Source organism: Leguminivora glycinivorella, chromosome 2 (genome assembly GCF_023078275.1).
Source record: "Leguminivora glycinivorella isolate SPB_JAAS2020 chromosome 2, LegGlyc_1.1, whole genome shotgun sequence".
In the NCBI taxonomy this organism is placed as follows: Eukaryota; Metazoa; Arthropoda; class Insecta; order Lepidoptera; family Tortricidae; genus Leguminivora; species Leguminivora glycinivorella.
Genome location: NC_062972.1, coordinates 3,469,002 through 3,717,367, shown reverse-complemented (window position 1 = coordinate 3,717,367; position 248,366 = coordinate 3,469,002). Strand labels below are relative to the sequence as shown.

The 248,366-nt window shown below is 37.1% G+C and overlaps 3 protein-coding genes across 8 annotated transcripts; 2 read left to right on the top strand and 1 right to left on the bottom strand.

Moving 5' to 3' along the window:
* Positions 1-15,847: 15,847 nt before the first annotated feature.
* On the top strand, positions 15,848-110,010 carry LOC125240394 (neuropeptide CCHamide-1). 3 transcript variants are annotated; one of them, XM_048148292.1, is made up of 9 exons: positions 15,865-15,883; positions 18,724-18,786; positions 34,541-34,659; positions 65,646-65,723; positions 79,214-79,249; positions 95,873-95,964; positions 99,999-100,087; positions 102,239-102,341; positions 109,783-110,010. In XM_048148292.1, exons 3-9 carry the CDS (start codon positions 34,563-34,565, stop codon positions 109,804-109,806), a joined length of 519 nt encoding a protein of 172 aa, XP_048004249.1. In that variant the 5' UTR covers positions 15,865-15,883; positions 18,724-18,786; positions 34,541-34,562; the 3' UTR covers positions 109,807-110,010. The 3 variants fall into 3 exon arrangements, with proteins under 3 accessions (XP_048004248.1, XP_048004249.1, XP_048004252.1); XM_048148291.1 differs by lacking the exon at positions 18,724-18,786 and having other exon boundaries at positions 15,848-15,883; XM_048148295.1 differs by lacking the exons at positions 15,865-15,883; positions 65,646-65,723.
* A 33,184-nt stretch (positions 110,011-143,194) lies between these two features.
* On the top strand, positions 143,195-150,942 carry LOC125234906. Its single transcript, XM_048141328.1, has 4 exons — positions 143,195-143,242; positions 145,761-145,867; positions 145,945-146,007; positions 150,249-150,942. The coding sequence occupies exons 1-4, from the start codon at positions 143,195-143,197 to the stop codon at positions 150,337-150,339; spliced, it is 309 nt and encodes a 102-aa protein (XP_047997285.1). The 3' UTR covers positions 150,340-150,942.
* Positions 150,943-153,338: 2,396 nt separating this feature from the next.
* Positions 153,339-235,690, bottom strand: LOC125241014 (neuropeptide CCHamide-2). Of its 4 annotated transcripts, none has more exons than XM_048149294.1 (6): positions 235,608-235,690; positions 197,104-197,179; positions 166,559-166,632; positions 163,315-163,447; positions 161,166-161,242; positions 153,339-154,597 (listed from the first exon to the last, which is right to left on the bottom strand). In XM_048149294.1, exons 2-6 carry the CDS (start codon positions 197,171-197,173, stop codon positions 154,535-154,537), a joined length of 417 nt encoding a protein of 138 aa, XP_048005251.1. In that variant the 5' UTR covers positions 197,174-197,179; positions 235,608-235,690; the 3' UTR covers positions 153,339-154,534. The 4 variants fall into 4 exon arrangements, with proteins under 4 accessions (XP_048005251.1, XP_048005267.1, XP_048005243.1 ...); XM_048149310.1 differs by lacking the exon at positions 235,608-235,690 and adding an exon at positions 208,461-208,484; XM_048149286.1 differs by lacking the exon at positions 235,608-235,690 and adding an exon at positions 208,369-208,479.
* Positions 235,691-248,366: the final 12,676 nt, after the last annotated feature.

Here is a 248,366-nt window from a genome sequence, read left to right as displayed (position 1 = left end):
ACTTTAAGACTATCGGTGCCGAGGTCTAGGAATTTATTAACTATAGGTTCCGCGGGTGTAGGCGCGGGCGCGTTGCTCGATGTACTCGCCATTTGCGCATTCGTGCACTCGAGTTCGCGGCGATACTGATTACGCGTTTTAATCTGCGATTTTTGCACTGGTGTCCTATGCATCACTTTAGCACAGATTTGGTTCGAATGACCACTTTATTGTAGGTGACAGGTTAAATTAAACGCATAATTCTGAAAATACGATGCCAAAAACCGTGGTACGAGCGAGGAGTCAACGCGGCGGGTCTCAGTTCGCGAAATGTACAACTACCTTCATTTTACTTAGGTGCAGCGCATGACTTGGGCTCGCTACCCACCATTGTTTTTATGTAGCTTTAATTCCAAAGTTTTAATCTAGATGGCGTTACATGTACCAAAATAAGTAAACAAACTTAATAAATAAATCCTAACGTACAGTTCACATAAAACATATATGCGTCGCCTACAATAGGTAATATAAAATTATTCATTGATATCACAACTAACAGCCAACTTGTTTAGTAGTTGTTGACAATACAATTTGTAGCAGATGTCAAAACTTGTGTAAAAGACGGCATTCCGGATTGTTTTAGTACCGTAAATCTAAAGCCACCCTGAAATTTACATTTACGTTAAGTAATTAAAAAAAAGTTTATATTAAAAATAAATCAATTTAAAGTCGAAGACTGCTTTGGATGAATATTGAACTCACGAGGTCTGGATGGAGTCTCGTCCAGCGCTCTGCAACCAGAACCACCAAGACCATATCCAAAAAGTTAATCGAAACAATTATTTGTCATAATTAAAAAAAATACTTTGCCCGAAAATAAGCTTGCTTAATAATGTTCACGCCGTTTATCGTCATTCGCATAAAGCATCGACAGCGGCAACAGTCACGATATATTTTTTTACGAATTTCTAGTCACCAGACAGATCAATATTCATTGAGGATAAACTATTAGGCTGAGCTATCTTGTGATAGGTAAAAGGATTGCAATCATTAACCCGACCGGACCGGACGTCGGTAGTGACCCTGCCTGCTACGCCGCGGTCCCGGGTTCGAATCCCGGTCAGGGCATTTATTTGTGTGATGAGAACAGATATTTGTTTCTCAGTCATGGGTATTTTCTATAAATATAAGTATTTGTATATTATATAATTATATATCGTTGTCTGAGTACCCACAACACAAGCCTTCTTGAGTTTACCGTGGGGCTCAGTCAATCTGTGTAAGAATGTCCTATATTTATTTATTTATTCTATTCAATAGACATATCAATATTATGCCTCAAGGCGTTAAGTCCGCCATTTGTACTCTTTTTTTGTAAATTTGTGCAATAAAGTTTAAATAAATGAATAAATAATATTCAAGGAGGATAATAGTTTATAGGCGTAGCTATCTTGGGGAGGTAAAAGGATAGCAATCATTATCAAACTCCGGTTACGTAGGCAACCGAAAATTACTTGATCGAAGCCAGTTACGTCTAGTAAAACAAAGAGCTACTTTACCAAATCCATGCAGTCACGGAGAATTAAAAAGAAAGCTTCGATCGAAACCAGGTTACGAAACCTTGGTTACGTAGGCGGCCGAAGGTAAGGTAAGTCCTCTAAGTAAGTCCTCTACGGTGTGTTCAGGAACTGAACTAACCGAACTGAATGAAAGGGGACCAAAGGTTGTCATTGTGATGAGCGAACAATCAAACGTGTCGAACCGCGTCCTGAAATTTGTCTCGTCTGTATTGATAAGTTACATTTAATTAATTGGGAAGGAAACACATTGTCGCGGAAACTTGGTAGGTGGAAGGTTTTGAGTTCGCTATTCATACATGAATTCGATATATTTACGGAATTAACCATCAGTAATATTATAAATCATCATTTGATTGGATCTTTTTAAGACTGGCTTCACACTGAGGGTGCAGCAGCTGCAGTCGCGCCGCTACGTGCACTTCAGCTCGTTTGTGGTCCGCTGCAAGACACCATTGCGAGCGCAGACTTCTGGCCGAAGGGAGTACTTTCGACGGTTCCGGGGCAGCCTGCCGAATTCTACGCCCGGACAGACGACGCAACGAAGCCGTTATGTTTGTCACCTAAATCTAGTTTGTGATGTGTTTATTTTCTCTTACTTTTCTATTTTTATACTTTTATGTATTTTAAGTTACAGCTGGTCAAATCTCTGGACTGGGGGGCAAATGTAACTGGTTCACTTTTTCCATATTTTACAATGTTTGCATTATTAAATAGAGTGTCCACCGGTTCCATAAAAACCCGACATAGTGGACCGATTTTTAATCATGGCGAAGAACACTGCCGACTAATTCAGCTTTCAAACAAGAAAAACGAAATCTAAATCAGTTCATCCGTTTGAAAGCTACGACGCCACAGACAGACACTTTAAACTTTATACCTAATACCCCGCCGTTTTTGCGTCGGGGGTTATAAATGTTTTCCTGTAACGTTTACGCTATTATAGCAAACACTCATAGTATATCCACACGACATCAATCTCAGTTTACAAGTTAGTGATATAATTAATTTAACTTAAGCAGCTAATACCATTAAAGGTAAAGCAAATAGCTATCAACGATCGCATAGAAACCCGCTAAACTTAATACAACGAAACTTCCTTTATGTTGCGGAACTTTAAAACGTATTCTGATAAATGCATCTTTGATATTCCCGGAATTATAGGAATGATGCCAATTTTAATTTACGTTAATAATAAGATCTTGAATCTTGATATGATAAATAAAAAAAATAAAAAAGATATTTATTTACCAACACAGCACGAAATGGAAATGAAAGAACTTATAAAAACTTAGTAAGTAAAATTACAGATGTGTGTGCAGTAAAATGGATTTAAGAGATGAGATAAGGATAGGACGCCTAGTGGACACTCAAATTAATGCAAACATTGTAAAACATGGAAAAAATGGATCACTTGCATTTGACCCCCAGTCGGAATTACCCCGCTGTACCTTATGGCTTCTTATTTCGATTTGTTTTAGTGACTCGTATAAAAAATGTTCTTGTGTGAGAGTTCTTTCCTCGCTATGCCCATGGGACATACCATTTTAAACGTCAACGTATAATGGAAAGGGACGAGATCCGCGGTCCTTTTTGTGTCAAATGGTTTTAAAATCCGAAAATATCCTAAAGTTCAATGTTTGACGTGGCACGTGCAGACACACGAAATGGTCCTTTACCGGCTTGGGACGGCAATGTTTAACAAAGATGCATTGCGGACTCACTTGGTTTAATCGCGCGCAATGTACCTAATATTTGACCATGATGACACGTCCGATAGAGTTGTATGGAACAATAAAATATGCTACGCCGATCCCAAAGTGATTGGGAAAAAGGCAACTAAATATATTTTTTTTAATTTTGTCGTCTTCCGTTAAGGTGTGTTAAGAATGTCTGTGGGCGGAGACTATAAAGGATTCCCCAGTTAATAAGGCCATATCCCACCACTTACGGTACATACACCGGGTTACGATCGCGAGCTAAAAGACGCAATGACCCGCCATAGAGTTTTAGCGTCGTCATATTCATAATTTTATATGAAACGCAATGAAAATGCTCTTCTACTATTATGGTTTATTAATAATTTCTGGGAAATTAATGCTTTAAGTGAAGTATACTAGCTTATTTCTGCATGTTTATGTGATGGTAATGCTTACGATTATCAAATTTATTAAATTCATTCAGTCGCTTTCGTAAATACTGGTGCCTACGCCAAATCTTGGGATTAGTTATCACAGCGGACCCCAGGCTCCCATGAAGCCCTGGCAAATGCCGAGATAACGCAAGAATGATGATGAATTTTATTTCCGGTTTACAAAAAGCAAAGGTCTACTTTTTTATACTACATCGGTGACAAACAAGCATACGGTCCGCCTGATGGAAAGCGGTCACAACTCAAAGAGTGTCACATGCGCGTTGCCAACCCATTAGAAGCTACACTCCCTTTTCCTGTGTTAAGTACACTGCAAAAAAGAGTGTACAAGTTCCAAGGAGGGTTCGGGTTGCCGACGACTCAAAGGACAATAGACGGAACAAATTAGTTCCGTAGATCCTTCCGTCACTAGCACACCGCACCCTCGTTGAGCTCTGGCAGCCTTACTCACCGTCAGGAACACAACACTATGAGTAGGGTCTAGTGCTCATTGGCAGTTGGGCTCTGCTCTAGATTCGAGCGAGATGATATCCGCTCTGCTGTGCCCTACCACAAAAAGCGGAATATCATTCGCTATGCTATGCCCTACCTCCTACAAAAACCTCCTACTTACCGCTTATTTTCTTTTACCTACGTACCCACTTAGTTGAGTGTGTAGGTTATACATATATTATTATGCAAAACTTAACATGAACTTACACATCATGAGCTTCAACTATCAAGGATCGAAATCTATCCAAATATTATTATTCAGCAACAACTAAACCACGTGTTGCCGATGCGAGAATAGTACATTGTGCAACAAGGGGAGGAAGTTCAATATTACTAACGAGAGTAAGTTAAATCGCGACGGCTTGCCGGAGTGATTTAAAGACTCCAGTTCGTAATATTCATACTCCTCGAGTTACACACAATGTTTTTCATCACACTCGCAATGTAAAAAATATGTAAATAGATGTAAAAAAGTTAAGTACCGTACAAGAAATTTCATTATTCCCTTGGGAGAACGATTTTTCTATAACTCACGCTCCGCCTGCGTGCAATAGTGCATTTTAAAGTGCGGGTGTGGTGACTTTGTCGCCTGGAAGTATGGGCCAGTGTGCGTAAAATCCGCTAGTTCTGATTTTTTGCAGACTTGTTTATGATGTTGGCAGTGAATAATCTATGTTTGTGACCTCGAGCGTCGAACGCAACTTTGTCAAAAATCGAAAAAGCCGCCAAAAAATGTCGTTTCTTTTTTAAATTTTGGCGACTATAACCCTAAAGGACTAGGTTTCGAAAAACCTTTTCAGAACGTTTTTAAAGTAAACTTTGCTAAAATATGATACTAAAATTGCTTCTGTAGACTGGCCAGCTTGAAGTCCGTTGTTCTAATGACGTCTCAAACATTGCAAAATTTGCGAAGTTAAAAAAAAAGTTATAAACCTTCAAAGGCTTAATCTGTTGGGTCTACAGAGACAATTTTTGTGTCATATTGTAATAAATTTAGTGTACTTTAAAGACGTTTTAAAAAAAGTATTTCAAAAACTGGTCCTTTAGGTAATATTGTCTTCGGTTACCGCGATAGTTACTCATGAAATAAAACTATGGAAACGGATTAAATCGCGTATAATGAATTTAAAATACATCCCGACGTTTCGAACTCTTTACAGCGTTCGTGGTCAACGGGTGACTTAGGAAAAATTAAAATGTGCAAAAGCTACCCACTTACAAGAAATATTAACGAACCATGACCACAAATAATATAGATTTCTAAGGCAGGTTCACACACTATTAATAAAGCCAGTTATACAATATTCAAAAAAATTTACCATTACTCTGTTAAAAAAAATTAATCAATTAATCTACACAAAATTGACAAAGAAACAAACTGCAAATGTCCAACACCATACAACACAAATGCCTCACAGCCTTCGTCGTGCTTGTTCCATTATCAGATGTACTACTGGATCCCAAGCCGGTGGTAAAGTAAAGCCATCCTCTCTATTAAAGTTTGGATATTTCTTGATCTCAATGGCCTCTCGCAACATTCTGGGTATCGCTTCTCCTTAGCGAGAACCAGAGGCTTGTCAAACTTTATAGCATGATTGACTTTATCCATGACATGTTCAGAGACTGCAGACCTTTGCCGACGGTGCTTGACATCCGCTATGTGTTCCTTCACCCGTGTGGAAATGCTTCGTTTCGTCTGTCCCACATATGACAGCCCGCACTCACAGTCTAGCCTGTACACTCCCGCGCTTTGTAGAGGAGTTTGACATTTCACAGGCCTCAGGGAATTGGGACATCTTCTTCATAGGCTTGAAATAAGTTTTAATAGAAGCCCGTTTCAAGATGTGGCTGATCCTATCTGTGACCCCTCTAACAAAGGGGAGAATTGCAGGCCGGCGCTCGACTGTAGGGATCTTCAAACGGGCCTTCTGCTTGACACGCGGTATCTTGAGCTCGTTCGCCAACAGCGCCTGCCTGGCATGTCGAAGCTCCGCGGTCAAATGTTGGTCGTCACATATCCTTTGGGCTCTCTGAAACAAAGATTTGCCTACAGTAGCTAGTTGACTGGGATGGTGGTGGGATTTACCATTTAAGTACCTATCAGTATGAGTAGGTTTAGTCCTTTAGGGTTAGAATCGCCAACATTTGAAAAAGAATCGATATTTTCGCGGTTTACTCGATTTTTGACAAAGTTGCGTTCGGCACTCGAGGTTACAAACTTGGATTACTGATTAGGCCAACATCATAAACAAGTCTGCAAAAAATCAGAACTACCGGATTTGACGCATACTACAGATGTATAAAGTTACTGGATTAGTAATCAAAAGTGCTATTTGAAAATAACCTTGATCGTTGGTTATAAAGATGAATTTTAACTGAGCAGAGCGGGCCGGTCTACTCAATATAGTAGTGGTAGGGCACAGCACAGCGGATATCGTCTCGCTCGAATCTAGAGCAGAGCCCAACTGGGGTAGTACCTCCGCCTTACAGAAGACCGCAGCCAAATAACACTAGACCCTACTCATAGTGTTGTGTTCCTGCCGGTGAGTAAGGCTGCCAGAGCTCAACGAGGGTGCGGTGTGCTGATGACGGGAGGACTTACGGAACTAACTTGTTCCGTCTATTGTCCTTTGAGTCGTCGGCAACCCGAACCCTCCTTAGAACTCGTACATTCCTTTTTGCTGTGTACTTAACACAGCAAAAGGGAGTGTACAAGTTTCTAATAGGGTGGCAACGCGCTTGTGACACTGTTTGAGTTGCAGGCGTCCATAGGTTACGGTGACCGCTTTACATCAGGCGGGCCGTATGCTTGTTTGCCACCGACGTAGTTAAAAAAAAAAATCAAAGAAATTTGATGCTTATACATTACGGTTAGACTACATAATAAAGCCTGGTCAGAAATATTTATTTATTTAAACTTTATTGCACCAATTTACAAAAAAGAGTACAAATGGCGGACTTAACGCCTTGAGGCATTCTCTACCAGTCAACCATTGGGCTAAACAGAAAGCTTAGTTTGGTCCAGGATTTATAAATATATATGATTAGGAGGGATTAGGTATTGGGAATATATGATTATTGTCTAGAGGGCGCTGTTATTATGACGACAGTTTAGTTAGTATATAAAGCAAGAATTATTTATATAGGATTTATAGACCATACTAAGAGTCGTACCACAATTTTATTTTTTTACTATCGCCACCTATTATATTAGCTCCACCTATTGAATACTATCATAACTACACTGATGATGCCTACAATTTTTTTTTCCAAAATGTGTATCGACTTGATATCATGATTTTAAAATAAATAAATATGTCATTTGTTCAATAAAACACGCAAAAATATCTGGGGAAAATACGACTTTGGCCACTTCCAGGCTGCGAACAGCGCCATCTAGTTTTAAGCCTAAAAGGCATTTCAGGGGTACTTCTTTTTCTATGGGCTTTGTCAGTCCAGTATTAAATCGTTTTTGGTATGAGGGAAATAGTTCTAAAGAAATTCTGCAACATGACTCGTAGTCATATCGTCACTACTTTAAAAAAAAAACTTGTATCTTCGTCTGTCAATGAAAAGAAAATTGTAGTAAGTATGTATGGAATGCATATAGATTTACTGCGTTTTAACTTTGAGAAGCAGCGTGAGATACGAGATTTTATCAAAGTAGTGACGATATATTTCGTCAAGCTTTAATATTATATAAGTGAGCGTTGTTTACAGCATCCAAAGTCATGGTTTCAAACTTCGGTTAATAGTAGCTACGTATTACCCGGTAAGTCTTAAAAATGTTTTAATAAAAAAGAACACCCAAAAAATTTAAATTCAAAACGAAAAAAATCACAATGCGGAATTGTGGATTTACCATTAAAATATGTTATGTATTTATATTTACATATTTTACTATACCCATATTCTGCAAACAAATCACGTATCGAGAAAATTATGGCGGCCTACGGCTGTGCCGCCTTTTTGCTCGACTTGGCGGGGGCACTGCCGTGCCGCCATATGTATATATTGATGACAAGAGAATTTGTAAATAAATGTTCAAACTCGTTTTCAGTAAAACCATAATTTTTCCCATAATGTTACGATACGGTCACTTTATTGACAATAACAAATATTGTTTCCATTATGGAATTCATATAAGCAACTTCCGGGTTGTGACTCCTCCGAGGTCAATAATTGGTTTCTTTTTCAACGAATTCCGAGGCCAGGAAATAGTGTTAATCTGACCGCCAAATCGTTGCGAAACTTTCTAAAATGATAATGATGAGAGCCAACAATCATTGTTTACAGGTATATAGGCAAAAAAATTACATAAAACGTACTCACGTACTCTACTAACACTGAGTGGCAGCTGACATCCACGAGGGTTTATTATAAAACAAATTATCCTTCATATTTTTTTTTAACTATTTCAGCCTATTTGCAGAACATTATCTTCGGAATATATGTACACCTCTGCTTTTATTCTAAGGTGCAAAACCTTAAAACCTGGCTTTAGAAATTAATACAGAGCTAAATGGATTTCCGCCCTAGTCCATAACAATAAAACACACGTAAGTGTCTTTAGCTTTTATAAAACAGTTTGTGTACTGAGGTGAAATAAAATCGGCAACACAGTTTTGTAAAAAATTCATTCAACACAATGCTTCAACGGGTCAATCGGTTTCACGTGTCTATCTGAGGCCCGATTTTAATTAAGCAACTTGTTATGGTTTAAGCTGGATTTGATAAAATCTTGATATGTTTTGTTCTGCGTGTATTTATTTTACTTAATTTTATGTACACTGAGTAGCGTGAGTGATTTGTCAGGTCATATTAGCAAATATCATTCGTACTTCGTACCTTAAGAAAATCTTGGAAATTTCTTGTATTTTCTTAACATCTAATTTATCAGCATTGCCATATACTCGTAGCTAAGAAATGTCGCCAGCATGCTTGCATGTTTAAGGGATGAATACAAACTTTTGCTATTTATGTGACCAATATCCCAAAATAAATGTTATTTTTATGCATAATTACATAAAAGTATCAAAAGTGTAACCAGACAAATAAAACTACATTATATAAACCTTCTTGCATGTCGCTACTTATTCATATCAAATATTGTGCAACATAGGTTAGATTTCAAGGCAATAACCAGATCGCAGTTTTGCCCGTTCAATTTGTATTTATAAAAATAAAACTGTATTCTGATATTTGTCTGTTCGAAAGAATATCTCGTTTAAGCAACGCTGACAGTCACAGACCACATCAAGATATAAAAACAGCATATAAATAGGGTTTATGTTTTTTTCTACTAGTATGGTTTTAACAAAATCAAAACGTCCTAAAAAAAAAAGCTTATATTGCAACTGCTAAACAGCAGTTCTTGAAAGGTTGTACAAAAATAAAGGAAAAAGTTAAATTTTTCATTATTCCTATTTTGTTACCAAGATATTTTTGATGAATCGAGATTTTAATAAGTTTTATTTCGTCATTAAGGTTCTCTAGTGTCTATATTTTCTTAATTATAACAATTATTCTGTATATATCTTACGAAAGTCGACTTATATTAGTAAATGTTGTTAACAAAACAGGATCAATTAAAATTTGCTGACGTGGCTATATACAAAGTATTGGGGAACTGCTCTAATAATGGCTGTCGAATAGTGGAAAATGCTCAGCAAAACTAACCCATGGTGATTCTCATCGTTAAGCAACATTAAAAATATTGATTCTTTAGATTTACAATGTATGATCAAATTAAATTAAATTTAATGAACGTTATCATTGTTTGACGTTTGTTTTCAATCTAAAAAAAATATCAAGCAATACATTGCGTCTTAGAAAAAAAAAGTTACATACTCCTTAGTAGGATTAGTTAATATTGTATAGTTTTTGCAATGCACGGGCGCGGATACAGAACGAATACCAACCTTATTCCTATGCAAATACGAACTTACTCGTGTTTCCGTGAGATGCAAAAAACACCACGTTATTATATTTATATAGCATTAACCGGTCCGACTGGTCTGGCTCAGTCGGTAGTGACCCTGCGTGCTAAGCCACGGTCCTGGGTTCGAATCCCGGTAAGGGCATTTATTTGTGTTATGAGCACAGATTTGTTCCTGAGTCATGGATGTTTTCTATGTATATAAGTATGCATTTATCTATTAAAGTATGTATAACGCCGCTTAGCACCCATAGTACAAGCTTTGCTTAGTTTGGGGCTAAGTTGATCTATATAATATTTATTTATTAAGTTAAATTTTAATTCACATTTTAAGTGAATAATGTATATTCTTATGAGAATAAATGTCTTAAACTATACTTATAAAATACGATAAACAAATATTGATCATTTTTAAAAGTATAATTTACTTTTATTTTATTCCTCCTACAGGATACACCATCAGGGTACGTAGTAGAATGGCATAAACGATCACGAAACGGTCACGAAACGAAACGCTCGTAGACATCTCTCTATCGCTCTTGCGTATTGGGCCAATACTATTGGCTCGACAGACCTTTCGCGGCGTTTCGTTTCCGTTTCGCGTCTCGCGTCGCAGAAATGGCATTCGGCTACGGCACCAGGCGGTCTAGCACAACTGGCACTCTCCCGCGCGAGTTCATACTTGAAGTCGCGCTTGATGTATGGACTCACGCGCAACAACCCAAGTTGTGCTAAACCGTCAGATAACCATAAATGAATATAACGACGGATATGAATCATATGCTAAATACCCAGGAAGCGTCAGTCTGGTTGAGGTAACTGGTGACCGAAGAGCTGGCGACTTCCTCGCACAACGTATCAACATTGCGATACAGCGAGGAAATGTCGCCAGTATCCATGGTACCATGCCTGAAGGGCCTATTGTAGACATTAGCTAGCCTTTAAGTTTAGTTTTAGTTTCTTATATAATTATGTAAATATGTTCATGTAAATAAAGCTTTTTATTAATACCTAGGAACCTATTTAGTTATTATATCCAGACAACAATGAATGTTGCCATAATATTTTGAATATTATTGACCTTTCAATTAATTTTAGATTCCGTTAGTTTAACCCTATAACAAATGTTAGAATAACAGCGCAAATAATACGCATAGATTGAAATTATTTCTGCAAATACTATTCAAAATCATTCATTATTTACTAGCTTTTGTCCGCGGCTTTGCTCGCGTTAGAAAGAGACAAAAAGTAGTCTATGTCACTCTCCTTCCCTTCAACTATCTCCACTGAAAAAAATCACGTCAATTCGTCACTCCGTTTTGCCGTGAAAGACGGACAAACAAACAGACACACACACTTTCCCATTTATAATATTAAGTATCGATTAGTTATTTTTATCAAGTCCAATCTAATTATTTTTCGTTATTCAAGGAATAATCAACCCTATTACCAGAGGCTGTTTTGTGAGAAATTTGTATAAATAATTGTATACTGAATTAAAGTTGAAAATTGCCTAAACGGCTGCAAAATATTAAGCTTTTTTACATTTAGTATTTTATGAAACAGAAAATGTAAATTTTCCTAGAAATTCTTTATAAAGTTCTACTTTTGTGATTTTTTCATATTTTTTAAACATATGGTTCAAAAGTTAGAGGGGGGGACGGGGGACGGAGGACGGGAGGACGCACTTTTTTTCCTTTAGGAGCGATTATTTCCGAAAATATTAATATTATCAAAAAACGATTTTAGTAAACCCTTATTCATTTTTAAATACCTATCCAACAATATATGACACGTTGGGGTTGGAATGAAAAAAATATCAGCCCCCACTTTACATGTACGGGGGGTACCCTAATAAAACATTTTTTTCAATTTTTTATTTTTGCACTTCGTTGGCGTGATTAATATACATATTGGTACCAAATTTCAGCTTTCTAGTGCTAACGGTTACTGAGATTATCCGCGGACGGACGGACGGACAGACAGACATGGCGAAACTATAAGGGTTCCTAGTTGACTACGGAACCCTAAAAAAAGGTTTTAAGCTGGATCTGAATAACCTTTTATCAACAACATGCTACTGCATGTTCAATTGTTCACTCATCGTTGAAAGGTAAAAAACGCGTAGGTAAGTTGCTATTACCTATAATTATATAACCATCAGTCATGATTGTAAGTAGTAAGTTTCTAATAATCTATAGGTATAATTTCTTCTTTTACAGTTCTAGTCAGGGAATATGTTTGTTTTCTGTATATAAATAATTATACACTATGTAAATAAACAAGCTAAAACTACATCCATACTTATACGTATTTAATATTATAAATGGGAAAGTGTGTGTGTCTGTTTGTCTGTCTTTCACGGCAGAACGGAGCGACGAATTGACGGGATTTTTTTACGTGGAGATAATTGAAGGGATGGAGAGTGACATAGGCTACTTTTTGTCTCTTTGTCCGAGCGAAGTCGCGGGCATAAGTTAGTATTTACTAAATTCCGTTAATGTTCAGGTCATACTGAGAAACTGAGGGATGAACCCTTAAATCACGAAAATATCTTCTGACTATTTCATAGGTAGTTGAACTAGTTGATAGTAGTAGGTTTTTTATGAGATTTTTATTTTGTGCTTTCGGGGTTGGTGGCATAGTAAAAGTTGATCATTGTGACCTAAATATTAACGGGTTTCAGTAAATCGTTTTGTTTAGTTTACATACTACAATAAAATAAATATAGTTTCATCGATTTTATATGTGTACTTCTCAATAACAAGACCTTGAACAAAGGGCGGGATTCAAGCCCAGTCCAACTCTTAAAAAGTGGACGTTACTTATCGGATTTACCTATTCAATTAAGTCAAGTCCATTTTGAACTCAATTATGGTTTCATTTGCTTTGAATATGCCCGTTTGATTGGATCCTCTGCTGTATATATAAAGCCTAACACTGGGTTAAACTCTTATGTAGGGCTCGGAAAAAAGCGATTTCATTCGTGATTTTTTTTTTCAAACTGTAAGGGCATCTTTTACCACCCGCTTAATTATAATATTATATTATTCCCATTTATAATATTAGTATGGATTTGACAGTTGACAGCCTACTAACCTTGAGTTAAGTGTGTGTGTCTGTTTGTTTGTCCGTCCTTCACGGCAAAACGGAGCGACGAATTGTCGTGATTTTTTAAGTGGAGATAGTTAAAGGGATGAAAAGTGACATAGGCTACTTTTTGTCTCTTTCTAACGCGAGCGAAGCCGGAGCTTCCATTTTTAACCCCCGACGCAAAAACGACGGGGTGTTATAAGTTTGACGTGTCTGTCTGTGTGTGTGTCTGTCTGTCTGTTTGTCTGTCTGTCTGTCTGTTTGTCTGTCTGTTTGTCTGTGGTATCGTAGCTCCCGAACGGATGAACCGATTTCAATTTAGTTTTTTTTTGTTTGAAAGCTGAGTTAGTCAGAAGTGTTCTTAGCCATGTTTCATGAAAATCGGTCCACTGTCGCGGTCGGGAGTTTTTTCAAAATTTTAATTTTGTGGTTAGGTTATTACTTTTAACCGTACAGTCACCCGTCGTCACCTTTTGCTCAGCAGTAGCACCTAAAAGTATAAATACGAGTAGGTACCTACTACCTTAGGCAATTGACCATACAAAACCGAAGTTTAAAAACGAATTATGACATGTTTTTCACAGTTTTGACAATTTGGTCCATATTCTTAGCTCGATATGTGTTAAAATGTCAAATATTAATATTAGCGCCATCTAGCTGAGCGTACCACAAAGGTGTAATGCCATCTAGGCCACCGTACTTTTTAGGGTTCCGTAGTCAACTAGGAACCCTTATAGTTTCGGCATGTCTGTCTGTCCGTCCGTCCGTCCGTCCGTCCGTCCGTCCGCGGATAATCTCAGTAACCGTTTGCACTAGAAAGCTGAAATTTGGTACCTATATGTATATCAATCACGCCAACAAAGTTCAAAAATAAAAAATGGAAAAAAATGTTTTATTAGGGTACTCCCCCTACATGTAAAGTGGGGGCTGATTTTTTTTTTCATTCCAACCCCAACGTGTGATATATTGTTGGATAGGTATTTAAAAATGAATAAGGGTTTACTAAGATCGTTTTTTGATAATATTAATAGTTTCGGAAATAATCGCTCCTAAAGGAAAAAAAAGTGCGTCCCCCCCCCTCTAACTTTTGAACCATATGTTTAAAAAATATGAAAAAAATCACAAAAGTAGAACTTTATAAATACTTTCTAGGAAAATTATTTTGAACTTGATAGGTTCAGTAGTTTTTGAGAAAAATACGGAAAACTACGGAACCCTACACTGAGCGTGGCCCGACACGCTCTTGGCCGGTTTTTTCTGTATGGTACTGAGGTACGTTTTTTTCTTAGTTTATCTGTCTATACGGAGTTATATATGTCTTTAAACGCAGGCATTGTTGGTTGGCTACCGCAATCACTTGTTGACCGGCAACAATTTCCGTATAGCTACAAGCGTATTCGATCTTTGATAAACGTCAAATATTAGATACGTTGTGGGTCTGTGTGCGTATCCGAATGCACAAACGCTCACGATAGTATCTCTTTCGTAGCTATCTATCTCTATCGCTTTTGCGTATTGGCGTGACAGAGCCAGACTACATTTCTGCGGCGTTTCGGTGGCGTTTCGCGTCGCAGATATGCTATTGGCTACGGGGTCTGATTTCAAAATAAAACTATTGCTTGAGGAAATGCATTGGCTCTGACAGGTGTCAAATCGCAGTGACATCTTATTCAAATGTTACAAACATTGTTCGAATCGACAGTTGTTATTTTGTGTGTGCCTACTTATTACACAAATAAATGCTCTTGCCGAAATTCGAATCCAGGACAATCAGCTTACCAGTTTTTAAATGAATAATGTTCAATTCAATTCTTTCTTCTTCTTCTTCTTTTCCTGAGCCTATTTCCCATGTCTCTTGGGGTCGGCCCTCCTAGTCCTAAGACGCCATTCTGGGCGTTTTTGTGCAGTTTCGGGTTTCAAGTCCGTCGTCTTCATGTCCTTGGAAATGGTGCCCATCCAGGTCGTCGGTCGGCGACCTGGCCCTCTTTTGGTTCTTCGATTTCCATGACGACCCTTGTCATGTGCTCTTTGTTTCGCCTCATGACATGACCGTACCACCGTAGGCGATTCTCCTGGAGTTTGTCAGTGATACACGCTACTTTAAATGTTCCCCTTATGTATTCGTTCCTGACTCTATCTTTGAGCGTTACCCCGCCAGACCACCTCAGCATCTTCATTTCTGTGACATGGAGTTTTTGTTCTCTTTATGTATTTATCATGACTCCTTCTTGATAAAGATATCAAGCGTCAATTTACCGGTTTTATCTAAATATTAGTTACGAAGTTCACAATTTATTGTTAAGAATTATTATACGTCTCAGTTAGTCGATGATGAGATTTTTATTTTTCTTCTTCGTTGCCGAATTCCGTATTCAAATATTCTTAAAACCATAAAATGGAAGCATAACCCCAAATTGAACTATAATCCAGCATTCTTAATAAACTCCCAAACGGCCAGTAAACGCTCATATTTAACAATTACGTCACACGCCAACCTACGTGAAACGTCACTAAAGAGTTTCATACAAAACCCCATAAGCGAAACAGACGAAACGCCTGTGAGTATATAAAGCCTTGGCGGCTACGGCGCGGCAAGTAGATACCTGTTTTCCGCGCTCAGAGCTGGCTGGATAGGAGTGAACGGGTTGAAACGTAAGTTTTTGAATTCAGAATTTATTTTTCTTTCGGATAGGTTATTTATAGGGCTGGCTGATAAGTTTATTTAAAGCTTTTTTTTTACTGAAAGATAGGGGACTTTATTGTTCTCGTATTTTGTGAAAGTTTATCGAAGTTCGAATGGGTCAAAACTTTTTTTGGAAAAGTTAAGATCGCTTTTCTAGTGGAGATCGAAAGCGGAGTTTGAAGTTTGATTGCAGTAGTTCATTAATTTACTAAAACCATGTACTTATTTTTAAAAAAATGTGGTAAAGCCGACTTTCACGAAGTTATTTAATTGATTGTGTGAAATGCGTTATTTGAGCACGAAAAAAAAAATCAGCGGCTAAATAACTCCGCCACAGAAAAACAATTTCCAAAATGTAATATAATACAAAACTAGGATATCAAAAGTTAGAATATCTTAAGCCATTTTGACTCATATCTGAAATTTTTGTGTTACATTTTTTGGACAAAGTAAACTATAAAATAAACAAGTTATTGTGAAATCGTATGAAATATTAAAATAAATGACAACTGAAAATAAAACATAGGCAGCTATATATACATAAATCTTCAGAGGTCCAGTCTCGAGAAATCCCACTAAAAATAACACTTCTTCCTATTTACACTGATAAAATAATTTAATCTAAGACATGTTGGTGTAATTACCTATGTAAATCTGTGATCACCTACCCTCCTACTAATTTGGTTAGTTATATAGAGTGTTACCAAAATAGTCACGGATATTTTAAGGAACGTTTAAAAAAACTTTTCATTATGTTTTTTTTGTGTTCATTTACCAAAAAAAAAATGTTATTTTCATCTAAAAATAATCACCATGTATTAACCTGACAAAGACGTTTAACACTTTCTCTAATGTCACTATCAACAATTGTACCAGGGAGACTAGAGATAAGGAGGAAAGTCTGTCGAAGTAGAACAGTCGCAAAAATGACCGGCTGAGGCCTTGTAATTGCAGTTACAAATCTCTCCGCTTGGAGCGCATGTCTCGCTCAATGATCAGCGATGTGAGATGACATTAGACGTTCTTTTCTCTAGGCTAATTTCGTCAAACTGAGCAAGTCAAGACGTAGTCCCATGGTAGTGCGCTGGCTTCATACGCAGATGTTCTCGGGTTCGATTCTGACAGCGATCTTTTTGCTTTTTGTTTTTTTTTATACATTAATTTTCTTTTTGTGTATTTTATTTGTATTTATTTATTGTTTTATTCATACAAATGTTAACTTAAGACCTTTTACATTGTTTCCCCATCTTAGGATTATTCGGTAATGTTGTAAGTCTTGCGAATGAAATTTCGAAAAGTTGTAACAAAACAAAATATTTTTGGACATTAAAAAAATAAAATAATTCAAGAAAAATATTAGTAGAAAAAAATAAAAAAAGGTCTCATCAGGATTTGAACCCGGGACCTCTTGCTCCGTAGGCGGGGTCACTACCGAGAAGGCAAAGAGATTGTCAAACCCTTATGCACCTGCGATTGCAGCGGCACCTATCTTTTCTTTTATATGTGCATTTCTGATAAAGCTATCGCTCCTTATATTTCTAATCTCCATAAATTGTACGTATGTATTAAAGTCATTGTGGTTTAGCGGAAATACTGGCCAGTTACAGTTAAGAGATACTAAAACCTGTTCAATGAGTTTTCATTAAATGATTACACTAACAGGGTGTTTTAACGTTACAAATTTGTTTCCTAGTTTTGTACAAAAAAATACATAACTAGACTAATGATGTTTCATACCATACATAAATACAGCGTGTGGATTCCCTACGGGCTAATAATGTATCGTTATAGTATCTGATCATACGAATCATATAGGATAATCATTTTGTTAAAACGTGTTATTAATTAAGAGTAATTAATGAGTTAAATCTGGCCAAGCAGCAATGTACACCATCCAACTTAATTTGACATGACATAGACGTCATGTCGTAATAAAGTTTAGGTAGGTACGCTAAATGATGTGGACATAATACATTGCGTAGTGAATAATAATGTATGAAAAAATCTCATCAATTAAAAAATAAAACCATGTAGTGAGGCTCCTTAGGTCCGATACTAATCGTTATTAAGATTTTCGCCGGTATGGAATACACACGTTGTATACTCCAGGAACGGAGCCGTAAAAATATACGTGACTATTTTGGTACCACCTTATATACTCGTATATTAGAATAATGAGTAATTATTATTAATGAGGCACGCGTAAAGAAAAAGAGATCCAATCTCCGTACAAATCTAATCAAACCTTATATTCAGTATATTGGAAATTAATTAAGGACCATTTTGTTTTTTCGCAGGTTCATTTTTGGAGCTTTGCATTAATTCTTAATTTAAAAAAAAAATAAAGAACGAATTCTAAGTATTACGGGAAATTATGATTTATCTTAATATCTTGACGACCGGTCTGGCTCAGTCGGTAGTGACCCTGCCTGCTAAGCCGCGGTCCTGGGTTCGAATCCCGGTAAGGGCATTTATTTGTGTGATGAGCACAGATATTTGTTCCTGAGTCATGGATGTTTTCTATGTATATAAGTATGTATTTATCTATTTAAGTACCTATGTATATCGTCGCTTAGCACCCATAGTACAAGCTTTGCTTAGTTTGGGGCTAAGTTGGTCTGTGTAAGATGCCCCCCAATATTTATTTATTATCTGTTCTGTTAAAAATATCCAACTATGCGGTTAATACGCTTTTTAAAAGGCATTACACGACCTAATTAATATGAACTTTATAGGAATAGCAAATATGTATTTAATTTGTCTTAACAACTTCTGACGATCGAATAAAATCTACTACGATTGGCTACAGGTGTTTGCGGAACATCAAAAATAGTAGAATTACTGACTGTTTAAAATTACACACTGTTTAAAGGTAAGTTATGCTAGATAGTAACAATGATAACAAATTAAACATTGGACAGGTGTATTCCTTAGAGAACCAACTGTCCGAGTTGTCAATCGCGAGTTCCAAGTCGGAAAGCATTGAGTTGTCTGGTGACAACCATGGCAAGTAGGCGAATAATAAGTTATAGGTAATGACAACAGATAAAGTATTTGGTAAGACGGACAATAGGGATGACGACTACATAAAAAATGGCATTTTGTTTAGTCCGTCAGTTAGATCGTCCAAAAATACTGAACACTTCACTTCAGTTTTCGCTTTTTCTAATTAATGATAAAATACAAAGATATAGAGCGTCAAACTTCCGGAGTGGGGGCTTGTGACGTCACTTCTAAGTAAAAATTGTACCTAGGCGTGACGTCACGCGAAACTTCAACGCACTGTACCGTCGTCATTTTTCGTTTACGAGAAAAAGAAACTACGAGAAAATACGTGTCTAAAATTCTTTGATAATCTGACGGACTGATTAGTTTTTTTAGTCGTCTTGCCTATTTTCATACAAAAGTTTCAAGTGATAGTCAGGATAGGTACAATTAATGAAATTGTAACTTATATAATTTACATACATACTTATTGGGTCTGGACCACTAGGCAGTATCTACTCGTATTTTTCATGATTCCATATTGAGATAACCACAAGTTTTTGTTAATTTTTAAACCTAAGATAAAATTACTGTTACATTTTGATGAGGATGATAAGTCAAGACAATATTCAAGTAATAAACATCGGGATAACTTCAGAAACAGGAAAATTTGAAAAATTGCCTTAAATATCGAAGAATATTTTACTTTATTTTGAAACGAACAAAATGAAGCGCAATTAAAACTAAATCTAAACAACCATTAAAATTTTCTGCAAATAAAATAGATAAAATTTCTTAACTATTAATTTTATATAACTCCACCAAAATTCAGCTTTCAGACCTAAAACAATATGTCATAATGTTAAACATAATTAATTTTCACTCAAATGTCTAAAATTGTTTTAGTTTGTGTTACACCTTTCTTTTAGCAAGTGATCCGTCATCTGACATGTACCTTTTATTTGATGCAAATATTATACACAAAATACGCATTTTAATATGAATTAAAACTGAAAGTTACAAAGAGCGGTGAAGTGAAATGTTACTCATTTGAACACGCATTGTTTTATGAGTTATTTTCGCTATTTATAAACTATTTTAAGGATATATTCGACAAGATACTGCAACAGTATTAGGCACCTACTTGTTGCGCTGGTGATTTCAAGGACACTCTATTGTTATTTATTTATTTTAAACCAAATCTTAAGCACACTAATTTCATACAAATTTTAACTTCATGTCTTAAGCTGCTAGCTGGTAGAATTTATCTAGAAATGTTGATTTTGAATCATAGATATTGAATAAACTGATAGATTTGACTCAATTTGATACTTTATAGTTACTATTTTGTTCGTGTTGGTGTGGTGAAAAATTTTGTGTTTCACTCGGTGGCAAAGTTTGTCAAGGCACGAAGGTTAATCGTGCCTTGAAATCATCGCAACGCTCAAGATTCTAGTTTTTGTGGATATTGGAACCTTTCGCTCGTCCGCGTATCAATATTGGCACGTGCGGTTAAACAACAACTTTACCCCCTTGTAAAACAAATAACTATTAAAACGTCAAAACCCACGGTACAAGAACGATAAAATTGCTTTATGCCTACAATGCTCGCAACGACTGTTACCGCCATACTGGTCAAGGGGTAACTCATGCCTAGGGACCTATTCGTATGACCGCATACTGTGCGACATAAAAAGAATTTCCTTCCGCGGACGCTCCAGTGTTTGATTTATCCATATGTCGCAGGGATTTAGTCAAAGACGTTATATTATAATTTCACTAGTGAAATTTTAATTACACTGATTATTGTCAATAACGAAAGATTCGCATAATTTCACGGGCTTATTTCAGTGATATTGTAATGTCACTGGACCGCATAAGTGATTTATTATAATAAACCTAGGTTTATTATGAGTTATGTTTGTGGTGGGAGTCCCGCGTGATCTGATTGGTCCATAGAAGTAATCAGTCGCGAAAGCGGACCAATCAGCGATCGGTCTGACAATATCACGGCTTTCTCAAACCAGTGCTATTGTCAATTTATCACCGTCTTACAATTTCACTGTATCGGTCTAGTGAAATCATAATGTCACTGAAACTAGCCCGTTAAATTGTGAGAAATGCAAACGATTGACAATAATCAGTGTAATTAAAATTTCACTAGTGAAATTATAATATAACGTCTTTGACTAAATCCCTGCGACACATATACCTACTAAGTGATTGTTCATAAGGGATAATTCTTCATTCTTTACTTTTCGCATAGTAACTTGAGGTATTACTTTAATCGCAGTTCGGGTAGAATATGTAAAAAAAACATTTAAAATACAAACTACTAGTATAGTAACTTTAAATTCACTATTCAATATAAGAATGAGTTTCCCAAAACTTGTGAATCTTTGACAAAAATATATTAGATTATAGTCTGGCTTAGCCAAAGTTTGAAACTTATGAATATCCCAAATCTAGCCCTTTACTAAGTAGGGGTTTTCTGATATCGACCCTTTCTATTCCGAACTGGATTGCATAAAAAGTTACGAACGTTTCTTGACGTCGGCCTACGGCCTTTTCAGATTTCATGACAAAACCATCTAATATGTTTAATCACATATATTATATATGTTTTTTTTTCTATCCTAAAATGTTGCACTATCATTTTATTCCAGCTTTATATCAAAACTATGGACGGTGCAATAGTAAATTTTAAAACCTAGTTTTCAGGCTTAAACCAAAAATCCGACTTCCAATCTGATTTTTTCTTTTTGAACGTGAGGAAGGAATCACCATTTTCATGTTATATTTTTCGCTTTTTTGCTTTAGAAGCGTATTGTTGGACGAATATGGTTGAGCGGCGAGCCGAATGTGGATCACGCTAACAAGGCCCGTTGTACTAAATTGAAATATTTTACAACTAAGAGAAAATGGTACGAGTTGTTTGTGTATGTATGTATGTATAAACTCTTTATTGTACAAAACACAAAACAAAAATATGACACAGGATAGACAGTACAAAGGCAAACTTATCCCTTTAAGGGATTTCTTCCAGCTAACCTTGTGTCTATCAACTATTACTCATTATAAAAAAGGTCCTAATGAACACAAGTCAAATTATATTCTATTGAAAATATTTCAACTTGTGCTATCTTAAATATTTTATCTTGTGCGAGTCCTTGTATAGATTACTCATATGAGAGATAATTTCGACCTCAGCAGCTCTGACCTGGGTGACCGAGCGGAAATAGGCATCTGCCGCGATTGCAGAGTACGCTGGTTCGATTCCAGCTTAGGCCTTGGTCACTTTTTCTTTCATATGTGTAATTTATTTTCGGTTTTAATTTATTAGAAAGGTATTATTGAACATAGTACAGCCAGCATCGAAAATACTAGGATAGTCAAGTATACACAGAAACACGTGTTTATTTTTATGCTAACATTTAATATAAATTAAAATAGATATCATACACCAAAGAAAAAGCGATCATGCCCAACTGGTGGTGAAGCTGGGAATCGAACCGCTACACCGCTCCGACCGCCGTGCTACACCGTCTAAAATTCTAACCCCCTTATTCATAAATGTACATTAAAGTCATATCATGTCGATAAAGTTCGTGTGTCCCTTTCTATCACACCAATACGTCGGAAAGGGACAAACAAACTTTATCGGCTTGATAATTTTAGTGAATTTACATTCTATACAGTGTGTAATTTATCTTGTGTTATTTTCCTTTTAATTGTTAACACATTAACTTGTTAGAAAATTACGACTACCTACTGTGACACATTTTAATAGCGTGACTAAATATCTTTAGCCCTCATCCATTAACACCGCAATAATCGGTCAATTAAATGACTAACAGAGGAATTAAATGTGTTGTTAAATCATGACTCAATTGATCAAGCTCGTTAGGGTGTCGCGTTAGGCATTATTTGACTACTTTTTAATTACCTACAAATGAAGTGAACTTTTCAAATAATTTCTGAAAGTGAGTGTAAATATCCATGTTGGCAAGTAGGTGGCCAGAAAAGCGGATAAAAGCTGTTATAATAATATTTATTTAAACACAAACATACAATAGAAATAAAAGTAAAAACAAGAGAATTTACATATAGCTAAAGAAAATCACACGTCTTAAAAAATAATACGTTATGTTGTGGAATAAAAACCATTGTCGAGGTTCTATTTCAAAATGTAAGCCTTCAACTAGGTAGTGATCGTTTAAAAAATCATTCCTTACACTTAAAACTATATTTTTCTCCGTAAAATACCATTATTTTCATCTTGAAATCTCAACGCTGAATGTTCCGTTCAAACATACAAACGAATGGGTGGAAAATGTCATCGGATACAGCTTACAAATGTGAGCCAGTGAACTAGGTAATAGTCTCGGAGCTCAGGCCTTATAATATCAATTTCATCCCTATTATGCTTGTACTTCCTAGTATTAGAAAGTACCTACTTCAGAAAAGTGAGCATGTTCTAAATTGAGTATTTTAAGGATACAATTTCAAAATAAAGATTCACTCTGTTTCGCGCTTTGTACTTAACCTAAGATATATGTTTTCGATGGGATATACTGGATATCGATCTATAGATTATGACAGTGTCAAAAATGTCAATACTATCCAAATGGCGTATTAAGATCAAATTTTGGACGCATAAAATTCGAAACAGGCTTCGAAATAGTCAGACGACGAGTCAGCCGTGAGTCGTACCACAGGTCGTACTACATAGGATTCCGTTTGATTTTTTATAGCCTATAAGATGTCCCACTGCTGGACCTTTGGGGCTTTTCCCTCCCCCTCCTAGACTTTGACGTAACTTTGACATTAACATTTAAAAAATACATCTGTGACGGATCTCTCTCATGCTACAAAACAAAGTAGGTACTTATGCAGCATCGTTCAGATGAACTCGATTGGTTGATATGATAATCAGTATCAGTATTACGTTCTATAGGTTATTTACCTTTTTACACTTACACTTTCATATAGATTTATAGGGGGATATTTCCGGATGCCTGTGCGGTGCCTGTGTGGTGACGGGTTAAGAATTTCACCACCCCCTTTCTTCCCGTGGGTGTCGTAGAAGAGGCGACTATGGGACATGGGTTAAATTGTGGCGTAGGCGAGAGGCTGGCAACCTGTCACTGCAATGTCACAGTTTCGTTTTCTTTCAACCCCTTATTTGCCAAGAGTGGCACTGAAGCTTTAGTAGTTTCATGTGTTCTGCCTACCCCTTTATGGGATACAGGCGTGATTGTATGATTGTATGTATGTTGTATTTCCGGATAACGCTTCTCACTGTGTTATTAACGACACCTTATAATAATGTGGTAAGTACCTACTACATGACGTCATAAGATGCCCTTTTTTAATAAATAAATATTATAGGATATTCTTACACAGATTGACTGAGCCCCACGGTAAGCTCAAGAAGCCTTGTGTTGTGGGTAGGTACTCAGACAGCGATAACATAATATACAATTACGTATATACATAGAAAACGTCCATGACTCGGGAACAAATATCTGTGGTCATCACACAAATAAATGCCCTTACCGGGATTCGAACCCAGGCCCCGTAGCCGAATGGCACGAACGCTGACGAAACGCTCACAAAAGGAAACGCTCGTAGATATCTCTATCGCTCTTGCGTATTGTCGCGACAGAGCCAGACTACCTTTCGCGGCGTTTCGTTTTCGCTTCACGTCGCAGAAATGACATTCGGCGGATCATTACCGACTGAGACAAACCGGTCGCCTTTACCCGCACATGTTCACATGAACAGAACTTAAGTTATGATAATACAGGAGTTCGTGGTAAACCCCACATACTTTTTTTTTTCTTGGCTTATTGTTTTTGTAATTATGAAATTACTTATGTAAATAATTTATGTGGTTACCATGAATAAACGATTGAATCTGAATCGGAATCCGTTTTTGTATGAATGTATGAATCATCATACTTTTCGGTGATTGTACTTAGGTAAGCACAGTGTAGGTACACTTTGTTTTTCGTTATTTAATGTCGCAATAATAAGTTTCGTAAATAAATGTTTTGAACTAATACCGGTGTTGTCATGAAAAAAAAAAGGACCAAATTTTACTTTATTAACGCTATGAAGATTTTTCTTACTTACAGGTATCTGAATAAGCAAATTTTTGAAGTCACCTACAGGTCAAATCTTCAGTTTTATTTTTCACATTTTCATAGCGTAACTCTCTCACTCAAAGCGAATTAAATAATTACTTAAATGCTCTTTTATGAACAATTTTAGTACAAAAAGTTATTATGAAAAGTGCTGGTTCATTTTAATCTCTTTTTTTACTGCATATGGCAGCCTTCAGATCTTTTATAGGGAAGACAAAACAAAGCTTTAGTGTAGTACTTTCATCAAAAATAATCCATTACACAAATACACATGCACCTAGGTACCTTATTTTTTTAGGGTTCCGTAGTCAACTAGGAACCCTTATAGTTTCGCCATGTCTGTCTGTCCGTCCGTCCGTCCGTCCGTCCGTCCGTCCGTCCGTCCGTCCGTCCGTCCGTCCGTCCGTCCGCGGATAATCTCAGTAACCGTTAGCACTAGAAAGCTGAAATTTTGTACCAACATGTATATCAATCACGCCAATAAAGTGCAAAAATAAAAAATGGAAAAAAATGTTTTATTAGGGTACCCCCCCTACATGTAAAGTGGGGGCTGATATTTTTTTTCATTCCAACCCCAACGTGTGATATATTGTTGGATAGGTATTTAAAAATAAATAAGGGTTTACTAAGATCGTTTTTTGATAATATTAATATTTTCGGAAATAATCGCTCCTAAAGGAAAAAAAAGTGCGTCCCCCCCCCTCTAACTTTTGAGCCATATGTTTAAAAAATATGAAAAAAAATCACAAAAGTAGAACTTTATAAAGACTTTCTAGGAAAATTGTTTTGAACTTGATAGGTTCAGTAGTTTTTGAGAAAAATACGGAAAACTACGGAACCCTACACTGAGCGTGGCCCGACACGCTCTTGGCCGGTTTTTTTAATTATAAATGGGCTTACTCTTGGCCACAGACTAGCCAAAGGCAAAGACGTGACCTACGATGGAGTGAGCTCGCCCAGAAGATGCCTGTTCACTCTTGACTTGAAGGTTGCCGGGTTATATGAGCTCGGAAATATAGCCGCCGGCAAGGAATTCCACTCCTTGGCAGTGCGCATAAGAAAAGAAGAAGCAAAGCGCTAAGTGCGAATTCGCGGAATATCTACCAAGTAAGGATGGAAACCGGCCGTGCGTCCAAGAGTCCGATGGTAGAATGGGGACGGTGGAATAAGCTCGTGTAGCTCTTGAGCGCACTCCCCGAAGTGCAACCTGTAAAACACCGACAGACAAGCGACTTTCCGTCGATTATTTCTTTATTTATTTTATTCATGTAATTACACAAAACAATATTATACTAATTTACCTACAACAGTATATAGTTAAATGTGTGTCTCGTTTTATAGTTATAATAGTTAGTAAGGTTCTAATTGTTATTTACATAAACTAACATGCCTTTTGTCTCAAATCTGTTAGGCTTAGAATAAATTTAAAAGTGGAAAATGTCTGCCTTGGGTGAGACTTGAACTCACGGCCTCTGGATCGATACTCCAGCGCTCTGCCAACTGAGCCACCAAGACTTCAACCAAGCCAGCGAAATTTTCCACTACTAAGGTCAATGGGACCCGTAGCGACATCTACCGTAAGAGTGTTAAACTTCTTAAACGGCAACCGGAGTTCCAAGTCATATTGGAAATTCACCAGTTACGATGCGCTAACCATGCTAAATTTTAACTTCTGATTAGCAGAAACGTCTGCAATCGATGCCGTTAGGCTTAGAATAAATTTAAAAGTGGAAAATGTCTGCCTTGGGTGAGACTTGAACTCACGGCCTCTGGATCGATTGCAGACGTTTCTGCTAATCAGAAGTTAAAATTTAGCATGGTTAGCGCATCGTGACTGGTGAATTTCCAATATGACTTGGAACTCCGGTTGCCGTTTAAGAAGTTTAACACTCTTACGGTAGATGTCGCTACGGGTCCCATTGACCTTAGTAGTGGAAAATTTCGCTGGCTTGGTTGAAGTCTTGGTGGCTCAGTTGGCAGAGCGCTGGAGTATCGATCCAGAGGCCGTGAGTTCAAGTCTCACCCAAGGCAGACATTTTCCACTTTTAAATTTATTCTAAGCCTAACGGCATCGATTGCAGACGTTTCTGCTAATCAGAAGTTCAAATCTGTTAGTTTTGAACCCCGTAATTGGCATGAGTGGCACTGAAACTTGATTAGTTTTATGTGCTCTGCCTCCTCCGTCTGGAAATACAAGTGTGAGTATGCATGTATGTTATTTACTACTCTATTAATAACGTATAACACCTACAAAGAAAAGTTGTTCAATATTATTTAAACCTAGTTCTGTGTCAATTTAATTAAGTTGATTGTGTTGAAGCAGTAATCCTTTTAGCAATCACATTTCTTTCATGTGTGATGTCGCAGTTGATTATTTATTAGTAAGTGCACGATGAAAAATAACAGGGACTATTAGTATAGTAAATTATATATTACTATTAATATAGTTTTGAAATAAATGAAGTAAAATAATCAATAATGTGATTGATTTTTTTTTAATGTGACTATACTTAGTCTCAATGTAAACAAAATCTACCCTCGAAAGGTTTAAGGAGCTTGAGAACATTAGACGACTTCCGGTTGGGACGCCATCATAGCGGTTTCGTGTCGTGAATAATTTATTTTTCTTTTACTCATTAATGTTGTTTAAAGTGTAATATTGATAGCGTATTATGCAGTAAACTAATGGTGTAGTGAGAAGCTGATGAAGAATTGTTCTCGAAACGCGTTTAGCCTCTTTTTTGTCGTAAACGGCCGGTAGTCCACGTGCTCTTGTAAAATCTAGCTATCAATTTACAAGTGCTAAGTCACCGTACAATGTCGTACTTACCGTACAAAAATTACTAATATTAGCTCATATCACCTTGACACTGGCGAAATAGTCCCAATGGACTGAAGCCATTTAATTTTAAAAACTGAACTTTAAAAACTGAGAACATTAGACGACCAAATAAGAAGGCTAGTCACTCGGTGACAGATCAATTTGGTTGGTTAATGTTGTAACTGTTGTTTACTTTGCTATTTGAAAACAGATAGCAAAATTGCATTTTATCCACAAGAGTGCAAAGTAATTTCATACATAATCTTACCTTAATGTCATAAGGTGACCGGTAGAATTTACAATTGATGATTTTGAATCATAAATATAGAATCGATTGATAGATTTGATTTAGTTTGATGTTTTATAGTAGGTATTTTGTTCGCATAGCTGTGGTGAAAAAATTTGTGTTTCACTCAGTGGCAAAGTTTGTTTAACCTTCGTGCCTTGGAACCCTCGCAACGCTCAAGATTCCACTTTTTGAACCACTCGCAGCGCTCGCGGTTCAATATTGGAATCTTTCGCTCGCTCTATCAATATTGGCACGTGCGGTTAAACAACTGCTTTGCCCCCTTGTAAAACAAATAACTATTTTAGGGTTTTTTAAGTACCTAAAATTACAGAGAGTATTCATAATGGTACAGTTTAACTAAACTAACTTCCCATGACATCAAGTATAATGTAAATAGAGGTACGAAATCCTTATTTGTCTACAATCGTTATTACAAAACGTCATTGGCCCAAATAATATTATATTAAAAATATTTTTTATTTATAAATTATAGTTTCAAATTATAACAAAAGAAATCACCAGTAAAAACTAATATATATCTTAGCTTAAAATATTCAAATTTGAGCGGCTTGATGTTTATTTGTTTTCTAATAAACATGGTTTACGTTAGATCAAAAATTCCTCTTTAATTTTGCTTTATTGTTTTAATTAGGAACAATTTCATAATATTTTAGTACCACCCACTATGCGAAGCTTCAGATGAAGTAATATTGTTGTTCCTTCCTTTGGTAAATAATTAGTAATTATTTAAATACCTTTCTATGGACGCCAAAGGAATGTGTAAATTATAAATTCTCTTGGTAGCTTTCGGGCAACTGAAACCCCTTCTACGTCCCAGACAGAGAAACAAGTTTTTTTTTTTCTGATACGCGGAAACAGTGACTTACGTTACATGTAACTAGTTTTTTTACATATTAAATAAATGTAAACAAATAATTTGCACTTTTTCGGGTGGTACCTATTTTACAACGTTATCCCACTCGGTTACAGAATTAAACGGATGAGATAAATTGTTAATTTAACATTTATTTTGATTCTTTCGTACATGTTTTGAGGCCTTATAAACAAAAATATTAGTAGGTTCATATTTAATAATAAAAAAAAAGCTTTGAATTTAAATATTTGCTAGTTAAATTACGATTATATTTATTTGTTTTAATTAGACAATATATTTTGACAACCAATATTACAGAAATAGCGACAAAATATCTTATGATAACAAAGAAATCTGCTTAGAATACAACAGAAGAATTGTAACAAGTTGCAACATGTCCAAATGAAATAAGTCGCGAGATTAAAACAGTTATGGCATAAAATAAATCGCAGCGATACAGTCTTTTATCAGTGCACATCTCCGTGGAACAAAAAGCATAAAAGATCATAATAGGTAAAGAAGCACGATCAAGTCATGAGAGGTAGCTGAGGTAACGGCACAAAAAGTTGCATTATAAACGTGTACGACATACTTATTCCGAAGATTATCTACATTTGAATCGGCCTGTCAATGTCAAAAGTGTAATTTTTTCAACAAAAAACGACATTTTTAAAACTGAACTGAAGTTAGAAGAATGACACAACTTTGGACCAATGCTCCGTGTTTATCGCAACGGTGTGTAGCGAATGAGCTATAGGTACTGTAATACATAAAAAGTAAGTTTTTCTTTAAATCGATAACGATAACGATAATGCTAGCTTTTTGACACTGAACTGAAATTGAAACCCATCATCCAGAATGAAAACTATCCTACTTATACGGTATCATAATATAGACTTCACATATCATGAATGTTGACTTTGAACAATAAAAACTGTAAGTTTAAATTAAAGGAAAAATTATAGGTACAATTTACACCTCTGACAGGACTCGAACCTGCAACCTACTGCATTTTTGGTGCAGTCGCTATGACCAACTTAGCCACGGAGTAGACCAACTTAACTGGATGAGTGCAATAAAAAAACAACACAAAAAAATTTAATAATTCCTATAAAGTACATCTATTCTCAACTTGTTTACTGCATTAACTCGTCTTCAAAACCGCTACCGCCTGTGCCTCACAACACAGACGGAGCTGCGTTTATCCCGACAATACATTTGCATGTCCGCTACCGTGACAAGGTGGATGTGAATGGAACTCGCAAAGATGCAGATGCTTTGCGGTTTCAATGGACGCTGAGCGTTCTGAGCGGGCAAATTGCCTTTTAAACGCTTTTTCTCTTGGGTTTTGATTGCTAGAGTTTGCCTATTGCCATTGTTGTAACTGTCAAATTGGAATTGTAGGTTGAATTGAAAAAGGCTTGCAAATGACAAAACAATGAGAAATATTGCAATTTCCTTGATATTTTTCTGCACTTTTGTTGTTTTTAATATTCATGCAGGTTCATTCACTCTTCTGTGCAGGGGAAGGTAGTCTAAAGGGAGCACTTTAAGGGAAAGTTGAAAAAAAAAAAAAGTTATAAGTTCAGTGTCCTCTTTGGGCACTATGTCCGCATTGGACCACCATCCCCTATGTTATAAATAAGGAATCACAATGTTTTAAATATGATTTTGAATATGACATAATGTTGTTGACATTGTATTCTGTCTGTCACACAATTAATAGTCTTCGGAGAGTTTACAGAAAATTTAAAATAATTACTTTATGTTACTTATTTTTGAAATTTTGTCGAAATAAAACAGCTGTTTTATTTTATTTAAAAACGGATTTGAGCTAACAGCAATTACATAATGCAGAAAACAGTATTAGTTATCACTATGACTTAACTAATTGTCGTCCAAACAAAAGGTTACACTGTCTTTTTCAATGTCACAATTATACCTATATTGCTGATATTCGATTGAGCGATTCATCGATTCAAACAAGTAACAGAGCCTGGGCCTTGTTATACTTTGACTAACCTTCTAACCTAACCTATAAAGGACCCTAGGCCTAGGTACGTAGCCGAATGGCACAAACGTTGACGAAACGCTCACGAAACGAAACGCTGGTAGATATCTATTTCTATCGCTCTTGCGTATTGGCGCGACAGAGCCAGACTACCTTTCACGGCATTTCGTTTTCGTTTCGCGTCGCAGAAATGCCTTTCGGCTACGGCACCATTTATTCGGCGTGCGAACACGCATGCGATTCTAACTACATTGCGGGCTGTTGAGGTTACATACAATTTTGCACAGCCATCAAATGCCGCAATGTAATAAAACTCCTATGCGAGTCATACCGTAGGAATCCTTATTCGAGTTTTTGAAACAAAATAATTCCAAGATACACGTGTAGTGTTTGTGGGACAAGAATCAAACAGGGATCGAACCCGTATTCATAATTAGACGGTGCACTGTTTCGTAAAATATAACTAATAGGTGCCTATTGTATATTGGCCACAATAACTGCTCATTGAAGGGATCAGGGTGCGTAGCCGAATGGCATTTCTCCGACTCGAAACGAAAACGAAACGCCGTGAAAGGAAGTCTGGCTCTGTCGCGCCAATACGCAAGAGCGATAGAGATAGACATCTACTAACGTTTCGTTTCGTGAGCGTGTTACGCAAGAGCGATAGAGATAGACATCTACTAACGTTTCGTTTCGTGAGCGTGTTAATAATTGATCTGATACGAACGCCGATGAAGCAAAAGAGGGGTAACTGTTTCCTTACGTATCATTCAATTAAAATTCGGTATAAGATTTATAATTTTAGTAAAAACACAGTAAAAATAAAAAAACCGGCCAAGAGCGTGTCGGGCCACGCTCAGTGTAGGGTTCCGTAGTTTTCCGTATTTTTCTCAAAAACTACTGAACCTATCAAGTTCAAAACAATTTTCCTAGAAAGTCTTTATAAAGATCTACTATTGTGATTTTTTTCTTATTTTTTGAACATAGGGTTCAAAAGTTAGAGGGGGGGGGGGGACGCACTTTTTTTTCCTTTAGAAGCGAATATTTCCGAAAATATTAATATTATCAAAAAATGATCTTAGTAAACCCTTCTTCATTTTTAAATACCTATCCAACAATATATCACACGTTGGGGTTGGAATGAAAAAAAATATCCGCCCCCACTTTACATGTAGGGGGGGTACCCTAATAAAACATTTTTTTCCATTTTTTATTTTTGCACTTTGTTGGCGTGATTGATATACATATTGGTACCAAATTTCAGCTTTCTAGTGCTTACGGTTACTGAGATTATCCGCGGACGGACGGACGGACGGACGGACGGACGGACGGACGGACGGACGGACAGACAGACATGGCGAAACTATAAGGGTTCCTAGTTGACTACGGAACCCTAAAAAGCACACACGTTATCACAGCACATAATTATAGCCTCGTAAGGCCCACCACAGTTAGATTTCCCATTTTGAATTTGAACCTTATAAACAAGGTTGCAAGCAAGTAAATTGGTAAGATTTTCTTTAGTTTCAAAAATCAATGTAACAATGAAAATTCTACTTTATTTAGTTCATGAAAGATTCAAATTAGTTTGCAACAACTATGAATAGTGTGATGTACTTATACATTGGGCCTTACGAGGCTAGGAACAACGCGAGAAGCTCGAACTCAACTCCTGCGATCTAACCATCATAGAGACTACTTTTGTCCCTGTATCGAACCTAAAATGTAATGAACTATTTAAAAAAATACCCTATGGTAATTATCAGATGTCGCCATTACAAAAACCGCCGATTCGCCGTAAACATGGCTGTACAGGGGCATAGCCTAATGCACAAACTCTCACGAATAATATCTCATTCGTAGCTGTCTATCTCTATCGCTCTTGCGTATTGGCGCGACAGAGCCAGACTTTCTTCGGCGTTTAGATTTCGTTTCACGTCACGGGCCAGCATATGTTGCCAAGAAATAAATAAATCTTTGAAAAAATAATGGATTTTACAATGACAGCTAGCGGTAACAGTGGCGACAAATGGCCTAAATGTCAGTCTTCATTTCCCATAGCTCATTGTCACTAGGCCTCCTTAGGGAATAAGTCTAGGGAAACTTAAGAAATCTTGATAATAGGCAAACTTCTATTGTACCTTCGTCTCGCGGGGTATCGTCTATTTGAACTCATTAGACTATGTTAGTTCCCGCAAATAGTTAGGATAGGATATCCGACTGTAATTTGAAAGGAAACAACCTCATTTATTTGCTTGCGTTTGTAACACTACATTTTAGAAGTATAACAAAAATATTCACCTGTAATACGTAGTATAACTATTCTGCTTGTACGGTAAACCAATATTGACCAACCAAGCCAATGTACCTTTTTACAATAAACGTCAAATTGACTTCTATGGCAAATAAAGCACGGTGTCATTACGACAGGGTTCTAGAATAACCTATGATTCAAATAAGTTGACCGTATTTTTCTTTTACTGCATACATTAAAGTTAATTTAACCAAAGTAAACAAATTAATATTTCCTTAATTACGTTTAGCAATAATAAACGTTTATAAGTAAAATAGTATCATATTTAATGGCAAATAAATTAATTCAGGAGCTCTATTCATAAATAATTCAATTTCGCGATTAATATTTTAGCGTCCTGATTTTGTGTGTTCTTTGATAAACAATATTGAAGCTTTCGAGGAGATTATTAATTGTAAAATGCAAATTTTCCTTCTTCTTAATTGTTAAATTGAAAAGTGGGCCGATTTTAAAATCATATTTATTAGTTTGATATTTATGAAAATTTTATTAGGTAGGTATATTGTAACAAACTATCAAGGTGACATCAAAACCAGCCCCAACAAATTGTTAAAGTGGAATGCACATCCAAACCGCTTATTATTATGAATATTAATATTGCTTGGACACCGTCCTTGGTGTGTACTATTCCATGTTTTCAAATTCATATTTTACAACTAAACTTAAAGATTCAATGAATTTACTGAGTGTGTGTGAAGTTTGTTTAGAAGATAACTACGTACTAGGGTAGGTAATAATTAATTACACTATTTCTAAAATAAATTGAACTAGGTATGACGTTCCGCAAGGCTATCTGCGGGCGCAGCACATATATAGATAAACCTTATTGCGTCGATGCGTCCCTATCGCACTTAGGTACAAATAGTGCGAAAAGAATGGCCTAACGTGGTAGACTTTATCATGCGACCGTGCTTGCCCGCCTATACCTATTTATAGACGTTCTATTTGTATACGTTCGGCTTGCTATCTTTCCCGGAATAAAATTCCTAAAATTTATTTATTTAGTATTAGGGAAACAAACAGCGGAAATTATGTACACATAAAAGTAGCATAGTAAAGATATTAGCCAATACAATTTCCACTTATAGTTTCCACTTATAAAATTTCACCCCATGCTTCCTTGCCGCAATTTTAAAATCATTATATTTGGAGATTGATGTAAAATAATTCTCCTTGTCCACAGGATTCCATCACACCCATTCACAATGCACAGGATCGACAGCAAGCGAGTGCAGGGCGCGGCCAGCGCCAGCGCCATTCTCGCGCTGCTCCTCATCATATGCCTCGCTGAGTGCGCAACAGGTACGCGTCACAACTGATACCTCAAAGCATATTTATACTAAACGTCCCACAGTACATGGCGACCCAGCCAGGATCCCTATACTTCTCTCACCCTGATAATTACGCGATTACTCACAATCATTTAGAAATACAGTAGGCCACTGCATACTGGAACACATTCTCGCGCTGCTCCTCATCATATGCCTCGCTGAGTGTGCGACAGGTACGCGTCACACCCTACCTACTGTAGGACTTTGAATGAAACTGCTACCTCAAAGTATAGTTATACTCAACATCCCACAGTACATGGTGACCCAGCCAGGATCTCTATACTTCTCTCACACTAATAATTACGCAATTACTCAAAATCATTTAGAAATACAGTAGGCCACTGCGTCGAGAAAATTCCCGCACTGTTGTTGTTAATTATGCTTCGCCGAGTAGAGTGTGCTACAGGTAACAACACTACTACTCACAAGTACTGTGAGGCCATGGTTATTAATTGACAGAAATCATTGGTAATTTTACCAAAGATTTATGTTATTAACCAATTACACATTATTTATTTTATACTTACGTAGGGTCTTCCCACATATGTAGACTCGGAATCGACTTTCGCCAACCAAAAATCGCTCGTTACTTGTATGAACATGCGTATCATACTAACGAGCGTTTTTGGTTGGCTAGCGCCGATTTCGTCATGGAATCTCGCACTGCTCCCCATCATTTACAATACAATACAATATAAATACTCTTCATTGCACACCTTGATAAAATACAACAATACAAAACAATGAAGAAACACAAACAAAGATAAACAACAGGCGATCCTATCGCTAAAGAGCGATTTATTCCAGAAAACCTTAAGGCAGTTGAAATTGATAAATTTTCTTTATGTCAGTAGGTGTCGGCAAATTCGAAGAAATAAACTTATCGCAAATTCAGACTAAAAATATAAATAACTATATGCATAAATATACAGGGTGACCCATTCAAATCGGTCAGTATGGGAAAGTCTGAAACTATAAGACATACGAAGATTTGTTCTTAGGAACCATGTCACCGATTTTGATAAAAAGAAAAACTGCATTCATACAATTAAAAAAAAAGTGTACCCAGCTGGGGAATCGAACCCGGTTGTTTTGAAAAAATAAACTTACACTATTTCTATTCAGATATCGTTTGTGTAGGTCTTAAGCAGTAAATATCTCTAAGAAACATAATGTCTAAAATGAATAAAATGCATTTTTTTCACATACTTTAATTTATCATAGTAGGTGTTCAAAGTGACCACCGTCTTTTTCAATACAATATTCAACACGTCTAGGTAACGATCTTACTATTGCATTTTGTATCTTCATGTGGTGAATTTGCGTTAAAGTTGACTCTATGGCTACTTTTAGGTCTTCAACGGTGTTATAGCTATTTTTGTACACTGTTGTAAAGATGAAGTGAACTTGCTGAATATTGTAACGGTGGTCACTTTGAACACCTACTATGATAAATTAAAGTATGTGAAAAAAATGCATTTTATTCATTTTAGACATTATGTTTCTTAGAGATATTTACTGCTTAAGACCTACACAAACGATATCTGAATATAAATAGTGTAAGTTCATTTTTTCAAAACAAACCCTGTATACATAAAATATATATAAATAAATACACATATAACAGTACCAGGTATTTGGGAGTAATCAGACAAAAATATTACGGACCATTACTGTAGACAACGCATTAGACTGGACCTGAAAGAGAAAACCTGAAACATAAAACTTAGTGATTAATAAACAAATATATTTAGGTTTAATTTATAAAAATAGTATGAAGGTACTTACCAGATTTGTTTCCTATGTATGTGTGAATAAAGTGTGCGCGAGAGCATGCATATGTGTGCAACAAGCACCGGCTTTCGACCAATCACCGTCAGTTCCCATTTCGCTGCCGTGCGATACACGCATGTACATGCGCTCTAACACTTACCTCTAAAGAGTATCTCCGTTTTGTTCTTATTTCGCTCCTCTGGACCCATGCCTACACCCGTCGTCTACACATGGTCCTATCAAACCGGCTCCTGAGAAGCACCGATGTCAGGACAGAAAGGAATGTTTCACACCCCGCCGCGCACTATGGTTAAAACGCGAGCCGCTCTCGAACGAGAGAAACAGAAACATGCCATGGATACTCAGAGTGAAGTGCAATCGCATAAATCGTGCCCAAAGAACTCCAAAGAAGAAGTTATGGATCACGCAAACCTGTTCAACGCGAAGGCACTTAGTCTACAAGACCCCGCCTATAAAGAGGGTAGCATTAAGACTGAGACAGAACAAGGTCATCATCGATCTAATGCTTCGAACAAAACTTCTACGTCTTCACTGCAAGCAAAAAGAAGACAATTAGAGTTAGAAGCCGCTGAAGCTAAAGCTAGGATTGAGAAGGAGTTAATAGATAAAAAGCTAGACGCTGCGCTCGCTAAGCTGGACGAAGAATATTCTCAGAAGTCCCGTTGCAGCGGAGAACGTCGATCTATTTTGTCCGAAACATCTAAAAAAGTGGAGGAGTGGTTGGAAAAAAGTCGCCAAGACGATCAAGAAGAACGCGTTATCGCGACACCTTGGCGGGAACCTACCGCCGGACCGAGCTCACTTCAAAACCTAGCACACGCGATGGAGAAACTGGCTACTACAACTCAAAGTGCTAATACTCGCCTATTATCCCGATTAGCCACGTCTAAGGACTTACCGTTATTTTCTGGTGAATCACTCGAGTGGATACAGTTTAAAAAATCGTATGAGCAGTCCACGAAGTTATGTAACTACAGTGATACTGAAAATATCGCAAGATTAGAAAAATGTCTCCGTGGTGAAGCTAAAGAAACGGTATCATCTTTGTTTACTACTGATACGTCACCACGCGCCATCCTAGAAGCTCTAGAGCTACGGTTCGGTGGACCCGACCTAATTATAAATAAAATCTTATCGCAAATCAAGAAATTGCAACCTTTACCGCAAGCTTATCACGTCGAGCTGGTGAACTTTGCTGTCAAAGTGAGGAACCACGTGGCAGCCGCCGAATCCATTAATCAGACCGATCATCTTCGAAGCCCTGAGTTACTAAACATCGTTATATCTAAGTGTCCAAGTGCGCTTATCAACAAGTGGGCAGACTACATATACGAACATGGCGATACACATAAGGCTAAATTGCAGTTATTTTCTGAGTTCCTGCACAAAGAAGCCACGAAGATCGCCGCCGCAGGTGTAACTCATATTCATTCTCAAAATGAACACAATAAGTTTTCTAAGAAGATGGACGACCGTAAATATCAAGTTCACCCCATATTAAATAACGATAGTGATACAAACACAAAGTGCAAGTTTTGTAAAGTGTCTTATCACCCGCTGACTAATTGCATAAAATTCAAACGCGCACTCCGCAAAGATAAATGGCGTTTCGTTAAAATAAATAGATTATGCAATAAATGCCTGTTGCTAGGCCACGGGAGAGAAACCTGCCCGGCCGCGTCGTGCGATATCGACGGCTGCGGGCTTCCCCACCATCGCCTGCTTCACTGGCCGTCCAAACCTGCCACGGCCAGCGCAGCGCCACACCATAGCAGCACCAACGAAGATCAAAACAATACGCCAGCATTAAGTGCGACAGATGAATCTACCAATAACAATAATAATCCCACGACCGAGGTCGTAACAAACACCGTCTTGGCTCCCAGTGATAGTGTATACCTAAAGTCTGTACGAGTGAACCTACATGGACCTAGCGGTACTATCGCTACCTACGCCCTATTGGACGATGGGGCCGTCGTGAGTTTAATATCAGCTGATCTCGCTAACTGTGTCAACCTCCAAGGTCAGCCAGAGACAGTACGTATGAAAGGTGCATTTAAGTTCAATATCGAATGCATAAGTGAAACTGTGAACTTTAAACTCTCGAACTCAAGTGGTGAAACGTACGATTTACGCGCGCGAAAAGTGAGTGAGCTAGACTTACCTACACTGGACTTATCTAACGTGAACCTAGACTGTTACGATTATTTACGTGACTTAAAAAGTGTTTTACCATGCAGTAACATGGAACCGAAGTTATTAATCGGTCAAGACTTTTATCATTTAATAAGGCCGCTAAAGACTGTTTATCGTGGCGATTTTGAACCCTATGCTACATTAACAAAACTCGGCTGGTGCTTAAATGGACCTGTACCTGCAGCTGCATTCGGTCGACCTTCGACCGCCAAGCATGCCTTGACAACAACGCTGTATGAACGCGCGAGACCTGCCGCCGAAATCTGCAACGCATGCACTCCGCCCTCCTTCGCCACCCCCGCGGACGTACTTACCGCGCGGCGGGAGACGCACACATGCACGGACGCAGACACGCACACGTGCGCAGACGCAGACACGCACTCATCCCTACAATGGTCAAGCGAAGCACCTAGCGACAGCGCCGATAAGCAACTACACGAACTCGTCCGCCGATCGTTTGCGCTCGAATCGATTGGAGTGAACTCTAAACCACGCGTAAATAAGGACGACATTCGTGCTGTCAACATCATCGATAACTCTGCAAAGTTAATTAACGGGAGTTATGAGATATGTTTACCATGGAAAAATGATGATTTACTTCCCGACTCTTATCCTACTGCCTATAAGAGATTTCTCGCTGTCGAAAGAAGAATGATATCAGATGAAGGATACGCTTCTAGGTATAAAGAGCGTATAAATCACTTACTTGAGAACAATTACGCACGATCGTTATCAGACGAAGAATTGTTGGCGCCGCATAAACGCGTATATTATTTAGCCCATTTCGGCGTCGATAACCCAAATAAGAAAAAATTGAGACTGGTGCACGACGCTTCAGCTGCTACCGCAGGCCGCTCCCTGAACGACTACCTCCTTCAGGGTCCCGACCTACTCCAATCTTTGCTGGGCATCATGCTACGCTTCCGAGAGAAACCTATCGCAATCATGGGCGATATAAAAGAATTCTTCCTTCGCATCAAGATATCGAGAGAAGACCAGCACGCGCTTAGATTTTTATGGCGCGAGAATAAAAACAGCGAACTAAAAACCTACGCTATGACGTCATTGTTGTTTGGAACAAATTGTTCTCCTTTCATTGCACAACATATTAAAAATAAAAATGCAATGCGATTCCAAAACGAAATGCCTGAAGCTGTCGACGCCATCCTGAACTCACATTATGTGGATGACTACATCGAGAGTGTGGACAACGAACAGCTGGCTATCAAGATGATAAAAGAAGTTTCCGAAATCCACATACAAGGTGGCTTCGAAATAAGAAATTGGATATCTAATAAACCAGAAGTTTTAGAATGCACGCCAAAAGAAACCTTAAGTGATAAGGCAATAAGGTTCAAAACCGAGTGCGACAACACACCAGAGAGAACGCTCGGGTTGTTATGGTACCCAGCTAGCGATACATTCGGCTTTGATCTCTCACTTAAGCGCATTCCACCTGAGATAATTAACCTGCAAAGAAAACCCACTAAACGTGAACTCCTGCGCATCTATATGTCAATATTTGACATTTTTGGATTTCTCGCACCATTTACTGTAAAAGCAAAGATAATGCTACGAAATATCTGGAGAACGGATACAAAATGGGACGATGAAATACCTACGAGTGAATACACAGTATTTCGCAACTGGATAACGGAATTACAAACTTTAAAGGACTTGCGAATTCCACGATTTTATTTCCAATGCGAACAAATAACGAGCGAGCGCGATAATACTGATAACGCTCACTGCAATGCCTTGCGCCAGAACGAGATGACTACAGAGTCTACAAAACTTGAACTTCACATCTTTTGCGACGCTTCCCCTACTGCGTACGCTGCCGTCGCTTATTGGCGTAAAATAAAGAACATTAATGAAGTACAAGTTTCATTCATCGCAAGTAAATGCCGCTCGACACCTGTGAAGAAATACATAACTATACCTAAACTTGAGATGGAATCGGCAGTGATAGCCTGCCGCCTCGCCGACACGATAGCGCGCGAACACCGGTTGACCCCTGACACAAGGTATTTCTGGTCGGACTCTTTGATCGTTTTACATCAAATAAAAAACGATACGCGCAACTATAAAGTCTATGTGGCTAATAGACTCGGCGAAATCGATGAATTGTCGAGATCCTGTGAATGGAATTATATACCTACCGACTTGAACATAGCTGACAAAGCGACAAAATTAAATACTTACGAGTTGAGTAACGACTGCGACTGGCTCCGCGGCCCTGAATTCCTGTACGCGCCGCGCGACGCCTGGCCGAAGTTTGACGCTGCAAAACATAATGTAAACAAAGATCAGCTGTTACAAGTACATATGTTACATGAGATAAGGGAAGAAGACTTACCTGTTGTTCCTGACCTAAATAAATTCTCTTCGTGGACCAGACTATGGAGATGTATGGCTAACGTATTACTATTTATTACGAAGTGCAGAAAACCTGGTAATACGCAGATCGATGCCGAGATGATGCGACGCGCTGAAAGTGAATTATTGCGTTACTCACAGATGAAGACGTTTCCTGAAGAGATTTATGCACTGAAAGATAATAAGACAATCGAACCGAGCAGTCGATTACGCAAATTAACGCCTGTATTAGATGAACGTGGATTACTTCGCGTTGGCGGGAGGATCGATGCTGCATCACATATCGATTACGACCTGAAACGCCCCGTTATACTTGACGGGCGTGATTACATCACAAGATTGATAATCAAACGCTACCACGAGATGGCAGCACACGGCAATAATGAGACTGTAGTTAATGATATTCGTCAAAAATACTGGATAATTAACTTACGCCCTACAGTACGTACAGTCGCGACACGATGTCTGTACTGTCGAATTAAAAAGCAAAACCGAGTAACCCGCGGATGGGAGATTTACCGGCGGCACGACTCGCCCATCACCAACGCCCTTTCACGCACTGTGGTGTTGACCTATTTGGGCACATGGAAGTGACAGTCGGCCGTCGACATGAGAAGAGGTACGGAGTACTCTTCACTTGCATGACAGTACGAGCGATCCATATAGAATTAGTACCCTCGCTCTCTGCAGACTCCTTTATCATGGCCTTGAGAAGAATGGCATCACGACGAGGCTGGCCGTACAGAATGTACTCAGACCATGGTACCAACTTCAGAGGCGCTAATGCTGAATTACGAAGATCGTTTAAAGAGATAAGTGACCAAACGAGTGTCAGAGATCTACTGACCATACATGAACTTGAATGGCACTTCATATCACCGGCGAGTCCACACATGGCCGGATCCTGGGAACGATTAATTAGAAGTGTCAAGACATCCCTAAAAGCAATCTTGAAGGAACGAGCTCCACGTGAAGAGGTTCTGATGACATTGATGGCAGAGGTGGAAAACATTGTCAACAGTCGTCCGCTTAGCTACGTATCGACAGACCACGGCGACCCAGAAAGCTTGACACCAAACCACTTCCTCATAGGCACGTCCTCAAACCTCCCAGTACCTGGTGTATTTGATGACACTGACCTGTTCAGAAAGAAAATGTGGAGAATAGCACAAAGACTTACCGATGCATTCTGGCGGCGTTGGATACGCGAAGTATTACCAAATCTTCTACCACGACAAAAATGGTGCCAAGAGGGCAAACAGCTGAAAAAAGGCGATGTCGTGGTAATCGTAGACCCAGCTATGCCTAGAAACGTCTGGCCCAAAGGGCGAGTTCACGAAGTCCACGCTGGCGCCGACGGGCGCATCCGAATCGTCGATGTCAAAACGCAATCCGGAATGCTTACCAGACCAGTAGCACGTCTCGCCTTGCTCCCCACCGCTGATGATGACGATGATGATTGTCCTTGACGGACAATGGGGCCGAGAATGTAGACAACGCGTTAGACTGGACCTGAAAGAGAAAACCTGAAACATAAAACTTAGTGATTAATAAACAAATATATTTAGGTTTAATTTATAAAAATAGTATGAAGGTACTTACCAGATTTGTTTCCTATGTATGTGTGAATAAAGTGTGCGCGAGAGCATGCATATGTGTGCAACAAGCACCGGCTTTCGACCAATCACCGTCAGTTCCCATTTCGCTGCCGTGCGATACACGCATGTACATGCGCTCTAACACTTACCTCTAAAGAGTATCTCCGTTTTGTTCTTATTTCGCTCCTCTGGACCCATGCCTACACCCGTCGTCTACAATTACGGACATTTACCTCGCAGAGTATGCGACATGTACCAATCACACACCGACTCTGCGCCAAATATAGCGTAGAATACACAGGGTAGGAACCAACATGATTATCAGATATTTATACGCATACACATTAAATCACAACCTCTGGAGACTTCGTCAGGAAGCAGAAAAGTGCAATTATATATCATACACCTTGACTAGAGGGCGACGGGTACACATCACATACATACAATATTTTTTTCATCACTCTCGCACGTAAACGGTGTTATTACATGATTTAGCATTTTGGCCTTTTTTTTGTTCAAAATAATAATCAACGTTTTTACTTCAAGAAAGGTAACTAACTTCCAAGGAACAAATTACGTTTACTCAAATATCATATGACCTGAAGTGACTACTAATATGACGAAATAACTAACTTCCAAAGAACAAATTATCTTTACTCAAATGTCATATGACCTGAAGTGACTAATATGATAAAATAATTATAAACATATATTTGTTTTACAGTTTGGGCAATTCGCCGTTTAAGCAATCCTGATTTGTTTTTGGAATAAATTTAAATATGTAATTCAATTGGCAAATATGGAACATAATAAAACTGCATTGGTTATAAAGCAATGACACCAATATATTTACTTGTTGAAAACACATCAACTACTCGACAAGGGAGTAAAATCATAAACAGGGTTACTATTATGTTTCGTATAATGAAATAGTAAAATATATCTACTAATTTTTAATTACAATTTCATTAGTCAACTTTATCAATTTATTCAGGTAGTTTTCATTAATTAATTTCATAGTTAAATTCAGGTAATTATTATGAAATAATCAGACATAAACAGTGTTGTTGTCGAGTTATTACGAAACACTAACATATTAACTTTTTAAATACATTTTTATTAATCCATTTCATAAATTAATTCAGATAATTTTCATTGAATAATTCCATAAACTAATTCAGATAATTTTCATTGAATAATTTCATAAAGTAATTCTGGTATTTATATTTATTAAATAATCTGATTAAGGTACTTAAAATAATTTCATAAATTAATTCAGGCAATTATTATTTTTAGGGTTCCGTACCTCAAAGAGGAAAAACGGAACCCTTATAGGATCACTCGTGTGTCTGTCTGTCCCTCTGTTATAGCCGATTTCTCCGAAACTACTGGACCGATTTACTTGAAATTTGGTACACATATGTAAACCTGTGGCCCAAAGACGGACATGTAGTTTAATTAAATGGAATTTAATCATAGGGGTCACTTTTGGGGGGTGAACTTGAAAATTAAAAATCAAAGTTATTAAAACTATATTGTGTTATATATCAAATGAAAGAGCATTTTATGAGCATTTGAAATGTATTTTTTTTTAATTTTTAATTTTGGTACTTTAGAAGTAATTTAAGAAAATAGACAAAAAATGACCATTCCCCCCCCCTTATCTCCGAAACTAGTTAGCGTAAAATTTTCAAAAAAATACACGAGATAGCCCTCTACCTGTAGATTACAGGAAAACCTATTAGAAATCTACAGTCAAGCGTAAGTCGGACTTACGAGAAAAAAACTCAAATTAAGATTTTCACTCACTGACGCTGCAAGCAGTTACTAAACGTCTTAAAATGTTGTAAGCGTGATGTACAGGTAGAAAGAAATTCATTTCTGTCTTTTTCTTTTTAGAAATTGTTCAATTTTTTTTTTTTCATTTCAAAATGACTTAAGTTCCTACTAAAAAGGAGGCGCTTAAGACCGTTTGTAAGTGGACTGAGCAAAATTTTGTTCAAATCGGTCCAAAAAAAGGTCTCTGTTGACGAAAACATAGAATTTGTGCCAACGACAGCCCAAATCTGAAGTCCATTTTGCTCTATCTCTTATCGTTTCCGAGATATATACGTAAAGTCTTGAAAGTGCGAAAAGTTAACTTTGCCATCACAGTCGTTCAGGCGCTCATGAGTTATTTGTATGGAAAAGTCGAAAACCGACTCGCACTTGACCAATGTTCATAGAACGTGTTGTGGTTTTTTACGCGGGTCCGCGACTGACGACGTTCGAATGTTTTGTTCGGAAATGTTTGAAGGTGGTTTCTTTGAAACGTCCCCGGTGGCGGGTGGTTCGACGGGCGAAGGTCACACGCCGCACGCGACGGTCTGTATTCGTTTTGTACAATAGCAACGGACGGCGGGTGGCGTCTTGATATGGAAAATGACTGACTTCACTAAAGATAATGATGAACTCATTGAGGTAATACTAGAGAGGACACTGCGAGCAAAACGTTTGGATTACAAACATAAGTCCATTGGACTTATGTTTCTGCCTGCACACAAATAAAATGTAAAAATGCCTTCCTGCGCAACAAGATGCTGTTTAAGCCATACGAGAAAATCGAATAAAACTGACGTGTCACATTTCATCGGTTAGTATACACGCTATGTTAATCGATCTTTATTTAAGTAATTATTTCAATGAAGGGACGCGCTCCTCAAACGCGAAGCTATCGCTGCCATTTTGTTGAACGAAATCATAGATTAATCGCATCATAATCGCACAGACTTGACATGTAGGTAATGAAGTATAGTAATTGTGATTATATTCTGTTTGTAATATATAAAAGAGAAATGTTAAATTTATTTCACGTTATACTTATGAATACTACACAGTTCTAATACGAGTGGTAATTGATATTTTCATACAATAATAACCTATGATTTTCTTCAAGGGCAATTAAAGTAGGTATATGAAAAAAATCAATAATGTATTTTTGTTTCACTTAGTAGAACCAGGGGCGGCTCACTCCGCGATTCTATCGCCGCGCTACAAGTACATGCTGGCGGCCGCGAGTTCGCGGCCTAAGCAGGGGTGGCGCACGTTCTCACGGAACGCACGTTTGCACTTTCTATTGTTACTTTACGTTGCGAGTTTTTTTTTAAGTTTTATATGCGATGTCCGCGTGTGAATGGCTAATGCTTAGTTAAATATACATCATGAATAAAAAAATTAAAATTTTGAAAAAACCCCCGGCCGCGACCTAGTGGACCGATTTTCATGAAACATGGCTAAGAACACTCCCGACTAACACAGTTTTCAAATAAAAAAAAACTAAATCGAAATCGGTTCATCCGTTCAGGAGCTACGATGCCACAGACAGACACACACACAGACAGACAAACAGACAAACAGATCTTACACAGATCTACTATTGATTAAGTCCCACGGAAAAGTTCAATAAGGCTAGTGATGTTGGGACTTAAATAAAAAATATAAATACTGTATAATATAAGACTGGAATATAATAGTATAACATTTTATCTGAGTATTAATTCGTTTTAATCCATAGGCAACCCTATCGTCCAAAGCTGCGCACGTGCGGCTCGTTTCTTTGTTAGAATTTTGTAGGCATTTAAAAGGCGGCATTTCGTGAACATCAAAGCAGTGGGCCTTCTGTACTTGTACTATTATATATTCTGTGGTAGAACTTAAACATAGCACAATGTATGATAGTGCTAAAATTAAACTACTTACCCCCTTATTCATAAACGTTCACTAAAGTTATCAAGCCGATAAAGTTCGTTTGTCCCTTTCTATCACACCAATACGCCGAAAAGGGACAAACGAACTTTATCGGCTTGATAACTTTAGTGTGCGTTTATGAATAAGGGGGTTAGTATTTTACAAAAAGTATAAAAAAAGGTCTACACTAAGAGTGTCGCGTCTAGGTGGTCATTGGTCAAGTCTTACTCTACGATACCCACACATGCGCCGCGCGCTGCCGGCCGGAGCACAGACTTTGTTTGGGGTGTAATTTCTAGTATGTTAGTACATAGTAGGTAATTCAATGGATGAATTGTACTTCTGTGAACTGTTTTCGATATACTTAATCGAATATATGATGTAAATTTTTCTTTACTACAATGCAAGTGTTTGAGTACCAAGTTAAAAATTTCACTTTCTTTTTGCCGGTTTCATACAAAAATATCGTTTGACTGTCTCTTTTTTTGGGTAATATCAATATTTATATGGAAACGGATTAAGTCGCGTATAATCTTCTTCCTCGAAGAATTACAATGTAAGTATTTTTGCATTCATTTTGATCAGAGCACAACACAACTGTTCAAAAATCAGTCTACCAGAGCTTCTGAGTTCCGTCGCCGACGACGGGTGACCAAGGGTCAGAAAACCCACGCACCCGCGACCGACAGCATGTGGCACAGCGGCACATGCGGCTCACATCCAAACGCCGCCGTGCGCGTGTGACGGGCCAGAGAAACCAGGGCCTTAGGGCTAGGTAATTATCGCCGCGCCGCAGAGGACGCGCTGAGGGGGGGGGGTGCCTAGAGCAGTTGTAGTTGTATGCACCTAGCTCACGCACACAGACGCGTCCTCACTCCGCTATCCTATCCTATCGCCGCGCTACAAGTATATCCTGGCGGCCGCGAGCTGTGGCCGCGACTTCGCGGCCTACTCAGGGGTGGCGCACATTCTTACGGAATGCACGTTCGCACTTTCTATTGTTACTTTTACGTCGCGAGGTTTTTTAAGCGATGTCCGCGGGTGGAATGGCTAATAAAACTTAATTAAATAGACAATATCTGGGTGACCGAGCTTCGCTCGGTTCTATTTTATTATATCACGTCTTTATATAAAAAAAACTGCTGTAAAAAAAATAAAAACAAAAACTTAATTTCTGGCCGAAATTCGAAACCCTGACACATGCGATCTGTCTGTGAACATTATTAGATCGACCTCATCGCTGAGCTAAGCGCAGCTATATGGTCGTTAATTTCGCCGCCCGAGAATTCTCTCTTAACAATACAACTACTCCACATGAGTTGGCGATAAGGCTTCGCTAGATCGATTTTTCACCCCCAAAAACCCCCACATAACAAATTTCAGCGAAATCGTTAGAGCGGTTTCCGCGAACGTCTATATAAATAAATAAAGGAATATACAAGAATTGCTCGTTTTTACTTGTTCATAGTTCTAAAATAACAGTACTTGCTAGTACGGATTACAATTAACAGATGGCGGTATGTGCCTATTATTTCCGGATAATTCTAGAATGCACTTCTGTTTGAAGTATTTAATTTTAAAAATACTACTGAGATAACGGAAGAAGCTTAAAATTCGTAATAATAATTAAAGCACTTAATGAATACGCAAGTTTTGTCATCCGCGAATCATAAGTTAGTCAATGTTTGTTGTTTCGTATCCTTGACCTGTGTCGCCATCTAGTTTGATAATAAATAGTACCTACATCGATCGAAAGAATTCTCAGTCTTAACAATACAACTACTCCACACGAGATGGCGCGCTTCCGCCACAAAAAATGTCATTCAGAAAAATTGTGTAATTTTCTATTCGTGGTAAGTATTTTTTTCAGTAATATGAAATGACTTGAAAAAATTATTACACCTCGCCCGCGATTCATAAGTTACTCAATGTTTGTTGCTTCGTATACGGGGCCTTCCTGTGTCGCCATATAGTTTTTGCAATAAATAGTACCTACATCGAGCGAAAGAATTCTGTCTTAATAATGCAACTACTCCACACGAGATGGCGCGCGAAGAAAAACTCATGAAAACTCGAAAATTCGCGTTTTCCGGGACCTAAGGACAAGTTAGATCGACTTTTCACCCCCGAAAACCCCCACATAACAAATTTCAGCGAAATCGTTATAGAGCGGTTTCCGAGATCGTCGGTGTATATAAATAAATAAATAAATAAATAAATATACAAGAATTGCTCGTTTCAAAGTATAAGATATTGAATAAAATAAATACCAAAAGATATTCTTATACAGATCTACTACTGATTAAGTCCCACGGAAAAGTTCAATAAGGCTTGTGATGTTGGAACCTTGAACAAAAATATATAAATACAGCGTATATACCTAGAAAGTACTCAAGACTTGAATATAATAATATAACATTTAATGTGAGTATTAATCCGTTTGGATCCATTGGTAACCCTATCACCGGACGCCGCGCACGTGCGGCTCGTTTCTTTGTAAGAATGTTGTAGGTATTTAAAAAGGCGGCATTTCGGAAACATCAAAGCAGTGGGCCTTCTTTACTTGTGCTATTATATATTCTGTGGCGCCGCGCCGGTGTCCACGTGCGCTCTCTGCAGTGTGCGCTGCCGCTGCCACGAAACGTTTACCTACTCCGTGTAATACTGATAAAAGAAAGTATTGACATGAATTCACACGTTTCGGAAATGACTGTAGGTATTTTAAATATTTTAGCACAATATGTTTTTTGCCTCTTATTGCCTATTATACAATATATACATACCTACTATGGCAACTCTATCACAGCGCAGAATATGTAGAAGCCACATGATGGTCTGCGACAGAAACTCAATAGACATTTTTAGAGTTTTTAAAATAAGTACCTAAGTAGGTACGTGAAGTAACATGGTAAATTAAAGAAATATCATTAGATACTTATTGCGAAGGTGTAAACAATTTCCTTCGTTTTGCCACATATCAATAATTACCTATCTATATTAAATTCATTAATCCGTATACATTACATTTTTACAGTACGGTAATACTCACCCCGTTATTCATAAACGTACACTAAGTTATCAAGCCGATAAAGTTCGGTTGTCCCTTTCCGACGTATTGGTGTGATAGAAAGGGACAAACGAACTTTATCGGCTGGATAACTTTAGTGTACGTTTATGAATAAAGGTGTTAAAATTTATAGCTACGAAATTTTACATAAAACACCTACTTTAAAATAAAATAAAAAATGTTGAATTTGGTTAACATTATAAAAGACCTCACGCAAGCTGTGCTAATTAGTTCGCGAATTCGTCGAGAGGTGGCGCTAAACACAATTATGCTCATTAGAGAACCTATACTTCTAGCCTAGCCCAGTCTTTAGACTTATGTGAGTAATGTAAAAGTACCTAATAGTTTTGTAGGTACGGAACCCTCGGTGGGCGAGTCCGACTCGCACTTGGCCGGTTTTTTTTAATAATCAGATTAAGGTACTTATCTCTGTTCGTGGCGCTGGTAGAACTAAAAGTGACTGCTCGCCGACGAGCAGTCCCTTTTATAACCAGTCCAGGTAAACTTGCCAACCGACCCGGTTTCTTTGTCTACCGACATTATTGCCATAAATTTAAATGTTTGAGAGAAACGTACCTTAAAATGTTACAATTATTAAATATTATAATGGCAAATCCAACACGGCCATACTGACAAGTACTTCGATCTCGAAGTACAAAAGTATTTACATAGTTACATATCTTAATCTAACTCTTATAGTAAGTAGCCACAAGCCTTGACATGTAAGCCCCATCACCTGCTGCCCGTGAAGCCAGGCAAACATCAGACTTGTGACCGACCAGCATTTTTTGTAGCTGTGGGCCCTGGCATGAAAGCTCCGTCACCTGTTGCGACATGACGTCGAGCAATCATCAGACACACAACCGACCAACAGTATTTTTGTAGCTGTGGGCCCTGGCATGAAAGCTCCGTCACCTGTTGCGACATGACGTCGAGCAATCATCAGACACACAACCGACCAACAGTATTTTTGTAGCTATGGGCCCTGGCATAAAAGCTCCGTCACCTGTTGCGACATGACGTCGAGCAATCATCAGACACACAACCGACCAACAGTATTTTTGTAGCTGTGGGCCCTGGCATGAAAGCTCCGTCACCTGTTGCGACATGACGTCGAGCAATCATCAGACACACAAGTCACACAACCGACCAACAGTATTTTTGTAGCTGTGGGCCCTGGCATGAAAGCTCCGTCACCTGTTGCGACATGACGTCGAGCAATCATCAGACACACAACCGACCAACAGTATTTTTGTAGCTGTGGGCCCTGGCATGAAAGCTCCGTCACCTGTTGCGACATGACGTCGAGCAATCATCAGACACACAACCGACCAACAGTATTTTTGTAGCTATGTGCCCTGGCATGAAAGCTCCGTCACCTGCTGCACCATGACGTCAAGCAATCATCAGACACATAACCGACCAGCAGTATATATATAATTGACAACATTTCATATTTTTGAGTATTACTTTTCATTGTTTGGTTTGAAAGAACTCAATACTAAAAGATACACGTATTTTTTTTTTATTTTTCCAAAAACTGCTATTTTAATGAGAGAATCCCTTATTACTACTTCGAGCAGAAAGAGCGTAAGAAGACCACAGAATTATAATTAAACCAGAATGAGTAGTTAGGCCAAAAAGTGTGTCAAGAACGCCTTTATGCGCCAGTGATAAGGTTCAATTTAGTATGGCAAAAAAAGTGTGAGCTCAGTCCCTATTGTAGGTCGATGAAGAAGACAGCTTTATGACGTTACATGTGTTGTTCCATACACCTAAGAAAACGACAAAATTATTTCCAAAAAAAAAGTTTTAACAGTCAGCTTAAACAGTCCGGTATGTCTGACTGTCAAGTGTCACTGTCAAACTCAAGTGACTTCCCAACTGGAAGATTTTTTGTAATAGTGACAGCTCTAAATCAGCTATTGACGTCACTTCCCCATAACTATTTTTTAAGATTTTTTTATACTAAAAATACGGAAAAAAAAAATATATTAATATATCTCGAAATGGTTTCCAATTTAGGGACACTGAAAATTTTGAAACGTTGTCAATTATACATAGTATATAATATATATTACACATTTTATTACATACGTACATATCCAACACGGCTAATCCGGACTTAAAGCAATCGGCAAAAAAAAGCTACCTTTTTTCAGTTATTTATTGTAATCTTAAATTGATGTAATAGTGTAGCAAGTACACAATAAATATAGCCAGTTTTTTTTTTGCGGAATGCTTTAAGATAATCAGCACTTATATGGCCATTTACCATTTTGTATACCATTTTACATTTTCTTTACAGATATAGCATCATCGATAGGTATATCTTTCATCTAGTTTTATTGCAAAATGTTTTTATCCTTGTACTGTAAAAAGATACAGTATCCTAGGACTTCAATTAATCGAGCTATATATTTATATTTATTTCTGATTACTTAACGATCAATCAACAAGTGTGAATATTATTATATCTTCCAAACAGCTCGGCCAGTCTGACCTAACGACATAATATCTTATGAAGGGCATGTCATGTAAGGTGCAAATGACGTACAAACTGAAAACCTATCTTCCTTTATTCGTAGCTTATTACATGACAAATATCGCATTATCAGCAACGGTTTTAAGTAAATAGTATACCTAATATATTTATTAAGCATTACAGTATCACATATTAACTATGTAATGAGCTATCTTGAGAAGTAAAGCATAAACCTGACGAATCATCAGGAAAAGAAGCATATAGAATCGTCCACTTATTTATACAGTTATATTTTGAAAATTGTCCCTTTCCCAAAGAATCTTATTTGAACCTATTTACACTATTTTCCGTACTCTATTCAGCATGGAAGATGAATAAGTCCCTACCTAGTGACCCTTTTTTTGCAGTATCTTGTTCTGTGAGATTTTTATTATTGTTCGGCATTTGTGTTTTTATTATTGTTCATAATTTAATTTATTAATCTTATTTTTTTTTTTGCTCCCCCTTTTTTTTACTAATGACTTTCTTGTTGGGAGACCAAATTAATTTTATTACTTATACGAACCCGCTGAGAACATATTGTAGCAAACGTATAATGTGATATTTATTATGAAAACACAGTGTTTTTTTTGACAGTCGCTAGGATATCAGGAAACACCCGGCAGGTTTATTTTTATCGTTTTCATACATTATAAATTTGTCAATCATGTGAGAGACCCGTAGAAACAGTGAAGTCAGTCTCAAGTAAATGACGTCACATGTAACAATAAATAATAATAAGGAATTACAAAGGCAGCCTTTATTACTACGCTTACTGAGCCACTAAATTCATTCCCTGAATAACTCGATAACAGTAAGAGAAAAGACAATATTTTCTTACAGAAATTAATTGTAATTTACCTAAAGAACCGTCCCCTAATATTAACGGAAATCAATAAAAATACGTTGTAGATATGAATCTACCCAAACTCGAAAACCAGGCAAGCACAGAGTAAACTTTCTTTTTAAAGCAAGTTGCGTAAGCCTTTATTTGCAAACATTCCAGATTAAATGTCTATGTGTCTCGCACTAGGTCCATTTATTTATCTACGTATATGTTAATATGTACCTATGTAAGTTCATTTATTGTATCTATGTATGTTTATTTTATAATAGAATCGACTTGTATTTAATCATTAAAATCTCATACTGGCTTTATAATGGCGTCCACCAAACTATCTCTGTTTTGCCCAATGGTTGACTGATAGGAAATGGCAAGTTTAAATAAATAAATAAAACTTTATTCATTTTTGAGCCTAAGATATGCGATAACAGACACACAAACGTGGAAGTAGAATTAAAATCTCAGACACGTCCTTAATCGTTACTTCTCAACGAAAAGAGAAAACAAAATTGTAAACATACTCGCAATGATGATAAATAGATCAGATCAGTAATTTTTCCGAGGTAACAGCAACTTGGAAAAAGTTTCAATGTTAATTGAGTTCAAACTAATAGGGATGTGTGTGTAACAATACTGTTGGGTACTAACAGTAAATTTTATTGCTCCGCAATTTGTAAAATAATTTTGAAATACGTTAGTGCGGGATACAAACGTTTAAGCGTTTCTTAGAATAAGCACAGCATTTTTAGTAGCAAGTTTTGAATCTATTTTTTTTTATTAACTAGATAGGTAAAGAAAGTCTACCATATTTATTAAATAATTTGGTTTAAATTTCAATGCCTCAAACTGTACCTACATGGTGGGCAGGAACAGGTTAAAATAAGCACAGCATTTTTAGCAGCAAGTTTTGAGTCTTTTTTTTTATGATGTAGGTAAGTATGTAACTAAACTACTGTATTTAAATAAACCAATAACTTTCACTTTGAAGCCATGCCACTATTTGAAGAAAGTACTAATATACTACCCTTAAATTTGACATTTTTGCAGGTAGGCAGGGTTAATTACTAATTTGTTTGTTTCTGGTATAGTATAGTTAAATAAACAACAAAAACCGCCTTCTAAAGTAAATCACATATCGATTGCCAATTTTTTTTGTATCGCATTATAATGGCAATCTACTTAATGTTTAACGCAAAGTAATTTATAACATAATGAGTCAGAGTCAAATCCTTGAACTGATCGTTACAGTCTTAAACCTCCTTTTATATTTTGTAGGAAGAAGTATTTTTAGAGGACCATAAAGAAAGACAAAGGTCTCATTCTGGTCAATGTGGAGAAAAATCTTTATATAATGTAAGCGAAAACAAATATTTGACAATTGAAAAGAGAGTATTAAAAAAAAATTAAAGCGATTTTTGAAATGTACATATTTGCTTGATAACATCGATATTGAGTCATCAAATTTTTACTTATTAAGTGAAAACTGCCACTTTGCTAAATACATAAACAAAAAAAAAATATATTAGTGATTTTCAAATTAGTGTTTCTCAAGAGAAATAGCTAATATTGTTTCGCAGTTATAGGATCACTCCGGATCAGTCGTGTCCTAATACAATCTTTACAAAAAGAACTTATTTACCGAATTCTGTCATTAACAAAATATAATTTATTCCCAAAGGAAGAAACTAAACCAGTATTGATCTTAACCTGTATTGTTCAGTTCTGACTTTTATACCCTTTCTTCAGGATTTAACTGTTTTTCTTTTAAACAACATGATCTAAGATGAGGTAATTTATTTATTCAAGATGTCATAACACTAGCTCTTTCAATAACTAGCTCGATTAACTGCAGTTCCGTAATAAGTAAACAAAATCAGTTTAAAACGCAGTGGGTACAAAAATATTTCTTCAAAGCAAGAATTTTTACATGATAAAGCAGAGCCCTCAGGGCCTTACCGACTTTAATGATCATAACAACGCCAGTCCAATCAGGTTTGCAGAAGGTCCCGAAATCGGTGCACCATGCGTCGGCCGTGCAGCCCCATCATCGCTGTCAGTAGGACCAAATGTAGGAAGCACAATGTTGTGGTATCGGCAGCCCGAAGAAACTGCACTTCGAATGGTGGTATGAAAGTTGATCAGCAGATTTCAATCCGTTATCTCTGAAAAATAATTCACAGTGTTAAAAGATGGCTAGGTAAAACGTATCCCACTTCTGAATTTAGCATTTTGGATATATAATGAAACGTCTTTAATTTATGTTTGTATGAGAGATCATATCAATTTAATTATGCGACCGAGTATGTTAAAGGGGTATAATAAACAGCCTTTTTTTTGTTCAAAATAATAATCAACGTTTTTACTTCAAGAAAGGTAACTAACTTCCAAGGAACAAATTACGTTTACTCAAATATCATATGACCTGAAGTGACTACTAATATGACGAAATAACTAACTTCCAAAGAACAAATTATCTTTACTCAAATGTCATATGACCTGAAGTGACTAATATGATAAAATAATTATAAACATATATTTGTTTTACAGTTTGGGCAATTCGCCGTTTAAGCAATCCTGATTTGTTTTTGGAATAAATTTAAATATGTAATTCAATTGGCAAATATGGAACATAATAAAACTGCATTGGTTATAAAGCAATGACACCAATATATTTACTTGTTGAAAACACATCAACTACTCGACAAGGGAGTAAAATCATAAACAGGGTTACTATTATGTTTCGTATAATGAAATAGTAAAATATATCTACTAATTTTTAATTACAATTTCATTAGTCAACTTTATCAATTTATTCAGGTAGTTTTCATTAATTAATTTCATAGTTAACATGCAAATCCACATACTGATACGTAATGAGCCCTATAGGGCGGTAATTTGAATACCTGGGTGGGGTCTTCCATGACCTGTCAAAAGTTACAAGATGACGGACGAATGTTCAAAATGTCGACGTAGGTATTTCAATACATTTATTTTAAAATTTAGTTATTACTTCTCGAGTGTGATGAAAAACATCGTGTATATCACGGGCGGCTTATTAAAACCATTACATTCACTTTCCGCCCTTAACACAATGTACTATTTTATGAATAAGCCTCCGATGGAATAGTGTTAAATTATACCTAAGTTATAATATTAGCCACGTAAAATCCTAATCCTTTATTACTCCAGAAGGCAACACTGAAAGTACTGAAACAGGTCATTATTTTCCAGTTTCTTCATGCGAGGATATATATTTTACTATATTAAAGATCAGACTACCTGATACCTTGTAGTCTAGATGATGGACAACGAAATACATTAAAAGCAGCTATTTATGAAACATCTGCATAGTATCTACAAGTAATTTCCTACCTACGCATGTAAATACTTTGTTTCGTGCCAGTAATTGTGGTAGTAATGACCTGTATTGTGCTGAGTAGCAATTTGATCGACTCGCTAACCTGAAAAATTAAGAAATATGTTGCGTAAAATTCAAAATTAAAGAGGAAGTATAACGCAAGGGAATATGGATACCGGGTATTTGTAGGGAGTGGTTACAAGGTCATACTTTTTTTAAAGATCAATGATATCTGTTTCTTATTCTTTAGAAATAAATATACCCACGCTTGCAATAATAGCAACCTAGAAGCTATTAAATAGGCAAATATATAATTTATTTTGTATTTACCTAGCCTTTAAATGCGACATTATTTGAGTATGTTTTATTTTTTGGATATCATTGAAATGATTTATACTTTAGGAAAGTTATCACAGTTGCACTTGTTCTTCTAAGACCTAATCAGATAAAATTATGTCAATCATCAACTACATAAAAATAAATAGATGTCTTTTCATTGTTCACAGAGCCTACAATGTAATATTAATGTAATATATGTCTATAATAATCCATCTCCGAATTGGACATTCTCTGCATTATAATGATCTTGTTCGACATTCGTGCTTACACAACACACATTTTTATGAAAATCTAATAGGTAATCTGTTTTAATTTTACAAGTAGTAATTTGCTTTTAAGATAACTTTTTTTCTGTCATTGGAACGATATTGATCTTACTTCTATAAAGCTTGATCAGAACATATATGACTATTGTCAAGAAGGCGCTGTTATTCTGATGTATGGGTTGACAGTTTAGTATAGTATGAAGAAAATAGTTCTAATGAAATTCCGCAAGATGGCGCGTAGTCAAATATTTATGGTAATAGGGACGGATGTTTACTTAAAAAGAAAAAAATAATAATTAGGACAAATTGTTAAGATGCAGAAGTCATAAAATAAACTTTACAAAGAAACGCATTCATGTACTTTAAAATGCGTAACATGATGATTTTACGCATAGTTACCTAAGTATATGAGCAGAAATTCGCTTTACACATGCTAATGGAATCTTGAATATTTAATGTTGCTTAGGAGTTTTTAATTTCCTTTTTGCATATGAAAATCCCATCTACAACAGTACATTACATCACTACTTTCACAACTATAATATTCAACATAAGCATAATAACACGTGTGCAAAAATAACTGTTATAGGTTTATACTACCTTACCTGGCTTAACCTCCAAATCTCATCAGATCTTATTTACCTCAGAGAAATACCTGACACCATTACATTTGACGTAAAATGAGGAATGAAGTCAACTGTCTCATTTCATGCTTCGCTTATGAAAGGGATGACAAATGGGCGAAATAAGGTGTTTTTTGTCGCGGCTTTAGAAGCTGTTTAATATATTCGGTTATGTAAATGTACTCGGTGTTTTCTTGCCAGTGATATAAGTTTCATAATACCTGAGTGCTTTGATTCAAACACAGTTTATAATGTTGCGTCCACTGTTTATAAGTTATTGTAACATTTATTTGCACTAGCATTACGATTGTAGTTCAGGAGTTTTGATTTTTTTAAATAAAATCTTTAAAAAATCCAAAAGATTCAATTCATTAATTATATCAATCATTAAAATATGAATAATATGTTAATCATTAATTATTGAATTCATTAAGAATCTTGAATATTATGTAAATCTCTTTTGGCATATAAAATCACCGCAGCATTGGTCCCACGTTGGGCGCCAATTTCTAAAAACACCTAAATTAATTTTACGTACATTTTTTGCGCTCACCTTGATTTTTTCTTAATATTCTAACGTCAAAACCGTGGTTCTGAAATGAATGGTATGTGTTATAGAAATAATTTTCCGGTTCATAATCAGATTTACGTTTTAATTTATTTTTCTTGTCGGTAGTTAAATAAGGATAAGGAAGCATTCAGCTCCCTTAATTTTGGAAAGTATAATTTAGTGGAAACATTACAAACATGTATACAAAGCTTAGAGTCAGTTTTTCCATACTTGTCTTTAAATAATCATGTTTTTTTGAGAAACTCTTAGATATTTTTGAGGTTTATTTTTGTTGGTGATACCAAAATACCTACATGCTACACCAAGTTTCCTTCACCACTTAAAACGCCACTTGTTACTTAGTCTAAAATTTGCTGTTTCGTCTGCATCTAAGTTTGCTTTTATCTCGAGAGCTGTTTCAAGTTGCATGCATACAAATTGAGGACGCTTCGCACTTCCTCTATTTAACCGTTTTAGTATTTAATGCGTTTATATGTATTAGGTAGTTCCCTTCAGTGCTAAATTATTTAACCATAAGTGCGTTTTTACATTATCCGATCCGATATCGTATACAGGCGCCATCTTGATTTTTTCCATTGATATCCTTCCGACATCCGATATCGGAACGGATAATGTTAAGACGGCCTAAAGATAAAATTATAGTTGCTTTATAATGCAAAATGGAATATCATAGAAGGTACAACGTTTTGCATTTTTTTCATAGCCAGCTGAAACTATTTCTAAATGTACTTTATATAGCAATAAATGTTATCAGTTATAAGTTGATATATTTTTATACGTACCATTAAATATGGTTAATATCTTCAGCAAACATATCCCACTTTATGGCCAGACTTTTAGGCGCCGTCCGAATGAGAACGCCCTTAATCGTAAGATCATGTTCTCAAGCTCCCGATTTGAATGAGATTTAATAAGGGTGTACAAAATAACACATTTTTATCGATACAGAAAATATTCTTATTATATTAAAGTTTTTCTGTACTTAACCTTTTTTTTTTTAGTATGGATAGGTAGACGTTTGACCACGATCACACCTGATGGTAAGTGATGATGCGGTCTACGGTGGAGCACGCTTAGTCGCTTACCTATGAGATACTTACTCTTGCTTTAAAGAGACCTGGATTGTACTCGTGTGGAAACACAGACAGGCAGGGCATTCCACTCCTTGGCATTCCTATCCCAGATTCAAAAGTTTTGAATCAAAATATTTTAGCATTAAATACTATTGGTAACCCAATTTCCAAAAAAATAGCAAGGTAATAGAAGTAAGAGGGAGAACCATAAAAATCACCATAATATCATGTGATAATACCACATACTGTTTTATTCCATATGAATTGAAAAAGGGGAAAAAAATATAACTCTTTTTAATAAAGAATTGAATATTAAATTTTGTATTGTTTACCTACACAAAAAATGATTAAACCCCAATGAAAAATGTTTTCATCGTTGTTTTTACTGAAACAAGAAATATCGCTGTTCTTTTATAACGAAAAAACCTATTAAATACTTTCATTGCCTTTAATTTGGAATATAATTTAATTGTTCCTTGTATTTATTTTATCAAAACTATCACGTTCTACAAATTGTTCATTCAAACAAAGATATTAATTTATATTTCGCACTGAATCCGATTACAATTGATGAAATCAGAAATGAATCCTGAATTTGATTGCCAATGAATATTTTGTATCTCAGAGGCCAACAAGAGATACATACATACATACAATCATGCCTGTATCCCATAAAGGGGTAGGCAAAGCATATGAAAATACTCAAGTTTCAGTGCCACTCTTGGCAAAAAGGGGCTGAAAAAAAAAACGAAATTCGACATTGCAGTGACATGTTGCCAGCCTCTCGCCTAAGTACTCCACAATTTAATCTATATCCCACAGGCGACTTCTACGACACCCACGGGAAGAAAGGGGGTGGTGGAATTCTTAATCCGTCACCACACGGGCAAGAGATACATTGTACTTTATATATGTGACTGCTGTTTATGAAAGGAATTATAATAATAATGGATGTGTCAGAATTCAATCTCTGTTTCTAAACTATAGGTAACTAGGTACTGAAAATTCTAAGACACAAATCTATACTATATAATTCAGATATGGTACCTCAAATATAACTTAAAATATAATTAAGAAACGTATAAAATAAAATTCGCAGACATTACCTATAAACGTATTAAAATTGTCTCGTAATTCAGGAAGGTGTGATCTTGTAACTTCGTTACTAAAAGAGGGTTAAGTAATCAAAACCTTGAAAGTTTGGAATTAACTTACATTCTAAAAACAAACATCACGCCTTGTTCTATTTTAGCATATATTAAGTAAGATGCGTGAGGGCTGATTATGTCAAAAGTTAGTGGGAGTTCTAAGAATTATAAAGAGAAATGTGTAGGTACCATACCATATTTTTTTTTAATAGTATATGTCGTCGACGTCATACTTTTCTAAAATGAAAGCGTTTCTTTCCGGAATTTCTTCCACACATAATCTCACCATGTCTCCGAAAAGAATTAAACTATATTAATGTCATCAAAGTTCAATATTAAGGTTGACCAAATTAAATAAAAATAGTCCGAAAAGTGTCAAAACTAATAAAAGAAATCGGAGGATGGTAAACTTGTACATGTCGTTGTCCCCAGGCGGTCGTCAGCTATGAGCTTGGAATTTATTATTACTTCCAAACTCTGATATTTTTACCACTTATTTATTTGTTAATCCTTTGTGGGGTCGGGACATGGATGGCCGCATTTTTCTGACATTTCATGACATTGGGATATTTGGGATACTTTCATGAAAAAAGTCATTTGATTTCTACACAGAGAGACAAAGATATAATTATTATACACACTGACCGTGAAACACCTTTGACATTACCTAATCGATTTTTACTGTGTTTATTTATCAGTAAACTTTTACGACCTTATTTAAGATACCAAGAACTCACAGACAATGTTACCTAGTAAGTATGTATGTTCATAATTATACCATTTAAAAATAATTCTCAAAACCAGCGGCGTCATTTAAGAAATAAAGCAAAATGTCTTATATCGGTAATCATTTAGGTACATAAAAAAAAAATATTTGAAAGTAAATGGAACACGTTTTAACTATTTTTGAGTCCAAAACTGACCAAAAACTCCATGTAAACATTGGATACATTCCCGAAGTAAAATATCTCAAAATCCGCACAATAGCCGTAACAACAAGTACATATAGGTAGTTTGAATGTCGACTGTATTCCCTGTGAAAAAAGCAAAAAAAGCAGCGTAAAGCATAAATGACTTTCCCAATAGCCGCCTTTACGCGGACGCTCTATCGCGCGTGATACAGCAATCGCGTGTGAACAATTCGCGTGTAAAGTTGACGGGAGGGGAAGAGAAAGAACGCGCGATTGCGTCTGCCAGTGCCGGCGCGCAATCGCGTGGCTGAGGTTGTCTTTACACGTACGTTCATTCGCGCGCGCAAGATGGCGGATATATGCTTGTGGACTAAAGAATTAGTAGTTGAATACTTGCTCTTTATAATTCGATACTAGAGGTATTAATAACAATAATAACGCAGTCTATCGCGCACGATTAGCTTTTACACGCACGCTCTTTCCGTTCTCAAAAATCAATTACGCGCGAAAGAACGTGAACTTTAAAAACTAACAACACGCAATCGCTTGCGATTGCGCGCACAAGCATAAACGCGCACTATCCTGTACGCTCCGGGAACGCGCGATAGAGCGACTGTGTAAATACTGTGTTACGGTTTTTCTCATGCTAAACCGAGTAGTGTTTTGTAAGGCACTAAATATGCATATTTTGGGACAAAAAAATAACAAATGTAACTTCTCAATTTGTATGCAGATTTTGATAACCATCGATTGGATAGTTTAGGCGTGACGGCCTGAAGCTGCGTTCGTATGATATTATTGTTGTCAGACAATGTATTAGCTACGACACGACGATTTCAGTTCTGTAGGTATCTTTACTTTTAATACCAGTAGGTATGATTTTGTATGAGAGTGAAGACAAGGAATGTACTGCTGATTGCTGGCAAGCAATGTGTTCAATGATTTTATGTATTGCCACGACTTACGACATCTTTTTATTGAAAAAAAGGGGAAAATAATGAATCAAATATCTTCTAACCGGACTCGAATCAGCGACGCTCGAAGATTGTCAGTCGTTACGATATGGTGGAAACGGGTCACAAAAAAGTTCAACAAAATATGTTCCAAAAATATGTAAAACAAAGTACTTAAACAGAAACTTGCTCGTATTTAATTTAATTAAAGAGATTCCGGGTAGACTCGCTCAGATGGAAGAGTTTAATAAGACAGACTTGTGCCGAAAAACTGAAGATAAGGGTAACATAAACAGAAAAAAAAATCTAAGCAGGTGCCGTAGCAGAATGGCATTTCTGCGACGCAAAATGAAAACGAAACGCCGCGAAAGGTAGTCTGGTTCTGTCACGCCAATACGCAAGAGAGATAGAGATAGATATCTGAGCGTTTGTGTCATTCGGCTACGTATCCAGGACCGTAGGCAAATGGCTTCGGTCCGTGGCGAACAGCACGCGACTGTCTGTGTCGCACCAATAAGAAAGTGCTGTGATAGAAAGAGTTAGCTATAGCGATGCGCAGTTTCCGTTTACAAGTAAGTTTTCAATAAACTTTAATAATGAAAAACACACCTTTCATATTTTTTTAAAAAGGAAAAATGTAAAAGATCACACCTCCGGCAGGACTCGAACCTGCGACCTCTGGCTCTGCGGGAGCCAGCCGCGCTCCCAACTGCGCTGCATTTTCTTCCATTTTTTCTTTAATTTAAAAAAATATGTAATATCGCTCGCAGACGTTTCTGCATGATAAAAACAAACATATTTCATAATTATCGCAAAAGCCTTATGTAGACATTTTCCAAGTAACGCCTCGGACTACCTTGAGAATCGCCATTTTGAAAAAATATGAAAATAAAAATAATTTTAGTACTATTAAATGAACAATATTGTTAATTTAACCAATACATTGCTGTGACTTTTTTAATCAGAAGTTATAATGGAACAAAGAATCTCACATACATACATAGAAAAATGAACGCTGAAAACATTAGACTTTTTCTTTGATTAAAAAGACTTTTTTAGTACTTTCAGAGGCAAAATGAGGATTTCGTGGGTAAACGGCCGAGCGTGCGAGCGAGGCCGAGTACGAGTCTTTTCATTTAGTGCTTTTCTCAAACATACAATGAAATAAAAAAAATGTTCTAAAGGACAATATTTTATAAAAAAAAGTTACTTTACCTAGGCCTATAAAATAATATGAAATCCCTTTACAGTCCTCTCAAGTTGTTGCGCCCAAAAAGCGATACTTCCCAGCCCATTTTAAGGAACGTAATAGTACATTACATCAGAGGCCAAAATGAGGATTTCCGGCCAAGTGGATATATACGGCCGAGCGAGTGTGCGAGCGAGGCCGGATAGGGATACGAGGCCGGGAATCCGTTTTCACGCCGAGGCATGTATAGTTCTTTTCTCAAACATACAATGAAATAAAAAAAAATGTTCTAAAGGACAATATTTTATAAAAAAAAGTTACTTTGCAGGCCTAGGCCTGAAAAATAATATGAAATCCCTTTACAGTCCTCTCGAGTTGTTGCGCCCAAAAAGCGATACTTCCCAGCCCATTTTAAGGAACGTAAAGACAATATTTCATTGCATGTTTGAGAAAAGAATATTTTGACTTGACTTCATCTTCCGTACACTACTAAGGATTAAATTGGCATTATTGACACTGAATAAACGCATTAAATGCGTTTATAAGAACCTAACAAGCAATTTGCAAGTTCGTTCGAGTAAGCTTGTTAGAAAGGTGCATGGACTGAGTTCGTGTAATATATTACGTTCAGCTAGCAACTAGGAAATAGTAATGTTAGGGCAGGTCGGTGCATGCAAGGCATAGAGTATTGAAACGAATTAATTAAATAATTAATTATGTTATATTTATTTATATTTAGAGGAGGTTATAAATTTGGTACATTTATTAAACTTAAACTCCTACGCCGTGTCTTGCGTGGGCGATGGTCGCGCGACGGTGATGCGACGCATACGAAATCAAACCTTAGATATGGAAGTATGAGCCGCGACGGCGACGGTGGCGCAACGAGCGCGCGCGCGAATATTTTGTTTAATTTTGTATTGTGTGAATTTGGTGAATCTGGATAGCAATAAAGTTTTATTCAGCAGGCGTAGCACATGATGGTCGCGGGAGTATGTCGCCGTCCTGTCCTTATGTCATTAATACAATTAGACAAAGACGTGTCATCTATCTCGCGGCGACATACTCCCGCGGTCATCTTGTGCTAGGCCTACTGATCTGATTATTTATATAAACGAAACGGCTCTTAGTTTCTTCATTTCCTCCTTAATTATTCTCAATTTTAAATATCGCTTCCATTTCCACTCGAACGTAACCTAAAAATAAAATTTGGATAGTAACAAAACCTTTAAAAATGAGGTTATGACTTAAGTTGACATCAAAGTACCTACCTTTCTAATTTAATTTCAAAAGTTTTATAATTCGTACATTTTCGGGTTGTTACAACATTTGTCGGTTAATACTGAGCAACCTATCTTTAACTCATACGCGGATCCAGGGGGGGGGGGGGTCATGGGGGTCATGACCCCCCTGGAGCCTAGGTTGGCCATACAAATAGACCACGTGACCCCCCCTCTGGGGCCTGGGCCTTTACTACGTGACCCCCCCCGGGCACGAAGCTGGATCCGCGCTTGCTTTAACTTACTTATTTGGTCGTATAATGTTTTCATTAACCGAATAAAAATAAACATTCCCTCATTAATAACAAGAGTTTATTCAATTTTATCGATGCAAGTACCGAATTCGATTGTTTTCCTTGATATGAGAGAAATTTCCATCATATCATACGACATAGGTAATTTGAGAATCAATTGCTCGCATGCGGTTTCGTATTACATTTTTATCGACTTCGCCTGAACATAGAGTACTTAGCAATAATTTAACACTTTTCCGAGTTTCAGTCTTTCTACTTAATAACTATTCATCTATCAAAAAATTTTGCTTTGCTTAAAAGTAAAACGTAATATTCAATCATTGGTACAGTCACCGGTATTCTATAATTTGTAGCGGCATAAATAAGTGATGATTTCTGTATCTTGTCACTTTAACGTCGTGTCTGAAATGTCATAAAAAATTGTCAAACGATTTAGAGCGACAAGGTACAAAAATCATGCTTATTTATGTCAGTGACTGTACCTTCATAATATTAACACAAAAATAATCTTGTTACATTTTTACTAATGCGTTAAGGTTAGGTAAGGTACATTCAGTTTTTACTGTTGTTATACCTAATAAATAGACAATAAATAAATTAATTAATTCTAATATGTAATCCAAAGTCATAAGAAACACAGTTGTCACAAATTTTCAGACATAAATATGAGTAGGTAGGTGTCATAAAAAAATTTGACAGTGAAAATGTTTTTTTTTTCACTGTCAGATTTTTTATTTGTTAACAAAAACCAAATACAGTTCTCACAAAATAACCACAAATTATTTCTCCGTACATAAAACTTCTGATACACAAAAATATGTTTACTCTATACATTTTGTATTAACCTGATTGTGTCGTCCACAGAACAGAGAGTTAACAGAATAGGTAGCAAGTCAGCGGGGCTGTATGAGAAGGTCAACGGGTGGCGCAGCCAGCGCGGAGGTATGAGAACGCATGCGCTTTTGCTGTCGAAACGCAACGGATTCATTGCATCTGAATATCATAATGTTATTTTTTGTCCTAAATAAAAATTATGTCTAAATTATTAATTATACTGTTGCGGCTAGCGTTTGACTAGAGGTAACAACTATATCGGAGTAAACTGAAAACCAGTGTCCGATTCTCGGCTCACTTTTGGTTTAATTTACAGTAACTTTATATTTTTATCATTTCTTAGTCTAACTTAAAAACAGGTCAAAATATTCTAAAATTATTTAATTTTTTCATTAATGTCAATTTGTTTAAATCTGAAAAGTGAACGCGGCCATTTCATTTCTCAGTATGATACCTAATTTTCAAATGGCTATTTATTGTTGTTATGACTAATATTCCGCTAGAGTTTCAAATTATGTTATTAGACCCTCTAGCACAACTTGCTTTGTCGCGCGCGAGTCCATAAATGAAGTCGCACTTGATATATGGACTCGCGCGCGACCAGGAAAGTTGTGCTAGAGGGTCAGATTAGGTAAGCTACATCTGATTCTTACGTCATTGCGAAGGATGTAGCTCGTAATATGCATAACGCACGATGTTTCGTTCAAACTTTGAAATGACATTCGAATCAGATCCAATATGATATGTACATACATACCTCTAGTATTCACAAGTTCTGACTGAAGCGCAAAATCTGACTTATGCATCCTGAAATTGAAGCTTTTTTGACACTATTCACTTTCACTATCTAGGATTTTTTTGGTAAATTAATAAATAAAATGATATTTAGGTGCAACGAAACCAAAGCGTCAAAACATGCACGCGTTCTACTGCCAAATGTCAATGTATTTATATGTACTTAGGTATTTTAGTATAGATGTCTGCACAGTTCAACTCAATTAAGGTTGTAAAAATATTTAATAGCAATATATGCGAATAAATATTGTCAGTTTCGTTTTCTTTCAACCCCTTATTTGCCAAGAGTGGCACTGAAGTTTTAGTAGTTTCATGTGTTCTGCCTACCCTTTTATGGGATAGAGGCGTGATTGTATGTATGTATGTATGTATGTAAATATTGTTAGATCCAGCTATTGACAATGTAGTTAGGAAGCTTCCATAAAAGATAAAATGCACGCGCAAGATGTTAAATGTTATATTATATTTAGCAAAATGAGTATTCAAATAATTTTTGTAGAAACTTTTTTATTAACATCGACAGGATCTTTGTAAGTTTGAGCCACGTAGTAGATTTTTGTACGCTTTTTATTGAATGTAATCAACGCACGACGTATTAAAGAAAAACACAGTATATGTTAAATGTATGCTTTTGATATAAAACCAGCAACTTAAAACATGTTCTAACTTAATATTAACTTTAATGTTGACTGGCTGTCTTGCATGAGCAAAGATTTTGTCAGCAAAATACATGAATAAACCTGAACTAAATCTTTACTATGATAAAAGGCCGTTGACAAAACGAATCAACAGAGTGACAATAATAAGTACGATTCTCGTAGTATTCAACTTCCAACAGATTTCCATTGTCACTTTTTACGACACTTAAATGTTGTCAGAAATTATGACAATTGAAAGTACACCATACATGCAGACCATACATATCAAAGGAGTTACGGGCAAACTCAGCGAAAAAAAAATCTCTAATATAATCTCATCACGGCAACATCACAGCAACACATTTCTTATCAGGACATTTCACTTATAGTTCCCTACAGTATAATAAAAGTGGCTATTTGCTAGGTACACGACAGGTTTATTTTGTGGGCCTTTCCATGTTAAATTTGATGGTGTCAAATTAATTCCAATGACCACCGTTAGCATTAACTTTGAACATAATGGACAGCTCCATAACATGTCGTGTAGGTATTTAATCAGCGCCACTCTGTCATGCTCGTTGCCATATATTAATTTCAATATTATTGCCGAATTTACCCCAACCCGCCTCCATAATGGCACTTATCAAGCAGTCATATATTATGAGTATTGATTTTATTCACAATAACAATAGACGGTAGCCTCTGCACTTGCCTACTCTGCGCCCGTTCCCAGAGCTAGTTAGCGCCGAGGGAAAATTGTCACTTTCCACAAACATGCGATCGTTGAATTATTTACACAATTATTGCACATTTATTTACACACGGAAGGACGGGTTCTAAGAAGTTTAATTAGTGGTGAAATAGGTTTCGCGGGTAGTGTCAAGGTTTCGCTATCCGATCGTATGCTAAACGTTTCGTTTAAAAAGTGTCTTATTCTGAGAAAAACGGTGTTTTCTTCATAATTCAAAATAAAAATAGCATTTGTACCTATTGATGAATAGTTATTCGTATAAAAATGGCTTTCTGCTACCAGGGCACTTTGCCAATGTCAAGTGAATTATTTCCATACTACATATATTAATATTATAAATGGAAAAGTGTGTGTATCTGTTTGTTTGTCCGTCTTTCACGGCAAAACGGAGCGACGAATTGACGTGATTTTTTAAATGGAGATAGTTGAAGGGATAGAAAGTGACATAATATTATGCTACTTTATGTCTCTAACGCGAGCGAAGCCGCGGGCAAAAGCTAGTAGATATTATATTTAAGAACGAGGCCTACGCGATGCACTGCACTAGGAGCAGCAGTACCTACAAAGCATGATGGCGGCCGGGACCATGAACAGCCGAGCGATGTCCGTGGAATTGGGTATCAGGGACGGCCTGATGTTTTATCATTTATCATTTATCGCGCGACCATGATTGCCTTGCTGAAGTGTTTAAACAAACAAAATCAGGCGGGCAATCACTAGTGACATGGCCTATCACGTCCATGCGTCCCTTTCGCCAATTTCTTAGCACGCTCAACGAACACTTTGAACTGCCTGTCGGGGAAAAAAAATTCGTGTATAAGCGAATTTTGGCATAGTTGTAGAGAATGGTGTCTTAATTCAGATACTCAAAGTACTCGGGGGTGGGGGTGGAGATAACGGGTGGAGGGGGGTGTAAAGGTCCCTTTTTTTAGTTTTTCGTGAATACCTCTTAAACTGTGTCACGTAGCAAAAAATGTTCTAAGACATAACTATACCCCGTAATCGAACCGGCAAATCTGTAGCAGATGTACGTCAGGGTTGTCACTACCTATGTATGTACTTGTACTACGAATACAAAAAAACACACATGTTATTGAACATATCTTTATTAACTAAACATCTTATTTACCTCCACAGAATTTTGAAATAAACTATGCTTCTGTATAATTACGTCCTTATCCATGAATGTAATGTATGAAAGGCACCATCGTGAATTATATTTAAGTTGTGATCCATCTGAACCTTCTTCTCTATTGTATATAGTCACTCCATGTTTCCACTTCATATGGCTAGGTACTTGAGCCTGCCCGCTACACATATGGGACAGCTGGCCTGTTTCTCTCTTAAATAAGTGATGAACTAAATCCCGACACATCTTTTTAAATCTTTATTATATATATATATTTGTTGCACATACGATACAAGAAATATTTAGTTCGTTTTTTTTCTAGTACACCAATATTTTCAAGTAATAAAGATTCCATAATGTATTAATTCCAGAAAATGCGTGCTCTTATGAATAAAATAACATACACATTTAAATGCATTTAACATTGATGACATTGACATATTAATGATCTATTTTCTTTGATAGAAAATCAAACAAGGTTTTATCTAAAGAGGGTCAGTAAGGTTATTTTTACTTATCATATCATTATTAGTACTTATCAATCATACGTGCAGTATGCAGTAGAGTAAATAAATTATTCATCGTGATCGCCAACCCTGACATCAAACTGTCAAATGCTATGGTTTTGCTACATCCGTTACGAGGTATGCATAAGTAATCTTCATAAAGTTCTCTACAAAAAAGTATGTATACTTTTTATCTGGGATCACTGGGAATAGTTTATGAAATATGGAGGGGAAAAGATGGAAAATAATAGTACATTGAACAATACTAACGAGAGTAAGTTAAATCGCGACGGCTTGCCAGAGCGATTTAAAGACTCGACTTAGTAATATTTATACTTCCAGAGTTACACACAATGTTTTTCATTACACTTGTATTATTAAAAAAAAACTTTTCTGGCCATCTTTTCCTCTCCATATTTCATGAACATCCCAGATAAAAAGTGTACATACTTTTTTTGTAGAGAATTTTCTGAAGATTACTTGTGTCTTAGAACATGTTTTGCTACGTGGCACAGTTTAAGAGGTATTCACGAAAAACTAAAAAAAAGGGACCTTTACACCCCCTTCCACCCGTTATCTCCACCCCCACCCCCGAGTACTTTGAGTATGTAGATTAAGACATCATTCCCTACAATTATACCAAAATTCGCTTATACACGAATTATTTCCGATGAGATAGATAGATAGATAGATAGAATACTCTTTATTAGCACACCTCAGCAAAAGATACAGTGGAGACAAAACAAATGATTATAAATAGAGGCAGACAACAGGCGGTCTTATCGCTAAAGAGCGATCTCTACCAGACAACCTTTGGGTAGCGGAAATAACAAACATAATCAAAAAGAGTAGGTGCTTCGAAATAATAAAAAAAACATAATTATTCTAATGTCCAACACACAAATTGAATAAACATACACATATAAGAGAATATAAATAGACTTACATAAACATACTTAAATAGTAATATACAACAAGCCAGATATATAGTATCAAACCAAAAATATACAGCAATCATACCAACCACAGAGTAAATATAGCAATACGATCACTAAGGGAGAGATAGATAATGTTCTTTAAGCATTTTTTTAAAAACAGAAAGAGATTGAGCCCGTCTAATGCCCGGAGGTAGAGAGTTCCAGAGTCGAACAGCTTTGAAGGTAAAAGAGGAGTTGTAAAATTTTGAAGAAGAAGATGGGACAGACAGAAGTAGACTGCGGGACAACCTTACAGAATTAAGGTAACTAAAACACCCCTTGAGATACTGGGGAGTTGTAGGAAGGAATAAAATGCAATACAAGAGGGACAAAATATGAAAGTTACGACGATAGCGAATAGGGAGCCACTTGAGCTGTGAGCGAAAGTGAGAAACATCATACTTGCGTAAGCCAAATATGAACCGAATGCAAATATTTTTAATGCGCTCAAGTTTATTTAGTCTGGGCTGTTTAGTTGGTCCTCCGTTAGGTCAAGATATGAAACGTCAGCATAGTCTAAAATGAGATTAGATTCGATGAGGTAGGCTTCGTTAAGTGTGCTATCTGTAAGAGCGACGAGGATGCATCGACGCGATAAACTATATCACTCGTGCCAGGTATTACTTACCTCTCCAGAGATTAATAGGATTAATATCCCAAAAAAAAAATGTTTAAATTAAACATTTTGCCTTTAATTTCAAACAATAATAAAATATTAATAATAACTTCAAAATGCCGGCCGTGCTTAAAATATAACACGTCATTTTGCGTTTAGAAACACGCTAAGCGTATGAGTCCTGAGGGAAATCATTCGCCGGATTTACGTACAATAAACATGTTCACACGATTTGATTGGATGTTCATAGATTTCCTACCTATCACTACGTTTTCTGAGAAATATTAAATTTACAATTGCAAATTATTGTTTGAGATCCTTAGGGAAACTGATAAAAAAATATTTTATTATTCAATACTTATTACGGTCTCTACAGACGTTACATAGTTGATTGTTTGAGATTTGCACATTGTGGCATAGACAAATGGTCAATTCCTCACGCGTCGTCACATAAATATAGATATGCGATACGCTACCCTTTCTACCACTCTTTTGTATTAGCACGATAGGAGTTTGCCCCCCTTTTATTTTGGCCATTTTCTACAATCAATATAATATACATTTATGAAAATAATACTTTCAATGTTTGGAGGTTAACAATGTTCATAACTATGATAACTATGCCAAATTTCAAATCGATAGCATTAAGTACTTCTCGAGATATTTAAGAACGTGACAGACAGACAGACGGACAGAGTCGCGCCATAAGGGTGTTCCTTTTGTACTTTTTTGGTACGGAACCCTAAAAAAGAGGAGGATAATGTCATACATGTTAAAAAAACTAAATCCTAATTACAAACTTAACGACGCCCAATTCGCCCAGATTGACCAGCTTGTACAAATCTCTGGCAGTTTTAGACAAAGGAAGCGACAAAATATAGTTATTTTAAATATAGTTAAATTAATGTTATACTTCGTTACAAAACAGTCTTTTAGCTTCGTTTCGGACACATACCATCATGACGTGAGTAGCGTCTTCTATAATTGTCCTGCATTCCGTACAATTTTGTGAATCGCTCTTTTGCATCAAAAAAGCACAGCTATTAAGTGGAATGTGTCCGGATCATTGTCACAGTGTGCGTAGCCGAATGCACAAACGCTCACGAAACGCTCACGAAACGAAACGCTCGTAGATATCTATCTCTATAGCTCGTGCGTATTAGCGCGAGAGACCCAGACTACCTTTAGCGGCGTTTCGTTTTCGTTTCGCGTCGTAGAAATGCCATTCGGCTGCGGGGCCAGGGCATGGGCTGTAATGATATCTAACCTACCAATTCACAATTTGATGTAGCTTTTATGGAAGCCTTAAGGGGGAACGTATTCGACGAAAATTATTTTTTAATACTTGAAAATGTACGCTAAAAAGATAAAGATCCTGTTACATAATGCGCACTTAGCTCGTTAAGGCGTCGCGAGTGATTTGCATAAAAGGAAATGTGATCGGCCTTAAGGGATCTATACACTTAACCACTTTAGTGCCCTGCACAGACATAATGTAGTGCATCTAAGGCCTAGGCGAATTGGATTAGTGACCAATCAGAGCACTCACGATAATGCACCTTTGTCAGCAGTGAAACTCGAACATGTAATAGATATAAGTAGATCAACAGGATAAATTATAGTCAGTTAAGACCTACGTCTTATCATAGATTAAATATAAGAAGATCACCATCACATACATTAAAATGCGACCGACGAAGAACGCGCATACACTACACCAGACATAGATGGCGCCACAAAAAAATGCCTCATTGCCATCGATAAGGTAACTGTCCCATATTACGGGAACTTAAGACGTTTCCGACTTTGAGCGAGTATTGTAAAAAAAATGCGACGTTTCTAGTCGTGTTAATTATTTTATTTTAAGGATAAGTCTTCTACGATGGATTTAAGATATTATTTTGCATCGTAACTTCTAATTTATAGAAATTACCGTTGTTTTACTTAAACCTTAGTTTGCCCATTATTCCGGGATACAATTTTGGTATGGCTTCAATTCCGGGAGTCGTTGTACGTAATTACGGGATACCTTTAAAGTCCACGTTGTTAAAGCATAATGTAAAAAACGAATTAAAAATATTGTTTACGTAAATATATAAATGCTCATATCGTTTTGATAGATGCTTATACAGAGTGTATTTTTTATAATTGGCAATGTTTTGATGGGTTGGGGTGGGATGGGAAATATGATATTTTACGGTATAACTATTATATGATTATAATGACAGGGTGTTATAAGTTTTACTGTCTGTCTAAGGCATCGCTTTCGAATGGATGAACCGATTTAGATTAATTTTTTTCGTTTGAAAGCTGAATTAGTCGAGAGTGTTCTTAGCCATGTTTGATGAAAAACGCTTAACAATGTCGGGGTTTTTTTTTCAAAATTTAATTTCAATCCAGAAGCTATTGCCGGATATAAAAATTGCACGACACTCGTGAAAATTTCAGTTTTTTGGTACTGGTGATTACTGAGCTACACCGTATACATATAATTATGGTGGTGATACGTTATTCAAGTATGTATATATAAATAAATAGTACTCAATAAATAAATATTATAGGCCGTTCTTACACAGATTGACTGTCTGACTAATTTGTACTATTTTATATTTATGTATGTCTATCCTATTATGTATTATCCTCATGTAAATTTTAGCTTTCTAGTACTAATAATGATTGAGCTAAATCGTAGACGGACAGACTGACTGACGGACAAACCAATATGCGGTATAAAGATTTTTAGCTAACTAAGGAAGTTGAAAAACATAATAGTCGGGTCTCTATACCTTATTTTGTGTTTTTATATTTTAATATACTTTATATAGGCATACCGGAATAAGATACACTCATATAAAGTCGTGTACTTAATTACGGCAGTCAAAACGAAGGCTATGTTAAATGACAAAAAAAATTTTTTTTAGTACATTGGAAGATTATATAACAATTATACTCAAAACATCGAAATAAGTAACCTTTGTGCTGTAATTTTGTGAAATAAAACAAATTTAATGTCGATGCCACACTCCAATATTTCGCACGTATTACTCAACGAGTATATATTTCGTACTCAATTATGAGACTAAAATCTAAAAAATATATGTACCGTAATTATGTCACTATAATCTGTAATCTTTACTCAATATATTTACATCAAATATATAAATATACTTCACCGCATATAGTAATAAAACATAAAAACATTGCGGACTGTGTTTCCGTTATTCCGGGATACTCCCGCAATTATGTACACCGCGTCAAAATGGTGTACATTATTCCGGGAGCGGGTACTTTAATTAAAATATGCTTTAAATTAATTTGAAAAGATGATATAAATGTCTTTTAATAACTATAAGGCAATTATGATACAAATTTAATATAAATAAACTTACCCGCATTACAGTAAACCCTTAAGAAGTTCCGCTGCCGCGTTAAGCTGACCGTCAAACACGCCCATAGAAACCACTGCGTGGTTGCGACTGACGCGTTTGGAGGTACCTCACGGCTTCAAAAGATATGATAGATATTCGAAAATCGACTTTTTCGGTTCTATTTGATCTATAGTTAATAAAATACTGCCTTAAATTAAGATTTTACTGATAGTTTCCTTATTTTGCGACAAAAACCAAAGTATCCCGGAATAATGTACCACATTTTACTATCCCGGAATAGTGTACAGTTACCTTACTCGCTCAGAAAACAGCCGAAGGTTGCCCGTGTTAGTTGCTCCTACCCATAGACTCGCGAAGGTTCGAAAGTCGCTCAGTGTAATCGGGCCCAAAATATACAATAAAATTCCTCATGACATTAAAGCTATAAGAAACGATTCGCTGTTTGTTAAGAAACTTAAACTTTTGCTCCTAAGTCAAGCATGTTATACTGTCGAGGACTTTATGAAATGATGTATGAATGTAACTATTTCTAAATAATGTAATAATATAATTATAGCTGCACAATCATTATTATTATCTCAATAAAGTAAATGTAGACCTAAGTATTCTTTATAATGAATTTAATTAATAATTTATTATTTTATTGTGTACCTTTTAACTTCCTATTTCTGTGATAACCTGATATGACCTGTAAAATGTTTAATTTTTACCAATAAAGAAACTGAACTGAACTGAACTGATTACTTATAGATTGGCGTTAAGTGTCACTTTCGAGCCATAAATCTATGTCAAAAGTGACACTTAACGCCATCTACAAGTATAATCGAAAGCTAAAAGACATTTTTTTGTAGCGCCATCTATGTGTGGTGTAGTGTATGCGCGTTCTTAGGCGGTCGCGTTTTAATATATGGGATTTTTGTTATACCACGTCGGTGGCAAACATGTATACGGTCCGCCTGATGGAAAGCGGTCACCGAAACCATGTGCGTGTCACATGCGCGGCTTGTATAATCTTCTTATATTTAATCTATGGTCTTATTTGTAGCCATAAAAATCTATATTTTTAAAATCACATTCTGAAAAGGCACCAGTGTTTATAAGTACATTCTATTAACATGCATGCCTCTGATACAAGCTTTATCAATGGTAATATTGGTAATACATTTATTGAACACCGTGAGGACACCTGCATACATCTACATAGAAATGCAAACGTGTATGTGAAGTTCCCAATCCGCATTGGGCTACCGTGGAGACTACAACCCGAGCCATCTCTTTCATGCGTGAGAGGAGGCCTGTGTCCAGCAGTGGGACGTATACAATACACCGTGTTTCCGGTATCACTCAAAACCTCAGACACCCCAACTGATTTTTATTTTTTTAAACGTATCTAGAATGTTCATTTTTTAATCTGATGATTATTATTTGTTTGAATTGAATCTTTAATTTTCTGTGCAGCTCTACTCGGCTTTTAACTCTACACTCAATAAAATAATTGCTAGCTACCATCATAAGCCTTCAAACTGTTTAATTGTGTACGTTACTGCAACGACACAAGGTTTACCAAGAGACAGCTATGGCAATGTAAAGCACTTTAACCTGTCTCATAGTAAACTTCAAATTGGACAGGTGACTCAGTAAGCAAATTTACACCTAAAATTCAAAATGACAAGGTTGTAATTAGGTACGAGTTCAGTTTGTTATGACTTATGATAAACTTTAAATTTAAACTGACGCACAACGTCTATTTCGTAGCAGAAAAAAAATCGTCCAAGTAACCAGCCAGTATTAATACCCTTAAATACTGAAAAAGGTATACAACCTCTAACAATATGATATGCACAATGTTGTATTACGAATTTGTAGAATGGGCACGTAATCAATAACTAATAATACAAATTAAAACAAAAAATATTACCCCCATCAAGATATACCTCAATCGATTCTACTCGCGATTCTGAACAAACAGTTTTCAGGTTTTTAGTGTTAAGTGAAACACGGTGTATAGGTTCAATCATCATAAATGTTAATAATATTAAAGAGAATATGGTCTTCGGTTACCGTGATAGTTACTCATTTACAATTCATCCCGACGTTAAACAGTTTTACAAAAATACAACAAAAAGCGAAACAAATAACAAAAAAAGAATTAAGACGATTCGGGAGGGATCAATTCTCCATACAGACACCTCGGCTATTTCCTCCCTGGTTCTTGACGATAGAGCAATGATTTTTTCAACACAGATTATTATAATTTTTATCTGTGTCGGACCGTTTTGATTTTGATGTTCTTATTTTTAAAGACGCTAGACCCCATCAAAATTTTCCAAAAACGGCTTTATTGATTATGGCGCAAAAAAAGGTGTGGTAAGTATTCAAAATTGGCAACAATTAGGCAAAAAAATTAAACGGTCCGACATAGACTATTTCATTGTTATTCAGATTCTCAAATTTGGTAACGATTGATTAAGTTTTGAAGGAGCAAACAGTCGAGAGCGGAACTTCGATATGTTTTAAAGTTGTTCTGTATTTTTTTTCGATAAATCTAGTTAATAACAATCGAAAAATCTTTTTGATCGATTTCTTGGAACAAACTCCCAGAAGACGTTGCACAAAATGTGAATCAGTTTAAAAATAGACTACAAGAACAATTTTTTTACGATAAATACAGGCTATATCTTCTTTAACTGTTATTAAATAATAATAAAATAATAATAATAATAACACTAGTATATTTAACTAAAATTCCCAAATTGAAATGGGGCCTTTCCATTTTAGCATTTTCGCTCCCGTAGCCTCTTAACGACTGCGACATAATATTATTGCTGGCCGCTGGGTCAAGCTTAGTAAATCATTTTTTTAAAGTAGCAGTTTTATATTGATACTTCTATATACTTGTACTCGAGAAGAATAAAAATTAATGGAAGTTAGGGCTAATACCAACATCACTAGTGACCCAAATTTACGTTGTAGTTTTCCAAAATCGATTAAATTGAGGCATCAACTGTTAATTAAAATGAACATGATGTCCAATGACGTCACTAGATTAAATACTTCTCTACCTGGATCGAGTTTTCAATGGATTGGAACAGTGTAGGTATGTATGTACGTTTCGGACATTAGTAAAATCACATTTACTAGGAGTATAAATACAGATTTTTAAAGGGTGTGCATAGGGCCGATATGTAATTTTTATAAAGGTCCTTTAAAAATAAATTGAAAAAAAAAAGGGTGTGCATAACACGAGTTGCAAGATTACGATAACTGCATACCATCAGGAGGATCTTATTTTTGTTTGCCTTGCTGATAACTGTAATTTTTATTATTGAGTTATTTGTATAGCACACATAATATTCGGCATTTATCAAATATGCAGTGTATAGCCACCATCTTAGCACAGTATAATAAAGAGTACTCCCCGCTGAAAGCGCCGCCCACTCCCTCTCGGTTACCTCACAATTACCGCCTGTCAAAAACGCGAACAGTCGACCTGTCATATCTCACTCATACAAGCATGGTACGCGTTCACCTACACGAACTTAAAATGTGTGCTGGGGACCTATTTTTGAGTCTCACGCGTTCGAATTCAGAAAACTGTCACTGAAAATAATAGGCAATTCACCGTTTTCAACCGGTATTTTAGTGACATTGAGACTCAAAAATCGGCCCCCTGGGAACGCGCTTCTTTCATATATATATTTGATCGCCAGTGTCCGAGATGTGATCTTAGGTAATTGGTAAGTATGATTATAAATCATGCGATGCGCACGAAATGAATCACTCTAATATGATTTATTCATAAGTTACATTGATAATTGTATATCCCGTGCAAAATAAATAATATTTTAATAAACTAAAAACCAAATTATTGTTTGTGTAATAATGTAATGAAATACCTGAGAAGCAAATTAATATTTTATTAATTATTCATTACTGTAAAGACAATGTTAGGAACCATGAATATTTTTGGCAAAACTAATAAACAAATGTAAATAGGGATTGTAGTACCTACGTCCTAATTTGTATATTTATTTGAAATTAAATATTTGTTGTAATTTAATTAAAATTCTTAAATTTTATTTACGATATAACAGTGATTATTTACAATATTCAAATGAGTAGTGCTTATGTACGATATTCAAATAATTTAGGCCTACCAATTGACAACGTTTCAAAATTTTCAATGTCCTTAAATCGAAAACCATTTCCAGATATACGCTTGTAAATCACATAAATATTTTTTTTTATTTTTTTTTCCGTATTTTTAGTTTAAAAATCTTAAAAATAGTTTAAAGGGGAAGTGACGTCAAATAGCTGATTTAGAGCTGCCACTATAACAAAAAATCTTCCAGTTGGGATGTCACTTGAGTTTGACAGTGACACTTATCACAGTTCGTAGCAAAGATATTAAAAATGTAATGGCTTAGTCTATGGTTCGTAGTCATTCACTATAGGTTGACAGTGACATATGACTGTTTGAGCTGACTGTTAGAACTTTTTTTTTAGAAATGATTTTGTCGTTTTCTTAGGTGTATGAAACAACACATGTGACGTCACGAAGCTGTGTCTTGACGTTTGTAACTTACGCTCTTTCTGCTCGAAGTAGTAATAAGAAGGGATTTTCTCATTAAAATAGCAGTTTTTGGAAAAATAAAAAAATACGTGTATCTTTTAGTATTAAGTTCTTTCAACCCAAACAATAAAAAGTAGTACTCAAAAATATGAAATGTCAATTGGGTGGATGGGGCACCACTGCATCAATTTATCTTATTAAATTTATTGTGTTTTTTTTTTCAGGATCGTGTCTTAGTTACGGCCATTCGTGTTGGGGAGGTAAGTTATCATTTACGTACCTAGTTATAATACGAAAGTACTTGCATTGTGTACAAATATTGGTTATCGTAAATCGATAAATAAAAAATCCAAATTAAACAATATTGAGGATTTTAAGAATTTGTGACCCCCCAACTAGCGTAAGTTAACAAAAATTTACTCACTGTCAGTTTTGTGACGATAATTAAGCATGAAATTTCTATAAAAAATATTATTTTTGTGTTAATTACATGAACTTTAAGCGATAATCTACATTCAGAATCTGAAAAAAGTAAATTTTTAGACAGATTTGATGCTTAATTGTTGTCACGTAATTGTTGTAGCGTAAGTTTGTTAACAACTTACGCTAATTGGGGGGTCCCAAATTCTGAAAATGCCCATTTATAAGATTTCACAGCGATACGATACTGTCAGCATCAAAAGTGACTTTTTTGTTTGAATACATGTCGTCACCAAGTAGCATTTCAAGTTTTTTAAATACGAGCATAATCATTATGTAAAAATGTTGTGCAACAACAAAACTATTTGGACTTTTTTCAATCCCTTACTTGCCAATAGGGGCACTGAAACTTAAGCAGTTTCACGTGCTCTGTCTATATGTATATTTAAACATTTATTTCAAATAATTTACACGGCATCACAGCTTAAGCCAATACACCGAATAATTAAACTAATTACAACTATAATTACAGAATATGTATTAAACTAATAGTGTAAAATAAAAAAATACAAAAGTAATAAATAAAACCTCAGACAATTTACATGCAAGTGCTGGGAAGCCTATCGTCCATCTTCTCACAAAACCTCAGACACTCTCGGCACACATTCGCCCATCTGCATGCAAACAAGTCACACTCCGGTGCTGATGTCAAGAGTGCATTAGGCGCGATAATGCGCGAAGTAAAGGCGAGTTTCTGTGAGACACAGTGCGGCTGCCGGCACGCGCAGTGGGCGTGTCCGCGGCCTCAAGCCGACTCGAGGAATATCGGAACGTACAACCTCACTAGTCGACCAACCAGTTCCGGGCAGTCCGGTCTCCGCGCAATATTCGACAAGCCGTAGTCAAAGATATTGTTTCGCCTTACCTCTAGAGAATTATATCCTAGCAGCCAAGTAAAAACTTTGTCGGATACAAAAATGGATAATATCCAAATCTTTTCTTATACAAAAATCGAAAAAGGTCTTTTGGATTTTCTCCAGAAGGGCGTGACGACTCGTAGGGTTCCAAATAATAGATTTCATTTATTCACCAATTTGAAGACCGAAGTTATGGTTTCACGTTTTTTGCGGGTTACCCAAGCTAAAACAATCTGGTAGTGTTCTTGTTCATAAAAGTCAGGCGCTCATCAAATAGAACACCAAGATCTTTGACAGAGAAAACTCTATCAACAACCTCGCTTCCCATATGTGTACAATATATCAAAATGTTTTCAATGAAGACACGGGGATCGCCTAGTATTTAATTTCCAGCCTCGTGTTAACAAGGTAATCTAGGGCTTATGATGCAAATTCGTCTGTCAGACACAGCTTAAAGCGATACAATATTACGATACCTTGAATTACCAGGGTATCCTGCCAACATTTCAATTGCTTATGTTTCGTAAGCGTTTCGCAGCTCTTCTTATTACTCTTCTGTAGTGCTGTGACAGAGACAGAATGTGTTTCGTCACGTAGCGTCAACAATGGTCACTTTGGCTAGGCCAGCTGTTCATAATAAGGTATAAACTCTTTGACTTGAAGGGAATAGAAAGGCCCTGTTCTTTCTGATTCGCTCTTACCTCTGATAAAGGGCCGACGAAGAAATTTAGAACTTCTTTGTACGATAGCCTCTGATACAAATTCGTGGATTCAGATTGTTAATAAAACATATTTATCTACTTTAAAAATTATAGACCCATGCAGAAGAAGGCATTAATATTCATTGACACTCATTTTTTAGTAGGTAAGAAAATTATAGAAAAAGGCAACTATAGGCAAGGGAATGCTAAACGCTCGCATTACTTCTGACTCCTTTGTCCTCCTATTTCTCCACCTGGGCCACCATGTATTTTTAAGGTTAAAATAAAAATTAAATAAACTAATTAGTTCAAATAAACGAGTCAAACCGGGGATCCGGCAGACCACATCGGCGATGGCGGTATAACCTCGACTCATTTTTAAGTGGTTGGCCAGACATAGCACTTAACAGAGATGAATGGAAAACGAGGGGGGAGGCCTTTGCCCAGCAGTGGGACACAGCAGGCTCCTAAAAAAAAGTGACGACCGATTTCGTTCTGTTAAATTTATTTATATCATAGTTCAGTAATGTGCAACTCAGTTAGCTCACCATACAACTAAAGTATGGGATCTATTAAGTGTAGTGTCCACGATTATGCTACGTTTTCCGTCTATTGGAAGTAGCGTATAAATACCTACTCAATGCACATTACCTACCTCAAAATATGAATAGTTGATTCGCAACCAAAAGCAAACAATTATCTATCAATTTGAGTGACCAAACGAGCATGATAAGACCCGATAAGGCATAAATTTTCGAAATATGAACTTAAGCGGGTATTGAGTCTTATCCAGATAGTATATCGATATCGATATCCAGTAAGCCTGGATTAAAGCAACTGATATTCATGATAATAGCCCGATCGTAAAAGTGGCTTGTTTAATTTACAATTCGATGGTTAATGAAAGGGAAATACGTTTTTATGGGTGTTTGTGGTAAATAAACGGGTATCTATTGGGGTCCATAAAGTCTTAAGTCGTAATGTCGTTTGCCCACATTTTCGTCAGTCATAATTTGGTTTTTCTCAGAAACGCGAAAATTTTTAGGATTTTCAAAATAAATGCCTAACTTGGCTCACAGACTATCCATCAAAGATGACCTTATGGAAAACCGCCCAAAAGATGCCTGTTCACTCAGAATAAGACTAATGATAATCTGGGAATAATTATTCAGTACATATGAGCTCGTTTTTTTACGCACTAGCCGCGAGAAGTGGTTCACTTACAGTGCGCAGGTCGAAACTTCGCAAGGCTCTTCTGTGCGGATTCGTCATAATATCTACACAAGTAAAAAGGAGAATTGCGTCTAAGACTCCGTGGTAGATTTGTCAAAAACAAGCCTAACCTCGGTCGTGTTTATCTTAGATGACCTTATTTCGAAAACCCTTTTTTACGTCAACCGTTTTAATGATCATCTGGGAATGTATTATTATGTATAAATTTTAATCATGATGTCAAAAAAGGGATTCGTAAATAAACACATAGTTTTATATGAAAAGGGTGCAGATAAAACTATTTAACACAATATATCTAACTTTTACATTTCCAGTCATTGACCGAGAATTCCAAGATCGAATGTCGTAACACTTTTGAGAGACCCTAGAAAACTAGAAAAGAAACGTATTTATTTTCTAGTTTTAAATTACTTGAGCTTTGAAATGCTTTTACAAGTTAAATTCATATTTTAGATGAATTATAAGATGTAATTTTTGAAAAAAAGTTGTCATCATCCTCTTGCCGTTATCCCATAGGCATTTGCCATGACCAACTGAGGGGGTCTTTGAAATTAATCCCAAGATTTGGCGTAGGCGTAGTTTTACGAGCGGCGTAGCTTTCTTTGACCTTCAATGCGAAGGGTAACTATGCCTTATTGGAATTAGTCCGGTATTTCACGATTTTTTCATTTCATTTTCATTTATCATTTAATGACAATTATATAAGTTCAGAAAATATTTTAGAGACAGCGCTTCCAAAAAGATTAATGTAATAAATGCAAATAAATTCCTAACAAACACAAGGAAGCACGTAATGGGAATGGGTGAACAATATTTATTGTCACCTGTCACGTTTAAGCCCTAATGTCAGGGCTGGCTTTGGAAATTAACGCGTTAACCATTATATGAGAAAAAGGATGAATTTTAATCATTGACATCCATTAAGGCTCATATATATCGTGCGATAACTTTAAGGGTACTTTCCACCAGAGGTGCGCTACGTGTGGATGTGTTTGATATCCGCTAATCATGCTCATTGTTCCACAAAGCATAGCGCTAGTGAGAACGAGTTAAGCTGATTTGTGGATTTCAGACGCATCCATAGCAACGTAGCGTAGCACATCACATCTCTGATGGAAAGGCACCCTAAACATGTGAGTGCTATTAAATTACGGTATTTTATTAGAAGTGCTGAATTGTATGGGTATAACTTCAAAAATATGCAATGTAGAGTGGGAGTCTAGGAGACTTAAACGAGCATGTAAAAAAAGTATCAGAATAATAATACACATTTATAAGCATGTATGTGTCAGGTCCATTGTCAAAAAAGCGGACCCCAGGCTCCCATGAGCCGTGGCAAATGCCGGGATAACGTAAGGAGTCCTGGTTCCACAAACGTCACTATTAACACTAAGGGCCACTTGCACCAAGGAAAATGGAGGGTTAACCCATCATTTTATATGGAATTTGACAGATGACAGCCAACTAAACCCCGAGTAAAATGTTTGGTGCAAGTGGGCCTAATAGCCTTGCGTAATCCAGGTTCAGTTATTATTCTTTTCTTTACATCAGAATAGGCTACTTGACCCTTTCTTAAAATCTGTTTTACCTATATGATTACTGTCCAATTAACCGAAATAAAATATTACCATATTGTATTATGACTTAAAAACAGCAAAAATATTTTTTAAAGTATACTTTTAGGTAATAAGTAAAGATCGTCGTTATCAGCGTGCTGTATTGGTGGCAGAGTATGGTTGGCAAAAAAACAAATACACAAGTATTTAAAACATTATATACTTAACAAATTATGAAAGATACACATATTTATAATTATTTATCTAAATTACATTGAATAAATAACTAAAATTTGTCTAACAGATTTGGCTTCGTGCACTACTTTTGACTTGAACTGGGTACTTGAATAACAATTCTAGATAGTCTTATCTAGAGTGCATTTGATTATTTGGATTAAAATAATATGTCTACACTTCGCGTAATGTATTTTTATGACATAATTAATGTCATTTACGTACCTATATTGTTTTAAAAATATATAGTTCATCGGAAAAGGCTTTGTACCGTAGAGGTGTAATCCTAAGAAGGTAAGTATTTATTTTGTAGTTAAGAACAAAGTGAATATTTAAATGTAAGTATTTGTTTTTTTTGCCAACCGTACCGTTTGCCACGAAAAGTGCACCTTGATAACGATCTCTAGTAATAAGGCGAAAACAACACAGTCATGTTAATTTATAGATTATCTGTGCAGCAGGTCAGGTCATTTTACTCTTAAACAACATTTTCTGACGTTTTAAGTATGAAGTTTCTGGTGTTCAATATGTCAGTGATTGTTTTGACATACAGTAAGGTTTGAATTCGATGACGTCATATTTCAATCAGATCTGGTACCTACTTTTAGTTTGTCAGATTTAGAAAACAACTTAGGTCCATAAATATTCTTAAAGGTAAGTCATTCGGTTCATTTATCTCAAATAAATATTATAGGTATTCTCAATATTTGCGAAATACCCGCCAAACATTTCAGATGAAACCACATTACCCAATCGAAAGAAATATCATCAAATATACGATGGACAACGTGCTTAGGTTGTTAATAAGTATTCACGTCCATGAATCCTAAATACTACAAACTTATCTTTACATTTGCCAAAAACATGTATCTCATATGTTTTATTGACTGATCTTCAGTAGGTAGATGTTACCTCTTTGAAACAAGACTCACAATTGATCGACCCTGTCTCAAATATGATACATGTAGCCTCGTAAAGGTAGTAGCTATCAAAAATTCGGCGCACGAAAAACTAAACTTGTATAATCCTTGATCTCATGAGATTCAGAAACTATTGTATTTCCTACTAAATGTTTTAGCAAAACTGTAAATATCATTCAGGTTAACGAGGGTACAGTTGAGATCAAAAGGGCATTTGTGAGTATAATTAAATTATTATACATCACGTAATGTGACAAAGGAAAATTTAAGACAATTTTGTATTTCAATTTTCACAAGCTAAAGTACGAAGTCGATTAATATTATTTTATCTCGAAATGCTTGAATTACGGAAGTAAAAAGAAAATTCAAGTTAACTTAATTTAAATTTAGAAATACGCCGGCATTTATGAGGAAAGGGTAGTGACAAATTAGTAATTTGTTTAATAATTGTTGGTTTTTTTTTTGAAATATAAATTGAGCGGAGTTCAACTTTATATTTAGCAATATTTCAGTAGTTGATGCTGTGTTTTTGACATAAAAAATTAAATTTAAAAAAACCCCCGACCGCGACATAGTGGACCGATTTTCATGAAACATGGCTAAGAACACTCCCGACTAACTCAGCTTTAAAAAAAAAACGAAATCTAAATCGGTTCATCCGTTCGGGAGCTACGATGCCACAGACAGACACACAGACAGACAGACAGACACATCAAACTTATAACACCCCGTCGTTTTTGCGTTGGGGGTCAAAAATAGGGGCGACTTATGCATGTTAGTGGGTACAACTTTAATAGAATTCCCCAACTATTAGTGTAGCCGCTTGTATTAGTTATATTAACCCTTTTACTGGCGAGGTTTCAATGTAGGCACACGTCAAACGTCATGCTCTTTAATGGATGGACGGTTTGTAAACTTTGTACATTAATTACCTGTATGAGGAAATAGGTAGGTCAGGGAATTATCCAGGTACACTCTTAACGAATTTGGCACAATAAATGAATTGTCTTCTGTAGTATTTGACATAAAAAAAAAAAACAATATTTACACTTTTAAGCGTATGATAAACTAAAAGTAGGTACCAGATCTGATTGAAATATGAAAGGTCGTGCCAGGATAAGCTAAGTGATTCTGACCCCATTGAGTTTGGGCTTGTAATTTTTATGGGTAGTGTGGCTCTATATTAGTAATTATTCTGCAAAATTTGACCACTCTAAACTTTATAATTTTTGTGTAAAAAAAATCGAAACATAATTTTTCTTCCATATTTTTTTCTAGTTAACTTATTTTAACGTGCTTTACATATAGTATTCTTCATATTTTCACTATTTCATACATAAAATTTTCAACCTTTTTATTTTTTTTCCTTTTTAATTAAAAAAATAATAATTCAATACGGTATAATAAATTCATTTAATTATTATTAATTAAATGAATTTATTATATTCATACTTCATACTTCATACTTATTTATTCATAAAGCCAATTTACATGTCAACATTATAATATAAACTTAAAATTAGAAACAAAACTTACAGTTCCATGTACCTAGTTTAAATAAAGTTAGTTAATTAAGTACAACATATATTCATTAAGTTTTTAATTAGATTTTTTTTACATTTTTTACATGCCACATTAAACAGACACTGACTTTGTAAGCACCAGGAATTCCCCGTAGGTGTAGAGCGGGTGTTCGACAAGCCACTTTTTTAATCGGTACTTAAAGTTGCACAAACTTGGCGCTTCTGTTATATTTGTTGGGAGGCTATTGTATACGGTAGGTCCCATTATATGCGTCAGTTTATTTGATTTTTTTAATTTCCTACTAATACCTACAAGTTTTGTGGCGTTACGTGTATTATAACTAGGACCTGACCCTTTAGTTTTAAAAGAGTCTAAGTTTCCTCTTACGTATATAGCTACTTGCATGATAATAATTGCCGGCAGTGTAAGGATATTGAGTTTTTTGAAGAGGTCTTTTGCCGGGGTATCGGTAGGCACTCGCGCAATGATCCTGACGGCGCGTTTCTGCATTCTAAATACTCTTTCCCATTGTGCACAGCGCCCCCAAAGCTCCACGCCATACTGTATCAACGCGTGTACCGTGGCAAAATAACAGGACCGGGCTACCTCTGGAGTTACTGTTTTCGCGACACGAGCTAAGGCAAAGCAAGCACTTCCCAACTTGCTACATAACCTGTCGACGTGCAGGTCCCATTTTAAGCCCTGATCAATTTGGAATCCTAGAAAGGTGGTGCAGGTTGTTTGTTGGAGTATATTTACATCAATCTGGACTCTAAGTGGCCTCATAATTCTGCCAGTCAAATTGAAGTGCAAGAAGTGAGTCTTTTTTAAATTCAGGGCAAGCCCGTTACAAACAAACCACCGCGATAGCTGTGCTACCGTTGTGTTCAGTTCGCACTCTATACCATCAAGAGTAGGCGCTGTAACAATAGCAGCTATGTCATCAGCGTACATTAGAATTTCGGCTGCATGAATTGACTCTGGTAGGTCATTGAGAAGTAGGGAAAAGAGAATATTAGATACGGACGAGCCTTGCGCGACACCCATTGTTACTTCTAAGGGATCCGATCTTATTTTCCCACCGTCACTAACTGTTATTTGGGACCTTTCTTTGAGTAGGCTAGTAAACAGAGCCAGCGATGAGCCACTAATGCCGTAGTGCTGCAGCTTCGCTTCTAGTAGAGCATGGTCGGCCACATCGAAGGCCTTGGAGAGGTCACAGCACACAATTGCTACTTGCAGTTGACTCTCCTTGGCGACCATGATACGCCGGATTAGTTCTCGAGTTAGAGAAGTCGTTGAGTGTCCAGGGCGGTACGCATATTGTCGTTCAGACAGCGCACTCGTATCGACCAAGAAGTTGGAGAGACGGCTACTCAGGCCACTCTCGAGAACTTTTGATACTGCAGGGATGATAGAAATAGGCCGGTATCCATCTATGTCCGCTCTCTTTCCTTTACCCTTAAAGATCGGAGGAACTTTGCTGGTTTTTAACAAGGAGGGCATAACGCCTTCCTCTATGCAGCGGTTGAAGAGTTCCGACATAGCAAACGCGAGCGGTATTGGGGCTAGTCGTAAAAGCTTCATGCTTATGCCAAACACATCAGTCGAGGCTTTTGGTGGTATTTTTGAGGATATAAGACGATGAACCTCATCTGCAGTAAATGGCTGAAGAACTAGGGTCTCTTTCGTAGCAGGCCGAGCAGCACGCAGTTCGCGTATCGCACGAGCAACATCCGCACGCGGAGCCCCGCACGCCATTGCAGCACTCAGAAACCTACAGTTAATCGCATTCATGGCGTGTTTTTTGCTAGGAAATGCTACCCCGTTATCATCTAAAATAACATCAGCGACATCCAACACGGGGCTGTTATTTTTACCGCGTTCCTTGTTTATTACTGACCACAAGGCTTTCGATACATTATCACTTGATTTGATTATTTTATTGTAGTGACTTGATTTGCAGTTTTTCATTAAACTACTATAGTGTAGTTGCATGTTCGATATAATGCCATCAAGAAGCTCACCATTGGGCTGCCTATTATCAAATAATAATGATTTGTACTGTTTCACTTCGGCTGTAATCCACGTTTGCTCTACCTTGTTCTTAATTATTCGTTTTTTAAGGGGGAAACAAATTTCATATTTATTCACTATAATATTTAGAATAGCTGTCGTCAGTCTATCGGCGTTAACGTTTTTTGTAACAATTTCCATCCAATCGACACTGTTAATGGCTTCAGCAAAGCGTGCCTGGTTGCATACAGAGAAATGTCTACAATATGTATGAAATTCATTTACCATTTTTGTGCTTCGTAATCGCAGCTCAGCTTTGATTGCGAGGTGATCACTTAAATTAGTTACTACTGCTCTAGCATTTACTGAGCCTGTCGATAAGTTTGAATATAAATGGTCTAAACAAGTTGCGGTATTATTAGTTATGCGTGTATAAAAATTTACTTCATTTACGAATCCATGCGTACAGAGCAAGTCAGACCATTTTTTAAGATTCATATTGTTCTCGCCTAGGCAATTTATATTAAAATCGCCTATAAATATGCAATGTAGCTCTAGGTCATTTATTTTGTCTAGAACCCGCTCGAACACCACAAGAAAGTCAGTTATGCTCACAAGATTAGTTCTATAAATGCAGATTACCGTTATGCCATAATCAATAAGATCCAAAGCCGAAATTTCGCAAAACTGCTCTATGGATAATTGAGTCAAGTCGGAATTTTCAACGCATTTAACACCTTCGCGTGCATATAAACACGACCCACCGTGTAATACATTCGTCCTACAATAACATGATATTAATTTGTAACCTTCTAAATGTACACAACTTAGTTTCGGTAACGTAAGCCAGTGTTCGGTGACCCCCAAGATGTCGCACTTCAGGTCGCTTTGCAATAACACTTCCAGGCGTAATGTTTTATTCTGGAGAGCTGCTATATTTTGGTGACATACAGTTATTATGTGAGGTCTAGTACAATTGGGGTTATTCTTTATCAAAGCGTGGCTGTTGCTGCTCGTTGTTCCTGGTGGTACTGGTTGCAGCCTGTTTGCCTTTACGCTGGTGTCTACGGGGACCGCTAGGCGAGCGGTGCTGGTGTTGCTGGTGGGAGGGCGCGCCCGGCGCGCCCACCGCTGGCTCGAAACCACTCACTTACCACTGTTCCAGTCGGCCAGATATCTGGGGACATGATTTCGTCAAACTTGCTACAGGACACAGTTATTGCAAACGATGCGTAGTGATCGTGTTTCAGATGTAGTTTGTTAACTGTGCTACTAGTATAACCGGTTTTGCGCGCAATATAGGAACGAATAGCATCCGGTGTTGTGCTGGTCTTAAAAAAACAGGCATGTATTTTTTTAACGCGTTCAGTTGTTTGTACTTCTACGTCCATAGGGCCAGTTCCTGTGACGGCGATCCGTTTCGGTTTCTGTGTCATATGACCATTTTTATATAGAACAGTCCGAAATTCGTCGTTTGTATCTGTATTGTTGCTCTCGAGGGTTGAGACGTCAGGCTCTCGTGATCTGTTTTCGCTGGTAGCGCTTGATTTAACTCTACCTCCGCTGAGCGCCGCAGTTGAGCTAATATTTGGGTCCGGATTAATACTAGTGTCTGGATTAAAACCTGCCGTTCGGCTCGCCTCGGGAGTCATGACGTGCGTTAGTAATCCATTTGCGCTTGCAGCGCTTGATTCAATTCCAACTCCGCTGAGCGCAGCGGTTGAGAAAATGTTTGGGTCCAGATTAATACCTGCCGTTCGGCTAGCCTCGGCCTCGGGAGTTGTGACGTCATGCATTGGTATTGGTATTTCGTCTGCGCTTGCGCCGCTCGATGTCGTTGGGTTTGGAATAATACTTGAAGGTCGGCTCACCTCGGGCGTCTTCGCGGCTTTTGGTGTACGTAATCCGCTAGCAGTTTTAGCGCTTGATTTTGTCGTGGCGCTTTTGCTGTGCGCAGTGGTACCAGCTTTTAAACGTGCTTGACGCATTGGACGCTGGCGCTGCAGCGCTGCCGGGGCTGGTGGAGTAGTATAGGCGGTGATAGACTTACGGTTTTTCGCTGAGATACCCTCCAAACTCGATTTCTGGCTATTTATTGTTAAACGATTTGTCACTGAGTTTAGTGTTTGTCTCAGCTCTAGCATAGAGCTTTCAAGGGCCTTAAAAGGCATTATAATATGGTTAATTTAATTATTTTGCCGAGAGGCGATCCGACGTGCGAGGGAATCAAGTACCCACCCCAAATTACCCATTTATTAATTAAATGAATTTATTATACTGAATATATTATACCGTATAGACTTTAAAGGTATTTATTTATAGCTTATCGTTGCAAATGAAGCTTTTCAATAATTAAGTGGCATCGTTGATTAAAATGACGGTTCAATATTATTTAACCCTATCTTGAATATTACACGACGAGCCTTAAGTTATTAAAATTGGCTTTTCCGTGTTTGTCCACTTATATTTTAATAACAACTAAGTTTCTCAGTACACCATTTCGTTAATTAATTTGAATATAATATTGTTTAAAATTCATTCAAGCTGCGCCTATAATAACATGTTTATGCTTGATTACTTATCTTCTTATACAGGGTGTAATCCTAATACGGGCGAACCTCTTAACGGTGGTGAGTATAGGACGTATAAAATGTAATTAGATAACTTTTACTTAAAATTGAAATATGTTTTTTATCCATACAAATTAATTCGGCCCGCAACGTAATGCAAACACACTCGCGTTAAACGCTCGTTGACAGTTGTCATTGATTGTCATCGCAACCACGTTTACAGTACATTGCTGCTGAGATTTTTTTCAAAAATTCATTATGGGGTGAAAATTAAGAGTAAATCAAAAACGCCTCTTAATTAATGATAACAATATTGAATTATACGCCTGGTTTCATTTATCGCCCTTGTTACGTTTACGCGCTGTATAGAACGTGTGTAGAACAATAAGTATTTATTAAGAATAAAATGTATGAACTTGTATGTAGGCGGAAAACTTGGTGTGATCCTCAATAAAAATAACTAAAACGAAAACTTGAAATGTTAAGTAAGGTGAATTGGTTAGTATAAGAATTAAATTAATACACGAATGCACATAAAAAGAGAAAACTGGTGACAAGTAAGAACAGTCGGTCACGGGTAAATAACACTGGACATTTTTTAAAACACATGGTAGAAAACAAGCATACGGCAGTAACAGGAGTATCCATGTGTACTTTTCCAACCTTACCACATAACTGGATGCCATATTTAAAGTCACATACAGGTCGAACGCGATTAATTAACATTATTTTACCTTTTTTCCCAACGTTTCTGCCAGGTTGCACTGGCCGTGGTAAAAGCTGGTAGATTATATTTATTGGTCTACCCCGAACATTCATATAAATTAATATCGGTTAGTTTTGTGGTGTTTACATCTCCGGTGACACTTTGCTGGGACGTCAGTCTTCCGCGACCACGGCCAGCGCAACCTGGCCGAAACGTTGGGAAAAAACCGGCCAAGAGCGTGTCGGGCCACGCTCAGTGTAGGGTTCCGTAGTTTTCCGTATTTTTCTCAAAAACTACTGAACCTATCAAGTTCAAAACAATTTTCCTAGAAAGTATTTATAAAGTTCTACTTTTGTGATTTTTTTCATATTTTTTAAACATATGGTTCAAAAGTTAGAGGGGGGGGGACGCACTTTTTTTTCCTTTCGGAGCGATTATTTCCGAAAATATTATTATTATCAAAAAACAATCTTAGCAAACCCTTATTCATTTTTCAATACCTATCCAACAATATATCACACGTTGGGGTTGGAATAAAAAAAAATATCAGCCCCCAGTTTACATGTAGGGGGGGTACCCTAATAAAACATTTTTTTCCATTTTTTATTTTTGCACTTTGTTGGCGTGATTGATATACATATTGGTACCAAATTTCAGCTTTCTAGTGCTAACGGTTACTGAGATTATCCGCGGACGGACGGACGGACGGACGGACGGACGGACGGACGGACGGACGGACGGACGGATGGACGGACGGACGGACAGACAGACATGAGGAAACTATAAGGGTTCCTAGTTGACTACGGAACCCTAAAAAGGTAAAATAATGTTAATTAATCGCGTTCGACCTGTATGCGACTTTAAATATGTGTACAAAGCGCGAGAACTTAAAGTGTTATACTGGATACCATTTCATTACCTATAAAATTATGCATATACAACGATGAGCAGTGGCTACAAAGTAGTTTATAAGTAAAACAATTTTTTTCATTATGCAAATTATCTGGGTCGCGTTTTCAAATTTGAAAATAAAAAACCGGCCAAGAGCGTGTCGGTCCACGCTCAGTGTAGGGTTCCGTAGTTTTTCGTATTTTTCTCAAAAACTACTGAACCTATCAAGTTCAAAACAATTTTCCTAGAAAGTATTTATAAATTTCTACTTTTGTGATTTTTTTCATATTTTTTAAACATATGGTTCAAAAGTTAGAGGGGGGGGGACGCACTTTTTTTTCCTTTAGGAGCGATTATTTCCGAAAATATTAATATTATCAAAAAACGGTCTTAGTAAACCCTTATTAATTTTTAAATACCTATCCAACAATATATCACACGTTGGGGTTGGAATGAAAAAAAATATCAGCCCCCACTTTACATGTAGGGGGGGTACCCTAATAAAACATTTTTTTCCATTTTTTATTTGTGCACTTTGTTGGCGTGATTGATATACGTACTGGTACCAAATTTCAGCTTTCTAGTGCTTACGGTTACTGAGATTATCCGCGGACGGACGGACGGACGGACGGACGGACGGACGGACGGACGGATGGACGGATGGACGGACGGACGGACGGACGGACGGACGGACGGACGGACAGACAGACATGGCGAAACTATAAGGGTTCCTAGTTGACTACGGAACCCTAAAAATTGATTTACTTATATACAACTATGAGCAGTAGCTACAAAGTAGTTTATAAGTAAAACAATTTTTTTCATTATGCAAATTATCTGTGTCGCGTTTTCAAATTTAAAAATAAAAAATTGTTTTACTTATATACAACTATGAGCAGTAGCTACAAAGTAGTTTATAAGTATAAGTAAAACAAGTTTTTTCATTATGCAAATTATCTGGGTCGCTTTGTTTATTAATTTTACATACTTACATACCGTCATAAAACTAAGTATCATTATCGTAACGAGTACAGTAACATTTACTTGTTTTATAACACCACCGTAATTTCTTTAACGCAATGGGAATGTCACCCACATACGCCCTTTCACTCCAATCGTACGCTGCAATTGTAGTGCAATAAAACAGCAGTACAAACGATATCAATTTTCATTACTGCGGTAAGGTGCAAGGGCCGCGCCTAGCTGATCATTGATTATATGCAGCATTTGCTAAGACACACAAACACTGCATTTTAACATTACGTTCATTGTTATTATTTCGCAATTTTTTTTAAAGATTAAGGCGTGTCCTTAAACTACTTAGTAGTGTTATACATAAGGTAAATCTAGTATTGTATCTATTGTAATTTAAATTCAAATATAAAAATTATGTTATGTAGGTATGTGACGTGTAAAAATGCCCTTGTGGCCTATTTGCTGTTTTTTTTTGTATGTACTATGCTCAAAAGGGCCCGGATTATAATTATTCGAACATACAGAAAGAAAGGTGTTTTATGAGAACATTAAGCGTTGGACAAATGGATATATTTTCCACATAAACTTAAACCAAAAATAGGCAGGTAGCGTGGGCGAGAGGCTGGCAACCTGTCACTGCAATGTCACTATTTCGTTTTCTTTCAACCCCTTAACTGCCGAGAGTAGCACTAAACTTAAGTAGTTTCATGTGCTCTGTCTACCCCTTTATACCCACACACACAGTTTTTTATTTTGTCATGTATTATGTAATCTTTATTTGACGACCGGTCTGGCGCAGTCGGTAGTGACCCTGCCTGCTACGGTCCCGGGTTCGAATCCCGGTAAGGGCATTTCTTTGTGTAATGAGCACAGATATTTGTTCCCGAGTCATGGATGTTTTCTATGTATATAAGTATTTATATATTATATATATCGTTGTCTGAGTACCCACAACACAAGCCTTCTTGAGCTTACCATGGGCCTCAGTCAATCTGTGTAAGAATGTCCTAAAATATATATTTATTTATTATTAACTTTTGCGAAAGAGCGAGTATCCTTTAATAAAAGTATCTTGAATACTTACAAAGAAGAGCCAGCATGAATATGGAAATGTTATATTTAGTTATTGAGTAATAGTTTTCCTGCAGTCAACCGTCATTTTGGTTCATCCATGCTTTGGACGTACATTTTACTATTTGACCAGCTATTAGCTAATAGATACAGGTACAATTTTGCTATTCAGCAGTATCGCTTTGACGTCCAGTAAGCCGGGCGCAGTAAAGCCATGGTTTAATGGCCTAATCGCTATTAGCCATAGTGCTCTAAATTAGGCAGCTTTATTGCAAAACTTGATTCCGAGTTTTGAATGATTCACGGTAATATTCATTAGACTTATATTGACCGGGATATACAGTGATTACCTTTTGGATTTTTGTCGAGCTCCCGATATTTCGACGCTGTTACATGCATTATGATCACGGAAAACCGGAGGTAATCACCGTCTATATCCCAGTAATATCATTCAATATAGTTCTAAATTGATTCCGGTATAGGACGTGGCATTCATGATGAAAACGTGGGCTTTGACTCGTCGTGTTATTTAAGGTTTTTGTCATACTTCATTTAAATGATTAATTTTCTAAGAATTGTGATAATCTGTTCATTAGTGTTACTGAAATACTAACTTACGTAGGAAGCAAGAAGAAATTAATTTCATCAATGTCTTATGTGTGAAATTAATTTCACCTTTTTTATACATAAGGGACAGATTCTCACATTTGTTAGAATATCCATAATTAAAATAATACGTATGTTGGCTGGATTGATGAGTTTAGTTATCAGTATAACGCCGTGGCTTGCGTGGGCGACGGTCGCGCGATGGTCGTGCGACGGCGATGCGACGCATACGAAATCAAACCTTATCGATATGGAAGTATGAGACGCGACGGCGACGGTCGCGCGACCGTCGCCCACGCAAGACACGGCGTAAGTCGTATATTTAGTCAATGTGTAACTTCGAAGCAAATATTCAAACACACATAGTGTAGTTGCCCTTACTCGGCTTTAAAAATCAAGACCATCGGCTTCATAAGAAAGGTTACCTATAATTAAATATAAGAAGATCATACCATCCCATGGATACATTAAAATGCGACGGCGTAAGAACGCGCATACACTACACCACATATAAGACTTATGTAAGTTTCTTATAATTTCCAGCTCACGGCAAGCGGTCTGCCAAGCCCCCTACTGCCGCTCCCGACTGGTACCTCACGCGTCTGCTGAGGCACATGGCTGTCAATGCTGAAATGGTAGGTAACTAATTACCTCCTACTATTTAGTAACTTGTTTGCTTTTGCACAAAACACAACACTTTAGCACAAAACCAATTCGGGTTTATGCCGGGAAGAGGTACAGCAGACGCCATTTTTGCACTTCGCCAATTGTGCGAAAAATACAGGCGCGCAAAAAGGAACCTGCATATGGTGTTTGTTGACCTCGAAAAGGCATACGACCGCGTACCCCGAGAGGTTTTGTGGTGGGCTCTGAAAGAGAAATGCGTGCCTGGGAAGTATGTAGAGCTAATACGGTCAATGTACAGTCGATGTTGTACACGCGTCCGGTCAGCTGCCGGCACCACCGACAGGTTCAGTGTCGCGGTGGGCTTGCACCAGGGATCGGCTCTAAGTCCTTACCTCTTCCTGCTTATTATGGACGCTTTGTCGTCGGACATACAGGAGGAGGTACCCTGGTGTATGCTTTTCGCTGATGACATTGTGCTTGTTGGTGAAGACGGGCTCGAGGTACAGAGCAGACTCGAGAAGTGGCGGCAAAAACTAGAGAATGTTGGCCTGAAGATCAGTAGATCAAAAACAGAACATATGTTTTGTGATTTCGGCGGTCTCTCTGGTTTTGCTGCCATAGAACTCGATGGTATTTTATTGCCAGTCTGCTCCGACTTTAAGTACCTTGGTTCGCTCGTACAGTGTGATGGCGATATCGACCGCGACGTGAAAAACCGTATTAGCACGGGGTGGATGAAATGGCGACAGGTCACGGGAACCATTTGTGATGCCCGGATGCCTCTTCGACTGAAGGGCAAAATTTATAAATCAGTCATCAGACCTGTCGTCATGTATGGATCAGAGTGTTGGGCCCTAAAGGTGACGGATGAAAAGAGATTGCACGTAGCAGAGATGAGAATGTTAAGATGGATGTGTGGCGTGACAAGAATGGATAAAATAAAGAATGAGTATATCAGAGGAAGCCTGAAAGTAGCACCGATTGTTGAAAAAGTAAGAGCGAATCGACTAGCATGGTATGGACATGTAATGCGGAGGGATGAAAGGCATGTGACGAGAAAGGTATTACGAATGAATGTGGAAGGTGGTGGAAGTAACGGGAGGGGAAAACCGAAGAAGAGGTGGATGGACTGTGTGAGACATGATATGGAACTAAAACAAGTTAATGATGAGATGACGAGTGACAGAGATGTATGGAAGAGAAAGACATGCTGCGCCGACCCCAAGTGACTGGGATAAGGGCAAGAGAATGATGATGAAATGATGTTTGCTTTTGCAGTCTGATGATTAAAGTATTAAAATCCTCGCTTACAACTGAAAATATCTGATATTCTTTAGTGTTACCAAGGACGATTATAAAGGACCAGCAGAGTCCATACTAAATACCGTACCCCGTTGGCAGCCGTAAATCTATGTCACTAGATGTCACTAAGAGTGTCATTTGAATAAAAATGTCGTTATTTTTTTAAATACGCACGCGGTAGTTCAACGGCATTACAGGTGATACAGTGAAAAGTATATAGATGACGCTAGGGGCCCGTGTCATGTTTCAGTCCCTGTTTACAACGCAAGTCATCGTTCTTATTTTGAATTATGACAATCATGCAAAAGAGTTCCATACTGTCAAATTTTCTATCTCTTTCATTTTGAGCGTGACGTCAATAATTAGTAATATTACTTTCAATATATTTAAAATTTAGATTTTAATGAGGCCATTTCGAACGGTGTTTATGATAGATATCATGTTGACAATCAATCTCCTGACCGTCTCGCTCATACCAATCCTATCCTATATTTGAACGAGTGCGACTGAAACAGTTGAGTATTATTGAAGATTTTTGAATGTCTAAAATTTCAAAAATCTTATTGGTAGTTGTCGAAAACCCGCTTTTTCCATAAAGTGTTGGCGCGACGTCAAGTGGGTGATAGGCGTACGAGCAAGTACGCGTTGGATGGTCGACTACTATGCGCAGCGGTTTTTACGCGTACTTACGGTGACACACAATCGAAAAAGGTCGTCGAGCCATAAGTACGCATACCTGCTCGTATCGTACGTTTATCACCCACTTCAGACTGCGTTTCGATCGGCATTTAGCGGCAATGATTATCAGCTCGGCTTCATGGCTTTACGAACCTTAGCTCGGACCATCGAATATGAAACTTATAAACTTCTTTATACACAAGGGTATAAAGAAGTTTATAACCAGGTGCTCCATGACACACCAATCTGTCGCCAGCACCGCTACACTTCAACGGCCAAGTCACACAACATCCATACTAATATTATAAATGGGAAAGTGTGTGTGTCTGTTTGTTTGTCCATCTTTCACGGCAAAACGGAGCGACGTATTGACGTGATTTTTTAAGTGGAGATAGTTGAAGGGATGGAAAGTGACATAGGCTACTTTTTGTCTCTTTTTATATCCCCCCACTTCCTTAGAATGGAGGATGGAAGTTTGTGGAGAGATTTTCGAATTTAACGAGAGCGAAGCCGCGGGCAAAGGCTAGTTAACTATAATAATAAAGAAATCGCAGTAAGGAACTTTATGTAGATTTCATTACTTTTTAGAGATAAACAAGCAACTCCATCGAGACGGCTATTTTTTACAGAATGTTTTTGGTGGGATATACATAGGCATAGGTATATAACACTAACAAGGTATCTATTGTCTTAGTCCGTTTTCACATTATCCGATCCGATATCGGATGTCGGAAGGATTTAAATGGAAAAAATCCAAGATAGCGCCTGTAATGTATGGGGTATCAGTCCTACATCCGATATCGGATCGGATAATGTGAAAACGCATTTAGTCTCATTAATTATTACTTATGTCAGAGTTTCACTAATTATTTCCTTTTATTCATTTATTATCTCAGTTTAGGTTTATACGAGTACCAAACGAGTAGTATACGAGTAGAAAATATATTACCAAAACAATACAAACTATCATTAAAACGTAATCCAAAGTGCCACACCTGGCGGCCTAACTATCCGCGTTGTGTCCAAGACGAAGCCTGACCGACGAAGCTAGCAAGTCTCTCTACATGTTAGCTGAAATACTGTCAAACCATTCACTGTGATTACTCAGATTATTATAAGCAAAATGATCTTCGAATGAACTTTCTGGACAATTGAGATGCATGGGCGCAGTCGAAACCAGCTCGCCCCTTCAGCCGTGTCCCGTTGAAAATCGGAAAGATTATTTTCCTTAGCACATTTAATGTTTACAAATTGGATTCGCCTTCTGTCACCTAAACTGGTAATTTTATGTATGAGGTCATTGGTCATACAATTATTAATTTATACAGTTATTAATTCTGTATCTCTACTCGCATTGCTGCTGCGATTCTAAAATATTTAATATCCATATATTATGAATATTCAATAAAAATCATACAATGACATTCGTGATGTGACATGGATGTCAGATGTCACAATGATTGCGTTTTGTTGAACGTATTTGAGCTCAACATATAGGTTTATTATCACTAAGTATATTATATTAATGAACAACGAAACGGATGTAACATTTTCCTAGTCCACCAACGTCATCTAGTCATTTTATTTGGCAATAATTAGACAACATGCGAATAAACTTAGCCAGCGAAGCGATCACAACTACGTCGAGGCCGACCAAAAAATATAATTTGTAAAAATTGTGTTTTGAGCCAATATTTTGATATTAAAATAAAGTTTTTTGATAGTTATTCATAGTATAATATAAAAACAAGTAAAAATATGTGTGAAAATATGTTTTTTTCCACTCCCGGGTTACGAAACAACGCCATCTAGTTTTAAAGCAAAAACTAAGCTTTTTTCAGGGGTACGCTTTTTTGTATGGGCTATATCAGTCTAGTATTAAATGGTCCTTGGTGTTACCTATATAATCATGTTGATATGACGATTGTCTTACAGATTACTGCACATTAAATGTCGTGTCAAAACAATATTATTAGTGCTTTCACGCGTGGGTAACAAAATCTGTCACTCACATACAAAATATAAGAATAACGTTTTAACGCCATCTATCGTTCGATTTCAGAACCGCGCGCGACAGGAGCCAACGAACGATGACATCAACGCCATCTTTCAGATGGATGTGCAAGACGACTCGCAGCCCAACAGACTTATGTATGTATAGGGCAAGTGCTGGAATTCCTATGAATTGTTTCACTTGTTGGAGTTACGGGACGTTCTTACTTTTGAGTGGCCGAGGTCATAGACTTTTACGTAAAATGTTGTAGATGTCGCTGTTTAGTCTTGCATGTATTTTGACGTGTTTTGAAAGTCGCAGTTTATTAAACAATTCTTTCATATCGTCACTGTTTCTGTCGGCGAAGAGAAGAGTAACAATGTTCAGGCCCACGGTGTATAATTACTGCATTTTAACTTTGAGTGTGTGTGTGTGTGAGATACAAAATATTTTTAAGTTGATATTGTTCCATACAATATGTTAAATTGTTAATTTTATAAGTATAACGTATGGTTAAAGTACAGTCAACCAATTGGAACTCTAGGCCAATCTACAACCATGTCAAAATGACAAGTAGTAAGAGATTTCTTACAATCTGATTTATAACGTCACTATGACATAGTTCTACAGTGGCCTAGGGTTCCAATTGGTTGACTGTACATGCATGATATGAACATTAACGTAACCAACATGATGTTTAATTATTTGTTTTTCAATTATCATAAATTAAAAGTAGATTACCCAACGGCTCGTTGCTGTTATAATGTTACATATTTAGACCCTCAAAAAAAAGGACCAAGCTGAAAACCAGCGCTGGACACCAGTCGAGAATATGCTGAGCTTGGTATCCAATAAAAAACATGTATTATTTTTGATTTCCATAAGGATAATTATACCCTTTCAAATTTATGAATAAATTTGAAAAGGTATAATTTCATGTTATTGACAACTTTTTTTTATACCACGTCGGTGGCAAACAGGTGTCACATACACGTTGCCGACCCATTAGAAACTTGTACACTCCTTTTTTGAAGAACCCCATATTGTAGGTCATCGGGAATACCTCGACAGGGAGCTCATTCCACAGCCGGAGCGTTCGTGGGAGGAAATTCCTCTGAAACCGCACGGTGCGCGACCATTTAGGTTGCAAGGTGTGTGGATGAGCGCCCTGTCGATGGCGAGCGGTGCGATGATGAAAAGTGGCCGTTGGCATCATGTCAAACAGTTCTTCAGAACACAACCCATTGTACAGGCACTTGCATGAAAGAGTTGAGCATGGCACGGCGGCGGCGGCTGCCGTTCTAACTAGATAATTTTATTCACTGGAGACTAAGAAATGCCCGCAAAATCAAGGCACTTAATAGGTATCAAAATAGTTTTATAAAGAAAATTACTTATTACGTTTTTTTTTAACGACTTCTTTACCGAAAATAAATAAGAAGGAGGTTATAATATTTTTTCCCCTCACTAGCTTGGAAACACGTGTTTTGTCCTTTAATACCAGCGGGTAAAAACGCATTTTATCCACTAGTGGGTAAAGTAACTTGTTCTTGAATAAAGTCAAATTAACTGCTTTAAAATTGATAAAAGTAGGTGAATCTAGTAATAAAGATGATTTACCACCTGTGGAACTACTTGAAGCAGTGATAAACGCATTTTTTGCGTTGTAGTTTCCTCGCTATAGTGAGGGGAAAAGTTTTGTGTTACACTCGGGTGCAAATGTATTTTACTTCTCGTGTGTTAAAAAACTCGCAAGTTCAGGATTCTATTTTCGAATCACTCGCTTCGCTCGTGGTTCAACTATAGAATCCTTTCACTTGCTCGTTTTTCAATTCCACGCTCGGCGTTAAAATACAACTTTGCCCCCTTGTATAACAAATAACTAATAATATTGTCTTCGGTTACCGCGATAGTTACTCATGAAATAAAACTATGGAAACGGATTAAATCGCGTATAATGAATTTAAAATACATCCCGCATGCATTCATTATACGCGATTTAATCCGTTTCCATAGTTTTATTTCATAACATACATACATACATACATACAATCACGCCTGTATCCCATAAAGGGGTAGGCAGAGCACATGAAACTACTAAAGCTTCAAGGCCACTCTTGGCAAATAAGGGGTTAAAAGAAAACTAAACTGTGACATTGCAGTGACAGGTTGCCAGCCTCTCGCCTACACCACAATTCACTCAATTCAATTCAATTCAATTCAATTATTAATTATTAGTTATTTCATAAATAACTAATAATTAATGGTTCATGTTTTTTTTTTATACATTATTACTGTCGATTTTTCAGGAGTGTAAACGAAGACCCTGCAGCCATGGGCCCCATGAAGCCTGAAGCTATTCCGATGTTGGATGATGACCTTCTTTCTAAGATGAAGCTTTGGAAAATCATGGTAAGTTTTTATGGTGGGTATGGTACTGGCACGTACTGCGGGCCGATTTTTAAATCTCACGGCGTTCGAATTCAGAAAATTGTCACGGTGAATTGCGTACTATTTTCGGTGACAATTTTCTGAATTCGAACGACGTGAGATTCAAAAATCGGCCCCCTGGGGGCCGATTTTTAAAATTTCGACATTTTAGACCGCTTGATTTTGTCTGTTTTGTAGAATACTGTGTCTACTTATAGTAGTTAGATTCTACTAAAATAAATTAAAAAAAAAACTGGTCAATACACCAGTAGACTCTCAATCTATATTGCTTGCATATAATAATTAGCAGATTTTTTTCAAAAAAGGTGGCGAAATCAAAATTAAAAAATAGGTCCCTGATCGCATCAGAACTACTGATCATATTCATTTTCATTTATTTCATAAACTAGCTTTTACTCGCGGCTTCGCTCGCGTTAGAAAGAGACAAAAAACCGGCCAAGAGCGTGTCGGGCCACGCTCAGTGTAGGGTTCCGTAGTTTTCCGTATTTTTCTCAAAAACTACTGAACCTATCAAGTTCAAAACAATTTTCCTAAAAAGTATTCATAAAGTTCTACTTTAGTGATTTTTTTCATATTTTTTAAACATATGGTTCAAAAGTTAGAGGGGGGGGGACGCACTTTTTTTTCCTTTAGGAGCGATTATTTCCGAAACTATTAATATTATCAAAAAACGATATCAGTAAACCCTTATTCATTTTTTAATACCTATCCAACGATATATCACACGTTGGGGTTGGAATGAAAAAAAATATCAGCCCCCACTTTACATGTAGGGGGGGTGCCCTAACGAAACATTTTTTTCCACTTTTTATTTTTGCACTTTGTTGGCGTGATTGATATACATATTGGTACCAAATTTCAGCTTTCTAGTGCTAACGGTTACTGAGATTATCCGCGGACGGACGGACGGACGGACGGACGGACGGACGGACGGACGGACGGACAGACAGACATGGCGAAACTAACTATAAGGGTTCCTAGTTGACTACGGAACCCTAAAAAGTAGCCTATGTCACTTCCCATCCCTTCAAGTATCTCCGTATCCGTTTTGCCGTGAAAGACGGACAAACAAACAGACGCACTTTCCCATTTATAATATTAGTATGGATGCACAAATACATTAACACGGCACAACAGTTTATATATCATCATCATCATCATCATATCAGCCGAAAGACGTCCACTGCTGGACATAGGCCTCCCCCAAAGATTGCCACAATGACCTGTCCTGCGCCACCCGCATCCAGCGGACTCCTGCGACCTTCACCAGGTCATCAGTCCACCTTGTTAGGGGCCTACCCGCGGTTCGCCTTCCGGTACGCGGTCGCCACTCGAGAACCTTTCCGCCCCAACGGCCATCGGTTCTACGTGCAATGTGCCCCGCCCACTGCCACTTAAGTTTAGCGATTCGGAGGGCCATATCGGTTACTTTGGTTGTGTTGCGGATGGTCTCATTTCTGATACGATCTCGCAAAGAGACTCCTAGCATAGCCCTCTCCATTGCCCTTTGGGCATATATACAAATTTAAAATTTAAATTATTGGATCATTATTCCTAATTAAAAATCTGGTAGTAACAAAGATATTGTCCCGGCAGTACCTAAAGCAGTCGACAGTAAGGTCGCGCGAGTACAGGATGTAGTACGAAAAGATTTGCCTTCGTATTGTTACGGAAACGTACGAACGTGTGATGCTATTTCTGTCAGTCTTAGTACAAGATGTATTGACATTGACTGAACTAGCATGACAAATACGAAGGAAACCCTTTTCATACTACAACTACATCTGTACTGTAGGCTGTAGACTGCATCCGAGTATTATAAAATTGCCAATAAATGTGCCATTTTTTTGGGTTCCGTAGTCAACTATAAACCCTTATAGTTTCGCCATGTCTGTCTGTCCGTCCGTCCGTCCGTCCGTTCGCGGATAATCTCAGTAACCGTTAGCACTAGAAAGCTGAAATTTGGTACCAATAAGTATATCAATCACGCCGACAAAGTGGTAAAATAAAAAGTGGAAAAAAATGTTTTTTTCGGGTGGGTCCCCCCTACATGTAAAGTGGGGACTGATTTTTTTTTATTCCAACCCCAACGTGTGATATATTGTTGGATAGGTATTTAAAAATGAATAAGGGTTTACACAAATCGTTTTTTGTAAATATCAATATTTGCCCTCTAACTTATGACCCATATGTTTAAAAATATGAAAAAAATCACAAGAGTAGAACTTTATAAAGACTTTCTAGGAAAATTGTTTTGAACTTGATAGGTTCAGTAATTTTTGAGAAAAATACGGAAAACTGCGGAACCCTACACTGAGCGTGGCCCGACACGCTCTTGGCCGGTTTTTTATATGTTGGCCTCCGACTCCACAAAATTACTAACTCTTTCAGCAGTAAGTACGAGAATAACATTGTTTCCATTTTTTTTATCTATTTGGTTTGTGTTCGATGCAGCCCACGACTTTAACAAAATAGGCAATAATTTTTAAGAAAAAAAAACCGTCGCCTTTCGGGTTCTGGTGAAAGCTACTTGCGAATGTTGGATTATGTAGAAATGTGTAAGTATTTTTTTAAACTGCTTTTAATGCTTTAATTATTAGATGGCAACACAAATGAATATACGTATAACGTTAAGGTTTGAGGAGTTTCCTCAATTCCTCATGAATCCTATTATATTATAAGAAATCGAAGCTTGACAAACTTTGACTTCAAAACTTATGCTTAACAAACATAACTAAATAAATGTCACTGTTCTGAACTTAAATGCATGCTTTTCTTACAAAAATACCAAAGTCACTATGAGTGTGCCGTTCAGGTTTGAGGAGTTTGGTTCTGGCCATCATCAGCAGTTCCACTGCACCAAATGTCACTGTTCTGGACGAAAGTGCATGCTGTTCTTATAAAAATACCACAGTCACTATAAGCGTGCCGTTCAGATTTGAGGAGTTCGGTTCTGACCATCATCAGAAATTCCACTGCACCAAATGTCACTGTTCTGGACGAAAGTGCATGCTGTTCTTATAAAAATGGCAAAGTCACTATAAGCGTGCCGTTCAGATTTGAGGAGTTTGGTTCTGGCCATCATCAGCAGTTCCACTGCAACAAATGTCACTGTTCTGGATGAAAGTGCATGCTGTTCTTATAAAAATACCAAAGTCACTATAAGCGTGCCGTTCAGATTTGAGGAGTTCGGTTCTGATCATCATCAGAAATTCCACTGCACCAAATGTCACGGTTCTGGACGAAAGTGCATGCTGTTCGTATAAAAATACCAAAGTCACTATAAGCGTGCCGTTCAGATTTGAAGAGTTCCGTTCTGGCCATCATCAGCAGTTCCACTGCACCAAATGTCACTGTTCCGTACCTAAATGCATGCTGTTCCTTTAAAAACACAAAAATAACCATATGTATGCCTTTCAGATTTGAGGAGTTCCCTCGATTTCTCCAGGATCCCATCATTAGAACTGGGTTCTGAGAAAAATGGGACCAATCTGTATGCATATACATTCAATCAAAAAAAAAAATTTCAAAATCGGTCCAGTAACGACGGAGATATCGAGGAACAAACATAAAAAATAAAAAAAAATAAAAAAAAAAACATACAGACGACTTGATAACCGTCCTTCTTGAGATATGAGGCGACGGTTAAAAAAATATAGACGAGTTCAGGTCGTGCTTCGGAATGGAAATGTTTTGAACAAATTTTGTTGTTAGTCTGTTCCGTTGTCTAAGGATGTTGACAACGAGGATTGTTATTCAGAATTTACAATGTAACTATGAAAAAATACTAAAATTTTCTAGCATTTTGGTTGCGATGTCTTGTGTTTTAAGTAAAGAACCGTGGAATTGAGTTTTAAAGTATTGGACGAACTTATCGCTTGCACTTATTTGACAAAAAAAGTTTTAACTTTTGTGTTCACTTTAAGCACTTGGATTTTGAAGAAAATAAGATGATGATTATTCAAAAGTGATTAAATTATATAATATTAATGATGTTCAATTTGATACCAGTGGCAACGCATCTCCAACACTTCTGGTATTTCGGGTGTTCATGGGCAGCAGTGATCACTTACCATCAGACGACCTGTCTGCTCGTTGGCCTCCTATCCCACAAAAAAGTCAGAACAGAGAGTGGGATAACCATGAAAGTCATACAATAAAGCAAAACTTTTTTTAACATTAGTTAAAAAACCTTCAAATCAAGAGTGAACAGGCAGCTTCTGGGCGAGCTCACTCCATCGTAGGCCACGTCTTTGCCTTTGGCTAGTCTGTGGTCAAGAGTAAGCCCATTTATAATAATAAAAAAAAATGTAGATATATTTTTCATAAACTCAGTTACTCAGTTATTGAATGCGCATTTGCGCAAGCTTGATCTCTCTATTCTCGCTTACATCTTTTTGATCAAACTGTACAAATATAAGCACAGTCAAACAATTTTAACCAGGCCACTGTAGAACTATGTCATAGTGACGTTATAAATCAGATTGTAAGAAATCTCTTACTGCTTGCCATTTTGACAGGGTTGTAGAGTGGCATGGTTGTAAGTAAACAACGTTCACATTTGAAGACTCGTACGTTGTGTCAAATGAATGTTTACGCAAAGCTTTGTGGTAAAGTTTGTAACAAATTTAGCAAATTTGAGGAAGTGTGGAGCATAATTGTTTGTAATTAAGAAGACGGTAATGATGATTCAATTTTATATTTACTTCAGAGGATGATTCAATTTTATATTCAAGATAAAGCAATTCCGAAATACGAGTATATTGGCCCCAAATATAAGCGTAAGGAGGCTGATATTTAGAATAGAATAGAAATCGTTTATTCGTGGTAAATTACAATAGGTATTAAAAATACAAACATTTAATTATTAAAACATAATATAAAAATTATCGTTTACCACGAAATGGTCCCGCCTCAGCATAATGCTAACCATACAGTCAGCGCTGGTCTTCCGGCGACACCATTTGTGGGCCACGGACGCAAACGTGCAACACGGCCTTAATATAACTTGAACGCGCCCATTTGTCATTCTTGGGTCATTTAGGGCCACTTATTGAGTAAAAAAACTAAGTCATCAACATGAATATTTAAAACCAGGCTTCGTAGCCTCCGCCCATTTCTCCGACGCGAAACGAAAACGAAACGCCGCGAAAGGTAGTCTGGCTTTGTCGCGCCAATACGCAAGAGCGATAGAGATAGATATCTACTAGCGTTTCGTTTCGTGAGCGTTTGTGCCATTCGGCTACGCACCCTGAACAAAAATATATTATTACGTGCCTACATTACATACATACTACATTTTGCGGAATGTGATTAGAACTATTTTTTTCATACTATTCCGAACTATCCCCGCACACATCACAATAACATCGCCCTCTTGACAATACAATAGTCATATATTTCTGACGCGAAACGAAAACGAAACGCCACGAAAGGTAGTCTGTCTCTGTCGATGTCGTGCCAATACGCAAGAGCAATAGAAATAGATATCTACTAGCGTTTCGCTTCGTAAGCGTTTGTGCCATTCGGCTACGAACCCAGGCTTTATAGTTTTTCCGTACCTACATATATTTTTTCATATTAGGCCCATCTGAAATGGTGCCATAGGATAGTTAATCAAAGACGTTGATTAAAACCGAAATAAATTACACATATGAAAGAAAAAGTGACCAAGGCCTCCAGTGCCTGAGGCTGGAACCATCCATCGATCCATCGATATGCTGGATTTCATAACGTTTTACCCTAGGGATGGTCAGGCGCTACGAGTCCTTGTATATGTCGCAGTAAGATAGATAAAGCCGTTATATAGTTATAACCCTAGGAATATGATTATACGTCGTAACATAGTTAAACGAAAGCGATTAATTGCTATCTTACTAGGAATATAACTATAATACGTTACTAGTTTAGTCATATAGTTATATGACTGGATTCAGTTTAGTGAAATGATTATAGGCAGGAGTGCGGCGGTGCGGCGGAGGTATAGTTATAACCCTAGCGATATAATTATATGCCGTAACGTAACATAGCTAAACAAAAGCGATTCATAACCATCTTACTAGGAATATAATTATAGTACGGTATTTAAAATTGCAAACGGGACTTAATCGCGTATTACATACTATGTATTAAGTCCCGTTTGCAATTTTAAATAATTATGTGTAAAAATCGTGAAAGTTTAAATCAGTGTTTTATAATACGTATAGCGGGACGATTTGGAATAACAACACCATCACTGACGTTCGAACAAAATTTATTTTGTATTGAACATAGTACACAAGGTTTGCTTACTAAACAAACGAATTCAAGCTATATTTAGTTAAAACGTAACAGTTAGGACATGCTCCCGGTCGGTATTTCCCGGTTCTTGATTTCCCGGGAAATCCCGGTAATTTTATGGTGGCGAAAGAACCGGGACAAAAATTTAGGAACCGGTGCTCCCGGTTCTTTTCAAAATATCCGATTTATTCATTTTTTAAATTGTATCTGCATTTGGATTTGTGCGATGGCAGTTTTAATTTAAACTGATGCCGAACGACTGCCTCGTGGTAGCGGGTAAGCCCCCGCCCCCGTCTCCACTGCACCCCCGCACTACACTGCTACAATTATACTACTGAACTTAATCCAGTAATATAACTATATTACTTAACTAGAGACGTATTATAATTATATCCCTAGACTAAGTTTAATCCAGTGATATAATTGTATAACTAAACTAGTAACGTATTATAATTATATTCCTAGTAAGATGGTAAGGAATCGCTTTCGTTTAGCTATGTTACGGCATATAATTATATCCCTAGGGTTATAACTATACCTCCGTCGCACCGCCGTACTCCTGCCTAGAATCATTTCACTAAACTGAATCCAGTCATATAATTATATGACTAAACTAGTAACGTATTATAGTTATATTCCTAGTAAGATAGCAATTAATCGCTTTTGTTTAACTATGTTACGACATATAATTATATCCCTGGGGTTATAACTATATAACGGCTTTATCTATCTTACTGCGAATAGATTACTAATTATGAGACATAATTTCGTCCTCAGCAGCTGTGACCTGGGTGGTCGAGCGGAAACAGGCATCTGCCGCGATTACAGGGTACGCTGGTTCGTTTCCAGCCTCAGGCACTTGGCCTTGATCACTTTTTCTTTCATATGTGTAATTTATTTCGATTTTAATTTATATATATAGTAGTATGACTACTTTAAGATAGCACAATTTGAAATATTTTCAATAGAATATTTTGACTTGTGTTGATTAAAAAAGACGTTGATATTCACTTGTTTTTATACGTCTAAGACGTCATCCTTTCCTTTAAGATCCGTTTTTAGGAAGTGCTTACACATAATTATTCGTACGTTCGTGATATAAACTCTATTTTTTCTCTTTCAGAGGAACGCAGCCGACGAGAAATGAATAGAAAACTAAAAAAAAAAAAATGGACTGATGTTTTCTAGCTTCATTTGATTGTTTCATATTGTTACTGTCTATAGCCCCAATACTCTGGTCCTTGAACTGCAATGTTGTACTGTATAATAAGATTAGTCGGTTGTAAGGCTGGGTTACAATTGACATTATGTACATAAATAAAGGTGATGTGCCATTCTGAATAAAGTACATTTTAAAAAGGAAGCTAGTTTCAGTAATCATCACTAAATATGATGGACCATCACGGTAGTCTGAAAATAGTTATTTGTTTTACAAGGGGGCAAAGTTGTTGTTTAACTGCACGTGCCAAAATTGATACCCGAGCAAGCGAAAGATTCCAATATTGAACCGCGAGCGTAGCCAGTGGTTCAAAAAGTGGAATCTTGAGCGTTGCGAGGGTTTCAAGATACGAAGGTTAAACAAACTTTGCCACGGAGTGAAACACAAAATTTTTCACCACACCAACACGAAGAAAATACTGACTATAAAGTCTCCGTCAATAAAACTTGTGAACAATGTAAACAAACCTTGTAGTCAAAATGTCTTTAATTTTCATTCTAACTCATCAGATATAGGCTAAATCCATGTGTTATTTAATCAATTCATCTCACATTATGATCCTCAACCTTTAAAGTAATAAAATTGTGCTAGAATATTGATATTTTATAGAATGATTTGTTTACATTGTTGACAATTTCTATTGACGGCGATTTTAAAACATCAAACTAAATCAAATCTATCGATTTATTCAATATTTATGATTCAAAATCATCATTTATAGGTAAATTCTATCAGCTATAGCTTAATACATCAAGTTAAAATTTGTATGAAATTACTTTGCACTCTTGTGGATAAAATGCAATTTTGCTATCTGTTTTCGAATAGCAAAGTAAGCCTTTACCCGTTGGTGTGGTGAAATAGTTATTTGTTTTACAAGGGGGCAAAGTTGTTGTTTAACTGCACGTGCCAAAATTGATACCCGAGCAAGCGAAAGATTCCAATATTGAACCGCGAGCGTAGCCAGTGGTTCAAAAAGTGGAATCTTGAGCGTTGCGAGGGTTTCAAGATACGAAGGTTAAACAAACTTTGCCACGGAGTGAAACACAAAATTTTTCACCACACCAACACGAAGAAAATACTGACTATAAAGCACAGTATAATAAAGAGTACTATCGTACAGTATGGCCACTCCCGCTCCCCGCTGAAAGTGCCGCCCACCCCCTCTCGGTTACCTCACAGTTACCGCCTGTCAAAAACACGAACTGTCGACCTGACATGTCTCACTCATACAAGCATGGTACGCGTTCACGTACACGAGCTTATAATGTGTGCTAGGAACGCGCCTCGTTCATATATTTGATCGCCAGTGTCCGAGATGTGCTATAAAGTCTCCGTCAATAAAACTTGTGAACAATGTAAACAAACCTTGTAGTCAAAATGTCTTTAATTTTCATTCTAACTCATCAGATATAGGCTAAATCCATGTGTTATTTAATCAATTCATCTCACATTATGATCCTCAACCTTTAAAGTAATAAAATTGTGCTAGAATATTGATATTTTATAGAATGATTTGTTTACATTGTTGACAATTTCTATTGACGGCGATTTTAAAACATCAAACTAAATCAAATCTATCGATTTATTCAATATTTATGATTCAAAATCATCATTTATAGGTAAATTCTATCAGCTATAGCTTAATACATCAAGTTAAAATTTGTATGAAATTACTTTGCACTCTTGTGGATAAAATGCAATTTTGCTATCTGTTTTCGAATAGCAAAGTAAGCCTTTACCCGTTGGTGTGGTGAAAAATAATTTACCTAACTATTGTATCGGCGAAAAGAGCGATGGTTTCTTCGCCCGACTAAATCACTCATCAACAAAGCTGTTTCCTGGCATTTTCAATATAACTTGCCCGTAGATATTATGACTTAAAGTATCATTCCAAATATTTCTGCAGCAGTATTACAGACATTATAGGTGCCATCATTATTTCACTATTATAAACTGCGAACAGAAGGTAATAGGTAAGGAACGCGTTAGAGGATGTCATTAATTTCATTTTTATATTAAAGGAAAAAATGGAAAAATTTACGCTTCCGGCGGGACTTGAACCCGCACCATTTTTGCAATCCGTGCAATGCTCTTACCAATTGAGCTACGGAAACCACGCCGGACTTCGCAAATCTTTCCATGCCTTTCCTTTTTGTACACACGTCAAATTAATTTAGTATGGGTTTTGGAGTTTCAAGTTATATTGAGAATTCACCAGTAACAATGTGCTAGTTACTGGTGAATTCTCAATATAACTTGAAACTCCAGTGCCGTTACAAGATGTAATAGTCTGTCGGTAGATGGCGCTAGACGTCACCCCAAGACGTGTGTACAAAAAGGAAAGGCATGGAAAGATTTGCGAAGTCCGGCGTGGCTTCCGTAGCTCAATTGGTAAGAGCATTGCACGGATTGCAAAAATGGTGCGGGTTCAAGTCCCGCCGGAAGCGTAAATTTTTCCATTTTTTCCTTTAATATAAAAATGTTTAGAATCGTTAGCAGACGTTTCTGCTTAATAAAAATTAATTTGACACGAGAACATCAACTTTACGACCTTTTCCAGCAGATTTACTGCAACTGCGATAATAATGCAGTTTGCAACCAAACGTCACCTTTATAGCATTCATAACCCCATCCCATAACCTATAATTTACTATACAAGTCTCCGACGACACCCGTACAACGAGAATAGCACTCAAAGCCTAGCCTTTGTATGGCGAACAGACTGGCAGCTGCACACTTACACGCTAATGAAAAGCTCTTTGTTAATATAACTTATATCATAAACGCCAAGCTAATGCTGCTATGAAGCTTGTGTGGTCATAAAAGAGATTATATTACTGGTTTTAAAAATATAACAGTAAGCATTACGTACTTCTTGATGATAATTTGAGATGATAGGATTCGAATGTAGTTTGGCACGTCTGCCAGTCTAGTACAATTTGCGAGTCTATACCTGAAATTGTGTCGCTTAACTTCAAAACTGGGTAAATCCATTCTGCTATAAGGTTGATTATATTTCAGATCATATTATATTTTTTGTACATTCAACCTTAACGTAGAATGGATTTACCCAGGTTTGCAATGCAAGTTTTGCTAATTCACCAAGGAGCAAAACCAATATCACAACTGAAACGACACAATAAAAATATCGACAAACAAAAATAACAGTTGCAAATGCCTATCGGATGTCATTTATGCTACGATAACCACGTGTTACCACAGAATATATAATAGTACAAGTACAGAAGGCCCACTGCTTTGATGTTCAAGAAATGCCGCCTTTTTAAATGCCTACAAAATTCTAACAAAGAAACGAGCCGCACGTGCGCAGCGTCGGACGATAGGGTTGCCTATGGATTAAAAAGAATTAATACTCAGATAAAATGTTATACTATTAAGCCTTGGGTACTTTTTAGATACAGTATATACAGTATTTATATATTTTTGTTTGGGCCCCAACATCACATGCCTTATTGAATTTATCCGTGGGACTTAATCATTAGTAGATCTGTGTGAGATTGTCCTATTTTATCCATGATGTCTATTTAACTAAGCATTGTTAGCCATTCCACATGCGGACATCGCATATAAACCTTAAAAAAAACTCGCGCCGTAAAGCAACAATAGAAAGTGTGAACGTGCGTTCCGTGAGAACGCGCGCCAACCCTGATTAGGCCGCGAACTCGCGGCCGCCGGCATGTACTTGTAGCGCGGCGATAGAATCGCGGAGTGAGCCGCCCCTGGTGTTACTCCGATTAAAACTTTTAAATAGGATTTACACATACCTGAAATTGCAAACGGGACTTAATCGCATAAGATTTTTTAAAGTAACCTCCTACGTTACAAGAACGGTATTGTCCTCTTGATCTCGGAGAAGACTTTGTAAAGAAAAGTTCGTTTGCAATTTTCAGAATCCACGTGTTTTCTAACAACATTTTCGACCAAGGCTTTCATTATTTTAAGCTGAATTTAGGGTGTAGGGGGGAAGTTTGTTAATGTACTTCCATGAGATTAGAAAGTTCCCAATAAAGTAGCTGGCGTTAACCTATTTTAATTGTATAAATTTAACTAATATAAATAAGGCTTTTACACGAGTAAATATCTGTCCAGTCCCACCAACCGTGCTGGCTAAACAAATATTAGATAATGTGTTGAAAGTATCTACATGAAAAATTCATAAAATTCAAATGCCTATTATTAATGATTGCTAACTGAATGTGTGTTTTGTATTTAATAAGCCCACATGTAGATCACTCAATGTTTTTCCACGGTATCCATGAATAATTTCAGAGCTGATGAGCTAAAATGGAAAATCAATTCACAAATTGCGTTTTTATACAATACCGCAACTTAATTTGGGATTGTTAGAGCAGTCGTGCAGATTACTATTGCAAACTGTTATCGCTTACTTTATTACGTGTACCCAAAATAATATTATTGACAAATAACATTTTACTTTGTTTCTGCTACTGGCTATTATATGTGAATGACTGGGTCTCATTTTGTGGGCTTTTGCATGATAAATTTTGCGGTGTCAAATTAGTTCCAACGGTCGCCGCCGCTAGCTTGATGATATGTTTTGTCAATCAGCGCCACCTTATCATGCACATTGCCAAAAGAACGCTGATTAGGTTCAACCGAAATAGATAAGTATGTGACGACGAAATTCCCATCCCTCATTGGACACCGACTATGGCCCAAACCCTCTCGCGCATTGAGAGGAGGCCTTTCCTAAGAGTGGGCTGAATGAAATAAATATTTTTTTCAGGACATTTTTACACACGGACACATGAGCCACACGATAAGCACATGAAGGCTGGTATTGTGGGTATTCAGACAACGATATAAATTATATACAAATACTTATATACTTACTGCGTTTTCACATTATCCGATCCGATATCGGATGTCTGACCGATTTCCCATACACAACAGGCGCCATCTTGGATTTTTTCCTTTGAAATCCTTCCGACATCCGATATCGGATTGGATAATGTGAAAACGGCCTTATAGTTAACATGGAAAACTTCCATGACTCGGGAACAAATATTTGTGTGACACGGTGAAATAAAAATGACCTTTAAAACTTTTCATGTGTGACTTTTGAATGCTGAACAACTTTTATTATGGGAATGCTAACTTCGTGAAAAAAAAATTTGGCTGTTTCGCACATTTCGACTGTTGCAAATGTTACAATGCTGCTCATTTCTGAGCATTTCTTTTTTTTTCCATTTTTTTTATTTTGATTTTTTTAGGTAATTTCAGGTTGTACTCACTGGGAGACAAAAAGTGTCCCAGAATGTCCATACATTTTTGTTACTTTCCTCTTTTGTTACCCCACACAACATGTACGGAAAATGGTAACAAAATAAGAAAAAATCGTATGGGACAATTTTTTAACTACTAGAATTGAAAAAGCTGGTGATTCTGAGTAGAAATTGCATTTTTTTTTCAGAAATATCACGTTTCATAAAAGTGGCAAAAAAAAAAGAAAATGCTCTTCTATGAACAATATTTTACTTTCGCGATCTCGATCTCAGCATTGGTCCCATAATTAAAATTGTTCATGTTGAGCTCAAACATCGCTAATACGCATAGTTTGAACGTTGCTTTTTATTTCACCCTGTATATACACCGTGTTTTTTTGTTTTCCGTTAAATTCGACACGTTGTTAGGTTCATTATCCGGTAACCACCCTGTATATCACTTTTAGTAAAATTCGCAAAAAAATTTTTTTCATCATTTTCATACATAATAAATGAATTAATTAGTGTGAGGTACCCTTAAGGATAACATTCAAGTTAGTGTCAAGTGATTGACGGCACATGTCAAAACAAATAACATTAGGAAGTGGTAAACGCTGTCACACACGTGTTCAATAATTATTTTTATTTTTTTATTACTCGGTAACCGTAAGAGTTAAGACGCTAGTTTCTTAGAGAAATTTATTATTTTTTATCTAAAGAACCTTCCCTTAAATTAAACGGAATTCAATAAAAACACGGTGTAGTTATGGTTGTTTATTTGTCACGGAATTTCCCACAGATTGATTAGAAGGAATCAATCTCAAGTTTAGATATCCGTTTTTAGGGGGCATAACTCAGCCGCTATCCTTCCCTTCATTAATCTCAATATTTCGTGTAATGGCCTTTGGTATTTAATTTACTGAATCTGTTTAGATTATGCCCTTCTGTGATTGCTGCTTTGAATAGATCAGTCTGTAGGATTTCTGTCCGGAAAAAAGCGACTTTTTTCTTAAAGAAGCTCTTCCAAAATATACAGGTACAAGAAATGATTTTAGAAATATTGATTTGATAGAACTAAAATACCAATATTTGACTGCGACATTCATCGAGTAAGGCAAAAAAAGTCGCAGTATTATTATCGAACTCAATGAATACGTGTAGTAACAATTAAACACTGCTATGCAATGTCATGAAATTGAGATGTAAACATTCGAACAAGAGGGGTATCATATGCACATGCAGGTTGGTGTTGTCAGTGTTATCAGCCATATATTATAAAGAAATCACCAAATCTAAAGGAACTGTATTTAAAAAAGCCTGACCAAAAATATATGACACGCGCCATCTTGCAGAATTACTTTAGAACTATTTTAGAACTATTTCTTTCATACTAAACTGAACTGTCACTCCATACTCCATATTTGACGACCGGTCTGGCTCAGTCGGTAGTGACTCTGCCTGCTAAGCCGCGGTCCTGGGTTCGAATCCCGGTAAGGGCATTTATTTGTGTGATGAGCACAGATATTTGTTCCTGAGTCATGGATGTTTTCTATGTATATAAGTTTGTATTTATCTATTTAAGTATGTATATCGTCGCTTAGCACCCATAGTACAAAGCTTTGCTTAGTTTGGGGCTAAGTTGATCTGTGTAAGGTGTCCCCAATATTTATATTTATACATCAGAACAACAGCGCCCTCCTGACAATAGTCATATATTTCATAATTCATAATTCTTTATTGCAAACCATGGTTACAGTACAGGTATTGAATGTAGTATGATGTCTCACATGGACCCTGCAAGGGCACAGCATATAATAACTTATCATTAAATTTAATTATTATTATTTAAAAAAAGAATAAATTAAACATTGAAAACATATATATAGCTAAAAAAACATTAATCCATAGAATTTCTCATAAAATAAAATAGTAGTCTCAAATAAATAATTAATTGTTGTGAGTTTCATATTTCAAATTTAATAATTAGAAGTAGGTAGGTGTAAGTTAATCAATCAATAGAAGGTGTCTCCAACGTCGTCATCAAAGAAATCTTTTAATTTGTAGTAACACTTATTTATCAGGAAGTTTTTCAACATCTTATTAAATTTCTTGTTGTTTTCTTGACCTTTAATATTATCTTGAAGGTGGTTATAAATTTTAACTGCCATGACATTTGTTTCTGATCAGGTTTTAAATTAAACTACTACAAATACCAAACATACAACATCAAAAATAGTTTGCAAATACCATATAGGTATTCAGTGGAAGCGAAAGCGACTGATGGAGTCATTGGAGTATGTCGCGCATATCATGCAAAATTGAATAAATCTACTAAAAGACAAGAAAAGCAAGTTTTCCCTTTTATCGCTAAAGGGCTCTTTAAAAAGCTTTCCAGCCTCTTTGCTACAATTTTACTAGTAGGTATATGGTATCCATTTTACTGTACCGGAACACTCGTATTCTAAACAAACAATATTTAAGGAACGCGCTGTCTATACAACTTTAACATCCACCCGCCTTCGTCAGTTTTCCGTGATCATGATGCATGCAACTGCGTCGAAATATCGGGAGCTCGACAAAAATCAAAAAGGTAATCACGGTCTATATCCCGGTCAATATAAGTCTAATGAAAATAACCGTGAATCATTCAAAACTCTTAATATTTAAGGAACTTGTGCTTAAAGCCGGCTAAAACAGAAACAGCGTATAAGAGTATCGCTTCAAACTTGGGTAAATCCATTCTGCTTTAAGGTTGAATATAATTTAAAATATAATATTGATCTGAAAGATAACATAATCTATCTTATAGCAGAGTCGATTTACCCAAGTTTGAAGTTACCACCAAAGTTCAAAGTGGCCACCAAATTTCAAGGGGTGGCCACATTTATCAACATTAAAGTAATTTTGAAAAATAACTAACGTAAATTTAAAATTCAAAATTCATCCCGACGTTTCGAACACTTTACAGAGTTCGTGGTCAACGGGTGACGAACGTTGTAAAGTGTTCGAAACGTCGGGATGAATTTCAAATTCATTATACGCGATTTAATCCGTTTCCATAGTTTTATTTTATGAGTAACTATCGCGGTTACCGAAGACAGTATTATTAAAGTAATTTTCTTATTGCCTTATCCCACAGATTGTTATCTTTAAAAAAACTATTTTTTTCCTGATTAAAAATGTATTTAATACATCAGACGTGGTTCTAATGTCACTAAACCTCACACCATAAATTGTGAATGAATGAAATGATGCCACGTTGTTTTCTTTTTACTATTATTTTTTAAGTGTCACTTTACGTAGCAAAAAGACAAATGAAATAACTCGATAAAATGAGGAGGCAAAATGACATTTTATCCCGACTAGCGGCACCTGTGCAAGTGTTTAGGCATGACACTGTCATTCATATGTGAGAGAGAGAAAAAATATCTATTTCTCGCTGTCATATATGAAATTTTTTATCAGTGCCATAGACTAATAAGGTGGCGCCATCTGTCATAACCTTTGAGTGTGCCTCCTCATTATGACTGAAGAGCAAGCGAGATGGATGAATGCGGATGGGTAATTCCATGGCAGAGAGCGAAAAAAATTATTTTTTTGAGGTCAGAATTTTTAAAATCTGGTTATGGGGCAATGTTCTTTGGCTCTAGACCTTACTTGAACCGATTTTTTTTTAATAAACTGAGTTTAAATAAGTGTGCCAATTTTTTTAAAGTTTAAAATGCGTGTTTTTTAAGATACGTGCGTAAACTGAACTAATTAAGACTCACATTATATTCAAGGGATTTTTCTAATTATAAAAAGTAGCTGACATTTTTATAAAAATACTAAAATAACATAATATTCAAAAAAATCCAAAAATAATTAAAAACTGAATATCTTTTTTCGGGGAAATAGTATAACCTTTCCTCATATCCCTAAAAATCAAGGAATCCTGTATTTTTTTACTTATGTAACTTTTACTTCATATTTCGATCACTAACTATAAAAAAATACGTTTCATTCGGACGTAACAAAAGTTACTGATTTCTTGAAACGCTAGTTACCAATGTTTTGCATGTTTATTTTCATAATTGAAAAATATTAAGATTCCTTTTTGCTACATAAACATATCTGTACTCTTGACTGACACGATTTAAGTTACAAGAAAATTCGTAAACCAATATGGAAATAAAAAATCGTATTTAAATGATGCTTTAAAAACCCATGTCCAATTTCTTTAACGAAAGTTACCACCTCATTTTAGTGTACTGAGGCCAGAAAATGTTTACCTATGTTTCAAATAATTTCCACTTTAGTTTAATGAGATTTAACTGAATTAAATGGCGCACCAGCAAAAAAAGATATTTAAGTATGAATCAAGCCACAAATAACCTTTGTTTGACAACTTTGCGTTCTAAATGTAACGCAAGTTATCATGGAATTACCCGGATGATAGTGGAAATGGAAGAAACACAATAAATGTTGAGATATTTGAACTATTACCCCGAATTGACAACATTTCATATTTTTGAGTACTACTTTTTATTGTTTGGTTTGAAAGAACTCAATACTAAAAGATACACGTATTTTTTTATTTTTCCAAAAACTGCTTTTTTAATGAGAAAATCCCTTCTTATTACTACTTCGAGCAGAAAGAGCGTAAGTTACAAACGTCAAGACACAGCTTCGTGACGTCACATGTGTTGTTTCATACACCTAAGAAAACGACAAAATCATTTCTAAAAAAAAGTTTTAACAGTCAGCTCAAACAGTCCGGTATGTCTGACTGTCAAGTGTCACTGTCAACCAATAGTGAATGACTACGAACCATAGACTAAGCCATGAAATTTTTAATATCTTTGCTACGAACTGTGATAAGTGTCACTGTCAAACTCAAGTGACATCCCAACTGGAAGATTTTTTGGTATAGTGGCAGCTCTAAATCAGCCATTTGACGTCACTTCCCCTTTAAACTATTTTTAAGATATTTATACTAAAAATACGGAAAAAAAATTTAAAAAATTATTTATGTGATCTACAAGCGTATATCTCGAAATGGTTTTCGATTTAGGGACATTGAACATTTTTAAACGTTGTCAATTACTCACATTATTGTTGTCTAACGATGTTCAATATATTTCTTTAGTATCTTTTCCCTATTGCGTAGGCACTTATAACTGATTTAGTCACGCAACAAGACGATTATGTGGATTTCATTATAAAATCTTGCATTATTTATTAACGTGTTAGATATGTGTAATAGACATGTTAGTTTAGCGTTTTCATGAATAGGCACGGTAACTGCATGACAAATACGCTAGACAAATAATTTAAATATCATGTTTATTCTTTTGCTTTAAGTACCTATAGACTATATTTAGAAAGAGATTTTGAGGCGTACTATTTAGAAAAGTTTAGTATACACTATGTAACATAATTGCCGAAGATAAATCCTACGGCTTATACATTACCTTCTATAGTACCTTTAATTTTCATGGTGTCTATTTTAAAAAAAGGAAGTGGTATTCGTAACCGCTATTCGATACCGGTTATGCTCTTAAATGGATCACCAGCATTAATTTTACACCCTGTATAATTATTTTATCCAAACTTTTTAGTAAAAATCCAGTCAAGTGCGAGTCGGACTTGAACAACACTAATTTTCATGTTTCAAGATATGTCTAAGAATTTCAGAATAAATAAAAATAAATAAAATAAATATTGGGGACACCTAACACAAATCAACTTAGCCCCAAACTAAGCAAAGCTTGTGCTATGGGTGCTAAGCGACGATATACATACTTAAATAGATAAATACATACTTAGATACATAGAAAACATCCATGACTCAGGAACAACTATCTGTGCTCATCACACAAATAAATGCCCTTACCGGGATTCGAACCCAGGACCGCGGCTTAGCAGGCAGGGTCACTACCGACTGAGCCAGACCGGTCGTCTCTCTAAGAATCTACATACATTTAAGAAATCTATAAATCTACTTACCTAATTATGTCAATTTAGATAGTGGTTCCAGCCGACCAGGCCCCGTAGCCGAATGGCACAAACGCTCACGAAACGCTCACGAAACGAAACGCTCGCTCTTGCGTATTGGCGCGACATAGCCAGACTACCTTTCGCGGCGTTTCGTTTTCGTTTCGCGTCACAGAAATGCCATTCGACTACAACACCTGCTGATGTTTCTGAACGAAGCTTGAAAACTGAGACGTGCTTCTTATCAAATTTCATGAAACGGTTCTTATTTTTCCAACTGAGAGGCAGAACCAAACTATAGGTCAAAAATTTCTCGGCAACCCTAAATAAAGTAGTAGGTACCAACAGTACTACACATATATACCTGTCTGATCTTTTGACTACTATCCATTACCCTAACCGCATATATCTCTATCCTTTACCAAAATGGCCTGTGTGAGAGCAGTTCGCAGTAAAGCGAGCAACAGGCGAATTTGGACTGGCTTACATTAAATACTTAGCCCAGTAACCTGTGTTTAAGAGGTGGTACAAGAATGTAGAGGACAGCGGATATATTCTTTAAATTACTGATGTGCCGACGGAAAGTTTCCAAAATTCTGAAATTTTTACATAGGAAAACTTTCCATAGTTTGTATGGACAATTGTATGAATGGAAACCTTCCATTTCAAAAATTTAAATTCCTTTTATTTTTCGTGAAAGTTTCCTGAATTTTTCAAGAAATTTAAGATTTTTTTGGAAAGTTTCCGCAACTTGAACATTAAAAAGGATGCAGAAGAGCGTTATATTATTGTGTACAATTACCAGAATTACTAAGCGTGAAATAAATAAATATTATAGGATTTAACTTTTTGTGAAACTTCTGCAATTGCACAGAAACGTTAAAAATTACTGCCTCGGATGAAACCTGAACTCACAACCACTAGATCGATATTTCAGCGCTCTACCTTCTGAGCCTCTAAATTTTCACCATATTGATCAATGGGGCTTATAGCGACATCTACCTACCATAAGAAACGGGTAGATCCCGTCCCTCTCTGTCCCTGGACTAAGAACATATCTGAAAAGATTTGTCCCTATCTTCCTTTTAAGTTGGAAGGTAAAATGTAAACACTGTCATTATTTACTTCTTATTTTTAAGAATCGAACTCAACTTTAAATCAACCTTTTTGTACAGGTTCCTATATTACTCGTACTTAATTTTACAGTGTATTGAATTATATTAATCTCCAATAGAAACTATTTAATCTCCTTATTCACATGAACATATTTACATAATTATATAAGAAACTAAGACTAAACTTAAAAGCTAGCTAATGTCTAAAATAGGCCCTTGAGGCATTGTTCCAAGGATACTGGCGACATTTCCTCGCTGTATCGCAATGCTGATACGATGTGCGAGGAAGTCGCCAGCTCTTCGGTCACCAGTTAAACTTAATAAACTTACTTACTCAAGTTACTTCGCTTGTGACTCGAGGCGCGGAGAAGTTTTCACGTAAGTTGTTGCAATTAAAGCTAGAGTTCGCGGCAAAGCGGTTGTTACCAACCTCTTTACGAACTAACTCATTTCGTGCCCGTTAACTGCAACTTATTCGGTAGCACTCTTTGTGGAAAGAATTTAATGTTAAGCTCATCGTTATCATCATCAATGGCCTTTAAGTCTATAACAGGCTATTCAAGCAGTGTCAGGTGGGGCGACAACGTTTTTCGTGGCTGTGTAAGCCAACACGGGAGCGGCAAACACGACCACAACTCTGGCAGGTGTAGTGTGCTGTGGCGAACAGGCATCGCGCTGATGACCCTTGGAGCGCTTACTCGAGTTACTCGCTAGTGCCTTAAACCAAGGATCGTCATGGATTTGACGTCCGTCGAAAACCAGTTTACGCCACTTGTCCTCGGCAAGCTGTTCCATGTGAGGACCGGGATGTTGGAGGCGTGCATGTCTCGTTTGGCGCAATCTTTATGTAGTAGCATTGGCCGACGCTTCTCTTTGCATTTGCTATGGCACCAAGCAAGACAGGCCGCGGGAAACGAGAAGGTTGCATTCGTTTTAGCAGCGCAAATAAAATAAATAAATAAAAATAAATAAATATTATAGGACATTCTTACACAGATTGACTGAGGCCCACGGTAAGCTCAAGAAGGCTTGTGTTGTGGGTACTCAGACAACGATATACATAATATATAAATACTTATATACATAGAAAACATCCATGACTCAGGAACAAATATCTGTGCTCATCACACAAATAAATGCCCTTACCGGGATTCGAACCCGAGACCGCGGCGTAGCAGGCAGGGTCACTACCGACTGCACCAGACCGGTCGCCAAAAAGTTTGTGTATTTGGCTACATACCCAGTTAGCCGCGGATAAGCCGCTGCACCGAACGATACTCGGCGACATTTACATTGCAGAACATGTCGGCACTCGTTAAAATTCATTCCGAATAGACACGGATCTAAAGTTTCTGAAAAATTACGAACGCTTGAGCGTTCTGTATTTCGATTTTACTTGTAGTTAATAACATCATGCGATTTTTTTAATTCCAAATGACCACCTACATAAAATGAAACATTTCAAAAGTACCCGTACGTAGGAAAAAGAAAATCTTCTAAGTTTTTTTTATGGTGATCAGATTCATAGATGTGGATTTGCAACTCGTATAAGTGATAACAAATTAACATATTTGGTACCAGGCGGGAAAGCACGGTCGCGTGATATGGCCTATCGCGTCCGTCGGTCCCTCTCGTACTTACAGAAAGTGCAAAAAGGACGCACTTAAACGATAGGTCATATCTCGCTGCCATACTTACTTGCCAAAGAATCATAAAACGGAACGTCCAATAATGGAAAATGTAAAAACCATAGAAATATTACATATAGAATACTAGTTTCCATACAACTCATCGGCCAACAATGAAGCCAAAACCTGATCGATGTGTGTGTGGAACGTGCCTGTTTTACGCTCACCCCACGCACACATGCATATAAAAAATGTTGCCAGAGAAAAATGATTTCTCTCGAAGTTGGGATTTTTACAAAGTCGTTGTACTTGGTTATAATACTTATAATAATTAATTACTACTTAATAATTTTTAGTGTGTGCTCCATGGAAATGTTGTAAGTAATGGTTGAAATGAATTTATTTAAAAAAAAACATATTGAGTGCCTATACAAATAAATTTCTATTTGGTTACCTATTAAGCATCTGAAGTAACCGGGTACAGCAGGAACCTTTGTGATGCGACTCTGTCCGTCTGTCTGTCTGTCACATTTCTAAATATCTTAAGAACAGTTCTACTTATGCTATTGATTTGTTTTTAACATCTACAATTAAATTGGGAGTGTTATTATAGTGCTAACACATGACCGTACGAGGACCCTGCCGCACCAAAGTCATCCAATTACTATCCTGTAAGTGGGAGCGAGAAAAAATTATTATTTTCTAGCTCCCACGTACAGGCATATATCGAAAGTTGTAGTAGTGCGAAAAGCTTTTCCTTCGTATTTTTCCGGAAACGTTCGTATTTCTCATGCTAGTTCAGTCAATTTCAGTACTTCTTGTACTGAGACTGACTGAAATACGAGTACCATGACATTCATACGTTGCACAGACAGAAACAGATTAGTCAGAAATCTAAAATGAAGAAACATTATGCTATAATACTTAGCTAGTATTAGAATTTCGATAAAACAACAAAATTTGTTTCTTTGAGAAAACTTAGGAAAATATTTTTTTTTCATTTTAAAATGTATTTCTTTAAAATAAATATACATACAAAGAACCTAAAATTCTTGTTACTTATATTTTAAACATCATTTGGCGGAAAAAAAAATCATTTCAATTTTAGTATTTACGATTTCGTAAAAATATATCATAATACTTTTGCGTGGAATGTAATATCGGGCGGTTTATTTTTAATTAACACGCTTTTATTAGGTCGTCGTGTATGTAACTAACTATGTAATGGAATCTGCGGAGGCTAATTTAACCATCTTCCAAGGATCGTAGCGTAATGAAAATTGGCAGCTGTATGTAGTTCTGATGACAATACAATAATATGATACTGTTGAACTGATCTGATGATGGAGCCGGAAGATATGAACTGGAACTATATGATGGAACATCGTATCATAGCTGTTTTTGGGTTTCTTAGAAAAGTCTTGTAATGAACTTTGACTACGATTAGGTTTCAAGGTCTGATGATGGAGCCGGAAGATATGACCTGGAACTACATGATGGAACATCGTACATTAGCTGTTTTTGGGTTTCTTAGAAAAGTATTGTAATGAACTTTGACTACGATTAGGTTTCAAGGTCTGATGATGGAGCCGGAAGATATGAACTGGAACTACATGATGGAACTTCGTATCATAGCTGTTTTCTGGTTTCTTAGAAAAGTCTTATAATGAACTTTGACCACGACTAGGTTTCAAGGTCTGATAATGAAGCCCGAAGATTGGCACTGGCATTCCATGATGGCATGGCATCGCAAAAAAATGGATCAACAAAGTATGTAAAATAAGTTGGGTTAGGGTTTTCTTGTGACCCTTAAGAGCAAAACTAAAGGGGGTTCGGGGGGCGAAGAACCCCGCATAAAAGAAAGATCAACGTAGTATTTAAAATAAGTTGGGTTAGGGTTCTCTTGTGACCCTTAAGAGTAAAGAAAGGGGGCTTGGGGGCGAAGCCCCCATAAATAAAAAAATGATCAATGTAATATTTAAAATAAGTTGGGTTAGGCTTTTCTTGTGACCCTTAAGAGGAAAGAAAGGGGGCCTCGGGGGCGAAGCCCCGGCATAAAAGGAAGATCAATGTAATTTTTAAAATAAGTTGGGCTAGGGTTTTCTTGTGACCCTTAAGAGGAAAAGTAAGGGGGATCGGGGGCGAAGCCCCCGCAAAAAAAAAAAATCAACGTAGTATTCAAAATAAGTTGGTTTAGGGTTTTCTTGTGACCCTCAAGAGTAAATAAACAAAAGGGGGCTTGGGGGCGAAGCCCCCGCATAAAAGAAAGATCAACGTAGTATTTAAAATAAGTTGGGTTAGGGTTTTCTTCTGACCCTTAAAAGCAAAAGTAAGGGGGGCTCGGGGGGCGAAGCCCCCCGCATAAAAGAAAGATCAACATAATATTTAAAATAAGTTGGGTTAGGGTTTTCTTGCGACTCTTATGAGCAAATAAAGGGGGGCTCGGGGGGCGAAGCCCCCCGCAAAAAAAAAAGGATCAACGTAGTATGTATAATAAGTTGGGTTAGGGTTTTCTTGTGACCCTCAAGAGTAAATAAACAAAAGGGGGGCTCGGGGGCGAAGACCCCGCATAAAAGAAAGATCAACGTAGTATTTAAAATAAGTTGGGTTAGGGTTTTCTTGTGACCCTTAAGTGCAAAAGTAAGGGGGGCTCGGGGGGCGAAGCCCCCGCATAAAAGAAAGATCAACGTAATATTTAAAATAAGTTGGGTTAGGGTTTTCTTGTGACCTTTAAGAGCAAAGAAAGGGGGGCTCGGGGGCGAAGCCCCCCGCATAAAAGAAAGATCAATGTAATATTTAAAATAAGTTGGGTTAGGGTTTTCTTGCGACCCTTATGAGCAAATAAAGGGGGGCTCGGGGGGCGAAGCCCCCACAAAAAAAAGGATCAACGAAGTATGTAAAATAAGTTGGGTTAGGGTTTTCTTGTGACCCTGAAGAACAAACCTAAGGGGGGATCGGGGGCGAAGCCCCCGCAAAAAAAAAAAAAAAAAAAATCAACGTAGTATTCAAAATAAGTTGGTTTAGGGTTTTCTTGTGACCCTCAAGAGTAAATGAACAAAAGGGGGGCTTGGGGGGCGAAGCCCCCCGCATAAAAGAAAGATCAACGTAGTATTTAAAATAAGTTGGGTTAGGGTTTTCTTGTGACCCTTAAAAGCAAAAGTAAGGGGGGCTCGGGGGGCGAAGCCCCCGCATAAAAGAAAGATCAACATAATATTTAAAATAAGTTGGGTTAGGGTTTTCTTGCGACTCTTATGAGCAAATAAAGGGGGCTCGGGGGCGAAGCCCCCGCAAAAAAAAGGATCAACGTAGTATGTAAAATAAGTTGGGTTAGGGTTTTCTTGTGACCCTCAAGAGTAAATAAACAAAAGGGGGGCTCGGGGCGAAGCCCCCGCATAAAAGAAAGATCAACGTAGTATTTAAAATAAGTTGGGTTAGGGTTTTCTTGTGACCCTTAAGTGCAAAAGTAAGGGGGGCTCGGGGGCGAAGCCCCCTATAAAGAAAGATCAACGTAATATTTAAAATAAGTTGGGTTAGGGTTTTCTTGTGACCTTTAAGAGCAAAGAAAGGGGGCTCGGGGGCGAAGCCCCCGCAAAAAAAAGGATCAACGAAGTATGTAAAATAAGTTGGGTTAGGGTTTTCTTGTGACCCTGAAGAACAAACCTAAGGGGGGGATCGGGGGCGAAGCCCCCGCAAAAAAAAAAAAAAAATCAACGTAGTATTCAAAATAAGTTGGATTAGGGTTTTCTTGTGACCCTCAAGAGTAAATAAACAAAAGGGGGCTCGGGGGCGAAGCCCCCGCATAAAAGAAAGATCAACGTAGTATTTAAAATAAGTTGGGTTAGGGTTTTCTTGTGACTCTTAAGAGCAAAAGTAAGGGGGGCTCGGGGGGCGAAGCGCCCCGCATAAAAGAAAGATCAACGTAATATTTAAAATAAGTTGGGTTAGGGTTTTCTTGTGACCTTTAAGAGCAAAGAAAGGGGGGCTCGGGGGGCCAAGCCCCCCGCATAAAAGAAAGATCAACGTAATATTTAAAATAAGTTGGGTTAGGGTTTTCTTGCGACCCTTATGAGCAAATAAAGGGGGGCTCGGGGGGCGAAGCCCCCGCAAAAAAAAGGATCAACGAAGTATGTAAAATAAGTTGGGTTAGGGTTTTCTTGTGACCCTGAAGAACAAACCTAAGGGGGGATCGGGGGCGAAGCCCCCGCAAAAAAAAAAAAAATCAACGTAGTATTCAAAATAAGTTGGTTTAGGGTTTTCTTGTGACCCTCAAGAGTAAATAAACAAAAGGGGGGCTCGGGGGGCGAAGCCCCCCTCATAAAAGAAAGATCAACGTAGTATTTAAAATAAGTTGGGTTAGGGTTTTCTTGTGACTCTTAAGAGCAAAAGTAAGGGGGGCTCGGGGGGCGAAGCGCCCCGCATAAAAGAAAGATCAACGTAATATTTAAAATAAGTTGGGTTAGGGTTTTCTTGCGACCCTTATGAGCAAATAAAGGGAGGCTCGGGGGCGAAGCCCCCGCAAAAAAAAGGATCAACGTAGTATGTAAAATAAGTTGGGTTAGGGTTCTCTTGTGACCTTGTAGAACAAAACCAAGGGGGGTTCGGGGGGCGAAGCACCCCGCAAAAAAAAATATCAACGCAATATTCAAAATAAGTTGGTTTAGGGTTTTCTTGTGACCCTCAAGAGTAAATAAACAAAAGGGGGGCTCGGGGGGCGAAGCCCCCCGCATAAAAGAAAGATCAACGTAGTATTTAAAATAAGTTGGGTTAGGGTTTTCTTGTGACCTTTAAGAGCAAAGAAAGGGGGCTCGGGGGGCGAAGCCCCCCGCATAAAAGAAAGATCAACGTAATATTTAAAATAAGTTGGGTTAGGGTTTTCTTGCGACCCTTATGAGCAAATAAAGGGGGGCTCGGGGGGCGAAGCCCCCCGCAAAAAAAAGGATCAACGAAGTATGTAAAATAAGTTGGGTTAGGGTTTTCTTGTGACCCTGAAGAACAAACCTAAGGGGGGATCGGGGGGCGAAGCCCCCGCAAAAAAAAGTCAACGTAGTATTCAAAATAAGTTGGTTTAGGGTTTTCTTGTGACCCTCAAGAGTAAATAAACAAAAGGGGGGCTCGGGGGGCGAAGCCCCCGCATAAAAGAAAGATCAACGTAGTATTTAAAATAAGTTGGGTTAGGGTTTTCTTGTGACTCTTAAGAGCAAAAGTAAGGGGGGGCTCGGGGGCGAAGCGCCCCGCATAAAAGAAAGATCAACGTAATATTTAAAATAAGTTGGGTTAGGGTTTTCTTGCGACCCTTATGAGCAAATAAAGGGAGGCTCGGGGGCGAAGCCCCCGCAAAAAAAAGGATCAACGTAGTATGTAAAATAAGTTGGGTTAGGGTTCTCTTGTGACCTTGTAGAACAAAACCAAGGGGGGTTCGGGGGGCGAAGCACCCCGCAAAAAAAAATATCAACGCAATATTCAAAATAAGTTGGTTTAGGGTTTTCTTGTGACCCTCAAGAGTAAATAAACAAAAGGGGGGCTCGGGGGGCGAAGCCCCCCGCATAAAAGAAAGATCAACGTAGTATTTCAAATAAGTTGGGTTAGGGTTTTCTTGTGACCCTTAAGTGCAAAAGTAAGGGGGGCTCGGGGGCGAAGCCCCCCGCATAAAAGAAAGATCAACGTAATATTTAAAATAAGTTGGGTTAGGGTTTTCTTGTGACCTTTAAGAGCAAAGAAAGGGGGGCTCGGGGGCCAAGCCCCCCGCATAAAAGAAAGATCAACGTAATATTTAAAATAAGTTGGGTTAGGGTTTTCTTGCGACCCTTATGAGCAAATAAAGGGGGCTCGGGGGCGAAGCCCCCCGCAAAAAAAAGGATCAACGAAGTATGTAAAATAAGTTGGGTTAGGGTTTTCTTGTGACCCTGAAGAACAAACCTAAGGGGGGATCGGGGGGCGAAGCCCCCCGCAAAAAAAAAATCAACGTAGTATTCAAAATAAGTTGGTTTAGGGTTTTCTTGTGACCCTCAAGAGTAAATAAACAAAAGGGGGGCTCGGGGGGCGAAGCCCCCCGCATAAAAGAAAGATCAACGTAGTATTTAAAATAAGTTGGGTTAGGGTTTTCTTGTGACTCTTAAGAGCAAAAGTAAGGGGGGCTCGGGGGGCGAAGCGCCCCGCATAAAAGAAAGATCAACGTAATATTTAAAATAAGTTGGGTTAGGGTTTTCTTGCGACCCTTATGAGCAAATAAAGGGAGGCTCGGGGGGCGAAGCCCCCCGCAAAAAAAAGGATCAACGTAGTATGTAAAATAAGTTGGGTTAGGGTTCTCTTGTGACCTTGTAGAACAAAACCAAGGGGGGTTCGGGGGGCGAAGCACCCCGCAAAAAAAAATATCAACGCAATATTCAAAATAAGTTGGTTTAGGGTTTTCTTGTGACCCTCAAGAGTAAATAAACAAAAGGGGGCTCGGGGGCGAAGCCCCCGCATAAAAGAAAGATCAACGTAGTATTTAAAATAAGTTGGGTTAGGGTTTTCTTGTGACCTTTAAGAGCAAAGAAAGGGGGGCTCGGGGGGCGAAGCCCCCCGCATAAAAGAAAGATCAACGTAATATTTAAAATAAGTTGGGTTAGGGTTTTCTTGCGACCCTTATGAGCAAATAAAGGGGGGCTCGGGGGGCGAAGCCCCCCGCAAAAAAAAGGATCAACGAAGTATGTAAAATAAGTTGGGTTAGGGTTTTCTTGTGACCCTGAAGAACAAACCTAAGGGGGGATCGGGGGGCGAAGCCCCCGCAAAAAAAAAATCAACGTAGTATTCAAAATAAGTTGGTTTAGGGTTTTCTTGTGACCCTCAAGAGTAAATAAACAAAAGGGGGCTCGGGGGCGAAGCCCCCGCATAAAAGAAAGATCAACGTAGTATTTAAAATAAGTTGGGTTAGGGTTTTCTTGTGACTCTTAAGAGCAAAAGTAAGGGGGGCTCGGGGGGCGAAGCGCCCCGCATAAAAGAAAGATCAACGTAATATTTAAAATAAGTTGGGTTAGGGTTTTCTTGCGACCCTTATGAGCAAATAAAGGGAGGCTCGGGGGCGAAGCCCCCGCAAAAAAAAGGATCAACGTAGTATGTAAAATAAGTTGGGTTAGGGTTCTCTTGTGACCTTGTAGAACAAAACCAAGGGGGGTTCGGGGGGCGAAGCACCCCGCAAAAAAAAATATCAACGCAATATTCAAAATAAGTTGGTTTAGGGTTTTCTTGTGACCCTCAAGAGTAAATAAACAAAAGGGGGGCTCGGGGGGCGAAGCCCCCCGCATAAAAGAAAGATCAACGTAGTATTTCAAATAAGTTGGGTTAGGGTTTTCTTGTGACCCTTAAGTGCAAAAGTAAGGGGGGCTCGGGGGGCGAAGCCCCCCGCATAAAAGAAAGATCAACGTAATATTTAAAATAAGTTGGGTTAGGATTTTCTTGTGACCTTTAAGAGCAAAGAAAGGGGGGCTCGGGCGGCGAAGCCCCCCGCATAAAAGAAAGATCAATGTAATATTTAAAATACGTTGGGTTAGGGCCTGTGACCCTTAAGAGCAAAAGTAAGGGGGGCTCGGGGGGCGAAGCCCCCCGCATAAAAAAAAGATCAACGTAATATTTAAAATAAGTTGGGTTAGGGTTTTCTTGTGACCCTTAAGCGCAAAAGTAAGGGGGGCTCGGGGGGCGAAGCCCCCCGCATAAAAGAAAGATCAACGTAATATTTAAAATAAGTTGGGTTAGGGTTTTCTTGCGACCCTTATGAGCAAATAAAGGGGGGCTCGGGGGCCAAGCCCCCCGCAAAAAAAAGGATCAACGAAGTATGTAAAATAAGTTGGGTTAGGGTTTTCTTGTGACCCTGAAGAACAAAACTAAGGGGGGATCGGGGGGCGAAGCCCCCCGAAAAAAAAAAATCAACGTAGTATTCAAAATAAGTTGGTTTAGGGTTTTCTTGTGACCCTCAAGAGTAAATAAACAAAAGGGGGCTCGGGGGCGAAGCCCCCGCATAAAAGAAAGATCAACGTAGTATTTAAAATAAGTTGGGTTAGGGTTTTCTTGTGACCCTTAAGAGCAAAAGTAAGGGGGGCTCGGGGGGCGAAGCCCCCCGCATAAAAGAAAGATCAACGTAATATTTAAAATAAGTTGGGTTAGGGTTTTCTTGCGACCCTTATGAGCAAATAAAGGGGGGCTCGGGGGGCGAAGCCCCCCGCAAAAAAAAGGATCAACGTAGTATGTAAAATAAGTTGGGTTAGGGTTCTCTTGTGACCTTGTAGAACAAAACTAAGGGGGGTTCGGGGGGCGAAGCACCCCGCAAAAAAAAATATCAACGCAATATTCAAAATAAGTTGGTTTAGGGTTTTCTTGTGACCCTCAAGAGTAAATAAACAAAAGGGGGGCTCGGGGGGCGAAGCCCCCCGCATAAAAGAAAGATCAACGTAGTATTTAAAATAAGTTGGGTTAGGGTTTTCTTGTGACCCTTAAGTGCAAAAGTAAGGGGGTGGGGGGGCGAAGCCCCCGCATAAAAGAAAGATCAACGTAATATTTAAAATAAGTTGGGTTAGGATTTTCTTGTGACCTTTAAGAGCAAAGAAAGGGGGGCTCGGGCGGCGAAGCCCCCCGCATAAAAGAAAGATCAATGTAATATTTAAAATAAGTTGGGTTAGGGCCTGTGACCCTTAAGAGCAAAAGTAAGGGGGGCTCGGGGGGCGAAGCCCCCCGCATAAAAGAAAGATCAACGTAATATTTAAAATAAGTTGGGTTAGGGTTTTCTTGTGACCTTTAAGAGCAAAGAAAGGGGGCTCGGGCGGCGAAGACCCCCGCATAAAAGAAAGATCAATGTAATATTTAAAATAAGTTGGGTTAGGGCTTGTGACCCTTAAGATCAAAAGTAAGGGGGCTCGGGGGCGTAGCCCCCGCATCAAAAAAAAAGATCAACGTAATATTTAAAATAAATTAGCTTAGGGTTTTCTTGTGACCCTTAAGTGCAAAAGTAAGGGGGGCTCGGGGGCGAAGCCCCCGCATAAAAGAAAGATCAACGTAATATTTAAAATAAGTTGGGTTAGGGTTTTTTTGTGACCCTTAAGAGTAAAGAAAGGAGGGGCTCGGAGGGCGAAGCCCCCCGCAAAAAAAAGGATCATCGTAGTATGTAAAATAAGTTGGGTTAGGGTTTTCTTGTGACCCTCAAGAACAAAACTAAGGGGGGCTCGGGGGCGAAGCCCCCGCAAAAAAAAAAAAAAAAAATATCAACGTAGTATTCAAAATAAGTTGGTTTAGGGTTTTCTTGTGACCCTCAAGAGTATATAAACAAAAGGGGGGCTCGGGGGGCGAAGCCCCCCGCATAAAAGGAAGATCAACGTAGTATTTAAAATAAGTTGGGTTAGGGTTTTCTTGTGACCCTTAAGAGCAAAATTAAGGGGGGCTCGGGGGGCGAAGCCCCCGCATAAAAGAAGATCAACGTAATATTTAAAATAAATTAGGTTAGGGTTTTCTTGTGACCCTTTAGTGCAAAAGTAAGGGGGGCTCGGGGGGCGAAGCCCCCCGCATAAAAGAAAGATCAACGTAATATTTAAAATAAGTTGGGTTAGGGTTTTCTTGTGACCCTTAAGAGCAAAGAAAGGGGGGCTCCGGGGGTGAAGCCCCCCGCATAAAAGAAAGAACAATGTAATATTTAAAATAAGTTGGGTTAGGGCTTTCTTGTGACCCTTAAGAGCAAAAGTAAGGGGGGCAAAAGTAAGGGCTTTATCAACGAAAAATTTCACGCCACGCCACTGCTAAGCACATCGCGAAGGTCTACAGATCCCAAAGCCACTATCAGTCTTTTAGTTGCTTAGCAAACTGTCGCGTCCACGTTCCATATCCAGGTTCAACCCCACACAAATATACTAGAGAGCGACTGAGAAAATTCAACCTTTTGTCTTTTTCCTACTCTGTAAGATGAAATCCTTAAGTTCTGTATTGCATCAATCTTCAAATTAGCGCAGCACTGTGAATTTTTTTTTAAATTAATGACTTTATTGCGATAAACTTGGTACCTATACATCAGGTGGTATTAATTCTTATTAAGTAGCAATACGTGTTAAGCCACAAATGGCTTGCGAAATTCGCCTACTTGAAATAATATTTTTGTTTAAATTTTAAATATATTTCATTATTAACGACTAAAAAGTATAAAATAAATTTATAGTTTAAAAAACTCTAGAAAAACACGCTTTTATAAATGCACGTAAAAGCCAAAAATAAATTATGGATCGTTCAAGTTGTCTCTATTGCTGGGATGAAGAGTAAACTATGTGCTTTTAATTATAATATTTGATTGTAAAAGCGTGGGGCGCTGTAACAGGAAAAACTTTTTGTATAACTTGCTGAGAAATCAAATTAAGCTATATTACGAGAAGCAGTTTACACAGATTGGCGCGCTAACTGGACTTGCAGCACGACTGCAGCGCCCCACGCTTTTACAATCAAATATTATAATTAAAAGCACATAGTTTACTCTTCATCCCAGCAATAGAGACAACTTGAACGATCCATAATTTATTTTTGGCTTTTACGTGCATTTATAAAAGCGTGTTTTTCTAGAGTTTTTTAAACTATAAATTTATTTGCTCATAAGGGTCGCAAGAAAACCCTAACCCAACTTATTTTAAATATTACGTTGATCTTTCTTTTATGCGGGGGGCTTCGCCCCCCGAGCCCCTTTCTTTGCTCTTAAAGGTCACAAGAAAACCCTAACCCAACTTATTTTAAATATTACGTTGATCTTTCTTTTATGCGGGGGGCTTCGCCCCCCGAGCCCCCCTTACTTTTGCACTTAAGGGTCACAAGAAAACCCTAACCCAACTTATTTTAAATACTACGTTGATCTTTCTTTTATGCGGGGGGCTTCGCCCCCCGAGCCCCCTTTTGTTTATTTACTCTTGAGGGTCACAAGAAAACCCTAACCCAACTTATTTTACATACTACGTTGATCCTTTTTTTTTTGCGGGGGCTTCGCCCCCGAGCCCCCCTTTATTTGCTCATAAGAGTCGCAAGAAAACCCTAACCCAACTTATTTTAAATATTATGTTGATCTTTCTTTTATGCGGGGGGCTTCGCCCCCGAGCCCCCCCTTACTTTTGCTTTTAAGGGTCACAAGAAAACCCTAACCCAACTTATTTTAAATACTACGTTGATCTTTCTTTTATGCGGGGGGCTTCGCCCCCAAGCCCCCCTTTTGTTTATTTACTCTTGAGGGTCACAAGAAAACCCTAAACCAACTTATTTTGAATACTACGTTGATTTTTTTTTGCGGGGGGCTTCGCCCCCCGATCCCCCCTTACTTTTCCTCTTAAGGGTCACAAGAAAACCCTAGCCCAACTTATTTTAAAAATTACATTGATCTTCCTTTTATGCCGGGGGCTTCGCCCCCCGAGGCCCCCTTTCTTTCCTCTTAAGGGTCACAAGAAAAGCCTAACCCAACTTATTTTAAATATTACATTGATCATTTTTTTATGCGGGGGGCTTCGCCCCCCAAGCCCCCCTTTCTTTACTCTTAAGGGTCACAAGAGAACCCTAACCCAACTTATTTTAAATACTACGTTGATCTTTCTTTTATGCGGGGGTCTTCGCCCCCGAACCCCTTTAGTTTTGCTCTTAAGGGTCACAAGAAAACCCTAACCCAACTTATTTTACATACTTTGTTGATCCTTTTTTTTGCGATGCCATGCCATCATGGAATGCCAGTGCCAATCTTCGGGCTTCATTATCAGACCTTGAAACCTAGTCGTGGTCAAAGTTCATTATAAGACTTTTCTAAGAAACCAGAAAACAGCTATGATACGAAGTTCCATCATGTAGTTCCAGTTCATATCTTCCGGCTCCATCATCAGACCTTGAAACCTAATCGTAGTCAAAGTTCATTACAATACTTTTCTAAGAAACCCAAAAACAGCTAATGTACGATGTTCCATCATGTAGTTCCAGGTCATATCTTCCGGCTCCATCATCAGACCTTGAAACCTAATCGTAGTCAAAGTTCATTACAAGACTTTTCTAAGAAACCCAAAAACAGCTATGATACGATGTTCCATCATATAGTTCCAGTTCATATCTTCCGGCTCCATCATCAGATCAGTTCAACAGTATCATATTATTGTATTGTCATCAGAACTACATACAGCTGCCAATTTTCATTACGCTACGATCCTTGGAAGATGGTTAAATTAGCCTCCGCAGATTCCATTACATAGTTAGTTACATACACGACGACCTAATAAAAGCGTGTTAAAAACTATCACAAATGACTGACTATGGAAAATTGCCGTGTTACGACGAAAATATAGCAAAGGATAAAATTACAATAAAAAAGGATACAAATTACATTAGAATAAATATCTGAACTCTCCGAGACAAAACACATACCTATCACTGATTTGATATATGTTAGAAGATTTGATATTGTTTTAATTGATTGACTGCCTAGTGTGGAGATCAATTTAATTGTATCCAAATAAACTTTTTTTAATAGTAATTAGAATGCCACAAAAACGGTGTCTCATCCAGCACTCTACCTCATCGGACACTCGTACAAATTGAATTTTTCATCCTCGCCCGATCACCTGAATCTAGGCTCGTTCAAATGAATGCTAATACGTCGTTTCATCCTCTTCCACAGATTACGTGCATAGGAAATACGGCATTCATGGGATAGATTTGTCAGTTAAAACTCAAATTTGCGCTTATTTTTGTAGGGTACTCCATAAAGGTGGTTATCAATTTGTTTAAATCAATCCAGAACCTATGCTATACTATAAGGAGAATGGAACAAAGATTACAAGTTCTGTTTTTGAATAGTTGTGTAGTTTTGATGTTCATAGTTGGAGAAGTTTTTATAAATAAAACCAATTCCTTATTACAACTAGGGACCAAACGCGCGAAGGGCGGGCGTGTGGTCTAGTGGTAAAGACGTTAGCCGCGTAAGCTGTAGACCCCGATTCGATTCCCGGCTCGGCCACCAGTGGGCCTTGCCGTTTTTTCTTTCGTGTATGATATCTATTTCAATTTACAATTCCTTATTAACTTAAAACATACGAGTATAAAATAACATAATAATAAAACACATATTTTGTCATGTTTTGTAACATATGAGCAAGGCAGGTGACATAGTTTTTCCGATAGCACCGGTTATCAATCCACTAGCAACTCAACCTAATAGCTCGGTTTCTTTGTGTACCTTTTTCTTACAATAGTTCTACACTAACCGGGGCTTGTCCTTGGGTGCATTACTGTGCGGACAGGGATAATCGCCGGTTAGTGTCACATTACATTTAGATTAAACTGTTCTAAAGGGCCTCTGCGCTATTGGCTTCGGCCCCACGTTTGCCTTACAAAGGTCTGGAACCCCATGGTCCCGAGATATGTAAAGAACAAACACAGTAAAACTTACAAATTAAATAATTGGCTCAGCCGGCGTAGCCGAATGGCAATCATCGACGCCAGACACCGACAGAAATGCAGTCTGGCTCTGTCTCGCCAATTCGCAAGAGCGATAGAGATGGATAGCTACGAAACAGATATTATCGTGAGCATAGATATTATCGTGAGCACAGATATTATCGTGACCTTGATAGTCGTTAGATAAGGTGCCCAAAAGGCTGGCCGCATTACTGAACACGCGACGTTGTGCCATAGAGGAATAATTAAGGGAAGAGTTATTGTAACTCTATACATCAGTAAATGCGGGTTATTTGTATAGGCATAGTTAAGTGACATCTACCGACAATCAAGCGTCAATCACGCGTCAAATAGCGTGAATAGTAGATCAGGGTTGAGGCTATTGGTAACGTGCATGATGTAATGGCGCTGATTCGGCTGATTATCACAAGCACAAGTACTTTAAGACCTTATGGGCATGTTACAAATTACAAATTACACATCATTTATTCAGCAAATAGGCCACAGGGGCACTTTTACACGTCAATATACAAGTTGAACTGAAATTATAATTGATAATACTAATTCTAAGTTCTAACTAAAGTATTACGCTACTACAATGATTAGAGATGTATTAGGTATATAAATGTCGATAAATCAACTAAAAACTACACATAATAATATAGAAAAGTACAAACACAAAAAAAGAAGTCTAAAATTACTTTAGACTTCATGCAAATGACTCTAAATGTCACAACTAAAAATAACATGTATACTTAATCTAACTATAGGGTCTCCAAGAGTCAAAATCGTATAGGTAATCAAAATATTAACTAAAAGAAAAGAAACAAACGAGAACCGAACAAAGTGTCCTAATAGAATATAAATCAGAATGACTGTTACTTATTAGGTATAATAACCTTGTAAGCTTAAACAGACCGGTCTTCTCAGACAGCACCCGTTCACGAGTATGACGCGTATCTCAGTCATCGCCTCCCTCGACCTTCATTCAGGAAAGTGGCTACCCGATCAACGACGCCACCGTGAGTAAAGACTTTTAAGCGAGCATGACATGTTTAAGCTGCCAGGCTAAATTAAATATTCAAATGATGAAACATATAGCTGTGAGACACCACATTATGTGCTCGTATGTTACAAAGGAGGCAACTACACTAAATGCTATCATGTCAAAAACAGTTGCGTCCATTGGAACATTCCTCTTAAGGTTTTACCCAGAAAAGCCATCATGATTAGGACATTACCAGGCATTTATCTAGCGAATACTCGATAGTACCAGTCATACATCAAACGAATACTAGTATGTGTCCTGTGTCATGTATGGAAATAGTCAAGCAACAGTGACGTCGCGCGGATCGTTATCTAGCTTATTTCCTCATTCCGTAGCAAATACCGGAACAGGCAGCTCGATGCTCGCTCCATTACTGCGACCTGTAATGGACAGATGGACGAAGATATTTACTGAGAGTACACGAATGTTTTGAGTAGGTACAAAAGGAGATAAATATCTTTATTTACATGATCATATTTACATAATTATATTAGAAACTAAGACTAAACTTAAAAGCTAGCTAATGTTTAAAATAGGCTCTATATTTTAGTTTTATTATATTGTTAAAAGAATGTGTATCGACGGTCAACAAAAAAGGCGGCAAATTTAAAAAATACAGGACTCACCGGCCGATTGTCTTCATAAAACGCGTGTCTTAGTTTGTACTTTAACTTCCTAAACCTTGAAGTTGGCGGAATCATCGACGTATAGATTGAAAACGTAGGGGTGAAGGTTTAATTCCCATAGAAAATTTGAATTTCGCGCCGTATTTCAGTGACAAAAAGTTGACTGTCTATAGATGAAGAAATATTTCTTGATTATGTTATGTTCCTTATAATAGGCTGCGAAGTATGACATTTCAACAATCGATGAAAAGCGTTCAGAAGAAACTGTTCTGAACGTCAGTGCCACTCTTTAGGTATATTATACATACATGATTTTATATGTACTTAATTTTATAATCATTAAATTTAGAAATAAAATAATTACAATTAAGACTTATACTATATATACAAATAACTAAATAAATTAATAATTACAAATAAAATTTAAAATAAACTACTCACTAAATCCACTCCGAGTCCCTCCAGCTGCAAAGGAGATTTTATATTAAGTTCTTTTTTTAATTCTATTTCGGTGGCAAACAAGCGTACGATCCAACTGATAGAAAGCGGTCACCGTAACCCATTAGAAACCTATACACTCCTTAAATATTCAAATATTGCTTAAGTACCTAAAATAGCATCTGAATCAAGTATACTAAAGAGGGTATGTAAATTATATTGCTTCGCACGGTATTTTTAGCGTACTTTTACCGAATTCTCCAGGCCGACCCGGAATGAATTAGAACAATTTAAATGCGTCAGAAATCATTTCTGTGCCATTCATTCGGAAAACGGGGGTAGGCAATGAAAATACTGCATACTTAAAACCAACGAGTTGTTACTTAGGGACCATCAAAGAGAGCGAAAAATTAAGACTGTCTAGTCGTAGTAAGAAATGTCTAGTCTTACATAATCAATAGAGGGTAGTATCAACAGTACACAACGTAGGTTAGGTACGCTAGAAACCAATTCATTTTTGAGTCCTTTCGTACATACTTTGTAAAGTCAGCAGGGGTATTTGCCCATTCAAATGCCTTCAAAACGCAACAACCTTTTAAAGCCTTGTCACATGACAAGGCTTTAAAAGGTTGTTGCGTATACGATATAGTATTTTATGCAACAGGCGTTTAAAGGAGGTCAAAAAAGACGAGTGGCGTGGGTTTTATTAAGATGCCACGAGTATTTCTTGACTCAGTTAAACACCGTTGCAAATAATACTTTTTCTATGACCATGCACTTACTTTTGAATAGTTTTCTAGAATAACTTTCGTGAAATTCGCACTGTTTCCTACACGACACTCACCCTGTCGCTCGCACTCCCCCGCGCCGCCGCCGCCGCCAGCCCCCGGCGCTCCGCGCACCCACGCTATATCCCTTAAACTAAAGGCCTCCTAACAATGCTTTAAGAGCTATATCGTATGCGTGGGTGAGCGGGGCGCCGGGCGGGGGCGGGCATCTTTTATGTAGGGTTTTAACGATCTATGCACGACACTGTAAATGACGAATAACAACACGGAAGTAGAAAAAACTTTTAGTGGTCATACATCGACCAAAAAAAGAGTAAATGTGCTATAATATTTGATCCGTTAAGACAATTCTGTATTTTTCCTGATTGATCTTTAATCTAAATTTCGACACAGATGTGCCTTTACGCCTGTCTAAAACTAGTTTTGAATCAAACGTCCATTCACTTCGCTAGTCTATGTCTAAAATTAGCAATTTCCAGTACACCCACGAGAAAAAGCAGCTTATGGAGTACCTGTCCCATTATTTAAAAATACGGTTACTGTTTAATTAGTATATGAAATAAGACCACGTTTAAGAACCTTTTTTCTTTAATCTATTATATAATAATAAGCTGATACAGAAGGAAAACAGTTTTGTACCGAGCTTTAAAGTCTTTGTTTAATTGAATTTCAAGCCTAAAGATTTTTTTTAAAGAACAGGATTACCACACCGGTAAACATAGTGTTTTTTTTTTTTTCCCCTAGCCTATAATTGTGTCCCACTGCTGGGCAAAGGCCTCCCCTTTCTTCCGCCAGGACATGTCTGCCGAATGCATCCAGATCGGTGGGCCAAATTGGCTACCGACTGGACACCACAGATTAGCCGGGGCAGAGGTAGGCCAAAGAAAAGATGGCGGGATGACCTCGACGCATTTTGCAGCGACTGGCCAGAGCAGGCGGCAAATCGTGATGAAGTGTTTATTAGCTGAAAAATATTTCAAAGGTAAAGTATTTGAAAAGCTGATGTGACGAAAACAATACACCACAGCAAATCAGACGCTGTTAGGCTCTATTTTTATTGAATCATTGGTAAAATACTCTGCTTCCTAAAATAGGGAAGATGGAAAACATGTTTCATGGGCGTTACTGTTATAAATCCTGTTTGTTCTATGCTAACTATGACGTCATACAACTATCCATACTCCCATATATATACTATCCATACTTCCATACTATCTTCTTCTTCTTCTTTAGTCGTTCCCTCAATGCTGAGGATCGTGACGTCATGTCATTCTGTTGAAGACTAGGTCTCTCCATAGGCGTCTGTTCCTCGTCAAGCGCATGGCCTCGTGCAGTTTTAATCGCATGGGTGCAGTAATTTGAGCACACCATCTAGTAGGGGGAGGTGCCTGAGGTCTCGTGCCTTCAACTTTGCCCGTCATAATTATTTTCTCCAGGCTATCTGGCGGGCGATGTGAAATACTATTTATACTATACTAATATTATAAATGAGAAAGTGTGTGTCTGTTTGTTTGTCCGTCTTTCACGACAAAACAGAGCGTCGAATTGACGTGATTTTTGAGGTGAAGGTAGTTGAAGGATAGTGAGTGACATAAGCTACTTTTTGTCTCTGTTTAATCTCCACTTCCCTAAAATGGATGGGTGGAAGTTTGTATGGCGCATTCCGCAATTTTCGAATTTAACGCGAGAGAAACCGCGGACAAAAGCTAGTAGGTTATAAACCATGTAGAATAGAATTTATGAAATGTTCAACTATTCATAGTTTTAACTATAAAACTCCCGTGAGACTTAGACATATTTAAAAATATTTTAAGCGGGTTACTCACGTATTAAGTCAACTTTTTCAAGAGTAACGACCTCGGAAATGGAGCGAAACATGTCGAGCGTTATATCGACTTAATACGTGAGTAACCCGCTTAAAATATTTTTAAATATATTTTCAGTACAGATGGTCGTTTTTTTACGCACTAGTTCGAGAAGTGGTTCATTATATGCCAGGTCGAAACTTCGGAGGCTCATCTGTACTGAAAAACGTCGTACGATACACGTGCGAAAAGGAAATTCGTAACTCGTGTCGAACATCGTGAACTTCCTTTTTTACGCACTCGATTTAAACATATCGCCACGTTCCTTAAAATGGGCTGGGAACTATCGCTTTTTTACGCAACAACTCGAGAGGACTGTCGTAATATACTATTAAGTAATTCCTGAATGTAGCATTCCTTGACGTCACGTAATTGACTTATTTAATATATTTTATCCCAATAACAGCAAGATAACCAAAGAAACAAAGGAGCTTAACACGTAATCTTTTCCAAGTGATTAGTTAAAACAAAGCGTTGAAATGCAGTAAATGACAACGCTCAACTTCCACAATGACAATTCCACAATTGGGGTTGACATTTGCCAAGTATTAATCCTGAAATTATAATGTTAAAACCGAAGGTTTAAACTCAAAAACGGATTTGATGCCGCTAAGAATAAAATGCCTGAATTTAGTAGAAAATACTTTGCTTTTAAAACCTTTTTGTAATGATCAGGGTGAATAATATAAACGGTTTTAACTTCACAACAATGTGTTTTATACTACGCAATAATAAACCTGCCTTGTTCTCAAATGCGGATTTCGTAACATCAAAATTACAAAGATTTTTTAAGAGTACTTACTAACTCTAGTGAGTATGTTTTCCTATGACCGTATTTTTGAATGATTACACGAAGTCTAGCCACCCGAAGCCTGATCAGCGTGCGTAGCCGAATGGCACAAACGGTCACGAAACGCTCACGATCTCTATCGTTCTTGCTCTATCTTTCGCGGCGTTTCGTTTTCGTTTCGCGTCGTAGAAATGCCATTCGGCTACGGCTACCCCGGCCGAATGGCATTTCTCCGACGCCAAACGAAAGCGATACGCCGCTGGCTCTGTCGCGCCATACGCAAGCGCGATAGAGATAGATATCTACCAGCGCTTCGTTTCGTGAGCGTTTCGTGAGCGATTGTGCCATTCGGCTAGCCACCCTGATGATGGGTCACCATGAGTCGATGGAGGGACGATGAGTCAAAACATCTCGCCAATCGCTTGGTATGTATTACCTAATGTTAGTACAAATGTATATCTAAATTTAGGAATCGGTGTATTTTGTTGAAGTAAATATGTGGCATATGCCTAAGTGTGCCATAACGATATTTTCTGTTGCAATTTGCCATTCTGATTTTTTGTTCGACTTGGCCCCAAAAAGGAAAAGGAAAAGGATTTCAAAGGAAAGTTGACAAATTTATTGTGTTTTGTTTTCCTAGAAAGGAAAACAAAACACAATAAATAAATTGTACCGTAGTAAGTAATAAAGTAGGTACATAAATATTACTCGAGTAATAAATTTAAATTGATACGAATATAAAGTTCCAATAAACGATTTAAAATACAGAAATCTAAAATGCCTATATTTACATAATATGTAAGATCGAGTGAAAACGAACAAAATGTAGGAATAACAAAGCTTGAATTAGAAATCATCAAGGCGGCTAAGTCATTCCAATGTTAACGCAAACATAAAAGTGTAAAAATTATTCTTAGAAAATTTTATCACCAAAATATTAACGGAATGGTGGCCGCTTACAAAATCTAAGAAGTCCCTGACATCCTTTGGCTCGTTGGGTCAACGACATCAGCAAAATTGCGGGTCACAACTGGATGAGACTAGCTCAGGGCTGGGAGAAATGGCGTACTAGAAGAGAGGCCTATGCTCAGCTGAGGGGGCGATAAAGGGCTGACGTACTGATGTTGATGATGGAATTTTATCATTACAACAAAACTTAATCGTTATTCTATTTTAAGCTTTGAAACTAACTTCCGACGGTTCGACCCCATGGAAGGTGGGAAGTGGAAAGATGTTCTAAGAATCGCGCGAGTTTTCAAATACTGTACATAGTCTTGTTTGTCGACAGGATATTTTTGCGCACTTAGTATAGTTATAAATAATATTAAATTAACAACTTATTCTTACAACAAGTATACGCCTCCATCTTAAGTCTGATAACATTTCTTACACTGTGGGCGGCTTAAATATTGACCTGACAATGAACAAACTCTCAAGTAATCATAAATAGTCTTTATTGCTTCGAAAATAACAGATTTACACCAAAAATAATGGTCATTAATTAGTTTAATGCGAAACGAAGCAACTGGCTAACAAGTCAAGTATAACCTCGTTAAAATTTTATCAGCTAATAGGATTCAGTAAGCGTTCCGCAAACATCGCGAATGGCTTTGAGATTTTGATTGAGCGGAAATCTAACATGGTGAAAACCTTAAAACAAAAATGAATTGTACCGTATAAAACCCCTCTGCCATATAAGAACTGAACAAAAAGTAAACACAAACCCATTCATGTTTGACTCTTATATACTGAGGAACTTTTGTTATGGGACTATATGAAATCATCAATTGGCTGTTACTTACATTTTTGTCCTGTGGAGCTGAAATTTTCTTTGGAAGTTTCAATTATTTCCCTATGTTGGTCCCATAGTAAAAGTTGTTCAGTTTGACCTAACATCGGGTTTGAGTTTGCTCTTGGTTCAGATGCTTACTTTATAACCTACCTAACCTGTTAAATGTGTGTCTCGCCAACAAACTGCAAGACAGTTTGGCGAGAAACATAAATGTGAAGAATATAATGTACTTATTTGTTAAAAAAAAATACAGTAGTTTCAAATAGCGCATTCAGAAGGCGGTGACGCGGCGCGGAGTCTGACAGTTCCTTTCTCTGCAGTTCTAACCACCAGCAGCTTACACCCTACCCCGCTGCTAGCAGCACCTTTGGTTAGGTTTTTGTTGGGTTGAAAATAAACAAAGAAAATGTTCATCGTAATCACGTGTATGTTGGGACACCGAACATCATTTCACTCTATCCCATTTCATAAAACGGTTCTCATAACACACAAAGGCGTTCTTTTATCCTGAATCTGCTATATTTTGTTACAGCAGCCTTTATTGTACCCCGTTGTAAGAAATTTCGTTCTCTTTAGCGTTGTCATTATATTTTAACATCATTACCTGTATATGTAATGATGTGTTAAAGAGTTTCTGTCATTAAATAAGAAGAAACTGCAAATTTAAATCAACACAATTCAGATTGTTGAACTTGTTACATTTGATATTAATCTATACCTGTATATTTTATTTTAATACGAAACGTTGTATTTCTGCAACCAGCATCGATAGTCAGACTTCATGCAAAAACATAACCATTTGTCAGATTTCCTCGCGATTAGATTCTCTGGTTAAAACTGACTTCTTTTTTCTAAAATTAGATTTTTTACGGCCCACTTTCCGACAAAATCTTTTTCACTTTTGTTCGCGAGCACAGCGCCATCTAGCGGACCTCCCAAGAAGAGGACGAGTTCCACACACGGCCGCGCGGGGGCGCGGCGACAGCCTCTCCCACTTTACCATCCTCTACGACACGGCACACAAGCCGCTCTCGCGATTTTTCCAAATTTATATAGAATCGCCATACATCTCAAATAATTGTTAAAATTCATTTAATTAAGTAAAATAAAATCATTTCGTAAAATCAAAATAAGAAGAAGTCATTGAAAAGTACCTGCCTGCAGTTCCTGCCATACCTATTAGTCGCCAACGCCCCAACATTTGGACCTACGAGCCGGAAGCCATCAACCAGCGCCAGGATCAGCACAGCAAGAAACGGTCAGGTCATCCATTCCTCATCTTCTTCCCTTCATTCGGCATTGTGCTAAAACCGTGTCCATTTTGTAACCTTCCAGTTCGACACCGCGTGGCGCGCACGGCCGCCATTACGTGCCAGTAGCGAGTTTCGGGATTAAACTGTAAGTGCTTTACATTCTTTCACACACACACCATGGCTACTCCTAAAACATCAGTTACTCCAATTTCTTTAACTGTAGATTTGAACGATGCGCGAGTCTTAACGCAAAGACGTGGCACACTCAAGGGTAAACTCACGTTGTTCGCTAAATATGTCTCTACGCTTAATAAGGCTACTTTAACGAATATTCAAAAAGTCGAGTTACAATTACGCATAAATAACGCCGCGAGTTATTATCAAGATTTCGATGTCGTTCAAACTAGATTAGAGGACTTAGCAGAGTCGAGTGCTGACCTTCCTAAGCATCTAGAATACCGCGAAGAGTTCGAGACGCAATATTATCAGACAGTGGCCGCAGCGACCGAATTAGCTGACGTCGGCAACAGCCCCGCTGTTGCTAACGGCAACGCCGCTGCCCCTGCCAGCACAGATACCGTGGGTTATAAGGTTAAATTACCTACGATAGCGCTCCCTACCTTCGACGGTTCGTACGAGCATTGGTTAGGTTTTAGGGACACGTATACTTCTCTAATACACGATTCTAAGGACCTAGGCGCCATACAAAAGTTCCATTACCTACGCGCAGCATTAACCGGTACCGCGTTGCAAGTTATCAAGTCCTTAGAGTTCTCCGCAGAGAACTATACGATCGCGTGGGAGCTTCTCGAAAATCGTTTCAATAACCATAGGTTACTCACACACAATTACGTAAAGTCACTATTTAACACGCAATCATTAAATAAAGAATCTGCTACACAGATTAGAAAGCTGATTGACTCTGTGCTACGTTCCCTTCGTGCCCTGAAGACCCTAGGTGAGCCTACGGACTCCTGGGACACGCTAGTTATTTATTTAATTGTCACAAAGCTAGACGCGGCTACGGAACGCGAGTGGGAGGAACACAAGGGCTCAGTCAACTTTAATAGGCATGATTCTACCACTCACATTAAACTAACTGATTTGATAACCTTTTTACAAAACCGTGCAGATATGTTGGAGTCTATTGCTGCCAATCATTCTAAAAACACGCACACAAACACGCATGAAAATAAAAAGTCATCAAATCAGTCACAATCACAATCACACGCAACACATAGCTATGCTTCTAGCTCAACTATTTCACACACAAACAAATCCAGTTCCAAACGCACTTTGCCTCGCATTTGTCAAATGTGCAACGCTAATCATCCGCTTTATTCGTGCAATAGCTTTCTTGATTTAACTGTTCCTGACAGAATTAAATTAATTGAAGATAAGAAACTATGTCACAATTGTCTTCGCGTTGGTCACACAGTTGACAACTGCTTTTATGGCCCGTGTAGGATCTGCCAGAAAAAACATAATAGCTTGATTCATAGCCTGAGTAGTGACAGTGACCGCGCATCAACACCGGCTGGCGATGTAAACAACAAGCCATCGGTGAGCGCTGTCCCCGCCACCTCGACACATCACACTCTCACACTTAATTCGCACACACACTCACCGCCATTGAGACCGACGCTGTTATGTACTGCATTGGCAGATGTTGTTGATAGCAACAACAAGTTACATAGGGCTAGGGTATTTCTCGATAATGGCTCAGAGCACAGTTATGTCGCGCAATCTTTTATAGATAAAATAAATACGCCTTTGGTACAGTCCACTTATAATATTTCCGGGTTAGGTAAATTAGTCACGCAAACCACGCAATCGTGCGAACTTAACCTGCAGTCTATCACAGGTGACTACCATACACGCATTAATTGTATGGTACTCCCTACTTTAACGGAACCGCTGCCGTCAGCAGCAATTAGCACGCATTCCATTCGCATTCCAGACAATATTCATCTCTCGGACCCTAATTATTTCAAATCGTCAGATATTGATATATTGTTAGGCGGTGATTATTTCTGGGGCTTGTTAAATAAGGATCGCATCCCTCTCGCAGAAGGGCCTTATTTACAAGATACTAAACTTGGTTGGATCGTCGCGGGTCCACTAAATAATACACGCAATAAAATTAATAAGACTACTTGTCATTTCACGCAAACTTTAGACACGCAATTAAAACAGTTTTGGGAGCTCGAGGAGGTGCCTAAGATAGGAGACGGACTGACAGACGACGAACGCGCCTGCGAACAGCTGTTCGTTTCAACCACGCAACGCGATAAGGATGGTCGTTTTCTGGTACGTTTACCCTTAAAGGAATCAGCTGACGCGCTCGGCGATACCTACGATATCGCTAGGAGTAGGTTTTTATCATTAGAACGCAAATTCGAGCGACTCCCAGAATACAAAAAGATGTACTGTGATAACATGCGCGAGTACATTGAGCTAGGGCACATGTCACTTATACACACATACACTAAGCCTTACTGCTTTCTGATACACCACGCTGTTTTTAAGGACAGTCTCACTACAAGATTGAGAGTTGTTTACAACTGCTCAATGCCTACTAGTTCAGGTAAATCCTTGAACGATTTACTGCTAGTCGGCGCAACCATACAAAACGACATTTTTTCTATATTGCTGCGATTTCGTGAACATAAATACGTAGCCTGCGCAGATGTAGAAAAAATGTACAGGCAAGTCCTTATTCAACCTGACCAACGGAACCTTCAACTAATTTTGTGGCGAGAGAACCCTTCCGAGCCGCTAAATATTTACCAGCTTAATACGGTAACTTTCGGTACAGCGTCGGGGGCATTTTTAGCCATCCGCTGTCTCAATCAGCTGGCAAAAGAATGTGCTGACGAAGAGGTCTCTCGCACTATATTAGAAGACTGTTACGTGGATGACCTAATTACGGGAAATAATGATAAACACGCTTTAATTGATATCTGTGAAAAGGTCACCGACGTACTCCAGTCAGGCTGTTTCCCACTGCGAAAATGGGTGTTTAATTTTGACGTTTCGCAATTTTCCTCGTCTAAAATAACGTCACGCGAATTATGTTTGGGCGATAACTGTCAAAGTAAAACACTCGGTTTGGGATGGACTAACAACACTGACGAGTTTCATTACACGGCAAAGATACAACAGGATAATGCTAATGAACCGATAACAAAACGGAAAATATTATCTGTTATATCACAAATGTATGACCCTCTCGGGCTACTTTCGCCAGCCATAATTATTGCCAAAATACTACTTCAAAAATTGTGGCTTTGCCGTTTAGATTGGGACTCGGAAGTACCTAATGACGTCGCATCAGCTTGGCGTAGATACATACTCACACATACACAACACATACATAGCGTCCGTATTCCTCGTTATGTAATGAATGCGTCTGCGCATAGCACACAGCTGCACTTTTTTTGCGATGCAAGTCAAGCGGCCTACGGGACTTGTGCATATGTGCGTACGCTTTCGGGAGATAATAACGAGGTAATAACAGTACATCTGTTGTGTGCGAAGAGTAAGGTCGCGCCCTTAAAATCTGTTAGTATAGCTAAACTTGAATTACTAGGCGCGTTGTTAGCCGCTAGATTATACTCAAAGGTAGTTAAATCGCTTAAAGTGAAGTTTGATTCTGTTTACTTTTGGTGTGATAGTACAATCGTGCTTGGGTGGATTCGTATGTCCCCCCACACACTCAAAACATTCGTTCAAAACAGGGTGTCGGAGATAAACGAGTTAACCGGGAGTGCACAGTGGTTACATGTAAGTAGCAAAAATAACGCAGCTGATTTAGTTAGCCGCGGCCTTGAACTGGACGCGCTTATCAATAGCTCGTTCTGGTTTAATGGACCGCCCTTTTTGCGTGAACCAGAATCGAACTGGTTACCTAGCACTTTGTCGCGCACTTCTGAAATAATACCGGCCGATTTACCTGAATTAAAAACACACACAATTAGTATGGCAAGCCAAATTGATACCGATACATTCCAATTCGACAAGTTTTCATCTTTTAACCGCTTACGGCGCGCGGGTGCCTATGTTTTAAGATTTATAAATAACACACGCATTAAAAATAAATTAAATCGTAAAACTGGCCCGCTGACTGTTGACGAATTGAATGCATCGATACAACATCTGGCGCGCCTTTCGCAAATAAAATCTTTTCCTGTTGAGTACGATAAGATGATAAACAATATACCTATTAAACACGCGCGTGGAATAAATAAATTAAATATTTTTCTAGGCGCCGATAAATTGATAAGGGTCGGTGGTCGTATTAGTAACGCATCTCATTTTACATACGACAAAAAACATCCGATTTTGATTTGTTCGAAACATCGTTTCACACAACTTTTGTTTCAGAGTGAACATATACGCTTACTGCATGCTCCGCCTAGTCTCCTGTTGTCTACTGTCAAAGACTGCTGGTGGCCGCTCGGAGGCACTAATTTAGCCAAGCGAGTGGTACGCACCTGTGTGACCTGCATTCGCATGAAGGCACAGACGTTCGCGCCTATTATGGGTAACTTACCTTCGCTACGTTTAGACCCAGGGTTCGCCTTTATGAGTTGCGGAGTAGACTACGCGGGGCCAGTATATGTACTTAACCGTAGGGGCAGGGGTGCTAAACCTCAGAAAGCATACATCTGTCTGATGGTTTGCTTCACGACGCGCGCGGTTTATCTAGACTTAGTCACAAATCTTAGTACTGAAGGATACCTACTCGCACTTAAACGCTTTATTTCGCGCCGCGGTAAGCCTAACGTCATATATTCGGACAATGGCCGTAACTTTGTAGGGGCAATGAAAGAACTTTCATCGTTCCTTCAAGGTCACGCTGATAATATCATTGAGTGTGCCTCTAATGAAAACATTAATTTACATTTTAACCCCCCATATGCTCCACATATGTCTGGATTGTGTGAAAGAGCTGTACAGTCTTGCAAATACCACTTGAAACGCGTTATAGGTAACGCGAATTTAACGTTCGAGGAATTTAGCACGGTTTTAGCACAGGCGGAGGCCCTGCTAAATTCCCGACCCATGCATCCTCTTTCCACAGATCCTAACGACCTCTCTGCATTAACTCCAGCTCATTTCCTTATTGGCCGACCGCTGACAGCACCCCCCTGCAAGGACCTGACGGCAGAAACGGGCCGGCTCCCACGCTACGAGATGCTGGAGAAAATGCGACAACACTTTTGGCAGCGATGGTCGAAACAATATATTTCTGAGCTGCAGACCAGAACTAAATGGCAGACGCAAGGCCAGGACATTGTTCTAAACGCTTTAGTTCTGGTGAAAGAAGATAATCTACCACCCCTCAAATGGCGTTTGGGCCGGGTGGTAGCTTTGTTCACAGGCAACGACGGAGTGTCTCGCGTCGCTGACGTAAAAACAGCGAACGGGACCATACGAAGGGCTTTCACCAAACTTTGCCCTCTCTTGATGCCGCCAGAGGGCGACACTGCGCCTACCTCATCCGCATCATCACTACCACATTGAAAGCGGGTGCTTTCAAGGCCGGGGGCATGTTCGCGAGCACAGCGCCATCTAGCGGACCTCCCAAGAAGAGGACGAGTTCCACACACGGCCGCGCGGGGGCGCGGCGACAGCCTCTCCCACTTTACCATCCTCTACGACACGGCACACAAGCCGCTCTCGCGATTTTTCCAAATTTATATAGAATCGCCATACATCTCAAATAATTGTTAAAATTCATTTAATTAAGTAAAATAAAATCATTTCGTAAAATCAAAATAAGAAGAAGTCATTGAAAAGTACCTGCCTGCAGTTCCTGCCATACCTATTAGTCGCCAACGCCCCAACAACTTTGTTACGTTAACTGACGGATATGTTTAAGAAAATAAAATTTCGTTAAATCTAATTTCCACATGAAGGTATTTCTTTTATAGATAATTATTTTATTCAACCTCCTAAGCCACTAGAAAAATATAATAAACCGAAATCCGCAAGGAAAAACGAAAAAATTACCTTATAAATGAAACCAGTAAAATCACAAATGCCATATATAGTGTTTCTAACGATTTATTAAAATACACAAAAACATCCTTAACACAGAGTCGTGTATGCACTACGTCATAGTATTTGATGGTAAACTTATGTTTAAACATTACACTTAAAAACACTAAACTTTTTATAACGATTGCTGAATTTACATATTATAGTTACATTAAAACTCAGTTAAAACAGCGTACGTACAAGCAGAATATAACAAACATTTTATAATAAAATAATTAACCTTATGTCCAGCCTTCAATTTAAAGAAATTAACATAAGTTTTACCTAAGTAAGTGTATTTAATTTCATAATTGACGAACAAATATATCCACTAAGTAGATACAGAAGTCATAGCCTTATGAAAACGACATGGTTTCAGCTTGAAACTTTACCGTGGTATCTTTACAGCAAATCTTTCTTTTTTCTTTAAATGCAATAATTATTAAGAAGGGCTTCTTTGTTAAGAAAAGTCGAAAAACTTACAGTCATATTTAACCCTTAATTTGGCAGAGACTCTAGATTTATTAGTTTTGGAAAAAGAATATGTCCGCCACAGCGGACTCTGCCAAATATTGGGATAAATTAATATGTCCGCTGAGGCGGACACTGCCAAACATACGGTCATTTAAAATAAACAAGTATTTCTTAACATATATTTATTTTAAAAATTAACAAATATAATAATTTTGTATTAAAATCAAACTGACACATATTTATAGTCAAATATCATTATTTTAACTTTTTTCCGACTTTTTGGCCAGGTGGCACAGGCCGTGATCACGACAGACTGATGTGACAGTGATGTCCCAGGAAAATGTCGTCGAAGATGTAAACAACACAAAACTACCCGAAATTAATTATATCAATGTTCGGGGCAGACAAAGAAATTATAAATTTTGATCTACCCGGTTTTCTTTAATGTTTATTGCCCCTCGCGCGACATGTAACATTCACAATATCCGCGCACTACGTATACCTAAAAGTGCCAAAATTTTAACTGCTTGGTCCAGCACCAAATTAAATAAAATTCTACCTAAAAAGCGAAATTTGACAAATTAAGGGTTAACTTTGACAACTAAACAAAATATAACAAGTGCAACTATGTATATTCCTGTTGAAAATATCTCTAGAAAAAGATATGTCTGTATTACGAGACATGTAATAATTATTCAAAATAATATTATTCTTGCTTGACAAGGGGCTTTATCATAGAAGTTAATTTCCTCGCTAGATTAAACAGCATGCATAATGCATATATAATACTATTTTTTACTATAAATCTATAACTTGCTCTCAACGTACTAAAATCGCTGCCAATAGAAATTGTCAACAATGTAAACAAACCATTACATAAAATATCAATACTTTAGCACAATTTTATTATTTCAAAGGTTGAGGATCGTAATGTGATATGAATTGATTAAATAACACATGGATTTAGCCAGTACCTGATGAGTTAGAATGCAAATTAAATACATTTTGACTACAAGGTTTGTTTACATTGTTCACAAGTTCTATTGACGGCGACTTTATTTAGGATAGGATTTAAACAATTTTCTGATTAAAGACAATATTCAAGCTGAAACGAATTTCGTTCATAATTAGAAATATGTCTACATCGGTTCTACCGGTTATAGTTTTATTTTATTGATAGATATAAATCCTTCTCGATTTTCTTTTAGCTAGTCACAGTTCTTCCAATATATTTAAACTAGAATCTTAAATAAATTAACGGAGGTTTTATGTAGGTAATTAGAATAGGGGTAGGTAATGTGATCAAATTATTATTTTTAAGAAAGTTAGGCCAATAATATTAAAGTTAGGGTACATTAAGTTCGACCTAGTAGGCGCCATCAGAAAAAAAAATCATTCAGAAGCATGCGTTCAACTTTGAAGATCAGTAATATTAATTACATTGTTTTATACAAACCTGTCAAAGAAACATATTTTCTTAGCGCCTTTTAATAAATTGACTGTTTTTACCTCAAATCATCGGATGATAATTCTTTCAAATCGACAAGATATAAGTGTGTTTAATCTAACCAGCTGTTCGATTAAAGACACATTCTTGTTCATGACTTTGTAAGAACTATTTTACAAATAGTTTCTATAGAATGCAGTTCAACTATGTTACCTAAGACTATACGGAAGAGAGTTCAGGTTCCAGTGACATTCACATGGTTATATTTTGAGTGTTAAAAAGCTTGGTTAACATAGCGTTCAGTGGATTTTTTTTATTTGTTTGAAACATGTGTAGTTATTCCTACTTTTTAAGAACGATTTACAAGTGTCACTTGCTCATAAGTTTTTTAAGAACCTTTTACAAAAAATATCGAGGGACGCAATAAATAGCTCCATTCATCCACAGTTTTAGATTTTCAGCAACTCGTTTAAGTTAATCTTCAGCTAACCTAAAACGATTTTTTGAAGCCATTTTAAATCGTTTTCACTTCGGTAGCTTAACTTTTTCATTCATTTAAAAAATAAATCATTACACTTATTGCAAAAACGCACTTTAGAAATCATTTAAATTAGTATTGCTTTCATTCGTAGTTCAGAACCAAGTATGGAAACCAAGCTTTTACGTGACTGTACTATAATAGCACATAGTGTTACAGTTGCATAATTTACAATGTCTCTGCGAAGTAGCCCTCGTCATTGTTCGGCTGCACTCGCCTGTAGTTGTCCATCTGTAAATAATTAACCATTTGATTACCTCATAATGTAAAAAAAAAAAAAACAGTTTTTTCTCTCCTCCTGTCACATAGTACATTCGTACACACCTAGGTCTGAGTATAATAAAGAGTACTATCGTACAGTATGGCCACTCCCGCTACCCGCTGAAAGTGCCGCCCACCCCCTGTCGGTTACCTCACAGTTACCGCCTGTCAAAAACACGAACAGTCGACCTGTCATATTTCACTCATACAAGCATAGTACGCGTTCACCTACACGAGCTAAGACTGTGTGCTAGGAACGCGCCTCTTTCAATATATTTGATCGCCAGTGTCCGAAGTGTGCCTAGGTCAGCAAATCAGAAAACCTTAGATCTTATCATAAATTAAATATAACATGTTATATTTAATCTATGATCATATGTTTGTTGCCTTCGGCTGCGCCTCGGCCGATATTTACGTAATTATGATCTGAGACATTTGTTACATTACTAGCCTTGGTAAGTATGTAATATATTATTAATTTAAAGATCGTTATCAATGTGCACTTTTCGTGGCAAATGGTACGGTTGGCAAAAAAAAACAAATACTTACAATTATACTTTAAATACATATTCACTTTGTTCTTAACTACAAAATAAATGCTTTCCTTCTTAGGATTACACCTCTACGGTACAGTCAAGTGCAAAAATACGTATCGAAATAATCGTCTCATAAATATGGTACTACGCTCTTATTACACCGGACTAAGATGCTATAGGACATATTTTTGAGTAAGATGTGTACACCTATATTTTTACATTTGAATGTACAAAGCCTTTTCCAACCAACTATATATTTTTAAAATAATATACGTCAAATTATGTCGTAAAAATACATTACGCGAAGTGTATAATATTATTTTAATCTAAATAATCAAATGCCCTCTAGATACGACTATCTAGAATTGTTATTAAAGTAGTTCAAGTCAAAAGTAATGCGCGAAACCAAATCTGTTGAACAAATTTTAGTTATTTATTCAATGTAATTTAGATAAGTAATTATAAATATGTATAACTATATTTCATAATTTGTTAAGTATATGGGCCATTTTTATTTTCAAAGTTGTCCACCCCACTTTTTTTGGATTTGGAAATTTGTATGTGGTTTTAATTAGAATCGCGAGCTCTTTCAATTCTAATAGGAGAATAAAAGTGTTTTTTTCCATTCCGTTACCATTTTTTCATACATTTTGTATAGCGGTAACGGAATGGAAGGTTCGAAAAAATATATGGAAATCTTGGGACATTTTTTTTCTCCTATCAGGATCGAAAGAGCTTGCGATTCTGAGTATTAATCGCGTAAAAATACCCATGTTACAAAATAAGTGGGGTGGACAACTTTGAAAAAAAATGGCCCATATAATGTTTTAAATACTTGTGTATTTGTTTTTTTGTCAACCATACTCTGCCACCGATACAGCACGCTGATAACGATCTTTAATTATTATCCCACAACATAAGCTTCATAGAGTTATCTATAGGACTTTCTTGATAAATCGGTGTAATATTTAAAACATTTCTAGAAATTCAAGCGATTCTGTGTCGATTTGTCTAAAAGGTACAATTCTGACAACAAATTCTTTTTTATAAATTTGAATAGGTAGACGGAAGCGCTGGTAGCCTAGCGGTAAGTACGTGCGACTTTCGTTCCGGGGGTCGCAGGTTCGAACCCCGGCTCGCACCAATGAGTTTTTCGGAATTTATGTGCGAAATGTCACTTGATATTTGCCAGTCGCTTTTCGGTGAAGGAAAACATCGTGAGGAAACCAGACTAATTCCAAATAAGGTCTAGTTTACCCTTCGGGTTGAAGGTCAGATGGCAGTCGCTTTCATAAAACTAGTGCCTACGCCATATCTTGGGATTAGTTGTCAAAGCGGACCCCAGGCTCCCATGAGCCGTGGCAAATGCCGAGATAACGCAAAGAGGATGATGATGATGATTTAAATAGGTAGACGTTTGACCACGATCACACCTGATTCGGTTATATAGAACTAATAGATGTCAATTATTTTTCAGATTGAACAAAAATTGCATAAATTCGTAAAGAGGAGAATATCGACAGTATGGCGAAAATCCCCAATATCGAAAATCCTCAAACGAATTTATTTCTTTATTAAAATTTGACAGTTTCAAGCCAAAGCTTAAACGAATGGACTCCGATGGGCTTTTACCTGAATTGTTTTTTTTTATTTATACATTCACTAGCTTTTTTACCGCGGCTTCGCTCACGTTAAATTCGAAAATTGCCGAATGCTCCATAGACCCCCCCCCCCGCCATTTCTTTTAGGGAAGGGACAAAAGTATCTTATTTCACTCTCCATCCCTTCAACCATCGCCAGTTAAAAAACACGTCATTTCGTCGCTCCGTTTTGCCGTGAAAAACGGACAATACACACACACTTTCCCGTTTGTAATATTAGTATGGCAAAATCCAAGTTCATGATGATTACGCATTCATGGCCGCTTAATTGAACCGTCAACGAGGACTTACGTCAGTGTTCTAATTACAATCACATAATGATTCCACAGACTACCCTTTAGGTACTATTATTGGTTAGCGAGCAGCAGTGAGTCAAGGAAGAAGATTGATTTAATAGTTATTTTGTTATACAAGGGGGCAAAGTTGTATTTTAACGCCGAGTGTGGAATTGAAAAACGAGCAAGTGAAAGAATTCTACAGTTGAACCACGAGCGAAGCGAGTGGTTCGAGAATAGAATCCTAAACTTGCGAGTTTTTTAACACACGAGAAGTAAAATACATTTGCACTCGAGTGTAACACAAAACTTTTCCCCTCACTATAGCGAGGAAACTACAACGCAAAAAGTGCGTTTAATCACTGTGTCCAGTAATTCCACAGGTGGTAAATCATCTTTATTACTAGATTCACCTACCTTTATCAATTTTAAAGGAGTTAATTCGACTTCATTCAAGGTGAAATTACTTTACTCACTAGTGGATAAAATGCGTTTTTACCCGCTGGTATTAAAGGACAAAACACGTGTTTCCGAGCTAGTGAGGGGAAAAAATATATACGGCCTAGTTTTAGCCATTATTAAAGTTCGAATCTGAAACACAGTGTGTTACCAACAAGTAGAGGTTTTAACTATTGTTTTCTTGATAGCAGAAGATAGTTCTGATAGCAGAAGTGCTGTGTTGAATATTTGTTAGCGTTTACAGTTTCATTGTGTAATAGTTCATGAAACAGCATGCCTCGCGAGTCCCAGAAACAACAAAGCAAAACTTTTAAGCGGTTCTTTTGACTCAGCTTCGGTTGAGTTGGTGGCGTTTCTTCTCGAGGCAGCTAAAAAGCACGACGTGTATCGTTCTCATAATAAATCCATGATTCATCTTCCGTAACCAGATCAGTCAAAAACTCTTTACGTCGGGGTCGCAGCAAAAGTGATTGACAGATGGCGACACGGACTGCACGACTGGCGTCGATAAGGATGTGCGGTACCCATCGAGCCAAAACTTTTCGATACCCAAGCTCATGCAGATGGTATTCCACAGCGTGGTGACTGCAGTTAAGTGCTTCCGCTAATTCACGAGTAGTAGCATCAGGATTCGACTGTAGTTCGCGGCGTAAATCGTCATCATTGAATGCAGGTGGTCGCCCTGAGCGTGACTGACTTTCAAGTTTGTCCTTTTCAAGTTTTCCTGTCTCCTGATTTAAAACGGTCAAACCATCTGGACACCGTGGCATGGCTTGTACTTCCAGCGCCCAATGCAGTGTTGATATTGTCAGCCGCAGCCCGCGCACTGTGGCCTAACAAGTACTCGTATAAGTAAAGTGTTCGAACTTGTCGCTCGTCCATTTTATTTCAATCTAACTAAACCAATCACGAGGGCGGCTTTATATACCCTCACATTAGAAGTACCTAGAATGTTCTACAACATACTAGAATATTATCGAAAACAATTAACTTAAGAAAGGAAATGTATAGAGTTTTGTAGAGTGTGTCATTACTTTTGTGCCAACCCAATATAAAACTCAGCAGCCGCGCACACAGAGCAAGCGCCCGTAGTTTGCGTCGCGCTCTCGATATGAAAAAGCGGGGTCGCCATTTGTTAGTCGTATAACTCGAAATCAAAAAATCCTTGTAGCTTTTCACCTATTCGCGTTTTGCCGCGATAGCGTATTTTGTTGTAGCGTGTAATATCGATAGTATATTTTGTTACTCGCATATTTTTCAATAGATTTTTACAACAGTAGCAGATTTTAATGTAGCGTTTATCACTAATAGCCTATTAAGTTAGCCGCAAATATTTTTAGTCGCATTTTACCTGGGTCTCATACTATTGTATTAATGGTTTAAAAAAAAGGCTATATCACTGGGATATAATACGTTGTCAAATGGACATATATCAACATCAACATTTGCATTAGTAATATAATATTTTATTAGTAATATCAGTGATATGCACAACGAGGTTATATAACCAGGAGACAACCTACAAATGCGAAATGCATTTGCAAAACAAAACTAAAGTGCTAAAAAAAAGGAAATATCACAATATCTAATAACGCATTACAAACAAATATCTATTGAGGTGAAAAGCGACTACAGTGAAAAAAGGCAGGATAATAAATATACTATGAATTTTATACACAATTGTAATTGGCGACCAAAAATCATACTACAAGAAAAAAATATTGTTCAGAAATTTTGAGATCGCGGCAAAACGCGAATAGGTGAAAAGCTACAAGGATTTTTTGATTTCGAGGTATACGACTAACAAATGGGGGTCGCTACTCTTGATAAAGATCCTCGAAAATGGATCGAAACATGTCGAACGCTATATCGACTTAACACGTGAGTAAAACGCTTCAAATATTTTTTAAATAAGTAGGGGTTTTTTAAAGGAACGTAATAATTAATTATTAATTAAAAATTAATTAATTATTCATTATTCATTATACGCGATTTAATCCGTTTCCATAGTTTTATTTCATAAAAATGTCGACTTATAAACTTTCTAACAAACATTTTATTGCCAGCAATGTACAGCACAAACACTTGTCAAGTGAGGGAATGACAGCTCATAAGTATGAGCGATGTAAGTAATGACAATTAAGAAGTGCACGCATTACATTGAATGTTGGGATTACGGAAAAACATTTTTTCAGCTAATATAAATAACTATCATTTGCTGATATGCGCAAACGATTGCTAATTGACTATATTATTATTGGTTTTAATAAATGCCCGGGTGGTAGTAACACACTGTATAAACTAACCAAGTATGGATTAAACATGTTAGTATCAAAACCGGCCAAGAGCGTGTCGGGCCACGCTCAGTGTAGGGTTCCGTAGTTTTCCGTATTTTTCTCAAAAACTACTGAACCTATCAAGTTCAAAACAATTTTCCTAGAAAGTATTTATAAAGTTCTACTTATGTGATTTTTTTCATATTTTTTAAACATATGGTTCAAAAGTTAGAGGGGGGGGGACGCACTTTTTTTTTCTTTAGGAGCGATTATTTCCGAAAATATTAATATTATCAAAAAACGATCTTAGTAAACCCTTATTCATTTTTTAATACCTATCCAACAATATATCACACGTTGGGGTTGGAATTAAAAAAAATATCAGCCCCCACTTTACATGTAGGGGGGGTACCCTAATAAAACATTTTTTTCGATTTCTTATTTTTGCACTTTGTTGGCGTGATCGATATACATATTGGTACCAAATTTCAGCTTTCTAGTGATAACAGTTACTGAGATTATCCGCGGACGGACGGACGGACGGACGGACGGACAGACAGACATGGCGAAACTATAAGGGTTCCTAGTTGACTACGGAACCCTAAAAATGACTTTCTTAAGACTAAACGTCGCTTTATGAGACATACATCCAATTCATATCGTATCTAGAGTTCATTTTAAATGTAATATTAAAGTTCGAATCGCTCCTACCTATTGATATTATCGGATTGCGTTATAATTTAAATTATATTATATTTAAAAATGTATGTATGTAAAAAATAATGTAATACAAAGCGACTCTACAAATGTTTGTAATGTTGTTACTTCTTTACATACATACATACAATCACGCCTGTATCCCATAAAGGGTAGGCAGAGTACATGAAACTAAGCTTCAATGTCACTTTTGCCAAATAAGGGGTCGAAAGAAAACTAAACTGTGACATTGCAGTGACAGGTGGCCAGCCTCTCGCCTACGCCACAATTTAACCCATATCCCTTCTACGACACCCACGGGAAGAAAGGGGGTGGTGAAATTCTTAACCCGTCACCACACAGCAGTTACTTCATTAATAGTTCAATTAATTCATTTTCCTCTTTCTGACACTGATTTACGTATTAGAATTGCCAGTAAATGTAATGTGACTATATTTTCCTTCAATTTTTTTAAAAGTCACTGAACAAAAAATGTTGTTAAGTTTGAACCAACAGTTAAACTTTTACTCGTTATGTGAATAAACTTTTGTCAAAATGATGCTTTTGTAGACCAAATCTGAGATTGTGTTAAACAACAGGGTTGTCAGCTAACGACATACAAACAAAAATCTCACCCAGTGCTTCACGATGTTCCGAAGTTTAAACTTCATTACCTCGCGGGCAGCGGCACTGTTCTCCGGGTCGTAGATACCTGGGAAATTAGATCTTGTTTAGTCATTTTTGGCAACCCTAAGAATAATGATTATCCTTGGGTAGATTAATGAAAATAAAAAAATAAAAATTGGGGGACACCAACACAGATAAACTTAGCCCCAAATTAAGCAAAGCTTGTACTATCGGTGCTAAGCGACGATATTATATTGTACATACTTAAATAGATAAATACATACTTATATACATAGAAAACATCCATAACTCAGGAACAAATATCTGTGCTCATCACACAAATAAATGCCCTTACCGGGATTCGAACCCAGGACCGCGGCTCAGAAAATGAAAAAATAATAAAATGTTAAAAATGGAAAATTGTATTTTGTTAACAACCCTAAACCGATGATTCTTGGTATCCCCGAGGTGACTTTTTTCTCGACGTAAGCCTTTTTTTTTTTGTAGTTGCCATAAATATCAGAACATAAAAGATAACTTTCTATACTCGTACGACTAAAATTTAAGGTTACTCTGTTCCGGCTTGCAATACTGAAGACTATATTGGTTTTAAAAAAATCACCTACATTTTGCGCACCGGATTAAATGTATAACAAATCGTAGGAATATATTATTTACTTACGTCACATATTCTTACAAATATGACAGTTAATGAATTTATTGTAGCACTTTCTCATTCAAAATGCCATGTAAAGTCTACGTTTATACAACTCTTGTTCACGCATTTGACGGTAGATTTCATGTGTTTAGGTACCTGTCCGTAATGGCCTAACTTTTAGTCTCCTACATCAAAACTCACTTAGTTTTACATAACATAATGTCGGACTAGGTACTCTAAACTTTATTTTACAAGCAGTCAACCACACACTCCGGATTTAATTTAAGATTAACACGACACAAAAACAGGTTGCGTAGCCGAATGGCACAAACTCTCACGAAACGCTCACGAAACGAAACGCTCGTAGATATCTATCTCTATCGCCCTTGCGTATTGGCGCGACAGAGCCAGACTACCTTTCGTGGCGTTTCGTTTTCGTTTGGCGTCGTAGAACTGCCGTTCGACTACGGGGCCAGGCATCGTGTTTCTGGGCGTAAGTCGCGGTATGAGAATCTATTTTTATGTGGCTGTTTTTTTTAAGTATTTAGGTACGTAGCCACAACCACAATACAAGCTTTCTTGAATGCCATGCGAGGGTTTAGGTACTGGTGAAACCTGATAAGTTGAGAAAACTAGTTTTTGAAATGCGAACTATGTGCGATTTCCACAATGTTGTTATTTCAAAACAAATTATCTCGATTTATCGGGTAACCAGTAAACCCTTGGATCTTAGGAAACGTGTAAGAATTTCTTAAATTTATATCTACCTGCTACCGTCTGCGTTCATGTTCATTCATCATGTTCAGCCAGGCAAGTATTGTCGCGCGATAAATGATAAAACATCTCGCCGTCCCTATCGCACTTAAGAATAACGGCCAGATGTTTTATCATTTATCGCGCGACCATGATTGCCTTCCTGGTTTATATTGAAAAATATGAGCGTTGGGGTATTCTTGAACCATTGCATCGTCACCTGAGGGTTAATAGCCTGTTAAAGAGCTCTAAAGCCTTAATGATTATTATTACCTCCATCTCTTACAGGGATGATGTCTTCACCGGCAGGGAGCAGGCCACTGAACCCGGAGCAGGTAGCCAGGGTGTGGCGGAGTTTCTTCTTGGCCCATCATCATCAGCAGATGATGATCTCTAAAGCTGTCTAAACTTTATTACCTCCATCTCTTACAGGGATGATGTCATCACCGGCAGGGAGCAGGCCACTGAACCCGGAGCAGGTATTTAGACAGGGTGTGGACTTGTGGAGGGGTTTCTTCGTGGCCCATTACATTATCAGATGAAGGTTAGCCAGTTAAAGCGACGTAGCTATAAGGGTCATTACCTCCATCTCTTACAGGGATGATGTCATCACCGGCAGGCAGCCAGGTCACTAAACCCGGAGCAGGTAGACAGGGTGTGGACTTGTGGAGGGGTTTCTTCGTGGCCCATTACATTATCAGATGAAGGTTAGCCAGTTAAAGCGACGTAGCTATAAGGGTCATTACCTCCATCTCTTACAGGGATGATGTCATCACCAGCAGGGAGCAGGCCACTGAACCCGGAACGAGGGTAGCCAGGGTGTGGCGGGGTTTCTTCTTGACCCATCTGTCGCTGCATCATCAGCTCTGGATTAGAGGACTGTACAGAAACAATATTTTTTTAATAGAACAATTTACATGAAATATTGAAGTTAGCATAATTATTTGGGAAGCTGTAAAATTAATCTTCATTCTTATTTTAAGGGCCGAATGCTTATACTATATTCGATACATTACAGTTACCTTATTCAGTATATTGACCAAATACCGCAATGTGATTATTTAGTGGGGCTTATATTATGTAAGGTACAGCGGGGTAATTTCGACTGGGGGTCAAATGCAACTGATCCAGTTTTTCCATGTTTTATAATGTTTGCATTATTAAATTGAGTGTCCACTGGTTATATATATACGGCACGCGTGTTCAGTGGATACATGTGGAACTCAACTTAATAGTGTAGGTAATAATGGAAAAATGGTCGAGATTTGCCCCGCTGTGCCTTACATAATCATAATTATTCAATATACTTCTGTTAAAGTAGAATTTGGTAAATGAAATAACTATGCTTTCAAAGGTTTTTTCTTTCAGTTTGGAATACCTATAGATCCTTCATGATTTTTGAAGAATATTAAAAATATGATGTAGGTACTTTATTCAAATCAGTAATATAATTCGACACATCTCAAAATCATCTTTGCCTACAAGTACTAACCAACACAACAAAACTTTGTACATACACAACGAACTTAAACTAAACTTATTATAATACAATTACACATAGCTAGTCTTAACTTAGTAGGCGGCGAATTTACCTAATTGTTTTAACATTTCCATTACGAAAGTTTCATAGGGGAGACCGGGGTAAGAAGTTACCGGATATGTTATTCTGATTGATAAAACTTGGCTAGGAAAAAAAAGAAAATTTCACAACGCACCGACAGATTCCATTTAAAACAGCCTGCAGCCAAAATATTGGATTGGAAACTGGTACCTAATCACGTTTTTTTTTTTTGTTTTACAGATAATGAGGCTCAGTCTTAATTTATTAATATTTATAAATATTTTGTTCCAGTATGTAGATATTGTGTTACGTATACTTTCTAATTTTGAACTCTAGAGTTAACTTAATAACAAAGAAAATATATAAAATTGCTTAATTATTGTGTCGATAATAATGTTAGATATGTATTCGTATGTTGTTTTTATCTGCAGCATTATATTAATACTGCGAATGTAGCCGAATGTACAAATGCTTTTGATAATATCATTATCTTCCTATTTCTATCCCTCTTTTGTATTGGAGTGACAAACCCAAACTGCGTTTCGATCAGCGTCTAACGTCAATGATCGTCTGTAATCACGTTTTTGTATCAAAATTTGTGGTTATCAAAAAAGTAGGCGACATCCAACCTCGCTCTCCCCTTCTCGTACATTTGCGAGGCGTGACATTCCTCTTAAAGGTATTCTGAGATTGAAGAAAGTAAGTATATTCGTATTTCGGCTTTAGATTTTTGGATTTCCACGTAGAGTTTGTGTGGAAGAGTAATTTAAATTGAGTAATTACTAAATGGAGTAAAATCTGCACAACGGGTAAAGGTCGATTAGATGTGGGTTATGATGTTTGTTTCTTCTAATTGTTTGTTAAAAATAACATGATTAGAAGCGTTATTTTATCGCCTTTAGATCAAATAAAAGGTTTATAATGTTATATTATAAATTGACTTGAACATAAAATGAATTGGTCCACAATATCTTATTTATGTTACAAAATTTCTAAAAATATAAGTGAAAATGAAAATGAAAATGAAAATGAAATATTTATTTTTCAAGTAGGCATATTACAATGCGCATATGAACGTCAAATAAAGCTACGCCGGCTCTAACCCTACGCCTCAGCCTCGAGAAGATTTCAGTCCCCCCTCAGTTGGGAGGGGGGTATCCACTATGGGACCGGCAAGAAACTCGGCGGGCAACTTCTTTTCAAAACATTACATCTTATAACTAACATGCATTAAATAACAAGATACAATTTAACATGCAAAAGTATTCATCAAAGAATATGAACAGACTAGGTACTCTATGGAAATTAATTTCAATAAATTATATTATTGCTTAATAATACGTCGTTCTTCTTCAGAGAAAACATATCAAATTGTCACAGAAGAAAAAGATAATATGAATCTCAATAAGAAGATCATTATACGACACTTTTTCGAACATCTAACAGAAACGTATACTTTCCATTTAACAAATAAGTATCGGTCAAAATCACTGAGTTTTGTGGACTTTAACCGAAATAAAAATCGTGAAAATTTAACTTTTTTAGGGTTCCAGGGGTTCCTTAGGTACAACTGTTATGGTGCGACTCTATCCGTCTGTCACATTCCTAAATATCGCGAAAATTACTTATGCATTCGTAGGGTTGCAAAAAAACGGTTTTTATTTCTGGCTTGAAAAAAAAAACATGAAAAAAAAAACCGTGAAAAAAAAAACAGTTTTTTTTCTGGAGTAGGTATGTTTTTTTTCTCTCAAAATTTGCAAAGTAGTTAATACTTTTATGCGGTTTTTTAAACTTAATGTTAACTATTAAACGAATTTATTCAAATAACTTTGATTTCTGGTCTTATATAAAGTAACATTTACGAAATCTATAGTTGGTAGTTATCACTATTTACTGTTGGCAACACCACCGCCTCTCCACGCTGCACGCCGCATCGGGGATTCCCCGATAAACGTTTGTATACTGAATGTTAATCGAATTAAAATGCACGTTTTTGTTATTGAAACACGTTACAACTCACGAAAAACCGTCATTGTCGAATTATTTGTTTATCTGAAAAAAAACCATATTTAGAAAAAAAACAATGGTGCTCGGTTTTTTTTCATGTTTTTTTTTATAAATCTGAAAAAAAAACATTTGGTTCTTTTTCTATTTGCAGCCCTATGCATTCGATTTGTAATTAAGAACAGGCCCCGTAGCCGAATGGCATTTCTCCGACGCCAAACGAAAGCGATACGCCGCTGGCTCTGTCGCGCCAATACGCAAGCGCGATAGTGATAGATATCTACTAGCGCTTCGTTTCGTGAGCGTTTCGTGAGCGATTGTGCCATTCGGCTAGCCACCCAGCTATGAACATTGTTACCCTCTACAAATTGAAAGTACTTATTATTTATTATTATCGAATACAAAATTTCGTAACTTCCACTTACGTCTATATTGTTGGTGTCCCCGGATCTTTTGCCGTGCCCGCCGAAGCAGGAGTGACCGAACGCAGAACATCCACCTTAAACAAAAGAGATCATTTAAACTAAGTCAAGAGAAAACAAATACATTATAAAAATATATCTTAATCCTGACAGTTTTTGTCAGAATCACTTGATATGACATAATTCATCCGTGGCTAGTCTAGTCTAGTCTTAAAAATTTTTTCTACTCCCGAACTGTTATACGTCATTTACACGGTCGTGCATAGATCTTTAAAACCCTACATAAAGGTCTATTCCCCAAAGCCAGTGTCCGCCGGCTTTCCGCGCATGCGCGCAGTATCGAAAAAACTGAAAACGCATTGTTTGGCTCTGTAACCATGGCAACGCCTTATAACGACACTGCGCGAGTGCGCGGAAAGGCTTTGGGCAGCGGAGCTGACAGTGCAAACCTTTGCGTCAAAATACAGGAAACAGTGTGAATTTCACGAAAGTTATTCAAGAAAACTATTAAAAACTAAGTGCATGGTCGTAGAAAAAGTATTGTATGCAACGGTGTTTAACTGGGTCAAAAAATACTCGTGTCGTCTCAATAACAATTTTCGGCTTCGCCTCAAATTGTTACCCACGCCACTCGTCTTTTTTGACCTCCTTTAAACGCCTGTTGCATAAAATACTATACAATCAAGTGACGTAGGCCATACTTGGTACTTATAACCTAACCACAAAATTAAAATTTTGAAAAAACCCCCGACCGCGACCTAGTGGACCGATTTTCATGAAACATGGCTAAGAACACTCCCGACTAACACAGCTTTCAAATAAAAAAAACTAAATCGAAATCGGTTCATCCGTTCAGGAGCTACGATGCCACAGACAGACACACACACAGACAGACAAATAGACAGACAGACAGACAGACAGACGGACAGACAGACAGACAGACAGGCAGACAGACAGACAGACAGACACGTCAAACTTATAACACCCCGTCGTTTTTGCGTCGGGGGTTAAAAACTAACATTTATTTTTAATATGAGCGATAAATATATATTTTTTTTTAATTTACAAAAGTAATTACTAAATTTGTTTTTTATCGTGCTGAAACGTCTACGAGTGATATTACATATTTTAAAATTAAAGGAAAAATGGAAAAATTCACACCTCCGGCAGGACTCAAACCTGCGATCTTTGGCCTTGCCGGGGCCATCCCGCTTCCAACTGCGCCACGGAGGCCTGCTGGATGTGTCCGAAATTATCCATGCCTTCCCTCAATTCTCAACCACCTTAGGGTGGCGTTATAGCAAACATCTACCCGTAAGAATAGATCTTAACAGGCACTGCAGTCTCAATTTACATTGAGAATTCGCCAGTAACAATGTGCTAACCCATACTAAATTTGTTTTTTATCATGCAGAAACGTCTGCGAGCGATATTACATATTTTTAAATAAAAGGAAAAATGGAAAAATTCACACCTCCGGTAGGACTCGAACCTGCGACCTTTGGCCTCTTTTTCCATTTTTCCTTTAATTTAAAAATAATTACTAGTTCAACATAGGTTTACAATTTGGATTACGTTTTCGTTTCACTTTATTATCAAGTGTGTTCCAAAGCTAAGTTGAATAAAACTAAACTGCAGTGTGAAGAATAAGTTTTCTCACTGACTTTTTTAATAATGAATCAAAAGAAAGGCGCTCATTATTTCTTTCGCACGTAGTTTTTTCTTCAGAAAAACAATATAGGTACATATCTCCTTCTTCTATTGAATATAAGACTTAAAATTGAGGAAAGAGTTACATTATTCACTTTAACCATAACAAATATAATTTGCACTATGCCGTTTTATCATGAATTAAGCATAATATTTTCTTACCGACCGCCTCAGTGAAAAGGCAGACCTATGATAACACTAAAATGAAATAATTAATAAAGATATAGAATAGGCATTTTATAAATGTACATATATGTACATAGCTTCACTCACGTATTCCAAAACAGGGAGAGAGAACAAATGACACTGCTCGTGTTTTATTAGTTACAATTATTAAGGGGTAGAAAAAAAACGAAATTCTAATATTGCGGCCAGGGGGCCGATTTTTGAATCTCACTGTCACTAAAATACCGGTTGAAAACGGTGAATTGCCTTTTATTTTCAGTGACAATTTTCTGAATTCGAACGCCGTGAGACTCAAAAGTCGGCCCCCAGATCTTCAGCCAAACTTAAACCCTGGCCAGAAATATATGACTATGCGCCATCTTGCGGAACTTCATGAGAACTATTTTCTCCATACTAAACTGAACTGTCACCGCATAGATCAGAAAAACAGCGCCCTCCTGACAATCCATACTAATATTATAAATGGGAATAAGTGTGCGTGTCTGTTTATTTGTCCGTCTTTCACGGCAAAACGGAGCGACGAATTGACGTGACTTTTTAAGTGAAGATAGTTGAAGATATGGAGAGTGACATATGCTACTTTTTGTCTCTTTCTAACCCCCCACTTCTCTAAAATGAGTGGTGGAAAATTGTATGGAACATTCCACAATTTTCGAATTTAACGCGAGCGAAGCCGCGGGCAAAAGCTAGTTAGTAGTCATATATTTCTGGTCAGGCTTTACATACCTTAGTTGAACCAAAGAGAATCGAGTGTTATAGAGAGTTATTGTCAAAGTAAAATGTGTAATCACAGTGCATAGACGCCATCTCTCGACACGGGCTTGAAACTTTTGAACCTCAATTTTGACAATTTGGCCCATATTGTTAGCTTGATATGTGTTAAAATATCAAATATTTATACCAGCGCCATCTAGCCGAGCGTTCCCCAAAGGTGTAACGCCATCTAGGCCACCGTACCTTTTTCTCTAAGGCTTTGAGGTACGTTTTTTTCTTAGACTTTATCCGTCTATACGGAGTTACATATGTTTTTGGTTGAACCCATATCCTGACTTTTACGACAACCGAGGGAAGAAAGTGGGTGATATAATTATTGATAATCTACGTATATTGAAATATTTTGTGTATTTGTATCAAAATTGTAACGCAAATAGATCTCTAGTAGAAATTATGCCGACCCATGGAAATGTAATGTGGACTCATGACACGGTGTTTGTGCACCACAGCGGTCGGCTAGGTAAATATAAATTAACATATCGCATACGGAATTAGGATATAGGCAGTAATATATAAATTATCGCAGTCAGTTACATTTTAAATTAGAAACTGCAATTAACCTACTTTTTTCAGGTACTGCTTAACTTTTTAAACCACTATTTTTAACAAAATTAAAGTATAAAAAAAGACTAATAATGTTTCTAATAAAATACTGTATAATGTATATGGTAAACGATGTTAAGAGCATGCACTCGACAACGTCTAACGATAATGTTCATGATATTTACTTTTGGAGAATAATAACAATATTTTTAAAATATTTAGCATTTCATAACTTAATTCTTTATAAGTATTTTCATTTAAAAAATACGTTTTAACAATGTAAATATTTATGAAACATATCATTCCTCAAATTCTAGCTCTCATTATACAATTTACGTATTGTTTGAATAAAATTTTAACTTGGATTATATTTATACCGGGTGCCCGGTAATTAATGGACAACCTTTTAACCAACAAGAGGGCACACGATTTTCTGAACCGTGTGAAAATCTCGAAAACCAGGCGACTTTACTAAACCATAAAGTCGATTTTCTGGACCAGTATAAGGTGCCCTCTTGGTGGTTAAAAGGTTGTCCATTAATTACCGGGCACCCTGTATACATTTGTACCTTTTTGTTACTACTCTAAAAAGTAACAGGTAATGTTACGTTTGCAATTGAAATATTCCAAAACCACTAGTCACAATTTAAACATAGCTTTCCGTTGAATCATCAAACCATGAAAGGTTCTCATTGATACTTTGATATTTATGTTCCTTTCAAACGAATGTGGGGCAATTTTTAATAAAAGCATACAAAAGTGAATAGTTGCCTTCAATCGCGTTGATTACTAAAGCAAATGTTTGTGTGAAGTAACTAGCATGAGTATGATCGTCCACTCTACTAGCTGAGTAATTATAAACCTTTTTGAAAAAGACTAAGGTACTACTTTGGGCACACATAAAAGACAGACTGTAATCAATGAGTGGTAGTTTTGCCCTAAAATTTGCTCGTGCGTACATGAGCTATGGAATGAAAGGAATGTAATTACTCAAAAACTACGAGTATGTATACTTACTGATGAGGATACCCACAGAATACCAAAAACTTATATAAATAAATGTTGCTGTCCGTAACATTTTCGTTGCTCAGGTTTTTTTATTGTCTATTTATTTAATTTATGCTTTAATATGTCTACCGAATTGTACGAAAAAAAATAAGAAGAATAATATACAAATGTAAATAATTTAGTCAACTACTACAGTTCCTGGCCCCGTAGCCGAATGGCATTTCTCCGACGCCAAACGAAAGCGATACGCCGCTGGCTCTGTCGCGCCAATACGCAAGCGCGATAGAGATAGATATCTACTAGCGCTTCGTTTCGTGAGCGTTTCGTGAGCGATTGTGCCATTCGGCTAGCCACCCTGGGTGCCACCCTGGGTGGCTAGCCGAATGGCACAATCGCTCACGAAACGCTGACGAAACGAAGCGCTAGTAGATATCTATCTCTATCGCGCTTGCGTATTGGCGCGACAGAGCCAGCGGCGTATCGCTTTCGTTTGGCGTCGGAGAAATGCCATTCGGCTACGGGGCCTGTTCTCTCATTGAGGGAGATGGCGAGATCGACAGGTCACATTCACAACGTGCGATCCTCGAATGCCTCTTAGGCTGAGGCTGAAGGGAAAAATTTATAAATCAGTTATCCGACCTGTCGTCTTGTATGGAAGTGAGTGCTGGGCCACCAAGAAGAAGGATAAGAGAAGACTACATGTGAATGAAATGAGAATGCTGCGATGGATGTGTGGTGTGACAAGACGGGATAAGATCCGAATGAGTATATAAGAGGAAGCCTGAGAGTAGCGCCAGTGACAGAGAAATTGAGAGGAAGTAGATTAGCATGGTATGGGCATGTAATGCGGAGGGATGAAAGCAATGTTATAAAACGAGTGGTAAATATGAAGGTGGATGGAGACAATGGTAGTGGAAGGCCTAAGAAAAGATGGACGGAATGTGTGAACAATGATATGAGTGGAAGGTATTAGTATGGAAATGACGGCTGATAGATAGGAATGGAGGAAGATGATCTGCTGCGCTGACCCCAAAAAATGGGAAAAGGGCAAGGGAATGATGATGACTACATTTCCCGTCAAAAAAATCATTTCTTCAATTCTTATGAAAATATGATACCAAGACTTCTTCATACTCAGAGCTCGACAATCTACTGCACATTTTTGTCGCGTAAAATTTTTATTCCGAAATATTATTTAACCGCTATATCAAAAGTTCGAAATTCGAATTAACACTTATTAAAATTCCTAAGTATCATTTGCCAGCAATTTTGTTTGGCATATAGTTTTATAATTCGAAATATTATTAAGCCGCTATATCAAAAGTTCAATATATTAATTTTCTAACAAAAGTTTGTTCTCGACCGACCCTCACGGTCGCAGTTTTTACTTGACCTATGAGTCCTTGCCATAAGAGTTTGTGGCAAAGGTTTGTTTCTGTAGGGTCGCAGTTCTAACCTAACCTAAGTAACCTAACCCACTTTCTTACAAATGTTTGTTTCTGTGAGGGTCGCAGTTCTAACCTAACCTAACCCACTTTTCTAGCACAAGTTTGATTCTGTAAGGTCGCAGTTCAAACCTAACCTAACCCACTTTTTTAGCAAATGTTTGCTTCTGTATGTTCGCAGTTCTAACCTAACCTAACCCACTTTTCTTGCTAATGTTTATTTTTGTGAGGGTCGCAGTTCTAACCTAACCTAACCCACTTCTCTAGCACAAGTTTGTTTCTGTATGGTCGCAGTTATAACCTAACCTAACCCACTCTTATGGTAAGGGTTTGTTTCTGTATGGTCGCAGTTCTAATCTAACCTAACCCACTTTTCTTAGCAAGTTTGTTTCGGTGGGGGTCGCATTTCTAACCTAACCAATTTTTTTTAAACGTTTCTATAAAATTAATTTATTGAAAATGACATTTTGATGTCGCGTAACATCGGATTTATGAAAAGGTGGTTAACGAAACGGTTGTCAAATGATAAGATTGGCAACCATTCTTCTGGTTATTGAGTTTCTATAAAATGATATTAGGGAAAATGACATTTCGATGTCACGTAGCATCGGATTTATGAAAAGGTGGTTAACAAATTGGTTGTCAAATGATAAAGTTGGCAACCGTTCTTCTGGTTATAGAGTTTCGGGAAAACGATAATGTGGCTTAGCAAACTAGCGACATTTTAAAAATATGGTAAACAATGTATTTGGATTATAAAAATTCTGTCAACCGTTTTCGGACAAGTGATAATCGGACAAAGGATTTTCGAAACATCGATAGGTTACCACTGCACATACGTTGGCTAAAACCGAATCTAGTTCGTTTGTGAAATCTCTTTATTTGCTTAACTTTGCCCAGTCGACAAACCACGAGTGACGGTAACAGTAACGTAGTTTGAATAACTCGATCACGTACAGTTCAAACTTTAGAACACAGGTATTTCTTAATTATATTAAGGTGCGGGTAATTCCGAATGACAGAAATGCTCTGGTACGAGTAATTCCGAAAGGAGAATCTTGATATGATGGAAATAATGGTGATTTTTGTGAGACTTTCGAAATTAGACGACTTTCGGAATTAACATAATAAACCTTATATTATTTTATTTCATATTGAATTTTTTTCTTCTTCTTTATGTGCCATCTCCGTTCAGGAGGTCGGCGACCATAAATTCAGAGATCGGACAATTGGACGTCATTTGTATGATGTTTTCGGAATAATAAACCTTATGTTGTTCGATCTCTGACCATAATATATGTCCACATGTTTCTCTATTTTCAGTTATGCGAATTAGTTTGTCTATACTCTTCGCTTTTAAATCTTTTACATTCTTAGACCATGACATGCGACTGAATAACTACGCGCCAAAAATATGTATACTTACTTTACTCACATTACATCAAATGAGCTTAAAAACTTTTTTTTAATAAATGTTTATCACAATCACGATTTTAATAAAAGCAAAATGCCTGATATTAGTTATTCACGTCTGCAAAAAAAAATATTCATGAGAGAGCCAGTTTTCACTTATAAAGTTTCCCTTTAGATAACTTTTAATTTTACATTTATTACGTCACATACTACTTTAAAAAAAACTTGTATCTTCGTCTGTCAATGAAAAGAAAATTGTAGTAAGTATGTATGGAATGCATATAGACTTACTGCGTTTTAACTTTGAGGAGCAGCGTGAGATACGAGATTTTTTCAAAGTAGTGACGATATGCATTATTAAAATCATAGACAAACATTCTGGCCCCGTAGCCGAATGGCATTTCTACGACGCGAAACGGCACCGAAACACCGCAGAAATGTAGTCTGGCTCTGTCGTGCCAATACGCAAGAGCGATAGAGAGAGATAGTATGAAAGATATATTATCGTGAGCGTTTGTGCATTCGACTACGCACACAAATTATGGGAACTTAGAATTTTTCCGTTTGGCACATTATCCACGATATCCTGTTACCTAATCACAGGAATCTAGATCAAATACACTGACCTGCATGACCTAGCACGAGCGTCGGATCACCGCTAACGAACGATAATCTTCTTACGTGACAACTTATGCAATCTATGTAGCGTAACTTTTGGTAAAAATATTGATGTTTCGTCATTGCCGAGTTGCATCGAAACTTTCGATGCAACTCGGCAATAGGTATATATGTTTGATGTTAATGACTCCTGTTAGACTAGGCTAGGACTGATGCTTGTCTTATTTATAAACCACTGTTTTTCAGTCATAAGTATTTAAATTAAAATAAATAAATATTACACAGATTGACTGAGGCCCACGGTAAGCTCAAAAAAGCTTGTGTGGTGGGTACTCAGACAACGATATATATATATAATATACATAGAAAATATCCATGACTCAGGAACAAATATCTGTGCTCATCACACATATAAATTCCCTTACCGGGATTCGAACCCGGGGCCGCGGCGTAACAGGCAGGGTCACTACCGACTGCGCCAGACCGGTCGTCAAATATTTCTTTTATGTATATAAGTATGTATTTATTTATTGAATTATGTATATCGTCGCTTAGCACCCATAAGTACAAGCTTTGCTTAGTTTGGGGCTAAGTTGATCTGTGTAAGGTGTCCCCAATATTTATTTATTTATATAGGAATCAGTTAATTAATACTTTTATCTTTTCAGAGATATATCTATCTATATGTGACTTTGACAAACTCTTGAACATGAATAACAACTGTCTGTATCGCCTTTTTAGTTATTCTTTCTCACTCCTTGTTAATCTTACGTGTCCAAATAATACCTCTCCCTCGGCCATTATTAAAAGTTTGCCAAGTAGATACTTGATACGCTTTCATTATGAAACAACACATAATGTAACATATTGACATCGTGACGAGACACCTGTAGCAGATTGAGATAACGCGCGTTCACGCTTATACTTTTTGGGAAACATTTCATTTGGCCTTTTATCGTTTTTATCTGTACTTACGGGTATCTTCATTATGTAATAAATAAAGAAAATATCGTTTTACAGGGTAATAATTTTGTTACGACTGTTCATACTAAATTATTATTTTATTAGCTATTTATATTAAGCGGAATATAAGCTAGGCAAGATTGACGAAATATAAAATGAGCCGATTTTTATTGAACTTGTTTGAGATTGGGATACTTTATTTCATCGACAATAATAGCTTACTTTGAATGGTGACTTTTGAAGTCATAATGAACTTTTATTATGGACTATTGCTGAAACCGCCCAAAACATTGCTATTCCATACATTCCGGCGCTGATGTGATGGAACAAATTTCTATTGAACAGCAAAATTTGTTTTCGCGATTTTAGCATTTGTATGGCCCCGCAATAAAAGTTGTTCATTATGACAACAAAAGTAACTACGTAAAGTAGTGCTGTTCCTTTTATTTCTCCTTGTATAGCATGCCAGGCTTACCCCAGTCAGTAAACAAGTGTGAAAGAAGTTAATGACATAGATGAACAAACGACGATCATATCGCTACCGGCATATATCAAAAAACCCACATACATATTGTGACAAACGGTCACTGATGAAAAACCCACGCCTTTCGACAGCCGAATTGATCAGCTAAGCCAATTCACACTCGACCCTCAATAAAATAGATAAATGCGAAAATATCAACATACAAGAAAAGAAAAACTACAGGGTAATCTGCAATAGTATACGAAAGGGATCGGATATCATTCGCGATGCGATAACACGCCACGAGAAAAATAAACTAAAATTTTACCGCAAATAAGAAATTTAACAGAATATAAACTTTGTAAAAAGCAGGTTCAGGAGATTCTAAATAGACTTTTATCAGATTTATTTAAAGCTTTTACTAACCACAAACTGTAAAGAGTTGTGATCAAAATAAAAGACCATTCGTTTCCAAGCTTCATAGGTCTTATTTTCAGGGAAGCGTAACTGTTTAACGTGGTGTTTTTTGTAATAGAATTATATTATTGTTTTTATCTTGATTGAAGTAGGTACTATCAGCTGCAAGAGTGCATGGCGAATTTATCAATGAATTCATTCATACTTATAATTAAATAAATAAATATTATAGGACGATCTTACACAGATTGACTGAGTCCCACGGTAAGCTCAAGAAGGTTGTGTTGTGGGTACTCACTACTCAGGCAACGATATATATAATATACAAATACTTATATAGAAAACATCCATGACTCAGGAACAAAATAAACAATATCATTATTTTTAAAATCGGGACTTAATCGCGTATAACTACATATTAAACTGACCTCCAACGTTTCAAGGACGGCGTTGTCCCCGTGGTCTCGGAGAAGACTGGCTTGAAATGACATCAACACCTTCTGACAGCCGCGCGAGTTTTTCGAACTACCCGCACTTGGTTTTGATTATCAACTTGAACTGTTTGCGCACTAGGGATGTTACTCTGTCGACATACAACACTGACGATATTTGATTTAACGACTGTCGATATTATTTTCGGCTTACACTTATTAATGACAGGATTCCATGTGGATGAGATCCTAAAACCTTCGTCCCGATTGAAACACATGGAATCCTGTCATTAATAAGTGTAAGCCGAAAATAATATCGACAGTCGTTAAATCAAATATCGTCAGTGTTGTATGTCGACAGAGTAACATCCCTAGTGCGCAAACAGTTCAAGTTGATAATCAAAACCAAGTGCGGGTAGTTCGAAAAACTCGCGCGGCTGTCAGAAGGTGTTGATGTCATTTCAAGCCAGTCTTCTCGAGACCACGGGGACAACGCCGTCCTTGAAACGTTGGAGGTCAGTTTAATATGTAGTTATACGCGATTAAGTCCCGATTTTAAAAATAATGATGTGTAATAATCGTGAAAGTTTAAATCAAAATAAACAACTGCGCTCATCGCACAAATAAATGCCCTCACAGGGATTCGAACCGGGACCGTGGCTTAGCAGGCAGGGTCACTAACTACTAGGCCAGACCGGTCCATTTCTCCATGCACTTTTGCAGCTAGGAACGTAAACTAGGTCATGTCTGATTGTCCAGTAATTTTGACGCTGAACAAAATAATAGGACAACATAATCCATGTTAATTAGAATACAATGAGTTCAAAACATCCAATTAAAAACAGCCGTTTTAAATCCAATTAAGACCCTAGTACCCAAGCTGTCAATGAAATCCTAATGACCGTACACGTAAAATAAAACGGACGTAAAGGAAGCCACTCACGGTCATAACAGTGCCTTTAACTTTTACGATTCACGTGATCCCAACAGCTACAAGCTTTCATACACCGTTAGCGTATATTATTGTGTAATTACAAAATTAAATACTCTTTATAACATTGAGTCGGAAAACAGATCTTGATGTATGAGAATAAGGCTTGTTTTATGCAGTTCTGTTTTTGGTTGGGTCAATATGATAAATGTTGGCCGTACTTAAAAGACAATGTATTTCTCTGCTGTAGATACAGTGGATATTCATGATTATTAACTCACAGATGTCATATATACCATAGATCAAGCAAACGTATCTACTTAGCGTGTCAAATGAACTCAGTGAAATCCACTGAGTTGTCCGTCTTTAATCGCAGCTTGCAGCTTTCGGGCGTCAATTTTTGTAAGTTGAAGTCAATCAAAACATAAAAAATGCCTCGTTACGTGATATTCAATTGCAACAACACAAAAATTATGAACAATCAAGAGCCTGAGACATTTTAACTATAAAACTCCCGTGAGACTCATACATATTTAAAAATTTATTTTAAGCGGGTTACTCACGTATTAAGTCGATATAGCGTTCGACATGTTTCGGTTCAATTTCGAGTTCAATTTCAGTATGCGTCGCGCTCTCGACATGTAAAGGCGGGGTGTCGCTACTCTTGAGAAAGGTTCTCGAAATTGAACCGAAACATGTCGAACGCTATATCGACTTAATACGTGAGTAACCCGCTTAAAATAAATTTTTAAATAAGCCTGAGACATATTTAAAATTACAGGCAAGAAACAACTTCAGTGCAAAATTTGACACGCTCGGCCCCTATACAAATAGATGAACTTGTTTCTTCTATCTAAATATAGTTCTGTGTTATAACCTAACCACAAAATTAAAATTTTGAAAAAACCCCGACCGCGACATAGTAGATCGATTTTCATGAAACATGGCTAAGAACACTCCCGACTTACTCAGCTTTCAGACAAAAAAAAACTAAATCCAAATCGGTTCATCCGTTCGGGAGCTACGATGCCACAGACAGACACACACACACACACACACAGACAAACAGACAGACAGACACACAGACAGATACGTCAAACTTATAACACCCCGTCGTTTTTGCGTCGGGGTTAAAAATCATTCTGTAAAGCCTGTCTTTAAGTTATATCACAGTATAATAAAGAGTACTATCGTACAGTATGGCCACTCCCGCTCCCCGCTGAAAGTGCCGCCCACCCCCTCTCGGTTACCTCACAGTTACCGCTTGTCAAAAACGCGAACAGTCGACCTGTCATATTTCACTCATACAAGCATAGTACGCGTTCACCTACACGAGCATAGACTGTGTGCTAGGAACGCGCCTCTTTCATATATTTGATCGCCAGTGTCCGAGGTGTGGTTATATGAGCCGCGTTACCTTGATATTGACTGGCTTGGGTAAAATATGTACTTCTATTATTAAACGAATATGTAAGCAACTTTATAGTTAGTGTTTCATTAAGATGCTTTGAGGCACTAGGAGACTTGTCAGGGCCTTCGAATGTGAAGACGGAGCAGGCATCCTGTAAGGTACGGCGGGGCAAATCTCGACTGGGAGGCATGTAACAGATCATTATTAAATAGAGTGTCCAGCGGTTATATATGGTAGGCGTGTTCAATGGATATGTCGCAGTAAGATAGATAAAACCGTTATATAGTTATAACCCTAGGAATATAATTATACGTCGTAACATAGTTAAACGAAAGCGATTAATTGCTATCTTACTAGGAATATAACTATAATACGTTACTAGTTTAGTCATATAGTTATATGACTGGATTCAGTCTAGTGAAATGATTGTAGGTAGGAGTGCGACGGTGCGGCAGAGGTATAGTTATAACTTATAACCCTAGGGATATAATTATATGCCGTAACATAGCTAAACAAAAGCGATTCATAACCATCTTACTAGGAATATAATTATAATACGGTAGGTACTAGTTTAGTTATATAATTATATCACTGGATTAAACTTAATCTAGGGATATAATTATAATACGTCTCTAAGTGGGACTGGAACCGGAAGTCCTGGTTCTTTATAGTTCTATACCAAAAAAAATCAAAAGGTTATGTCGCGACTCTGTCCATCCGTCTGTGTGTTTAGAGAGAATAAGCACATTGAATTGGAAATAATTAACAAATTCTTGCCCTAAACAATTCTTCACTGTGGTTTGTTTGTTTAACGCATATAATTATATCCCTAGGGTTATAACTATACCTCCGCCGCACCGCCACACTCCTGTCTACAATCATTTCACTAAACTGAATCCAGTCATATAATTATTTGACTAAACTAGTAACGTATTATAGTTATATTCCTAATAAGATAACAATAAATTGCTTTCGTTTAACTATGTTACGACATATCATATAATTATATCCCTAGGGTTATAACTATATAACGGCTTTATCTATCTTACTGCGACAGATACATGTAGAACTCAACATCATAGTGTAATAATGGAAAAAATGGATTAGTTACAATTGCCCCCCAGTCGAGATTTGCCCCGCTGTACCTACTAAACATGGATTCCGAAGAAACGGCAACTACACCCGCAAGAAAAAGGAAATCTTCAAAATAACGTTTTTCAAAAGAGCTTACCCGATTGAAGTGACAGAGGCAACATTTTCGTGATTTTAGTATATTTTATGTTAAGAGTTTTGAATGATTCACAGTTATTTTCATTAGACTTATATTGACCGGGATATATACCGTGATTACCTTTTTGATTTTTGTCGAGCTCCCGATATTTTTTTTTTTTTAAATGGCCTCAGTCCCATTGGTGGGACTATTTTGCCAGTGTCAAGGTGATAGATATAAGCTAATTGTTTTAAGATTTTGGTACGGTAAGTACGACAGTGTTCGGTAGTTGGCACTTGTAAATTGATAGCTAGATTTTACAAGGGCACGTGGACTATCGGCCGTTGACGACAAAAAAGGGGCAAAACGCGTTTCGAGGTTAATTCTTCATCAGCTTCTCACTATAACATTAGTTTACTGCATAATAAGCTATAGATATTACACTTTAAACAACATTAATGAGCAAAAGAAGGAGAAATTATTCACGACACAATACCGCTAAGATGGCGCCCGTACCGGAAGTCCTCCCGATATTTTGACGCAATTGAATGCGTCATGATCACGAAAAACTTACGAAGGCGGGTGGATGTCAAAGTTGCGTTGACAGCGCGCGATCTACCCTCCTTCAAAAGGTAATCACGGTCTATATCCCGGTCAATATAAGTCTAATATTTTATGTTATCATTATCAGCCATAGTAAATCTTATTAAGATGCTTTGACATGTAAATTCATGTGGTTATCAGCTAATTCAAAGTATAATGAGCTTATTACATCAACTAATCATAGAGAAACATATATTGAACTAACACGGCTATTCAACGTCTGCAAGTCTACAAACAAGATTCAACATCAACATATTAACTAATCGGATAACTATGTCCACCTTTCATGCACTACGACTCCAAATACTGATAATCACATTTACTGTGACAACGTCCCACACGACAATCCCCTACGAACCTCGAGTTTGCGGTAATGCCAAAGTTACACCCAAGTCGAACTGAGCATCTGCTCTGCGTTTACTCTATAGACTGATTCTGGTCTTATAAATTGATTATTTTTATTAATTTTGATACGACCTGTGGGCTATTTTGCCGTATCTATTTCTGGGTTGATAAGTAATATTGTTGTGTTGACGACTGGTTTGGCTCAGTCGGTAGTGACCCTGCCTGCTAAGCCGCGGTCCTGGGTTCGAATCCCGGTAAGGGCATTTATTTATGTGATGAGCACAGGTATTTGCTCCTGAGTCATGGATGTTTTCTATGTATATAAGTATGTATTTATCTATTTAAGTATGTATGTTGTCGCTTAGCACCTATAGTACAAGCTATGCTTAGTTTGGGGCTAAGTTGATCTGTGTAAGGTGTCCCCAATATTGATTTATTTATTTATTATTACTCAGCGTCAATATATCCTTGTTGCACAGGCAATGAACGCCAAAATGTCACTGTCAGGCGACAATTATCATTATTGTAAAATAGGCTACTGCATGGAAGATGGTTTACACAGATTTTAGCAAGCAAGAGTAAGTGAAAACCTACCGACTGCGCCATAGTAAAGTACTTGGAAGGCGACAGACACACGTTTCAGATAAATTCCATATACATACATACATTTTTAGGGTTCCGTAGTCAACTAGGAACCCTTATAGTTTCGCCATGTCTGTCTGTCCGTCCGTCCGTCCGTCCGTCCGTCCGTCCGTCCGTCCGTCCGCGGATAATCTCAGTAACCGTTAGCACTATAAAGCTGAAATTTGGTACCAATATGTATATCAATCACGCCGACAAAGTGCAAAAATAAAAAATGGAAAAAAATGTTTAATTAGGGTAGGTCCCCTACATGTAAAGTGGGGGCAGATTTTTTTTTCATTCCAACCCCAACGTGTGATATATTGTTGGATAGGTATTTAAAAATGAATAAGGGTTTACTAAGATCGTTTTTTGATAATATTAATATTTTCGGAAATAATCGCTCCTAAAGGAAATAAAAGTGCGTCCCCCCCCCTCTAACTTTTGAACCATATGTTTAAAAAATATGAAAAAAATCACAAAAGTACAACTTTATAAAGAATTTCTAGGAAAATTGTTTTGAACTTCATAGGTTTAGTAGTTTTTGAGAAAAATATGGAAAACTACGGAACCCTACACTGAGCGTGGCCCGACACGCTCTTGGCCGGTTTTTTACATTGAACCTTTACCCATCACATTCATGAATATAAAAATACATAACATATTACATAACATATCTTTACAGTGCATGAATTGCACCTAACTAAACTGTGTATTTTTAGGTATTTAAAAGAAAGTAAACAAATTATTTGTACATTTTCGGGTAGTTACAACATTTATCGGTTAACCAACCAAATATCTGTCACTTTCATGTCTCGGGAGTCTTTTGGGGGTAGATTTTGTTTAGATTTATTTTAATACCATAGTTATTTTAAAACCAACTATTAGATAATTTTTTTTTTATTTGGGGTATCAACAGCAATACAAGAAAAACAAACGCTTATGTTGAAATACAATACAGTAAGCCAATAAAAGATGTCCATAAAAATACAATGAATACTTAATACTAGGTGGAAGGAAAAGTGAAAATAAAACAAATATGTATTATTGTATTAGCAGGCATTCTACATAACATCAAATATCTCCAAACGGCCTCTACGTGTTGGATCTATATGCCCACGCATGCCTTGTAAATGACCGGGCTCGAAAGACCTTAAAGAGTTTAAAAACGAAGAAACAAATATTCCTCTTGGACTACTTTTATTCAAGTCTGTCAAAACATTCAAAAATACATTTCGTCACTACTTTGAAAAAATCTCGTATCTCGCGCTGCTTCTCAAAGTTAAAACGCAGTAAGTCTATATACATTCCATACATATTTACTACAATTTTCTTTTCATTGACAGACGAAGATACAAGTTTTTTTAAAAGTAGTGACGATTTAATACATAGAACAGTTTCATACAGATAATCGTCAAAAACGTATTAAAACCAACACAAATTGTTAACATAGAGTTGACCTCTATGACCGTTTAATATCTAGAAACAATAGGATATATCAGATATTCCAAGTTTAGAACTTAAGACATTATTCCTTTGAGGACAGTGTTTGTTCTTTGACTTTTCACTGTGTACATTAAGTTCGTGTTATGTGTAGTTTTGGCTAAAATCTGAATGTTAACTAAAAGTATTTCTGTACTTATCTTTGTTGCACGATGTTTGCATAAATAGTTAAGATGTTTTCTACACCTTATTTAACCTAGTCATATAACTGATATTAGGTTAAGTTCTAGATAGGCACGGATATTTATTCCTGAATAATGGGCATCTTCTATCCATTTAAACTAGGTATTTTCAATTAAATATAATTTCAAATAATTTTAAAATAAAAGATCAGTAAATCTGTAAAGAGTTAATATTATAAATGAGAAAGTGTGTGTGTCTCTTTGTTTGTCCATCTGTCACGGAAAACGGAGCGTGGAAATAGTTGAAGGGATGGAGAGTGACATAGGCTACTTATTGTCTCTTTCTAACTTGAGCGAAGTCGCGGGCAAAAGCTAATGTTATATAAGTACTTAAAATTAATAGCTGGCAAAAGGAGTAAAGTTAAATATTAAATAAGATTCATAAAGTTAGGTAGGTACTATAATTAGTTCAGGCAATGTCTACTAAATAGGTATTCTAAGCACAGCTGATCTCAAAATAAAACTTTTCACAACGTTTACCTAACGGAGCGCGAAATTATTACCATTCGTCAACAATTTCAAGTTTCTAAAATTCCAAACAAATTTCCAAAATTAAAGACGAATCAGTAAAACAATTACGAAACACGTTGCAAATGTACAAATTCGCGATAATGTTCACAATAAATTCGGTAAAATTGCAATAATTCTGAGGCCGAGTTTCGAACAACGGTCAAACTCTCATTTAGAGGATAGCGAGTATATTTAGCCGGAACCGTCTCCTGAAACCTCCGATCTTACTCGATTTGATTGCAATCGTGAACCTTATGTTAGCCGTGAAGAGTTTGTTATCGTTTATATTGTAAAAGGATATGTGAGTTTTGGAAAGTAATTTGCTAAGCAGTTCTCTGTAAGGGTCTAATCAGACCCGAGGGGCATTGTGAGGAACATGTTGATTAATAATAATCAGATTTCTTCAATGCTACTCACGTGTAACAGCACATACCGTATTTGTTTGTATGTATATTTAGATTCTTTATCAATATATTTTTAGAATAAAAATGTTTTCAGATTTAGACCTTCATTTAACCACATTGTTATTCAAATACATATTTGTTATGATGATGCAATTAGTTGTTTACTTGATATAAAAGTCTAATTTTCAGAATTTTCGACTTATTGTTTTGGATATATAGCCAGTATGATAGATTTTTTTCGCTACTGTAATGTAATACTTTTGCTTCATTTAACAACATATTTTTTTTAATTTTATTTGATGGCAAACAAAATAATATTGCTATTAACGAGGGGGTAGAGCAGGGAGAATTTTCAGAATCTGTCAAATTACCCCATTACACACACAAACACCCTTCACTCACACTACCTCAATTTACTGTGAAAGGTCAGTGACCCTTAATTTTTTTCAAGAGTGTTATTTTGAGTTTGTAGTCAACTACTTACCTCCTTTGAGAAATTAAACTGTAAAAAAGGTAGCATATAAGAAGACAGAGAAAAAATTCGCATCATCTAGCTTTCCTTCTCTGTTCATGTCTCATGTGACTTAAATTTACCTAAATATGTAGATAACGTTCCTTACTCAGTTGATTGTTTATCTAGGTGTATTTCAAATTACTTTGCACTTCATTTTGCGTTACTTTTCTATACTTACTTAGATTAAAAATCGTCAGCTTGCCTATCCCCGCAAACATTATTCAAAGTCGTATGTGAAGGCCGATACCTCCAAGCAGACAATTATGGTCGCGTGATATATGATAAAACATTCAGCCCTATCGCACTATTTGTAAGTGCAATAGGGACGGTCCGATGTTTTATCATTTATCGCGCGACTATGATTGCCCTGCTGCAGGTCTTCAGAGGCCTGTGCTGTTCATTACGTATATGCGGGTTGTATTAAAGACTATCAGATATTTTCTTTATTCTTTTTGGTCGTTAGGTTTTTTTATCATTTAGTTTGATACAAAATAAAGTATGTGTATAAAATAAAAACCTAATGAATAGAGTACAGCTAGCAGCAGTCAAGTCAGAGACACAAAGAAAGACAGGGAATATCGACGCATATCTTATCTTATCCCAATACCGCCATCGCCATCTGCATCAGACTCTTTATCTTACCCAATTTCCGAGTCTCTTCTCTAAATTTCAGTTTCTTGAATTGAAAATGTTGAAACTTATACTTAGTAATAAATAAAACACAAAAAAACATATAAAAATCACAATATAATTTTAAATTATAGCTTAGACCCTGTACCAGTTGCAGTCGCCACGTCTGTAAAGTCCCTTGTAGTTTCTTTTAACTGGCTAAATACCTAGATGTTATGTCATAAACATCTGTGACGTGACTGAAAATTAAAAAAACATCGCTCAGAGATAAGGTTCAAATTAGCATGGCAAAAAATACAACAGTGCAGTCTAAATACGAAAAAGCAAATGTCAATGTCAATATCACTGCCGTATTTCAGGCAATAAGGGCTGTTTTCTCAAATATGAAAAAATCTCAAAAGCAGGACTTTATACAGACTTTCTAGGAAAATTATTTTTAACTTGATAGGTAGACCAATTTATAAAAGTTGTACGAAAAAAAATTCTGAACTAAGTTTGTAACTATATATGAAAAGCATTTTTATCTTAGATTGCATATTTTAGTATCGTAACGATTTTTCTTTCAAATAAAAAAAGAATAATTTGAATAGATTCACGGTGTCTACCGTAAACTGGGGTTACATTGACCAATTTGTGAATTTAAACTTCTCTAGCTTCTTCATGTAATGGGTAGCTATAGCTAGCTTCTACATTTAATGGGTATTTTTATCCATTAAATGTAAAGAAAGAAAAAAAATGGGGCCATCAACTTTTTTAGTCTTTTCCTGCTAAAAATCTAGAAAAGTAACAAAATAATGTACGCAGAAAAAAAAACTATGAGATCAAACTTAAACTGACATTGGGGTTACTTTGATACCCTATGTTTTTTTTAAATGGTAATCGAATGTAACCCCTTGCAAAAGTATTTTATCTCAAGAAAAGATAAAAAAACGGTTCGCACAGTCAAATATTAGAACTCTTTAACGCTATTTTGGGGTTACTTTGATCAAAAAAAAAATTACCTACCATCTTCGAAAAACCAACTTTATTTGTAATTGTTCCAATATTTATCACACGAAGAGATCAAATTATCTGCCTCAACTCAACAAGTACCGTAACATAATCAGACAATAATCAACTATGTGTCATTATGGTCAATGTTACCCCATGCAAGTGATCAAAGGCACCCCACAGAGTAAATCATTAGTAATAAATGCCTAGTTTGACTTTATGATACAAAACTCAATACTTACAATGGTAGGTATAGCTAAGCAGAAACACGTTTCTGGCAAGCTACTTAATATTCACTGTGAACCTTTTACTTGAATACCACTACGTTAGTTTAGAAGTTATTTAAACATGAAAAATAGCAACAAACTATGCTTATATTTTAACACGTTATCCGCACTGCCCACAACCATACTTGTTCACTGCGTCAGAGCACCATTTATAAAGGTTGGTTTAAGGTTATCATATGTGTAGATTTCGATAAATTTATTTTATTAATACATAACCGACTACTCATAACATATTAGTTAGTCAGGTTTTGTTCGTAGTCCAAAAGGGTCAACCCTAGCACTTTTCCCTATTCACCCCAACGTTAGGGTGAGCGAAAATTACTAAATAAAACGACATATTTTCAAAGACAAACCGAAGTTCACACCGCTGGAAGATTTTTTGTGTAAAAAATTAGCATGGAACATATAAAAAAAGTGCTATCGACGTTCAAAAGTCGGTTTTGGTCTTATTCAGCACAAATTACGGTAGTTCATACCCGTTCCGACCCCATGTACCCAAAATCTTTAGAAAACGATGTACTAAGTAGCCCAAATTGCAGCGCCGTCTCTAGATGAATTGGGTTACTAATTTATGCAAACTACTTAAGTCGCAATAGATGTCATTTCATTTAGTATTTTAGAGGTAACTAGTAAAGATAATTTAGTTTTACAATTGTGCGAAAAAAGATTCTAATTTGGCCAGATTTTTTAACCGACTTCCAAAATTCAAAAGGTTATAAATGTATAGTTTTTTTTTAATATCACTTCTGGTCCAATTTCAAACCCCACAAATATTAACGGCAAACTGATAATGACATTAAGTTTTTTTGAAATAAATTTGTGACATATGTGGGTAGTTTAGTAATTATAGGCACCGACTGATTGTGGATAGGTTTATATTTTCGCTCTCTGCTAATAAATCTTGTATGGAACGGACGTGTTTTCTTTGGTGCCTCTTCATCAGTGCTGATCTTCGGCTGGGCGGCTACCTTACAAAATTAAATGCCAAAAAAAAAGTTGAGGATTAACCTGAGGGTTAACCCACTATTTTACATGGAATTTGACAGTTGACAGCCCACTAACCCTGAGTTAAGTGGTTGGTGCAAATGGACCTTATAAGATTCATATACGAGGTGGTCAAAATGTGCCTATCAGAGATAATATACACTAGAGAAATTTCGTTGGGTACCACACGGCGGGCGGGTGGCCTAGTGGTAATGACGTTAGCTGCGTAAGCTGAAGACCCGGGTTCGATTCCCGGCTCGGCCATCAGTAGGCCTTGTCGTTTTTTCTTTCGTGTATGATATCTATTTCAATTTATGTATGTATGTATGTGAACACTTTATTGTACATAAGACAAGTTAGGACATATAAATACAGTATAGTTATGGTGTACAAAGGCGAACTTATCCCTATAAGGTGTCTCTTTCAACCTTTGAGCGAATTGAGAATTTATTATTTGTATAAACTTGAAAAAGAACAAATCAAAAATTATTCAATAAAATAATTTTATTTCTTCCGTAGGGCCTGGCCACATGGGCGCGTTGCGGCGACGCACCGCAAAAATTCTGCGTTGCGTTGCCGCGCCGCCAGTTTTTGCGGCAGGAAATCTGCGGCGCGGCACCGCGACGCAAGAACTTGCGGTGCGTCGACGCACCGCAAAAACTCGCGGCGCGGCACCGCAACGCAGATTTTTTGCGGCGAACTGGCGGTGCGTCGCCGCGCTTCGATAACTATACACAGTGCAGAACTTCACGATCAGTCTTTATCCAGACATGGATCCCATTACGCGCATTCTGCTCTTGCTCGTATTACGGAGGCGCTTAAAAAAAAGGAGACGAAAAGAAGATGCTGGGTCAACCCATATATATATAAAATGAATAATGACGGAACTCATTTTGAAAGGAAATATGCGGCATTAAAGACAAGTGAAGTGAAGTTCAAAGAATATTTCAGAATGACAATAGCAATTAGCAAGTTTCGAAAAACTGGTCTTTAAAATCTCACCTCGAATAAAAAAAAACAATATATATTTAGAAAACCTGTCGGACCTCTGGAGATGCTAGGATTAACTAAATATGCCGAATACCGAATATTTACCGAATACTCGGCCCATCTCTAATGTGGACGAAGGACGAAAGGACAGCCTTATAGACAGCAGGCAGGCAATTATGGTCGCGCGATAAATGATAAAAATATCAGGCCGTCCCTATCGCACTATTTGTAAGTGCGATAGGGACGGCCCGATGTTTTATCATTTATCACGCGACCATGATTGCCCTGCAGCTTCTTATTGCTATCGGTGTCGAGTACTTATCTAAGTTAGGTGTCTATTTTAAATATGACGGTGTAATTGTGTGCAGTACAGTACCTACAAAAAAAATGGTACAGAAATTAAAAATAATTACAGTACGCTGAACCAAAATAATATATTACTTACAATACTATACATCATATCATTTCCCTCAGAGCATTTTTCCTGTCTTTGTGTATACTACCTACGGTTGGCAACCCTACACCGCTCAATGTGGCATTTGCACGATACGGCAACGTGCCGCGGCGGCCGGCCGTGTCGCAGTTGTTAGCTAAGCTACCCTTGTGTGCGTGCGTGATGACACGATGCGCTGGTTGTTCTTTTAGGTATTTAAGTACTTTTAGGTGTTTAAGTACTTTTAGGTATTTAAGACGCTACAGGAGCGAAAATGGAAAGGAAAGGGAGCCCTTTCAATTTGGGAATTTTAGTTAAATATACTAGTGTTATTAACTAGATTTATCGAAAAAATTGTCCATTCAGAACAACTCAGTTAAAAGATATTGCGAAAAAATCTTTAAAATCGAGGTTCCGCTCTCGACTGTTTCCTCCTTCAAAACTTAATGAATCGTAAGTGCGTTTTCACATTATCCGATCCGATATCGGATGTAGGACCGATATCCTATACATTACAGGTGCCATCTTGTATTTTTTCCATTGAAATCCTTACGACATCCGATATCGGATCGGATAATGTGAAAACGGCCTAACGGAATTTAATTACTAACAAAAATAATTGATTAGTCTATAATTTAGATGTTTTGATTATTGCAATACATTAAGACGCTACGGGACCGAAAATGCTAAAATGGAAAGGAGTCCCCCTTTCAATTTGGGAATTTTAGTTAAATATACTAGTTTTATTAACTAGATTTATCGAAAAAAAATTTCCATTAAGAACAACTCAGTTAAAAGATATTGCGAAAAAATCTTTGAAATCGAGGTTCCGCTCTCTTTTCCTCCTTCAAAACTTATTTAAACGGAACGAAATTTGAGAATCTGAATAAAAATGAAATAATCTGTGTCGGACCGTTTAGATTTTTTGGACAATTGTTACCGATCTTGAGTATCCCTTTTTCGAGCCATATTGAAAAATGCCGTTTTTAGAAATTTTTCATTGGATCTAGCATCTTTTAAAATAAGAATAGCAAAAAATATCAAAACAGTCCGACTCAGATAAAAATAATAATAATCTGTGTCGAAAAAATCATTGCTCTATCTTCAAAAACCAAGGAGGAAATAGTCGAGAGCGTGTGTATGGAGAACTGACCTGTATCGTATCGTCTTAAGAAATCTGATTTCAAAGGTTTAGGTAGGAAATCTAATCATCAATATTATTGCAATGTAAAATAATTTTTTTCTTTTTTCTCCGTGTTTTCTAACGCGCTTATTTTTAGGAGGCGGTTTTTTTTTTCATGGTTTGTTTAAGGTACGCACCGACATGTTGTAAACATTTTTTAGTTTTTCGTAAGTTAGTCGTTAAAGGTGGTCTACAGCTAAAATTGATCTACGACAGAAATGACATATTAAAGTAAGTAGGGAAGAAAACCGCCATGCTGAAGTGTATTTGTGCATGCCACGTCTGGTCTATCGCATGCATGGTGAGACGACTTGGACGCCTTTATGAGTGACTGCATGGCCGGAAAAATAACACCAGAGGGAGTTAAGGAAATCAAGGGGAAAGGCCTTTGCCCAGCAGTAGGGCACTATAACGGGATAATTAAAAAAATCTGTACCAGTTTAATTTTAATCTATTTTTAAGAAATTTTCCTACTAAAATATAGATTCTAGCGAAAAAACGTACCTAGGTTTTTCCAGTTGAACATTATTTTTAGCTGCAAGCCACTATTTACGATTTAATCGATTTAAATAAAACTTGCCTACTAAATTATTCATTTGCATATTGATCGTAGCGAAAACACGTACGAAAACGACGTACGTTTTTCTGTTTTACTTTTTAAAGGCACAGGCCACACGTTTTTCATCAAATCTATGTCGTACCGTTTAGGTTTTTTGGCTAATTGTTACCAATCTTGAGTATCACTTTTTTGCGCCATAATGAAAAAGGCCGTTTTTGGAAATTTTTGATTGACTCGAGCGTCTTTAAAAATAAAAATATCGAAACGTTCCAACACAGATAAGATTAAAATAATTAATAACAACCTGACTGGGAACAAATCAAATTATTTTATTGAATATTTTTTTGATTTGTTATTTAATAACCTAACAAAATTAAAATTTTGAAAAAACTCCCGACCGCGACATAGTGGACCGATTTTCATGAAACATGGCTAAGAACACTCCCGACTAACTCAGCTTTCAGACAAAAAAACTAAATTTAAATCGGTTCATCCATTCGGGAACTACGATGCCACAGACATGTACACACACAGACAGACAAACAGACAAATAGACAGACAGACACGTCAAACTTATAACACCCCTTCGTTTTTGCGTGGGGGTTAAAAATAGTCTTTCGCTATATCGTAATGCTGCAAAGAAGATAGGAGGTGCAAGCACTAATTGTTGCCTTGGGCCTTGTCGTTTTTTATTTTGTATATGATGTCTATTTCAATTTATAGAATAATCTGTGTTGAAAAAATCAGTCTACCTTCAAAAACCAGGGAGGAAATAGTCGAGAGCGTTGGTATGGAAATTGAACCGTCCTGTATCGTCTTAAAAATATAATCGATTGTCGATTTAGCCCCGCTCCCCAGCTGCCAGCTTGCAGACCTGAGGTTGACTATGATAAGAGAAGCATCTTAGCAGGTTGCCTCAAGGGCCTACTCCAAAATCCTGCCAGATTTCCGTCCATAGTCCATAATAATGCGTAATTTTATTTTCACGAATTTATCGGATTCGGATCGGACGTAGTTCGAAAGCGCTCTATTTTTAACGTAGGTACCTATCGTCATATTCAGATAGAACGAATATTTTCTTTACCTATGTATTTACAAATTGTCAAATCTTTTGGGAATTACATAAAAGTCATAAAATTATTTATTTAATTAAATTTTGAAAAAACCCCCGACCCCGACATAGTGGACCATTTTCATGAAACATGGCTAAGAACACTCCCGACTAACTCAGCTTTCAGACAAAAAAAATCAATCTAAATCGGTTCATCCGTTTGGGAGCTACGATGCCACAGACAGACACACACACAGACAGACAGACAGACAAACAGACAGACAGACAGACAGACAGACAGACACGTCAAACTTATAACACCCCTTCGTTTTTTGCGTCGGGGGTTAAAAATGTTATTATTTAAATCTACCCATCGATGTACTTATTATTTAATACCCATTGCGGAAATATAAATTAGAGAGGCACTCCATAAATGTCAATAAACCCTTAATTGCATGATTTTACTTTTTTTAACATATATGCTGAGCACTGGAAAAATAATGAAAAAAATCTATCACCATTTTTTTAATATGAAACAACGTAACTAAAAAAAGATGATTTTTAATAGCATATTGAAAAATTCGAATATTGCTTAGTATTTTATCGTGAAAAACTGTACTAAATCTACTATTGATTCAATGTTTGTGATGCTTGGAAAAAAATCCATCACCAAGTAAAGAAGGGTTAAATATAAACGACACGAAGTTTAATTCGAACACAACAGTTCACAATTGCGAGCAGCGGTGACATACCGCCAGTTTTGGCGGCGCGGCGACGCGCCGCAAAAATTCTGCGTTGCGGTGCCGCGCCGCGAGTTTTTGCGGTGCGTCGACGCACCGCGAGTTCTTGCGTCGCGGTGCCGCGCCGCAGATTTCCTGCCGCAAAAACTGGCGGCGCGGCAACGCAACGCAGAATTTTTGCGGTGCGTCGCCGCAACGCGCCCATATGGCCAGGCCCATAGTTGTATAGTTTCATACTTATGATTTTTATTTTAAAGTAATCCATTTATATTATAGCAATCATGGGTGAAACGTGGAGGTTGACAGAAGTGTAATTAACATTTCTAAATGTTGATTTCTTGTATCTAGTCTAACTACGAAGCAATACATTGACTTATAAATTGCATCCATATACAGAGAGGTCATTCATAAAAACATCACTTTAGGTAAGTTATATATCTTTTATACAATTTGACAACCATTGACCACACATCCCAATTCACCCCTCTTCCGACCCTAATCACCCCCTTCGTACACCTATTCACCCCTTTGCGACCCGATTCCCCCATTCCTGATCCTATTCACCCCTCAGGCCGCGGATATTTATCCATCAAATTGAAATTGAAATTGAAATCGTCTGTCAATGAAAAGAAAATTGTAGTAAGTATGTATGGAACATAAACTTTAGAAGTGTAGGTATACACTACATTCAATGCTCTACAAAGATATACACAATTCTGAGCAAAATTTTACACAAAAATAAAGTTAAAATGAGTAAATAATACAATAAATTTAAATGCCAACTTTGACAGACATTTTCATGCCCCTAACTAAATATATTATTTTCCCTGGAACTACGGAACCCTACACTGACCGTGAACCGACGCGCTCTTGGCCGGGTTTTCTTCTCAATGAAATGCAGAGATAATAAAAAATTACACCTCCCAATTTATAATAATTTTTTTTGCAAAAAATTCATTTTTTGCACAAGCTTTACCTTAGCCGACTGTACCTTTCTTTCAACAATCATCTTTTGCTCTCCGAGATGTTTCTAAAAACCCCTTACTCAATGGGGATACGACGTTTCATAACAGAGTTCCTCTGACCACCTTTCTGCTCCATCATCAGATCACCTCCATAATACCATAATATTGCATTGTCACGTGATTTACATATGTGTGCAAAATTTCAGCTCAATCGGAAACCGGAAAGTGGGTCAAATTTAGCTTCTACGTTTTGACCCAAACTAACAAGGCAAGTTGAATAAAAGCTTGTAAAAAAGGCTTCTGATATCAGATTTGTAATAAGTTTAGTTGTCATAGTTTAAGAACAGATGAGACAGACATATGCAATGACAATATAATACTGCACGTGTTTCGTGAGATGTCAAATCACCTCATACAATTTACCGCTCTAAGGCAACTAAGGTAGGGTTTGTTATTGCACTTTAATTACATATTAATGATTTCTAGCCCGTAAGATATATATTTGCTTTAACAATGGATAGATAATTATGCGAGTGAGAGTGTAATTTAGATTTTTATAAGGAAACAAATATTTTTAAGCGACCCGATCAGATATTTATACGAATAAGGACCCTCCCACATCTACCGTCTCGCGATCGTAGCGTCGGGCCAACTGTATGGCTAAGCCGCGCCGACGCGACGCGGCGTCTTTTTCCATACAGTTGGCCCGACGCTACGCTCGCGAGACGCTAGAAAGAGAGACTATGTTTTTGCCGGTCACGAAGCATCACAATTTTTTGCCGGGAATATGTCGTCATATACTTATGGCCTCTATAGAGAATCGGATATATTGTCACGGCCGTTCATAGTCATATACGTATGCTGGTGACTGTTCCATGAACATCTGGACTAGTTGAATGGAGAAGTGCCATTCAAGACGAGCGTTACTTTCTAAACAACGATGAACTTACGGTTACTTACGTGTTCGTGGTATGCACAGGGTAATCTCTAATGAAATTAAAACTTTTTTATATAAAAATTTGAACCAGAAGGACACCATACGGAATATTGTATTTAATAAATAGGTACTTATATACCCGCCCGCATTTCCCTTTCTTCTATTCTAAGTAAGAATCGATTAATAAGTATCTAAATATGTAAAAATAAATTAAATTATAATTGTTTACATACAACCTGGTTGACAGAATTTGACGTAGGTGCTGTCATATATATTTTTAAAATGACGTACTGTTAATACCAGCGTAATGAAAATTTATTCCAATGAGTAAAAGAAAACATGAAACTCTTTTCAATTTAACCGAACTAGAATGACTTCATTTATACTCATTCGGTTGTGTTCGTTATTTTCTTTAATAATGTGATATATTTTTATTTATTTTTGATGCACAAGCCATGCACCTTTACACTTTAAATGAGATTGGATCTCCACCTGACATTATCGACTTACCCTATTTATTTTGAGCACAGTTTTACACTGGTATGGTTTTTCGTGTACGTACACGATTTTCTGTCAAAATATTTCAAATTTAATTGTCAACGCGGAGCGACCGGCGACACGTCCGCCTCCGATGAGCCGCTCACGGCATCTAATCGAAAGGAGAATTCTGACAGCAATGGCGAATGTATGGAAATTTTACGATAGTTTAAATTTAAGGTAAAATTTCTTTGTTGCCTTTGAGAGGAAAAATATAAAAAACCTCAAAACTTGTAGTCCATTTATCTGGCTTTCAGAATCACATAATGTTATAACTAGAGTATTGAATTTTTTTAACAAAGTTTACTAAACGGCGACATACGTTTTTCTCATTTTAGGTCAACTTTGTGTGGGTTTAGTTATTACACCGTTAATAATTGGAGATTGTGAATAGTCAAAAGTTGTAGACACACTCTTTAAGATAATAACTACATTTATTTTATTTCATTTAATTTAGAAATGTGAGCAGCATTTGTTAAACGCCGAATGCACTTTTCGAGGATTTCGTACGACCCCCTCTTAAAATAATTAGGTATGTTGAGTGCAAAATCAAATATGTGGAGGATATCCATGAGTAGGTTTAACTTCTCTAAATCGTTTCAACAATTTTTTTAGCTAAAAATAAATCAAATTAAGTAATTGTTACTTTTTACTATGATTCTAATTGCATTGAAGGTATTTACCAGTATGTAGGTGACAGATTTAATTGTAATTATGTTTACACGCAAAATTACAAATTTTTAATTAAATTACACCTCGTAAGGTGTCCCTGAGGAAAAAGAAGTAATTAGCAATATTGGGACTCAATTTATTATGGAAATGTGGTGCGGTACCTGTTTGTACGAATCCGGATGAATATTGGGAAATCATGATGTAGTAGATGGGTGAATGTGTGTCGTGATTGTTTGAGATACTGTGAGACGATGGATGAATAAAAATAAAATACTGTGACTGTTCATCGCATTTTTTGACATGTATTACAATACAATACAATACAAACAATACAAATATTCTTTATTGTTCACCAATATAAAAAGATTACATCACATAACTTTAATTAACTATGAATAAATATTGTATTGTATAAAGCCTTTTTTTTTTGACATATATCTACCGTTTGTTATTATTTCCTTTTTTTTCCAATTGTATACTGTGTATTTGCATGAATTAATCATAATTAATACTGTAATTATTGTCACTGAGCATGTTTAAATTTGCCAGCTTTGGTGCAAACTGTAATGCTGTGTAAATTGTATGTTATATTAATAAATAATAAATAAATGATTGTTTGTGGAGTTCTTTCAATACTTAAAGTCAATTCAAGTAAGTCAATTCAAGCAGCCAAAAAAAACAAAGGCCAACAAAATTTTACTAGCTTTTATCAGGCAGCATACGAGCATAAACAGCCGCGCTATGGGAAGCAGCCACCACCGGCCATGGACAATAATTGTCCATGGGCGGTGGTGGCTGCTTTTGGGCAATGTATGCCCAATTATTGGGCATACATAGTAAGCAACATTAGAGGACCCACTTTTGTGATACCAATATCATTTACGCTTACGAGAATGTAAATACGACGTTTTTTTAAGTTCTTCAGAGCATTCCCCGTTTTACAGAACATGCATATTTTTTTTTTAAATTCTAAGTCGCTGGCAAACAAGCGTACGACCCGCCTGAAGTCAGTCACCGTATCATATGAACGCTTGCTACTCCTGGTCTTGTACTAATATGTATTCTGTGTCCTGGTGCCGTAGCCGAATGGCATTTCTGCGACACGAAACGAAAACGAAAGGCCGCGAAAGGTAGTCTGGCTTTTTCGCGCCAACACGCAAGAGCGATAGAGATAGATATTTACGAGCATTTCGTTTCGTGAGCGTTTGTGCCATTCGGCTACGTACCCTGAAGTAGTACCTGCTGCTCACCTTTTTGAAAATCCCCATGTAGACCCTCGGAGAACCCTAGAGAGTGCTTATTCCAGAGACAATTGTTACTTCCTCCGAAGGTTCAAAACTCCTGTGAGATCGGTATCACCAACAATACAGCTGATAAAAACTTACGTTTTGCGCTGACACCTTGCAACATTAGGAGCGCGGCGAGAAGTGTGAGGGTGATCGTTATCTGGGCCATTTTTACCTGAAACAATAACATTGTTTTAAGTATTTTCTGAATTTGTATCTGATATATTAAATAAATATTTAACGTATTTGCTCCGTAAGTTTCTACTCTGCGACGCCAATCGCCGCTGAAATGTAGTCTGGCTCTGTCGCGTCAATGGGCAAGAGCGATAGAGATAAAAACTAGATAGCTACGAAAGAGTTATCGTTTTCGTGAGTGTTTGTGCATTCGCCTACGCACACTGGTGATTAAATGGACTCCCTCTACTAAGTACATTCATTATAGTTTCTTTAAGGTTATGTTAATAACAGTTCTTTATCAGCATTTTTAAATTACAGAAAAATTAAAAAAATTAAATCTTTTACATTAACTTACTATCGTTTATTTTACCTGTCAATATCATAATATACTTGACACTAACTATATACAAGATGATCGGTCCTTTAAGTTTCGATGTAGGATTGGTGGCGATGGCGTGACTTCCTAACTTACGTAGTAACCAAGTTCATGACCCGTTGAAACAATTTCAAAGTATCATTTAACGAAGGTTGATTCAGGCCTTGAAGTCTTAAAGATAAAGGCTTAAAGACATTGTCCCTTGGTTATGTCCAATTCAAACTTTGGTATTAGATTAATAAATACATAGATAAGATATAAATTGCACCAATGGATAGACATGTCCTTTAAAGAGATTTTATTACAAGTTTTCAAGACACCATCATCTAAATCTACCCAATAAAACATAATATTTATGAGGGTAGTTTTGCAATTTTTTTTTTCCTCAGTCACCCGTTGACCACTGTAACTAAAGGGTTCGAAACGTCGGAATGGATCGTAAATGCATTAAAAGTGATGAAATTAAATAAAGAAAACAGTTTTTAATTGTAACATAAGTTTTATTTTATAATTATCAACAAACCACCATTTCATTCACACGAATGACACATATATTTGAATATCGAACCCGGAAGTTAGGTTTTAAACCACATATTATCATAGACACAAATAATAAACTTAACATGAAATTACATTTGTATATTTTCAACAAAAATCAATATACAGAGTGGGGCCTGTAACAAAGGCGAAGAATTGAACTCTAGGCTATTCTCCTTATACTGATCAACATTTGTTCGGCGACTTTTAAAAATAACTTGTATTTTGATTTTTATCACCCTTGAAAGTTTTTTCTAAGAGGTAATGTATTGCGAATTCTGTTAAGTCTAAAGTGTGACAGACAACGTCAATGACAACAATAATGGCGTACATTGAAGCTAATATTTATTTTGTATGAAAAATTAAAAATTTAAAGACTTCATAATTATTAAAAGTCACTGAACAAATGTTGATCAGTATAAGGAGAATAGCCTACAGTTCAATTCTTCGCCTTTGTTATAAGTTTTATTCCATTAAAAGTGTAATGTACTTTCAAAAGTATAATACTTAAATGGAAATTAGACGTGTTAAGCGTTAAACTGAACTTACGTACATATTAATGAAACGTAATGTACATCACCTGTGTCACTAAACACCACAGATTCAAATGCTCTTTTATACGATTTGCCGTGGAACTTAAGTAAGTGGTAACCCAAAATCTTCCCCCCCCAGAATCCTGGATCCGAATACACCAATGAAGATTAAGTTCTTACGTTTCAAGATTTAAAGGCTTTTCCGTTTAAAGTTAACAAGTAAGTAGTAACAGAGTAAGTAAACTTAACACATATATTTTTATTTTGTTTATTTTTATTTATTTAAAGTTAATTATACATATATGCCACTTACAGACTAATCCAACATGTGATATATATAACACAAAAACACTAAACATTGGCAATTTAGTAACACATACAATAATAGATTAAATTCAGGTTGTAGGTGTAAGTACACAGTTGAAATTCAGGCAATTAGTATAAAACATAATTGCCAGCTTGCAGTCCTTGTAAATTCATGATATAGTGAGCAACTAATGATCGTAAATACGAGTTTTTACTTGAAATTGAACTTTCCTTCTAATTATTTATGTATTGTTGAGAGATGTTTCCGATTGTAAGTAAGACATCTGTTTAAATATATAAACAAAATACTATTGAAGTTACAAAATAAAATAGAATCATAGAAACTTGTCGTGACAAAATGTTTTCCCATTTCATCAATATAAACCACAAGCGAGACACAGCTAGAAATTGAACCATTAGAGCGTGGTTTTCACTTAACCAGGTAACCAGAAGCGGTGAAACAACTCACTTACATCTGACGTATACTCACGTCTACACTACACCTTACACCCCTATCTTCACCATTTTACCTTGAACTACACCATAGAGATATCAGTAAGGAGAGCGTGTTCATTACACACAACAGTGTTCTTATCAGAACCATTGTTGTCTTTATTCGCTACGTGCACGACTGGTGCTGCCCCCATTTGGTGGGCTTTTCCATTTAATTTTTTTTCCAAATTTGTCCTAACAGGGCGCTAGCATTAATGCTATTTGTGACAATAGGCGAGACGACTAAAAACAACTAATTAGCAGAGGGCGGAATTACTCATGGCAAAAATCAAACGTCAATAGAGTTGGAACGTAAAATTTTATCGACTATCGATTAAACTGAAATTATCAGTATATATTGTTGAGTTGTTTTCGACGTAAGTAAGACAAGGATACTTCTTTATGCATTTGGTGGCTGTTTTTCGTCTTGGATTAACCATTTTTTTCAAACGTGAATTAGTTGCAAAAGGACTAGTGACAGAAATGGTAATTAAATGTCATTCAATTTACTTTTAATCTAATCAAAGAGGTCAAAATCAAATGGTCGACTAGCTAATCAAAGAGATTAATGTTAAAGTCAGAAATATAAAAGGTGACTGAATTTATCGATAGCTGAATATGTCGATAAAATTTAACATTCCAACTCTATTGACGTTTGATTTTTGCCATGAGCAATTCCGCCCTCTGCTAATTAGTCTGTCAGTTCAACGAATTTTAGACAGGTTTTTTTCTTTTTTCTCGTAAACGAAAAATGACGACGGTACAGTGCGTTACAGTTTCGCGTGACAGTTACGCCTAGGTACAATTTTTACTTAGAAGTGACGTCACAAGCCCCCACTCCGGAAATTTTGATGCTCTATATCTTTATATTTTTTCATTAATTAGAAAAAACGAAAAATATATGTTCAGTATTTTTGGACGATCTAACTGACGGACTAAACAGAATGCCATTTTTTATATGTAGTCGTCATTTAGGGCCTCTCTGTCATACACATTGCCAATAATCGATATCGAGTAGGTAATTAGGTACTAATGATTCTAGTAGCTAGTTCAATATTTTTGCCACTAGATGTCATTAGTAGGGAGCTTTTAATAATGTATCTGTCAACAATTTCCTACTAAGTACTTAGTCGAAGGATTTGATACACCCATGCCACACCCATCTTAAAGGCCCCCAATGCACCTCCAACACTTTTGGTGTTTCAGGTATCCATGGGCGGCAGTGGTCGCTTACCTGTCTGCTCGTTTGCCTCCTATCCCATAAAAAATCCAGTTAATCACGTGATAAAATTATTGACTGGAAAATTGGTGTCTTCTGTGTTTGCTGCAACATCTATTGCCAAAGTAACAATACGAGCCATACTCGTACTAATGATATCGCTACTCTACGCTAGATATCGATTTTTAAGATAATAATTGATGAATGATCGATACATTTTACCTTTGAGTAGGTGAAATGTGCATCTCCATCACATTTCACAGCCTACTCAAAGGTTAGCTGGAAGAAGTCCCTTTAAAGAGTTTTCAGTAGGTAAAGATGGTGTTTTTTTTACGCACTAGTGCGAGAAGTGGTTCAATTTATGTCAAGTCGAACCGTCTCCCTTCGGTCGTATTTTAATTTATCGCCACGCGTTTCAAACTTCCTCTTTTTCGCACTTGTATCGTAATGTCCTATTATACCTACATGCTTATTTTTTGTGCATTTTCCGAGGATTTATTCAGTACTATCTTCAGCTCTTAATAAACTGGTCAATCAGGACCAAGACCATTGCAAAGTGACACACAGTAGTATATTCAAGTTGGTAAGACGCGGGGTCATGGTAAAGTGGTCGATGAGAAGTGACTATCAGATTAGTGGTAGGTGCAGCTGACAACTCAATCGTAAACCGGATTTGGCATGGCGGGCCTTAATCATTTAAAGCACTGGGGCTATTTTAGGCATAACTTAATACGTAGCCAAATGCATAAATGCTTACGATAGTATAAGTTATATTATCGTGAGCACAACGTCCATAGAATTAGATTTAGATAGAAGAAACAATAATCCGTTTCCATAGTTTTATTTCATGAGTAACTATCGCGGAATCGGGACCCCTTTCTTTCCCATAAACTTTTTGGTCAGAATTTCGTTAGTCATAAGTTGTTATTCATATATTTTGTGGTCATAAACATCACTAGTCATAATTTTTGTTACGAATAATGCTTAATGGTACTAACATTAACAACCCATAATATTGGATGCCATAACCTTAAAAGTCATAAAGTTGATGAGTATAAAATTGAAAGGCATAACAATAATTATCCAGAAATATTACTAGGCATATTTTTTGAAGCCCTACTGATTGTTCTGCATACAGTTTTAAGGCATAAACCTCATAAGTCATAATCTTTGTTACGAATAACGTTTAATAGTTCTAACGTTAACAACCCATATTATAGAATACTATAATCTTAGAATCAAGAAAGTTGATGAATATAACATTTAAAACGGATCCCTTTGTTAGCCAGATTATCATTAGTCATAATTCTGAAACGGTTTCATTAGGGTCACCTATAGATAGGTTAGGTTAGGTTTGTTTTATGGCAATCCTGAAAAGTTACGCGTTTTTGAGAAAAACCAAATTATGACTAACGAAAATGTGGACAATCGATACATTATACCTTATGACTTTATTGGTAGTCCGCATTTACCTCGCGTCCATTAGAACGGAAATAGGACCCCTGCCCCCTTCTACTCGTTGACGAAGCCGAATACTACAAAAATCAGCATGCAAAGGAAGAAATGGCGGGAAAATCAGTGAGCTCATTGAGTATTTTAATCCTCATTTCTCAGCTAGGTTCGCTAGTTACCTTGTGTCATTCAGAGCAAAAATAGGAGCCCCGCATAGCGAGGCTCCGTCGAATCGCTGGCGGGGCCTAATACTTTTAAAAGCAACATGAAAAAATAAAACACATAACATGTAAAAGACGAAATGGCGGGAAAATCAGTGAGCCCAACGAGAAAATTTTCATTTCTCGGGTAGGTTCGTTAGTTACCTTGTGTCATTCAGAGCAGAAATAGGAGCCCCGCATAGCGGGGCTCCGTCGAATCGCTGGCCGGGCCTAATATTCTTAAAAGCAACATGAAAAAATTAAACACATAACATGTAAAAGACGAAATGGCGGGAAAATCAGTGAGCCCAACGAGAAAATTTTCATTTCTCGGGTAGGTTCGTTAGTTACCTTGTGTCATTCAGAGCAGAAATAGGAGCCCCGCATAGCGGGGCTCCGTCGAATCGCTGGCGGGGCCTAATATTCTTAAAAGCGACATGAAAAAATTAAACACATAACATGTAAAAGACGAAATGGCGGGAAAATCAGTGAGCCCAACGAGAAAATTTTCATTTCTCGGGTAGGTTCGTTAGTTACCTTGTGTTCCTTATAATGAAAAATAATATAGATCCCATTGAATGTTATGATTAAAGTTAATGTGGACAGTAATCATTATTACTTGCGAAAATATACTTTACGACAATTATGACAAACATGTTTATTGCTTTCAACATTATGTCCATAATACAAAATGCAATTTGATTATTATGCCAAACAATGTTTATGACTAACAATAATGATGACTTGCAAAAATCTGACCTCCAATTTCTGACATTCAACTTTATGACTAATGATAATATGACTATTAAAAATTATGACTAACAACGTTATGGATTGTAAAAATCGGACTAAAAAAATTATGGGAACCAATAGAGACCCTGTATCAATTACAAACATACAATCACACATGTCTCCCATAAAGGGGTAGGCAGAGCACATGACACTGCTCAAAGGGTTGAAAGACAACGAAATTGTGATATTTCGGTGACAGGTTGCCAGCCTCTCGCATCAATTAAAGCTTGAAAATGTAATAAGTAGAATTAAAATAGCAGGGGAAGGTTGCTATCATTGGACCACTTAACTTCGCTGCTCTAGATTTTATGTCAAAAAATAAAACTACTTTGAGACGTTTTAATTCTTGACATCTATTTATGAATTACCTTATTCACAATAAAAAAAAATCAATTTAGAGAAAATTCGTGAAAAGGTTTTCATAAGCTGTTGCCTTCTTTGGACCAGAGTCGCCTTCATTGGACCACAAAATCACCACCAATGGACTTAAGAAATTTAGACCAATGCACAATGGTCCAATCAAGGAAACTTATGGAAATCGACAAAAAATATTTTTTTAATGAAATATTTTTTATACAAATTTTATAATTTAAAAATATATATATTCTTTTCATATGTACTAGTTTTTTCGTACACATTGTCTATTTGCGCACGGGTGAATAATTCTAAAAAAAAGTTGCCATGATTGTGTAGTGTAGTGTGACAACCCTGATGATATATAACTCATCTCATACAGAGTGACAACCCTATGCTCATGCAGCTGTGTGTTATGGATCATAGAGTTTTACGATGTAATTATAAATAATCATAAAGTTTATGGTATAATTAAAGTAATGATTATTGGTCATAAAACATACAATAAAATATAATGTTAAAACAGATGGGAATGACTATTGACCGTGACCAGGATAGTATATAAGCACGATTTTTATTGAATAAAAAAAGAGTATTGACTTGACTTTTGAGTTATCATTACACCCGAAGCACCCCACACTTCATGGCGACCCTAGCCAGTCGTGCTACTCGAGCCAGCCCGAGTGCGACCCCCCGCCGCCGTAACTAATCCGCGCCGCTTTTGTCTCTCATATCAACTCAGTCGTCACCTTACCAGTTGGGCAGCTCGAAGCAGCCTATGTGTGACCCACCGCGAACACCAACGCCGCCGACACCACGACCACCAATGCTATAGCCAAATATGGACCACCACCACCACAGAAACCATCGCCACAGCCAAGCACGTCCTCGCCACAACCGCGCATGTAATTACCAGCCGCAACCGTCATCGACGCCATTCAATTGGACTGAACAATGCGAAGACGCGTTCAAAAATCTAAAAATAACCATCACAACCACTACCACCACAAAGATGGACAATAAGAAGATCGAGCGGCAATATATTGAAGTGGCCATGCGTAAGCCGAGCGCCGTCGGAGCCAGCCCAGCGCAACATCGTCCACCAGCTACTCCGCACCGCAGCGCCACGGCCCCTTCGCAGCACCGCGGTCCCTCCGCAACGCCACAGGTTCGCACCGCAGCACCACGACGCACTTGGTGGCACCGCGTGCCACACCCGCCCCAGCCCAGCGCACAAACAGCGGAACAGGGTAAAATATAAAATCCATTACATATTCACACTAATCGCTATTATGTTTCCATAATAAGTTTTAATTTTTTTATATATATATAAAAATAAGTATATTAAAGTTCTTGTAGGTATTTAAAAAAAAATGTTTATAGAGAGTTATAAAAAGCACCAGATTTTTTTTAACACTATTTGAGTCTATCAGACTCCAGAAATCGATTAGTTCATAAATTACAATACTTCAAAATAACAAAAGAAAAGACAAACAGACTCAATAAACAAATCATAATAAAAGTTAAATAGTAGATCGCGGAAAATTCATACGAAACTATCAAGTTTTACATAATTAATAACTACCTATAAAAGGTGAAACAACTCTGTCAGGACATCTTATAATAAATTAATCAGAACTCATGTTCCATGATAAAAATATATATATATATATATATATATAGATATAAAATATCTATTCAACATACAACTTGTTGCATTCAAATATCCCATTACTGTACAAGATCAAAAGCTTATATGGGACCCAAAAGAAATTCGAAAATCGAGAAATGGTCCCATGCCATTGGTATGAAAAAAAAAAAAAAAACTTCTTTTTTTTTCTATAATTCTGTTTTGTTGTTGTACTATATGTACTATAATAAAAATTAAAGTAATCGAATACAAAATAAAAGTCGTGCTATTGAAATTGACTGATTTTTATCAAATATAATTAATCTTATTCTTTCCAATTTATTGTACGTTTCCGGTCGTAAATATTAATAGAAAAAAAAAACACCTTATCAAACGTATTTATTATTATTTAATAATCAGGCAGGCAGTTAAAAAAAAAACTGACATAGCCTAAATCCAGTAATCACTTAATATTCGTAAAATAAAAAAGTGATGTATAGATATAATTTATTTTCTCTCTCTCAGTAGTAGCGAGACCGGACAGATCTCAGGCTGTAAGGTACTAAGGACAAGTATATATATAAAAAAAAAGGAATTTTAAACTGCTGATATGTAAAATTAATATTATTTAATGACAGTAAAAAGAGGATAATATAAATTGTATAAACTTATATAAAAAAATAAAAAATTAAATAATTACATAAGTATGTTTACAAGTAACAGGAAAAAAAAAACATAAGAAAAACGTCTTGTCGGGAAAGCAAAATCAGTTAAGTGTCGCAACCAACGATTAGCCTGATCACCTAAAAGTTATTGTGACTCTTAAATGCTTTTATGTTTTCAAACCGACATTATTAACAATACTGGGTATAGCTAGTAAATTATAATGTAAGCAGAGTACACCAGGAATACCAGGATACAAACCAGACACAGCCCCCTTGAAACCAAAACCAATTCGAGCGAGCTCTCAATTGTGAAGGTCCTTGGGCACACGCAAAGCTATTGCGTTCTAATGTGTGAAAGCATATGTCTGGAAAAACATACTACATTTATTGAGTATGTATCAGCGCGCTATAATAAATATATTTTTTGTATCCTTAATATTTATGTATTGTAATGTAGGGTCGGCCGACCGGATGCGCTAAAATGCGCAGTGTACTCTTTAAAAGAAAAGTGAACTTCATGTATCACGAAGAAGCTTACATTATTTCCCAATGCAGACATTAAGGTACTATGGCTCATGGGAATTGATTTCTATGTAATACAAGCAGGTATGAAATCCTTGACGGCTGACCATGATTCGATCGAGAATCAATCGTGGAGACTCTTGGACACACAAAATAGTGTGATGCTTAAAAGCAATGCCTGAATGTATGAACAATACTAAAAGTATAATTGTAATCGCCAGTAGTAAAAAAAAAAAAAAAAAAAAAAAACTCCTCTAACAAGTTTAGTAAGCAGGTTTTATCTGCGGAAAAGAGGTGTAGGTACTAAAAACAAATACTTTTACCCCAAACAAAATTGATATCACAAAACGACATAGGTATAAAAATTTATTAAAATAGGAATACAAATCTAAAAAAAAAACACCTTAAAAAAAAAGAGGGGATAAGAATATGAAAAATAAAAATAACCACAATACTCACTACATCAATCGCTATACGTACAACAATTTTTTTTTTTAACTCAAATCACAAGTCAGAATTACTGCATACACAACTCACAAAAGTAACTAGAATACAAATATCATATAATATATATTATAACCTCAAAATTAGAAAGTTCAAATAAACTAACTAATTTATTATATTTTATCTCGAGCAAAAAAAAAAAATCTGAACTACCAAATAAATTAACATCTCTTGGCATTTTCTTGTTAAAAAAAAATACTATAGCGTGATTACGCTATACAAAATAGTTTAAATCATCTATAAAAATACCACAAATAATCAGACCTTACTAAAATAAAATGACAAAAATATACATAACTCGAGTACAACTCACGTACAAACACGTTAACAAAAAAAACAACCAACTTAATACAAGTAAAAAGCAGCCAACAATAAATTTCAAATTAATCGGTATCAAAAATTCAAAAAAAAAAAAATTAGAAGTCGAACTATTTTCACCACAATATAAATACCCAAAACCAAAAGTGTAATTTTACGCAACTACATCCTTTCTTCTATAGCATGTAGTAGTAAAACTAAAATCACAAACACAACGCAGTTAGACAAAAAAAAAATGAATAGAAAATACTTCAAAAAAATACCTAAAGCATAACGCGAAACAAACACGAAATTATTAGTGAAATTGTGTGATGCTTTAAAAGTGATGCCACAATATATGAAATATTATATAATATGTTGTAATTGCCAGGGTGAGCGATAATTTTTTTTTCTTGTATCCTGAGCAAATAAATATGTATTGAACTATTGAGCTGAGTAATAGCCATAAATGAAAATGCGTTGTGTACCCTTACCGTTTGTGATGCATTTCGTCTGCACACAAAAATAAGGTTAAAATTGTTTTTATCCCTTTCAAATAAATACAGAAGTCAATATGACAGGCAAAGACAACAGATCTAATGGAAGATTGTAAAGTGTTTATGAATAATGTCATTAGTAAAATTAAAACATATTATGATCAGATGACACCATCCAAGTAAGGAATTGCTAAAAAAAAAACACTCATTGGCACACATATACACACCTATACACTATACACATATAGCTATCTTAAACTTATAATGATTTTTTTTTTGCATAACCAACTAGCAATAAGATTTTTTATTATATTCAGATCTTAATTAAGAATCTATAATCAATTAAAAATGTATCCCAGTAGAAATAAGTAAAAAAAAAAAAAAAGTCAAAAGCCAAAAACAGTTGTCATGTATAATCCAACTATTTTTAACTCAAAAAAAAGGGGAAAGCTGTAGTGTAGTGTGACAACCCTGATGATATATAACTCATCTCATACAGAGTGACAACCCTATGCTCATGCAGCTGTGTGTTATGGATCATAGAGTTTTACGATGTAATTATAAATAATCATAAAGTTTATGGTATAATTAAAGTAATGATTATTGGTCATAAAACATACAATAAAATATAATGTTAAAACAGATGGGAATGACTATTGACCGTGACCAGGATAGTATATAAGCACGATTTTTATTGAATAAAAAAAGAGTATTGACTTGACTTTTGAGTTATCATTACACCCGAAGCACCCCACACTTCAATTGACCGGTCCGATGATAGAACCCACAGGGACATTGAATAGCAACTCACATCACAAATAAAAATATTAAAAAATAGAGAAAACAATAAATATTTAAGCATTGTACGTCAACACACAAATTCAATTGTCAGTGTATTTATACTTTCGTGATTTTATTCCTTCGCGTAATTTAACTTCAACATCGCTCGAAACACACTTGGACGCGTCACTCTTTTCCGGGAAGCGAGGCGCGACTGAGGTTACGGGGTGGCCCAAGGTGAGGCCTAAGGTCACCTTGTACCTTACTGGATTCCATCTAGCACGATTAGATTTAGAAATATTTAAGTGGTCCAATCAAAGCGCTGGTCCAATGATCGCAACCTTCCCCTAACAATTAAAACCTACATGGCACTACATGGCAATTTACTAAAAGTCGTGAACTTGAAACAACGAGGCTTACAGGGGTGATCTAAGAAAATATTACAAATATTGTATAATTCTTAATGAAACTTCTCTTCAAAATGCGATTAAGAATTATTTAAGAGCCGAAAGTACATATTATTTTAAAATTAAATAAATATTAGATGCATTCAAACTGAACCTTTCTACAAGCAACTTGATAGAACTATCACAGAAATTATGATTATCATAGAAATGTCATTAATACCTACGTTTAAAACGAACCTATATCACTCTCCATCCCTTCAACTATCTCCAATCAAAAAATCACGACAATTCGTCGCTCCGTTTTGCCGTGAAGAACGAATAAACACACACTTTCCCATTTATAATATTAGTATGGATAACAACCTGTACATACGAATAACTCAAATTAAAATAGACGTTTCTGATTAATTAAAAACCAGGACAAAGTCAAATTACACGCACATACATAATTAGTCAATTAAATCAATTATAAAGCCATAACAATTAGCGATGTTTTAACAAATAACATCAAAGGTATTTTTTGGTGTTCAAAGACTCTTTAAACAATAGTTCTTTTATGGGTTCTTACGTTTGAAATTATTTTGCTTATTAAGGCGAATCATGATTTATACATGTAGCAAAGGAAGAAATAAAACATCAATCGTGATTCGGCTTTGTCTTACTTTTTTTTTTAAATTATAAATGGGCTTACTCTTGGCCACAGACTAGCCAAAGGCAAAAGACGTGGCCGACGCAAAAACGACGGGGTGTTATACTTTTGACGTGTCTGTCTGTTTGTCTGTCTGTCTGTCTGTCTGTCTGTCTGTGTGTGTGTCTGTAGCATCGTAGCTCCCGAACGGATGAACCGATTTAGATTTAGTTTTTTTATTTGAAAACTGAGTTAGTCAGGAGTGTTCTTAGCGATGTTTCGTGAAAATCAGTCCACTATGTCGCGGTCGGGGTTTTTTTCAAAATTTTAATTTTGTAGTTAGGTTATATGACATATGAGGCAAACGAGCAGGCAGGTCTTCTGATGCTAAACAGTCACCCATGTACACCCGAAACACCAGAAGGTTTGAGGGTGCGGTGTTGGCATTCCTTGAAAGTTATGATATCAAATCGAAACGCAGGCAACAAGTTTATTCCACAATTTAGATTAATTTGTGGGCAGGAAGTTTCTGGAGAAACGCACTTTGTCTGAAAACGTGAATTTTTAATTATTTTCTTACCTCTAACATTTATTAAGGTCGACAGTGTAAGTATTGACAAAATTTAGTCCAATATAAAGGTGGCAACTGACAAAGGTATACATATTTTACCTATGTCTAGTTTAGTTCTACTGAATTTGGCTTAAAGGTTTGCGTCCGTGAAACTGGCACAAAAAAGGAAGATTCACATGTGCCGTAGCCGAATGGCATTTCTGCGACGCGAAACGAAAACGAAACGCCGCGGAAGGTAGTCTGGCTCTGTCGCGCCAATACGTAGGAGAGATAGAGATAGATATCTACGAGCGTTTCGTTTCGTGAGCGTTTGTGCCATTCGGCTACGCACCCTGGTATATCAACCTGTTATATATATAATACTTACTATTCTTTAGTCCGATCCCATTGAAATTTCAAATGACCAGATTGGTCATAAATAACGGTGTCTAGTCTAACTGTCTATTACCATTGTTAGGTTTTCTCTACATTAGATTTATAAATTCTTTTTATAAATATTTCCTTGCAAATAATATTGAATAATAATAAGTATTACATTATTTTGCGGACCGTATTATTTAATATGGCGAATATTTTTATTGTTGACATTAAATAATCATTTTTATTGTTTTTCTAAGAAATACTACATTACGATACAAGTGCGGAAAGAGTGAATTCGAAACGAGTAGCGATAGAGTGTTATCAGTAAAGATAGGGTTTTTTTACGCACTAGTGCAAGAAGTGTTCTCATTATATGTCAGGTCGAAACTTCAGAGGGCGACCTGTACTGAAAAACGTCGTATGATACACGTGCGATAAAGAAATTCGTAATTCGTGTCGATTTAAAACACTCCCTTCTGTCGTGCTTTAATTTATCGCCACTCTTTTCGAACTTTTTTTTCGCACTTGTATCGTAATGAATGTGCGTTTTTAAATCGACACGAATTTTGAGTAGTTGACAAGAAATGTATTACTTTGCGAATAAGGTCGGGAAAAATACCATAGTAGGTACTGATAGAAATATTTCGGTAATATACTTCATAGATTAGCACCTATTTAAATATTCTTCCGCATATTTTAATACTATTTATTCATATAACAGTAATACATAATAGTAAAAACAATAAAATAGGTCCTTAAATAAAACTACAAACTAAAACTAAAATCTAAACTTAAAACACACTAAAACTAAAATATAAACTATAAATAAAATATTTGCCCCAAATAGCCGTCCACTGGCAACGTGCCCAGAAGGCTGGCAGCATTGCCACGTTGTATGGCAATGCTGATCCGCTGTGCCAGATATGACCCACCCTCTGGTCACGTGTCAATTCTATAAGCTTGCGCATTGAATTTATATAAATTATAGCGGATCACTCTAGTTTTGAATAAGACATTACAGTTGTAATACCTATGTTTAAATCATTTTATATTTATATTACAAAACCGGCGCAGCACTTAAACTTTTTACCAGTTGCTTTCTTTCACTTCAATCTCGGTGAAACTTCTTTCACGGTGACTGAGCTTCTAATGCAGTTTACGGAAATTACGGAGATGGATCGAGTAAAAACTTGCTTTTTTATAGAATGGCAAATAATTTCAAGTAGAACCATACTACACCAACGTCTCACGCTAATGTTTTTAAAGTTTTTAAGAGGATACGGTAGCGAAAATGCTAAAATGGAAAGGAGCCCCCCTTTCAACTTGGGAATTTTATTTAAATATACAAGTGTTATTAACTAGATTTATCGAAAAAAATTGTCCATTAAGAACAACTCAGTCAAAAGATATTTCAAAAAAATCTTTAAAATCGAGGTTCCGCTCTCGACTCTTTCCTCCTTCAAAATTTAATCAATCGGAACGAAATTTGAGAATCTGAATAACAATGAAATAATCTATGTCGGACCGTTTAGCTTTTTTGGTTAATTGTTACCAATCGTGAGTATCACACCTTTTTTGCGCCACAATGAAAAAGGCAGTTTTTGGGAATTTTTGATTGGCTCTAGAATCTTTAAAAAGCAGAATATCAAAAAAATCAAAACGGTTCGACACAGATAAAAATAATAACAATCTGTGTTGAAAAAATCATTGCTCTATCTTCAAAAACCAGGGAGGAAATAGTCGAGAGCGTTTGTATGGAGAATTGACCCCTACCGTATCGTCTTAATGATGCGTTTATTTACACAAGTGATTCTCAATCTACAACAATATAACCTAACCACACATTATAACCTAACCAAAAAATTTAAATTTTGAAAAAACCCCCGACCGCGACATAGTAGACCGATTTTCAAGAAACATGGCTAAGAACACTCCCGACTAACTCAGCTTACAGACAAAGAAAACTAAATCTAAATCGGTTCATCCGTTCGGGAGCTACGATGCCACAGACAGACACACACACAGACAGAGAGACAGATAAACTGACAAACAGAAAGACAGACAAGTCAAACTTATAAGTTTTTGCGTCGGGGGTTAAAAGACGCATTTAACCGAATTGTAAGACTGAACTAACCCCTAAGAGCTTCGTCAAGAATGTTTTAAATGGTAAAAATTGACTTGAATATTTCAGTTATGGTATCTACTTTTGAAGTCTTTACATCAAGACTTTGATCAAGACGCACACAGTCTAAGGGACCATCCATACCATAGGCGACGCATGTCCTAAGACGCGAAACAGACGTTAGCGCCGCCGCCGCGCCACCCGAATGTACTAAAAAACGTCTCCTCAGTACATTTTGTAATATAGGAAGGACGTAAGACGCGCCCCCAGGCGACGCGGCGCGCGCCTCAAGCGCGCGCCCCAACGTCGTTTGCGCGTTCCTAGCGCGTCCTTCGTATACAAAATGTACTGAGGAGACGTTTTTAGGGTTCCGTAGTCAACTAGGAACCCTTATAGTTTCACCATGTCTGTCTGTCCGTCCGTCCGTCCGTCCGTCCGTCCGTCCGTCCGCGGATAATCTCAGTAACCGTTAGCACTAGAAAGCTGAAATTTGGTACCAATATGTATATCAATCACGCCAACAAAGTGCAAAAATAAAAAATGGAAAAAATGTTTTATTAGGGTACCCCCCCTACATGTAAAGTGGGGGCTGATATTTTTTTTTCATTCCAACCCCAACGTGTGATATATTGTTGGATAGGTATTTAAAAATGAATAAGGGTTTACTAAGATCGTTTTTTGATAATATTAATATTTTCGGAAATAATCGCTCCTAAAGGAAAAACCATATGTTTAAAAAATATGAAAAAAATCACAAAAGTAGAACTTTATAAGGACTTTCTAGGAAAATTGTTTTCAACTTGATAGGTTCAGTAGCTTTTGAGAAAAATACGGAAATCTACGGAACCCTACACTGAACGTGGCCCGACACGCTCTTGGCCGGTTTTTTAAATTACATTCGGGTGGCGCGGCGGCGGCGCTGACGTCTGTTCCGCGTCTCAGGACATGCGTCGCCTGTGTGTGAATGGTTCCTAAGCTCGTATAGCAAACGCGTACCATGATTCTATGAGTGAGATAAGACAGGTCGACTGGTCGCGTTCTTGACAGGCGGTAACTGTGAGGTAACCGAGAGTGAGTGGGCGACTCTTTCAGCGGGAAGTAGGAAGTATGGCCATACTGTACGATACTAGGTGCTCATTATACTGTGCCTTCATCTAGATACGATGAAATTAGACCACAGCTAATATGAAGCTAATATGAATGGGGTATCGATTTTTGAATTTCAAACGCACGAATTCGCCGTTCGAGAGTCTGTGGAAAACGACGTAATGCTATATTTGAAAAATGACGGCTAGTAATTTTAAAACTAGTAATGACCACTCGTTTTCAATTCTGTATCGCTAGTAGTGGAGATATTATTGAACGAATTTCACGAAATCAAACAGACAGGCCAGTGGTCTGAGTCCTTTGCATATCTATTTGCATATGAAAATCCGTGTGATGACATTACAAGGTCATCGGCGACGTGAAAGTCGTGAAACCGATAGGCAACAATCTTGTTATTTTAGTTATACGCCTGTTACTAAGGGAGCGAATAGAAGTGAAATAAATTCACCGACCGGTCGTCTGCGGGATATAGCTTCAATTGTTCTACTCATAGTGTTGTGTTCCTGCCGGTGAGTAAGGCTGTCGGAGCTCAACGAGGGTGCGGTGTGCTGGCGATGGAAGGACCTACGGACCTAATTTGTTCCGTCTATTGTCCTTTGAGTCGTTGGCAACCCGAACCCTCCTTAAAGCTTGTACACTCCTTTTTGCTGTGTACTTAAAAAAATTTAAAAAAAAACGTTTATTCTCAAAATAAACCCTTTTTTAACCGATTTCAAAACAAGGAGGAGGTTCTCAATTCGACTGAATGTTTTTTTTTTATATGTATGTTACCTGATATCTCAGAGAATCGTGAACCGATTTTTGACAACATTAAATCTTCTGCCAAACTGCAGGACAGTATGTTGGCAGAGGGGACTCCCTTACATACTATAAGTGGGCTTACTTAATACAGCAAAAGGGAGTGCACAAGTTTTTAATGAGTTGGCAACGCGCATGTGACACTCCTTGAGTTGCAGGCGTCCATAGGTTACGGTGACCGCTTTCCATCAGGCGGACCGTATATTTGTTTGCCACCGACGTATTATAAAAAAATTGTGGTGTGGGCGATGAGCTGATCTGTTAACTACAGTACCAGAATTTCGTGTTCTTTCAACCTTGCGATCGCACTAATTATTTACACTTTTACTTGCTTTCCCTATGTACCTCTGGCGTTTGGGAATAAAGGTGTGAATGTATTTGCTCTTTTCTATGTATAATTAATTGACTTTTACGTAAATGCACAATTTGCTAAATAAATATTTTTATAATATAACCACAGTATAATAAAGAGTACCTACTATCGTAACGGACGTCCATTATAGGTACCTAGGTGTTGTTACTGTCCCGGATCTGTAAGTTCACATTTTTGACACATTTGTTTTGAAGTATGTTGCGATGTGGCTAAGACGTATCGTTTGCCAAATCTAACGATTAATTTTGAATTGGTTGAATCGATTAGGCCCTATGTACAAGGAGGCGCTTAAACAAATATACTATTTCTATCAACTTACTGAAATGTCATTTGAATCGAAATGACAGACTCTGCCACAGCACTAGTTTAAAAATAAAAAGGAATAATAAATGACATCATAAGTAAATCCTGCGTGATACATTAATATCGTAAAATACTCACTAACGAAGATCCGCAAAAATGTAACATATGTAAGATTATGTTTGAAGTAAGGTATTGTTTCCAAGTACTTGATTTTTTAAAATATGATTACAGGATTTTATTTAAAATTTCATTAGGTTGCGCGAGTTTACGTTTTGTGGACGCTGTCATGTGTCAAAAAGAGGTTGTTACAGCTCTGGGACAATAGCTTTTCATTGTGAAAAATTGTTTCACTCTCTAAAAAGATCTATTTAAAATGTATCTTACATGAAACACAACGCTCTGTCGTGATTATTTTTCTACTTCCTTTTTTAAGACCAATATAATAATATTATTTTTAACCCCCGACGCAAACACGAAGGGGTGTTATAAGTTTGACGTGTCTGTCTGTCTGTCTGTTTGTCTGTCTGTGTGTGTGTGTGTATGTCTGTGGCATCGTAGCTCTCGAACGGATGAACCGATTTAGATTTAGTTTCTTTTGTCTGAAAGCTGAGTTACTGAAAGCATGTTACATGAAAATCGGTCTACTATGTCGCGGTCGGGGGTTTTTCAAAATTTTAATTTTTACTTTTTTCCCCTCACTAGCTCGGAAACACGTGTTTTGTCCTTTAATACCAGCGGGTAAAAACGCATTTTATCCACTAGTGGGTAAAGTAATTTGACCTTGAATAAAGTCAAATTAACTGCTTTAAAATTGACAAAAGTAGGTGAATCTAGTAATTAAGATGATTTACCACCTGTGGAACTACTGGAAGCAGTGATAAACGCATTTTTTTGCGTTGTAGTTTCTTCGCTGTAGTGAGGGGAAAAGTTTTGTGTTACACTCGGGTGCAAATGTATTTTACTTCTCGTGTGTTAAAAAACTCGCAAGTTCAGGATTCTATTCTCGAACCACTCGCTTCGCTCGTGGTTCAACTATAGAATCCTTTCACTTGCTCGTTTTTCAATTCCACACTCGGCGTTAAAATACAACTTTGCCCCCTTGTATAACAAATAACTATTGTTGTAATGTTTTTATATAAGAAAGAACCCTTTTGCTCAGTGTGCCACATCGCTTAAGGGAAGACAATTTCGCAAAGTACCCCTTGTATGCGCTGTAATATAATCGTACATTATCATGCACGTATGCATAATATCCCCATTGATATCGTATTCTTTTAAATATATGGCTAAAGAGCTATTCAGTTCAACGTATGGTTTAACCTATTTTTATAGTGTACTATTTTTTGCCTGCGGCTTCGATCGCGTTAGAAAGAGACAAAAAGTAGCCTATGTTACGTTCCATCCAACTATATCAACTTAAAAAAATCACGTCAATTCGTCGCTCCATTTTGTCGTGAAAGACGGACAAACAAACAGACACACACTTTCCCATTTATAATATTAGTATGGATTAACAATTAACAATACTACAATACAATACATACTAAGAATCTTACGTATGTATGGATGTACTTAAACTCATCGAAATATTTTTTAGTTTATAGGATAAAATATATTGGAAGAGTGATTGATGCTTTTTAAAATATTTATTTCACATACCTCTACACGATATATTAGGTTTTAGATAATACCCATATGTATATGTTGGCTAAAAATACACTAAAACAAACATACATAATTACAGTAATTTACCAATTTTGAAATAACGTAGTTTGAAGCAACTTATGTATTTTTTTTAATTAAAAGAAAAATTCACACTTGCATCACTGCTTTGCCGGAGCATGCTAAGTTAGTCATAGCGACTGCTCCACCGGCAAAACGGTCGCAGGTTCGAGTTCTGCTAGAGGTGTGAATTTTCCATTTATTCTTTAATTTGAAAATACTTACTACTTATATCTTATTTTTAGATAAAAATGGATATTTTAATGATAATAATAACGACGGTTGTACAAAGATGTACATTTTTTGCAACTATGCATATGCACTCTGACCCAAAACAACATCTTAATGCAACTGATGCATCTGGACTTTGTCCAAAAGTAGACCGTCATTTTGCATACGCATGAAATTCTCCCACACAACCTAGTTGTAATTAACCATAAGAATTTGTGTATTCGCATTACATTTTTTACCGTGACAGTAAACACAACTATTCAGATTTTATGCATTTTTGCTGATACCCTGGCGCCCGTACCTTGACATTCTTTTACATAAAGTTTTTTAGTCCTTCGAACCGGATTGAAAACCGGATTGAAATTGAATAATTTAAAAAGAACTAGTTATGTGTTTTGGGGGATAAAACTGTTCGCGTCCGTGGGCTTTAGCTCTAGATACCCACACGTGTCCCCTGGGTAGCGCTAAATGAACAGTACTTTTCTGGTGGTAGGTTTCGACCGCGGCTTGTCACCACCCTCCTGTGCTAAGTCACACCGCCAAATGGTATCCGCCGTGTTCCGGTGTTAAGCCAGGAGTAGCCATTCGGGAGTTCGGGTCAGATCAAGGTAGCCTTGTAGCCGCCGGTCTCAGCACCTATTTGTTTGCCACACTGGGTGCCTGGTCGCGGAGGGTAGCGGGATCCGAAGCACGGTTCTCCGCTGGCCGACCGCAGGTAGTTGGGGGCCCAAGTAGGGGTCTCGCCAACCTCGAAAGGCTGCCCCGCCAACTGCGAAAAATCCCGAAGACGCGCTGTAGTGCCGGTCGGCGACCGGAGAGAGGACCCGACAGACGTCTTCGGGGGGTTCGGGCGTCCCCGCAGTCTCCAGCCCAGGCTCTCCCATCCGTGTGGTCGACGCTAGTGTTGCTGCTAGGTGTGCTGCACTGCTCCTGCTCTACTGCCGTCCTTCCTAGCCTAATATTCACCCTCAAACCGAACATGAAAAAAACGAAAAATAGAAACAAGTGTCAACAGCGGCTGCACCTCCTCTCCTTCAAAGTGCACCTCACAAATATCCGAGGTTTGCACTCCAATATCTCTGCAGTCCACCACCACCTAGAGACTGTTAAGCCCCACTTGCTCTGTCTCACTGAGACGCAAATCAGATGTCCACTTGACGCGGCGTATTTGCATTACCCAGGGTATACCCTAGAACACACTTTCATACCTCGCGCTGGAGTCTGCATATACGCTCGCGATGACATCTGTTGTCGACGTCTCGGTTATCTTGAAGACCCCAGTTTGTCAATTCTGTGGTTGCTGGTGGATTTGGGCGTGCAGAAAATTGTCTACGCTCTTGTCTATCGGTCGCACAGTGGTGACCAGGAGACAACTAGGCTTTTCAACCACCTTAGCGAAGCGGCGGGTGTGGCTCAGCAACGATACCCGAGCGCGCAGTTGGTCTTTCTGGGGGACTTTAATGCCCATCATCAGGAATGGTTGTGCCCATACCAAACTACGGATCATGCTGGGAGAGAGGCTCGCAAGTTCGCATTATCTCTTGACCTCACCCAGCTGGTCCGTGAACCAACTCGTATTCCGGATGTTGCTAGTCACACACCCAATTGCTTGGACCTTCTGCTGACAACCGATCCAGACAGGTACAACGTGTCAGTGTCGTCCCCTCTTGGGACTTCTGATCACTGTCTGGTGAAATCTATATCGACCCACTCCCCTCCTGACCACAGCCCGAGAGGTTCGCGTCGAGTGTGGCGATACAGGTCAGCAGATTGGGATGAGATGCGGCATTTCTTTGCATCTTATCCTTGGCAGCAAACCTGTTTCACCAGTGATGATCCGTCGAGCTGCGCGGAAGCTGTTACCGGCGTGGTCCGCCAGGGCATGGAGTACTTTGTGCCCTTCTCTGACGTCCCAACTGGTGCAGCAGCTCGCCCATGGTTCAATGCAGAGTGTGCTCAGGCTGAGGCTCTCAAGCACTCTGCCTATCTATCATGGGCTGATGCTCGTAGTCGCAAAGCCCCGGATGTACGCGATAAGAAGCAGTGTTTCAATAAAGCTGCCAAGTCCTGCAAGAAGGTTATTCAGAAAGCCCGATTCCTCCACGTTAGCCGCATTGGGACCAAACTATCCTCGTACCCGTCAGGGAGTAAGGCGTTCTGGTCGCTTGCGAAATCGGTGGAGTCGAATTTCTGTCGTCCTTCGCTACCTCCCATGCTCAAGCCGGATGGGTCACTGGCGCACACTGCGATAGAGAAAGCAAACTTGTTTGTCTCCCTATTCGCGGAGAATTCACGTCTAGACGCTGGTACCGCTATTCCGCCCTTTTTGCCGTATTGCGGGGCTTCAATGCCCGAAATCAAAATACACCAAAAAGAGGTGTTGAAAGCGATGCGCTGCCTAGACGTCAAAAAAGCTAGTGGCCCAGACGGTATTCCAGCTATCGTGCTCAAAACATGTGCCCCAGAGTTGTCACCAGTTTTGACGCGCCTGTTTAGGCTTTCTCTCAATACGGGTTTTGTTCCCGAGACGTGGAAGCTTGCCAATGTGCAACCAGTCCCTAAGAAAGGGAGTCGTGCCGACCCATCGAATTATAGGCCCATCGCAATCACCTCCATACTCTGTAAGATTATGGAGCGTGTATTGAACACCAAGCTTCTGGCGTATCTCGAAGGTAACGATCTCCTCAGTGACCAGCAGTACGGGTTTCGTCGTAACCGCTCCACCGGGGACCTTCTGATTTACGCCACCCACCTTTGGGGTGAAGCCATCGAAAGGCATGGTGAGGCTTTGGCTGTGTCCCTCGACATTTCCAAGGCCTTCGATAGGGTTTGGCATGACAGCCTTATTGCCAAGCTTTCCGCATACGGGCTCCCTCCTGGCCTGCGCGCTTGGATCACTGATTTTCTGAGGAACCGATCCATTCGAGTAGTCGTTGACGGCTGCTCGTCCGATCTTATGGAGATTACTGCCGGGGTTCCTCAGGGGTCAGTTCTCTCCGCGACTCTCTTCTTGCTGCATATCAATGATCTGCTCAAGCCCGGTATCTTGGGGTATGCAGACGACAGCACAGTCACGGTGAGATATTTGTCCGATGCACGGGCCAGTGCCAGTGTAACCCAATCCCTTAGAGAAGGTATGTTGGAGGAAACGAACTCGACTCTGAAAGCTGTATCCGATTGGGGCCAGGCCAACTTAGTCGAGTTCAATGCCTCAAAAACGCAGGCGTGTCTCTTCTCCGCCAAACGGAGTCAGTTCACCCTGGCTCCTACTTTCCGGAATGTATCCGTGGCAGTAACGGACCGCCTAGAGTTACTCGGGCTAACGCTCAACTCAAACCTGAACTTCGGTTCTGCTATTGAGTCCAAGGCTAAAACTGCAGCAAAAAAACTTGGCATCCTTTTTAAAGTGAGGCGGTATTTCTCGTCGGAGCAACTTCTCTCCTTATACAAGGCGCAAGTTCGCTCGTGTATGGAATACTGCTGCCACTTGTGGGACGGCTCTGCCAAATACCAGTTGGCAGCCTTGGACTCAATAGAACGTCGAGCTCGAAGACTCATTGGCGACGTTCCGGCAGGCAAGGCAGGATTACAAAGCCTCGAGCATCGCCGTCGAGTTGCGTCCTTGTCCGTCTTCTACCGGATACATTCTGGAGAGTGTGCACAGGAACTGCATGACCTGGTTCCTCCTTCCCCGTTCCATCACCGGACAACCAGGCGCGGGGAGCGGTTTCACCCTTACGTTGTCGACCTACCTTTCATTCGCACGAAGAGGTTTGCCTCTTCTTTCCTAATGCGAACTGCTAAGGAATGGAACATGCTCCCCTCATCTGTATTCCCGGGCGAATACAATCTGGGTGAATTCAAGTCAAGAGTGAATAGGCTGTTACTGAACCAGTGAGCTACAACCTCGGCCTTGTCGTCACTTTCCATCAGGTGCGACTAAGGTCAATCACTGGCCAGTTTATAATAAAAAAAAAAAAAAATGCAAGAAGGCATTCTCTACCAGCTAATCTTTCTTTCTTTTATCTCAAAACCAACAACTTCTACGATCATGTAATTGTATATGCAATACAAAAACCATTCTCCCTTTTCTCACATTCATTTTGATTTTTATATTAATTTTCATCAGTTTTGAATAAAAATTAGCTGGTTTGTTTAGCTCCTTCTTGCTTTATACAATACTAGTTTTTTCCCGCGGCTTACCTCACGTTAGAAAGAGACGTAAAGTATCCTATGTCACTCTCCATCGCTTCAACTATCTCCACCTAAAAAATCGCGTCAATTCGTCGCTCCGTTTTGCCGTGAAAGACGGACAAACAGACACACACACTTTCACATGATGTGTATGTGTATGATGAATAAAATAGAAAAATGTATCCATAAAATCAACTCAGAGTCTAACGGAGACGATAAATGAAAAAATCTACCTATTTCAATTACAAAGAAGACTTCAATTGAAAATCCAACTCAATATTTCAGGGTCAATAATAAACCGTAAAATTCGATGATTTCGAATACTACAATGTACATGTATCTATTGTAACAATAGGTTACCAATATTGAAATGAATGAGTGAACTGTTTTTCCCGCCAATCCCATTAACAAACAATTCGCCGAATCCAAACTTCAACTGATCCAATATTCCGGACATTGATCCGGTCATGACTACCGTGGATATTCTCTATTTGTCTCTGTCACCCTTACCCGTTCCGTCTAGACGGGAATAGAACTTGTATTTGTATTTGCGGTTATAGCAGTGTCAATTTCCATAGTGTAGATGACGTGCGAAGTATATTGCCATAAGGCACTTCGGGCGTACTCGGGGGAGCGGAAAGCCATTCACGGATATCCTTATAGTAGAATGGAAAGAAAATTTAAGAAAACTTTGTCGAATAATGTCCTCATTTTAATAGTTTTTCCAAAAATAAATATACAGTTCTGCAACACCCAGCTCTGGTGTCAAAACTTGGCGTGAAAAATGTCTTTAGGGATATATTATAGTTTTGATTTTTGTTTATATAAAATAAGACTGCACATACCACTTAGGTACTATATTTATTTCAATAAGTAATAGAAAATTAAAACAGGTAGATGCACAGACATTTTATCATTTTTATCAAAAACGATGGTTTAGTTAAAATAAGTTTATAGGAATCTGGGTTGCTAACGAAATTCTCCATTAAATCATGACATTTTTCGTAAGCAAATGTTTCTTTAATACAATTATGGTAAATTAGTAAATTCACAGTTAATCGACTTTCAACCAAATCAAATTATTTAAGTCCAGATTTCATTAAAGTAACATTAACATGTGTCCCTAACAATAACAGCCAAATAAAAACCTTTGTTTACACGCAGTTAAAGTTAAGTTTTTCCTAAATTTATAGTTAACCGCCCTAACCAAAATGACAATCGTTGACGCTAGACGCCGAACGAAACGCAGTCTTTCTCTGTCGCGCCAATACGGAAGAGCGATAGAGACAGCTAGCTACGATGACGATATTATCGTAAGCGTTTGTGCATTTGGCTAAGGACCCTGAGTCACGAAACTTTTAGGTCCCAGAGGCAATTTCAAATTGTTTATAATTGGGCGAGACAAAAATCACTGTCACATTTTACCTAAATAGGTTTAGCGTATTAGGTTTTGGATTTGGTTAAAATTAAAAACAAAATTCTTTAGGAAAAAATCGAACCATGACCTTTTTGTATACCAGTTCAAATGCTATTTATCAACTGAGTTACCGAATTTATAAAAAAAAAAAAAAATGAAAAAAAAATGAATGAAGTTAATTGATTAAGTCTATCTATCATAGAGGATGTTGGAGAAGAATGAATGCGATAACTAGTATTTAAAAAACTAAGTTTGTGACGCGATGGTGTTAGCTGTAAGTTGACCTCCTATGATGGACAAGGAACAATTTACGAAACCAACATTTATAAGAAACAATCCTATGTTAAAATAACCCAAACTAATTTTATTTGGGGTATATAAAATTGACTCATTGATTATCAGTTGGCTTTAAAAGCAAAATTTTAAACTTATTTCACTGTCCATGATGGGGGATCCATTACTGGAGAACTGCCGTCCATAATTGGAGAAAAAACACCTTGTTTTAATTTGTTAACTATGAAGAAACCAATAGGAGTATCTATTCTGCAATACGCTTGAAATGTAAAAGAAGGACAAGACTTTCAAGTTTTTACACGCTTAGCGGTATAATTTTTACAAGTATCAGTGAAATATCAAAAATAGGCAAAATTTTATCTTAAACTGTCCATGATTGGGTCCGTTCCCATATAACCATAATCGGTCGCCGTTCCTACGCAAATCCTCCTATTTTGTGTACACAGGTCTTCGGGTCTCAATGCTTAGTCGCAGTACGGTCGACGTTTAGTCGCGGCGACCCAAGTTACCGTTTGGCGACTACTTTCCCAAAATCATTCGTTCATTTCATTCTTTTCAAATGGCGACTGTCAGAGACGTCAAAGTAAAAAAGAAATAAAATCATTTGACATTAAAATGTAATGGCGTAAGAATTTGTTAAAGATAAATATTGTTTGCATTTGTAATATAATGTGGGCTAATTACCATGGCCAATTAAATTGCTCGAGTGATTTCATAAAATAAGTCTAAATTTATCAACGCGCCATCAATTTACCTCAGTTTAACCAGTAATAATATTATTGACTACTCGGTGTTTGCGTGTTATGTATATTGATTGGTGAAGTTTTAGTGCTCCGGTGCATAAACTATACTGAAATAATAAAAATAATGCCTAGAAAACCAATAAAGTTGTTAAAATATGGATTAAGACGGTAATATTCCATGTAAAAAACAGTCGCCAAACGGTCACCAAACGGTCGACAAACGGTCGCAAAATAGTCGCAGCGTACACGCGTGACCGAAAGCAGTGAATATTTATTATATTTTCAAAATGGCTTCTTGTATTAATTTTTTCCAGGTATCCTCAAACTTTATAAACAATTAAATATGCCGTCGTACTCAGTTGCCCTCACTAAAGAAGATTTAAAAAAAATTGTAACGTGCGTACCGAGCTGCTGGGTTGTAAAGGATCGGGGATCATATTATTATGGTCTTCTATAGAGCAACTAGTATTTTGTGGCATTTCACAATTGACACTTGTTGAAGTAGTCGTCATTAGTATTACTATCAACATTAATTTCAGCGATCTGTACTTCTTTTGTCAAGATTTTTTTATAGATCTACAAATTTGTAATGTTAAAGAGACATAAATAAAACGTAGTAGAGTAAATAATGTGTTTTTTTTGTAACCCAAACAAAATACTTGTAGATACGAGTGCGGAAAAGAGGAAAATCGATACGAGTAGCGATAAATTAATACACGAACGAAGGGAGTGTTTTAAATCGACACGAGTTGTGAATGTCCTTTTCGCACGTGTATCGTACGACGATTTTCAGTACCTAAATCTAAGCTAAGAGTTTCGACCAGACAAGAAATGAATCATTGCTTGATTTGCTCGCACTACTGCGTTAAAAAAAGCAGCATCTGTACTGAAAAAACTATCATTGCGCAACAGAAATTCTATTAATATCACAGTAAATACTCTATTTCATTTGATTCCTACTTTTATTGTGTAAAGCAACACTACACTTCATTTTTATCAATAAGAATTAAAAATTATATATTTAATACATTAAGTAACTATCTATTTGTATTATCATTCTGCACTTTTCTTAACTTTCCCACATTTCTATAAAATGTCGAAGAGTGCTTAAATGGTCGTCGTCGTTTATTATTATTTAATTCGCTCATATTTAAATGATTCAAAGCAACCAGTCCACAACTTCACAAGACAGTTTGAGAAACCTTCGTATTTCAGATTGTCATTTGCGGATACAGTGGTTTAGGAGCAGTTCGGTAATCAGACCTACACATGTGTGTACAAATTCTGTCAATGTCACTGTCAGAAACCGTTCTGACAGTGACAATGACAGCCACAAATTCGTCCACATGTTGTTACCGTTATGTGTGCAAACGTCGACTAATAAAGTGTCGTTAAAAGTCATTCTGACAGTGACATTGACAGCCACAAATTCGTACACATTTTGTTACCGTAACGTGTGCACACGACGACTACATTTTGTTATTGTATCAATACGGTCGCATTGTTTGCACGACGTTACCACGCGTTATGTCATATTTGACAGTTAGTTACTGATTTGAAGATTTTGCGACTGAAATGGTTGTATGGGTTACCTTACTGAATTTTATATAAGAAATAGTGAAGACCCTTAGATTACCCAGTACGCACCTGAAAGTGTTATAAGTTATATAAGCACTTTATAGACATTTTCTAAATCCCCAGACTAGGTACTTAGAAGGCAGCACACGCTTCGATTTTATGAGGCCCATTACCCATACAAAAGATGACGAAATTACCTTTCTTTATATAATATGTGTGATTTGTAAGTGTCTGGTATAGTGTACAGTACATCGTGCATATTTAAATACCTTCACCTTGTGTATAAATGTGTATTTTATTTATTTAAACTTTATTACACAAATTTACAAAAGAAAAAGAGTACAAATGGCGGACTTATCGCCTTAAGGCATTATCCATCGCGCTAAACAGAAACAGTTAGTTTGGTGCAGAAAAACGCAACTCAAGATTGCAATCGTAATATACCTACTTATACATATAATCATACCAGCTTTTGCCCGCGGTTTGCTCGCGTTAGAAAGAGACAAAAAGTAACCTATGTCACTCTCCATACCTTCCTTATCTCCATTAAAAAAATCGCGTCAATTCCTCGCTCCGTTTTGCCGTGAAGGACGGATAAACAAACAGACACACACACTTTCCCACTTATAATATTAGTATGGATAAATAAACATACATATATATCAATTTTATGTTGCCGAAAGATCACTTAACACTTTCGCTACCAAGAACCCGACTTCACACCGCTCTCGTTTACATGGGTTTCCCCGTATGTTGTCGTAGCGCCGCGTATAAACAACTCTTTTGTTTTTATATAAACAAAATAATTCAATTTTAACCCTCGACGCAAAAACAACGGGGTGTTATTTGACGTGTCTGTCTGTCTGTTTGTATGTGTGTGTGTCTGTTTGTGGCCTCAAACGGATGAACAGATTTAGATCAAATGCTCAAAGGTTAACTGGAAGAGATCCCTTAAAGGGATAAGTTCGCCTTTGTACTGAAACTTTTTATTTTAAATATTATGTACTGTATTCTTTTCCTGTACAATAAAGTGTTTACTTACTTACTTACTTACTAGATTTAGTTGTTTTTTTTTTTTTTGAAAGCTGAATTCACAGATGTCATATTTACCATAGATCTAGCAAACGTATCTACTTAGCGTGTCAAATGAACTCAGTGAAATCCACTGAGTTGTCCGTCTTTAATCGCAGCTTGCAGCTTTCGGGCGTCAATTTTTGTAAGTTGAAGTCAATCAAAACATAAATAATGCCTCGTTACGTGATATTCAATTGCAACAACACAAAAATTATGAACAATCAAGAGCCTGAGACATATTTAAAATTACAGGCAAGAAACAACTTCAGTACAAAATTTGACACGCTCGGCCCCTATACAAATAGATGAACTTGTTTCTTCTATATAAATAAAGTTCTGTGGTCGGGGGTTTATTCAAACTTTAACTTTTGTGATTTTATTAGTTGTGCAGTAATATTCTTACAACCAAGTAATTCGTATAACGTTGAAAATGTTTTAAGCTTAATAATAAACCACTTACAACATCTAGATCACAAAGAAGCAACAGCAAAAATGGTTTTTCTAAAAACATTGTACATTCTTGAGTGTCTTGTTATGTTTATATTAGTTCTACGTTGCACTCTGAATGCAAAAATGCATAGTGGTACTCGTACCTATGTAATGATGCAATTCTCACAATTTCTACTTATCTGCTTTTAAATTTTCAACACTGCAAAATACGGGGTAAGAAAACCGGCATAAAATGTATATTTCAATTTTTAGGTTATAAAGCAAAATGTATTTCGTTTTTATTGAATTAAGTTCAGTTATTCTATAACATTTAAAGGCCGAGCCGCACCGGATGCGTGCACGTCTACGCATACGCATCCGGTGTGGCTCGGCCTTTAATCGTTTGGGTTTTGACCCAGTAGCGTCTATACCCTAAAACATATTATGAGTCATATGTAAAAAGGATTAGTTTAACAGAATGTTATAATAAACAGGACCTTATTGCATTTTAAGCATATAAGCACCCTTTACTTCGGACTGTTACCATTTTTTTTGTTTTTAGTTTCTCCTGAACATAGCTTAGCTATTTTTACATTAACAAAACGAGAAATAGCTCACTTTAGCTGATAATAGGTCTCCCTTCTTAACAAATTGTAAATCCATATTTCACTTTGACTACTTGAGTAAACGTAGCGATCGGCACGAGAGGAGCCAACAGCATAATAGTCTTAAGAAACTTTACAAAAAACTGTAATTGGATAGAACCTTTTCTGACACCTGTAACTTTTGTAAACGGCCGTCCTTAAAATCTATTTTGGGGCTTCGCCTTTTCTGTTTAACACCGTCGGTATAAGAGGCTGCGAAATTAATTCATACAATAAATTACAATAGCAAGGTGCTAAGTAGAAAAGTTTGGAAGTTATGGTTTTGAAATTGTCGGCTGACTTGTAATGAGGTATGTTCCTCATTCCATTGTAACTGCAGCATTCACGTGTTTTTATTTTCTATTTATTTATATATAAGAGGAAGCCTGAGAGTAGCGCCCCAGTGACAGAGAAAGTGAGAGGAAGCAGATTAGCATGGTATGGGTATGTAATGCGCAGGGATGAAAGCAATGTTATAAAAAGAGTGGTAAATATGAAGTGGATGGAATGTGTGAACAATGATATGAGAGTGAAAGGTGGTGGTGAAATGACGGCTGATAGAGAGGAATGGAGGAGGAAAATCTGCTGTGCCGACCCCAAATAATGGGAAGAGGACAAGAGAATGATGATTTATATGGAGAATTGAAAACAAATTAAATGTTTGCTTTGTTCATGAGTTAAAAATGTACTTATACCTGTAAGATTGAAGGATTCCTTCTGTTTGTTGTTTGAATTATCCAAATCTAACAAAAAAAAAACACAAAAAAGAGTTGACATATTTTAGACATAAAAATCAGCATCGCATAAATCTGATTTAGTGTCTATGATACATTCAAAATCGGGGACAGCGGTGTCCCTGTCGTGTCCGAAATCGATGTGCAATAATCGTGAAAATTTAAACTTGTATTTTTGATGCTGACTGTATCACTTAAATACACACCTAAACAATACATAAACTTTCCGTTCTTAATAACCCTGAAACCCCAAATTTACCCAATCCAAATATTAACTAGAACATTGATTTGAAAACACGATTTCACAGGTGGAACTCAAAAGACATATTTTAATGGCATTAGTCCAAAAGTTAAGTTTTATCTTTAATGGAACAAAGTAGGTCGCAACGCTGGGTTTGTATTTCCAATTTGCTATCAGTTTCATCGTTATCAAAGGAATATAGTACCTACACGTGTACTTAATATTACAAGGAGTTTCTGTGTCTATATTGTTTCCTATAAAGTTTGAAGTCATAATTTATCATTGATTTGATCGATTGCATTTTCGTTAATCAAAACTTGTTTTTTCTCAGAAGTGTGTAACGCCACAGTATAATAAAGAGTACTATCGTACAGTATGGCCACTCCCGCTCCCCACTGAAAGTGCCACCCACCCCCTCTCGGTTACCTCACAGTTACCGCCTGTCAAAAACGCGAACAGTCGATCTGTCATATCTCACTTATTCAAGCATGGTACGCGTTTACCTACACGAGCTTAGAATGTGTGTTGGAACGCGCCCCTTTCGTATATTTGATTGCCAGTGTCCGAGATGTGGTAACGGGTAACTTTTCAGGGTTGCCATAAAACAAACCTAATCTAGGGTAGGTTACTTATGAATGGCTTTGTCGAAAATCCAGTGTGTGTGGAGTGTCCAATCACCATACATACGTATAGTCTTCTTGTCATTAATCAAACTATAACATTTCAATTACACCCTAGGGCAGAAAATTAATTTAAACCATACATTTATAGATGTTGTACCTACCTGTAAATGTGTGGTCAAAATTAATTTTCTGCATAAATATTTAATTCTATTAAATAGTCTACCGTTGTCCCGTACAGATCAAAATTGACTGGTGTAAGAGGATCTTTTTACCTAAGTGCGTTTTCACATTATACGACATTGAAGCCGCCATCTTTGATTTTTGTCTTTGAAATTCTTCTGACATCCGATATCGGATCGGATAATGTGAAAACGCACTAAGACGTACGATAGCTGTGCATTTCTTGAGAATATTCTTATTATTTCCTAATAATTTTCACGAAATATAAAGTTCACGGATGGTCAGTTAGGAGTTGGTAATTAATTTGTCCTGGCATCGACACTGCGAAGTTAACCCGTTAAATGACTGGACAAACAGTTATTCTGTTGTTTGAACTTTGCTTTACGGTGTTCCGTGGGAGTTCCCTCATTTGGGCTGTAAAAAGTTTTAGAATGCGCGCAAAATGACAGTTAGACTGTGGATTTTAGGTTATTGTAGAGAAGAACAATATTTACTATTTACTTATTTATAGATAATTATAGATATCGTCCAGTCAAAGTGTTTAGTTTATAATGTGTAGTACAGTACAATTTCGATAATCCGGCACTTCGGTGGTCCGAAACGTCCACTAATCTGGCACGGCACCAAAATAGAGATGCAAGTGATACTTTCAAGTCCAAGTTTACCATCTATGCGTAAATTATCAGTCTGACTTCACTTTTGCGAGCTTTGTTTGACGTTCATATGCGCATTGTAATGTGCATACTTGAAAAGTAAATATTTCATTTTCATTTTCATTTAAAACTGGCTAAAAACTAAACAATGGTCTAATGTAATTATTTTTAAAATCGGGACTTAATCGCGTATAACCCGATTCCCGATTTTAAAAATAATTATGTTTAATAATCGTGAAAGTTTGAATCAGTGTAATGTTTTTTGAACTTATTATTTCAATTGCACTTTCGTTTTTTGAACTTTTTATTGTCTTTTTATACGACATACCTACATAAAAAAATATGAAAATATATGGAGAATGGCTCTAATTTCCAGTAATCCGAATTTTCTACTAATCCGACACCTTCGTGTCAGCCGCGACAAGCCAGCAACAGTGCTGGATTATCGAGATTGTACTGTACCTATATAAAAATACACAGGTAGGTATTTAAACTACATACTTGTTATTATAGGAATTATAATGAATGAATGAAATGAAATGAATAATATGTTATCAAATTCGCTTGCTCTCTAGATACGAAATTCAAAACATGAATTGAACCCTACCGTTTTTTAAAAGTCAATAATTTTGTAACAGCCTTTGATTGGCATCAATCGTTTAACGAATATCATTTTTGCCGCCCTTAATCAATTAAAATTAAAGTATACTTACGCGACTTTGGCAACTTTTACACCGAGATAAGGGTTCGAACCCTGGAGTCTACCGATGATATTCTTAGAACCCATTAAATTTAAGATTAGGATTTTGTGCGTCGGTTAGGCTGCGACTTTTACACCGCACAATACTGATGTGCCGACGGAAAGTTTCCTAAATTCTGAAATTTTCACATAGGAAAACTTCGGAAACTTTGCATACTTTGTTTGGACAATTGTATGGATGGAAACTTTCCATTTCATAAATTTAAATTCCCTTCATTTTTCGTGAAAGTTTCGTGAATTTTTCAAGTAATTTAAGATGTTTTTGGAAATTTTCCGCAACTTGCACTTCACTACCGCAGAATTTTGTATATTTCGAGTCAAACTCGATTACATATCCGATATTGCCTTTTTTCGACGTATTTGTATCCGGTTACCATAGAGGAATAAGCAAGGGAATAGTTGGAACTCCATACATCAGTAAATGCAAGTTATTTGTAGTGACATCTACTGATTAATACTATTGTAATGTTAGCTAAAAACTATTGAGCATTAGACTTTTTGTTCGTCGCGACATCTATTGACAAGTAGCAGTACTGATCATTTAAGCTAGTTGACGCGTGATTGGCGTGTGGATGACGCTAGTCTGCCGGTTACACTGTGTGGAAGTTTTTACCGGAAAACTTTAGTTCAGAATTCAATGATAGTGGATATAGATTATGTGGTAAATAGACATAGAAAAGTAAGTTCGTTCTAAAAAGACAGATAAATAAATATCAAACAGAAAAACAAGCAGTTAGATATTATGATGCCCATCAAGATGGTCATAACAATGTTTTACGTTGTAGTTAATTGTAATGGTTTACTAGTAAACGTAATTTACGGGACGTAATTATGGCGATTCCTACCGTTTACGAGTAATATTACAGCTATGAAGAATGCCGAAATGATTTAGATGTTGTTCTTGAGGACACTGGAAAAGGAGACTTGAATATTTCTGTACATATTTAGGTACTTAGATTTTGTAAATAAGTATTTAGATTAGTAATCAATCTCAAATACCTAGTATACCTACATAATGTAGTGTTAGAATCTAACTTACGCCAGTGTGAGATACAATAAATACCTGAGTTTCGACCTGACAAGAATGTCCTACGAATCAACATCTTTTGTATAGGGGCCGAGCCGATTTGACGGTTTTAAGTGTTTGAGTTATTCAAAATGTCTCTGGAGTTACCAAGAAATCTAACTTCTGATGATACGACAACTCAGTGGATTTTACTGAGCTAACTAAGTAGCAGCAGCGGCTGATTCATACAACCCGATTCCCACAGGCTTGCCTAAAATTGATAACTTTTAGTAAAATACCTAATGTTAAGGTAGGTTTCTTTTTGCTCAGTGTTACCGGGACTTAATCGCGTATAACTACATATTAAACTGACCTCCAACGTTTCAAGGACGGCGTTGTCCCCGTGGTCTCGGAGAAGACTGGCTTGAAATGACATCAACACCTTCTGACAGCCGCGCGAGTTTTTCGAACTACCCGCACTTGGTTTTGATTATCAACTTGTACTGTTTGCGCACTAGGGATGTTACTCTGTCGACATACAACACTGACGATATTCGATTTAACGACTGTCGATATTATTTTCGGCTTACACTTATTAATGACAGGATTCCATGTGGATGAGATCCTAAAACCTTCGTCCCGATTGAAATTGCGATGTTTTCTGATTTCAATGGCTTCACGCACTTTTCTACTGTAGAAATGGCGTTCCGTGGAAAGGACTTTAGGGTCATGTAGTTCGATCCAGTGGTTTGGCCCTGACTCTAACAAATGTTCAGCCACGGCAGATTTGTTGACCTGACGATTTTTCACAGCCGCGATGTGCTCCTTTACCCTTTCTTCTATGGTGCGCTTAGTTTCTCCAATGTAGGAGCTACCACAACTGCAATCAATTTTATAAACGCCAGGTGATTGAAACGGTATAACGTCCTTAGGTGATCTTAGGCTTCCTGCAACTTTGGATAATGGCGTGTACACCGTCTTTATAGAGTACTTTCCAAGTACTGTACCAACCTTATCCGTCACACCTTTAACATACGGCAGAAATGCCGATTGTCTGGACACCTCAGGACGTTTCCCCCTTGCCTTCCGTCTAGGTTGCCACTTTTTATTCTTGTACCCGTTCCTTCTAAGCACCTCCTGAATATGTGACAACTCATCCTTCAAATATTCAGGGTCACACAGATCATACGCTCTATTCACCAGCGATGAGACAACTGACTGCAGGTGGCGCGGGTGGTGGTGACATGGCATTCAAATACATGTCAGTGTGCAGGCTTTCTGTAAACAGTGTGAGTTAGGGTTCCGTCCATTCGACCAATCACTTTCACGTCTAAGAATGGCAAACTGCGCTGTGATTCTAATTCGTACGTAAACTTAGTCCTTAGTCCTTAACCACTGGATCGAACTACATGACCCTAAAGTCCTTTCCACGGAACGCCATTTCTACAATCGAAGCCATAAATCGTCATCGCAATTTCAATCGTTTTAGTCTCATCCACATGGAATCCTGTCATTAATAAGTGTAAGCCGAAAATAATATCGACAGTCGTAAAATCGAATATCGTCAGTATGTCGACATAACATCCTAGTGCGCAAACAGTACAAGTTGATAATCAAAACCAAGTGCGGGTAGTTCGAAAAACTCGCGCGGCTGTCAGAAGGTGTTGATGTCATTTCAAGCCAGTCTTCTCCGAGACCACGGGGACAACGCCGTCCTTGAAACGTTGGAGGTCAGTTTAATATGTAGTTATACGCGATTAAGTCCCGATTTAAAAATAATTATGTGTAATAATCGTGAAAGTTTAAATCAGTGTAATTCAAAAGTTTTCTAACAAATTACAATTTCGCACTTTAATTGTAACTAATAATAAAATAAAGGTACTTCCAGACTTATTTATGATTTTGTTTATTAGGTAACAAAAGTACGAAGTCTGATAATTTAGTATAAGGTACAGCGGGTCAATTTAGACTGGGGGACAAATGTAGCTGATCCATTTTTTCCATGTTTTACAATGTTTGCATTATTAATTCAAGTGTCCACCGGTTATACTAGTATATGGCACGCGTATTCAGTGGATACATGTAGAACTCAACTAAATAATGTAATAATGGAAAAAGTCAAAACGGACCCCAGGCTCCCAAATGCCGGGATAACGCAAGGAGGACGATGATGATGAATGGAAAAAAATGGATCAGTTACTATTGCCCCTAGCATACGTTACCGAAATTGTGCTGTAAGTAATCTAAATATGGTTTGATGTACTGTTACCACGTGTTTGTAACTTTACGCAGATAATCATCAATAACGTTTTCATAACGGAACTAATTAAATATGAAATTCAAACGTGTTTTACATTATGCTTGATTAATAATACTGCTGATAAATAACAGCATTGGCATTTGGGACAGATTTGGGATGGGATACTTTTGTTTCAAAGTTTTATTTTACTTTTGTGATAAATATTTTTTTCTTTATTTTAATACTCTCAAACAACAAACAGCCGTGCAATCAGACCTTAATGTTAGTGTAAATAAGAGGTTATTATAGTAAATAAATATTATAGGACATCATTACACAAATTGACTGAGCCCCACGGTAAGCTCAAAAGAGCTTGTGATGTGGGTACTCAGACAACGATATACATAATATACAAATACTTATATACATCGGAAACAACCATGACTCAGGAACAAATGTCTGTGCTCATCACACAAACAAATGCCCTTATCGGGATTCAAACCCAGGACCGCAGCGTAGCAGGCCGGGTTACTACCGACTAGGCTAAACCGGTCGTTTAAAGTAAATTTTAATTGGAGTTTTTATATGATAGTTTGTGCTTGAATAAAAGAACGATGGACACTTTTTTTTTAATGTTCTTATGAAACTCAAAGACGCCATCCAAAAATCTCTAAAAAAATTGACAAAATAAACTTGATCATTTACGTACAAGTTTCGCAGTTTTCATCCTTTCCCTACTTAAAACACACTTTGTGGTGGGTCACCAGAAAGAAAAACTTGATACTTTGTTTTAGAAGCTTGTAAAGGTAGTTTTATCCCTTAAGTATAAAAAAAAATATATTTGTTTTTCATTACAAGAAGAATATTGGTCCTAAAGATTTTTTAAATAGTTGGTTTGACTCTTTATTTCATTTTTATTTTTCGCTATCTAAATTCGGATATATTTTTAATTCAAACTATTTGATTATCCTTTAAAAAGTTTTCAACTAGAGTATAAGACTCAAAAACTATTTTAAAATGCTACTCAGGCAAATCACTCAAAAAAAATGCAAAATATAATGCTTAGGTACCGACTGACCTGACCTGACTAAAAGTCTGTCTCAATCACGTCAGTAAGTGCAGTGGTGTCCTTAGCCCTGCTACATGAGAATGCGTTTGGGCGGGCGAACGGCTTGCTTTCTTTTAAGCGCGTTTTATACGTTAGTGTATAAATTTGTCTCTGTTTTTAAAGTTCACATAACTATATTATCCTATTTACTTTTTACCAATAAAATGGTCCTTGCTAAATCTCTTTTCGTCCCTAAATTCAGTTAATTTTTTGTTACTGCGATTTTTTGGAGTTTAAATTACCTTTTAAAATAGATTTTGACTATAAACCTCGAATCTTTTGGCACTTGAAACATATAAAAATACTAACTGAAAAAACTCCAGTGCAAAAAAGAAAAACAAAGTATACTTACGGTTACGGCAAGTCCGATTCGTAAATAATCACGTCAGTAAGTACAGTGGTGTCCTTAGAACATGTTACTTGGTCCTGCAAGTGTCGAATGCGACTAGGCGGGCGGACGGCTCGCTTACAACCATATATTATGTTTGTTTGCGAAAAAAGTAGCTTATTTCTTTAACCATATACAAAAAATTTAACCATAATGACCCTTTTGAAAAATGTTGTTTCATTACGTCTGTTCAACTACTATTTCAATTTCTCAACGATGGTTTTTTTTTAAGTGCAAAAAATAGTTTAAAACGCGAGTATAAAATTCAAAAACTTTTTTAAAACGCCGCCAAACCCACATATAAAAAAATTGCTCACTCCAAAAAATACAAAAGCATACTTACTGAAAGTCCGATTCGTAATCACGTAAGTAAGTGCAGTGGTGTCCTTAGCACATGTTACTCGGCCCTGCAATACTCGAATGCGCCTAGGCGGGCGGACGGCTTGCTTATAACCGCGCCATAGAGCTGGGGCGGCGCAGAGGTTCCGCGTGGGCGACTGACGTTGTATTTTGGGGCGGGTTTTTTTTTTTTTTATACTACGTCGGTGGCAAACAAGCATACGGTCCGCCTGATGGAAAGCGGTCACCGTAACCTATCACTTGTTATGATGATTTCGTGACATGGCATCGGTGATAAGTTTTGATAAGTAGCTGTTGTTGATGTTGACTAGGTGAGGATTCAAGGTACATATATTGAAGATGCGTAGTTAAGTGATATGCTTTTTGCTCAGTTCTGAACAAACGAACATAGATATAAGGAGCAGAATTTGCATATTTGTAATATGTTATGTTGTTATTTACTTACTTTGTGTACGTAGGTTCTATTAAGAGAAGTTTCTCTAGCTATAACTAAGGAACGCCTAGATATTAGCATAATTTGAATATGTATTGTAACTATGTTGTTTGTTTTGTAAATCATTTACTACGTCTTTTACTTAGTAGGTAGTTTAATATCAGTTTGCAATTTTATTTGAAATATAAGTTGGTATTAATTTATGATAATATCGGTATATATTTTATATGGGTAATGAATAATATATTTTTAAAATAATTTTCATTCACTGACCACATTTTCTTCCTATCCTTGCACGGTCTTCCAACATTTCCATACAATACATTTTCATACAATATATTTATTTCTTTTATAAAGAAATTGTAACTATTTTTAGGTGTAGCGAATCCTATTCAATTTTGTAGCCTAATTTATAACTCATATTTAAACTTTTGGAAACCGAGATAATTCCGAAAATAGGCAATTTACCTTTATTACAAAAGTAACTTTCGATATCCGAACAAAGTTTTTGGCAATAAACTTTGATAACAAGATAAATATTGATTTAATATCACTGATAACTGTAGTTTCAATTGCTAACCCTTCACAGTTTAGAATAACAGATAGTTTGTTACTGACGGATAAATTCTGTTCAGAACTATCAAATATAATCTAGTTATTGTTTTTATCTAGAAATGTATAATGTCGACCCACGTGCCTAAATTTTATCAAAAATTTAATAAAGCAGTCGAGTTATTAAACTAATACATTTTAGGTACTGTTTGACATTAAATTGTTTAATCTGCACTTACCGGTATCACACCTCGGACACTGGCGATCAAAAGAGGCGCGTTCCTAGCACACAGTCTAAGCTCGTGTAGGTGAACGCATACCATGCTTGTATGGGTGACATATGACAGGTCGACTGTTCGCGTTTTTGACAGGAGGTAACTGGGAGGTAACCGAGAGGGGGTGGGTGGCACTTTCAGCGGGGAGCGGGAGTGGCCATACTGTACGATAGTACTTTTTATTATACTGTGCCGGTATACAACTATAGGCTGATTATTAATATTGTGCAATAATCAGTCGGTAGTGACCCTGCCTGTTAAGCCGCGGTCCTGGGTTCGAATCCCGGTAAGGGCATTTATTTGTGTGATGAGCACAGATATTTGTTCCTGAGTCATGGATGTTTTCTATGTATAATGTATATAAGTGTGCATTTATCTGTTTAAGTATGTATATCGTCGCTTAGCATCCATAGTACAAGCTTTGCTTAGTTTGGGGCTAAGTTGATCTGTGTAAGGTGTCCCCAATATTTATTTATTTATTTATTAATATGTTATTTCCATAGTCAGTGCATTCTGAACATTTGCCGCATTTAATTACTCAATAGCGGTAATTGCTAATAACCAGGCAAATCGCTTGCTTCTTTGCCTTTTCTATCGTAAAAAATAAGAAAGTGAAAAGATTTATTTATTTATTTATTTATTTAAACTTTATTGCACAACTAAAGAAACATGTACAAATGGCGGACTTAATGCCAAAAGGCATTCTCTACCAGTCAACCATTGGGTTAAACAGAGACATATATGTAAAGATTTCTTTTGTTGTTACTTTTTTTTTTTTTTTAGAAATTTTTATACTGTTTCTACTCAGAATCATGAAATTTTTCGAATCCTCGGGAAATTTTAAGATCGTAAAATTGCAAAACAAGGGACACATATTTCTCGAATAATAAAAATAAACCTCTGTTACAAAATAAAAATTGTCCCAAGTAAGAAACAAATATGGCCTAGTTATAACCAACTTACATTTTTTTTTGTGAAAATTAATAAAAAATCTTATTACCAAAGTAGGCTAGTTTCCTCTAGTCAAATCAGCTTCTTTTTATGAACTGTCAAAACGATTTGTTAATATGGAATTACTATGAAATACTGAGGAGTGACGTCACGATCGATTTATTTACTTTATACCTTTCTCTTTTAGTTATTAAATAGAAATTGTTTAAAAATAACTACTGTCCATATTTTTCTTCTAATTATGTGGTGCTTTATTTCGTGCACTGCATAAAATATTTTATTTTAAGTATAGGAAACTAGCCTATTGATATCAATGAAATGAAACCCGAATTACAAAGTCAACAACGTCCATAAATTATTCATGCCAAGTCTACCCATTCATAAGCCTCGGAGCCCGCCCTACGCTCGCAGGCCAGTGGCGGAGCGTTGCCGAGACTGAGACGGCTATAGAGTCCCAACTGTCTCTCTCTCTGGCTGAACTTTGAAAGTATTCGAAGTTTTCTTGAACTTTGTTGAATACTTGAGGTATGCGAGTTGTGTGGTTGCAGCAATGCAGTTTCTAGAAGTAAAATGACAAGATGAAATGGCGTACCTACTTTTGCTTTTGATAAATGAACCTATCAAGTTCAAAACAATTTTCCTAGAAAGTCTTTACAAAGTTCTACTTTGGTGAATTTTTTCATATTTTTTAAACATATGGTTCAAAAGTTAGAGGGGGGGGGACGCACTTTTTTTTCCTTTAAGAGCGATTATTTCCGAAACTATTAATATTATCAAAAAATGATTCTAGTAAACCCTTATTCGTTTTTAAATACCTATCCAACAATATATCACACGTTGGGGTTGGAATGAAAAAAAATATCAGCCCCCACTTTGCATGTAGGGGGGGTACCCTAATAAAACATTTTTTCCCATTTTTTATTTTTGCACTTTATTGGCGTGATTGATATACATATTGGTACCAAATTTCAGCTTTCTAGTGCTTACGGTTACTGAGATTATCCGCGGACGGACGGACGGACGGACGGACAGACAGACAGACATGGCGAAACTATAAGGGTTCCTAGTTGACTACGGAACCCTAAAAAAGTACTCACAAGATTATTTGTTTTCTTACTTAAATTATGAGTCAATAAGTTTATCATCACCTGTCCTATTTTTTACAAGCTTTTATTTAACTTGCCTTGTTAGTATGTTAGTTTGGGTCAAAACGTAGAGGCTTCCCGGTTTCTGATTGATTTGAAATTTTGCACACATATGTAAATCACGTGACAATGCAATATTATGGTATCATGGCTGATCTGATGATGGAGCAGAAAGGTGGTCATAAGAACACTGTTATGAAACGTCGTATCCCCATCGAGTAAGGGGTTTTTAGAAACGCATCGGAAAGCAGCAGATGACTGTTGAAAGAAAGGTACAGTCGGCGATAAAAGCTTGTTCCAAAAATGAAATTTTTGCAAAAAACTTATGTATGTATCGTTTTGGAGGACTACTTGTCTATTTATCGTGGTTCTATCACTTCATTCATCAAAATGGTATCAAAATAAACTCAACTCCAGTTCAAGGGTGGTAAAAAAAAAACCTGAAATTATTTTCAGAAGTCAATGAAGTTATTATTGAACATTAGTTGTTTGCCGAAGCTTCATATAATTTCATCATATCGGCGTTATCAGCGCAATCTAGTCGGCAACTCTCGAAAACAGTGTGCAATCAAAACACTTGTTATTACGATATTATACATAATAGGGATATTAGGGCAATATGTACCGGGAGCAGTGAAAATGGGTTATTTGTATCGGAATCTTCATGTCACCTATAATTGTACTTTTCCCCTCACTAGCTCGGAAACACGTGTTTTGTCCTTTAATACCAGCGGGTAAAAACGCATTTTATCCACTAGTGGGTAAAGTAATTTGACCTTGAATAAAGTCAAATTAACTGATGTAAAATTGATAAAAGTAGGTGAATCTAGTAATAAAGATGATTTACCACCTGTGGAACTACTGGAAGCAGTGATAAATGCATTTTTTGCGTTGTAGTTTCCTCGCTATAGTGAGGGGAAAAGTTTTGTGTTACACTCGGGTGCAAATGTATTTTACTTCTCGTGTGTTAAAAAACTCGCAAGTTCAGGATTCTATTCTAGAACCACTCGCTTCGCTCGTGGTTCAACTATAGAATCCTTTCACTTGCTCGTTTTTCAATTCCACACTCGGCGTTAAAATACAACTTTGCCCCCTTGTATAACAAATAACTATTTCTCAAACATGGTATGAAATATTGATGTTATGTGCCTTATAATTGGCAGCGAAGTATGACGTTGTAGGTGCGGCTAGGACGATTGATAGATAATGGAATTTCATACAAACCTTGCAGGCCAAGGCCGGCAAAGTCCTCTTTTTAGGGTTTTTAATTTCCAAACACAGATAATTGTGACATAATAGCCAATTTAAAAAAAAACTATAAGGGGCTTTATAGACGTGCCGACTGCAACTGGTACGGGCCCTAGACAATATTTGATTTTGGGTGCGTTTTCATACATTTGAATTTTTTTTTAACTTTTTGTTTTTTTATAAGCGTATACGGGGTATCAAAGGGGAACGAAAATTCGATTATTTTTGCGCTACGACGCACCGTTTAGGAGATACAGCCATCCAAAGTTACTATTTTCAGTAGACTTTATTTATTTCATACCATGTTTGAGAAAAGCACTATACATACCTCGGCGGGAAATTGTCCCGGCCTCTGTAGTAATGTACTATTGACACTTCGGTGGTAAATAAGATTGAGATTAGCGATGAAATTAATAGCGGCTACCGTTGCATTGGTGCTTTGGGGGTCAATATTTGAATTTCTGGATCTTAAAATATTTAGGTCAAAACTTATTTTGTTGTAGTCCCCAGAAAAACATCGAAATAATATCTTCCAGTTGCCAATAACGAAGCAAAATCAGCTGGTTTCGTTAAATGTAGTGGATTATTTCGTTCCTCGTAATAATTGTGATTTAACATTCTTTGTACCCGACCTTTATTACAGGCCTTTAAACGAGACTAAAATTAATTAAGACGTAAGTAATCTACTTATTTTATTTCGTAACTAATATTCTCACAGAGTAGTAAATAAAATATCAATTAGATAGTACAAAATTAATAAAATATCGTTTATATGTATTTGTCAATGTCGTTGTCAACTTACGTTTTATATTTAAAGTGACTGATGACAATCAAGTGCGGGTAGTTCGAAAAACTCGTACAGCTAGAAGATGTTGATACAACTCCCAGCCAGTCTACCCGTGACCACGGACGTAATGTCATGTCCGAAACGTCGGGTTAAATATAAAACGTAAGTTTTACGCGATTAAGTCCCGTTTTAATTTAATAATATGAGTGAAGATCGTGTTAGTTTAAATCAATATATTGTCAATGTCGATTCATTTGTCTCGCTTAATATTTGTTTAATTACGTAGACAAAAAAAAATATCTACCTACATGTAACATCATCCTCCTTGCGTTATCCCGGCATTTTTGCCACGGCTCATGGGAGCATGGGGTCCGCTTTGACAACTAACCCCAAGGATTTGGCGTAGGCACTAGTTTTTACGAAAGCGACTGCCATCTGACCTTCCAACCCGAAGGGTAACTAGGCCTTACTGGAATTAGTCCGGTTTCCTCACGATGTTTTCCTTCACCGAAAAGCGACTGGCAAAGTGACTGGGTGGCGCCTGTAATAAAAGCAAAAAAATAAACTGTATGCTATCTTCCTTACGCTGACCAACATTTGTTCACCGACTTTTAAAAATTATGAAGTCTTTAATTTTTAATTTTTCAAAAACAAATATTAGCTTCAATGTACGCCACTATTGTTGTCATTGACGTTGTCTGTCACACTTTAGACTTAACAGAATTCGCAATACATTTCCTCTTAGGAAAAACTTTCAAGGGTGATATAAACCAAAATAAAAGTTTTTTTTTAAAATAAAGTCGCTGAACAAATATTGTTCAGTATAAAGAGCCTACAATTTAATTTTTTGCTTTTGCACCCGGGCCCACCCGGTATAAATACCTTGACTAGGTTCTAAAATCGTCAAAGCGTAGAACCTTTCCTATTTTTGACCTAATTACAATAAGCATTTAGCAGAGAAAATTCCCGTCGCAGTACCAGCGCACGTGTTATCAAATGAGGCATTATCATAAGCTCGTAATGTGGTGATTCGGAGAGAAGGGCCAATAAAGCCAAGCAATCAACTGATGGCAGGTATTAACTCTCCGTGTGTACGTCCGTATTGTGGTCGCTGTATGTATGTATGAAACACCAATATGGCTCATTTTAGCAGTACAACGGCACGCAAGATACGCAATGGATTAAAGTACCTTTAAAATGGTTTTAAAGCAGTAGTGGAAAACTAAATATATGAAATTACTTTCAGTGTACGGCGCGGGGTTAAACTCCGCTTTGTATCAATATTTTTTTTTCTAAACTTATTTCACCTTTATTGCACAAAAGAAAACCTTAAAGTACAATAGACAGACTTAATGCCATAAGACATTCTCTACCGTTCAACCTTAATGTACGAGTATCATTTGAAGAGTCGTAGGCGCATTAAATTACGCAAATGGGCAACATGGAAGAACGTAGACGACCTCCCAAGGATGGCAGATATAAGGTATACAACATGAGTGAAAACATGCCGAAGTTGGACTTGGTTAGCCAACAAAGCAAAATTGCAAAATTGGCTATAAATGGTGGATCATTATTGTCATTTGATTGGACCTCTTGCAATTTTTCAAAGTTAGTTTATCTTAATAATTGCAGATTAAACATTAATTACTTCGTAAAGTGCAGTAACATAAGACGAATCTTTTCGACACGTGTACCTGAGCTCCCCAGCGGCATATCAGTTTCTTTGCCTAAGTGACAAATGGCTCCCACTCCACTACAACAAGTTCAATCATTTTGATTTTTCATCCCCTATAACTGTATAAATAACGCAAGAAGGATGATGACGAATATTTGTGAGTGTGTTTAGTAAAACGTCCCACTTTGTCTGTTACCATTAAGGCGAGATTTACTTGCATCTTTATATGAATAAATTGACGAAGCGGCTTTATAGCAATCGACAAAGTGCGACGTTTTCCCGTGCACACTCACATTTATAATTGAAATTGCTAGTAGTGGAAACATTATTAAATAAAATACACTCTCTTAAATAAACATAATATGACATGAAATACTTGTAAAGGAATATAAACGTAGATTGCAGAGTCGTTAAGTTTAATAATATTTCTATTTAAGGTTCTCTGTACGTGAACAATGGGCGCAAATGGTCACTATTTGTCAACTGCCCCTTGCCATAGATCAAATATGGACAGAGTAGTCACTGGGATTTACTGACAACGTATATATCTGTGATGTAGTGTTTATATATTCTATCAAATCAGGATAAATATTGTGTTTGTTCAGTAATCTAAGAAAAGGCGTCATAAATATTTTTATAAGGTAAAAACCTAAGGTGACGGACCCAATCATGGACAGTTTAAGAAAAAAATTCGCCTGTTTTTGATATTTCACTGATAAATGTAAAAAATCTACGGCTAAGCGTGTTAAATCTTGAATGTCCTATCCTTCTTTTACATTTCAAGCGTATTGCAGAATTGATACTCCTATCGGTTTCTTCATAGTTAACAAATTAAAACTAGGTGTTTTTTCTCCAATTATGGACGGCAGTTCTCCAGTAATGGATCCCCCATTATGGACAGTGAAATAAGTTTAAAATTTTACTTTTAAAGCCAACTGATACGCAATGAGTCAATTTTATACGCCATAAATACTATTAGTTTGGGTTATTTTAACATAGGATTGTTTCTTGTAAATTTTGGTTTTGTAAGTTGTTCAGTCAAGTGTAAAAATATGGGTGCGTACAACTTATCAAAAATATGTCCCATAGCACTTTATGTCGGCGGAATAAGGTCTCGGTACATATTTTTGAGCGGATAAAATCGATACGTATTTTTGCACTTGACTGTTCTTTGTCCATCATAGGAGGTACGCAGTTTTTCGGGTCCAGTAATGGACACTCGCAAAATAACGTCATTTCTTTATATCTTTGGAGCAACAAACTAGTATGTTTTATACCTTATCTCATGCTTAATGCAGTAAGTAAAACGCATTCAAGATTACACCGTGCGTTATTATTTTATACATTAACTCAACTCTCTTAGCAACATTACTAAGAATTCGTCTTGATATTTTTTTCAGTAAACTGGTGAATTTTATCTTGTCGCCAAATCCTTCAGAAATAACCGAATTAATTGAAACTTCAAAATGAAACAGCTCTACAACTCTAGTTTATGGTACATAGCCGTCAGTTTTTAGAAACTTATTTTAGATACTTATTTTTAAGGATTTGTGTTTTTTTGTCCATAATGGCATCACCGTCCATTATGGGGTATTTTACCTTAGACTCATCTATCACAGGATTATTATTTGTTGTCATACTTCTTATAATACTTTACTGAGAAACATATCAGTTATATATAGGTTTTAATGAATGACCATATTTAGTAAAGTCGATCAGAAAAAATATTTTAGGAAATAAACTGTCATTTCGATCATCATTCATAGTAAGCAAATCGAAAATATATAAAAAAATATTAACGCTGCTACATAAACGCATCATAGTCAGTTATTTAAGTGCTGAAACTAATTTTCGTGTATGTTAAACAGTCCCCTGACATATATTTATTACATTAGCATTACTCACAGTCCATAAAAAAACTTACCGTGAATCATACATACAATAGAAATTAAATTAGGGCACCACTTTCTTCGTAACCATCACATTTTTGACGTACGAGCACAGAATATATAATAGTACAAGTACAGAAGGCCCACTGCTTTGATGTTCACGACATGCCGCCTTTTTAAATGCCTACAAAATTCTTACAAAGAAACGAGCCGCACGTGCGCGGCGTCCGGCGATAGGGTTGCCTATGGATTAAAACGAATTAATACTCAGATAAAATGTTTTACTATTGTATTCAGGTCTTGGGTACTTTCTAGGTATATATATAGAATTTATATATTTTTGTTTAAGTTCTAACATCACAAGCCTTATTGAACCCTTCCGGGGGAATTAATCAATAGTAGATCTGTGTAAAAAGTCCTATGGTATTTATTTTATTCATGATATTAACTAAGTTTTATTGGCCATTCCACATGCGGACAGCGTATAATGAACCTTAAAAAAAACTCGCGACGCAAAGTAACAATAGAAAGTGCGAACGTGCGTTCCGTGAGAACGCGCGCCACCCCTGATTAGGCCGCGAACTCGCGGCCGCCAGCATGTACTTGTAGCGCGGCGATAGAATCGCAGAGTGAACCGCCCCTGGTACGAGTAAAACAATTTTATTACTAAAATTTTATCTCACAAGTTATTTTTTTTATAGCACGTCAGTGGCACACATGTATACGGTCCACCTGATGGAAAGCGGTCACCGTAACCTATGGACGCCTGCAACTGAAGGGGTGTCACATGCGCGTTGCCGACCCATTAGAAACTTGTACACTCCTTTTTTGAAGAACCCCCGAATATGTAGTTCATCGGGAATACCTCGGAGCGTTCGTGGGACGAAATTATATCTCAAGTCTACTATTTTATATCGCAGAATTCGAACAACGTAATTCAAAATAAAACGAACATAGGTACATAATGTCTACCTAACGTTTATTAGCGAAGTGTCTACGCTGAGACTCTCTACACACATGTCCTGGAGGACACATCATTATTATATCTTTTCATAAGTTTTCTCTTCACACGGAGAATCTTTATTTTGAAACGACCGCTCTTTCTGTAACGCCACTAATTTGATCACGTCGCTCAGGTTTAGTTAAGGTTATTATGGAAGGAAAAATTAACGCAGATTTTTAATCTTCGAATAAAATTGTTAGCTATATTAAAGTAAGGCTGACTGATGACACGTAGTACATCGATTTTTAAATACATAAATTTATATAATTTCCACGTATGAAAATGGCTAATAAGTGAATTGAAAGATATATTATGTCACCTATGTATTTGTTTTGTTTCTAAAATGTGTTATTATCTAAATTTCATTTTCATATGTGGTATTATTGCGGTTCCCAATTTACTGCGTTTTCATTACTTATTGCCTCCGCTGAAACGATTATGATCGTTTGTTTGACCTTTATACTTATTTGTAAAAGGAATTTACACATAAACCGACTAATCGAAGTTTTACGAATAAAAAGAATAATTCAACACAGTAACATTTTTTTTTTGTGTGCTTTTAGTATCCCACTCATGGGCAAAGGCCTCGCCTCGTTTTTTCCACTCGACCCTGTTGTCAGCGTTATCCCACCATTTTGGGTAGCCCACCCAGTACCCAGATAACCAGCCATCTCCTTTTTGGTTGCATGAACCCCGGCCTGCCCCGTCTGTGGTGTTTGGCGGGTATTTTATTTATTTATTTTTTATTTAATCTTTATTAAACAAAGAAACACAATGTACAATAGGCGAACTTAATGCCATAAGGCATTCTCTACCAGTCAACCTTTAGGCAAAGCAGAGAAGTTGTAGGCGGTGCAAAATTACAAACACAAAAGAACTATAATTAGGTACCTACTTTTATTTTATTTTATTATTTTTATTTTATTTAATCGTGTGGCATAAATAGCCCGTATACCTACAGTATCTTACCTATATCATAAAGAGTGTCACAAATTGATGTCCAAGGCGTCAGGAGTGAGTGAGATCAGGTGATCGGGACTTCCTGCGTGCCTATTATGCTTCCAATTTTATCACTTATCCTTTATCCACGTGGATAAGACATCCGTCACTCTCACACTGACATACTTACCAAAGCGTGCCAGATGTCTTATCCACGTGGATAAGTAGGCTCTGAGAGGCCACTCCTGAACTATGTGATGAACAGTTTGCGATTCGGCGCCACAGTCACATTTAGGCGAATCAATCCAGCCACAAAGGTGTTTGAAATGGGCAGTACGGTCGAACCCTGTCAGCATTCTATTAAGTTTGCACCATTTATGACGTGGAGATTAAACCCCTTCAATTTTGGCGGGGGTAAGTAGCATGTAAGTCCTATAAAGGAACTCGTAAGCAGTTTTAATCCATTAATCTCACATGCGGTATATCTAATCATATCTTATCGTTACAACTTCAATTCAATTCAATTCAAAACCTTTAATGTCATAAACAACACATGTCAAAAATACAAAAAATAATAATACAATAAATAAGGAATTAAAATAATCTTAAACGACTTAGTCAAAAAACTGAGTAGAACATAGTTCTTCTAAGTTTTATGAATACGGAGTAAGCTCTTACGTGCCGCGTGTGAAGTGGTGTATTAACAAGTCTAACCGGTCCTGCACAGCGGGAAGGAATCCTCGCCTGGTTTTGCCGTGAAGGACGGACAAACAAACAGACACAAACACTTTCCCGTTTATAATATTAGTATGGATTTCCATGTGTGGTGTACAATTTCACTCGGATACTACGACAATGTACGTACTTTAATTATCTTAACAAAAACTTAATGTTTTTTTTTTTATTTCTATATGGTGTCCCACTGCTGGGCAACAGTTTCCATCTCATCAAAAACTAGATTTCCGTTTTAATTTAAAATACTACGAAGAACATTTCAATTGTCAAATCACTAAAAGGAAGAGCGATGTTAAAATAAACGGTAAACAAAAGAGACGGCAGCGTTTTTCATTTGCACTTAAGCGAATGCAAAATGGTGCTTTTTACCTAGGTGTAAGGCCGGCTTACACAGTCTGAAGCAGATCAGTCTGAGGAATTCATAATAAATAAATAATTGAGCCTATTAGAGTTGTGCCTGGTCGTTCACTGAAAAGATCGCTCCCAACTAGTACGATCTCCGAAGTGTACTAGTTCGTTCTTTTAGGACATTTAGGACAGTAGTACACCGAGAGAGCGAGAAATAAATTGTGCATATGGCGTACAGTAACGCTTGCTCGTACTAGCCGAGAGCTGGCCCCGTAGCCGAATGGCATTTCTCCGACGCCAAACGAAAGCGATACGCCGCTGGCTCTGTCGCGCCAATACGCAAACGCGATAGAGATAGATATCTACTAGCGCTTCGTTTCGTGAGCGTTTCGTGAGCGATTGTGCTATTCGGCTAGCCACCCTGATCGGCCGTTTTCGCGCGCTCTCGGTCGGTTTCGGTAGGATCACACGGATCGCTTTGCTGTCATTGTCATTCCTCGGCTCTTTGCTCCTTTCGCTCCCATTCTGTTGCGCGTGTGTGAGTGTACTAAATGTACTAGAGAGCAGAATCATGTGCGAGTAGTTCGGTCTAGTACAGTGCAGGGAATCGTTTCTTTTGTCCTATTAGTACATATCCTACACAAGCCTAGAGCCTATAATTAATGATCAAACGAACTTACCTGTACGTGAAGTTCGATCATAATTATATGAGTAGCTTCATTCGACGCGATTTGTTTACATGTTGTAGCTGGGCTCCACGTC

Coding starts and splice junctions, on each gene's coding strand:
- LOC125240394 (XM_048148291.1), top strand. CDS start 34,563: ATGCACAGGATCGACAGCAAGCGAGTGCAGGGCGCGGCCAGCGCCAGC. Junction 65,724..79,213: donor GTGGCGCAGCCAGCGCGGAG/GTATGAGAACGC, acceptor TTTTTTTTTCAG/GATCGTGTCTTAGTTACGGC. Junction 79,250..95,872: donor CGGCCATTCGTGTTGGGGAG/GTAAGTTATCAT, acceptor TATAATTTCCAG/CTCACGGCAAGCGGTCTGCC.
- LOC125234906 (XM_048141328.1), top strand. CDS start 143,195: ATGAGTCGATGGAGGGACGATGAGTCAAAACATCTCGCCAATCGCTTG. Junction 143,243..145,760: donor AACATCTCGCCAATCGCTTG/GTATGTATTACC, acceptor GTCATTGAAAAG/TACCTGCCTGCAGTTCCTGC. Junction 145,868..145,944: donor GATCAGCACAGCAAGAAACG/GTCAGGTCATCC, acceptor GTAACCTTCCAG/TTCGACACCGCGTGGCGCGC.
- LOC125241014 (XM_048149286.1), bottom strand. CDS start 208,419: ATGCTTAAATATTTATTGTTTTCTCTATTTTTTAATATTTTTATTTGT. Junction 163,448..166,558: donor GGGACACCAACAATATAGAC/GTAAGTGGAAGT, acceptor GTTTCTGTACAG/TCCTCTAATCCAGAGCTGAT. Junction 161,243..163,314: donor CATCCCTGTAAGAGATGGAG/GTAATGACCCTT, acceptor CTAATTTCCCAG/GTATCTACGACCCGGAGAAC.